Source organism: Ischnura elegans, chromosome 12, assembly GCF_921293095.1.
Source record: "Ischnura elegans chromosome 12, ioIscEleg1.1, whole genome shotgun sequence".
Taxonomy (NCBI): Eukaryota; Metazoa; Arthropoda; class Insecta; order Odonata; family Coenagrionidae; genus Ischnura; species Ischnura elegans.
The window spans coordinates 79051232-79274345 of NC_060257.1; the positions used below are offsets into that span (position 1 = coordinate 79051232).

The 223114-nt window shown below is 38.2% G+C and overlaps 4 protein-coding genes and 1 pseudogene across 10 annotated transcripts in view; 3 read left to right on the forward strand and 2 right to left on the reverse strand.

Annotated features, from left to right (window-relative positions):
• LOC124168647 (unconventional myosin-Ie-like) overlaps positions 1 to 34727 on the forward strand; it is a 66216-nt gene extending 31489 nt beyond the window's left edge. The window contains exons 11-24 of the mRNA XM_046546910.1: positions 1422 to 1592; positions 3648 to 3814; positions 3910 to 4047; positions 8717 to 8866; positions 10337 to 10481; positions 11010 to 11130; positions 11518 to 11681; positions 12682 to 12837; positions 16068 to 16207; positions 23139 to 23287; positions 25848 to 26111; positions 26610 to 26745; positions 28200 to 28381; positions 30167 to 34727. Of these exons, the coding sequence (XP_046402866.1) occupies positions 1422 to 1592; positions 3648 to 3814; positions 3910 to 4047; positions 8717 to 8866; positions 10337 to 10481; positions 11010 to 11130; positions 11518 to 11681; positions 12682 to 12837; positions 16068 to 16207; positions 23139 to 23287; positions 25848 to 26111; positions 26610 to 26745; positions 28200 to 28381; positions 30167 to 30243 (2160 nt within the window). The 3' untranslated portion in view covers positions 30244 to 34727. The remainder of the gene's footprint in view (positions 1 to 1421; positions 1593 to 3647; positions 3815 to 3909; positions 4048 to 8716; positions 8867 to 10336; positions 10482 to 11009; positions 11131 to 11517; positions 11682 to 12681; positions 12838 to 16067; positions 16208 to 23138; positions 23288 to 25847; positions 26112 to 26609; positions 26746 to 28199; positions 28382 to 30166) is intronic.
• A 3519-nt stretch (positions 34728 to 38246) lies between these two features.
• On the reverse strand, positions 38247 to 50116 carry LOC124168973 (putative glucose-6-phosphate 1-epimerase). The gene is made up of 8 exons (XM_046547395.1): positions 50033 to 50116; positions 49733 to 49784; positions 48257 to 48315; positions 47993 to 48149; positions 46668 to 46848; positions 44002 to 44158; positions 43341 to 43492; positions 38247 to 42278 (listed from the first exon to the last, which is right to left on the reverse strand). The coding sequence occupies exons 1-8, from the start codon at positions 50100 to 50102 to the stop codon at positions 42270 to 42272; spliced, it is 837 nt and encodes a 278-aa protein (XP_046403351.1). The 5' UTR covers positions 50103 to 50116; the 3' UTR covers positions 38247 to 42269.
• A 487-nt stretch (positions 50117 to 50603) lies between these two features.
• Positions 50604 to 158134, forward strand: LOC124169237 (FERM domain-containing protein 5). Of its 5 annotated transcripts, none has more exons than XM_046547785.1 (12): positions 50604 to 50966; positions 95114 to 95218; positions 114772 to 114814; positions 116040 to 116216; positions 117195 to 117406; positions 119011 to 119163; positions 119708 to 119722; positions 131236 to 131324; positions 137973 to 138211; positions 144291 to 144467; positions 150685 to 150873; positions 156987 to 158134. In XM_046547785.1, the coding sequence occupies exons 1-12, from the start codon at positions 50871 to 50873 to the stop codon at positions 157505 to 157507; spliced, it is 2016 nt and encodes a 671-aa protein (XP_046403741.1). In that variant the 5' UTR covers positions 50604 to 50870; the 3' UTR covers positions 157508 to 158134. The 5 variants fall into 5 exon arrangements, with proteins under 5 accessions (XP_046403741.1, XP_046403740.1, XP_046403743.1 ...); XM_046547784.1 differs by having other exon boundaries at positions 50605 to 50966; positions 150682 to 150873; XM_046547787.1 differs by lacking the exon at positions 150685 to 150873 and having other exon boundaries at positions 50605 to 50966.
• Positions 90562 to 90670, forward strand: LOC124169879 (annotated as a pseudogene).
• Positions 158135 to 170557: 12423 nt separating the features above from the next.
• LOC124169183 (eukaryotic translation initiation factor 2-alpha kinase 3-like) lies at positions 170558 to 191125 on the reverse strand. 3 transcript variants are annotated; one of them, XM_046547697.1, is made up of 11 exons: positions 190941 to 191125; positions 190765 to 190851; positions 190479 to 190634; positions 190219 to 190387; positions 189854 to 190021; positions 187906 to 188115; positions 180388 to 180667; positions 179590 to 179829; positions 176353 to 176706; positions 175340 to 175480; positions 170558 to 171158 (listed from the first exon to the last, which is right to left on the reverse strand). In XM_046547697.1, exons 1-11 carry the CDS (start codon positions 190942 to 190944, stop codon positions 170739 to 170741), a joined length of 2229 nt encoding a protein of 742 aa, XP_046403653.1. In that variant the 5' UTR covers positions 190945 to 191125; the 3' UTR covers positions 170558 to 170738. The 3 variants fall into 3 exon arrangements, with proteins under 3 accessions (XP_046403653.1, XP_046403652.1, XP_046403654.1); XM_046547696.1 differs by having other exon boundaries at positions 190935 to 191125; XM_046547698.1 differs by lacking the exon at positions 190765 to 190851 and having other exon boundaries at positions 190935 to 191125.
• Positions 191126 to 223114: the final 31989 nt, after the last annotated feature.

The following is a 223114-nucleotide window of genomic DNA, read 5'->3' on the forward strand; positions in this document are numbered from 1 at the left end:
CTCTGGTTTTGATTCCCGGGATTCCTCAGTAGCTGCCAATTGTTCGACTCATTACTCTACCACGATTACGTCGTCTTAAATATAAACATTAATTTTCCATGTTGGCGAATTTTACCAACATGCATGTTTTATGTTCATTAGATGTAAGGAGGTTGGTGGATGAAATGACTTGTATATTATTTTCATGAAAATTACAATAGATAATCTTATAATTGTGCTTAATTGACTGATGGCCATTAAAAATCGGCTTTCTGTGCAATATCTTATTGGAATTACAATTGAAGGTCCACAGTTTGATACTGTCTTTTATGGCAGTTCTAAGTACGACATAATTATTAATTTGGGGGATATATATACCATTCTGACTGAAAAACATGTAAAATGCTCATTGTATCATAAGAATTAGTATAAAAATATAATATAGGCACTACAGCATACTACATTTTCAGTTATTTGCAAATAAATGCTGCAGTTGAAGTCCAATCAAGTTAGTTGAATGAAACTTGGCACTTCAATACATTCGTCTTCAATATCTTGTGGAAATATTAATTGGAAATCTTAGAGATTGAATTATGCATGTTCAATGTACCCGTAATTTGCTTTTTAACATCAATGGATATTTTATATGAAGGCAAAACATAATTTTTAATAATATATGAAAAAATTATTAATTTTCAATGATGCAGTAGCAAACTAAATCCTTGAGTCCTCTTAGTGGTGCAATCAAATAACCTCATTTTTTTTCCTCTACAGCATTGACTGTGGATAAATATGCCTTCTGCAGGTCATTCAATTCCATTGAAATAGAGAAAACTTGTGTTACGGTTTGCCAACTACATGCAAAGGTACTTTTGGAGGGAACCATATTATGTCATCTAATGGGATCTATGATCTTAGGTTTTCTCGGCGTATCAGCTGCAGAAATGTTTCTTGGGTTTTCCACCGGTTGATGTCTTCCATATCTCCCGATGTTTCGAGCCGTGACTTGCTGTTCATCCTCAGGGGATCTTCCGAATGAGGATGAACAGCAAGTCGCTGCTCGAAACGTCGGGAGACATGGAAAACATCAACCTATGGAAAACCCGAGAAACTTTCTGCATCTAATGGGATTGGTTGCCATTTATTTTAATTGTCAGAAGTAAAGTACAGTTCTTAGACGATCTTCTCCTTTGATGTTAGAGCACTAGTTCCTTTATTTACCTTCAATATGGAGTGAGTGTCAGTCATGCATTTTGATCATACTTGAAATAGGTGTTTTCTACATGATGTTTGTAATTAAATGTCAGTTCGAACCTTGGTAAACTAATGTAAGGAGTAATGACTGTATTTTCACTCAGTGGTGTTAACGTTGCAACATGACTAGTAGCTCGTGCTGTCACTAATGCAAAGGCCCTACACTCTTGTCACTTTTGTTTCTGTAGGAGGAGTATGTGCAGGAGAACATTGCGTGGACACCAGTTGACTACTTCAACAACAAGGTGGTGTGTGATCTGATTGAGAGCAAGAGGCCCCCTGGTATCATCTCAGTGCTGGACGACGTGTGTGCCACGCTGCATGCTGTCTCTGATGGTGCTGACGAAGACCTGCAGAACGTGAGTACCTTTCAACTGAGCGAGTAGGAGCTTTGAATCAATGCCTATAAAGAGTTTAAAAAGGCTACTCTACTTTCCAACTGCATATATGATTATTTATATTACTGCCAATTTGTTAAGAATCGAGTCAGTTCCCATCTTCAGGGCAGATGACAGGTCCGTGCAATTGTGTGATATTTGTATCGATTGTTGGTCCTTTTGCCAAGGTCTCCTCTCATTGGCCAGTTTTTGTCCTTCATGGGCCAATCTCATACTCCTCAGGGTCAGCTTCCAGATTTTGCTGAGTGCACATCCCATGTCACGATTGAAGTTACATATTATCTTCAAGCCGAATCTCTTCGAAGTCTTAGGGAGCAGGATTTTTACCTAGTTCCAATTGATGGAATGATTGTGGCCTGCTGCTTCAGGTTTTTTTGGGTTGGCAGAGTTCTGAGGTTAGACCGGTGCTTATATTCCAAAAATGATTGAGAATTCGTGGTCTCGAAATATTTGAATTAGTGCAAAAAAATTATTAAAATTGCCCAAGGTTTATGCAATGTTGGATAGCCGTTAGTAAAGGGTCTAGAGGCAGTTATTTTGAATGTTGAGGTTTTCAGCCCAGACATAATGTTTCCTACGGTGAACATGATATTTTAGAGTCCGTTGGGCAAAAATTTCATCTGTTTTGTTGTAATTTGATTCCTTCATGCCAAAACACTGCCTCCATTCGCAACGTAATCCATCGTCACATGAACCTGAGGCTTTTTTTTATAATTGGTATCTTACTGATCCGCACATTTTGAGACCACGAATTCTTAAATTGAATCATTTTTTAAACACAAGCTTCGTCCAAATCTGAGTTGCCTTTGACATTCCTTCAACCTCATTACATATAACTCTACACTCCAACACTTACAGGGTGTCTGGTAGATGCTCGAAGTTGCGAGTCCTCATGGATCCTTGACTCTCAATAGATGGCTCCTAGGTTTAGACCAGGCCTGTAAGTAGGAATCAATTCCATGCCTTTTTAGCATTCTTGAAAATTTTCCTAATACCGTCATAATGTATTGGATGATGGCCGCAGTGATAGATTCCGGTCCTTGATCACTTCATTAAAATATGGTTGTTGCATAACTTTAAAATGAATATTTTCAAATTATGCAACACCCACCACAATTTAGAGAGCAATTAGTAATTTAAAAAATTTTTAATACCCAGGAAAACACTCACGAACAAATACATTTACCCATCTTTTTCCCCTGTGCTGGTGTCAGTTTCAAAGTCATCTCTTCTTCCGTTACATAATTTAGGTTACAATAATAAAATAAATAGCTAAGAATTTATGCCTAATTATGATAATTATTCATCAAAACCCGGGTCAGTATACTTGAAAAAGAAGTGGTATAAGGAATAGGTATTCTTCCAAGAAACCTTAGTCACTTTTTGTGTCTTTAGGATTCAAGGTATTTTTTAGAGTTGAAAGAATCTCCATATTGTTGCTGCCATTTTGTCAGAAAATCTTTAAATAAATATCTCCTTCTGTAGGCTTTCCTCGTTGAATATTGGTTTTTCCTGTTGCAAAAGGGTGGATAAAACTGCTCTTCTATGAGAGGGATGGGGATGGCTGAGTCGATTCTTGCAATTAATAACATGTCCAAGGCTGCCATCATCTCTCCAGTAAATTAGGATGTCCAATAAAAAAGGTATTCTGCCATCCGCTTCAATCTTGAAAGCATTCCTCGTCAGTTTTGCATTTTGGCTACAGTTTGTGTGCAGGAGCATTGTGTAAGCACGTTTTGGGCCAATTTTACCTCCTTTAACCCTTTGTGAGCATAAATAGTAATCATTTTTCAAAATCCCTACCTTCCCCCTGCATACTTTGTTGCATAATTTATTTGATCTTATTTATACTAATATGAGTTCTATGTTTAGCATTGCCTCATGAGTTCTATAAAAATTGAAGCACTTCAGCAGTATTATATTAGTATGTATACATATGTGTAATGCAAAAAGCCTTGTAATTGTGAGCATTGTAAATTGATGACTACTTTGTCTCTTTTTCTCCTTCTTTAATAGAAACTTAGTGCATCAGCTGGTACTAATCAGCACTTTCAAAGGAATAAAGAAGGCTTCATCATCCATCATTACGCTGGCATGGTGTCGTACAATGTTGAAGGTTTCTGTGACCGAAATAGAGATGTATTAGTTCCTGACTTGATAGAACTGATGCAATCAAGTTCCAAGTAAGTGTCTATGTGAGAGATGTATAACACTGTGAGCCCAATTATGGACATGTTCATAATACCTCCCTCTATTCAACTGCTTGTCTCTTCCTCAGTACATTCATCCGGAGGTTGTTCCCCGAGCAAATCAACAGTGGCTCCAAGTCCAGGCCTACTACTGCAGGTTCCAAGATACGCACACAAGCAAACAAATTGGTTGAAGAGCTTATGAAGTGTGCCCCTCACTATATCAGGTGAGAAAATCCGTGGCTTGACACATCACTCAACCTGTATGAAAAGAGGTTCTTGAGGATCATATTTTTAGTTTTATTGTTTGATGATTCATTAGTTATGTCATGGAAAAATATGTAATGGGGAAAAGTGTATTATTTTTTTATAATATTATGGGTCTTCATTAGGGATGGGTCGAATAGTAGATTTCTCGAATTCGAATATCGAATTCGAATATCAAATCATTGCTCGAATATTCGAATACCTCGAATTTCGAATACCTCGAATACTAAACGATGAATGTGAAAATGTTTGACCAGGTCGCTTATGCAGCAGGAAACCCAAGATTTTGGCGAGTAATTGTAATTGCCTTTAAAGGATTCAAACAGGAATTTGGCTGATTAATGGAATATTTTAATTTTATATAAACAATAGGGTAGTTTCCTTCATTAAAGAAAATGAAAGGCATTGATTGTGATTTGTTACCCACCATTGGTGTATTCATAATATACAAATTATTTGGTTCTAGAAATACCGGTTTAGACCAATGGCAATGGCCAATTTTATCCTCATTTGAAAAAGGCCAGATTGGCACCCATGTAATGCCACTCCAGTTGACATCACAGGGACCTATTTTCTACACGAGAGGATAGGAGTTTACATCGTCTAAGGTTACCAATGCATGCATGAGGCACAAAGATCAGGGAAACATGTCTTAATAATCACTTATTAAAACTGGCTGTGGTCGGAAAGTTTTCTTTGCTTGATAAGGTATTAATAATCCTTATTTTAGCCAAGCGCTACCAGCTAGCATGGTACTCGGCTACCTGCTAGCATCCTGCGTCGTGTTAGCGCTCAGAGCCTCACCCCAAGGTCACCTCACTCGCGGCAGCGGGAAGCAGAACGACGTCACGCGGAGTTTTTCCCGGCATTCATACTTACCCGTCGCATTTTCGCGCGCTTGAAAATTTTCACTTTTAATTTAATCGCGAAAAATAGATATCGTCTTATAAAAATCTAGAATCGTTAAATACGTACTCCAGGAGTATTAATATTTCAATTGAGGCTATAAAAAATAATAGGAGAGCACCGTATTTGAGCATTACGCCAAAATGCTAAGCCTCCGTCGTATTTCTTCGTCTTTCCGGCATTTATTTTCCTGCGTAAAATGCTTAAATAAAGTCAGAAATATGTCGTGTTTGGTCTTATTCTTTTTTAAATTACGCGCTTATTACTAATATTTCAATTTAATAAAAGCGTAATATCAATAGCCGAAAGTCATTGTTAGACAACTTTTGGGCTAGTAGATGACTCATGCAGCAGTTGACCTCCAGAAATGGGGAACTTCGAAGCAGGTAAACAGAAAAAGGCCCGTGGGTGAGTAGAGGGGGGGGGGGGGCGTGAGACACGTTTTTATTGTTCTCGTGAAACTTGATATTTTTTTCGAAGCTAAGGTCTTCGTAATACGATCCCTGCGTGAGCTGGGACCTTTTGTTTGATTTCGGAGAAGAGGAAATCGTCGGAGGGGGTGGGGCGAACGCTGAATGGAGGGGGATAGCAGATCGTGGGAAATGCGCCAATGTCACTATCCCACGGCACTGATGAGTTCCTCCCTATGGTAGTTTCATCTCCTGGGGAAGAAGGGTGAAACGCGATTCTTATTTTCCGGTAACTTGATATTTTTTTCGAAGCTGAGGTCTTCGTAATACGATCCCTGGGCCAGCCGGGACCTTTTGTTTGATTTCCGAGAAGAGGAAATCGTCGGAGGGGGTGGGGCGAACGCTGAATGGAGGGGGATAGCAGATCGTGGGAAATGCGCCAATGTCACTATCCCACGGCACTGATGAGTTCCTCCCTATGGTAGTTTCATCTCCTGGGGAAGAAGGGTGAAACGCGATTCTTATTTTCCGGTAACTTGATATTTTTTTCGAAGCTGAGGTCTTCGTAATACGATCCCTGGGCCAGCCGGGACCTTTTGTTTGATTTCCGAGAAGAGGAAATCGTCGGAGGGGGTGGGGCGAACGCTGAATTGAGGTGGATAGCGGATCGTGGGAAATGCGCCAATGTCACTATCCCACGGCACTGAGCTTCTCCTGATGGGGGACACCTAGGATTTTGGGATTTTTTTCACCTGATCAATTTCGGTTCCCCACGTTGAACTCTATTCACCGCTCTAACCCGCGAATTTGATGTAGTTCGTCAGCTTGCCTAAAACGGCGCTGCATGCACTAAACGACTAGAGTTCTCCTCATTTTTTCGAGTCAACTACCAACGACGTGCGAGCGACAGTGTATGACGCGAAATTAAAAGTATTCGAGGTATTCGAGACGGCACCTTTGGCATAAATATTCGAGATCTCGAATATCGAATACTTTCTAGTATTCGAGGTATTCGAGTATTCGCGGATACTATTCGCACATCTCTAGTCTTCATTCATCCTGTTGAGAAATTACTTCTTCAGTGTGGAAATTTAATTCAAGAGATATTCATATGCCTTGACAAGTCGAGGCAAATGATTGTTCCTGCTTGGAATTTTGGGATTTTACATGCTTTTACAGGTGGTTCCATAATGTTACTTACATGTCATAATTTTTACACTTGCTATTCTGCAATTATTTCCTCGGTTAAAAATCACTTCTCTGTGTGTGCAAAATTTTTTCCAGTTTCTACAGTTTTTACTATTGGTGCGAAGGTGAAGTTTTTACTATTTATTTCCTTTGAAAGTTCTGTGCCATGCAATATTTATTCATTTACATATTTATTTATTAGTCAGTATCTTTTATTTCATTCGCGTGGAATGCTGTAGAAGCATCTTTAGCATTGATATTTTATATATATCATTATATTGAAATGAATACTTGCAATCTTCCACAGTTATTATGACTTTGGTTTCAATGTCACCACATCATCTTCAAGGTGATGTGGTAATATTGAAACCTAGGTCGTAATAAATTATATTATTGTGGAAAATCGTAAGTATTTACATACTTCAATATGGAAAAATTCCACACCATCACGCTTGAATCTTTGGATTTTATTCAATATCTTATTGCTTGAACTACATATTTATATAGTCGTTACTCACTCACTCAGTGGTGTAATCCAAACATTGGCTTTGACTGGTGAGGAAAGAGCTCACTCCAGACTTAGGACTGTATTCTAAGTCAACACTGTAGGGTTAACCGACCCTAGATATGTCATCAGCCCCTATATAAACCGATCTCACCCGACATATGGCCGTTTTTGGAACTAAACGGGCTCTACTTGATGTTGAGTACCTGAACCAGCCCTACACCCTAGAAAACATGGTGGCCAAATTTTGTCTGCTGATCACTTCGATTAAATAATCTACGTTATAATGCATATTAAGGGAGACGAGTTCACATGAACCATTTTAAAATGTTGAGAATCACAGGAGAAAGGTAATAATACTTCCTCATTTTACCCATCAAGTGAAATAAATAATAAAATCGGCTAAAGAATAATAAGTACAACGTTGTGGTATATACATCACCTTGTTTCTGCGATTATGTATTTTTCACGTTTGGCTTTTGGTATGCATTTGAGAAACCAATATGTACTTCATTTATGTATAACCATAGGAAACATATTTTCTTGCCGCTAATTGCCGCATTGTAAACTTACCTACAGATGGTAAAAGCAAAAAACGAACCTTGATGATGAAACATAAGTTCCCAAGTCAATGATCATATTTGCCCCGTATTTGTCACTATCTTGAAAAGACTGCTTTTGAAGTGATTTAAAGACAGTATGTCTCTACTTTTGGCTTGATATGAGAGTATTTGCAGCAATAATTAACATACCGACATGACATGGTGGACGACTGATTGTTTATTTACCTTGAGCCGTCGCCCTAACCATACGCCTGAAAATTATCGGACGTCTTTTCTTAGTGTCATAGTAGGGTCTCATTATGCAACCAGAGTGGAAAATTGGTGCTGTGCCATCATCTACATCATTTGAGAGAACTTGATGACGGAATTACCCCCCACCACTTATGTAGGGTCGACTAAGAATATTTACCTCAGGCACTGGTAGGTGATACCACATGAGTAGGTAGAGTAGTTCCTTCCCTTGAGCCTCCCCTGCCTCAGATTTGTGTTTGGGTTTGTGCAAAGGCATCACCAGGGATGTATCTACATCTTCTTACTTCCCAGCAAGCTGCCTAAAAATGTGTGTGGCGTGTGTGTTAGGATACTGGTTGTTTACGTACAAAAAGGAAATGCTCAAACAAAATTACGACTTGCGTTTATTAAAGTCCATTATGGTTTGGCAGAAAATTGAATTCCCATACCTATCCGTTTGGAAAAATATCTCTCTTAACTTATCACTTCTGTCAGGCCTGGGAATATAGTGTGACTCAAGATATATCTGTGTCACTCCCAAAGATATCTATTCTGAATTGTTCAAGCAATCTAAACCTAGCTCGTAGCTTCCAGTCCTAGTTTGCTTAACGTCTGTGTAGTGCTTTCTCTACGTCAGTAGCAGTTTTTGACAGACCCTGCAGTTTTCCTTTGTTGATTAAGTATTTCTGCACCAGATCCCATATGCTTGCTGCATGTTTAAGGTGTGGTCAATCATGTATTGTTTTGTATAATGTATTCCACCAACATTTTGTTGAATCGAATCCTAATTGATGAATATTTCATCTTATTCTGTTTCCTTTTTAAGGTGTATCAAACCAAATGAAACAAAAAAGCCAAGAGATTGGGAAGAACTAAGAGTGAAACATCAGGTGGAGTACTTGGGCCTCAAAGAGAATATCAGGGTTCGTCGAGCTGGATTTGCTTATCGGCGTGTGTTCAAGAAGTTTCTGCATAGGTGAGAGACAGAATGAACCTGTGGTGAATGTTTTCCAAAGATTGAGCCTCTCGCAATGGAGGGTGCCTCCCCTAATTGGGGCTCATATAAACCATGTTTTTTTTACTAGCTAATGATGGGTTAAGTGTAGGGCTGTGCATGACTCTCGACCATCCGAGAGTCTCGACGGTCGAGACGAGGATTTCGTTTCTCAGTATTGTCGGGACGGCACGGCGAGAGTCTTGACGAGACTTGAAAGTCTCGCCCCTTCGAGATTTCTCGACACCCATCGAGACTCCCGGTTCCTCGAAAAAAATAAAAGATTATTATTATTTAGCAAAAAGATTATTTTAAGACATGTTATATATTTCCAAAAATATGTGTAATTAAGATCAACATTGGCAATTTAAGCATATTTCATTATTTAATTAACCAAAATTGACAGGTGCTATGAACCTTAGTTACCATAAATAAACATTGCAAAAAGAATTATATAAAATTCTATAGAATTAGACTATGATCTCTTCTTTTTTGTTAATTTACAAGTGAATGTTTCTTTTTTATTATATTATGATAATAAGAAACTTTTGATGTAACCCTTTCACATGCTTGTGTATCAAAATTATTTACTCAATTTCATTTTAAGCCCTGATAATGGTTTGTAAATAAACGGAAACGTCGGCAAAATTTACATTTCAATTTAAAGACCTACACTCCAAGATTCAAATTTTATTTTAAATATTGAGGTCAGGAAAAGGAAATAATTTTTTTTCCAAATCTCTCGTTAAGAACTCTATTAGCATCATGAACACTTTAAAAAATGGGATGCAGAGGGTAAATTATTAAATAGGATATTTTTATAATGTGAATAAATCCATAAAAGTCACAAGAGATACCTTAGTAAACCCTTTCATCGACTGATTGCGGTATTCATCGAAAATTCTCGCCTTGCCCAGGAGTCTCGACCAGTGTTGAGAAATCTCGAAGGGGCGAGACTTCTCGACTCTCGTCAAGACTCTCGACCCAGGTGAGAATCTCGCTGCACCGAGAGTCTCGTCCCGACAATGCTGAAAAATGAAATTCTCGTCTCAACCACCGAGACGAGGCTCTCGCACAGCACTAGTTAAGTGCCCCTGTAATCTTTAGTTTTGGCTGGGGTCTTGCAATAGGCAGTCCTGGTACTAAGGCGTATCCATGGCATGCCCTATGTATTTACAATCAAACTTCCTGTTTGTAACAATTGTGTCTCTCCTAATACCTTTAAATATGAGCCAAAAGAATATCAACTCAGTATTAATTTCTATCATCCAGATGATTTTATTGGAAAATCAGTTTGTACTAATTGATGCAGTACATATAGTTCGTTGTGTGTTCATGCATTCCAATGTGTTGACTGCATAAAGTATGTACGTAGTCTTTTTGATGGATTCCTCTCCCCAGTGCATTTGTGACCTCTTGGAACAAATAAGTTATAATGTTGTGTTGTTGTAGGTACGCCATATTGAGTGACAAGACGTGGCCCGAGTGGAAGGGGCCAGAGGTTGCTGGCATCCAAGTGATAATGCAGACCGTGAATATGACACCTGATCAGTACCAACTCGGCAAGAGCAAAGTTTTCATCAAAGCTCCAGAATCGGTAAGTGCAGGCAAATCTGCTTGGACTAATCAAAATGCATCTGTATGCCCACAGTTTGGGGGAAAAGGCAAAGTATTATGTGTGCTGTAGGAGTCATTCATCCTGTCTATTCTGGGTTTTATGTATTTGAATTATGATTATTCATTATGAATTAAGTTAGTTTAACTCAAGAACTGCAGGACCATTCATTTGACCAATTTTGAAAATCATTTCTCTCTAATTTCCATTACATTCAATAAAGCAAGCTGAAATTTTGTGACTTTTATTCTATTTTATGGGATTTCCCATTGCTCTTATTTTCACTCATTAATTTCATAATTAATCCACCGTCCTACTTTAAACCCCATTTTTAAATAATGCATCATAAAACACTCTAGCAAATGTAAACAACTAGGTTTGCTACCTTTGCTTTGGGTGTTGTCTCCATTGATGCAGTCTGCCATTGGTTACAATTGGAGTCACTGTTTTTTGTGCTTCCAGTGTAGGGGTTGGGAAGTTTTGTCTTCTTATTCATGTTTTTCTTTGCAGCTCTACCTGCTTGAGGAAATGAGAGAGAGGAAGTTTAATCATTATGCGCGAATAATACAGAAGGCATTCAAGAAATACTTTAATCGCAAGCAGAATGAGCGCCAAAAGGAACAAGCTGCAGGTATGGGGAATCAATGGGTTACATATATTAATTGGTTGCAGACCTTGTGTGCTCAGTTGGATGTCACGTTTTCCCACTTTTTTCTGTAGGCAAATTTTAATACCTGGAAGAACTTTTTTGCCACATTTTTCTCAAGACATATTTAAATATCTGGAAGACTTTGGCAAATTTTATCAGTATTACTGATTTTATTCTTAGTTTTGAAATCGATTAATGTCATATTGTTAATGTCATTGTCATGTTTTTGCCTCCTTCCTAATTTTGAAATATCGACAAAAATCAGCAAAATTGCCATTCATCCCTTACAATTTGAGCAATCATGTTTTATTTTTTAATTAGTGAAAATAAATTTCCCAGTTTTAATGTAGATGGTGTATTTTATTATAGATTTGTTCTACGGTAAGAAGGAGCGAAGGAAGTTTTCGTTGAACAGAAACTTTGTTGGAGATTACATAGGCGTGGAATACAAACCCACTCTACAGAGTATAGTTGGTCGAAGGGAGAAAGTTATGTTTGCTGAAGTTGTGAGCAAATATGACCGTCGTTTCAAGGTAAGTCTAACTGGCCAATTCCTCCTCTTTAAACGTAGCCTAGTATTTCCAATCAACTTTTGTGGTCAGTTCAGACAGGTTAATTCTCATCTGTTGAGGATTTAGTAAACGTTTTCTTGGGTTGTGGTTCCTCTGGTTACAAAGACAATATGTATGTGCCATAGTCTGTTGAGTACGTTTACTGTTGACAAAGAATTACAGCAAAAAATCAAAAACCAATGAGTTATGGGCCAACCCTTCTTCCAGTGGAAATGAAGAATGCTATTTCCTTGATTGAGAAGTTGACACAGAAACGTGTGCCCATAGCTGTTAACGTTGATATTCATAATAATATGAAAAGATAAATACCTCAGTGTATTGATTAAGAAAAGCAAGCATAATGAGGTAAGAATTTGCATCATATCTAGATCTGAAGGGTTCTTTGATACGAAGTTTTGCCTCTCAGAAATCCAGGTGGCTTGTATCCTCTCTTCAAGCCATCAAAAAAAAGTGAAGTGAGTTACGGACTATGTATTTGTTTATCAAACATTACCCAATTTTAAAAGAAGAATTTAATTTTTTTTTATCTGGCAGTTTTCTTAATATGAAAATGGTTGTCAGAGCATGTTAACCTTGTAAATGTATAATAAGTGTGTTGAGAGACATGCAAAAATGATCCCGGGAAGTTGCCTATGGTTATTTAGACTATATTAATTTCTTGATGAGTAGCATACCCTGATGAGCACATATTACGTATTTCTCCGAGTATAGTCCCCCTCTGAATATTGTCCCCCCCCCCCCTAATTTTGAGGCTTCAGTTCCAGGAAAAATTTAAAGCGTTTGAATTTAGTCCCATCCCTTTACTTTTACCACAAGCATTTTTGGAAAAAAAAGGGGGGACCACATTCAGACAAATACGGCAATTGAAAAGAGAGAATATTCTCATGTAACTAGTAGTCAAAATCATCAAGGATACATGCGTGTATCAAAGTGTGCTTATAATAGTGATTCTTTGTTTCAGGTGGCCAGACGAGACCTGATATTGACAGCCAATGCCCTCTTTCTAGTCGGGAGGGAGCTGATAAAGAAGGGGTTGGACAAGGGGAAGTATGTTGAGGTGCTGAAGAGGAAATTAGAATTTTCTCAGATAAGCTTGATATCAGTGAGCCCCATGAAGGTATGTCCCTGTAATTAATATGTAGTAATATATGGAAAATCCTACTCAGAATATGCATTTTGGAAAATCTTGCGTGAGATTATGGGGGGGGTTTGAACCAAATCTCACTAAAATATACCAAGGGGAATTCGAAAAATCAAAAAATTGCCTCATGCAGTAAATGGACTAAGGCTATAACCAGAGCATTGAACTTTCAATGCCAAGCATTTGGTGAAAGAACTTAGGTGTAAAACTCAGGTGCCAGAATTATTGCTGGATTTATGAACTTATTGGTAATTGTATTATATCAAATTAAAACTACCCACAAGGAGGTAATTTCTCTAAAATATTTGAAATTTTCATTAATATCCTGGAAGTACAGTAATACCTCTTTACATCGTAATGGAGGGGACCAAAATTTGGGCAATTTGATGTAAGGAGGTTCACTATGGAGAGGTTTCAGTAATAGGCAATATTTTTTCATATCCTTCGGAAATAAAAGGCACTACTGTCTTTAAAACCATTACATTTATGTGTTTAAACAAACATGCATGCATTAGTGAACACATATTTATTAATAACAGAAAACAAGTGCTATCGCATGATTTTTTTACCATGATTTAAGAGAAAACGATGTGATCTCTTTTAATTCAACAGTCATTTAAAATGATTGGGATAGTTGGATACTTTTTTTCTTATTTACTGTTAGGTGTGCTCTCATATGGAACAAAATGGCCACAACTAATGATTAACGTGAAAATTACAGCATATTAAAGGTGTATAAGAAAAGAAAATAAGAATGAAACAATTATTGCTGAAAATGTCATTCCATTATTATTATTTTCATGTATGTAATCGAGGCTGCATTAATGGTCTCTAGTTGCCTCGGTACAATTTGCGGAGGTAGTTAGGCTGTCTGGGGGGTATCTCCTAGTATGATAAGTGGAGGTTTTACGATATAAAGATGTTCTCTACAAAGAGGTTTGCCTATAAATTTACATGTAAATCTGACGGGACCGTAAGGGTTGTATGAAGTAAGGAGGTTTATGATGTAAAGAGGTTCACTGCATAGAGGTTTTACTGAGAAAGTTTAGCTAGTGAAAGGAGGAACTTATGTTTTTACTCAGGGCAGAGATATTTGTATATTTTCAGAAGGAACACTAACTGGAAAAAATAAGTTCCTCAGCTACTTAGTTGTCTTTTTGTTATTCTTTTTAATAGTTAAGGCAATTGGAAACAGTGATTACAGGCCATTAGCTGTAAAGAAACACTATTGTGACCATGTGGGAACTTGTGCTCATTGTTGTAGCAGAGGTGTAATGAAGGATATTTTTTGTTTGGAACAGGGTGGTTATACGTAATGGTCCTCCTTAGTAAAAGAGGTAGAACAGGTTCATCATTATCTCAGAGCCAGATAGCAATATTGTAGTATTACAAAAAGCTCATAGCGGGGATCTTAGTCTTATTGCCCATGCAAAACCAAACATTTCATTAGAACTTACTTCTAGTTCGTCGTTCACGTACCTATTATGCAAATTTAAGTATAATATTGTACTCATGTGTCTCCTCCAATGCGGATTTGTGCAACGTGGTAACTTTGTGGAGCAACCCTCACTTTCGAGGGAGTTTCACTGCATGAGCCAACAAAAACTTCTGAAATTTCTTTTTCATTTGTTGTCATCTTCATTAAATGCTGTTTTTGATATTCAGGTTTGAATTCAGGATTTTCCGAGCATGGATATTGGTTACTCTTTTGTCCTCTGATAATAATCAACAAATGGCTCCTAATGTACAATTATAAAACTGAGTTCAGTTATTCAAAAGATCAATTATGCTGCATAGAGTCTATTTTGATTGTACTGCTGATACTTCTTAAGGTGATGTTTGAAGGAGTACTCTCATTGGACCATTCTCCTGTCTTGTCAAAAAGCATATGGCAGATAAAATGATATATTCCATGGTGGATAAAATGATATATCAATGGCTAAACTCTAACAACACGAATCTCAAAATAACAACTTTTCAGGAGAGCAGAAAAATGATTATTTTTTTACTTGTGCACTGAAATAAAAAACCAAAACCAAAACATTTTCATAAAACTGAAAAAGAAGCATTCATTTGCAAACGAAGAGTTGTATTTTGCATTTATTTTATTTTTTAATGTTATTACTCTTTAGGATACGTATCTCAAAATGGCCGAATTTGAAATACGTGTTGTTAGAACTTAGCCATCGATATGCATAGCTATGTAAACATATTTAAATAAGTTCATTACAGACTAAAATAAATTCTTGGGACAATAATCTAGGCATTATTTCAAAAGCATTGGAAAAGAAGGAAAATTTATAAAAAATATGTACTTAGGTGTAGTATGATTGCTACCCAAAGCACTTTACTGAGAAAAGGGCAGTAGATCCCATAAAACTGGGATTTTTAATTACCTATTAGTTCAGTCAAGATACACATCTCCAAAAAGGGTCTTTGGATAAAAGTTTTGGGGTAGTTTTGATTTTTCTCTCCTAAATGTATTTTGGTTTGTTGAATCTGAATCTGAGATTTGTTAACAACATTTTGTGATGCAACGTTGCGAAAAACATGGCAAAAATGGCCAAAACTTCTTACTCTTTTAGTCTCTTTTTTATAAAGTGGAATCAATCCAATTTTAAGGAATAATTTTCCAGTTTAAAATGAAAATGCATAAAATTTCCTATAAATCATATCCCTGAGTTTTTTTTCCCTCCAATGAACTGTTTTGACTTCAGCGTCGTATAAAAATGTACATCTGACAAGTATGCTTATCATACGCATATGAGTGGGTAAAACTTTTATATAATTTATGATAAACATATTCATTCATAAAGTATTCCTTGAAATATACCTATATAGTTGAGGAAAGTTTCAGAAAAGTGGAATAAGCAGTTAAATTTGAGCCAAAATGTTGCATCTGGTCGTTGTAGGTAGTCGAATAATCCAGTCCTTATAATATTCAAGAAATTGGTTTGAGAGGTGTAATGTCACAAGTGAATGCTTAAAGTTATAAATCTGCAGAATTTATCACATTTGAGGATACATATAATTTTAAGGATATCACTGGCTCATGGTGTGCCTCCTTGACTGCTTGCGTTTTGGGAGAGGTATGACTACCTAAAGGTTACATATTTCAGCAGTTTTAATGATTTCTGAAGTAATGTGACATTTGTACTCTCATTAGTTATATGTTTTTAAAAATATTTTGCTTGCTTTCATTACAGGATGACTTCGTTGTGATCCACACAAAACAGGATTATGACAGTGTGCTGGAAATAGTATATAAAACTGAATTCTTGTCCACTCTGAGCAAGATGTACAAAGCCAAACTGGGCCGGGAATTGATTATCAAATTTTCAGAGCAGTGAGTATTTCAGCACATATTACTATGCAAAACAAGAAATGACTTTCTTTCTTTTTACTGCACTTGAGCCTTTGACGACTACAGTAGAGAGAATGTTGAAATAATAATAACTTTGTTTTTTCCATGCATATTATCACTAAAATTTACTGGGACCAACGAGTAGACATCGAAACTTAATTCTTTGTCTTTCGTTACGAATGTGCCTGATTTTTAAGCTCCTCTTTGAATTGCCTAGGTCCTAGTCCTAGGAAGTGAAGTTTTGTAATAATACGAGGCATGTTTTTATAGTAAGTACAGTTTTGACATAAAAAAACAACAAGTAAATTTTTTTCAAAAATAATTTATTCACTTGAAAGGCCATACTTTACTCTACTTTTCTGCATAATTCCCATTACTATTGAGGCATTTATCGTATCTTGGGACCAGCTTTTGTATGCCATCGTCAAAGAAGCTTATCGCCTGATTAGACAACCACTGCTTCACGGTCGTTTTCACTTCGTCATCATCGGAATGGCGCTGCCCCACCATTAAGGGTGTGTTGCTGGTCGATTTTTTGACTTGCGGCGACACAATCAATGCAACAGCGTACTGTGCGACTTTACAAAAACTGCGCTGCGCTATTCAAAACAAAAGGCGTGGCATGCTGAGTGCAGGTGTCATTTTGCTCCAGGATAATGCCCGTCCACACACAGCAAATCGAACACAAGACCTTATCACTTCTTTTGGCTGGCAACAATTAAACCACCCTCCATACAGTCCCGATCTAGCGCCGAGCGACTACCATTTGTTTATGCACTTGAAGAAGCATCTGGCGGGTCAGCGCCATTCCGATGATGATGAAGTGAAAACGACCGTGAAGCAGTGGTTGTCTAATCAGGCGGCAAGCTTCTTTGACGATGGCATACAAAAGCTGGTCCCAAGATACGATAAATGCCTCAATAGTAATGGGAATTATGTAGAAAAGTAGAGTAAAGTATGGCCTTTCAAGTGAATAAATTATTTTTGAAAAAAATTTACTTGTTGTTTTATGTCAAAATAGTACTTACTTTAAAAACATGCCTCGTATATGTATAAAACCAAGTTATTTTAATTTTTTAAATACTAGTAAATTCCTTGTAGTCACACCCATATCAACAGAAGTATAGAGAATAATAAGCCAATATTTCTGAAGATGAGCAGCATTTAGATAAGTCGGGGAGCATATTTTCATCAAAATTATTTAGGGTTAGCGTTTCTGCATACTTTGCTATCAGCTGCAAATTATCAATAGTCATTTCATGTTTATAAGGAATCAGAGAAAAATACAGCTAAGTATTTGATTTTTTTTTCTATCTAAATTAATAAATTGAAATCTTACTTTAATTTGAACTAGCACCAAAATTTAATGTTACTATGCAACTTCTTGTGTTAATTCCTACTTCAAAGCCAATTGGCACCAAGTTTATGGCGTGTTCCAGATATTCTAGAATTTATTGCTGTCAGTAAATGTAGAAAATCATTATTTCTTTGATATAAATAAAATTATAACAATTATTTTTTGCTCCTTAAACAATTTAAACATTTTAATATCAAAGAGATGAAACCAATTTTGGAGCTTTAGATGACCCCAGTTGCCATTGCTTGTAGGAGGGATCATCTTCAGAATCACATTTTTCTTGCTGTTCATATTGTTGCATAACAAAATGTCTTCCAGATGGACTTTTGATACATAAGTAATATACAATAAAGATACAATTTAGTAAAACAATGGAATTGAAATCCAATTATCAAAGTTAAATGGGAATATGGTTTAAAAATACTTCTACCCAACAAACTATCGAAATAATCAATGTTAAAAAACGATTCAAATAAAAAAGTGATTTGTGAGATTTTTCTGTTAAGAGACGGTGGTTTAAGGAAGGAGGTTTTATTTTGCAAAAACTGTCAAAAAACGAAAAAAGTCTTCTTTACGTCTTAAACTATTTTATTCGTCTTCTATATCCCAAGGCCGCACAACAATCACTTTTCATATTGGCAACGTAAATAAAAAACAAAACAAACATTCATCATCACCTTGAACGTAAAAATGCTAAACCCTACAAAATATTAATTTTCACATTACAACACCTCCCCTCGTTCGAGGATGATGGAAAGGAACACAAAAACATCATACATAACTTCGTAACTTTAGTTGTGAGTTTCTTACTCCAACTTAATTATGCCCATTTCTTTGGCAAACAATAATGTCTTAGGTCCAGACAAACTCTTTGTCAAACAGTCTGCAATGTTACTATCAGATTTCACATATTTCAATGAAATCTCTCCCTCCTTCACAGCCTCTCGGACATAGTTGTATTTTACCACGAAATGTTTACTCCTCTCATTTACTATGTCATTATTGGCAATGTATATGGCACCTTGGTTATCACATAAAATGGTGCAGGTCTTTGGAATGAGGCTGCTTTGCTTCAATTCACAAAAAAAACAGCCTCATCCACTGGATTTCACACACACATTCATAAATAGCAACATACTCAGCATGCGTGCTTGAGGTGGCTATGCTTCTCTGCTTCCTAATTTTCCAAATCATTGCTCCACCTCCCAGCGTGATAACATACCCAGTGACAGACTTTCGATCATCTCTATCCCCTGCCCAATCTGAATCACAATAGCATGCAAAACCTTCACCTTTCCTGAAAACAAGTTGATAATCACATGTACTCTTTAAATATCTCATTACATGTTGAACTCCATTCCAATTTGTTACAGTGGGGTTGCTACAGCATTGACTAAGTTTGCACACTGCGTTTGCAATATCTGGACGAGTATTGGTACTCAAGTATAACAAGCTGCCTATTGCACTCTGGTATTTCTCCTTGCAAAAAATTTCTCCTTCTCCTTTACTCTCAAAATTTGCACCTGCTTGTAGTGGACAAGAAACACCTTTACCTTCTAACATATAAAAATCTCTGAGAAAAGACATGACATACTTCTTCTGACTCAAAATGACAGTTCCCCTGTTTGGTCTGGTGAATTGGATGGACAAAAATGTGTTCACCATACCCAAGTCCTTCACCTGAATTAAGGATGCAATTTCATTTTTGAACACACCTACTTCTTCCTTCTCACCTATAATCAAGAAATCATCAACATATGTTCCAACAATTACATTGCTCCTTAAGTACACACAAGGGTCACTGATACATTTCACAAACCCTAACTCCACCACAATCTTACTGAGAAACTCATACCAATTTCTCCCTGACTGTTTTAAACCATAAAGGCTCTTCTTCAACCTACAAACAAAATAATCTCTGTTTACATCCACCCCTTCAGGAACAGACATATATATGGTCTCATCCAGCTTGCTGTTTAAATAAGCCCCCACCACGTCTAGGTGATCTATTTCCCAATTATTTTCCACAGCAATATAGGCTAACAGACGAACTGATTTCCTTTCAACAACTGGACTGGAAGTGTCATGATAATTCACACCGTATGTTTGAGTGAAACCCTGAGCCACAAGTCTTGCCTTAAATCTTACAATGTTACCTTCATTATTCTTTTTAAGAGCAAAAACCCATTTACAGCCCACTACTTTCATATCCGGTCGTCTTCTCACGATGTCCCAGGTCTCTTGGCCTTCGATGTTCCGTAATTCTTCTTCAATGGCTAACCTCCAGTTGTCGGCTTGAGATCCTTCTATGGCTTGGCGGTAACTGGTTGGGACATCATCTTTTCCAAGGACAGAACGGGTGACGTTGCAGCATTCACACGTTCCTTTGGGCACCCGCTGCCGATTTGACCTCCTCAGGACTTGAGGATTTTCCTGCTCTTGTTCCTCATTCTGGACCTGGGCCTCTATTTCTGCATTTTCCTCTCCTGGCCTCTGGGCTATGGCTTGTGGCATATGTGTCGGGAGGGCTGCATCAACTTCTTCTTCTTCACTCGATGTGTCTTCTGTCTGGTCGCCTTTCTCACTGTTTACCTTTCTATGGAATGGGAACACAGTCTCATTGAATATGACATCTCGACTAATAATGACTTTCCTTGTATTGAGGTCCCACAATCTGTAGCCTTTGGTGCCCTCTGGGTACCCCAGCATCACTGCTTCCTTTGCTCTGGCATCTAGCTTGTCACCATGGACTACTCGATACCAAGCCTGACAACCAAACACCCTTAGGTACTGAAAATCCTTCTCTTCAAGTTCTCTTCCAAGCCACCTCTTTAGTGGAATTTCAGAATCTATTGCTGTTGATGGACAATGATTTCTTAAATGACATGCGGTTTTTAGGGCCTCAGCCCAAAAATGTTTTGGCATACCAGATTGTTGCAGCATAGCACGGATGGTATTCAAAATTGTCTGGTTGTACCGCTCGGCCAGACCATTTTGCTGAGGAACATATGGTACAGAGAGACGATGTAGGACTCCACTCTTCTCAAGGTGTTTCTTGAATTCATTTGATGAGTATTCCCCACCGTTATGACTCTGGAACTCCTGTATTTTAGTTCCATGTGTGACTTCCACCATTTTCTGATATTTTATGAACTGCTCAGTGACTTCACTTTTGGCCTTCAAGGGAACTACAACAGTGAAATGAGAAAATTCATCAATAAAAGTGACAAAAAATCTGCAGCCACTCAAAGAGGCACAGGGCATAGGCCCCACGACATCAGAGTGGACCCTTTGGAGGACATGTGTAATCTTACTGTCTTTTTCTCCATTGTAGGAAAATTTCAGTCTCTTAAACTTTCCCTGTATACATGCTTCACATTCTTCTTCTGTCTTCTTACTCATTAAGTTCCGCAATGGTTCTATCTTCATCATCCCTTCATGGTGCAGGTGTCCCAAACGGTTGTGCCATGTTGTTGCTGCAATTTTACATGCTTTCATACCTTCATGTTCTTCAGCTTGTTTTCTTATTTGTGAAATAGAAGCACTCCCTTCAGTAGTGAGGTAATACAGGAAACCAACGCGATACCCCTGGAACAGAGTAGCTTCTTCGTCGCTAACAGTAGTCTTTCCGTCTCTCCTCACAATGGTCAAGCCCTTCTCTTCTAATTTCCCTTCTGAAATCAAATTGTCTTGGAGGCAAGGAATATATAACACATTAGTTAACTTTATTTTCCATCCACCACATTCATTCGACATCTGTATGGTCACTGATCCTTGACCTTCTATTTTTAGTGATGTACCATCACCCACAGTTACTTCTCCAGAGAGGGGTTTGAAATCAACAAACAAATCTTTCCTAGGGCTCATGTGATCTGATGCTGCTGAATCCAGTATCCATATGCCGTTGTTTGCATGGTTTGGATTTCTTTGCATGCAGAGTACTTTATAGCCTCTTGATACTACTGATGCTGATGACTTCTTCTCTTCTTCATCTTGCTTCTGTATGGCAGGACAAAATCTTGCAGTATGCCCCTCCTTTCCACATGTGAAACAAATGTATCTCCTCCCAATAGGTTTCTTTGGATCATTTTGTGATTTATTTTCACTGCTTACTTTAGGTCTGTTTGGCTTCTTCTTTACCTTGAGAACCTTGTGTTCTTCTGTCTTCGCGTAATCCTCATTTTTCATTCTCTTCTCTTCTAGCAGGAGTTTGGACTTAACATATTTGGATGTTATGTCTCCTTCATTTGTTCTGTAAATACTTCGTATAAACCCAGCATATTTTTCTCGAGGCAGACCCATGAGGTAGAACGCAGCCAGTGCTCTATCCGGGAGATTAATGCCACACTTAGTAATTTTACGGTTGTAATTCTGGATCTTGCTCATGTACTCCATAATGGAAAGGTCTTCCGTTTTTTCGGTATTTACCATTTCCTTTAGGAACATTATCTCCTGGAACACGTCGTAAGTGGTGCACATGTCTCTTAATGCCTCCCACATATCCTTCGCTAGGTCCAGTCCCACGATATCATCCAAAAATGAATCATCTACGTATTGTATGATAATGGCTCTGGCCTGTTGATTTTGTCGCTGATGGCGCCTAACCTCTTGTGGTGGGAGTTGGCTTTCGTCTTCCATTTCTATCTCGTTTCCATCACTGCCGAATGTTATGTATGGATGGAAACCTTTTACCGCTTCCCAACAATCTTTCTTCATTAAAAAAGCTTCAATTCTTACAGCCCATACATCGTAATTATCGCTGTCGAGTATTGGGATACACGTCTTCTTTTCTTCCGCCATTTTTGATGATTCCGAACTTACAAAGAACAATTATGGGGTTCACTTCTTCTAACCTCAAACGTATTCGCCGTTCACACCATCAAAAGAAAAACTTCGCTTCGCATCAACACTTAGTGTTTAAGTCTCATAATCTGTCAAAAAACGAAAAAAGTCTTCTTTACGTCTTAAACTATTTTATTTGTCTTCTATATCCCAAGGCCGCACAACAATCACTTTTCATATTGGCAACGTAAATAAAAAACAAAACAAACATTCATCATCACCTTGAACGTAAAAATGCTAAACCCTACAAAATATTAATTTTCACTTTACAACAAAAACCTCCTCTTGTGAACCATCGTTTATCAAAATAATTTAAGCCTTGAAGTCTTTCACTTCTATATTAAAATATTTTACTGTAGCTCTACATAAAAATTTTAGATTGGAGTAATTTTGACTCCCCACACGCACACCGATTTTGGACGGTCTGTATAAAATCGGCCGTCCACATTCCATTAGTGAATCATCGGAGTGCATGGGAGCTTGCACACTTACCAACCATGCACTGGTACCGATAAATAGTCGGTTGGCAGTCAGCCATTGCCACTCTGGATCACGACAATCTAGCAAGTGATTGTTTACCTGTTAAATTCTGGCGAATGTGCAAGCATTGCTCGACCGATAAAATATCAGCCAGTTTTTTGCCGGCCATACAAAATCGGTGTGTGTGGAAGGAGCTCTAGAGGTTATCGAATGATTTTCCTTTCTCTCCCACAGCCTGGAGTTCAAAGTGAAGAAGGAGGGGTGGGGAGGTGGGGGCATTCGTATAATCAAGTTTGTGAATGGCATAGGCGACAAGGCAACGCTCAAGGCAAGCGGCAAGGTGCTCACGGTCAGCATTGGATCCGGCCTGCCAAACACCTCGAGTAAGTTTAAAGCATGTAGTCATATAATGTTAATAGTACGAAGATTGTGCCAAAAGTAAGGTTCCCATATTTTTTTTAAATAGAAAACTTTGTTAATTGTTACTAATTTTCACATCATTGAAAAGTTTACACTTTTGCCTATTTTTCAACGTAGTCTCCATTTTTTTTGACACACTTTTGAAGACTGTCCTCCAGCTTTTGTATCCCTATGTTGAAGAAGTCTCCTGCTAACCCATTGAGGAAGCGTGTGACCTCTACTCGGGCATCATCCTCGCTCTTGAAGCGTTTGCAACCTAAGTGTTTTGTTTTGGGGGTGTAATGGAACACTCACGTTTCATCTAATGTGATGATAGAGTCCAACAACTTCTCCTTGTTACCTCCCCCTCACATTGTTGAAGAAATTTGCGAGCACAGTCAAAGCATTGCTCCTTGTGTCCGTCAGTCAGCATCCACGGAACCCAGCAAGCACACATCTTGCGATAACCCAATGTTTCTGTTAAAGTTCTTTTAATTGTGCCATGGGAAGCTTCAGGAATGCATTCAACAAGTTCACAGGCAGTGATCCTTCGATCTTTGAGTAGCTCACCATTGACCCTCTGGACTATTGCATCTGAAACTCCTAGTCTTCCACTCCGTCCTTCATTGTGAATATCTGTGCGACCCTCAGCAAAAGCCCTGCACCATTTGTGGACGTGCTGAATGGACATGCACTCTTCACCATAAACTTCAGTCAGTTGCCGATGAATCTCCAATGGCAGTAACTTTCTTGCATGGAGAAATCAGATCGCTGCTTGAACCTCACACTTGGTGGGAACAGGGATTGACCCTTCCATTGTTGATGGTTACGAAGCCAATACTGAGTGACATAGTGAATCAACGGATGGGCGGACTCAAGAGTAGGGGTAACACTGCACACGGCACTGTTGTGGGATTTAGCGTAGCACCTTCTCTCAACATTTTAGCTCAATGGGAATCTAACTTTTGGTACAACCCTCATACTAAAAATAATTATTAGCTATGGGAAACACCCCTAAGAGCAGCAAGATTTACAAACCATATTACAAATGTGTTCATTAAAGATTTCTCATTTCCAAGTATCAAATAAACATGAATGGTTGCCTTGAGGTGAGTATTAATAACCAGGATAACAAAAACAATGATAAACTTCAGATCAAAAATCATATGAAATACTGAAATTACTCTCAGCAACTGAGATAAAAAATAGTACAATTCACATTCATACCTGTAAGTATCCAAAGCTTAATATTCAATGGCCAATGCCATAATAGGCCATGAAAATAGTCAAAATGCAATTGGATGTGTGGGAGTGATGTGTCATAGTAAGCTTAAAACTCTGTCATGAAAATCTATGAAAATTATGCATATAGTGCAGTCATGCACTAAATGCAAAATTTTCATTGATATCAGTCATTCAGAAATATTCATTTTAATGATGTCATTGTTTGCACTACTCGGGAGGTTGGCTTTTAATTTCCCTACCTTCCCTATTTTAAAATTCCCTCTATCCTTGCTTGGGTGCTATGCGGTGGAGTTTTGGCTATTTTTGACATCCAAATGTCTCAAGATTTTTCGTCTACTCGGGACGCATCTGTCGAAGATGAAGGAGAGACAGTGCAATGTGAATGTACAGTACATCTTTGGCTGGGCAAGTCAGCCATTAGCCTCGGGCGAGTGCTTTCCGGCATCACAATAGAAGCAAGGAAAAGGAGCAAGTCCTCATCTACCCTTACCTCTTATGATTTTTGTTCTCCCCATCACCTTTCTTCCCGGTTTCTTTTATTTTGTATGGGCTTGCCTATCTATGGAAAATCATAGAAGTTTCCTTCTTCATAGGAAATTTTTTCCTTTCTTTTGAAACATTAAATTATGGTTTCGCTAATAGTGGGCCCTGGTCGCTTCTATATTGGGGACGGTATTCCCTTTCCCTCCCTTCCTTCCCTATCCCTACCCACAGAGGCATCGTCGGGCTCCCATCGTGGCGGTGCCTCTTTTTCCTTCCCTTCCAAACCCCTCTGCGGGAGCACGGGCATATCAGTTGTAGTACTGGGTCCCGGCCCTGGTGGTTGTAACCTTCAAAGAACCCACCTTGGGTTCTCATTGATGTATGGCCTTGCCTCTCATTTTGTTTTTCGGTGTGGCAGTGAGCATCCCGTGTGAGTACATTTATTGGTCCTGGCGTAGGTTTCCGTGGCGTTGCTCATGGTCAGTGCTGATTTTCGGGTTCGTCAGTTCAAAACAATAATTTCAACCAAGACCAAGGCTAGCCAATCAGCAACGTTTGGAAGAGGGTATTGACCAATTAGCATCCGGCAGATAGCGGGACAGAGCCATATAAGGCGGCCAAAAACGAGAACTTCTCACCTTCGACCTGAAGACGGGAGCAGGATGGCTCCCGAAACTGTTGTCATCCAAAAACAACCAGCGCGGCTGAGGAACCTGAAAATCAGCACCTCCATTTATTGGCGCTGAAACCAGGGAATTTTTTATGATACGAGGTGTTTCCAATTCCATTTATTGAGATGTCTTTGCTGAATTGCAGGGCCATCGAAAGGTGTGGTGCCCGCCAGGGGCCGGCATCCCACAGCTCGGCATCACACCCCTGGACTACCGTCACGGCCTCCCACGCGAATGGCTCCACCTCCTCCACCCACTGGCCCACCACCACCCCCCACGGGTGCTCCCCCTCGACCCATGGGCCCATCACCTCCACGCACGGCCCCCTCTCGCCCGCCGGCTCCCGTCCAGCAGGCCCCAGAGCTGCCAAACAATAGCAGACCAACACCCTTCAGACTACCAGCACTGTGTAAGTCATTTTCTTCATTCTCATGATCTTAAAAAAAAAATTAATTTTTTAATCTTGCTTTATTCACCTTAAAACCTTTCCTATAGCAATGATGAATAATTTTTATAATTTACCACCAAATACAGTGGCTATCATCACGTAATTTTCAATTTGCTTATTTCTTATTGAAGTTATGGTTTTTCTCGTACATTCTGCTGTACGCCTCATCACTTACTTACAGTGTGGCTTTAAAAAAATGCCAAAATTGGTGCATATGGATTATGTGTTTTGGCCTTAATCCTAGCAATGCAAGATAAGAAATTGATAAAAGCTGTTATTTCTACATTGTGGATGTTAAAATCTCATGCCCTCAATTACCACCAACTATGAAACTTTAACTATAATGTGAACGTGGGTGCTATGAATCTGTTTATTCTAGCTAATGGCTCAGTCATTGTTAATTTTCTGTCCATGAATTATGCTATAAAAATTTTTTTTTAATAAATAATTTCTTTACAGCTCCCGGTAATTCTTGGTCCTACAAAATTGGTAAGGAGACTAATTCTGAGAAAAATTCTCCAACCCTTGACCAAGTTAAGGCAGCCAACCGTGCTAACCGAGAGTTCATGGGCACACCTCCAGCCGGCATTGCTGGGTAAGAGGCACATGTCTTTGTGCATTTTTTAACCTTTGATGACCCCTATGTATTATAATTATGTAATTGATTATTGCGGGCCTTCAACCCAGTCCTCTCAGATACCTTTCATATTTAGTGATCCTTGTTAGTAACAATAATAATATGTTTTATTTGCCCAAAAGACCAAGGTACATTTGCACAGGTATAAGGCACGTCCATCAAAAACATAAGTTACTTCACAAGCATAAAATCAGTGTACATATATATCACATACAATAATCACTCATAACAAAGAAAGGAAAAAAAATCACATTGTATAACATTCCATCAAGCCCTTAACTCATGTAAATATTCCTCCAAAGAGTAATATGAACCTGAAAGAAGGAACCTTTTTAATTGTATTTTAAAAGCATTAAATTTTTTAATATTTTTTTACATCAGCAGGGAGTTTATTATAAAGTCGTACCCCCATTTCCCTCGGGCCCAGTTTGTTTAAGTTTGTCCTTGTAGTAGTGTAATGTATGTCATGCTTGCATCTTGTGTGATGGGAGTGATGGTCACTATTAAGGGGAAAGCTTATGATATTAGATTTGATGTACAACACAGTAATCATAATATAAATGCAAGGCAGTGGCAGAAGGCCTAGCTCCTTGAATAAGGGTCTGCATGAGTATCTGGATGGTTTCTGGGCTATTATTCTAACAGCCTTTTTCTGAAGTCTGAAAATGCGTAATGAGTTGATATGAGAGGAGCCCCAAAAAATTATACTGTGTAAGATATGGGAATAAAACTCCCCATAGTACAGAGTAAGGAGTGTATCCCTTCTTACTGAACTACTGAGTTGTCTCAGTAAGTAACATGTGGAACTTAGTTTATGACTCAAGAGATCGGTATGTTGGGTCCAAGAAACATTTGAACTCAAACATACACCCAGAAACTGAAGAGAAGACACTTGCTCAATTGATATGTGATTACTCTTAATAAGTAGGCTTGTTGAGAGATTGAATGGTAGTAATTATAATTATATTTTAAAAAACATGTCATATAATATATATTCAAGATAGTAGCAGAACTTTAAGATATCTCTCCATTGTTATTTTGTGTTTCTCGAGGTAAACAAATAATAATTTTTAAAATTAATCGATGAACACCTAAGAAGCTAATTTGTACTCTTATCAGAAATCAAACGGAATGCTCAATACTCAAATATTTTTGATTTATTTAGGATAATTCTTTATGAAAAATGAGCCAATAAGGACATATATGCAGGGAAGGAAAGATCACTACTTTAAGTTTCTTAAACTGAAGTCTATGAGGTGATCTCAATAATACAGCATCAATGGCTTTTCTAGCTCTTTTCTTCTTTGCAAAGACAATGCATATTTTTAATGTTTGCTTACATTGCAGATGTGTATATCATGTTATGCTGAAGTTTTTTATCATTTTTATTATTGCTGATGGTCATTTTGCAGGCAGAAGAGGGCCAGTTTGAAGGGCAACCAGCAGAAGCCGATTCCAGGAGGGGGGAAGCCGAGGCCACAGCTCAAACCCAAGCCAGTTGTGCCGAGAGGTCGTGCCGTGTTCTCGTACTGTGCTCAGGATCTGGATGAGCTCTCATTCATGGAAGGGGACATCATTGAGATAGTGAAAGAGCGTGAGTGCTCATTCATTCTCGTCTTTAGCCTAATAAATACAAAGTAAAGAAATAAAATAGTATGAAAAGCTGAGCAATCTGTCAAAAACTATTACGGGCGAACAGATAACATGTCAGAGCTTTTACGTGGAGTAGGCTGTGAACCGCTAAAGATTCAGAGACTACCCACTAGGCTTCAATTGCTCGTGCAGTTTAGGAACCGATACCTCTCTGAGTGGCACACGCAACATCGTCCTAGAACTCAATGTAAAGAAAACGTGCAGTGATTGCAGAAGCAAAAAGGTGCTCTAGCGCTCCCCCGCGGGTGCGTAGGGTGACCACACTCAGCTTGTCATCATCGCTACAAACCTACAAGTTTTGCCACCTGTTCCACTTTTGCTGCAGGTTTTTGCAGATACTTTGACCAATAACATCTGCTCCTTTCAGGTAATTTTGTGGCGAAGTTATTTCTTGCTCGACCTCTTACTCTGGAAGCATTATCAAGATAACTCTTCCAGGAGAGAAATGTTGGGGAAAAAATTGACCCCCATACAGCATTAGTCAAAAGAAACATTTGTTACTATACTCTTGCATGTCAACACTTAATTGATAGATTGAAACAGTTGCGTATCAATAAAATATTTTACCACTCATGGTAGATTTTAAAAGTTATCTATTAACCAAAAAAGTTAACACTCTTGGAAATCATTAGTTTTAATTAAAATACGTGTAATGTTGGGCATATGCTGTCAGATATGCCCAACTAAACCAATTGCATTTCGTATTTGTTCATGCTTGATTTTTCAATAGTCTTCCCGTGTTCTGAGTATACGAGGGTCATCCAGAAAATAAGTTCCGTTTTGGTGTGTAGATCGCTAGAGGCACTTTTTGACAAATGTGGCTACATTGTACAAAAGAGGGGAATCTTCTGAATAGAATGAGAGGGAGATAGGCTCAGTAACCTTGAAAACAGAGTCACAGCAACTCGTTGAAATGGAGTCCTCGACGTCGTGTCCCGCCACCTCGGTGCCTGTTCCGTCTCGATGTTGTGCGCGGAGTGATTCAATTTCTTCATGCCCGTGGTTTCAAATCGGTTGAAATTCATCAACAGCTTGTTTCTGTGTGTGGAGAGGGTGTAATGAGTGAATCAATGGTGAGGAGATGGGTTCGTGAATTTAAGGCGGGAAGACATTCACTTGAGGACGAAAGTGGAAGAGGCAGACCCTCAGTTGTCACGGACGAACTTGTGGCAAAAGTCGACAGTGCTGTACGCAAAGATCGCCGTTCCACTGTGGATGAACTCCATGAGTGTTTCCCTGAGATCTCACGATCCATCATTCATGAGATTGTCTCGGAAAAACTCGATTTAAAAAATAAAAACGGAACTTATTTTCTGGATGACCCTCATATTATGTACAATTATGTGTTAGGATGGAGTAATGACTTACATTATATATATATTTTTTATAAGACACAACTAGGCACAACTATGAAATGCAAATGCATCGCACAAAAGACACATATAGAACTAATATACATATGTATTTGATTTATTTGCTACAAAACATAATTTGATTTATTTTTGTGCACTCTTCACTTACATGGTTACTAGTGTTTTGCTGCTCCTACAGGAAAAAACTTCACTTTGTTTTATTAATGCAACAACTTTTGTTTCATTAAATATTTGAATTTGCATTGTGCACTGAATACATTCTAGTCACTACTCAATTCTAATCCAGTGTATGATGTCGTTTCTTCATTTGATTGGTATTCATGTTGATTTTTACTCTTTTTACATAATGACAGATGATGGTGGTTGGTGGCAGGGCAGGTTGAAGGGCTCCGAGGGGCTGATTCCGGCGAATTATGTCGAGAAGATTTAAAGCATCGTCATCACCCTTTAGTCTGACAATTGTGTGGTGGTGTCGTCTCTCTACTGACCAAATTTTCAGGTGTGATGTTAAATGGTGATGTGTTTCCATGTTCAGTGATCATATTGGTCACAACTAGTCGCTATGTACCAAATGTAAAGAAAAGCTATTTTTTCAAGGTAGAGAAATGGTGTGTCGATTACTGAGCGAAAGAATTTGTGTTCTAACACTGGTGTGCATGCAGCATTGCATTTAAACCCTGAGTGTTTTTTTTTTGGAGCGGAACATATCTGCTCCCCTCCTCAGGAGTAAAATATGGAAGAGGAATTAAATAGTTCCATTGTATTGGTGTCCACACCAGTATTGCAGCGTTAGTTAAGAATGATACCATTGTTTGAGGCAGAAAAGCTGATAGAAAATTAGATGCTCGTAGAGTCAGGTTTGGCATTGCATTTCTCTTTAAATATGTGAGATTTTCATCATAATACATTTATTTACCCAAAATATGCTTTATGTAAGATAAAGTCATTGGCAAGTGTACAATGAAGGTCAATAAGGCTCAAGAATTGGAATAGGATTACACTTCATGTAAATGTTCTTTACACAATATTAATCCTTTCGTTTGAGGTATGCTGAGACAGCCTTTTTGAAAACAGCCATCAATATTGCACACTTTGAGGGAAATATGCAAGATGTTAAAAAATTTAGTGCACATGAAATGAGGAGCTTTTTATGCGAGGGCTTAATAAGTTGATTTCTCATAAATGTCTGTGCAATCAGTAAGGAATTTGAATAATATGGATATCTTTTTTGTATACTGTAAGTCCTCAACTGATGAACATTCAACTTACAAACTTTCAGAGGTACGAATATTCATGCCCAATGCATAAATTCTAGCGTGCCGGAAATTTAAAATTTGTTGCCGTTGGAGCTGGCTGATGCGACTGTTGGTGTGGCATCGAGGATTTTGCTCTTAACATGCAAAAACTTGATGCCTCACATGCAACACTTTGCTCATTGGGCCTAAAAAATTCTTTGCCGTGAGGGAAATATTTCAAATTTAATGATATAATTTTAAGTATCAAGTCATTCGTTTTGATTTCGGGAAATTTTTCCCTTTATTCTTCCCATGGGCAGCGAAATTTTCTCGGTTTCAGCTGCACCGAACATGCAGGGAACAGTTCGTGACGATGTAGAGTTTACGCGAAATAGTTACGCTGTGCTGCATACAGCGGGATAACTACACTTTTCTATGCCTAGTGTAGACTTTTTAGCTTGCGAACAAATTCAACTTACATGCAAGGTCCTGGAACGCATCTAGTTCGTATGTCGAGGTCTTATTGTAAATGAATGTATTTTTCAGTCATATCCAAGCCAAAATATATCAAGAGATATTTCATGTGCGAGTTTGCTAAAAAGATGGCATTTTTATGGTATTGCTATTAAATTTGCGAAATGGCATATTGTTCTTCCAAATGATCCAAATTGGATTGAATGAGTCTGTTTTGCATCACTGGCAGGGAACTAAAGCCTTGTTTTATGCTGGACTTGTACATGTGGACTGTGGCTACAAGAGAATATGAATAGGGAATTTGGTCAATCTTGATTGACTTTGCTATGGATACTTGTCAAGCAGCAAACATTGATTTAGCCATGCCGGCCAAGAATATAGTTCCAGCCTAATTATTAATTAATTTATTACTTATGAGGGAGTATTGATAAATCGAAATTTTATTTTATGTTCTCACGAAGAAGAGGATAAGATGAAAATATTTCTCTTTCATCTTTAGCAGTTATTTTATTTCTTTCTACCTCTGCCATCATGGAGCATATTGGCACTTTTAGGACTCTACTATGTTAATAATAGTAGTGGGATATCATTTGTGAGCTACAACTACAGCTGCTTACTTTGTTGAGTAAAATAGGCTTATTATTAGACCCCATAAACTACCAAAGAGGATTCTTCTGTGTTTGAGAGGCTAAAAGGGTTGGTCTCTGCCTTGGGACTATTCCAATCCTGCATTACAACAAATTAATTTATGCATGCTTTTTTAGTTTTATAATTATTACAGCCATTGTAATTAATTTTGTATTTGTGAAATTCTCTTTTTACATTTTTATAGTGACACTGTAAAATGTTAAAAAATCAGAAAAGTGTAAAACGTGGGAATAGTAGAAAAAAGTCATCCCTTAAGCTGATATCCAGTAAAGAGCAAAAAAAAAAGTAAGATAATGTGGCATTTAGGAACACAAAAAGGTTCTAACTGAAGATATGGCCGTATGTGGTTCCTGGTATTATTTTTTGCATTGCCTTCAAATAATTTACTTGAACTCCTTCCACAAGGTATTATACAAAATCTCTAAATAATCGTCTTTGTGCCAACTAAATATTAATTGGTACTAAAAATTGCCTATGTGTGTGTGTGTGTGTGAGATTTTTATTACACCGTATGAAGAAAATGAATTTACAATTTAAGATATTAATGATTGTGTTTTCCATTATACTAAAAATGAATTTGGTGGTATTTATAATATTCTGGTACATTGCTTAAAGGTTAATGTAATTATAAAAACAAAATTAGGTATGATTAAAGCCATTACTTGAGCTGATACACTGGCTTGTAGCACTTTTCACTTGTAGAGAAAAAGCTGACATATCTGGCGGTGGAATTAAGGGGATTTATTCCAAGGGAGAGCAAAATACACAAGAGATCTTTCAGAGCAAAGATCAAATCATTTGAATGAAAAATTGTGCTTTTAATATGTGTAGTTTTATGGAGATGAATTGGGAATCAAATCCTATAGGTAGTATATTTTGACCATCATCTATGTTGATAACTCATAGGCTGCACCATTATTTAAAAAAGGGAACAGAATGGATCTCAATGCCTTAAATATTTATCAAGGTTGTTGCAGGGCAGAGAAATCAGGCATAAGCCTGGGAATATAAAAGTTTTGCCTCGACAAGCAAATCGAAATAACCACCAATATTGCAGCTTTGCCTTTGAGCGGCTGAGGGCTTGCATCTTTGACTTGGAAAGATGTCCTACATTTTCTTTGGAAAATTTGTAAGTGTTAATTCCATATAAAACTTTTTAAAATCATTATTGAATAGCATCAAGATTCGTATAGTTTTGCAGTTATTTGCAGAATTTATCCTTTATCACCAAAGATCAAATACATTTTCTAACCCCCGGCGAATTCTTGATGTAAATTCCTCTTATCTGCATTTAGCTTTGCCATGTTTCCTTCTTAGAAAATTTTACCCCTATGGGAGATTCATTAAATAATCATCCTAGGAAATTGCATTGTATATTTCCCTGGAAAACTTGAGTTGTTGATGAAGTTGGCCATGATTGGCTGAGCCAAGTGAAAATGTAATGCACAGAGTAAGAGAGGGCAATAGTCAAGGAAAATGAAGACTTGTGAGGGAGTATTAATTTGAGAATCTTGTTACAGCCCTGTGTTTAATGTCACGTAAAATTCTAGTGTGAATGCCTCAATATTTACTTTCATTAACTCTTATTTTGGAGAGCCATGTTCTTGAAATGAGTATGCTACTCTCATTATCATTTGTTACTGAGGAAACAGGGACGTGGGGTTAGCATTGTTGTGGCTGTCAATGAGTGATGCCCCTCCAGTCTTGATCTATCCCTGAAAAAATGTGTACCTATCTGCCTTATGTATGCGCCATGGTGCATATATACTGTCATGCATTTTAATATTTATGTGCTTCAGACTTCCACTAAAACACTGCCACTTTGAAGAATATTCAATGGTACAATTCTGGCGCTTCCTGTTATGATAGAAAGAGTGCAAAGTATTTCTTTACCATTTTAGTTGTAGTTATCTGTTAATGTACCGACTCGCTGTCTAATATTTTGACCAAAGAAATCAGTAGTTGGTGCCTTCAATGGCATTGACCATTGTAACTTTTAGAAATTTCATAGTTTAACTGAATTTGAAGAGCTATATTTTTGTAAAAATAAATGATGCACCTAGTGCCCTGTTACCTAGTGAAGAGTTTGTGAGTTTTACCATTTAATCATAATGCCAATTGTGTGGTGGCTGTGTTTTGGCCAGAATCAAGTGACAAATTTTCATGTGCCAGCTGCAAATAGGCGTAGCCTTTCATTTTCATATCATATATTTATGTCATGCTTTCTCAGGCATTGAGTAGGATATGTGCCTCTCTCTCAAAATGTATGTTTCCTTTCATCAATCAATCATTCTCATTTACATTTCCTGGCCAATTCACTGTAAATGCCTCCACATTAATGATTGTGTATTGATTTTTTCGTGTTATTTAATAGTGCTTGCACTGTTGTTTACGGCCAAATAATCTGAATTGTATGTAATTTGTGTGCATTCTCATGGACTAATAACTGCTAGTCTCAAGTCAAGCAAACCTTTAATTTTTGAGTTGTGAAGGAGTTCCTTATTAACAAAAAATGTTGTTTGTGAAAAAAAGATAATAAACATGACATTAACCCTGATTGATTTCTTTTTAAGCCTAAAAATCAATATGTACAAAGTATATCAGAGTGCTAAGAAGTAAACAATCACGAAAGTAAATAAATATGTATGTACATACAGTCACAGTTCGTAAATATGTACATCGAAAATATGCAAGTGGGCATCCCATGGGCATCATCAGCTATTCCTTATTGTGGGGTATTTCATATTATTTCTATGCATGTTGCCTTCAGGGTTAACCCGTTGCGTTGAAATGAAAAGTCTAGTTTGTCATGAAATTCTTACACCAAATCGAACAATGATTAGAGATGCGTGAAAATAGCACTTTCAATAACAGTTTATCGTCTGTAGCGTCTTATTTTGTAGTCTATTTTTTATTTTCATAATGAGGTAATTCATGACGATAAAATGTAGTGTAACACAGTTATATGAAAAAATACGGAATATTTTATATAATTATGTTGTAGAACAATAAGAAATTAAGGAATAAGATATATGTATAGTGGCGGAGGTGTAGGTTTCCCGCGCCCACGTAGAGTCCCAGCCAGCTAGCAGCTGGCCAGTCGCTCACACGCTTTAAGCGGTGAGTGTCGGCGGAGCATTAAACTGCGCTCAGCACAAAATGTAGGAGTTTTGCCTTCGAAAAAGCAAATTTGCGTAAAAATATCATGACCCACATTATTGATTGTGGTATTGACTATAGTCCAGTCATCGCATCTATGTCGCATTTATTTGTGCACATCACATCTATATCGCATTTACGATTTTCACGCATCTCTAGTAATGATTAATGTAGCTAGTCATCAAATTTTCATAATTTTAGCACTATTTTAGGGTACAAAATAAATATTTTAAGTTTAACAATGTTAAAACATCTTTAATAAACATAAAGAACTCATATTACATGAAATATAATACATTGAAAGAAATAAAATGACTTTATAGGAGTAGCGAAAGCAGTGTTCTTGATGTTTAATAATCACTTTTTATCTCAGTGTTCAACGTTGATCAAAAACGATAAAATATCATTTCATTAACTAACATTCCAATTAAAAAGAATCACAGAAACAATAGGGGATATGAGCTCAATATTCAGAAAATAAATTGAAGGGGTTAATTAAAAAATTACTTCTAAAAATACTTATTATCCATTTAGGAGATACAATTGGATCTAAATTATTCTTCATATAAGTAAATTTTCATTGAAGTTAATCATTGTATGTAATCAGCTTGATTCACAATTACTTTCGTAGAACCTTTGCAAACATTGGGGGACAGTGGGACGTATCCCCTTTGTGATGATGTGCTTGGGATATCATGTGTACCTGAAGAAGACTATAGATTGGTATTTCCAAAAAGTTTATTCTGACCAAAACCAAATGTGTAGTGCAACTTGTGATTGTAAGTGAGGCTGAGTGTAGTTACCTTCCGCTTTGAAATGACTGCAACTAACTTGGATCACCTAAGAATTCCAATGAATTGCTTTTACCGATGACTTTGACTGACTGGGACTGAGGCTGGACAGCTGTTACTCATCTCCGTCACGTCATGGAGCACCATTACCTACACCAATGTACAGTGAAACCTCGATTTTACATTCCCCCATTATACATTTTCCCTGATTTTGCAGTTTTTATCAGGTCCCAAACAATACCGCCTTTAGAAAATGATACTCTATTTTACAATATCCTCAATTTTGCACTTTTTGTAAGTGGTCCATTCAAAAGTGTAAAATAGAGGTTTCACTGTATGTACTAACTTTGGTCACAATCCGTGCAGCTGTATGGAAACACTTACAAGGAGACGTCGCCAAAGTGATATTGGGGATCTGGATGTTATTTTCTAAAACTATAAAGGTGAGATAGAAAAAGTGTAACAGCTTTCTTCCACATAGGCCCGGGTTCGAGAGATATTCGCATGTAAAGCTTTCGTGCAGCATCACGTCCCTTGAGTAAGAGTTCCAATTCAATTACGGCCGTGGCGGTGCGGTCTAGGGCGTTAATCTTCTAACCTATAGTTGGTATTATGGGTTCCAGTCCCAGTGTCGGCCATATTTTTTCTCTCCTAATTTTTGAAATCACTGTTACATTTTATCCCCATTCGTTTTATTTAGTTACTTAGCGAATTTTTAAATTTAATGTCAATTTTTGGATTCCAAGTTGCCGTAGTTGAAAGGGAGAGCTTACTCGAGGAACGTCATGCTGCGCGAAATCTTTACATGCGAATATCTCTCGAACCCGGGCCTGTGTGGAAGAAAGCCGTTACACTTTTTCTATCTTACCTATATAGTTTTAGAAAATAACATCCGCATCCAGATCCCGAACATCACTTTGGCGATGTCTCCTTGTCAGTGGACAGACAGTCATCCTCTTTTATATTCATAGGTAAAAAAAATGAAAAGATGGAGCTTAGGGGGAGGATAGTTCGCTCTTTCATTGGAAAGCAACCCATATTTCTCCAGAGAGGAGAGGAAAATGAATGACTATGGAAACAAATGAGGAAAGAAGAAAGGGTTTAAGGTATAGGGTAAAGATGGAGGAAGGAAATTCCAGTCTTTTTTCATCCTTATCTTCTTACAGCTGAGATTAAAAGAATAGAAGTAAGGAAACAATTCATTAGACAGGACAGATTCATTATGCAGGACATTCGTTAAGGAGGGTGTCAGGGATAATCACACACTCTCAGCATCAACCTTTTTCGACCCTTCGTAGCGGGCACTCCGCGTTATCTCTGACTCCAAGGGTAGTTGGGATGCCTCCTTTCGGAGTTTATAACCCCACCAGCGGCATTGGGTCCTGGTCTATCTTGCTTTGTTTATATGAATTAGCTACATGGATAATTGTTGCTTGAATGTTAATTGCAGAATTTTGAACGAAGCTTTACCGTTAACAATTTCCATGTTGATGTTTATACTGAAATCAAGATATAAGTTAATATTTATCTAAGAATTTTGTTTAAAAATTGTAAAAACTGCTAAAAAGACAAATAATTCAATTCTTAGTACATATTTTTTTGGGGAAGGAAAAAATTTATTTCGCAAAATTACTGGATGAACAATTGTATGACCCCGGTCCCTTGCCACTGAGAGGGGTAATATAAGACGAGGGGTCTGGGTACCTGCTCCCGGATTTTGAGGGTTAAGCTTAAGCCCCGCGGTGGTGGGTCCCGAAACAAAGACATCGCACACCTGCGACCGTCATAAAAGGGGGAGAGCTATAGGAAACATATGTATTCGGCATTTGTACGCCTGCGTAAGAAAACCTGACGAAAATTTGCTGCTTTCGTCTCCCGCGCAAAGAAACGGTCAGATGCATATTTTCATCTTTAGTAGGGAAATGTTAACTGTTATATAATGATCCTCTTGTCAGTTTTTTCCCATTCATGAATGCCTCTTTTTCTAACACAATTCTCTTCATTTATTTACTACTATATCCATTTACCTCCAACCAATGGTTAATGTATCTTTTAATTTGCTGGAGATCACTGCCAAAGGCCACATTCTCAAGATCCACATTCTCAATAAATGAAAACAACTGGCATACATTATCTAAACATACTTTATTATTGCTTCCTACATTATATGGATGATTGAAAAATCAAGCATTTTCAATTTGCCAGAGCCTCCTTAGTTTAAAAACTAATAAGAAAAAACATAATGCCAGTACATAGCTCAATTTGAATGAATTTTTATTTATAATTTATTGCACCATTCCCATAGAGCGAAATGATTTTGCATTGAACAGCCACTGCCTTCCTCACTGCAGATTAAGTTCCACTTGATAAGACTAACACATGCATCATCATGAATATCGATACATTCTTTCATTAAAATATTTAACAGGCAGTCACAATACTACCAAAATAATCTTAGTACACATTTCATTAACATTCAGTAGACAATAATTTACATACTTAAATTTTTGGACAGCCTGTGATTAAGCTTAAATACTAGTTAGTACCTAGCAATAATACATACATGTAAATGGGACTTTGGTGTTGAATACATATTCTGAAGAATTTGTTTAGGAACATTAAAACTAATCACAAACATCAAAGTGATGTACAATATTATTGGCTATATTCAAGTTAGAAAAATGGCAACATTCACAATCCAACAAAACTATACTCCAATATCAGTATAAAAATTACAACAAGTTTAAAATGTGAAATGTGATTTTTTCAACAGGCATAAACAGAGGGCGAATAAACAATCTGAAACTGGAATGGCAGGATAAATCCATTGTATTCATAGACCCACCTCAAACAGAAGAGGCTTGAGTGTGAACCAGGCAAACAATGGCAACCAAAATGATATCTACCCACAAGGAATAAACTGTGATCACAAAGAATGGCCAGTAAAAGACCACCATAGATATCCGTATACATTTCAAGGGAGGAGTTCAACCTTCATCAAATAAAAACATGCTAAAAAACCTCCAATTAGGAGTTTCTTTTAAAAAATCTCAAAGAACACTGTCGGAAAGCTTTCAATATTCATTTCCTTAACTCCTACGAAGAAAGACATGCAAGAGAAGAATTACCCAAATACCTACTGTAGTAAAATTTAATATTTAAGCTACAGCTACCACAGAGTTTTCAATAACTGTACATTATTGCTACATGATTATTGAAAATACAGGGAAAGTTAGACGACATATTCACTTGAAGTCACAAATCCAGCACAGCCTTAGGCACAAAACATATCAGTATTTCAATTGAAACAAAAATGAAAGCCAAACAAAGACGAAGGAGGTTTACAATGGATTGATAGGAGAGCAAGGGAGGAGCAAAGCAAGGGTGAACAACAAACAATGACTTCTGTGTGGCCAGCAGCATATGCCAAGAATGAATGGCACTGGCTTCATAAGAAGCCATCTAATTCCCTTAATGTGCATACTGGTGAGACTGAAGGATACAAAAATGGAATAACCTCAATGATGATTGCAATGAAGAGCAGGAGATGAAGAAAACAAGAAAGTCACCAGAACAAGAACTACTCGCACAGGAAATCCTTGTAGAGGGTTTCTTTCTAGCTTCATAGACACATTCAGCTCAAGAAATAAGAAACAGAGGCGTGAGCAATCATTTGGTTAATTAAAATGCCTTCAATATCATACCTAAAAATAATTTCACTCTTGAAACACTTTAAACATTTGCTTATACCACAGCAGGAATAAAACTATCAAATTTTAAATGCATAAAGAGGGCTGAGCTACAATTATGAATTCAATAGTTGACATGGTAGCAAAAGAAAAAAGTCATGGAATTATGAAAGAATGGAACGGTGATATAAGTGCAGCCTCTTAACATTCAGCAGCAACAGTTTAATGTTTGAACTGAGGCAGCCAATGGGTATGGAAATGAGAAGAGGAGATAGCTCTCCAAGAGATGCAAAAAAGCACCTGGGCAAGTCAGCGTATAGCACAAGCAAAAACCAACTGCAGGATACGCTATTTGCTTACACCTCTGAGACTGACAGCACTAAACTTCTATTCTCAAAAAGTCCATCCAATCACAGCAACTGGCAGCAAGTGAATCTTAACGGAAAGGTTTAGACCAACAACATAAAAAAATTTGACAAGTATGGTGGAGTATATGTCAAATTGAATACATAACAATATATTGACTTAGCTACTTTCAATTTTAATGCTCAACTGCCCAGGAATGAAAGAGTTTGTCACAGATCCTCATTGGAAAAAATGCCACAAAAACTATATCAAAAACACTTCAAGAAATCCAATTTCACTCGATTACAATGCATGAAAATCCTACATTTGTGGCAACAGTACCAATAAACATAGGTTGTGGAAGCCCAGTTATTTTCTAATTCTTCAAAATCCATTGGAGAAAAAATCTTATTAACTTTTATGAAGTACGTATTAATCCTCCAGGAGTAAATTATGAAGCAGATGCTAAAAGCTGAAGAAGAATATTGCCCTCACAAAAAGTAATCAAAAGTCATGACAAGAAAAAATACAACCAAAATGCCGTAATTTCATCTCATACCAGAAAAATAAACGCATCACTCACCAATATTTGTAACCAGTTCCACCACTAGCCATGGTAGTCCCTAACAATTAACGAGTTTTTTTTATTGTAAATGCAGAAACAGTAAGACCTTTATAACAACAGAAACCCTGCCACTTATAATAGCTAACACCATAACTTCTTTAAATGAGAACTACCAAAAGCTATTGTACAAGCTACAAGGCAAATTATGCAGGTCCTCTCCATTTCCCCTATGAGCAAATATCTTGAAAAGGCCAACAGAGCAAATGACTAACACCTATGACAAAAATAAATGCACAATCACTCTGTGCCTATCTAAGGACTTCAAATGATATTTAATGTTTAGAACAATGACGGCCTAATCAAATACAATGTTAGGGTGCTATCACTAAAGTATGAGCCTCACATTGCAAGGACAAATCCAGGGTTATCCAGAATAACCATGAGAGAGCCAAGTCTGCAGTATATTCTATATTTTCTCCAGCAAGAGCTTCAACGCCTGGAATCTCCCATAAACTAAGGGTTGATAGGGCTTTCAATAATCAGAAAGTTAATACCTGGAATGTGGCCGTATTTGATACCAAAGGGAATGAACTGAAAGGCTGATAGTATACTAGAACAAGTGAAAAACAGTTCACATGGTAGAGGAAATTTCTGCTGCAGGAATAATCACAGCATTGGTTTGATAAGGTTCGATAGTTTGACAAGGCCCAATGATGATTTTATGAAGTTAAACTCCAATTTGAAGCACAATTAGAATGGAAAACTAAATATCCCTGCATTAAGGAGACAAATAATAGAAATGGTTTTCTATTGCATTTGACAGAATCCAGCTGCAACATCTGAAAGTTCATTTTCGAAATAAATTTTTTTTGCACTTTTCCAAAGTTTTTATTATATGTATGATGCCTTTCATTGCTGGTGAGCTCGTGAATATACCTGCACCTTATCATGATGCGGCGTTGTTAGGGCATTGAAATGCATAGCAAACATGCATATAGTTAGAACAGTAGAAAAATACAAAAAACTTCTTGTCGTTCATTTGTAGACTCCTACCATCAAATATGAAGAAAATTCCATGATAAAAAAACAAAAGAAAGATCTTAAAAGCATTTTTCTTGAAACTAAAGTGGTTGCAGTTATAACCTTGACAAACCAATGCAGTGAATAGAGAGGGATGGCTACAGGTTGAGTGAGCAAATACTGCAGGAGGCGTGGGGACTGCAGGGCATAGGACACTGCGCCACTGAACCATCCTCCGCACCTCCCCCACACCCTCCCAATGTACCGCTCCCCTCTCCCTTCCCTCCCCTCTCCAGCAGCATCCGAGAAGCACCAATCATCTCCGAGTACATGGCGTTGTTGAGTGCCAGCCAGCCATAGCTGGTGCTGGCAGGGGGCAGGGGTGCAGGCCACCTGGGCACTTCTTCTGCCTGCTGCACCACCCTGCGCTCAGGTCCATCAGCACCCATGGCCCTCTCCTGCTGCTGCTGTGCCACACCCCTGGTGCTTGGCGCTGGGCCACCCCTTGGGCCCGGCCGCGTCCCCTCCGCTCACATGACCTGCACAAAGAACAGCCATTGGTCTCTAGGAAGAGGGGATCCATGGGAGTGATACTGGGTATCCATCCAATCAACGCAGAAAGATTCATGTATCATTCCAGGTTTTCAATGGGAATTTTGCAAAATTATAGGTTAATCTTATGATTACCGCAACAGATAAAGAGTTTTAAAACACCCAAAATGACTTCAATAATTATAAATAATACTGTATAAACGTATTATTTTACGTCCCTAATTTAAAGACTTACACTTAGTAACAGAAAGTTTACACTTAATTGTTAAGGTGAGTATTAGAGTAATATACAATTGTTCTTTGGATACCATGAAGTTTTTAACTTGTTTTCATTTTATTATGACACAAAATCTTCCATAACGTTAAGCCTAGGAATATTGATACAGTAAAGACCGCTATATATGAACTTTTTATCAGAAATACTACCGATCCCGATAATAAAATGTGTCCAAGAAAATAGATAAAGAAGATACTTTGTACTTTCTTCTTTTTCAATTTTTATACTGAAACGCTTTCACAAAGTTACGCCTGAAACCATCAAAATGTGTCCAACTAAGTTTTCTTATTTTATTTACTCTTTCTCTCACACCAAAGGTGAGTTACTAGTATAATTCATAGATTTTATGTTCCACGCAATATTCAAGTGGTATTTTATTACCAAACAAATTACAAAAATTCCTGATTTATATCTGAAATTCAAAGATAATTCACCAATAACTCAATCATGGCCAGATAACAAAGTATATGAACAGGTACAACTCAAAGTGTCAATGTATGAAAGCAAGAATAAAGGTAAAAATGAAATGATCAACCACACAGCTTGTACAAATGCAAGAAGAGAAAATATAACCAGCTTAAAATTTCCAACAATAGTATTCAAGCATTCATCCTGAACCTAGCTCCAGGCATTTATCATCAGATTACCTGGTTCTCGGGTCAGACACGCTGATAGTTCACCAAGGGGCAAACGAGAATCCAATATATTGTATCAGCCTCATGCAAGGAAGGCAGCGCAATTGAATTCCTCACCAAATCTTTCTTTAGCTCACCTGCAGAATCTGACTGGCCTCGAAGGCTGTGCCTGGGTGCAGCATCAATGGGGTCGACACGTGCCCTGACTCTACGCACACCATGTTTGGGTACTCGTCATCTCCAAAGTCAGGGAGTTCCTTGGCTTGCTCAATCCAAGGGTTCCACACCACTGCATGGGAAGAAGCACAAAATGTGATCAGAATTGGGTCAATTGAATCCAATCCGGAAATCATCTATTTTTTGGAACCCAAACACCACATCCCAGAGCAGCTATGATTTGATGGACTACATTTTTTTTTTTTCACAGAAGATACAGTGAAACTATTTTATACAAATATACCATTTCAAGCTCCATTAACCCATAAGATAATATAATGCTTCCACAAATAATTACAAAAAAAAATTATAAAAAACATAGAACTTGGCCATACACATGCTGAAGGAACAATTTTTTCTCCAAGTATAAATAAAACCTAAAATTACAATGCTTGACATTTCTAAGGGTAAATTTTTCAATCTTTGAGACTTTATATTATTGAGAGATTACAGTCACAGAAAATCATTCCAGGAAACAAAATCACATTAATTAGGAAAAAGGTAACATGAGGTGAATTCCGCCAGATGGATGTAAACTAACAGAAAATCAGTGGGTTACAAATGATTTAACTCAAAGCTCACCTGTGTCTGGGAAGTTGTACTTTTGTATTCTCATTTTTCGTCCAGACACTACGTTGGTTATGATGTGCTCCTGAGGGGTGTTGTGGTACACACGATCAGTGAATTCCGAAATACCAACAACGTCCCTCACTTCTCGGAAGACTGTGTTGTCTCGGGTCTGAGGAAGGAGAGAGGAATTTCTATGAATGTAAGGGAGAAATTCTCTGAGTCACCAATGCAGTGTACGCTTCCACAAGTCTTTAATGAAGAATTGGACATCTTTTGAGTTCAACATTACGGTGCGCCTTAAAAGTGCTACTTAGAATATTTTGATCACAACTTTTTAAATTTTCCCACACCAAGCAATTAAATATAATCAGTAAAATTTTAGATTACTCAACTGTTATTAACCTGCGTCACAAGCCCTTTGAGTAGCGGCACACAGTAAGGGAGAATAGTGAAATCATGAACCCAAGTTCAAATTGGCGTATTTGGTGAAGGAATACAATGGAATTTGTCATGATTTACACTTATCACGTAGGAGGAATTGTCTAACACAGCTAATTAGGACTTGCATCCATGATTTCTTTATTTACACTCATTGCATGCAAATATTCGATGGGTTTATGGCATTGGTAATTATTAATCGATCCACTTAAAATTTTAAAGATAAGGTCTCATCGCTAAAAGAGAAAATATGAAAAAGGCCGCAGTCAAAAACATTGCATTTTAAAGTTACAATAAAACCCACATGTTGATATGATCACAACAGTTTCTGTGTCCTCTAAGCATCTTCAGGTACAAGTGCCAGGATCACTAATGTTTTCTTCTTTTATACATGTTTGTTCCTTCCCAGAACCTCGATTAGTCAAAATTTTTCCACATCCTCCTACAGTCAGGTCAGACACTAGCCCTCTTCTTCGATAAATATTTTTATTGATTATTAACTTTTATCATTAATTATTGTTCTGACGATCTCTATAAATTCCTTAATTACTCTGGAAATCTTCTTGCTTGAACCACCAGCGAGAAGATTTCCAGGGTTCTACAAAAATAAAGCATGATAACAAGATTCAACTGCAACTACATATCTATGAACTCTTACTCAGTGGGGTGGCCAGGAATTTCGTTTAGGGGGTGGGGTGGTGGTCCAAAAACAGGGAGGAAATTTTTTGAAAAACAGGGCACTAAATATAGCATTTTTAACTAATTTGAACGCTATTCATAATCGAAAAAAACTTCAGGATATCGATAATAGGGTAGTTTCCTTCATCAAAGAAAACAAAAGGCATTGATTGCGATTCGTTACCCACCATTAGTGTATTCATAATATATAAATATTTTGGTTTTAGAAATACTGGTTTAGACGAATGGCAATGGTCAATTTTATCCTCATTTGAAAAAGGCCAGATTGGCGCCCATGCGATGCCACTCCACGTGATGTCACAGTACACACACGTGATGTCACAGTAGCACATTAGACAGAGTTTTACATCGTCTGAGATTAGCAATGCATGCATGAGGCACAGAGCTCAGGGGAACATGTCTTAATAATCACCTATTAAAACTGGCTAAAATCGGAAAGTTTTCTTCGTTTGATAAGGTATTAATAATCCTTATTTAAGCCAAGTGCTACCAGATAGCATGGTACTCTGCTACCTGCTAGCATCCTGTGTCATATCAGCGCTCAAAGCCTCGCCCCAAGGTCACCTCACTTGCAGCAGCGGGAACCAGAACGACGTCACGCAGAGTTTTCCCGGCATTCATACTTACCAGTCGCGTTTTCGTGCGCTTGAAAATTTTCACTTTTCATTTAATCGCGAAAAATAGATATCGTCATTTAAAAATCTAAAAGCGTGAAATATGTACTCCAGGAGTAATAATCTTTCGATTTAGGCAATAAAAAAATAATAGGAAACCACCCTATTGAAATCAAAATCATAATCGAAAAAAATCGAGAAATTTTTCATAAAGCCATGTATTTTTCATATTTTATGAGGAAAAATAATTGTTTTTTTTTTACATCTGGGGAAGGGTCCGGACCCCCCAGACCTCTCCCCTCACTACGCCACAGCTCTGAATTATAAGTCCAATAGACAAATTCTCTCAAGGCTCTGTGAGGGAGTGTATTAAGTGCCCTGTTCATGTTGGAAAGCATACAAAGGTGAGACATGCAGAGCCATGAATGCACACTTGAAGAAAATGCAAGTCAGAAACTGGGCACACGATCAAATCTGATCTAATTGAAAGAGAAAAAAGGCACTTCCCAAAGAAAATAGGGGAAATTTTTTGTGCACCTCTGAGTGGATTGCAATAGGGCCAAACAAATCATTTTCCTGCTGACTAATTTTCACCCAATTTACCAAGAGTTAGGTAAACCTAGCTTAAAAATGCTTTCTCCACAATGGAAAGCAAGCTTTAGTACATAACTGTTTCCTAAAAGAAAAACTTGATCCAGAATACTTTAACTATATGCAGAAAACAGTAAGACTTTGCCAGGCAGCATCTTTCCCTCACCCCACTATATAATGGGTAGGCTGTTGGCATATGAGAAACGTTGGTAGATAGGAAATTTCTCTATAAGGTAAAAAAGTTTTAAACATCCTTCAGCAGACAAGCATGCACAAAAGGAATGCAAGCAAACTGAAGACTCAGCTCAAAAAAACGTGATGAGAGTCCCAAATTACCTTGTCAACGTAGGTGCATCCATAGAGACCAGTGATTTGACAACGACGTACATCAGGAACTTTGAAATAGGTGTGCATTAACAAGTTGAAGGTTAATGGCTGACTCTCACTCGGGTTGTAAACTCCAATATTAAAGTGAAGCTCCTTTTCCCGCAGAATCAACCGATAGGTAATACGAAACCTGTGACAAAAATGGATACTCGATAAAATTAAATGAATAATAATCAGAACATCCAATTCCAAAGCTAGCTTAAGAGCACACAACAACGCTCCTGCATCACAATATTTTTATGACTAATTACTCCTCCTAATACTGTGAATATATCAGAGGACTCAAATCGCAGACAATTAAAAAATATTTAATAACCAACTGAAGCTTTTGTCAAAAGATTATTGAACTGGAAAATAACTAGTTGGTAGCTGTTTCAGAAAGTGACCTTCCTATCCTTAACAAGGTATCCATACTTATTTGCTTCAGTTTTAAAATTTAAACCTCCATTATTTTGTATCATAAGGTTTCTGTCATAAAAAAACCAAATTTATTAATAATCAATATTAGCTACTTGGCATCATAGAATATAAAACATTCACATTTATATATATCATGTAAATTTTAGTGGTTTGGATGAGAATCCACAGATTAGTGCATTCATTTAAATTCATATTACATTGCAAAAATACAAAATTATGACTTTTTCATCAACAAATCAACTTTTCTCAGATCAAAATCATATAACTAACCAATAAAACTATAAATATGCCATATATTCCAGTTTTATTAACATGGTCTTGAACGAGATTATGTGTAACAAAATTTAGGAATACACACAAGGGTTAAAGTTACGCCATCATCTAAAAATCTTAGGGTATTATAGACATATGTAACATTTGCCTAAATTTCAAATTTGAAAGTTTTATCACACATTCTCTAAAGGCCTGTTTACACGGTACATTAACACGTACAGGTTAATGTCTAAATGTATGAACGCGAGAATGAACGCCAAAATGCACCGTGTAACCACCCAACTTGTACGAATGCATGCCCAGAATATAGAACCTGTTCTAATTTGGTTCATGCATTCGTACATGTTCCGTTCCGGTCCACAAAAATCATTCACGCAAACGTACATTAACTCGTACGTGTTAATGTATCGTGTAAACAGGCCTTAAGATGTATAATTTTCAAATTTAAGATCCAGACAAACAATCTCTTAGATTGACAAAGTTTTGGTATAAACACCCTGAAATTTTAAAGATGACAACACAACTTCTAGACAAGTAATTTGTCACAAAAATAACAGAATACAGCGGATTAATTTTCTTACCGGTGATTCCACAAGGAGCATGTGTAGTCGTTGTCCATGAGAGAAAATACGGCTTCAACATCACCGCTGGCAAGTCGTTCCGGGGCTTTCTCCAGATTCCATCGAATGATCCTGGCAAATCCATGCTGAGGTCCATAATTCCAAGGACCAAACTGAGCTGAAAGTTTTATACAAACAAAATCACAATTAAATCAATGCTAACGGTATTCTCCTGGGTGTAAAAAAGAATGAGAAGCACATATAGTACTTTGGCACAATACTTACGAAAGATAAAGGGGATGCCACCACGGATGGGTCTCTTGCCATCAAAAACAGCTTGCTTACTGCAAGAGAAAATTAAGGAGTTAAGAGGACAATAACATCATCATAAAAATCCTTTATTTTATATGGAAGGTATGGAGGAAAACCCTATCGTAAATCAGTAGTTAGAAAGTCAAACAAAATGACATGCACAAAAAATCATGCCTAATGGCATAGTGAAATCAGACATAATATACAGAAATTAAAGAAGCACATTAATGAATGAATAAAATTTGACAACGCTTATTGAAATTATTCATCATTGAGTTGACGAAGTTTAACAAGGAAACACGCGGGCAATATTCATGCCTCCAATTACTGAGACATTTACACCATTCTGTAATGAAGTGAGGTATTTTTCAGAGTGGTCTTTGAGGGACGTGGAAATGCTAAGTCTGTATGATTCAATAAAATTACTGCTTCAATCATACAAGAATATCATGTCATTGCGAGAGCGGCGGATAGGAAGCCGCTGGGGACGCGATTCTATAGCTTACTCAAAGGAACGAAAGCTCTCATTGTCACAAGCAGCACAGAATTTGCGATCGCCCCCAAAATTCCGACGACGGCAGATGCGTCGCGATTCGGACGTGGGTCGCTTTCCCCGCGAAATGAGGAAGTGTAGGGCGAGTGAAATTAACGTGATTAAGTCGGCGGGATGCCAGACGGGTCCGATTACATTAGTCCGCTCAACGATACTACCAACCACACCACTGACTCTCTTTTGGCATGATACAAGCAATCAAAATAAAGCACACGGTCGAAAATGGGATAAGAGCTATTTCACGAAAATTTGACGTAAAATAACAAGACCTGACACCGGTAAAGCTCCTTTTGGTTTGACAATTCATTTGCGGCGACGGCTCCAAAAACAATAACGTGAATACACACACATTAACTCCCGACAATAGTTCTTACATGCATGTCCTTTTAGCGGGAATGCCCCTTCATATGGTGACCCATCCAAAGATGAATGAAACCATACAATCATCTTACACTGTTAATAACTTTTATCCTTGAAGTTTGCCGTTTTTCCTTAGTTAATTTTATGATACATTAATGAAGTTTAGAGTATAACCGATTATATTCTTTTGAAGAGTGATAACTAATTTCGAGGACGTATTGCGTAAACATATCCAGAAAAAGGGATATAGCCACCACTGAGTATCTAACTAATAATTTTCATTGTTCCCTATATTTAACCATACTACAGCGATGCAACATCCAAGTCGCGTATTCCAAACAAATGAATTCCTCCTTGCATATGGCCATCATTTTGTTCCACCTTCTCGAGAACTGCGGGACCTTACGCCAGACGCACAAAAAACAGGGCTGGGGCCGACTCAAAAGCTGCGGGCAGGATCCTTAGCTGACGCCATTTCAACAGACAATTCTACCGATAAATTTGAGTTAAATCTTGAAAACTACTGTTTCACTTACCTAACAAATAATTGCTCTTGATTATTAACACGCCATGAAACCACAGTTGCCCCTGTTGAAAACGAAATCACACAAATAAAGTTGAGGTAAATCCAAAAGAATGTCAAAACATAAAAAATCAGAGTAGCGTTTTCATCAAAAACTACAGCTGGGACACTCATGCTTAGGACATGACGATAGTAAATGGGTTTGATGTTTTCCAGTGTTACACCCTTAATTGGCAAAATATCTCAAAAATATTTATTAGACTGACTACTCGTACATTAATGACAAATATTTCTGCAGTATTAACACACTTACCATGTAAATTTATTGTGCACGTCGTATTATTGCCCCGGTCGAGGACCACTACACTTGTCGCCGCTGCCATGTTTGAATCTGAAACCGCCTGTTCAGTACCCTTTGTTAAGAGAAAACGTCACAGCGTATGAGACATTTACGGGCAAAATTCACCAAAGGCCTAAGTAAAATGCTGAAGTAAGGAGTTCTAGCGAAGAAATATATAGTTTTAAGTATAAATGAGTCATATTAATCTGTTTTTTACCCTTCAATTGCCTATTTTTAACAGATTAAACGGTGGAAGTAGTTTAATTTTCAAATAGATGCAATGAGGGAAATTTGAAATTCAACTTTTTAAATAAATTACATTATTATATTTCATTACCATAAAATATTTAAAGTAATTTAATGGAGAAGAACATTCTTATTTAATCATTGGGACAGTTTTGCATAAAAAATTTCAATACGAGGACCTAGAAAATTTTCATACATGCTTCGTTCCTTCGCTAGAAACGCATTCACATGATCAGCTACACTCAAAGTTTTGTACCGAGGATTGAAATTGCAAATATTTCACAATTTTGACGCAGAAATCGCCAATAGCTTACGTACTTTTGTACTTGAAACAACATAAGAGCTTCAGTCAACGTAATAGCAAAAGTTGTCATTCAACATAAAGGTAAATTACTCTTATTTTTTGGATACGTGCTCAGTTCACAGTCCGTTCCTTTGACGAATTTAACCCTTTAATCAAGCAGTAAGCCTCGATCAGTGGGAAAGGAGTGCAGCCAAGTCGTGCGATTTGTTCTTGTGGTGGTCAATTTTTTTACTTAAGTGAATCTCATGTACGATAATAACGATGTTAAAATTTGGGAGTAAAAGCGATATAAACGTCAGTTACAAGTGTACAGTGCGACTGCTTGAAGACACGGAAGTCATCGAGTGCGAATTTCAGGTGAGTACCCTTTTTTGATTATTTTATTTTTCCCATGCTATGTAGGTGTTTGTGCATAATGTTTTGCAGTATTGTTAGATTTTATGACTGGAAACGTGTTCTTTCAATATTTTGGCAGGTGGTCGAAAAAACATTTCTCCCGAGTATCAATAAATATTTTACTCTCACTTTCTTGTCCCTCGATGAAGGTTACTTTTATTATCGTGATTATTTTAAGGGTCCTACCGTCTCTTATGTAATCGCATCGAGTTTCCTGTATAATGCTGAAGATTATCATTTTAGCTTTGTATCCAAATGTAGAGATATTATGCTTGTGTATGCGAAAGATAGGTATAGGTATCACTTGAGTCAATATGGAGTGGATTGCAGTGCAATCTTTTCGGTGGTCGTCCCTTGCCCCCCATGCGCGCTGGTTGCGTCTGTTTGCAAATGCTGAGAGATCGTAGGATAAGTGCTGGTGTAATTTTGTCGCCTCCTTCTTTGATTGCAAGGTGGTCGCATTAGCCTGGAAGGTCCTCGTTTGAGATTCGCACGGGATTTCATTTTATATGATAATGTCTCGCGTTTGTAGTATTAGTTAGGCTTTCATTTATACCTATTAGGGTAATTCCTTGAATTATCCTATACTTTTCCCGACAAGAAGCTTTTTCTATTTACGTTCAGTGCTCAATTCGGTCGTAGTCATAGATGGTGAAATGGCCATGGGAGCTGTTATTTGGAGGTTGTTGCTGTATTATCTTCCTAATTCCTAAGTATTTTGATCGTCGGTTTTGTTATGACAGTAAAGACAACTTGATTAACTCAGTTTCTTTAGTGGAAAAACATTTTTTATCAGAATGCAGTTGTCGATGAATATCTGTTAAATCGTCTCTGAATGGTTCTGTTTATCATAATTAGACCCTACTGACCCCTGTCTATGCCTCACTGAGCAATTTCTATTTTCGGTGTTGAAATATTGGCATACTTGTGTGTGTGTTTAACTGACTGGGAAATGGAAAATTCTGGCGGCATGTAGAGAATATCCCAATCTTATAGAAATAATCGGTGTACAGTATGCGAATACTTGAGCTCCAGTAACATCTCTATTAATTGATGGAGATCATTTTATTTTATTTGTGTGGGTAATTTTCCTTCCTCATTTTCACATGTGCTATTGAATCACATGAGTGAAGATATGTTGATTTATTTTTACTTGAAAAGTATATATTCCGTGTCTAGCAGTCATAGTTTGTCTTTGTGTACCTATTCTCGTCTCGGGCGTTACATCTCCACGGACATCTGTTTTCGACTCAGTAAGTGATGGATTTCTGCTCCAATTTTTTTTTCACTTCCGTGTGTTGCAGCGATCGCTCAAGATCAGCCTGGACTCTGATTCCCCTGGCGTAGACGCTGCACCCAGCGTGGTGCCGAGCGAGATGGTGCCAATAGGGGGCTGGACCTTCGCTGGCTGTGGTGCAGTTGCGACACTATTATACGATGAAGCCTCCCTCCGTTCCCCTTTAACATTGCTGCCTCTCGCCTATCGGACATCTTCTTTTGAACTGGAATAATCGGTGGGATGAATATGTATTCGTGATATTTCGATCTATACGTCTTCGGCAATTGAATATGGATTAATATACGTACGCTAGTGTACTTGATCTGATCGTGCAGGGAATTTTAATGCGTTGCGAGAGTGCTCTCCTCAATGAGAATTCGATGCATTATGTCACGTGACGTCATTCGTACACTTCGCGCGTATTGGTGGAGTTGAATCGATTGCCCTGCCTCGCGGCGCGGCGTGGTCGAAACTGCAAAGAGGGGTGGCCGCATGTAAACACAGCGACATGTGTATGTCGTTCAATTTATGTGGATACATATGATCGCGCGTGGTGTCGAGCGCTGGTACTGATCGTAGGGTCCCAGGGTCATATTCCGGGTGAACTCTTGGGGCACTCCACCCTAGTGAAATGCCTCGAATTGCGAAGCGGCCCTGGGAAAGTAATAGGCACTTCTAAGCGGAATGTTTGGTGTAACTTGCCTGTGTTTTAAGTCTGGGGGGAGCTCTACCACCTCACACAGGGGCCAGCATCCTATGGCTAACGAGCCGCATGCGGCTCTTTCGCTGTCAAATGTTCCTGATCCATGCGCAAAGCATAATAAATATATTATTTTATTTTCAAAACTCAACAAAAACATTGCAATCAGGATAATAATGAAGGAGAAAGGATATAGCGTCCCTTTAAAAAATACATTGCCGTTATTCAAATAGAGCACTGTTGAAATTTAGCTGTGCAAATGATTGCATAAATTTTTGCTCTTCCGTCTCAAAATGTTGCCGACCCCTGACCTAACCGAACAGAGATTCAGTTGTAGGCACTGACTCAGTGGCAACTAGACGAGGGATGCATTTATAATGTATATATACGCATGTCAGCGCCATCAATCCATGAGTGAATTCTCCCAAAGCAAACACAGGGGCAGATAAGGTTTAGTGTTTCGTATCCCTACTCCCAGCGAGGATGCTTCGGTGTGCGCTGCAACATTCTTAGGTCGGGCGAGGGTGTTGACCTCTCACCCTGAAGGCCTCGGTTCGAAAATTGGAAATGGTCAATTACACGTTTCTCTCCTGCACTCTTCCTTACAAAAAATTTTGAGTGGATATTTATGTTGGCTCTCTTATGTTGGAAGTCCATTATTTATTCATTTTTGCTGTTATGTTTTGTTTAATATTCATTGATTTTTATATTATTATGCCCTAATATAATTTTACCAAAATTATAATCTAGGTGGAAACATTACGTCGAAACTATACCGTTTGATTGCCTCTCTTTTTTTGGCAAGTGCGTAACTGCTTTTGCTAAAATTAAGACGGTCAATTCTATTTAAAATTCGCAAATATACCTCGAAGAATAAATGCAAAATATAGGTACTTGAGCAGCATCAGAATGTATGTCCGCTGTCTTTGAGGACTTGAATCCTAAATTATTATAATTGTTTGAAGATTTCCGTCCGTGCGAATTGTGTCTGTGTTCTATTGCAACTTGCTAGTTCCACCGTTGTGTGTTTTTTTTACATGTATTGTGATTAGCGCCTGGAAAAGGCATCAGTTTGTTGGGAAAAGTCCCTAACATTTTAAGTAAAAATTAGTATTAATTCCGAGGCTTTTTTTTTTAGATATTCGCAAAATTTAGTCACTATGATAAAAAAAGCGTGATACTACCATTGTGATTTGTCATTGTTTGTACTTATTAATAAAGGAGATATCGGTAGTTTATCTAATTTATTTATTATTAAATTATTATTGACTTATCTTATTTACTTCATATCGAATAATATTCCAAATAGCGGCTAGCACTTCCTTAGAAATCGAGTTGATGCCACTTATTTTTATTCTTTACGTTATGTCTTATAATTATTCACTTTTTGGTTCGAGGAAAGTTATGTTATAATATGAGTGTTGATGGTTGATGAAGATATTTCTTTAGTCCCAGGCTGCATTCCTTAAGATCTCCCTTAAAGGGCACCAGAATGAGAAACATCAGCTCAAAAGTGCAGGGAAGATGGAGAGGATAGACCCAGGCCCCAAAATCGAACGAACCTGTTACGACGAGCCTTAAATATCATCATTACTATGTTCTATTTCTGGTACGGAATAACCGCGGGAAATTGCCAATTAAAATATTGGAATGCTGAAACCTTTCAAATTTACTTACCTATTCGTCCCTAGTGACCCAATTAAAAGGAATGTGGAAATATTTCCGAGAAAATACAACGAAACCTGTTTTCAGCCGCCACCCAAAGGGCTTACTGTGAGCATGGATTCTTTTGGAAAATTTCCACTGCTTTGTGGATAACTAGTCGATGACATTCGATCAGTCAGCATTCATTTCAGGAAAAGTGATGTCAGCAGCGGGGTGTTCACTTATGTCATGCGATTTTGACATGACGCAAGACTGTGGAACTTCAAGTATGCTCTCTAGACTCCATACCGGAGTTCCTCGCGAGTATTGGAATAAAACTGAATCATAGCAAATTGAAATTCTTTTTATCTATATCACGAAACTTTTGGCTTTGAAATTACTATTAAGAACAGAGATGGGAAATATTTCGATGAAATCCACATTAAGACCTGTTTGCAGTATATGGAATTAAATACCTTCATGACAAGAACAGCTTCAAGAGATGTAAGCTATTTTCTGCTATTTATTAAACGTTTTATTCAACAGAATAACCGCGGACTATCCAGTGGTGAGCCTTTACGAAGTCATCCGCGAGTGCCGGTAAATTATTTTTTTTCCTCCGAGGTATTAAACGGTCTTTAAAGCGATATTGCATGCAGCGCTGTGTCGCATATGAAACGGTATTATTTGGTAAACTCTTTAAGGGCCATCAATCTTGGTTACAAAACACTTCTGCAGATGCTTTTATTTAATGCGATTATCGCGTTCACTTTTGATCCCACACCTTTGCATTTTTTGTTGTGATTAGATGGAGGATAAATTTAGGCAAAGAAAACAAAAAAATCACTCTTCGACGCTTCATTTCTGTTATGCTCCAACTTTACCAAATTGGCAACGGCTCTTTTTCTGGGTTCTATTCGCTTGTATAAACTTGCCACGTTCATATAAAAAATTAGTTTGTGAAACATACCAAAATCTGATCATAATAAATTGAAATTTTCCGAACTTTGTTATTGCTTTGCTCGAACTATTAATTAAAAAAAACCTTTTTTAGTCATAAAAATTGATAAAAACTATTAGAATGCGCTTAAATTTCATGTTTACACAGAAGGAAGATTACTCCGTGATTAAACAGGAACTTAAACCTAACTATTCATTACGCACGGTTATCAAATATTCTTCGCTGCAAGTATATTAAAAGGCGCTAAGAAAGCCCTAGCAAAAATGCCATAAGTCATCCGCCAATTCAATTATTGTTTATATTTATCCCATGCAAGGTAAGGGCTCTTACACGACTCGAAAAGTTTTCTAAACATGTTTAATTATTAAATTGTCCAATTTCGACCCTCTTGTCTCAATAACCAAAAGGGCTTCTCATAAAGCCATAAATGTCAAGAAGTAAGCTATATCGCTTAATTTTCACCGGGTGTACAAATATTAGGATTTATCCAGGTCTGGGCGAAATGCAGGCCGAGCAGTATTTGAAATAAAAAATATCGCTCCAAATGTTTATGAAATGCAAATTGCAACATATCTTTGACTTGGGTATGTGAAAAAAACTACAAAAAAGTATTTTAAATACCTTTTAAAAATAAAATACATTTGTATGAAAACTGAGAGATCTTTAAAAAATATAATATGCCTTGGTACGTTATGCATTGTTGCAAACATGAATAAAACGATTCCAACGAAAACGAAGTAACCTATGAAGCAGTGGCGTAACTATCATGGGATAGCCCCCCAAAGCTTCAGAGGAATAAAAAAATTATTTAAAACTATCGTCTAGTTTTGACATTTAATGACTGCATTTACTTAAAGTTAAATTCTTAGTGTCAAAATGATATAAAATGTATTTCCAGGCATCTCATATTTTTTATTTAATTTTCCTGGACCCCGTTGCCTGGTGGTAGGGGATGGGATCGCCACCCCAGGCTATCCCATTCCCCCTAAGCATATTCCTAGTTACTCCACTGCTCTGAAGCATAATGTTACAGAAGTGTAATCGCAACTACTGCAAAAGTATTATGAAAATGTATTTTTTTATATTTTTAGAATGGGAAAATACTAATTATCTGTATTTGAAATACAAAATAAAAGATACATTCAGGTCGTTATTTTGAAATACCTAATGCAAATTAAAAATTTATTTCAAGTACGTATTTTAAAAGTAACAAGCGGGCGAAATTTAGTGGAATGACATCCTATAAGTATTAAAAGAAAATAGAGATGGCACTTTTCCACAGGCTTATTTAGAGTACGACGCGTTTCAACCGTTAGGTAAATATAATTCGCCTGCTTCTGTTACTTTTAAAATACGTACTTAAAATAACTTTTAATTTGCATTAGGCATTTCAAAAACACGACCTGAATGTATCTTTTATTTTGTACTTCAAATACAGATATTTGGTATTTTCCCATTCTAAAATTAAAAAATACATTTTTATAATACTTATGCAACAATTGTACTTGATAATGACCTAACTGTTGAAAAGCGTTGTACTTTAAATAAACCTGTGGAAAAGTGCCATCTCTGTATTCTTTTAATACGTATTTTAAAATGCTTGTATTTGAAATACTGCCCAGCCCTGGATATATCGCCGCAGCAGCAGTAGAATTTATTTGTATAAGCGCTATCCTTCGGTAGCTCGATGGGAAATGCCGTAACTGTAGATGACGTCAAAGTCCAGCGCTCCGGCCGGTGTTTAGGCGATGCTGGTAGGATGCCAATTTCAGTGCTTGGCCTCCCGTTTTCTCTTTTTCCCGATCAGGGAGTCGCCGCGCCTGTGGCCTCCCGCTAACTGAATATCCCTTTAAGTAAATTGGCACAAGGTACATGCCATCTGAGTGTCTCATGTGACTCGAGTAGGTTTTTAAATATGCTGTAATGAATTTTCCTAATTAAGTCCTCTCGTCTGAATAATCTGGTGATGTGAACCAAAAATCACTAGGGCGTCTTATAAAGTCATAAATATAAAGTAAACAATTTCTCTTCATTTTCATCGCGTGTAAAAATACAAAGAATTTGACCCCCTATGTAAAAATCCTCCTGTGCTCTTTTCGGCGGCAGTGGCGATAAATTTTGTGCAAATTTCAAAATACATTCTTATAATGAAACTTCATAAACTCACCACAACAAATCTCCGTATTTTTATGTAGGTATTATAGTGATACATGCCTAAATATATGAGGGAGGTTGATTAATAAAAATGGTTGTTTCGGGTAAGATATTGTAAGAAAGCACGTAATGCAGTCGCAATTTGGTGGCAAAGATATTGGTTTTAGATGTTTTTCATATTTGAAACCTTTTTATAGGCTGATTAATAAAATAATATACGGCCGAAGTTTGATTACTGAGTCATTATTGTTATGTTTAATGAAAATTCATGTTTTTTTTTGTTGAAGTCAATAAATGACTTTCAATTTATTCGTAGATATAGGTGTTTTTTGTGTAACAATCATGAGCATGAGACTGAAGAAAAATATATTTTTATTTCTGAGCAAATGCTATTCTTCATAAAGGTTTCAAGTTTTAATACATGTCAATGTTGGGTTTTTTATTGTAATGGATGGATTGACCATTTTCTAGTTTTATTCATTTTATTTTGAAATAAAAAAAACGAGTAGTTGCATGAAAATACAGGGAGAACAGCGATTAATTAGCACTATGTACCTATTAACTAAATCTGATCAAAGTCTTCAAAATGTTCCCTTTAATCCTCAGATACTACTTTTTATTAGGCATTTTTAGTCTCAATGGTAAATCCAGGCGTGTGATTTATTGTGCCCTTACTTTGACATAGAACACAAAATTCTTCTTTGCTAAAAGTTAATCTTTATATATGCATCCTTCTGCGTCAGCAACTTTGAAATGCATTGATGTATAAGAAGTCTGCTGTGGATATCTCTATCGCGTCGTCTTCTCCAAAAAATTCTCGACTTATTCAATGATAGTCACTTGAAGTGTCCTTCATATGTCTTTTCTGTGAATTGCACACTAGGTAGTATTGCATGCCGAATTACTGAACCGTGTTTTTTTCATGAAATTTCTGCCCCTATCAAATGTTGGTGTAATTGGATACAAACCATGAAATTCACTTCATTCTTTCTGCCGTCATTAGCAATTTTTTTACACTTTTTAATGTCAATTCCTTGACCACTATAAATTTCATGTAGGTACTTCGATTATACAGCTCAAATAAACTCCTGTATTATACGATGACTGGATCAGCAAAAAATCGCGTTGATAGATGCCCATTATTCGTGTTATCATATTCTTATTAAATTGTGAATATGCTCAGGCTAATTCACAAGTAAACAAGCATTCCATTTCAAATCACCCCATATATATAAAATTTGCGGCTCGACATTTTTAACTATCATGATTTTTTAATCTTGTGTTCTTTTCTTGATGCCTTTAACGCCATCTAACACATCTGTTGTTCTGTCTTTATATATCTTAGTCTTTCTTTTGTTTGTTAGATGTAAAATTGATTTTAAAAACCTTATACTTGAATGAAGAACAGTGATTCATGACTTCAATTTATCACAAAACTCTAGTTCAGTTGATGAAAAGAATTCTGAAGGCCGTACTCTTTAGCGGTCAAGGAAAGGAAATATGTATAGAAAGGTATTAGGTAGAAAAAAGCTGAGAAGTTATTAAACTACGAATAAAAAAGAGGCTATGAAAAACCTCCGGTTCAGTTTGCCTCATTTTTATTCAGTCTTTGGCTGAATTCCCACACTCATACTATTAAATACTTTTTATAGTTTTCCTAGTTTCAGCATTGCAAACTTTTCCGTCGACCATAGTTATTTAAAATACATAAGTGAATATTTGAACAGCATCGTTGTCATAGGGTGGAGATTCCTTTCCTTCCTTTTTAGGGGTTTTCAAACGGTTAGCAAATTATCAAATGGAAAATTCGATCCTATTTGATGAAAATCAGGCCGAATATACACTGTAATTTGTATTTATCAGGATCACTGGCGGCGGGGTAAAGTCTTCGTCTGTCAAACCGAAGGTCGCCATGGTAGGTTGTCCCTATCCAGAGCATTGTTGTTTATGATAGTCCTACGTTGTTGTTCATTGAGTTTTACCACTGTAAATGCCGTAAATTCGCTGCTTTCGGGGCGGTTAAGATAAATAATCTTGAGAAATTTTAATATTTTGCAGCACTTCGTTTGTCATGCTACCCTGCGTCCAAGTTAAAAGATGTTTCAGTCATTCTTAATGAGACGAGCTTCTTAGGCATTTTTACATCAATTGGAGTATTTTCTTTACATTCAATACCAACATTTCAGGTTTAAGTGGCCTTTTATGTCAAAAAAAGATTTTTATGCTAATTTTTCGCATGTTTTATTTTTGGATTTTCAGGTATAAAGAATAATTATGGCTCTTTTTTACTCGCTTAGTTAGATTCTATAAAATCTACATGTAAATAAATTTTGTCCATCTCATTGGTGGCTCGGCCTACTATTTCATCGTTTGTAATAACTTTAGTTTCAGGTGTAAAATATGGGAGTAGAGTACGATTTCCCACTTCAATTCCCACGGTGATAGTTTCTTTCTCTTATAATTTTCATAATTGTATAATAAATATTAGTGTGCTTAAATAGCTTTCAGTTGATCCCTAATCAGCTCGCTACGCACACTACGATGCCATTCCCAATGAATTTGGTTTTTGATGTATCAATCATCAGATGTAAGGTACCTAGTAAGCGTTAGGCGGATTGCTACCGAATTAGAAGGGGTATTTGAAATAGTCAATGGGAAAATCTGTCAAAAGAATGTGCTGTTTTATCATCAACTCCTCAACAAGATGAGTTGCAGATAGCACTTCTTTAATCGGCAGAATAACCAGTTTCCTTAGGTGTAGGTTTGAAAAATAGCTCTATTCGAACGATTCTCTCTGCTAGTTATTTCTACATTGTATTGAATCCTATTTATTTACTTAATATTCTGACTTTAAAATTACAAATAGAATGGTGTAATTTGTAAAATACGGCTGCGAATTTCAGTTCATGCAATTTAAGTTTCCATATAACCAATGAATGCACATTTATATACACATGATGCTTATATTGTAATTGGGTTTTATTAAGTCATTAAAATTATTCAGTAATTCAAAAAGTCTTCAAGATGGCAAAACATTAAAATTATTACCTATGCTATTTGTGTATTTTATTCATGAAAATGCGCTCTACAAGATTACTGAACAATCTTTCTCTCTTCAATGGTATGCAACTTTGCCACGTTTACTTAAAACCTAGTCCGTTCCGCATTTTATCACCGAAGTATTTATACAATGGTTACTAATTAATGTGTGATTAATATGATTGTACACATGAATGTCGCGATGCACAAACAATAGTAGATTGTTGACTGAAAGAGACATTTCAGCGATACTATTGGTAACATATTAAAGCCAATAATAATTGCTATAGACTTTGATTTTTGTGTAAACGAGCTTTGTTTGAAGCTCTTCGAAACCTAGATATAAAGCCATATTTCTTCAACGAGGGATTGCCCGTTAGTTTTATTGAGAAATTTTAATCGCCTTTAATAATTTTAATCGCCTTTCTAAACAGTCCGCAGCGCGGTGATCCAGTTTTTCCCGATATTTTGCAGTATAATGTTTGTAATTAAGAGGAATAGCATGGAAGAATTATGAATTTAAGAAATATCATCACCATGAATGTAAATTTCCGTTGATACCCCTAATTTCACCTTACATCCCCATGAAACTCGGATCACTTTGTCCGTCAACGACGCGAGTGGCGACTTCTGTAAACACATTTAAATGCGCGGTGGGCTACAACACATTGTGAGGCGACTTGAGGATCCTCTTTTGTAATATTCGTGGCACACACGTTAAACATTTAAAGTTCGGAAATAGGATTTGTATTTAATTGGACATAATGCATTTATGCGCACTATGTGTACAAATACTAATTAGCTGCGACAATAAACTATCCCTTGCCATGTTCCGTATCATTGAAAGCAAATATATTGGAAATAAGCCGAAAACTATAGCCTTAACTTGTCGACGTACGTTCCATCATGGTTTGAGATTTACGGTTAATTCGCCTTATTTTCTAATCACTTCCTCTGGCACTCAATTAATGATATTGTGTTTGGTAATCAAACGTTTCTATCAGTGTGGTAAGTCGCGTGTGCAACCACAATACCTAACAAATTAAATTTAAAACTAATAAATGCGTTGCTAAGGTAAACGTAGAAAAAAACTCATTTTATCGTTTTAAGTAGGCCTTTGTTTGGGTCACCCTAGCTACGCATCTCCTGTGTAAAACGTTGAGTTAGATAGGAGCATCGGAATAGCTATATTAGAGGTAGGCTGACAGGGATTACTTTCCTGTATCAATTTAAATATCTGGTACTGGAAAATTTCAATATCAAATACTGAGGGGCGATTACTTTTTATTCGATACCTATTCGTAGCTGTATCCATCGATAGCTAGAACGAAAAGCATCATGGTACTTGCGGTGCTTAGTTTTATCCATCTACAGACAAAATACTGGCCGTAATTCCGAGTATTTTTATAGTTAAGTTTGGCAGTGCCTGAGTGTATCGTAAAAAGAGAGTGCCGATTCATTTTTTTCGATCACAGATACTGGGACGCATTTCTAACTAGCAATGCGTGTCGCTCATTACTTATTATAATCTTGAATCAGAAAATTTAGTGTATAGACTGAGTGAATTAAGTACCATTACGTTAATTAATTATCCATTATTAATTAAGTACCCATTTATAGCAACCTACCCGCGGTAGTGCGCTTGTCACGCAAGGCAAACCACTCTGAAGACTATCGTGTGATGTAGGATTTAGTGTGGGATGAGCTCTACCCTCACACATCCAAGCCAACGTCCAGATTTCATCACTGAGTGAGTGATGGCATAGCTTACTGCAGGAAGGGGCCTTGGCCGCGAGACGCTTGTGTCGTCGCGCGCGTGTTGACCACGTCCTGTCTCCGCCGCCCTATATAGGCCGTCCTTCGTTTGATTGGAGTAAGGGACTGGTTCCCACGGCGGAGGGATCCTCCGCGCTGCAGCGCAGACTGATGAGTGGGAATTGAGCAGTCAATCCCATTATTCCCATCGCGGCGGCTGTGGTCAGGCTACTGTCAACTGTCTCTACGTTCACCAACCGATCTGAGTACGGTTTAGACCGATAAACATGAGTTTAAATTCTTCATGTATAGAAATTAGAATCTTCCGTTTCCGTCTGTCTCATGTGTTTTTGTTATTCTTCAGTTTGTCTGTTATTTAATTCAAATTTATTCATGGTTTATGTTTATCATACTCTATGGTTTGGATAGTACGAACTTCTGTCTGTTGCCTGTTTCACGGTTATATAAAATATCCCCATCTACTCTTGAATGGTAACTCAAAATACAATTACAGATATGAAAACACGGAAATTTGAATTCCGACACTGGGAAAGAAATATGCAAATAGACCCGCATTGAATGGGTTGACTTTGATACTGAAAAGCTTCTGAGCTGGATCTGCTCGTTTCATAGACCTCTCGGACCTGCCCCGACGGGCCTAGCTGGGATTTCAGACTAGTTTCGAAAGTTAGCCGACAGTGCAGTATTTTCAAGTGACAAACATGTTTCTGCTACACATGCAGCACTCGTGTTTTAATAACTAGAAAAAATCTAGTGTGGTTATGTGCCTAATTTTTATTTTTATCATAATTATTAGGGTAAAATGAACATTTTTATGTTTTTTTTATCTAAACGGCAGGTATCAGGCAGGTACCCGCAAACCAGTCATCATTCTAGCTTCAATCGTCAATTGTCTTATAGTTACACGAGTTTCTTAAAAATTGATGTAAAAATGTAGAATATAAGATGAAATTTTCTGGAAGCGTGTGTTTTGTGGACTAGCATATTTTGAAATCTTTATCATAGTGGCCTAAACATTTTTATAGGTGAAAATCTTCCAAATTTGCCATATTCTGAAAAATGTTAAAATAGCGTCGTCATATCCATGGCTTAGCGGCCACTACGCTCGTGGGATTGAGTATAGGGGTGGGGGAATGTAGTTCAGGTCCTAAGATCATTGGACGAGAACGACCAGTGACGTCAGAAACTTTCCAAGAATCCCTTCGGTAAAGGGTGAAAAAACTTGGGTTTTCGCCTTCGAAAGACCGTATAATAAACATTAGATCCCGAAATGAAATATGCGCGTCTTTTAATATTTAAAGTACCTCAAATTAATATGTCATATTAGGCAGTGGAAATGAGACCCTAGGCGAATGAGCCCCTTTATATCTTGGCCTCCTTATGGACCGTTCACATATTGGCCGTATTGCAGCCAAGCAATTCGATAATAAACGCGTGAATCCTATACCCATGTATACATTGATGTGTAAATGAGATGCTTATGATGCATTCTATCCAAGCCAGAGGACGTTCTCCGCTGCACCTATGAACGATAAATCTGTGAACCATATTCAACAATCATAAGGACCTAATCATACTACTAAAATATTGTTCATTCTTTAGCGTCACGCTACATTTAAATGTGCAATGAATTATGTTTTGCTCCGTCTACTATCTTACAGGTGAAGTGATCAAACATATTTATCCTTCACTTAAATTATTTAAAAAGTATATGAAGTTCATAATTTATTAATACAATTATAATTAATGGTATCTCAATCTCTGTATGAGTAATCTTTCCTTTTTGCGGATTATTCTACATCTAGCCATGCATTCTAGACTATGTACAGGTCATCCTTTTTTTCATGCATACCTAGACAAAAAAGTGCACAAGGGCAGTAAAATGTATACCGGGTTTTGCTAGTATGCATACATGTTTTCCCTTTACATCGACGACACAAGCAACCTGATTACCGCTTCTATTTATTTGTCTAAAAATGTAGCCTAATAACAGGAATATCATTATCACAAAAGCTATAGTGTCGGGACAACGCTCCATAATCTTTGAAAAGTCATTGCAAGATCCTTGAGCTAAACTGTGGGAAAATCCGCCTTAGCATATAAAGGAATTGAGGTAGCAATGCACGTTTAGAAACTCATATACATATGTCCAATTTTATCGGACCATTAATACATGTTTTGTTAAAAATTCATATAATTGTGTTACCTAAATTGTTGTAAATTGACGTATACGTTATAGTTTGCTCATAAAATTTTATTGCTGCAAATTAGAACCTTGGAAAAACTTTATATGCGACAAGTTAAACTTATATCGATCTTTGAACGGGGTCATTTTCGAAAAACGACTTGTTTTTCATCTCGAACACGTGCTCTCCATGCTCTGTACACAGTGACGGATTTAGAGGCGTCTCAATGATTTTTTGGGTCGTATTTTCCTAAAAAATTAAAAAATGGCACTGTTTAGGGTGACTCTCCTATTAAGTTTTTTTTAATTTTTTGCATAAAATTCTGCTTAAAAATGATCGTCGGCTTCATAAATCCATTTATTCATACCATACCTCAGACACAATATCGCATATAGGTGCTGATTACCACCAAGAAGACGCAGAAAGTGACGAGCACTTCCCCTTCCACCCGCCAAAGTAACGACCTTAGTCCTCCCTTGTCATCATTCACACTGATTCAAATTGAAGGAATAAAAAAACAAGCCGTTTTCTCAAAAAGTCACGTCGGTCTTACTATAGAAAGCATCACCAGTTGCGAAGCTGAGAAACCTTATTTTTACGTGCGAGTAAACTGTAAAATTTTCAATCATTTCTCAGGATCTATTCTTTTAACCTTAAAGGAACAAGTGTCGGATTTACGAATTCATAATGTATTTCCGTTCGCGAATATTACCATCGAGGATTCTCCATTCGGTCTCCACGTACCTTTTTCATTTTTGTCGCGCATTTCATGGGTTTATAAAATTCGCTCTCGCGTCGCGGACTGATAGAGCGATCCCAATTCGTCGGAATAATACGCTATTGTCACCAAAGTGAGAACAAATATTTCCGCAGTGTACGATGAAATTCTTAATTTTCAGTTACTACCGTTTCGTTTGCTGTGGTTGCGGAGGATCACAGTTTCGCTGGCAGAAGTACCAGCGCCGTCAGGTCAAAGGTGCCGGTGCACAATTGTCGCCCTCATTATACAGTGTGTTTCAGGAGGAATCCGGAATACTTCAGGAGGTGGTTCTGCATTCTGAATGCAACTATAACCATGGCACTGCTTTTACGTTGAGAGCATACATGTTGTGTATTTTGCTGGTTGCTAAATTTATGTCTTCGGGACCACCTAAAGTTCTCATTTTGGTGTTGTAGAAATTTGTAACAATTATGTTTTTGTAAAAATTATCTCTGTAATTACGTTTTATTATTACTGTCTTTTTGGCGTCTTAAAATACTGAAAATCTTAAGCTGGTAGTAAGGAGAGAATTTAAGCATTTTATGTCCATAAACATGGGGTCGCAACTTCTAAGTTATTAGAAACTCCTGGCGACCCAATGGCAGCGCGTAAAATTTTTAATGAAATTTGCAACTACTATGTAAACGGTTTTTTTTTAATCCAGCCTTTTAGATATTTTATTATTCTGGATTTTTAAGGACATTAGGGCATAAATAATCAAGATTGGACGAAAATATGCGATTATAATAGTCTGATACAGTTATTCTCAATATTATTGAGTTATCGCAGTCGTATTGTTAATACTCGATCAAAGTTCTCGTTTAATTAAGCTCTTATATTAAGTAAGTTTGGGGTAATATCTGCTCTCATTCTCGATAATAATTGTTGCTTCGTTAAATTTCACTTCGTAGCGAGGAATATAGGCGTGATTTGAGATGGAAGACAGTTAAAACTGTCTGTTATAATTTAATAACGCCGATTTTGGTATCCCCAGAAAAAGTTATGAAATTTATTATAACCAGAATTTATTTATATTTACGATGATGTGATCTATCAAATTCATAACTTTTCGATGCTATTCCTCTCGATTGTAAGTGATTTATTGGGAGTAAATGAATAGTTTTCGCCTCATTGCCGCGTTGCTGGCATTCTTGTGAGGCGATTAAAATGTGCCCTCAGTGGCAACAAAAATCAAGCTTCAACGGGGCGGAATAGTGCCTCCTCTAATGTAGAACCAAGTGCACTCTGTATCCAGGAGGCGACCCAATTTCATCCCATAGAAGGTTGATTCCTGTTGTAACTTCGGTCGCATTTTAATCGGTTTTCAATAAAGTCCGCGGTGCGGTGATGAATGCAGTGCGATCCACTTTTTTCCAATATTTTTCATTATAATGTTTTTAATTGCGAGTAGCTTTATTGTAGACAACCCTAATTATACCATACCGTGAAACTCAGATCGATTTTACCGTTAGCGACGTGAGTGGCGAATTTTGTAAGCCTAACTAACTTTTTTGCAACTATCTTTAACTTTTTTTGCTATCGACCAAATGTTTTTTTTGTGGACGAGAATAAAAGAAACAGTGGTGCACAGTGACACATGCCTCGATGCTTTTTCAATAAAAATGGGCCATCATTTACCTAGAGACAAATTCCGTATGGCTTTTAAACTTAATGCCACTCTGACCAGACTGATTATAAAATGTAAGGATCAGGTAGACCAATTGGATAGATGTGGAGTGTATTCATTGAAATGCAGCGATTGCAATGGTGTCTACGTGGGGCAGACAGGAAGAAGCTTCGAAGTCAGGAAGAAAGAACATTTAAGTGATTACAAACATGATAAAAGTCATTTTGCTGAACACTTAATATGCAACTGCCATTGGAGCGATTTTAAAATGAATATTTTAAAATTATGCAACGACCGACGTGAATTGGACTCTAGAGAGCAGTTGGAAATTTTAAAAATTATTGAAAGTTAAGACAGCGCTCTGATAAACGAATATCTTTTCCCCTATTCTGGCGTCCGTTTTAAAATTCATCTCTTCCTCCGTTTGGTAACTAGGTAACAATAATAAGATAAATAGATCACAATTTAAGCCTGAAGATGATGATAACTCATCGAAACCCGGGTCGCGTTATATAAAAAAGCGGCGGTATAAGTAATTGTATTATATCCGAGAAATCTTATAATGGAATACCACAAAGTTAATGAGTTTGTGAATTTTGTAAACCTATTTAAATGCGCGGAGGTTGACAGCACAGAGTCTCACTTGAGGATCCTCATTTGTATTATTCGTGTGTAGTTCCCTTTGTGTTTGTGGATGGAGGCGTTCGCCTCGAACCAGTCTTCTGTCATTATCCGCAATGCGTCCTCCGTCCTTGACTATCACTGATGATGCGCTGTCCCTTGGAGGACATCAACCCAAATATGAGCTCTCGTAGCTGAGCACCCACATCAACTTTCTATCCGGCCCGTTGTCCAGTCAAAGTGGAGTTTTGCATGAAATTTTTTGTGTTGTCTTCTTTTCTCTAGATGTTTTTTGGGGCTGTGATTCCGAAGTTCGCTAACTAAAGTTCGTGATGGAGCAGTGCCAAGAAAAATATGAACCGTCAAACTTATTTAAGCTTCGTAATTACAAGGAAGTCTTTGCATGAAAGTCTTGATAATGGTAACGTAAAGTTCCGAAACTTTGGTCTTCGTGCTTTTTTTAATCAATAATAGGATTGGAGACCTATACTCCAAGAGATAGTCGGTTAATTTAATAAGATGCTAAGAATAGAACTCCTTCTATTGCCAAGATAATGACAGATGCGGAGAAAACAATGGAAGAGGCCTTCGAAATGTGGTGCTGCAGAAGAATGATGAGGATGATACGATTTGGCGATGATATAACTGTCATAACAGTGACGGAGGAGGATTTGAAAAAGATTCTGATTTATATGGGTAGGGTAATGAGTAGATTTCAGCTGAAAATAAGCACGAAGAAAACCAAGATATAAGTATGCAGTTGTAGAGAAGAAGTCAAGAGTAGCATTAAAATAGGGGAACAAAAACTTGTTGATGTGGATGAATTCTGTTATTTGGGAAGCAAGATAACCAGCGACGGGATGAGCAAGAAAGAAATTATCAGCGGAATATTCCAGGCGAAGAGAGAATTCCACCAAAAGAAAAATCTGCTTTGGGCGGGAAATTTATGCATGTGGAATTTAGGAAACAGTTTATTGGAGCTTACTTTTGGAGTGTTAAATTATTTATTTCTCTACGGAAGTGAGGCATGGACAATGGCAGCAACGGAGAAAGCAAAGGTAGGGGCCTTCGAAATATGGTGCTACAGAAAATGATGAGAATCAAATGGATCGACCGAGTTAGTAATGAGAGAGTCTTAAGAAGAGTAGGAGAGAAGACAAGCCACATGATAAGGTTAATAAGATGACGAAGCAACATCATAGACCATATCTTGAGACATGATGACCTGATGAAGACTATCGTCGAGGGAGAAGTTGATGGCAAGAACAGAATAGGAAGAGCTCAAGCAAAATGTATGGAACAGGCAAAGAAGGATCTAAAGCAGAAGAATTATATAGGTTTTAAAAGATTTGCTGAAAGGAGAATTTAGTGGAGAGCTTCGTCAAACCAGTCATAGGATTATTGACCAGTGTTGTTGATGGTTGCTAAGATAACCAAACGTAGGTATTTAAAAAAATTATTTTATAGATTTGAAGCTATCAACTTTAATTTCGAATTAATTAATGTAATTAATAATTTAAATGCATATAATGACGTACCAATTTTCTCCCTGAGGTTATTTTTTACGAAGAACAGTTTCGACTTCAGCATCATTTGATTATTGGCCTTATGTCTGTCTCGGAAAAAATATACATACTTCCTACGTGAGAGATTAAACAAGTCTGGCATGGCTGTGTTTTCAGTCTTCGTTGATGAGCTCTTCACCAGTTTAATTTAATTTTTGATTTATATTGAGCTTTTAAAATAAATTGACCCGTATTTTCCGTTCTTTCCTTACTAATTCACCTAGCCATAAGCGACACAAAATTGACAGCCTTTACCTTTAACAGATCAGTTGGTGACGTCACGAACTCTTTCCGTAATGGTTACAGTTCCTCAGCTATTCCTGGGTATCGTGCTTGTACATAACATGGTTCTTTGTGATATACACTCTCGTGTTAGTCACGATGCATTCTCTAAATGGTCGGTACTCTATGAACGAGAAAATAGACCAGAACTAAAATGACCTATCAAACTCATGGAAAGTGGGTGATACCTTTCGCCTTTTTTTCAATCAGTGATAAAGAAGGCTTAATGACGAAGATTCCTTTTTTTTCATCGAAACTCTACTTTTATCCTTCTACGGAAATTCTTTCGATGAATCGTGTTTTCGATTATTAGTGAACTACTTCATTGATTGTGAGAACGCAGATTTCAGCGGTGTGCGTTGAACTTCTTCATTTCTGGTTACTACGGCGTAAGTTGCTGTGGCGATGACAACAGTTCGCTGACACTATTGCCTGCGACACTGTTTTCATCGCCATAGCAGCTTACGCGGTAGTATCCAGAAATGAAGAAGTTCGACCGCATTTTTTCCTTTCATATTTTTTCAGCTTTTAATCCGAGAATGACCTTCATTCTCATCCACAACATCAAATATTGTGTATATTAAAAAAAAGACTCAACTTTCAAAATTCATAATTCACGCGACGTAAGAAATTACTCAGAACGTATTTTATTTTAATTATTTGTGAGGATTTTACCTTATGTATGCCTTCTTAGCACTGAATATTTTACAAGTCTGAAGAGAATGTAGATTGACTCATGGGACGCTTTATTTCGAACATCTTGAGAAAAGTGTCGGAACTTTTAATTTTTGTGTGCGTTAAATTTATGATTTTTTGATTATGTAAATATTGTTACGACTGGCATAATGCCCTAGGTAACCACTCACACTTGTCACACACCCTGTGTCACGAATTACGTAAAATAATTACACTTGTAGTATCTTTTGCAGTTGGTTCGAACCGCTTACGCTCTGATTCAAGCCGTTCTTTATATGCTCCACTGGCTCTTCAATTCGGTGCAACATCCAGCATCTTCACTGGTGGATTCCAGTGTTTAATGTATATTCAGTGATGATTCCTCGAACTCGGATTTTATGATATGCAGCAAATTCAATTTATAGGAAACAGTAGATACGTCAATAGCACCAAAGGTGAAATTAGCCGAGGAAAAGTAATTTCGCTTGGCCGGGAATCGATCCCGGATATCCCCGTGGCTGGTTAAGAATGATAGCAATTACACCACCAATAATGGTGTTTAGTTTGGTTATTTGAAAACCACTATTTGGACAAACCTCTGTGGATCTTAGAAGAATCCCTCATAGAAGAAGAAGGTGTCCTGGGGATGAAGAGAAAGTTGCTCTTCGAAACGTCGGGAGACATAGAGCCCAACAACCGGCGGAAAACCCGAGAAACCTTTCTACACATTGTGGATGTTTTAACGTTGTTAAACTTTCAATATATTTATATTGTTCCCGTAAATAGTGCTAAAATTATGAAAATACGGTGACGAGCTACATTCGTCATTGTGCGATTTGGCAGTGGAAAGTTCATGACGAAATAGACCCGTCATTTCGGCCCGAGGAGTTAATAAGTCATTCATTCATTAAAAGGGAAATATATACACCTTAGAGGTGTCTCGCGGGGTATCATGTAGATGTGGGACAGCCGTCCTACGTATCTTCGCCGTCCTGCGGTCATCCCACTACCATTCACTGGCCTCTAGTGATGTGGACAGTGGTGGATCTGCCTGAGGGGGAAAGAGGAGACCCCCATAGGCACAATTGCTCCGCAGTCCGAGTGTGCGGTCACTCCTAGTGGGAAGGGGGGGGGGGGGTCCACTTGTCAGAGGTCATTGCGTCATTCACTCTAGAAAAGGAGGGGGAGAGAACAAAGGGATTATATCTCGACACCTCCCCCCTCCCCCACCCTAATTCATTGTGCCGCAGAGTCCTCTAGATTGCTCTCTCAACACTACTCTCTCATCATGTCGAGTCGTCGCATAGGCTTCCACTATGGGAATGACGACGTCCGCCATTGTTAGTCCTAGCAGCCCATTTACCCATAAGGAGATGTGGGCAGATTTCTTCGTTTGTTTGGTATGCAAAGAATGTTGGTAATTTTCGGATAGTTGATACTAATTCCCGAAACCTTCGGTAACATAAATACAAATTTTCTAGGCATGACAACAATGGAAACGGTGAAAATAAAGATAAAACCACGGCAAAGACTAAACGTATTACGACCTGATAGAACCCTTCTTTTAATGGGTTGACAGTCACTTGCGCCTAATAATCACTGAAAATACTATTGTATATTGACAATCATGGGCCATCAAAACAGCTTAACACAAGAGCAACTAGTGACTCTGTTTAATTACTCTAGAAGTATTTTGAAAACCATTTTTCAATGTAAAGTGGCAAGGCTGATGCTATAGAAGTAATGAAAAATGGCATAACTGAAAAATTGCCAGAATATAAACAAAGGCAATGTGAAAGAAAAGAACTTGTAATGTATAGTTCAATCTTACATTCAAACAAACACGTCAATTTGAGAAGCTACCTCATTTGATAGATGATAAGCATTAACAAAGACTGCGTGCCTATTTTTCAACAACTGTGCTGATTTCTCAAAAAAATTATAGATGAATGATAATGCTAACAATTACTTAATTTAAAAATATACATATGTAGTCATATCTCAGCAAAATACCAAGCGCAGGTGACACGTATGGAAGATGAGAAATGACTTACACTACCTAAAGACACTATCATGAGGTATAATAGAAAAAGAAAAACTACAAGAGATTTTAGGAGTCCATAACTCAGGGCAATAGGTGCTTATGACATGAATAAAAGCAAAAATAAAGACATGCTCAGTATCTCCAGCTCCTAAGACTGCATGTAGCCATCAAAAACACTCAACCCCTCCAAGAAACGAAACCTTGGAATCATCCAGCCATCGACTATGCCAAACATGAATTACACACAGGGGATTTTTTCCAAGGAACACTATCGAGATTCCACACGTCAATGATTTTGGTTTCGTGCAAAAAATTTGTATGAAACGATATACGATAAATAGAATATGAGAGGTCTCCTCTTTGGTGTAATAGGCTTAGGATAATTCGCGACGTCGAAAATCGTCGGAACATCAGTATGCTTTTAATTTATTCCAGCCTTCTTTCCGAGCGGATTCAAATTTTGATTCGTATAAGTGCACCTGTGGCAAGGAAAACGAAGATAACTCGCACGAAAATGTTTTAATAATGATTAAATGGCTAAATAATTACGTGAATGTACTGTATGTTGCCTTTCCCTTGGGCTACAACCTTGTCGCGGTGGAAAGGCTTGCGCGTTCCTAATACCCCTAGAGCTGCACTGGCGGTATTAATTCTAAATTATTCCTGGTAGGGCCACCCATGCCAGATAGGTCGAAGGGTAGGAGCCAGACGAAAGGTAGTCCGCGTGATGATGTCACGTGAAAAACACTGTTGGAATGGAAGTGGGATACCCTACCAACTATCTCTTCCCTGAAAACATGGAGTACAACCAAATGAGCCTCGGCATCTCATCGACCGGGACCCGTCCGCAAAGGGCGGGTGTCGGGCACGGCAGCGAGGTCGGCAAGGTCCTCGGGGTCGTCAACATGCGAAATCCTTGCAAAGACTTATCATCATCACCAGCAGCAGCAGAAATGAAGAGAGAAGAAGGCCAAGAAGATGGAGAAGAAGAAGTCGGCTATAAATGTAGGGACGTGGAATGTGAGGACGATCATGAGGGCATGGAAGTTAGAAAATATGAAAAGGGAAATGGATGAAGGGAGGATAGATATCTTAGGATTATGCGAGGTGAGGTGGAGGGATGGGGGGACTATTGGAGTGATGGGTATAGGGTTATATATAGTGGTGGGGGGGTAAGCCAGCGAGGGGTAGCTTTATTAGTATTAAACAGGAAGATGGCTAAGCGTATGGTAGGTATAGATCAGGTAAGCGATAGGATTCTGGTGATAGAAATTGAGGCGCGGCCCACCGACCTTGTGGTGGTCCAAGTTTACATGCCCACTAGCAATCATAGGGAGGAAGAAGTAGATGAGGTGTATGAAAAGCTCGAGGAAATAATTAAAGTAACCCCGGGTAAGAAAAATTTGGTAGTGATGGGGGACTGGAACGCTTTTGTCGGGGAAGGTAGGGATGGAAGCGAAGTAGGAGAATTTGGATTGGGAATACGGTACGACAGGGGAGAGAAAGCAGCAGAATTTTGCAGGAGAAACAAGTTATTCATCACAAACACGTGGTTCAATCATCATAAAGGGCGAAGGTACACATGGAAAAGTCCAAGGGATGTTGGGAGATATCAAATACACTAAATTATGGTAAGACAGAGGTTTATGAATAGTGTGAAAAACTCTCGTAGCTTCCCAGCAGCAAATGCAGATTAAGACCACAACCTAGTACTTATAAAATGTAACGTAAGATTCAAAAGACTTATATACTAAAGTTAGAAAGGCGAAGAAATGGAACGTAGAACACCTGAAGGGGAGGATATCAGGAACAAGTGTAGTATACGGGAGACTGGAAGTACACAGACTGAAGAGGAAGGGTGGGATAATATTAAAACGGGAATAGTCAATGCGGCGGAGAAGTCAATTGGCTACGTTGACAGCAGAAGGATAAAGAAGCCTTGGATTACGGAGGGAATGGCTAAAGAAATGGAGGAAAGAAGAAGTGGAAGAACGTGGACACAGATCAGGGCAAAAGAATGTATAGGGAACTAAATAATCGATTACTACGTGAAACTAAGAGGGCAAGGGAGGATTGGTGGAAAAGACAGTTTGAGGAAATGGAAAAGTTCCAGAGGGATGGAGAAGTAGGCGCGTTGTACGCCAAAGTTAAGTCACTATCGGACGGCAAAACAGGAGAAGCCATGTCTAAAAGTAAGGCTAAAGATGGAAGGATGCTAACCGAGCGAGAAGATGTACAGAGTAGATGGAAAGAATACGTGGAGGATCTCTATGAAGGAAGGAACAGACCGGAGAGATTGACTTTAGAGGATGAAAGAGAAGTGGGGGAGGATAATTTTGGGCCGGGGATATTAGATTCGGAAATAGAGAAAGCACTTCGTGATATGAAGGCTAGTAAAGCAGTGGGCGTGGACAATATCCCGTGTGAGCTTCTGGAGAATCTAGGGAAGGAAGGTAAGAAAATGTTTTTCAAACTAGTACGCAGGATATACGAGGAGGGATGTTGGCCGTAGGATTTCGTGAAGACGGTTTTAATTCCGCTACCGAAAAAGAAGAAAGCTGTGGAATGCGGAGATTACAGGACTACCACCCTAATATCGCATGCGACGAAAGTGGTGCTGAGGATATTGAACAGACGAATGGAGGCGAGGGCAAACGACTATTTGGGCGAAGATCTGTTTGGTTTTAGGAAAGGGAAGTCAACTCGTGATGCAATAGCGATAATGAGGTTCCTGGTGGAGAGGAACCTAGAATAGGACCAGGACGTATATGCCTGTTTCGTGGATTTTGAAGAAGCGTTAGATAGCTTGAACTGGTTAGAGTTAATGGAAATCCTCAAGAGAATAAGTGTATATTGGAGGGATAGACGACTAATTTGTAATCTCTATATGGCCCAGACTGCGCAAGTGTGGGTAGCGGACGGAGAACCTGGGTGGGTAAGCATTGGCCGAGGTGTGAGGCAAGGCTGTCCTCTATCGCCACGTATGCCTACTTTTTATCGTATGCGCTGAGGAGATGGTAAGAGAAGCGAGGGATGAGTTAGAAGCTGGAGTAAAAGTGGGAGGAATGATGTTCAAATAAGTGAGATTCGCGGATGATCAGGCGTTGATTAGCCAGTCAGCGAGGAGGCTTCAGGCTCTAGTGAATGCGTTATACGAGCGTTGCGAGGAGTATGGGATGAGGATTAATCACAAGAAAACTAAGTTTTTGCGGTTTTGTAAAGCATCACGAGCGAGGAATGTGAGACTTAAGATAAAGGTGGGTGGTGAATAATTTGAGCAGGTTGAGCAGTTCAACTATTTAGGCAGTACGTTAGAGGTAAGCGGATACGGTAGTAAGGACATTAGGAAGAGAATTGCATTAGCAAAGGAGGCGTTCGTGAACTGGAAGGAAATTCTGAGAGGATTGTTATATAAGAGTTTAAAGAAAAGGTTAGTGATGAGTTTGATCTGGAGTGTTGCGCTTTACGGTGCGGAAACGTGGACATTGAGGAAAGAAGACGAGAGATGATTCGAGGCATTCGAGGTGTGGGTATGGAGAAGAATGGAGGAGGTGAAATGGACGGAGAGGAAAAGGAACGACGAAGAGCTGGATATGGTTGGCAAGGAGAGGCAGCTTTTAGATGAGATACGGGGGAGACAGAATTTATGGATGGAGCGAATAATTAGCGGAGAGGGGATGTTGAAAATGGTGTTAGAGGGTAGAATGTTGGGGAAACGAGGTAGGGGAAGGAAAAGAATAGGGTTTTTAGAAAAATTGAAAGGAAGTAGGCCTTACAGTGAATTGGAGAAGGCAGCGCTGGAAGGATAGGGAGTCTCCCAAATCACTTCATTAGTACTCCATGGAAACCTACCTTAATCTTAATAATTCTAAATTGTATGTTGACTATTATATTAATTAAGGAAGGTTTCGCTGTTTATAAATCGCATGTAATTACAAGGTGTAAAATCCAGCATGAATTCGAATACAATTATCTGCAAACATTCGTTACCAATAACGTAGTTCCAAAAGGGACATACTTAAATATTACATTATTTCAGTAAGTCTTTCATAAAAACTGGTATCATTGATTCCATTGCACGTAAAAGTTCCTCGTGGTATTTCAAACGTGAAAGCACTTATATGGTTACAAGTATAACTTTCAAGGACACTTACAAGTATAACTTTCACGCGACGAAATAATAACAACTAACCACATTCCATAATGTGAATAGGTTGCGTATTCTGATGTTTATTGTTTGAATTAATCACTTGAATGTATCTCGGGTTACTTGTATTAGTTTTACGACACTATGAACGTTTTAAAACAAACTATTGCCACAAATAACCTTATAAACATGAAAAACTCTCAACAATAGCAGGAATTATTATGCACTCTTTTCTGTTTACATTACGTACAACGTAAAACTGAGTACCAAAGGTATTAAACTTTGAAATAAATCACAGCCTTTCATCAACTTAAGCCGAAACTAAGTAAAAACTTGATCTTCATATGAATACTTATCCAATACACTGAATTAAATCAACTTCTAACTCACCTCACAAATTGTGGAAGACGGCTATGGTTGCCACTTATCCATCCCGCAAATTTGTAACCATTTCGCCCTTACCTCAGGATTACAAGGAAAATCAAAAACACGGAACCCATCCCTACAACTAATGGAACAGCTTGGTGCAGAAGAACCACCCATCTCTCTTATTAATAAATTACAAAAATGGAAAAAACTGCACCTACTTGACGTTACGCCTATGCTACAACATAGCCCGCCATTGATGTTTTGACCAACAATGGCGGATTGCGACGACTCAACTTCGTAGTTATTATATGGCAATATAGAGGACTCTGATTGTGCCGCGGACGCTTACTCCATCTGTCCACTCATCAGTGAACTAACGTGCAATCTCTGAAAACCGAAAATCGTTCTCATATGTGTGTGTGTGTGTGCGTCAGGATTTCGTCCATTGTGCAGATCAGGGAAAACTTACTTGAAAATAAGACTCTCCAGAAAATATTTACTCCATCTGTCCCCAAATCAGTGGATTAACATGCAATCTCTCAAAACCATAAATCGCTCTAGTGGGTGTTGTATCAGGATTTCCGTGCAGGTAAAACTTACTTTAAAATAAGGACCCTCCGGATAAACTCAGGAAAAATCAGTTTCTGTTGCTTTAAACGTGGATTAGTAACTGACGTCTCACTAACCTGTTATTAGTCAGTTACTTCTGTTTACTATAATCTGAGGTTTCGGGCGAGATGGAGTGGAAACGGAACATAATGAAGAAGCAGGAGCAATTTCCACAATTTTAAATTTATTGGTACTACCGGTTTCGCTTGCAGCATCATCAGGTATCTGATACAAGGTACCAATAAATTTAAAATTGTGGAAATTGCTCCTGCTTCTTCTTTACTGTTTACTAACTATAACAAGTTAAAAAAATAACACTGTGCGGAAAGTCTGAGGGAATTTCAATAATTGACTTGGACATGCCATTCCTATGTCAGCTGTACAGTGGATGAACAATGCAACGGCAAGTTCTGTCCTCTCCAAATCAAATGCACGTTATTAATGAGAATTTGAAAATTCTCCAATTATGCTCGTATAAACTTGAGTGCGACTCACAGGAGGTGCATTTTACTTACATTCCGGTAATTACGGTCATACCACAAGTAGTGATTGAAAAATCGATGTCGATTGAAATCGAAAACCGAGTTTTTAATGCCTAAGAGGGAGGAAACCGAGATCGATATTTTTTCTTCATCTGAGTTTCGATCCAAACTCGACTTTAAAACTTCGATCTTAACCATTTCGCTTGATTGCAGCTGCGTCATCAGCGGTCCATGGTAGTCATCCGACCCGTGTGAAAGGCTTCTCTTTAAGACCTGTAAAATTGCGACCATTAAGAATGCATCACAATCAATTGATCTTTCTCAAAACTTTAAGTGAAGCCGAATGGTTCCAAAACGGTGATTCCAAAAATTTGATGTGCCTATATTTGTAAATTTTTACTACTAATAAATTACGCACGTATTTTAGTAGATTTTTTGGTGTTTTATCTTCACCTTAAATTTGTATTTTAAGTGTTTTTCGAATGTATGACGAAAATTTTTTTATGTTATAAAAAATACACATCGATATCTTCGATTATTCTATCTTTCGGTACAAATTTAGATTTTTTTTGAAGCTCGAGCTATTTATTTGAATTAAAAATCAAATAATCAAATTAACTGACATTTTTCCATTTCTTTTTCACAGATCATCCTCCGAAGTATTTGTGTAAATGTCAATGGTACCCCCTAAGACCCTGTAGCTTTGTTTGAAACCCTTAGGAGAACAGTTTGGCGTTGAAACGGGTTGATTTTCATTTTTTTATGATTTTAAGTGGAAATTGACTGTGATCACTCATTCTCTACACAGGCCATGTATTTTTTTATCCGTCTAGGCGTGTGGCGACGGGTTTCATGACTCTAGCCATTTCTAAATCGTCATAATTCCAGTATCTTGAATCGTGAAGATGTTTAGCAGTGGGTGCTTAATCACCTGCATGCACAACTCAATAAATATCCCATATGCGCCCTAAATATTTAAAAAAATATAGCAATACGGACAACAAATGAAAATAACATGTTTACATTTGCGTAGGTGGTGTATGCTTCTACCGAACATGCGTTGATCAATGCAACGCAAGACTATAACATTAATACACCTGCATAAAAATATAAAATTCCCCGACTGGAAGTAATAAATACAAGTGCTAAGTATATCCGTTACCCGCCGAGAGCTAGGCGATGAGTCATCACGTTCTAGGAAGCATTATAACGTCTTAACACGAAAAGAGAAATTCGCCATGGAACAGTCTATGGGTAAAGTCGGGATTCAAACCAGAATTTTCCAGTTGCTGCCGGATAGGTATGCTTTCGGTAATACCACCCTATTCTTCTTCCTTAAGTGTGAATTTCAGACTAAGCACCCCCACTTTTGTGGAGATGTTTTTTTCGCATAATTCGCTGTATCGGGCGTGACTTCATGGAGCCATCATAACATAATGAATGGGGATGGTCGTATCGGATACCTCGGATCCAAATATCTGCGGATATTGCCCTTCATCGGATACATCGCATCCAAAGTCGCGGAAGACATCGGATCTGGATCCGAAATTTTGAATAATAGCTTCAGTGAATGCAACCATAAGGGTGGAAAGAGCTCAGATTCTATCTTCGAATGCGCCGTCGCATGCGATTCTTGTCCTACTCATGAACCGTTTTATTTGAAAGCTCTCGCAGAGGTTACGTAGGAGAATTTCAGCCGTGGAAAATAAAAATAGCAAAATACGACTGGCACACAGTGTGACTCTTCCCAAGAGATTGAACAGTCATCGGGGGAATCTCAGAGTCATGAATTTGAAAATGCATTTGGATCCGAAAATATCCGATCCGAAAGATCCGGCTCCGAAAATCATGGATCCGATCCGAATCCGGATCCGAAAAAAATCCTGGATCCGTCCATCCCTAATAATGAGACGTAAAAAAACTTTTTCATTCCACTTTAATGCATTACCGTTCAATCTAGGTTTCGGCATGGCACATCAGTTGGTCGTACAGCAATAAATTTATGTGGAATTACAAAGTTTTTTACATTTCATTAAGATTTTGCAGCAGGTTAGAAGATTTGATGCAGATTCAGTGATAGTTGTATCACTGAATCTGCATCACCGTGCGCCGTCTGATCATCGATGTATGCATGCATTGCATACGCTCGCGTGAGGCCCAAGGCGACAACAGGCGCCCGGCCACACAACAAGGGCGAGTGATGCTTGCCGACGAGGAACCGGTTTCCACGGCAATGGCGTGAAGACATGTGAGCGGGGGGGAGAGAAGGGGGGGGGGGATTCTGCCTGCAGTCGTGAGTTGCCGCTGTTGCACACAAGGACGAAATGCAGAGCAGTGATGGGTTGGTCAGTGATCTAAGCAAGGAAACTGTAAAGAGGCCCCAGTTCGTCCCGTAGAAGTTGATTTCATTGCAACTTGCATAATCTTAATCTCTAGGCCGTTTTACACAGGGTACAAAATTGCGCAGGCCTGAACTGCACTGAATTGATTGAGGCAGATACTTTGTGGACATCCATTGTGAGATATGAAGTGAAACACTTTTGCACGTTCCACATAAAATTTATTAAACTACACTCCTATTTAACTACAGCTATATTAAAGACTGTAGCTTAATAGAATTGCATTGGTTATTAATTTCTCTTAATGGCTTGGAATTTTGGGAATGCACGCACGAAATTAGAACATGGGCTATTTTACCATCTCATGCGTACGCATTCGATCGGATGTGTTCTAGGAATTCACCGCTTTACATGGAGCAATTTTGACTGTGCCTTCTTGAGGCCGTTTTACACTGGGCACGTCATTGCGCAATCTGACGTGTGTACGAAGGCGCAATGAAAATTGCGTCGTGGAAAGCGGTGAATTGCTGGAACACATGCGAGAATGCGTGGATGCGAGACGGCGAAATAGCCCCTGTTCTAATTTCGTTCATGCATTCGCGCAATTCCACGCCATTTTAGAAATAAATGCAGCTCTAACCTGCGCAATTCCGTGCCCCGTGTAAAACGGCCTTTAGGAAGGAAGAAGGGCGCAATTTTATCGGTTTTCAAAAATATCCACAGCGCGGTGATGACCGCAGGGCGATAATTTATTCACAATATTTGCAATAAGCATGAGCACTCGCAGTCGCGAGGATTAGCTTTGAAAAGGTACTCGTTTGATAGGTTATATCATCAAAAATGTAAATGTCGCACTTAACAGTCCTAAAAGCCGTTTTACACGGTACACGGAATTGCGCAGTCTGACGTACGTGTGAAGGCGCAATCAAAATTGCGTCGTGTAAAGCGGTGAATTGCTAGAACACATGCGAGAATGCGTGGATGCGAGACGGCAAAATAGCCCCTGTTCTAATTTCGTTCATGCATTCGCGCAATTCTACGCCATTTTAGAAATTAATGCAGCTCTAACCTGCGCAATTCCGTGTACCGTGTAAAACGGCCTTAACTATTGCTTATATCCTCGTGACATTCGTGTCGCTCTGGCCTTCCTTGAGGCGAGCGGAAGTCGCAACAGAATCCAATAGGCTCCATTACTATTATGAATGAACGGAGTTAGAACAGGAGATATTTTGCCATCTCACGTACACGCATTCTCTCATGCGTTCTAGCAATTCACCTCTTTACACGACGCAATTATGACTGCGCCTTCGTACACTCGTCAGATTGTGCAAGTAGGTGCTCCGTGTAAAACGGCCCTTAGGATTTTGGACCAGTGTTGATGAACTACACCTTTTTTAGCGCTTTAAATTACTTAGTTGCATCGTATTCGAATTTTTTCTCTCTCACGGAATTATCTTGAGAGGACCAAACAAAACCCCCAGACCAGGCCCGTGCTGGGCCGCCGGGACACCGGGACGTATCCCTGTGCGCCCTCCTACCTGGAAATCTTTGGTGCCCTCCTATTCCGAAATTGACAAATTATAGTCAGAATACCAACATTGAGGAGTTGATTTGATTTCAACGATGTCTCATTTAACAGCATAATTAACGCCGTTTTGGGTAAAGAAAATGATAAATTAATATGATAGGGTAGTTTCCTTCATCAAAGAAAACGAAAGTCATTGATTGCGATTCGTTACCCACCATTACTGTATTCATAATAAACAAATTATTTGATTTTTGAAATCCCAGTTTAGACGAATGACAATGGTCAATTTTAACCGCATTTGAAAAAGGCCAGATTGGCGCCCATGCGATGCCACTCCACGTGACGTCACAGGGACCTAGTTTCTATACGAGTAGATAGGAGTTTTACATCGTCTGAGATTACAAATGTATGCATGAGGCACAGAGCTCAGGGAAACGTCTTACTAATCACCTATTAAAACTGCCTAAGGTCGGAAAGTTTCCTTCGTTTGATAAGGTATTAATAATCCTTATTTAAACCAAGCGCTACCTGCTAGCAGGGTACTCTGCTACCTGCTAGCATCCTGCGTCATATCAGCGCTCAAAGCCTCGCCCCAAGGTCACCTCACATGGCGACAGCGGGAACCAGAATGACGTCACACGGAGTTTCCCCAGTATTCATACTTAGCCGTCGCGTTTTCGCGCGCTTGAAAATTTTCACTTTTCATTTGATCGCGAAAAATAGATATCGTCATTAAAAAATTTAAAAGCGTGAAATACGTACTCCAGGAGTAATAATCTTTCGATTTAGGTAATGAGAAATAATAGGAAACCACCCTATTGGCGATGGAAATTGGATGTACCACTTGCAATAAAATGGAGAGGATGGCCGGAAAGATTTGTTGGAAGTCGTGGCTGTGCCTAGTAGAATAACCTCTGAAAGATAATGAGAGAGTTTCGCCGACTTATCCCAACTATCAAAGTAAGTTGAATTTATTGAAACAAATACTTGCAATTTTTAACGATTATTAATGGTTTGTAACCATCATTTTTACCTTGAAGATGATGCAGTAACATGGAAACCTCGGTCGTAATTAATTTTATTATTTTGGAAAATTGCAAGTATTTATTTCAATACGGAAAAATCCCACTCCATCGCGCTAGAATCTTCTAATTTATAAGCTAATTTTACTTTTACCTTTCGATTTTGAGCACGTACTGCATACGCGAGCATCACTGTGAAAGTCGCTGTCGTAATTTGTCGTGCGTGCCCGCGTATTCATGCTGTCGGTCGAGAGGCGCGATACCTCTCTTGGGCGCTTACCATACGCAGTGCGTTTGGTCGCTTTCACCTCCATATCGAATTTCCCGCTCAAATGAGTCGCTCCCATCACGCATGTCGATGCGGTCATTCTCGACCGGTTGAAGTCAGACCGTATTGGTCATCTAGGAAAACCAAACTTGGTTAGTGTTCTTCATATGTTGTCAGCAGTGTTGGTAAAAATACTGAGGAAAAGTAACTGGATTCAATTTCAGTTACTTCATACAAATAATAATAAATTACGAGTACAAATTACTTATTTAAAAAGTAATCATTAAAATTTTAGATACAATTACAATTACCTCTTGTAATTAAAGACAGAAATACGGGTGTATGTAGCCCTGACGTTTCGTGACCGACTGCTGGCCACTTCTTTAAGGGAATGGTGCTGGTGTTTGGTTCTGCTGCCTGTTAATTTCAGGTGGGCGTAGGGAGTGTGGAGAGAGGGCTGGACGAGGAAGATGAAGACATTTGGATGACTGGGTTCCATGTATTACTAATTCTCTCTCCGGTATCTCTGTTATACTTATTTTTTTAAATCGCCATAAAGGTAGAGAGCAGGATAACCTCTTGGTTGAAACAAAGAGGCAGTGACATAAACAAACACATGAAGATGACACTGCGTTGACGTGGAGATGGAATGTAGGTCGGAAATGCATGGAAAAATGTCACCTTTTGAACTGACTTGAAGGAGTTCCATCATTTTCGCTTTACACCAATGAATTAATCTAATGTCGTGAACAAGTTATGAAAAATGGCCTGCAACTTTGTTATTTAGTTGTATTTAACTTACGAGAGAATACTTGAATTGGGAAGAGTTTTACTTCGTAGTATCCTATCTTTTTGTAAACCGTCCCGCTCCAAGGTGACGAGTCGTATTTTAGCCCTTGCCGTCGGGAAGCGAATAATTACTCACAAATATTTAAAGTTTATACCCAAAATTTATTAGTTGAATTGAGAAGAGTTTTTCTTCGTTGTAGCCTATCTTTCTGTAAAACTTCCGTCTCCAAGGTAACGAGTCGTATTTGTGTTGCAGCCCTTTGTGTCGGGAAGCGAATAATTGCTCTCAAATATTTAAAGTTTTTACCCACAGTTTATTTCAGTTTAAAATGCCCAAAAAACAGTTCAATGAACACTCATTAAGTAATCAATTTCTGCGTCTAGATTAGCCAAAATTTAAGGTGTTACGAATGTCTCATGAAGGAGAGGAGGTGATGGCCCGGGTGGATAGGAAGGCGCTTCGGTAGCACGCGCTTCGATTCCCGCAGACAGCTATATTGTGACTCACTCCTGACGAGTGTCGAGTGATGACTGACGACCGGTGATACAACGTCTCCACCATGCCATTATATTGGAAAGCTGAAACTTCTATCGGCGAAAAAAGCTAAATTTTGAAATTTAAGTATTTGTAAGAAATTCTGCCAAGGGCTCCATAGGGTCATGTCATGTATCCTTGTACTCATTGTTTATTCGACTACAACAGTAGATCATTCAAAATTGTTGAAACGTAAAAGTTTAGCTTCTACGGTCGAAAGAGGGAAGAAGAACACGCGAAAAAACTATGAGAATGGCGAAACGGTCGTATTCTTCGTCTCGTCACGGGAAAAATATTTGATCGATGCATTTCATTTTACTTTTTATAGAGAGAACGACACCTTCGCATTACAAAGAGCTTTTTTGAACTTAAATTTTACTCTTTCCTTGATTTTTAAAATGGCCGAAACAGTGGCGTAACTATGGGGGGATTGAGGGGGATAGATCCCCCCCCCCCAAAGCCTCGGGGAAATAAAAAACATATTTTAAACTATTATCCGGTTTTGACATATAATTACTCAAAGTGAAATTTTTAGTGCCAAAATGATGTAAAATGCATTTTCATGCATTTAATTTTTCAAAAAATTTCCCGGACCCCCTGTTGCTTGGAGAGTGGGACCCTCCCATCCCTCTCAAAAGCATTTTCCCAGTTACGCCACTGGACCGAAAGGTAGATTTCAATGTACGAAGTGAAGAAAAATATCATCTAACGATTTGATCGTTTGATTATTCTTCCTCTTAGGATAATCCTCCAAAATTGTTAGCAATAGCAATGTCTGTTGCCAGGTTTCGCTGTTGGTGGGACCCGCCCGCCTTTGTGACGGTGCGGGATTCCTCGTCCCATCCCTTCCTTCCCTATCCACTCCCAGGAGGCGTCGTCGGGCTCCTATCGTGGCGGCGCCTCCTTCCTTTTTCCTTCCTGTCCTCCCCCTTCTGAGGTGCAGAGGTGATAAGCTAACTCTTGTAGACCCTACCCCACAAGAGTATCCGGCGAGGCTGCCCTAGGGTTTCGTATCCATTGTAGAAAAATACCTACATGAATATCGAAGTTGCGCATGCTAAATGAAAAAAAAAATACTTCTTAACTTCTCATGAAAGGAGATTTTTACATCGTTCCTCTTACTTAAAATAAGCCGCGAAGACTAAAATCGCCCCGTGGCAATGCACATTACCAAAATGGCGATCATCGTGTTTTTAACCATCATAACCTACGTTTCGTATTTTTTAGCCGACCTAACTTCAATATTCATGTGCTTTCCTACACTTCATAAATTGAAATCTACCTTTTGGCTATTTAAAAAAACAAAGAATGGGTAAAATTTCATTTTAAAAATGTTCTTCGTAATGCGAAGACGTCGTTCTCTCTATAAAAAATAAAATGTAATGCACTAATCAGGTATTTTGCCCGTGCCGAAATGAATAAGATGACCGTTTTGCCCTATTTTTCATAGTCGTGTTCATAGTTTTTCGCGTGTTTTTCTCCACTCTTTCGACCGTAGAAGCTAAACGTTTTCATTTAATCAATTTTTAATGATTTATTGTTGTAGCCGAATAAACAATCAGTAGAACGATGTAATGCATGACCATATGGAGCTTCGGCATAATTTCTCTCAAATACTTCAAGTTCAACCAGGGCTCTACCTTTTTTGCGGCGATAGTTGGATGTTTTTTGGCAAAGAGGAAAGGGGAAGAGGAAGGTTAAGCCGTTCTCGAAAGTGAAAGTAATAGTTCCCTAGTCATAGTTTGGCATAGTTAGCTATTCTAAGGCGTCACACAACAACATATTTATGAATGTTTTGGAAAATTGAAATCTTCCATTTCCGGGTCATTACATTTATTTCTCTTCCGTATATCGAATACTTTTACTGAATTTCGATTACTGTTCTCTGTGAAGGGACCGTATTTGTCTCCCTTCCGTGATTTCCATGCATCAGCGCCTCTTTGGTGAGAAGAAAAGGAGTGGTTGCGACCATGAAAGTTCGTGCCGAGTGCAATCAGTGAGCTCATCTGCAAGGGCTTTGAATTGTGTCCATGGAGGGTGGAGCAACGCCCATGTATTTGCTCCTCTGTCTACATTGGCATTTGGGGGAGCAGGAAACGAGAAAAAGGAAGGAAATTTTGTTGACGTGGTTTGGGTGTTGTTCCCGATAGGAAGAGAATTCAAGGCAATCACGGTTTGCAGTCACATACTGTCGCAAACACAATACACAAAATAATTCTTTCGGAGAAAGTCGTTCCATCAAGTCGATCTTTATTTCACATGAAGGCACTCACTATTGTGTTCTTATTCGTTCAATGCAGCGTTTCCTCTACAGGAATATCGTCGGTAATCGCACGTTACATTTTCTTCTTTTTATTAGTATTTTACTTTTATTTTTTATATGTTTATAGTCCTAAACGTCTGATATTAAGGAAACTCTTGAGACACCTTTGGATAATTATTCAATTACTATCCTTATTTCATTGAATTTCACGAAGAACATTTCTTAACGTTCAACCTTTATGTATTTTTATCGGAACTGCTGATAGCAATGAAATCTGTTCTTCAGGGCCGTTGTTGGGTCATGTGTTGAGGAATTCAGAAAAAATCGTTTTTGAATTTCTGTTGGCGATACGAGCAAATTGTTCTGCATTTTCTTCTGTTTTTCAATGGGAACTACAATCATATAAACAGTATAAACGTTGCCTGGTATAAATATTGGTTCCAGGTGCTCCAAGCATCAAAATTTTTCTCGAAGAGTCATGAGTAGCTTCCTCTGAATCACAAGCGTCCCACGAAAATTTGCTACTCAACCCGAAACAATTTGATGAATACCTCATCTGTATTTGGTCCCTAAAGTGTAGTTTATTTATTAAAAACTTCTTTACATACTAGAGGAGCACTAGAAAACTGTAGAAGATTTAATAAAAACTCGGGAAAAATACGCTAACAATATAGAAATCAACAACGAAGAATCCAGAGGTGAATTTTAGAAGGGATGCATTGTATAACGGTGAACGCTTCCTCAGAGATATTCGGAGGATAGGCCGATGAAGTAGGAAATGCGGGTGGGTGGATCGAGTTGATATCCTAAATTTGAACGAGGAAAGCAGTTCGGGGAAGGCATTACAAAAACAAAGGGCTGAAAATACGTCTAAATTAACACCGGTGAGCAACTGAAAACAAACAGTTCAAAGCATCAGCCATCGTGCAGATCGCCTTGAGAAAACCTGGACGCACGGTTATATTTGACGACGCTAAAATAATAACGAAAGAAAAGAAATATTTCTCCAAATTATAAAAGGCCATTTATATCGTCAAAAGACCGAATAATTTCATTAGAGAAGATGGTTATCCTTTCCACTGCGCGTGGAAAAAAAATATTCCCGCGTAAAGGACATAGCTGGATAAGAGGGTGAAAAGTCCCCCCTCCGGGATTTTTCCCGTACTTGGGGTATGCGGTTTGGGATCAAGTAGGACAAACCTCCCCACATTTCCATCCCACTAGAGGTCCACCAGGGCCGGCTAGATCGAAAATACGATTTTCACTCTTTTTTAAATATCTCGGTCAAGAAGGCATATTTTTAATGCGGTTTGCGGCATTTGAAACCTTATTTAATGGGGCAAATTTCCAATTGTTTTCAAGAACTTTGAGCGGGACAAGAAGAGATGGCGTCGATTTGAAAATTTCTAACGCATGTTTTCATAAAATATGTTTGAGAGGGCCAAAAAGAAAAAACGTTTTCTGGAGGTTATTTTTAATACCTTTCGGCTGGCGTTTTGAAAAAAACAATTTTTAGGTGGTGGAACATCGCGAAAAAATAGGATCAAAAATGTGCGATTTTGTCCATTTGGCTCCATGCTCTGGCCCTCCATAACACCCCTTTTTATTTATTATATTATTCTACCGATTAAGGTGCCCACCACAGGGACAGAATTGTGTGGATACTGGTGCCGAAAATGGAAAATGGCTCACCCTCTTATCCAGCCATTCCCTGTGAAGACGTTCACTGATTGGCCGAAGAGAATTCCTGGTTTTGTCGCCTAAAATTCTCTATGCAAGAGATTACCACGAAGCTTCTTGCCGTTCTTCATTGAGGACGCCAGTGTGATAGCTGGCGATACTGTTTTGAATATTTGTCAATAAATTCGGACGGAGCCCGGAAATGTTTACTCTAAATAATGTCATGTTTTCGGTTATTTGCGGGTAGTTTTTGTCATCAATTGAAGCTTTGACTTGGGAAAGGTATGGTTAGTCACTAAATGTGAATTTTACTGGAGACGAAAGAAAAAGGTTCGCCGATATTGTTAAATTTATATTAGTGTTCATACTTTGTCAATCGTAGCAACTGATACATTGTACTAATTGAAATTGGCATGCGCATGTTTAAAAAACGAAATTTCGATTTTTTCCTGACTTAAAACTTTCCCATGCCAACGATTAAATTCATACGTACTCGACAGACTAAGTCTTGTACCAAAAACTTTATTTGCCCTATTCGTAATCGGAGGAATCCAGAATCAAGAGGTGAATTTAGAAGGGAGACAATAATGTATCATAAATAGTTCGTGAATCGAAGACTGTATTGGTTTGGTTACTTACTAAATTTAAAATGGAACTAATGGAGAGGTCGTCCAACTTATATTCCGCTGTATTTTGTTGTTCATTGTACTGAAATTTGACGGTGTGGAAATTTTCTTTGTTCTGATCTACTTATTTAGTTCTTGCCTTAGTTACTGACATTGAAATAAGAGGCGAAGAACATTTTTGCTGTATCCTAGACACCTTCTTATAAGATAATGGGTATTTTCGAAAACGACAACAATCAAGTTAACTTGATTTAGAGTAGAGGTTGATGACGTAAAACAACGATCACATATAATAATTAACGAACTATCTCCTACGGTGAAGACTTTTAGCAGTCATCGCTGAGTTCATGACTTCGGTGGTTGGTCACTATTGATTATTCATTGCTATTTATTTTTAACTCGAATATGACCGCTGAATACCTCCTTTATGAAGGTAGTTCGTAAATTCTCATAAAAGATCGTTGTCCTTTGTCAAGTTGAGTTAATTTCTTTCGCTTTCGAAAAAAACCATATATACCCTTAAACTTTTTCTTAGTAACAAAACCACGTGGTTAATGTTTCAAACGAAATAATGCTTTCACAAGCAATCTATTTTTTGAACAGGAGCATTGTAAATAACTCCAAAGGGCTTTTACGTAAATTATAAGCCCGTACAATTCATATTTATTCAATAATAAAGAAGAATGTGCTAAAGATGAATGCTTAGGATCAAATGGATTGACCGTGTTAGTAATAAGGAAATCCTAAGATGAGTAGAAAAGTAGAGAAGCCTCATGAAAACCTTATAATAAGGTCGAACAACTAAGTCGGCCATATCTTGAGGCATGATGGCCGGATGATGACAATCGTAGAGGGACAATTTAATGGCAAGAACAGAAAAGGAAGACTTCGAATGAAATATATGGAGCAGACAAAGGAGAATATGAAAAAGAGGAAAAACTTAGGTGTGAAAAGATTATCTGATAGTAAATTTAGTGGAGAACTGCGTCGAACCAATGTTAGGATTTTTAACGAGTGATGATGATGAGAAGTAAGTTATCATATTGGATCGTTGTCCTTCGCCATCAAGCTCACTTGATAAGCCCTTTAGAAAACAGCCTATCATACTCTTTAATCTTTTTCTCAGTAATAAAACTGCAAGATTAATTTGTCAAACGAAATGATGATTTCAACAGCCAATCTATTTCATGAACAGGTTCATTTTAAATAACTCATAGTGGTTTTACTTAGATTATTTGCCTGTACAATTAAAAGTTATGCAATAATAAAGAAGAAATGCTACTTCCGTAGTATATCTTTTGTGAATAAACCGCCATGTTGTTTGTTTAAATAAAGAAATTAAAATTAACAATCGTAGTGAGGAGGTAATAATGGTAGTGAGGGACGCGAAAAGAAAAACTAGGATAGCCGTGTATGGAGAGAACTAAGTGATAGACGTGTTATAAAAATATGGGGAGAAAAGCTAACATAGTGGTGTATTGAGAGAACTAAAAGAGATAAAGATTCTAAAAAGATCGTCAAAAAGAAGAAAAGGACGCAAAGAAAAAGGAGGCGCCTACGAGAGAGAAAGATCGCGGAGGAAGGGATACGGCTGAACTCAAGCCACTTCGTATAAATCTTTCGCCTTTAAAATGATTTCCGTGGCGGGAGTTCAGTTGTATGTATAGACAATTTTGATTGTGCCCAATGGAACAGAAAGAGAAATTAGGCAATGTATTTGTATAGTATCAGATTGTAAATTGGGCCCAATTACTCTTCTTTACGACATTTCGAATATAATTAGTAAAAAATGATTTTGGTGCATGTTATTTCTTGATAAAGTGTATTTCTGTACCCCAGGGTAACACGAAATAAGAAGTGGAAGGTGAGTTTCGTTGCACTTTCTATACTTTCCTCATTGCAAATGCCTGATGCTTTCGCGAGTGTAGGCTATCCCACGTGTATCGTATCACTTTTTGTGACACAGTTCGTGCATTAGCCATAAGCGCCCCGCAGGGCCTCGGAGCAATTCATTTGTTTTATTTTTTTTCCTTCGTGTCGCTGCTGGGGCGGTCGGCCTCATTAAGGATGGCGGCTCGGCGAGTGTTTCGCAATCGCGAATTATATTCTGCCGCAGAGACCTCCTCATTCTTTTTTGATTCTCTCTTTTTCCCCTCGGCTTTTCTCCTAATTTTAACTCTTGGGGGGATCCCGGAATAGAATCCCCTGCCCCCCAGAAACCCCAAGGCCAACTTTCTCGCCGCGAAGACACCCACGCATCGCAGTAGAAGATTTAAACGGCGAATGTATGAATGAACGGGACAGAACTCGCACGTTCGCGCGTTGCTTTCGAGTGTCATTCATGGAGACTCGTCGTCGGCGTGGCTGCCAGCCCTAAGTTTAACGCCTTAGTAACCGCATGTATTCATCAATGTTTGTAAAACCTACCCTTTTGTGTATTGATCGTTCGGCTCATGAAAATTACGTTAGAGGAATCTTCATTCTTCGGAAATCAGTTGTAACAACGAGCGTATATTCTAAGGAATACATCAAATGTGATGACCAAGTATCCTATGAAATATAAAGAAACTTTGCCGATTAAATCAATCGAAAAAATATTTTAAATGATTTTTGCAATCAAGTTAGTTCGATCCTGTGTTAAAGAGGGAAATTAAAATAGAAAGGAAGATAACCTTTTTAATAATAATTTTTGGGGTTATCGTATTTCAAAACTAAAACAATATTTAAAAAATAACAATAGATTATGCACCTATATTCTTGAAATATGTAAAATCTTCCTATTAAAATTTCCGTACATAGTGTAAACAATTTTTTAAGTTCTTTAGTTATTTTTAACTGAAATGTACTCTAATTTTTTTATCAAGCAGGAACAGTAAAGGGATAAGGGTTTTCAATTTCGCATTCTTTGTTGAATATTTAGAGCGAAACTTTAAGGTGCTTACAAAAATTTCTGGCATTAATATACTTTACAATTTTTAATGTTATTTTATTCGTGTTGTTTCTTTTTACTTAGCCCTGAAGATGCTCATATAAGGAGCGAAAGTTGGTGGTCAACATTATCGAATTATTATAAAATCAAATCCAAAACCTCGATTATTCATCCCCATTATTTTTAAATAGCACGACCCGAATTTCAGTATCTAATGCTATCATCGGATGCTGAAACCCGGGTCGTGCTATTTAAAAATGAAGTGTAGAATAAAACAAAGTAATTTTATTTTATTCTATGATTAAGAAATTCCACAAAGTAACGCCTGAAACCGTGTCTTATATAGAGTAAGTTGAACTTTAATTATAGAGTAGCGAAGTGGGCTGAGAATAGTGATAGGTTTAGTATTTGTGATCATTTTGTTGTCGAACATGTAAATATTTATTACCTTCAGAATTAGCATACTGAATATAGGAATCGGCTGGGCAATCCTACGTCATTTCGAGGGATTGACAAGTCGTACTTAGGTTGGCCGATGGAGTGCGCTATTTGGTTAAAAAAATCAATTGTCGATCTCCTCTTTTCTCCCAATCTCCTTAGCACTTCCTCATTGCTCACTCGGTGGATCCATTTTATTTTAATCATTCTTCGGTTGCACCACATTACGAATTCATCCACTCTTGACTTCTCTTCTGCTGTCAACGTCCGTGTCTCGCTGCTATAAAGAAAATCCTCTGTATGTCCCCTTTAATTCACTTATTTGTGTAATTTGCCGCGACGCTTACAGTGACATCTTCAGGTACTGGAGTTTACATTCTTTTTTTTGCGGACACAAGTAGGTATTTTAAATATAGAGCTGTGTGAAAATGCGTATATTCAAGTGTAATTTAATTACTGTCGTTGAAAAAAGTTGAGATACCGAATTCGAAGTGCTGTTTCTCGGTAACGGCTCGGTTGGTTGTAAAGATATGAACTTGAAATGAAACAAAATTTATTTCTTCGTGTACTCAATAGCATTAGTCATACTTAAGTTGAGAAAATTATATCCAGATTGTTTTTAAAAAGTTACATTTTTTGACGCTCAGAAAGCGTCAGCTTCGCTTAAATTGGAAAAAAACAAAACTTAGCTAGGTTCACTATTATTTCAATATGGGCACGACCCGGGTTTCGTAACGTGGTTACATCTTCAGGTAAAGAAGATGTAACCTGAAGATGTAACCACGTTAGGAAAAAAAACAAATTTTTATTTCTTTATTTCCAATATGGAGAGGTTTCACAAAGTAAAGCCTGAAGTTATCAGTTACATTTTCGCTTAAATTGCTATTTAAAAATAGAATTTCTCCACGTTTTTGGATTTGGCGACAATGAAGGAACGAAATGCGTATCCTGGGGAGGAAAATTACCTCCAAAACGCTTTGTTAAAGAAAACTTTTGTGGGCCAGTAGAATCTTTTTTTAGTATTAGGTAGTAGGTTACGTGACGGTGACCGTCTGAACGTGTCCCCGTGGCCAATTTAGGAGTCATTCCAGAAGCGGCGACCCCTGCTTGACCCCTCGCAAGTATAATCCCCTCTAAATCCACTCACACATTTTAAACCGCCTCCAGGGACGTCGCTGGCGCAATCGTCTCTTTTCATTCTCCGTGGCCACTCTTCTGTGTCAGTTATTTCGGGCGGACGCTTCCAATGTGGTACATTATGACGCTCGGAAACTCCCCGTAGAGAAATATCATCCGTCAGGACTAGAACCGGTGTTCCCGGAATTCCGTGATTACTTAAGTTGATGATTATTCTACGTTTCCGGAATGCATGTTTGAAAATGTACAAGTTTTCGTGAATTTGCGCACACATTTTATTCATTAAATTCAATTTTCGCGAATAAAAATGTTCGTGGCTTACTTTTCTGTGCATAAATTCATTTATTTTTAATATTCCTGGCGTAATTTACGATTTGCTCCTCTATTGTGGATGTTGTTCGGACCTTACCACCACATTTAAAAAACTGTGAGAAGTGATTAGATCGCAAAATTCGCATTCGGGAATCTCAAGGAGACCTAGCAAAAATGTAAGGTGAAAGTAAATACGCAAACCATTGACTCAATTTTGCCAAATTAATGCAAATTTAACAGGTTGCATAATACAGAGTAACTTAATTTCTTTTTATTTATGTTACAAATGTACGTATTTTCTTCTCTGTACGATATAGGACCTGACATACAGAAGTCGTTAAGCTTCCTAAAAGAAATTAATTCAGATTAACGTGAAAAAATTACTTGCAAAAAACCTCTTTAACTCAGATTTTTTCCTACGTCGCGTTCTAGAAGTAGGTCAAATCTGAGGTCAAATCGTGTTTCAGGGGAGGCACAATTTAAAATACAACTCAGTTGAGTATTCCTTTGTTGCTAAGAATATTCCCTTTCCCCCTTCCTTCCGTCCATAGAGAAAAATGGTATTCGTATATTAACGCAATCGCAGAAAGAAATATATTTCGCTTGAGATTAATACGATTAACACGAGAGAGATGAAAACATTGAAATTGCCTTCCATTTCACAGTCCGATTGTGTCACTAAAATATTTTTGGAATGTCCAGTTTTTATTATTTATTAAATGAGTATTTTTACTCATTCTGAAATGATCATGATAGCATTACGTTTGGAAAGCATAATGCATGTTGCTGCCGTTCGATGAAGTATAATTAGAAGATTGTATGACGAAATTTTCATAAAAATGACAAATGATTCTTTCGTGCCAGAATCCTTAATAATTTATCTCATCTTCCACTCTGTTGGAACGAGGATATTTCTATGTTGTGGTTTCGCCATAAATGCGTGATATCATTACTTTACCTGGATTAGTGACATTTTTAACCTTTTTTACCTAGGGAATGAATTGTCTCTCATATCTTTTCTTATCATCCATTGAAAATTATTTTTCGATGTCAACCAAACGTTTTTAAATACACTGGAAAGGCTATACTGGTCCATAAAACTTGTTGTGTCAATTTTCCCCTTGGTGCGCATTAAACGCACAATCAAAGCCGCCGAAGTGGTGGTAAATATACTCTCCGACAGCTGGACCATAACCCAGTATATATCGGGGTCATATTTGTGGGCGAACGAACGCACGTGTTAATTAAGCGATTTTTAAATCTTTTTATTTATTTTTTATTCTCTGTAGTTTTCACGTCTTTTTTCTTTGTCTGATTCGCAGGCTCACCACAAGGGCAAATTCCTGGTGGAATACGTGTGCAGGGAGCTGAACCTCGTGGAGAGGGACTACTTCGGTCTCAGATATGTCGACTCGAGCAAGCAAAGGGTGAGTTGTACTTAATTCCCCCATCATATTACAAACGTAATTACGACAGTGTCAACTTCAAGAGTTCAGCATCGGCTTCTTTGCGGAGTGCCAAGTTCGAAATCGCAGTAGCATAGTAATAAGTAAGAAGTTTCTGGCAATTTTCCGAAATTCTATAATTTTATTTCACCACTAGTTTCAATGGATTATGTTTTATATTATCGTGCAAAAATTGACGCGTGAAGATAATGCAAAATGTATTGAAACCGATCCTGGAATAAAATTTAGAAAATAGAAATTTTTCCAGAAAATTTTAACGTGATAGTAATCTGTAATTTCACCGGATAAAAACTGAAATAACTATACAGGCAATAATGTAGATCAGGCAACAGTAACGTTCGAAAGCCCTAAGCAAACTCTTGGTTTACCTAGCGTAACAAATAATTATGACAAAATTATGATTACAAGATAATTCTATGCGGTTGTTCTAGATTATTCAAACTATTCGATGCAAATATCGAAACTATAATTGTACCACGTTGTTCTCAAAGCTGTCTGCAAATCCAAGCAATTAAAAGTGTGTAAAAATAACAACTTTGCTGTCTACAACTTATCCTTTAATCGTCGACTAATTTCAATACTCTGTATCATTTTCAATACTAGGATCTACTAGTCTTTTTACTAACTGACGACTAAAGTTTAAATTTTAGCAAAAAAAGCAAAGTTATTATTTTTCCGAACTCAACATAGAATTCTGCAAGGTTAAGGCCTCAACAATTCAGTGCATGCTAATGATTGACTGAAAAACTTTGCGTGTGACTTAAAATTATGACCACCAAGTATTTAATTAATAAATCAAGGGTGAAGTTGTTTCCGCTAAAGCGAAGATGTCCGAGAACTCAAGCACCCTAGTCATTCTAAAATCCTTCGAGAATGTTCGCTGCAACGTCATAACATTACGTCACGCTAAAGCATGCTTGATCAATCGGGCTCTGCTATCGTCTTTGAGCCAACATCAATGCGTATAACTCATTCAAAAATCCCTCAAGAATGCTTGCTGTTACGTCATCGCTACGTAATAAGAATGCGTGGTTGCCCAGTCGGACGCGGCTATCGTCTTTGAGTCGACATCAATGCGGATGTCTTCGACGAGGCTCAAGTCGCTTTCCGCACTCGTCCGATCTCTCGGATACATCTGATGAGACATTGAGTGGATAAGCTCCCCCACTCGGTGGCGTGGGACATTATCGGAGGGGGAAGGGGGGGTCGGCGGTGGCGCCGCTCCGCGGGTGGCTGCGAAAATAGGGGGGATACAGAGATGTGTTTCCCGCGGTTGGTGGGTGCCTTGTATCGATTGGCGCGACTCCAACATCTTCTACTCTCTCTCTCCCTCTCTCTTTTTCCGTTTGCTGCAGGTGAGGAAGTCGAAGGAGAGTAAGTCAAGAGGAGGAAGTTGTCGTCTCACCCCTCCACTCACAGACACGTGGGGTGGACCGCGTGGTTCCGCATCCAGGTCGCATTCTCCTTTGCATTCCCCGAACGCCCTCAATGAGATTCCGACACTGAAAAGCCTGCTTTACTTGTCGGGAGCTCAAAAACGAATTCTCTTTATAATTATTAGCTTAGTAGTCCCGTTCTTAGAGTACAAGTCTGTAGTAAACTGCCAATGGTCAAACATGAAGCGTTAATCAAGCCAGAATTACACGATCACTTTTTCCTTCCCTCAAAGCTCCAGCGATAGGTTTTCAGGGACCATTTGATTGATCGCTCGACCTATCATTTTCTGATTCACGCGGTCATTCCCACCGTCAAAATTCACTAACTCTTGGTTAACTATGTGGTATTCCATTATTTCCTGGATATAGACAGTTACTTATACCACTTATAATATAAGTGGTATAAGTAACTGTCTATATCCAGGACATTCCCACCGTCCCTTTTTTCATCGCTAATTCCGTCTTTTTCAGTATTTACTACTGTCACCTGTCAGGGGTAGGGTTGTAATAGCTATTAGAGGCCTTGCGTTCTGATTGGCTGAGTGACGGTGCCAGCTATGGTTTCAGATACGGAAAAAGCGACTTGCCGAGTGATGGAAAAGGGATGAAGACCCCATCCCTTGAGCCATTGCAGAAAATGATCGTGAGAAACGCTCATTTTTTCCGCCATCGCTGGAGCTGTTCTTCCAAAAGGATGGAAAAATGATCGTGTCATTCAGGATTTAGATGTTGAACTAATTAGGATGGGAACTGCTGGAGATTCGGAGACTTTGACCTAAGCTTAGATTGCTGCAGAAATTGAGAATAGATATTTTGCAAATAAACATATTTAGGGTAATATTGTCTAAAAATTATTATGAGCACTCATTTTCGTTGCTTGTGGCCCTAAATTTGTTGCCCCAAAGGAATTTGTATTTATTCAAAGTGCTTAAATTGTTTTTTGCCAGAAGTGGAAATATGCCGAGTGGATGTGATTAATATAAATATAATTTAAGGAGTGAGTCACTTATGGTAGCAAACAGACCTAAGTTAACATTATATAAACGCTGTTTCTTTTACATGGGGCCAAAGTCATTTCATTTACTGCCCGCTAGAATTAAAAAAAATCTTCAAACTTAAAGTTAAGACTGGCTAAAGACTGGCTTTTCTCGCAATAAATAATTGAAAATGTATTTTGATGTTAGTTATTTAAAACACTCATGTATCATTTACTGCATTATTATTTTTTGTATTGGCATACATTTTGTTATTTGATGGTGGGTCAATTCTGATCCTATGACCTTGCAGACCACCTAAAGCTCCTTCTCTTGTTATTTTTTGTATTCAGATGTAAAAACAAAATGTAGGAGCAAATAAATTATCATTTATTTATTTGTATATCTTTCAAAGTGACATGGAGAGCGTCATTATAGAAACCGAATTTCCAGGTCCGACAGAAGTGATAAATTAAGATAGATATTATGCCGAAGGGATAGATATGGGAATTAGTTTTTCCCCCGAACAATAAAGAACAATATCGTTATGGTTTATAGGGAGGCATCTCTTGTTGGGTTGCATATCGTGATATTTGATCGTGAGGCGATTTTTTAATCGGGAGATATTTTTTTCTTAATTCTTTTCTTAATATTTTCCGGAAAAGGCGATGGATATCCTCCATATATTATTTATCATAGACGTCAATTTTCTATATTATAAAATGTACTTAAATTTATTTTTAAACATTTCTTATACTTATTATAAAAATATTCTGGTATTGAATATGGATCAATATCGATTATGCCTGCGAATCGCCCATTCGTCGTCAAGGGCTTTCCCAACCCAAGTGTCCTCTCCACTCGAAGATGAGGAGTCAACCCGAGTAGTCTGAAATGTTTTCTCTCTTTCGTATTCGACCGTAGCTGCTCCCCCAAGTGCATCCTCTCTATCCGCATGATATTCAGCGAGGCTTCCCCGCACCACAGACCACTTCTTATTTATTCAAAGACTCCTCTCCTTTTTTTATTTATTTATTTCGACCCCATTCAATGTCCACCAACTTCGAAAATACCAGAGCCCGTCTTGTGAAAGAACATCCAAACATTCCGTGCCTTTTTATCTGCTGTTTTTTTTAAGTTGAGCTTCTTTTTTTATTGCTTGGCCGTGTTTTCAAATGCGATTTGAATCGGAGTTACCGGTTTTCCCAGAATACATGTAATTTTCCTCTATTAAACTCTAGGTGGACGGGAGGTTCTTTCACCTAGATCAGTTTATTTTATTTTATTGTATAACCATTTTATGTGGCCATTATGCATTGGTCCAATAACAAAAAATGTGTAAGGAGCAATCATGGAAAAAATAGTCAAGAATTAGCAGGTAATGTGAAGGAACAAGGTAAAGAATTAGTGCTGATTATTCGGACAGAGGTTGGATATGAGCAGGATTGCAAATGCGTTAAGCGATAATAATAATAATTTATAACTTTATTTGCTCTGGGACATGTATGTTCCTTAGAGCAAGAGAAGCTTTTACAACTTAAGAGTACATTAAAGTATTGAATCACAGTGTCCAAATTGATGCATCTATATTACGTTATTGTTAATAAAAAAAAGGTAAGAAAGATGAAACATTGCATTTGCTAATCGGTTCCGTTAAATAACGCATTCAACCGTACGAGCGTCGTATAAATTCAAATGGCAGTGCAGAGTATGGTAAGAACAACAAAATAATAGAATGAAATTTACAAAGTTCAATTACAATGGCAATGAATTAATATTTAAAATACATAAACAACAATAGAATATCGATTTACATAAGTTTCTGATGGTTATGCATTGAATATCATAGCGTTAGGTTGTGATATTATACTCCCCAGTATTGAGTTTCATAATTTGCTGGAAGAAATCAGGAAAGATTTTTCATGACGTGTGGTTCGATATGTTTGTAAAGGATAGGATTTCTGTTTTACGTCTAATGCGCTCTCTTGTATTAATGGTGAATATTATTTGTTTATACAGGTGATATGTACTTGTTTTATACATGATTGTTTTATTCTGTAATCGTTGCTTAATAATTTTATACAATAAGTAGCTTTCATTAGGTATCGCCCTTGTTTCAGTTTAGGCCATTTCAGCGGCATAATATGGTGTGACAGAATCAACATTAAAAATAATGCGGATAGAGATACATTGAAGTAGCCGTTATTTCTGGTTTAAGTCATCTGTTTTATCAGATTACCCTAATGAGCAATAATCGGAATGAGTGCGGAAACAACATCATTTGTACAAGTTTTTTCCGTAATTGGACAGGAATTAAATGCCTGGAGTGCTTTTAAGGTACAGGATTTATATACTATTTTGTTTGATACGTAACTTACGTGATCTTGCTCCGTCACTGTCATATTTATAATAATTCTAAGATCGGTTCAGGAATCGGAATAGAGAGAAGGGTTCAGATTTCATAGGGAGGGAATTTAATAAGTTTTTCTTCCACAGTTTTCTTGCTTCGAGTAGATAATTATTTCTTCCTTTGCCTACATTTTTTTGCTGCCTTTATAGCTTTAATAAAACACATTTATGCATTCTCAACATTGATACTTATTTCAAATTATTTTATTGTTTGTAGTTGAAGTAATTATTGAAGTTCAATTCTTCCGAAGAATTGTACAGAGGAATGTTTGTTAAAAATGATTTTGAATACGACGTTTTGAAAGAATCAAATGGCACATTCTGTCTTTCAGTGCCAATATTTTAAAAGTAGGTATCTACGTCAGAGCTGAAACGGATGCAATTGTACACTAACATTTACTTTCTTATTCCTAAAACATCCTTTTTTTAACAGTCTAATCGTTGTTATCATGAAAAGGTGATCAGTTGAGTGACGTGAATGTCTCATGCCAAGTGACTGTAGCCAGTCCAATATTGGATTGAGCTTCATCTTAGTTTTTGTATTTCTCACGAGCCGATATGTGAGAGCGGGGTGATGGGGTGGTTGCTCATTTGTCCGCCGCGTGGCGCTGGTGGAGTCGTGATGCCGATCACGAGGGCGCAACAGGTGGCTTATGCACGAGTCACTCTTCATCGCTGCTCCAGACGTTGACACAGACGCCTCACATGTGACTGAATCATGTGGCCATTTTTCACGCTTAAGGATCATCGGAGCTGTACGTTTATCGATGTTCGAGAAATATAATGGATGTAAACATCGTCTATCACATCGTACGATCATTTGTGTCAGGATTGGATTCACCATTTCCGGGTCCTCCTTTCCCAGGGACATCGATTATATCGGAGGTTGATACGAAAATAAATGAGTTAAGTAAATGAAACAGGGCTCCTATTCAACCTTGAAAACATTATATCCGTGAATGAGCCGTGAATTTCGTCTACCATGAAAAAACATAGAGGAACGGGTTGTCCTCCAAATAATTTGTGTCCATGGTAGTACCATTGTTGCACACTGTCTGCGACCTAGCGTATGAAGTCCATGGAGATCAGTGAAGTATAATTAAAATCCATTGTTGCTTGTAATGTGAATGTGATCTTCGAATAATAATATGCTGTTATCATTGCAAAAGAAAAAATGCAAATATTGTGCGAAAAAATAGTTTTAACCTTTAGGTGTACTAAAGAATAAAATGGTTTCGTTTGAAAAATATTTTTTTCCAATTTATTCATTTTGGCTCCGCTGTGTAGAGCCTCATTAAAGATGCTGGAGCGTGTTTTTTTATATTTTGAATGAGCCAGATTTATTCGGGTGACAGGCTGCCCTGCTACGGCTACTTTGAACGCGTGAAATTTACACGCTGCCGCTTATTTCGGTGTCCTAACGTTCGTATATTGCAGCCCTCTATTTCTCCTTATTTCTATGCAGTTCCTTTAGTTGTGTGATTTTCATCTTCCTCGTGTTTTCCTTCATCCTTCGCCAGTGCTTTGTTCCATGGTATTCAACCCTATTGAATCCCTCACGTGGTTGCTCTTTCTGATCCACCGGAGCCTTCTTTAGCTTTTGGTTATCCGAAAAAGCCGTGAATTTCGTCATAAAACGTTAAAAATCTCTCAAACTTGATTGTAGAACTACGAGTGACTGGCAGATCAAAAGTAAAATCGGTGTGTCGATCATGTTTCGAGGTCAGTAAAGAGCAGATACTGTCCACGCATTTATCTGCTCACGTGTATTCGTAGCGCAATTATTGGTCCGTATGCCATGACGGCACATTGACCTTACGCCTGTGATTGGAAGACCAGTAATCAGAGTGTTCATTAACCCTGGCGGAAAACCAGACACTTCTTCACTTCCATGCTACCCTGCTCCCTCGATTTTACCATTCACGACCTTTAGCCGTGCCTGAATTTTGTTAACGATAGGTGACGTCATGATCTGCTATCCATCTCGATCATATCTTATGCATGTGAGGATGCGTCTTCATGAAATGGACGGGTTTAGGAATCAGTAGCTATCACTTACGGTGCGCGACAAACGGGGAAGCCAAGGCAGTGGTTTTCCTCTAGTTGATCCACGTACTTCTTTTCATTCCCAAAAGGTTTCGTCATGAGAGATGGCACTCATTCATTGCTGCGTTATCATTCACGGCGTCTGTCGCGTTTGTTAAATTTTTAGTTAAAGAGCGGCCGATGATTGTTGCGTGATCATAATTTCGGCCTAAAATTGCTTATCATCAGACCGTGAATTTGAAGACATTTAGACCGTGAAAAGCTGGAAAAAACAGCGAATTTTAAAATTTAGCTTGAGTGGGAACCCTGTGAAAGTTTCAAAATAAAATGTAATTGGTAGCTATACCCGGGTATTGAGCTAGAAGAAAGGTATTTACCTCGTGTGCTGATTTCATAGACGCCACACCTAGCCATGGGGATAACGATACATGGAACAGTTTTGTTGATATAACGCGGAAGGCCGTGAATAAGATAATTCTTAGTAAATGTTAATGTTTGAATCGTAAGCCTAAATGGCACAATACAAATGTACATACACCTTTAAAGCGTCAAAGAGCATGCTCTACAATAGTGAAAAAACATATGGGAGTCTTACGATTGGTAAGAAACAAAACATGTGCCAAAACGAAACATGTGTAAAAACATATCGAAGAAAAAGACTAAAGAAGGAAGGTCTTAGGAAGTTTTCAAAACAAAGATATATAGCGTATATTCAAATGATCCTCCTTAAGCATTATGTCTATTTGTGAGGAAGATACAGGGAAATAGTGCCGGAAATAGTAGAAAGTAGCTAGAATTGGATTTCATTCAGTGCGCTTAGATTCAGATTCCAATTTTTATTACTAAAATGTAACGATGAATCAAATATAACGATAACTCGCACGGGTTTTGGAGTAAATTACCACTAGCGAAACGTCTTTTTTCAAATTATCAATTGGAAGTAAAAATTACCGAAAATGTTATCTTTAACGGTAATTCGATTACTTTTTATTCGTCACAGCACATCCCTCGTTGTAACGTATATCCGTCTCCGGAGAATCTGGTGTCTGCATTTGCATTTCCTCATAAATCTGACCGATCATATCTGACGTCCCTACTACAGCTCTGTTCGGCTAATCTTTTGACCGGGATTTTGTCCAGCAGATCAAACACATGAGCTTATCTACTGCTCGAACGAGCGAACTGACCGAATCATCGACGCGCTCAATCGTGGATTCGGTCGCCATTGGCCAGACGTGTTCTTCGCATTTTGTTTTGCCTCCGTATAGGTCAACGCCCCCGACATTCACGCTAGCCGGCAGTACACGCGCGACGCGCTGGTCGTATACCACGCAGGATGTTACGCTATGCCAGTTCGTTGTGTTGCTACGATTTGTAATTGGTTTTATATGACCTGATTTTTTGCGAACAATTATCACCCATTTTTATCTGCTACTTTAATTTAAGGTACTAATTTTAAAAAGGCAAGACTCATTGAAAGTTCCTTTCCTTTATTTTATAGCATAGGCTTGCTTCCCTTGAGACATATTTTTATTTACAAGGTTTTACGTCGATTTTTCATGAGAAGTGGAAATACGGGGTTATTATTATACAACCGTCCTTCCTTCACCCTACGAAGATCACGTATTACTTTACCAAGGACTAACCTCACGCTGTATAAACGTTGTTTCTTGTTTATAGGCCCAAAAGGGTACAATTTATTACCTGATTCATGTCTGAAAGCAAAAAATAATAACGTAATTATGAAAAATATTCAGTATTGGTTGTTTATAATGCAAAGTATGGAGGATGTTTTTCTTTGATATAATACCATCTAATACATGTACGTACTTACTTCATTTCAAATGTTGTGCTTAAAATGTCTATATGTCAGCATGACCCTATGTAAATGATGGTAGCCATAAAACAGGTTGTCCTTAATGGCTACCTAAAGTTACTCCGTTTTATGTAATTAATTCTATTCTGTACTTTTTATTTTTTGGAGTAATAAAACAAAAATTATAAATAGAGTCAATTCGTGTTGGTATTTTATTGGAAAGCACTGGTAGTTGTAAATGAATTAAATGCAATAACTCTTCATATTTTAAAAGTTTTAGTAGTACCGTATTTTAACTTCACACACATAAGGATTGTTAACAAATACAGATCAATAAACAATCTTGGTAACCAACCAACAGAGACAAAACTAGAGCTGTGCGAGAGTCTCGTCTCGACGGTCGAGACGAGAAATTCATTTCTCGGCATTGTCGGGACGAGACTCTCGGCGCGGCGAGAGTCTCGCCTGGGTCGAGAGTCTTGACAAGAGTCGAGAAGTCTCGCCCCTTCGAGATTTCTCGACATCCGTCGAGACTCCCGAGCAAGGCGAGAAATTCCGATGAATACCGCAATCAGTCGTTAATAGAGATTACTGTGGTATCCCTTACTACTTTTATGGATTTATTCACACTGTAAAATATTTTATTTAATTGACAATTTAATCATATTTTATTACTTAATCAACCAAAATTGACTGGTAACCATGAACCTTAGTTACCATAAATAAACATTTCAAAAAGATATATAAAATTCTATTGAATTCAATAGAAAAAATAAAATATGCTTAAATTGTCAATGTCGATCTTATTTTATAACTAATTTTAGTTTTGGAAATATTAAATATAAAATTCGAATCATGGAGTGTAGGTCTTTCAATTGAAATGCAAATTGTGCCAACGTTTCCGTTTATTTACAATCCATTATCAGGGCTTGTAATGAAATTGAGCAAATAATTTTGATACACAGGCGTGTTAAAGAGTTACATCAATGTTAAATATTATAGTAATATAATAGAAAAGAAACATTCACTTGATCATTAAAAAAAAGAATAGGTCATCGTTTATTTCTATAGAATTTTATATATTTTTTTAAATGTTTATTTATGGTAACTAAGGTTCATGGTTACCAGTCAATTTTGCCTGAATAAATAATAAAATATGCTTAAATTGTCAATGTCGATCTTATATTACAACAATTTTTAGTTTTGGAGATATATATGATGTCTTAAAATAATCTTTTTGCTAAATTATTTTCAATGTCTAAAATAGAAATAGTGTTATTTTTTCGAGGAAGCGGGAGTCTCGACGGGTGTCGAGAAATCTCGAAGGGGCGAGAATTCTCGACTCTCGTCAAGACTCTCGACCCAGGCGAGACTCTCGGCGCGGCGAGAGTCTCGTCCCGACAATGCCGAGAAATGAAATTCTCGTCTCGACCGTCGAGACTCTCGGGTGGTCGAGAGTCTCGCACAGCCCTAGACAAAACACAACTGAAAATTACAAATGTCAACACCCCCCCGTAATTGAAGATGTGCTGAAACAGCTCTTTAGCATTTCCATCAAATGAATTACAAATTTTTTTTTTAAATTATTTTTAAACCATGCCTAAACCTCTCATACATTTTTCATGTTTTATACGATTTAAGCCCTTGGTAAGTATGTCAGCTGTCATTTCCTCAGTGGAGAGAAAATCTACGTTTATATTACCGTTTTCTACTTGTTCTCTAACAAAATGGTATTTCACATCTACATGCTTCATTCTATCATGGAAAACAGGATTTTCTGCTAACTTGAGAGCGCTCTGATTGTCCTCAAAAATAGTAATAATTTCTTGTTCCTGAAATAATTCGGAAATAAGATGTTTTAGATGAATAGCCTCTCTAGTAGCCTCGGAAAGAGCAATATATTCTGCCTCACAAGACGATTGGGCAACACATTTTTGTTTTCTACTACTCCAGGAGACTGGTCCACCTGCACAAGTGAAAACATATCCAGAGTATGAATGCCTATCATTTAGATCATTTGCAAAATCTGCATCAGAAAAACCAAAAATAGGCTTCCCAGTGCATTTGTATGTGAGTCCCATTTCCATAGTACCTTTTAGATAACGAAGTACCCGCTTGGCCATCTTCCAGTGTATATCTGTATGCTTCTTATTAAACTGGGAGAGATAGCTAGTAATGAAGGAAATATCTGGCCGCGTGTTGACGGAGAGATACATGAGAGTTCCAATTAATGACTGGTACGGGACATCTATGATATCCTTACCCTTCTCTTTCATTTGACTAACGTCAACTGGGGTCGAAACAATCTTACAATCTTCCATGCCAAAACTCTTTAAAGCATCTTTAATGTATTGTTTCTGGTCTATCTTGAATACTCCCCTCTTCTCATCTCTTGTAAAATTCATTCCCAGGGCATGTTTGATCTTGCCAAGATCCTTAATGACAAATCTCTTCTTCAATTCTTCCTTCAATTTCTTCTTTTCTTTCTCATCATTGGAGAATATAAAGAAATCATCAACATATAATGTAATAATAACTATTTTAGTTCCAATATGTTTAAAGTAGACACAGGGTTCATGTTTTGATTTAATATACCCTATCTCATACAATAACTTGTGAACTGTTTTGTTCCAAGCACGACTAGCCTGCTTGAGTCCATAAATAGACTTCTGTAATAGACAAACCTTCTTCTCTTCACCTACAGCTATGAAACCTTCTGGTTGTGTCATATAGATGGTTTCATCTAAAGTGGCATTTAAAAAAGCAGTTTCGACATCCAGATGTTCAACATCAAGATTCAGTTCTGCTGCCATAGCCAACAGCAAACGGATAGTTGAACCTCTGACTACCGGAGAAAAAGTTTCTTCAAAGTCTATACCATGGGTTTGAGCAAAACCTTTAGCAACTAAACGAGCTTTGTACTTGATGATCTTACCACCATTGTCTCTTTTCAATTTGTAAACCCATTTACATGGTATTACACTTTTATTTGCAACTCGCACTAGCTTCCAAGTTTCATTTTTTCTAAGACACTCTAATTCCTCCATCATTGCTTTCATCCAATGCTCTTTGTCTTCACTTTGCATAGCCTCTTCAAATGTGGTAGGTTCTTTGTCAAAGAAATTTTTTGCTTGTAAAACAACATGATCAGGAAATTGTTTCTTGTTACGTACCCTTTGAGGATATCTAGGACTCTTAGCAGTTTCTTGAACATTAGTCCCAGCTTTATCTTCTGTTGAGTCTGCATTTTCACAAGGAGAATCCAAAAGAATTTTAACAGCAGCCGCAGCTTCATCTTTTGTTGAATCTGCATTTTCATTGTAAGAATCCAAAGGAATTTGAGCATCAGTACTGCTCTCACCGGAAAAATTATTTTCTAAAAACACAACATCTCTAGCATGGACTACCTTCATATAATTAGAAAGATCCCTAAATTTGTAAGCTTTCTTATTCTCACTATATCCTACAAATATATGTTCCTTGCTTTTGCTATCCCACTTCTTGCGTTCCTCCTTTGGAATATGTACAAAAACTCGGCAGCCAAATACTCTTAAGTGTGTCAAGTTGGGACGCTCACCTGTCCATTTTTCTTCTGGAGTCATTCCTGTAACGGATCTATGAGGTGATTTATTCTTGAGATACGTAGCAGTTCTCACAGCTTCTTCCCAAAATGACTTAGGTAGTCTGGCACTATGCAACATGGAACGAGCCTTCTCCACAATGCTTCTGTTTCCCCTTTCAGCAACACCATTTTGCTGAGGAGTACGGGGTATGGAAGTCTGGTGAATAATTCCTTCTGACTTAAGATAATCTGAGAATTCCCTATTAACATACTCAGAACCATTATCTGATCGTAAAATTTTAATTTTCTGGCCAGTTTGCTTTTCCATGAGGTTTTTAAACTCTTGAAACTTTACTCTAACTTGATCTTTTGTTTTAATGAAATAGGTAAATATCATTCTAGAGTAATCGTCTATAAATACAAGTAAATACTTATTTCCTTCTAATGATTTTACACTGAATGGTCCACAGAGGTCAGAATGAATCAACTCTAGGCATTTAGTCGCCCTTTTACTTTTGATTTTAAGAAAAGGTTCTCGACTCTGTTTCCCTTCTAGACATGCAGTACATACAGTTCTATTTTCCTCAGGGGCGTAATCAACTCCATCAGCTAATCCATTTCTCAGTAGATTCATACCATAGCGGCAGAGATGTCCCAACCTCCAATGCCAAAGAGTTTGCTGAGAAGGGTTAGTTGTAGCAGCCAGGGACTTTTCTGATACCTGTGACTCTATCTTATATAACCCGTTACTGGGAAGAGCAGTCATTAAAACATTCCCTGAAATACTACAATCATTATCATGAAAAAATTTAGCACCTTCTTTCGTAAATACTACAATAAAACCTTTTGAAACACATTTTGACACAGATATAAGATTTGTAGCAAGATTAGGCACATGAACAACTTCAGAAATACTACTAATACTGTTGTTGTTATTACTTTTGTGAATCATGACATCACCTATACTGTCACTCTGCAACTTACGTTTATCAGCACACACAATCTCCAAACCAGAGTTACTTTTAACATTGAACAGAATATCTTTATGAGGAGTCATATGGGCAGTTGCCCCGGAATCCACAAACCAATCATTTTTATTGCTTTGAGCACAACCACCAACACCTAAATCCGAGAATAAAGTGTATTGTTTCTTGTGTAGCTGCTTGTGGGTTGAACTCGATGTCTGTGCCGTTTTCTTGGTCTTGTTTGGACAGTCTGGTTTTTTATGGCCGGGTTGGTTGCATCCATAGCAGACGATACCATCTTGAGAGTTGTTGCGTTTCGGGAACTTCTTTTTCTTCGGAATAGTTCGAGACGCATTGGATGCAAATGCAGTCTCAGTTGCACCATCATTTTTGGACATTTCATTTAAGAGTTTAGTTTTCACCATGTTCACCGTTACTTCAACTCCTGAATTCTCGAGTGCCATTACTAGGGGGTCGTAATGTGAAGGAAGACCTCCAAGCAAAATAGCAACTAAATCCTCATCAGGAATCTCCTTCCCAATATCAGCAAGCTTCTGAGCGGTATCCATTACGGCAGTTAGGTACTCTTCAATGGACGTATAATCTCCGAGGGATAACCGGTACAAAGTCTTTTAAAGGTTAAGTCTCCGGGCAAAACCCTTATCTTCATATGCATCGGCAAGAACTTTCCATGCTTCAGCAGCTGTTTTGCATCTTCTTACATGTATGATAGCGGAATCGTCCACGCACAAACAAATCTTAGCTAGGGCACGCTCATCCTTCCTGGACTTTGAAGCAGCATCAGTATGATCATCATTTGGGTATCCATCAACAGCATGCCACAAGTTTTGATCTATTAAATACGCCTTCAGCTTAAATTTCCAAGTTGGATATCCTTCACGCCCACACAACGGCTTAATGTGGACGATATACCGGATGCGTCAGACGACATTATGAAGACTTCACTTACTTCTTATAATTTACCAGTGCTGGGCCCATAACCTCTGTTGGTATTTTATTGGAAAGCACTGGTAGTTGTAAATGAATTAAATGCAATAACTCTTCATATTTTAAAAGTTTTAGTAGTACCGTATTTTAACTTCACACACATAAGGATTGTTAACAAATACAGATCAATAAACAATCTTGGTAACCAACCAACAGAGACAAAACACAACTGAAAATTACAAATGTCAACAATTCGCGCGTGATTTACAAACAGTGTAACAAGTGTATGACCACAAAATATCGTAGTACTATCTTATGATGTTGGAACTGCTAAAGGAATGCTTGAACATGCTGAGAAGCGAATGGTCAATAAATGGAAGCAGCTACGGTATTTTGCAACTTATATCATTAACTTCACGCGACACCTACTTACCTCATGCTATTCCATTAACTTCAAGCTTAGCTCATTCAACTATTTTCGAAGCCTTTTTTATGTTAAATAATTGAATTCGCACGATTTTATTGCATTGTAGGGTTCCGCCAAAATCTTCAAATTCTCCCTCTCCTCATCCTGGCGTTTACAGCTGTTAACACAGACCGTCGAATGCTCTTTATATCAGTTTTAATGAATGCACGTCCTTAACTACGAAGTTCTTCAGGACAAACGAGGGATGAACGGTCCCCCGAGTAATGGTGTCCATGGCACCACCATTGTTGCAACGCGCCAGCGCAAAGAATCTACGATAGCAGAAGGATGGTACTTAAACTCAAGTGTTGCTTCTGATTTGATTATAATCGTAGGATAAGTGTACTGTTGTAAATATCAATAAAATGAAATAAGAAAACCATCAAAGGAAAAAAAATTAACAACTTTGCTTGCTCTGAGCGTAATATTACGCCACGTGATATCTTTCGAATTTTGCTACGGGCGTGATATTAAACCATCCATCTTTTGAAAAAATCGTATTTTGCCAGTTTTTAACAAAATTCTACCAACCTCTTAATGAACAAACGAAAAGAAGAAAAGCAAAATTTATTTTTTTAAATGATACCAAACACGTATTCCTCGCATCATAGGTTGGTTGTTAAGAAATAACGCAAGTGTGTTGAATATGCCCGGAACTCGGGTACATATATGCAGTACAGTGGTCAGCACGGTAAATGCTAACTTTCTAGTTCAATTGTTTATAAAATTTAATGTTTTATTGTATTTTTAATAATTACTTACATAATCTATACATTGTTCTGAGCCTCCACAAAGCGGAATGAGCGTGTTGATCAGAGGTAAACCAAGCATAGTATCATAATTATTATTGGTAGTGATGTTCTGTTTACGTAAATGTTCGAGGGGAGAAGACTTTTTTCACCATTTGCATCCAGATAGCCTCCTTTCATTATTCTGCTTGTGATGTCCAACGAGATCGCCTCCCCTCCTCCCTCAAAGCTTCAAATCCTCCGTCTCCTCCTCATGGCGATTGCAAAAGTTAACGCTGCTCATGAGACACTCCTAATAACAATCGCTATGAAAACACTGCCGAAATCAAGCAGCTAAGGCAAATGAAGAACGGATGGTCCTCCAAATAATTTGTCTCCATGGTAGTACCATTGTTGCACACTGTGTGCGACCTAGCGTATGAAGTCTATGGTGATCGGTGAAGGATACTTCAAATTGCCTGTAATGTGAATTTGATCTTCGAATAATCCTACGCTGTTATCAGTCCAAAAGAAAATAATACAAAACACCGTGGGAAAAAATAGTATTAACCTAAATTAGGTCTACTAAAGAATAAAATGTCACGAAGCTGCTGATATCCCAGGTCTTCAAGGGTCTTTAAGTCTCTCCGGTCAGCTTTTCCAATGATCCACGTTTCTGATCCTTAGAGTGCCTCGTATTCTTGCCCCTACCATTTCCATAGTCTACATTCCAATTCTCTTGGATCAGAGTTGTCATGAATGTTTTGAGTTTTTGTCATGAACGCCGTTTTAGCTTGGGATATCAGTCGCTTTTTACATCCCAGAAGGTCCCTAGGTTGTCGAATTTACTTTAAATTTTTGGCGTTCAACAAGCTATCATTCACGTCATATTTTTGTCATTGAATAACCCCTGTGGGTTAAACTGCAATTTTTTTTAAACTCGAGACTGGAAAATCAGTGTCAGATCCGTGGGACGAGGACTTAAGGGACCAGGGAGAAATTCCCTCCCCTTAAATCCACGTGTATTATTTCCTGAGCCCTATAATAACATCAATGAAGCGAGTGTCAGTCATTCTAATCTAATCGAGTGGTCGCTTCAGTGTGTAATGGGATTAGATGCTCCGAATACCTCGTTATGGGGGAAGCCGCTGTGGTCCCCGAATCCGTGTGCCCGATGCGTGGGCGAATTAGTAGATATAATGCCCGTGCGGATGCCTGAAGGAATGCGTGTGAGAATGCCAGAAAGAATTCCGGAACGAATTCGCTATAGAATGCATGAAGGAATGCATCGGAAAAGGGGCTTCGGAGAGAGAACGCTATATGTGTGCAGGCCATTGAGGAGAGAGTCATATCGACCCCTACAATAGGTCAACCCTTTGCCCTACCCCTACTTTCAAAACCCCTCCAAAATGTGGGTCCGCTGCAATGCGACACCTATCCCTGTTTAATCCCATCTCTGACTTAACAGCTGAATGACACGAATTATTTTCACTGTTGGATATGAGGTAGATTTCTGTCCCGTCACGTGCCAATTTTGATATCCTACCGGCCGTCGACGTCTCAGAGTAAATATGTAAACGAGAGAGATCTTCGGCTTCTGCGCATTCGACTTAAATTGAAATTGCAAGATCCCATATCACGTGATGGATCTGATTGTCGTGACTGTTGTGTTACAGCCCTCAACATTCCTGTCCCCCCCACCGTCACCCTCTTCCTCCATTCCCTTAACCCCGTCCCCATTGATAAATCAGGGTGTTCGCTGGCCTGGAAAACCTTGAATGCGAGGGAATGTCGATATTGTGGAAAAATTCGGGGAACAGTCCGGGAAACCGGGCTTGCATCCTGGAAAAATCGGCTGTTGACGCGTGCAGCGCCTGCGAAAACTAGCCCAATGCGTTGAGTTCTCTCGACGCTACCAAAGGGAATGTATATTCCCAGAAATCTGTATCCCTTTAAATGGAAACTTCTCTTCCAATAGCTTTTCATCATTACTTCCATTGTGAAATTTTCCCGGCATCGCCACCGGGTCAGGAACTGCATAACTGTCGACGTTTCGATTTCCGACTCGATGTGAGTCACTGAAGAAGATGGCCGAGTCGGACATCGAAACGTCGGCAGTTATGCAGTTCCTGATCCGGTGGCGATCCCGAGAATATTTCACGAAGTCTATTCGCCGGGAAAGCACTAAATCTTTCTTCATTACTTCCATTATTTCCAACCGCCATCAGAAAACTTCCTCTTTAAATCCCTCTTCCTTTTCCCCACCCTCCTTTAAGTACAAAAACAGGGAATGAGGCGGTCAGATAAGTGAAATAATCTGAGAGTAATGTTTGTTTTTTGTTGTTGTTGATATTTATTGTTGCGTTGCGTTACGTTTTGTTCACAAATCCATTGTAAAAGGTCATCTAGACTGTTTTTCGATTTAATGAAAATAAATAAATAATAAATTGCAAGACTTTCATCTTCATCTACATAATACCCCGCAAACCGCCCTAAAAGCTGTGTGGCAGGGGGTGTTACGACACCTGTTTACACATAAAAAGGAAGTTCTCTAAGGAAATTACGACAAGCATTAATTATTGAAGTCCTTAATGGTTCGGGGGAAAAACGAATTCTCGTATCTATCCGTTCGGCAAAACATCTCTCTCGATTTATCGCTTCTGTCGGACCTGAAAATATAGTGGGATTCTAATATTATGTTCTCCGTGCCGCTCTTAAAGATATCCATTCTCAATTGTTCAAGCAATGTAAGCCTAGCGCGCAGCCTCCGAGTCTCCAGAGGCTCCCAGCCTTATTTGCTTGACATCTGGGTAACTCTGCCTGTACGCCCGTAGCAGTTTTTGACAAACCGCGCAGCCTGCGAGGATGCTTGCGTTCGCATACTTAGAGCTCGTATTTTACTTCGAGTTCATTTCAATATCTATCTGGTGTATTTAGTGGTGTTAAAAATCTCTATTTTGAAGAGAAAATTTAAAGTAAACGTCTGATGGAGGAGGTGGGAAATGCTGCACGCCATAGCAGTATTATTATTAAATAATTATTAAAGATCAGAATAATATGTTAATGCCTGTGCTAGTTTTCCTTAAGTGTAGTAGAATATATAGACTGTATAGTAGGGTGGGCCGAAAAATGAATTTTTTTGGAAGGAAATATGCCCCCTGCAGGAAAGTTTCGAACTTGTGTCAGGGCCTCAGATCCGAAATATTTTCAAAATCGGATAACATTACCACTGCCGCCCTAGCCCAAAAGTTTAAAATTTTGCAAAAATTCAGGCTGATTGTGGAAACAAAACCGTTTGAGAATAAATTACTGCAAATAAGCCCGTTTTGGTAAAAAAAATGATGAATATAGCATTCAACATTACATTTAGGTAATTTAAAGTTCATCTAAAGGAAATATTATGGTTTTGTAATAGGTAAGAATGGTCAACAAAGTTCGTGTTTAGGCAACCCGCATACCATCAAAATTGTCTGGCTGCGTGTGGCATCACATTTTAACTTTAAGAAGCCGTAGTAGAGGAAAAATTACCTAATTTACCAAATATTTAATAGCATAAGAAATGTGGTGAGATTTCCTAGAAATCAGCATGAGGAAATAGTTACTTGGTTGTTATTGTTGGTCCACCCGAACAACTCTTCCCTATCCTCAAATCTGTCCTTCATCAAGATTAAATGATGGATGACAACCTAGAATAAATAATTTTACTTACATATTCATTTCATTACCTCAGTTGAATCATATTCTGTAATTTTTGGTGGTGATTCAAACCATTAATTTATATGAATGCTTGTCCTTTCCTGCATCCGAAACCTTGCATTGCTTTTTGCAGAACCATAATAATTTGTGCCATAGGTAATGCTTGGAAGGCGAATTTCAAAAATTCAAGCAGAGCCTCTTTCTCAACATGATATCCCAAAATATATACTTTGTTACTTTGTAAGTTGGTGTAGGATGAAATTATATCTAAGATCTTGAAGGAAACTCCTAAATCACACCAAGTACATTATCCAGGTGAATATTTACATTCACAAAAATTATCATAGCGATAGAATGGCTTGGTTTCTATGGAATAGCTTGTCCAATCTGATGTAGTCATAGCCGTTGGGGTATTGTGTGATCGTTTCTCTGCATCTCTTCTCATGATGTCTCTCCTCTCTCTTTCAGCACTGGCTCGATCCCGCTAAGACTGTCCTGAAGCAAGTTAAAGGTGAGTTGTGGCAGTGGGCCACAACATGCCTGGGCAATATACTAATATATCGTGAAATATCACAATGTTTAAATTTGTTGGCAACCCAAATATTGAGTTTTGAAAATTGGGGATGCCCTAAATTCTCAAGTATAATGGTCAACGCACTGCAGGAACAAGTGACTTAGTACGCAGTTACGCGCATGGGTGCAAAGTTAAATACACCAATGGATGAAGTTCACCATGAAAAAATATTTGACTTGGCCAGGATTCGAACCGGGATCTCCCGATTCTCGGTGAGCTGTGTTCGCCAGTTACACTACAAAGCCATTTTCTCAGAGCGAACTTCGGGATGGGTTTTACTGAACAAGATGTTGATGTCACAAGTCCACACTGTGGCACATGTGGCGGGGGTCGAAAACCCATCCCGGAGTTCACTCTGAGAAAATGGCTTGGTGGTGTAACTGGCTGATACACCTGCCCGGCAATCGGGAGATCCGGGTTCGAATCCCGGCTAAGTGAAAATATTTTTTCATTGCAAACTCCATCCGTTGGTGTATTTAACCCCTTGCGCTGTAATGACGAGTCTAGCTCGTCATGAACTTTTGACGCCAAACCGCTCAATGACGAGTGTATCTCGTCATCGGATTTTCATAGTTTTAGCACTATTTAGAGTAACAATATAATTATTTTGAAAGCTTAAAAATGTTAAAACATACATAATATGCATAAATAATTCATATTTAAAGAAAAATGATGCATTTAAAGGATTAAAATGATTTTATTCGAGTAGCGATAGCTGTGTTCTCCATGTTTAATAATCACATTTTATTTCACGGTTCTACGTTTATTACAAATTACAAAATATAATTTTATAACCACCATTTAAAAGAGAACCACAGAAAATTAAATAGAGAAAAGGAGCATGATATTTGGAAAATCAATCAAATTGGAAGGGGTTAATAATGGCTAACGTTTGGCTGTAATATTAATGTATCCAAAACACTGTCGCAATTATTCCATTTTATTTTACTCACCCTCTCATCAAGTATACAGATTATTTTTTGGGGCTTATTTTAAGAATACCCAACTACAATCCTATAGCTCTGCCACTAATATCTAGTATTTGATTCTTGACATAGTCATCCACGAACTTTTGAGTGGAGATATATTATAATTTATAATATTATTAATGCATTGCTGGCTGTTGTGATAATGTTCATGTCTCCATTTTGTGTGCCTCCAGAAATGGATCCCATCCTGTTCAGCTTCCGAGTCAAGTTCTATCCTCCGGATCCATTTCGGCTCAAGGAGGAGATCACACGCTACCAGGTGTACCTGCAACTCAAGAGGGACTTGCTGCACGGCCGGCTGTACTGCACGCACAACGAAGCATCGCAGCTCGGGGCTTACATCATCCAGTGTTAGTACACCCGTCAACCTTCTCTTAACCTTTGATCAGTCACATGTGCCAAATACGTGCACCCCTTGATACGTTATTCTCAGTAGCTTTTATTATCCTTGCTCAGAACTATCAAGTGCTCCTCAAGTCTTCCTTCAGTTGTGTCTACATATTAATCAAATTCATAGTGCTATGTTCAACTATGGCAATAAGGAATACTTTTCAAAGCCTCTGTCACGAAGGGGGAAATGTAAATATTTTCCCACACTTTTAAGCTATATAATAATCATGATCACTCATGGGTTAAGCAGGGCAAAGGGGTATCCACCCCCTCTTAATTTCTGGAAATATTTAAATATTTAAAAAATATTTTAGCTTACTCTCCCTCCCACTCTAGCTTCCATTTCACAACCTAAAGAGACAATGTTTAAAAATAATTGACGAATATCTCAAAGCTGTTTGTGTAAGCATCTCAGACCTAAGTAACATTTTTCTGAGAGCTGTTGTGTGACACCAAGGTGTCATAAAAATTGATGAGCCTCCCCAAAACAATGACTTGAATCCTCCCCTGATCATAGTACATAATTTTTTCTAAGTATGAGTCGTATACCTTCTGTCTGGAATCTGTATCACAGCAACAAAGATGACTTTTTAAAACCTCTGTCTTAACATAATTCACTGTCTCGGGCATGACTTTATGGAATTAACTTTGCATATTGAAATTTAAAAACTTCACTTAATCAATTTCACTTAAATTTAACAGTTTACAATCTAGTTTTCAGAATTTCATCATCTGGTATCATTAGAAATTTTGGTTCTTACTGGCATCAGCTATTCTGGGTTAAAATTTCATGGTACAATTTTTCTCAAACCGGTTTACTGTTGCTAGAGAAATGGAAGGTATCTTATGAGATGGATAATCCTGACATTTTTCTCTAAAGAGTGAGTGTATCCATATGAATCTGTGTGAGTACAGCATATATTGCTTGTTTCTTTTAGCGGAGTTGGGTGACTTTGACCCCGAGGAACACATGGAAGGCTACATCAGTGAGCACAAGCTGCTGCTGAAGCAGACGCCAAAGATCGAGGAGAAGATTGCGGAGCTGCATCAGACACAGCTCAAAGGCCAGCCCCCTTCTGCCATGGAGACGGCCTTCCTCAAGAAGGCATACACGCTCGACACGTACGGCGTTGACCCTCACCCAGTCAAGGTCTGTTGCACTTCCTTCCTCTTTCTCTTCATTGCCGCCCCCAACTCCCCCTTCCTCTTTTGATGTGACCTGTTCATGTGGGGGAGTCTTTTTATCTCTAAGGAATAAAGTTGAGCACTTACAATCCAACCAAGAGCACTAAGGTACATTTTAACGTGAATTCTAATTGTAATGAAAGAATACGTTGAATAAGGAGAAGGTTTTTTAGTGATTCCACGTAGTTCAAGTTATGCTGGGCGACGGGCAATATATCGTGAAGTGGCTTGAAGGTGATGAAGAGATGGATGTGAAGCTCCGGGCTAGCTAGCTTGTTCAACCTTCTTTCAGCGAACGCAGGCGACTCACGGCGACCGGCCGGCATGCCCCGGCCACTATGCATCAACCAACTCCTGACGGTCGGAACGGCAACTTTGGGAAACAACCGCATAGCCAAATCCAGCTGCCACAACATAATATAGATTCTAGTGCACGTGTTTTCACATCACAAATCAATGGCCAAAAAACATTACTGCAAAAAGCACAAGTAGGCTTGGTTTTATGATGATTTTTAAACTGCAACAGTGTATGTAATCATTATTAGGCCAGTGAAAGTATAGTTTTGCTCTCAAAGTTTTGAGTTATTTTGGATATTTTTAAGTAATCAATCAGTCAATCTTAATCACATAAAGAGTAAAACAAGTGACCTTATCTATAACAAAAGCGATTTGATTGTATTTTTACTCCTTATCAATTAGTCTTACTTATAAAATCAATGAATTATCATCATACATTTTTCTTGTGTATTAATATTACTGGTCTTTCAATGTAGGACCGTTTCGGTAGAATTATTTCGGTAACCTTTAACTAATAAAGCAACCTACAATATGTACAATGTTTTCTCATTCAGTATTTGTATCAAAGAGTTTTCAAGAAACTGAATTTTTTGAGCCCTAAATATCCTAAATGTTCGGAACTCCCCAGCAGTTGGAGTTAGCCAGGTTTGCTCCCCCTTTAGCCAAAATGTAGGTCCTCCACTGCTCTAGGAGTCACTGGTGTACTATGTATGTACTGCCTCTCTAGCTGCCTTCAACAAAAACAGAAGTAGAAAAGGAGATGCTTATCGCAGATGTGTGACTCTTGAGTCTCCCCTAGCATTTACTCCTTCTTAGCCTTGAGCTGCTTCTGGGAGCAATTAAATTTCAAGACTTCTTGTTTTAAAAATATGAAAATTTTCTACTAAATCATAATTGTTGTGGCAGCTACATATTTGCCCATTAAACTTTACAGCACAAAAGAGCACGTAGTTCAAATATTTCCTGAATATAAGTGAAAATTTATACATTTTTGATGATACTTAGAAGCAAAATTGAGTTAGAATGAGTTAATAAAGGTCTTTATTGTTTGGGGGGAAAAATTCCTGTATCTAATATCTATCAGTTTGGAAAAATATCTCTCTTGCTTTATAATTTTTGTTCGACCAAGAAACATAGTGAAGTTCCAAGATGATGCTCTCTGTGTTGCTCTGAAATATACATATTTTTTCTTCAAGCTATATAAGCCTATGAGTAGTTCCTGTTTGGTGAGTGCAAAGCCCCTAATTGTGTACACACTTCTGTTATTGACAGGACCACAAGGGGAACCAGCTCTACTTGGGCATCAACCACTGTGGCATTTTGACATTCCAAGGCAGCCGTAAGACGCACCACTTTAGGTGGAATGAGGTCCAGAAAATCAACTATGAGGGGAAGATGTTCATTATCCACCTAACTTTTAATGAGGTAGGTTTCCTTCAAGTGATTGATTTTGATTTTATTATTTGATATTGATTATCATGTGCTTTGTATTTAACCACTTAAACTGGTACTCATCATTGTTAACCTAATGTGTATTGATTGTGCAAACAATTTTATAGCTATCATCATACAGTGCTAATTTATTGAGTTTGCTGTAGATTTGTTTATTAGGGCTGTGCGAGTCTCAAAGTTTCGAGAGTCAAGGGAGAAAAAATTACTGTTTAACTGTAACTTGATACATTAATATGCTCGAATAACCAAGCATATTAATTTTGACTCTTTTTAAAGATTTTTTTCCAAATTCTGGATCAATTTTGCTCAGTGACTAAAAAAATCCATTCTCACACAGCTCTATTTTTTATGGTTTTGTTGGTAGCTGTAGCAAGTATCAATAATGTGTGTGTTGCAGCTTTTAGTGTGATCTGTCATTAGTACCCATGAAATTACTGTTGCTATAATAATAGTTTATCAGAAATGACATTAATATAATTTTCCCATGTGCTTTTTATTCGTCATGTATATCCTTCAGGACCCAAGAACCAAGGTAAGAAGTTTTCTCTCATTAAATGGAAAATGATGCTATTGATGTATGAGTAAACTTTCCTGTTGCCTCTTAGAGATCACCAATGGATGTGCTCCCCTAAATCACCAAAGTCCAATCCTATTATGCACACATACTCTCCTCCCTCAACACTGTAGAACTTGCTGCAAAAGTATAGTCTGCATCGCTGGGCATTAGGTTGGAATTAAAGAAATTAATTTTTTTGGAGGAAACTTCTCCCTTTGAAAAACATTTATGGAGCTGACTAAAAATTATTATCATTAGTTAAGTATTGTACCTATTAAGGTAGGTAAAAATGGAGCAGCTTGCATATTACCCCAGCGTGTTTCCCCTCCCAACTTCAACCTTCGTTTTCTATTCAACATAAGGCTTATTCCCTTTCATTTCATCTATCTATCCTCTCTAACTGTTGATATTTGTTGCTGAGTTAAATACCCTTCTCACACATTGCAGATAGATCACGAGTATACTCGTGTTTCACGAGCCATCTGTTACGGAGAGATAACGAGGTAACTCAAGTTTTCTACACGCTGCCTTTCTATGCCACTTGCAATGATACATTGTCACAACATTATTAAAAATTATCATTTTAGGTATGCATTAAAACATTTTGTTGATATAATGACATTAGGTTTTATCTTAAAACACTAAAAATTTGAAAGAGATATTGTAAAAAGTTATTCAGATGTAAACCAAATTAAAGTCGCATGCAAAAAAAGCCTGCCTTGAAAAATACCCGGCCACTGGGGTAAGTTGAAAAAAAATATTTGGTCCTAAATGTGTTAAGAGACCTTCACTGATTGTTATCTACTTGGGATAAATAAGTATGAACTGATAGACTCCATTGGCGAGAGCAACTACTTCGCTACTCCTTTATTCTGCTTTATTGTGGCACAAAACAAAAAAAATGACATGGGATGCTTGCAGAAAATAAAAAATGTTTATGAAGGGCACTATGACGGTTAAACTTCCTTTCCTTTCAATAGAAGTCTAGACCAAAATCGCAAATTTAAAAAAAATCTTTAGAAAGTTACAGAAAAGAAACCTTAGCACCTGTCCATTACATGGCAACTTATGGCCATCAATTCGGTTCTCCTAATGACCAATTAAGAATATTTGATCGTCATTTCTGCTTTCCATTACCAAATTCTACCATGCCGGCACTACATATACAAGCTGGTTTTAAAAATGTCTTCGAAGCAAAGTTCGGGAAGTCTTCGGACAATAATGTTCCTCTAGAAATGAAAATGTACAACCTTGGTATCTTTTCACAGGAAAATTTATTCGTACGACGCGTTTCGACGCTGAGGCGTCATTATCAAGTACACTCTTGTAATATCTACAATCCAATATATAGCCAATTCTGGCAGGGGTGGAGGGAGAGGGTTATACAGGGGGGGAAAATTGGGAAGGAGTGGGAGGGTTGGTGAGGGACTGGTTGGGAAGCGTGATTAAGCCCACGCTAGAAGAGGCAGGTAGGGTTCCTGGGCCGGGGGAAAGGGTTGGTTTGGAAAGGGGTAAATTTTTGAGGTTAAGTGCAGTTGTAATGAGAGGTGAATTTCTTTGGAAAACGATGTCATTAAGGACATGTCCCAAACCCAAATTTCTTTTTATCTCCAACTCCTCCAGGACGTCCATCTTCCTCCCCTTCTTGACTCTGTGTAAAACGTCCGGTTCGAAGTCACTATGATGTCCCTCTTCCCACAGGTGTTTTGCAAAGTGGGATTGCTGTAGATTCCCCGTGCGTAAACACCTTTTGTGTTCTTCAGTTCTGGTCCGGAACGCCCTACCCGTCTGCCCCACGTACACTGCGTCACAATCATTACACTTTAGTTTGTATATACCGTTGCATTCCCAGTTTTTCACTTTATCTTTTGTCCTGTTGAGGAGATTTCTTAAGTTAGCGTGGTTGTAAAACGCTGGTCTAAATTCCTTGGGGAAGACACTGGATAGTTTTTCAGTCAGCCACCCGTAATACGGTAGTTTACACCATTTAAACTCACTGTTTTCTTCTTTGTTATGGTATAACATGTTGTTGGTTCTTATATATTGTTTTTTCTTGAGCATTTTTTCCACCAAATCGTCTGAATAGCCATTCCTTTTTGCTAAGAATTTAATAGTATTCAGTTCTTTTTCGAAATTGTTTATAGAAAGGGGGATGTCCAGTAGCCGGTTAATTAGGTAGTGGAAAGTGGATAGTTTTTGTGAGAAGTGGTGACGGGAGGTGGCTGGTATGACATGATCTGTAGCGGAATTTTTCCGGAAAATGGCGAAATCAAATTTCTCACTCGTCTTTGATATAGTTAAGTCAAGAAAATTTAGTTTCCCTTCGTTTTCAATCTCATACGTGAATTTAATATTGTTGGATTGGGAGTTTAGTGAGTTTAAAAAGATGTCCAGCTGTCGAATTGAGCCCGTCCATACTGCAAAAATGTCATCCACGTACCTGTACCAGCAGTGAATATTTTTTGTATTTATTGCGTCACTGGTAAATAGTTCTTCTTCGAAGTTATCCATGAAAAGGTCCGCGAGGAGGGGTGATAAGGGAGAGCCCATAGCTAAACCTTCTTTTTGATGGTAATACTCGTCGTTGAAAATAAAATAGTTTTGTTCCACACAGATGGTGACTAATTTAACAAATTCACTCAGAAAGGGTTCCGTTGCACCACTATTTTCTAACACTCTCTTAGCCACTTCCACCGCTTCTAACGCGGGTACATTAGTAAAAAGATTGGATACATCAAATGACACTAAAATACACTTGCCTTTGGGGAGCCCTTTTTTGGAAAGTTTGTCACAAAAGTCTCTTGAGTTTCTTACTCCATATTTCGGTCGAAAGTCGGATAGATCCCGGAACTGTTTGTTGAGACTGGCCGCTAACTTCCTTGTTGGGGCTGCCACACTGGAGACCACCGGTCTGATTGGAATGTCACATTTGTGGATTTTTGGGAGTCCAAAAAATCTGGGTGCACACGGGTTTATCATTACCATTTTATAAGTTTCATTAGCCTTCACTACGTTGGATGCAGCTCTGAGTACTGCCCTCACCGATCTTTGAAATTTAGGGGTTGGGTCGTTGGGAAGTCTAACTAAATGATTGTCTCTTATGAAATTATGGCATTTCTCTAAATAATCGGATTTCTTCATTATCACTACCGCGTTTCCTTTGTCTGCTTTCTCTACTATAAGATTGTTGTCATTAATCACTTTTATCACTGATTTAAGGGAGGAAAGAATTTGTGCTTCGTCTCTTTCTTTCTTATAATGTTTAATCACTGAGTTAAATTTCTGGTTCAACTGAGTTAAATTTCAAACCGGTTAAAAAACGCAGTGTACGTGGGGCAGACGGGTAGGGCGTTCCGGACCAGAACTGAAGAACACAAAAGGTGTTTACGCACGGGGAATCTACAGCAATCCCACTTTGCAAAACACCTGTGGGAAGAGGGACATCATAGTGACTTCGAACCGGACGTTTTACACAGAGTCAAGAAGGGGAGGAAGATGGACGTCCTGGAGGAGTTGGAGATAAAAAGAAATTTGGGTTTGGGACATGTCCTTAATGACATCGTTTTCCAAAGAAATTCACCTCTCATTACAACTGCACTTAACCTCAAAAATTTACCCCTTTCCAAACCAACCCTTTCCCCCGGCCCAGGAACCCTACCTGCCTCTTCTAGCGTGGGCTTAATCACGCTTCCCAACCAGTCCCTCACCAACCCTCCCACTCCTTCCCAATTTTCCCCCCCTGTATAACCCTCTCCCTCCACCCCTGCCAGAATTGGCTATATATTGGATTGTAGATATTACAAGAGTGTACTTGATAATGACGCCTCAGCGTCGAAACGCGTCGTACGAATAAATTTTCCTGTGAAAAGATACCAAGGTTGTACATTTTCATTTCAACATGGATTTTCACAAAGTTAAAGCCGAATCAATTGAATTCATCAGAAACGCTAGTATAGCGGTAAAGGCTAAATTATACCGGACTGTCTGCATCAAATATCGGATTGCCTCGCTGAACATCTTCTTTAACAGCAGATGCCTTGAACTTGGAATCATACCATCCTACGTCAACATTACAACCAGGAGCACGTCGGCAGCTGGCAAACTTGCCATTCAGTCGGCGAGAAGACTGTGGGTGAAGAAAGAACTACAAGTATGGTATTCCAGGAGGGATAGCATCGCACAATACAAATTCCAGCTTCAATCAGAACTAAGTCATGAGTTACATTGGATTGAATGGACTTGGTTCGACGACTATGTACGGCAGCGAAGTGGTGACATCGCCCGGAAAAAAAGGTTAGTCATTTTACGGAAAGTTGAGAAGCTCCGCAAAACACAACTAAAGCCCCCAGTGGTTCTTCCAGACGAGCCGTCAAATAGTGTTTTCCAAGAGAGAATAGTGAATCTCTCCGGGATTGAATTGGAGCCCAAGTGTCTAGCATTACTGGAGAAAGGTCTCAATTATATACCTAAGCTCCCTATCGGCTCGAGTGAAATGGAAAATTTGATCATTGATTGTGATGTTGCTCTATCCAACAACACCTGTGAAAAAGCAATAGCAGCTAAGAAATTTAACTCAGTGATTAAACATTATAAGAAAGAAAGAGACGAAGCACAAATTCTTTCCTCCCTTAAATCAGTGATAAAAGTGATTAATGACAACAATCTTATAGTAGAGAAAGCAGACAAAGGAAACGCGGTAGTGATAATGAAGAAATCCGATTATTTAGAGAAATGCCATAATTTCATAAGAGACAATCATTTAGTTAGACTTCCCAACGACCCAACCCCTAAATTTCAAAGATCGGTGAGGGCAGTACTCAGAGCTGCATCCAACGTAGTGAAGGCTAATGAAACTTATAAAATGGTAATGATAAACCCGTGTGCACCCAGATTTTTTGGACTCCCAAAAATCCACAAATGTGACATTCCAATCAGACCGGTGGTCTCCAGTGTGGCAGCCCCAACAAGGAAGTTAGCGGCCAGTCTCAACAAACAGTTCCGGGATCTATCCGACTTTCGACCGAAATATGGAGTAAGAAACTCAAGAGACTTTTGTGACAAACTTTCCAAAAAAGGGCTCCCCAAAGGCAAGTGTATTTTAGTGTCATTTGATGTATCCAATCTTTTTACTAATGTACCCGCGTTAGAAGCGGTGGAAGTGGCTAAGAGAGTGTTAGAAAATAGTGGTGCAACGGAACCCTTTCTGAGTGAATTTGTTAAATTAGTCACCATCTGTGTGGAACAAAACTATTTTATTTTCAACGACGAGTATTACCATCAAAAAGAAGGTTTAGCTATGGGCTCTCCCTTATCACCCCTCCTCGCGGACCTTTTCATGGATAACTTCGAAGAAGAACTATTTACCAGTGACGCAATAAATACAAAAAATATTCACTGCTGGTACAGGTACGTGGATGACATTTTTGCAGTATGGACGGGCTCAATTCGACAGCTGGACATCTTTTTAAACTCACTAAACTCCCAATCCAACAATATTAAATTCACGTATGAGATTGAAAACGAAGGGAAACTAAATTTTCTTGACTTAACTATATCAAAGACGAGTGAGAAATTTGATTTCGCCATTTTCCGGAAAAATTCCGCTACAGATCATGTCATACCAGCCACCTCCCGTCACCACTTCTCACAAAAACTATCCACTTTCCACTACCTAATTAACCGGCTACTGGACATCCCCCTTTCTATAAACAATTTCGAAAAAGAACTGAATACTATTAAATTCTTAGCAAAAAGGAATGGCTATTCAGACGATTTGGTGGAAAAAATGCTCAAGAAAAAACAATATATAAGAACCAACAACATGTTATACCATAACAAAGAAGAAAACAGTGAGTTTAAATGGTGTAAACTACCGTATTACGGGTGGCTGACTGAAAAACTATCCAGTGTCTTCCCCAAGGAATTTAGACCAGCGTTTTACAACCACGCTAACTTAAGAAATCTCCTCAACAGGACAAAAGATAAAGTGAAAAACTGGGAATGCAACGGTATATACAAACTAAAGTGTAATGATTGTGACGCAGTGTACGTGGGGCAGACGGGTAGGGCGTTCCGGACCAGAACTGAAGAACACAAAAGGTGTTTACGCACGGGGAATCTACAGCAATCCCACTTTGCAAAACACCTGTGGGAAGAGGGACATCATAGTGACTTCGAACCGGACGTTTTACACAGAGTCAAGAAGGGGAGGAAGATGGACGTCCTGGAGGAGTTGGAGATAAAAAGAAATTTGGGTTTGGGACATGTCCTTAATGACATCGTTTTCCAAAGAAATTCACCTCTCATTACAACTGCACTTAACCTCAAAAATTTACCCCTTTCCAAACCAACCCTTTCCCCCGGCCCAGGAACCCTACCTGCCTCTTCTAGCGTGGGCTTAATCACGCTTCCCAACCAGTCCCTCACCAACCCTCCCACTCCTTCCCAATTTTCCCCCCCTGTATAACCCTCTCCCTCCACCCCTGCCAGAATTGGCTATATATTGGATTGTAGATATTACAAGAGTGTACTTGATAATGACGCCTCAGCGTCGAAACGCGTCGTACGAATAAATTTTCCTGTGAAAAGATACCAAGGTTGTACATTTTCATTTCAACATGGATTTTCACAAAGTTAAAGCCGAATCAATTGAATTCAATGTTCCTCTATTTTAAATATTTCAAAACCTATGTAGAATGAAGCACTAAGCCCAAATACTTGCCTGTTTTTGCAATAAACAGTGATAAATATAGCATCCAAGGTTGTATTGATGAAGTTAAAAGATTATCCAAATAATTTTATGGTTTTACGATGAGTGAGAATGATCAACAAATATTGAGTGTATGCAACCCGCGTGCCACCCTAAATGTGTGCCTGGGGTGGCACGCGCTCGCTCTTGGGGCCTTACCACTGGTCACAATTGGAAATTATTTTAGATGCGGCATGTAAAATGTCATGTACCATTTGTTACTATAGAAAATCAGTTGAAAATACCAGTGCCTTCTTATCGCCATTCACATCCAAAAAACAGGGAAAATCGCCAAAATTTCTCAACTTTGAGTGCGATGCAGATCCAGTTATCCAGTTGCAATAAGCCAAATAATTTCAAGCAGTGATGCCAAAACTTACATGTGCCTGCATTTGTAAATTTTATTTTATGCAAGTATTTTAAGTAGATTTTTTTTCTGCTACTCAAATGTGTAATTTGTGGGTTTTTCGAATGAATGATAAAGATGTGTTTATACAAACTGTTTTTATTTTTTTAAGAACCATGCATTTTTTTCAATTAATCGATCTATTGGTTCAAATTTTTATTTTGTTGTAAAGTCGATCTTTTCATTTTGATCAAATTTTTTATTTTCAAATCGATTGCTTGAAAAATCAACTTTGAACAAAAATTTTCCATCACTAATCCTACATTGGTGGTTTCTTCTGCCACCCATGACATGGGTGTGTTTGTTTGTAGGAAAGATCCTAAAGGTCTTAAATGCTCTTGAAATAATAAATCTAGATGACACCATGTCCAGTGCTTTGTCCTTCCTCTCCCTTGCCATCTACGTCACCTTCTCTATTCTTCTCCATATCCTCATTTCGAACCATTCTAGTCACTTTTCATTCTCCCTCTTTGAGGTCCAGACCACATGGTCGACCCTTTACTCTGGTACACCTTTGATGAAGAGAAGGTTTTTACAATTGAAAAATGGCTCTGGAATCGTGCATTTTTCAATGTTTGACACCCTCCTCTTAAAAAGACATTGGGCAAGGGTCTGGGGTCTAGCTTAATGTCCCAAAATTTTTGGGCCTTACTGCGAGTCAGTTCCACCATTTTTCTGTGGGACAAGTATCCTGGAAAAAAGTTGATTTGGTGTTGGGCATACCACCGTATTGGGCATACACTTTATAGCAGCTGTACATACACAAATTAGTGGTTAATTCTCTCTGCTGCATGCTCGGTGCATTTCACTGCGGCTTCTGCATTGTCTGCACTGTTTGGCCTCAGGTTACATAGTTGACTTGCTTTCCAATGAGATATGGTTTATGGTGGATTCACCACAATGACTTGTGAATTGGTTGGTTTGCAATTATTTATTTCTTATCTCCATCAAGAGTTTATAAAGCCTAGAATATGCTTTTGATGCCACTTGATAAAAAATTTAGGTTAACCATATTTTCATTGTCATTAAGAATTGAAAATCTGAACTGTGTGAAAAACTTGATGCTCCTTATAGCATGCTGGGTAATTCTTGGTATTGAAAGGTCCACTTCTCCTGCCACTGGATGGGGTAGTGTGTGCCTTACAGAGCCCTGCAAAATGGCTTCCTCACTTGGTCAAAATCGGTCGGCTGCTAGTATGTCATTCAAAATCGGTCGGCTGCTAATATGTCATTCTCCATGCTACGATTTGATGGTGGAATGGGCAAAAAACCCACATTCTGGCAGAGTAATCACGAAGCTGTGGATGAGAATTGGTGTGTTTGATAATGAATTGTCTAATACAGTTATCCTCGCCTAGCCACCTGAGAAATTTTGCCTCACTTTTCGCAGCTCCTCAGAGCGCTCTTAAGGGCCTGTTTATGCGATACATTCACACGTATGAGTTAATGTGTAATTGCATGAACGATTTTTGTTGAACGGAACATCAACAAATGCATGAATTAAATAAGAACTGGTTCTATTTTCTGTTCATACATTTGCACAAGTTGGGTGGTTACCAGTGGTTACACAGTGCATTTTCATTCACGCATTCATAGATTTAGACATTAACTTGTTTGGGTTGATATACCCTGTGATCAGGCCATAATATGTTGTGATCAATTTGTGCAAAGCAAATTTGTAAGCAAATTCCCAAGCATCTGGCAAATCGTCGGAATCTATTCATGCTTGTCTGTTGAATTGTCAAGGCAAGGGAGAAGTCGAGTACAGACACACTTGGTCAACTGGTGGCTTGAGACATTCAATACCACTATCAGCCGAGTGAAAGTTGGCAAGTTTGGGAGATGCTTTGTAGGGCTCTAGTGCCGGGTGACAGTGGCTCATGGACTCGAGTGAAAGCAAAAATGTTTTTTGGTTAAAAGCCATTATGATTGTGCTTAATTTATGCTACAGTTATCATTCTTTAATGCAAGAATCCTAATCTGCATCATGAAGTGTCTTATTTTCAGTATCATAATATAAAAGTAGCTATACCTTTCCAGCTTGAAAATGATAGTTCCCCATCAAAACTTGGGTTGGTGCATGTTTCATTGAAGTTGAAAAATTACTTAAGAAGAGTTTTTCTGCCATTATCATAATTGATTTTTCTTCACATTTTCCATTCATTCAATTTAAAAGGTGGATTGATGAATTCATTCTGCGAGTGACTCAAACCAGTTCCAATATATTAAAGTAGGAAGTTTTGCTTTCAGTGAGTATTAACTGTTGTGGACATTTTTTGTTTCTGTCTCTAATTCCTCGTCCAAATGTGGTCCCTGTAACCGACCCCCCAACGCTTACGTTTTCATTTCCATATCCACGTTTTTGGTTTTCTTGCACTTAATCTTTATGTCCTCTGAATATTATTAATTACATCTTCTAGAGAAGACCAATATTAGTCTTGGAGCTTAATCATTTTTAAAGTTTGGGCTAAGGCTGAGAAGGGTTTAGGCTTGTTGTAAACTTCAGTCTAAGTCACTCATTCCCAAGGCATCTTTTCATGCACTTTCCAGTGTAGATAATTGGTGGGTTTTCGGGAAATTACTGCCTCCACCAAAAATCTGTGTACTCTGGTGGATCCATGGATATGATTGTCCTGGGTTATTAAATATAAGTTTTGTAAAGTTGATACTGAATAAGAGCAAAGATGATTCACCATTTGGGTGCCATTGAAGTCACAAATAATATGGGTATACCTCACATTTTCATTCTGTCAGTATTGTGATTTTGTAGTCTATCCTCGTGATCTTAAGCAGTGTAGCAAGCAGAACCATTCATTTCATTCAGCAAAGGCTTTTGATGTTGTCGTGAGAAGGGTATCATTTTAATTGTTACATATGTCTCGCTGCCTGATTCTGCTGGATTTTTCCACAAGTATTTATATACATGTGGCCCTCAAATTTAGTGCAACTCAATGGCATGAATAGAGTACATTACAGGGAGTCTGAGTAGACACTACCTTATTTTGGTCTCTGATATAATAAAATATAAATAATGAATGAACCACCTCCTCTTAACATTAGTATTGCCTAAACACAGAGCATAGCTTTGGTGTCAAGAAGCGATGGTGACTGCGGAGGAATTTTCGTCTTTTGCAGTTAGTTTTGGCCCTTCCTGTTGTCTCCCTTTATCTCTCACAGATTCTCAGATAATAAATAGTACATACTTTGGTAGAATTTGAGGTGATTGATTGATAATAGCATGGGGTACCAAGATAGATTTGTGGTTTTGTTGACTCATTTTAAATAAAGTCACCTCATGATTAATTATATTGAAATATATTTGGTGTAATATCCCATCGTTCCACGGCCATGCCCTTGTGCGTGATTGATTAATCCGATGTAGAATAGGATGTGTAGGAGCCCTCAGGCATCTCAAAGAAATCCTCAAAGTGTGAGGTGTATCATGGAAAGAAACTGGCTCATCTATCTTGAATGTGTGATATTGCCATACCCTTGGCTGTGTCCAGGATGAGCTCTACCTTCATCTACCCAAACCAATTTTTGGGTCAAAGAACAGAGTGAAGGTTCACTTACGCATATCAATAGGCATAGGCCATGTCTCACGACATACTTAGTTACATTGTCAGGTGACCTGACAGAAAATAGTTTCAACCACAACAAACAACCCAGGTTTCACTACATACTGTTAAGTGACCGGACTGTAAGTTGGTGGTAGTGACTCTGGCTGATGTATTTGGCTGATAATAAGAAAGGAAAAAAGAAAACTAGGGGGAAAAGAGGGAAAGGGTACATCTTATAACTCATCCAAGGCTACGTGCGAATGAGTTTATCTGCAAACTGTGTTGAAATTTAGGTTTTTTTTATCTCTATGAAAGCCCTTCCCACTCCTTATTCTATGAAACAGTACAACTGGGACGGGTTCCAATATGTGCGTGTAGTTACAAGGCAGTGAATTTTATGAATGTTTGGATTCTCATGATTTATAGTGTTTTGCATGTTTGATGAATGCCTCATCTAACACAAAACACTTGACACTGCTGGAGAAAACTGACATCTCAAAAGTCTATAAATGTACTCCTTAGCCAGTTGTGAGAATAGCCTAGTACGTAATAATCTTCGTATTCAAGTGAAATGTAAGAGCACCAAATCCATGTGAATTCATGTTTAAGCTTGTCTTGTGCATGTTTCCTAATCATTATTTGGCCGTGTGGCATTACAATTCGAGTGCAGTTGTTTTAGTATAGTGTGTAGAATTGATGTGAATGTTTACCATTGTGATAGTGACATTGTCGTCTCAGATATATTCAGTTAGTTAACATTTAGATTTTGTTTCAGAAAAAGCATACAGTTGGTTTTAAGTGCCCGACTGGTGCCGCCTGTAGACATGTTTGGAGGTGTGCTGTAGAGCAGATGTTATTTTTTACGTAAGTTATTGTGGAAGGTGTTGTTTTTATTATTCATTACAAATCCTTCATTTGAAGATTTGACAATTGAGCTCAATAGCATGGAAACATTTTTCTCTGCCCCTTTCTCTGTTGTGATATCTCCCTCTCCTTTGATTGTTATGTTATCTTCAATCTCTGAATAGTTTAAGCAGCTACTAAAAATTGAGACAACCTTATATTATTTAACAATCTAATCTTATGTTTATAATTTTGCTGTTTTAATGACCAGTGATTTATTTGTTGGTATGTATCTCTATTTCTCCAATACAAATAAAGATTAACACAATATGTTTAAGATATTGCTTGGATTTATTATTTTGTGCACACACATCTATTATTTAATTCATAAAAATCTGTGGCCATGGTAGATAAATGGCTCAAAAATGAGGAATCAGCTTATCCTTTAATTTTATTTGATATTGTGTGTTGATTGAGAGAACAAAATCATAAATTGCTCTTTTGTACGTGAAATGCTAGTACATAATAGGAGTCCTAAATTAAAAATTTACATTTAATTGCATATCTTTTAAAATCCTTCCACAATTTTCTTTGAACTATTATCAAAACTGCCTGAAATAGCTCATCAAGTTACCTTGCAAGTGATGGGATCCATAGCATAACCAAATCTTTGTCAGTGCATAATCTTTGTTAGCTTATCATGATAAAACCTAAATCATTAAGCAAAGTTATCTCACCTCTAATCGAATCTTTATTAGCCCTAAATTTGCAGAACTTTATTTGATAAAAATTGCTATCATTCTGAAAATTTTGGAGAATTCAGGCTCCTAAATCTATTCAAAAGAATAAGCTAGGAAAAGGTATGCATTAATAGATTCTGGAATATAATTTCCCAAGATGCAGTTTTGCATATTTGCCGAATGTGTGTATCTACTAGTGAGATGTATTTATCAGCTAAAATGACTCAGGATAATTTAGGTGCTAGAGTTAAATTAAAGTGTAGCTCTAGTAATCCTTCATTTGACATGTAGCTGTTACTAATGTTTAAAATTAAAAGTAAGTAGCTTATTTTATTGCAGGCTTTAATTCAAAGCCTTCATTTTCGGTCTGAGAAAAGATTTTAATTGGCCTTAGCTCTAATTTAATTTTGGCACAAATTCTTTTTACTTTGACTCCAGTGCTGGTTCCAAGCTCAGGAACCATTGGAACTGAGAACTAACGAACCAAACATGCTCATCTTTTGGGTATACATATCATAGTTGTTCACAGGGGAGATTTGTCTCATTACTTTGCCTGGGTTTGTGGTATCTTGGCAAACAATTCAGAAGCTGCTTCAAGAGAACAGCAATTTTATGCTGTCATATGTGCTTCTTCTGTTGAGGAAACATTTAAAAGTGTTGGATTTTCACTTCCCTCAGTTATTCTACCCATATTCGATTGGTAAACTTCATGTCAGCCATTGGAAATGCACCCTAAATGTCCTTACTCTAGGCTAGAAATGATTTGTAGTCCTTTTCTCCTTGAACGCATTAATCATATCACATTACTCGTGAGGTTTCAATGGACCTAAGCACCTTTATTGTCTATTTTCTCCTTGATTTTTGGCACCTTGTAGTTAAATTTAGTTTGGTAATAGGTTATTTTTTGCTAGATTTTGTAGTAATTTTAGGTTTTGTTTAAATGAAAATATTGCCCTATAACCTGTAATGTAAATATTTACCCTCTGATGGAAAGCTCTTTTGGCATGACCTGAAAAAGGACTCATATTTGATTTCGTAATTTTTTTCTAACTCGGAACTAAATAAGGAATAAAATGAAAATTTGGACAAATTTGAGCTGCTGAAAACATTTTCTACATAATTTATTCTGCTTTCATACCCTGCATTCATGAGGAGGCATACCTTTTACTTGATTAGTCTGTATTGGTTCAATTTACTTGCTTGAAACTTGTGCTATCATCTTGAAATTTTCGGGTCTATAAAGGAGACCATCATCAACACTTGCCAAAATCATGTATCAAAATTAGTCATTTTAAATTTTAGACATTTTTTTAATGTAATTTTTTATTAATTTGACACACAGTCAAATGTTGAACTGGATCTACTCTGCTTACCCTGAAAATTTCAAGATAAGGTTTTATGCAAGTAATTCGTCACCAAAGAAGACCAGTTGAAGAGGAGATGTGTGTCCTCTTTAGCGCATTGCAAATTCTCTGTGACATCCCTTCTTTCTTTTCATTCATGGGCAGGAAATTATATCCTATAATCTTTTCACCTTGTGTTTGGTTTTACCCTGAAAGCATGCGAAAAATGGCAGACATCTAAAATCTCTCTATCTTTAGTCCTTGGGTATCTTGACCAATTGAAGTTTGGTGTAGACCAAGAATCCACATGTTGTGTACTATGATTGTTGATATGTATACCTCAGGAGTAGGTTCACATGAATGATACTGGGTACATAATCTATTCCTGTTGAATAGCCAACCAAAATGTTTAAATGTATTACGTTTATAATAGCCAGATTATTACATTTTTACAAGAAAAGCATATTGGCTATTAGCGAATGATTGGCTATTACAAAGCATCTCCCAATGCAAAGTCTGAGAAACATTTTTCCAGCATTTAGCTTTCAAATATGTCATCATTCTCATTGAGAAATGTTATGTACCTGCTGTTCCTATTTTTTTCTCATCTCTCTGATATGTTGGGTGGGTTACAGCACCACAAATCCATCATGTATTTGGTTGATGTGTTGATAGTTGCAGTTATTAAAGTTGCATTGGCAAAGAATGTGTTTGCCGGAAAAATTCCAAAATCTTAGGAAAAATAAAGCATACTCAAGTAGGTTCATTAATATGCCTCTTAATTCTCCAGATTTCAGTGAATAGGAACACACTCCTTATTATTTTCAAGAATTGCACCTGGCTAATAGTCACTGGCTGCCTATTATTATATGCATTTTTGGTTCAGGAATATGAGTTACGTATTAATATTGCTGCAGAAATCACATTTTAATTATAGTGCATAGCATTTTTGATTTTGATTTTGTGATGTAAATTATTTACAGCATATAAATAAAATTCTCCTGGACCAGGAGTCGAAAACCAATGTTATGTTAGTGAAACATACCTCAAATAAAGTCAAGTGTGACTTTAAGAGCTGGTATGAGGTTCACCCCTGGTCATGAAAACCCATATATCCTTGCGTTGCCATCCTTGACGGACTGTAAAAGTTTTATATCTAGTGCCTAAACTATATCAATGTCTAAACTTTGGTAAAATTGTCATGGGAATTAAAGAACCTGAATAGCATAAAGTACCCAAATACATAGTGTGCCGGTCCCGACTCCCGGGTAAGATTTTGCCCAACCCCCCCTCCCTTTTCTCCAAAGATGTTAGGACGAGTGAGGTTAGCAAGCGAGACGACACTCACTTAATTATTTTTCCGAGTCGGAGGAGTCACTGCCTTCGTCCACCACTCCCCTCCTCCGATCCAGGGGTAGGGAACTCGGATTTCTAGCGACCAGCGCCATTTGATTTGCACAAAAACAGTAAATTTGATGGGTGGCAGAGGAATCGCCGAATAAGGTGACAAAACTCCCCCCTTAAATAATAAGATGCCAGTCCTAGTTCCTTTTAACATAAATCACTTTTAATGAATCTCAAACAAGATAACAAAAAATAACCCTTTAGACACCGAAATACCCCCCAAAACACAAAAATACCTTTAAACACAAAATACCCGTAAACACAAAATACCCTTAAACACAATATTTATCAACAATTAAATTCAGCACTACTAAGCGATGCCTTCGAAAAAAGGAAGTATCTTAATCTTCAAGGCAGTTTAGATAGCTAAAAAATACAGTTGAGAGATTAACACTCTTTAGCAATGTCATTTTTATTAGAAAGACGAATTATCATCAAGGCAATTCTGATAAATAGTGAACAGTGAGAGATTGACTGAAAAACAAGGTCCTTCTTCTTCTTCGTACGAGCGTGAGAGCACGAAACACACACTTTTGGGCGCACTATTACAGCTTTAACCAGCTTCATGAGGGGAAATGGGGGAATTGGGGCGTAGTTCGCTTACGCTTCCTTTCCGGCGAGGATCAGTTGTAGCAGATACTCCGGCCAACAGACGGCGGATTGCGTCTGCAGAAACGTGGCAGGTACTTCCTCCAGAATCTCGATCCCCTTCAATGCCCAGGAACATGCGTAGCAGAGTCCACAAGGGCCCTCCTCAGACTTTCCTCCTCTCCAGGTGCGGTCCCGTCGTGGTGCGTTTTCTTTCTCTCCTGCGCTGCTCGCTCGTGCGTCACCCTCTTTCTTTCTTTTCTGTCCGTTCAGTCTGTTCTCTTTGTTCTGCCTGACCTCTCTCTCGCTCGGCTATTTATTTGGTTCCTCTACCCATCGTTCCCCGCACTAACGTCGTCTGCACCTGGCATGTACGGTGACGACGTTAGCGGTGAACTAGGCGAACTACAATCTCACATGTTTTCACCATTCATCTGTTCACTAATACAATCATTCGAATTCAAGAAATACAAGCAATACAACACAAAAAAAATATCACACACTACTAAAATAAACCATCTGGCAACATATTTAAGGGGTTCCGTCACAATAGTTGGCTGTGCAGTGGTGCAGAAAGCTAAAGGACCATGATTTGATGCCTGTTCCGGGAATTTTTCTCCTTAGCTATTTATGTTAATATCACTGCAGCTCATGTCGCAGGATTGTAAAATAGCAGACACTCAATTATCCAGGTGCGGCGTACCCTTGTGGCAAATTATCCATGCACAATTTTCACTCTCTTTTAATGTTTTCCATGATCTTTATAAAAAATAAAATCTGACGCAAAATCACCAGAATTACTGTATTTTAATGCTAGGCTATGCCAGGCTTATTATTTTCATTACAATCCCCTTCGTAAAATGGAATTATTTTATTTACTTGCTCACAAAGACTGCTTCAAGTTTATTTGGACGTTTGCTCAAGTATTGAAAATGACATTAAGTGGCGGGGAAAACACTCTTGATTAATTTAAATGATTCTTCTACTGTTAACCGATTGCAAGTCAAGAAAAATTTTATCCATGATCTTTAAATGTGTGCTTCTATCGCAAATGTGCCATTATTGCCGTGATCTCGCATGCTGTTGAATACAGCCCAAGAGAACCAGAAATTTCATCGCACTCAGGCACGTTTATGCTGTGACTATTTAAGGTTTAACAGGAGAGGAAGTGATTTGTAGAAGTGAAGGCAGCAGTGGAAATGGTAGTGGAGACGAAGGAAGCAGAGATTGCTTGAGTCATAACCAGGCAATGGCAGGCGTGGGTACTCTAGAACCGCTGCTGCACGATGGCGTGATCGTACGCTAGCAGCACTCACGGGAGCTCGATGTTCCTGTTTTCCAAGCCTCCCAGTGCATGACCACGTTCAGTGATCATGGATCTGCGTCCTGGTGTTGCTACCCGAACAACTTGTGTGAGATGCGACTACATGGCGTGGTGCCTGACTGTTAGTTTCCAAAGTGGCGCAGTGGTCTTGAAGCATTCGTGCAAACCACTTTTCTGTATACGTGATCACACGGCCAAGGATGTGTGGTTTTCAAAACCAAGTCTTATATGTAGATATAGGAATATGGGTACAATCACATTATCGCCGCTAAAAAGATTGCGGTATGGCAAAGAAAGCTCTCAATGAATTCAGGCACTCTAAACAGAATTAGTCCGTAAATAATAATAAATTTTTTGATTTACGTAAATTATGAGAATTACATGAAATTAATGTGAGTGTTTGGACTATTCCATTTGCCAAATATTTGCAAATATATGGCAAAGGAAGCTCTCAATGAATCCAGGCACTCTAAACAGAATAAGTCCGTAAATAATAATAAATTTTTTTATTTACGAAAATTATGAGCATTACATGAAATTAATGTGAGTGTTTGGAATATTCCGTTTTCCAAATATTCGTGCCACCTTTCCCCATCATTAGCCCGGATAATCGGGAGTATGCTGTATATGACAACTAATTTAATTAGTTGAAATTGTTTCCCCTGGAAAGCAATATCAATAATGCTTTATTTGTCCAGGGATCAAGTGGTTACAAGGTTACTCTGATATAGGACATATCAGGTTAAAGAAATTAAATAAATACAGTGAATGCAGGACACATGTCAAACATTATTAAAGAATTCACCAATGGAGTAAAACATTTTTGATGTCAGATACTGTAGCAGATTATTTTTTAATGCAGCAACACTTATTTGAGCCTTAAGATCAGCTGGCAGTTTACTGTGGAGTTGAAGGCCAATACAATTTGGACCAGCACCTGCATTCCGAGTGCATACATGTAAGACATGATGGTGACCACTTTGTCTTGTAGCCTCCCAATCAATGGTACAACACAATCTGTATGTAGCCTACAATTGAAAATGAAAAGGAGACTTCGTTGATTTCCTCTGTATTAACTTCCACATAGTTGAGCCTAATACAATTGAACAAACTAGTCTACAATCATTGGTTGATGAGTGTGTTTGTACATCATGATAGTTATTTTCAGTTGATAATTGTGTCTCATCATAGGCGCCCTCTGAAAATTGTTCCCCTTCCCTTCTTTCCCCGAGTGCATTGAATAATTGTCCTATTTCTCGCACGTGCTCAGGTTGCCTTCATCGTCGGAGGCGCCCTCGGTGGTCACGGGTGGTGGTTTCTTCCAATGGGGGACCAAGTTTCGATACTCAGGTCGAGTGGAGAAGGAAATCCTTGAAGACGTTGGTCCTTTGAGAAGAGAAGAGCCGACAATAAACCGATCGTCATACCGACCCTCCAGCTTACGGAGGAAGGCCTCCAGTGTTCCCGCTACTCCATCAACGCCAGTCGGCTCTGAAATTGGGGAAATCAGTAAGAGATATTGCCTTAGGGACATACGTTTTTATGGTCCGTAGTATTTTTAATCTGCTTTCATAATCACGGTATGAATTCTTAAGCACATGGCTTAAAATAAAGCACATAATAATTGTCTGTAAGTCACAATTCATTAGTCTTTATTTCTATTATCATTTCATCTATTGTATTAGATTAGGGCTTTGTAGTGGGTTATATACATTACCATAGTTATTCTGTAGTCATTTTGGCCATGGTATATGTATTAAAATTAGCATCAAACTGTCACTTTACATTTGTGTCTCCATAAGCCTACCTTCTCTGTATGATTAGTAATTTTATCTTTGTTTTGTAAACTGTGGTCTTTTTTCTGACCTACCAGCCAGTTAACATGGGCAAATGGATATTTATGAATGACTTAAGCTGGGGAAGATTTATTTTGGGTAAATCATATTTTCTTGACATCTCTTGCTGATAATGTTTAAAGATAATCAATTCTTAATGGGCTTCCTTGAATGATTTTAATGTTTAAGTCCATGTTAAGAACTGGCTCTCTAATGAGAGAAACCTTCTTGGCATGAGTTTAATTTCTTGAATGAGCAATGTATTTTCAGAGGCTTCTCACCACTTAAAAATAATAGCTGAATTATGTATTTAATGTTATTTAAATGACTATTTACTTAGAATCGCATGGTACACTCTTGAATTTCTCTCTTGAATTGGTCTAGAATTTTATGACCAAGATCAACTTGCCATGCATATTAGTGCTGCAGATAATATAAAGGCTATGTGAATCATTGATAGGTGATGATGATTCTTCATCGTAAAGGCAAAAGATGATAAAATTAGATACTCTTTCTGTATGGCAAGTTACTAGCTGTCATGCTGTACTTTGGGTTTTTGTTCTGCATGTTTCTCCTGCCCACTCTCCACCTCTGCGTTTGCATCTCGTAGTCTTTTACGGGGGTGAGGCTCCGGCATATGGCTCCTGGGAGATACTCCGTATGTGATCAGGGGTTAGAGCAGAGTACTTAGCAACAAAGCCGAGTGCAATGATCATCTCCTCAAAACTCCAATTTGAAAATAAAATCATCTGCAATTTTCCATTTTCCACCCTTATTATTAACGTTCATCTGCATCAGTTATCTATCTATAATCATTCGGTTATCTATCTGTTATAATATTAATGGATACATGACAAAGCACGAATTATTGGCTAATGTCGAAAAGTAAATTCGGTCGTTAAATCCAGGGGCGCAGCTAGGAATTAAGGCTGGGGGGGGGTTTAGGTGCAACTAATACCAGGGTGTGTGGGGATATGGAATACCCACCAGGATAAGCGGTAGGTGCGAGATTACGGAATTTTAAGATAAATTGTTAAAAATGGTGAGTTTTACGGCTTTCTGAGGGATATTTTATTCATCGTTAAACTATTCCATTAGTAATATCAATCCAATTAAGTAAAATGGATTAAACTTAAAAATTTCTCTGAGCTCTGGGGGGGGTTTTAACCCCCAAAACCCCCCTCGCTGCACCTCTGGTTAAATCAACATTTTATTTTCTAGGGTGGAAATATTTGGCAAAGCAGCAGGTAATGCATTAACCAAAGGACAGATGTTGAAAAAATGAAGTATAAAAAATTAAATAACAACACTCGATCAATATCTTTAATAGCAGCTGTCTTGAGTGACATAAATGAATGTCTATTGGCAAACAAATGCGAAGGTGGGCAAAGGATTACTGAGTTTTGCATTCCCCAGTTAGGGATGAAATGAAGGAACTCACTGATCTACAGGCATTTTTAATTTTTAATTCTGATGAAAGTTGGTTTGTTGTTTTCATAAGTGTAAAATGAATGTTATTGCATAAATAACATATTTGTTAATTTTGACTTGGTAGACTGGCTTATGGAAAAGAGCAGATAAAGCTGACAAACAATTACAAATTATATACATGGGTTGTTCGAAACAAGTAAGACTGTGGATTAATATGCATGTGACTATCTTAATACATAGGTTTAACGTGCTGTGCAAGTAAATACGTAATGGAGATCACAAATGCAATAGTGAATGTTAAAAATGTATTAAGGGGCTGGGTTTTTATTGGTTTCTCTTCGAAGCAGCCAAATACTTTCTTCATATCATGGTTAAATCATGTAGTAAACGTAAGCAGTGACATATTTGTATGGATTGATAGGATATTTAACATAATAAATGATCAAAATCGGAAAGCAATTCAGTTGCATTATTTAGTACCTAACAATGTTCTTGTAAAGATTTTCATTATACTGTAGTGGATTGTTAATGTGGAATTCTAAATGATGGAATATCTCTTCAATGCAAAGTTTTCTAGAATTTTGCTGACTTTAAGTTTTCTGTCCCCCCAACTAAACCATTAAAATCCTTCTGTATGCACATTTCGGCTTCCAAAGTCATCCACGTACATTGTCTTATTCCATGGGCTTACCCCACCTCTGTAGGACAAATAGAGCCCTTACTTACAGCAGCGTGCTGATCAAAACTGACTTGCCTTGTGTCTCGATGGGTTTAAGTGAAACATAGTTGGACCGTGAATAACTCAAAAAAGTGAAAATATTTATCTTCAGCAGAACAGGAGTTAATGTGAAAATTTGTCAGTACCTCAAGCATTATGCTGTTGGAGTCAGCCACCATGAAATTCCCGTTGGATTTTCATTTTTTTTCCACTCTCATCTATTTTACTGTGAATATGCGTGATTTTTTTCTGTTATGAGTGATTTATTTAGAGTAGTTGGCAGTGATTCGTCAGTCCTCAAAACTTCAAGCCTTGCCAATCTCTTTTAAGTTGAAATAGAAGAGTTAAATTTTGTTATAATGACTGTTGCGTGATTAGTTAAATTGCTCATGAAATAGAAAGTGGTCTAAACCCTGGAAAAATATTTATTCCTAAATACTCTAGTCTCATGTGTTCTGGATTATCCATCTGCTGTTGTAGTTACCTTTGGAATATTCTTCGAAATTCTTTGTGTAGGAAGAACAAAATTGCCCACGTTATCCTTCCTCGGACTGGATGATGGGTAGCTGGATAAAGAAGAGTTGACTGAAGTATCTGACCAGCCAGCACGATTGTCATGTGGCAGTTGGCATTAGGATGGCCAACCTCAACTAATATATATATATATTTTTCGAGAATACTTATAAATTTTCGTGTTTTTGTGATAGATTTGTCTGCCTGAATTCAACGTGGTTTATTGAAGCCCTTAATTGTTCAGGGAAAAACGAATACTAATGGCCATCCATTCATCCAATTATCTCTCGTATTTTATTGATTCTGGTGACCTAGAAATATGGTATGGTTATGATATAGTGATCTCCTTTTTCACCCTTAAAAGCATTTGTTCTTAATTGCTCAAGCAACCTAAGCCTTTCAAGTAGCCTCTGAGTCTTATTGGCTCCCAACTTGAGTCTTGTAATAGCTGAGTATTGAATTCAGTACTCTGGTAGCAGTTTTCCTATTTTTGTATTTTATTTATGGAATAAAGCTGTCTGTGCTAGATGCCAAATGCTATGGGCTGACAAAGACCCCAGTGAAAAAACAATTTTTGAGTTGATGCCTGAAATATGTCAATATTGGTCATCCATGAGTTTGCGGCATTCCTTAAAAGTTGAAGTTGTAACTGACTGAAGTTTGAAGACAGACATTCTGACTCGATTAATTTTTCAATTTTGAGTGGTTGCAGATCTTCTGACAACTTTCCTTGTCAAATCATTTGTGTTCAATTTAATGAGCCTAGAGTCGTATTAGAAACCCTGGGAAATGTCCCATCTTGACTCCTCTACACCAGGGGTCTCCAAAATAGGGCTTTCATCCAGCCCGCGCACTCGTTTCAAGTAGTGTGCGATTCTCGCTCGTTTAACTCTGTGAGACGCCGCTAGGAGCATTGCAGCGCTGTACTGCACGTCAAAGTCACCTTCAATTGTTCGTAAATAATAAATATGCCTCCGGATACTTAAGTAGACGTTGGTATCGAATACTTAAGTCATCGGCAAATTTGCTATCCAGCCCACAGGGCGATTCGGAACTTGGAATGTGGCCCTTGTGGCCTAGTAAATTGGAGATCCCTGCTCTACACTATGGCTCTAGCTACACATATGCTCAGTAAGACTCTCTTGTTCCATTGCTCACTCTATCTAAATGAGTAAGAAGTTGAAGACCATCTTCAAGGAGGTCACATTCCCTCAAAATAATGTGACTTGCAGCATAGAAAAATCAGGAGATGACTGAATCATTGTGTGGAGCACACCCAAAAGCAATTTATTCACATTTATTGCCATAGGAAAATATTCCACCTTACCTCTCAATCATACCTCAGACCGTTGACTTTTGAGGCAACTGTGCAGGGAACAATACTATGGGGGTTCCATATTTCCTATGGTAATTCACTGTGGTTTGTGGTGCTAGGTGTTAGGCCGTTGCAATCCATCAATGATGGAAATGCCAGGGAGTATTAGCTTAAACAAAGCTACTACCAGTGATGAGCTCCATAAGAACCCTAAAGCCTCACATATTTCTAATTGAGAAATATTGAAATATTTCAATCCTGCCACATGAATGGTGGCAAAATTCAGTCAGATTATTTGTGTCATGCCATCCGTTTATTTTCCAAACAAAGACTTGCGTCCTGCATAAGTAAAATTTTAGTCGTTTTTCATATCTCGCATGTGAAATTTTATTCATATAGTCAACTGAAATAGCTGATATTATGCATTTTTGGAATAAATTATTCCTATTTTATTTTGCTTTGTCGGGGATTATTTAAGGTAAAATTTAGTTATCAAATTATGAAACATCTGCAGGGCATCCATATTTTCCGAGAGGCATTGTCTAAAAATTTATTTTCCAACATTTTGATGCTAATGTCAGAGATATAATCTATGATCCAATCATTCAGATTATAGTTGATAACTTGAGTGTATTTGAGTCTAATTTTAATTTACTACTGAAGATAAATTAGGTGCTGGCCACACCATGTATGAAATATTGACAAATTGCTGGGCCACGGAAATACTTGCCTGCAATGACTCTATTTGAACAGCTGACGACAGTGGCTCAATATTTACATTGCACTGTAGAAATTTTTAAAAATACATCTGAGCATCGTAAGTATGTAGGTATTATCTTTCTCTTGAGGTCTTGAGTAGGTAATGAGAACACTGTGGAATACTATAAAGGGACTAGTCTTCTCCTGGGAAGTGAGTAATGCTAGTAGGGAGAAGTTTGTTGTGTCTTGTTGATCTACATCTACACGTTACTGTACAAGCTGCCTCAATTAGTGGCAGCAGTTGTTAGGACACAAGTTATTAAGCTGTCCAAGAAAACTAAAAAATTTTGATACACTTTGTGAGACATTTGACTATGTGAGTTCAACTTTGCATTTATTGAAATCCTACATTGTTCAATAGAGAAACAAATTCCTATACCCATCTGTTTGGCAAAATATCTTTCGTATTTTATTTTATTTTTTTGAACCTGGAAATGCATTGCGATTCTAAGTTGAAGTTCTCCATGTCACTCAGAAATATCCTGCTCATTTTTGCTCAAGCAATCTAAGCTTATCACATAGCCTCTGCATCTCCAGCAGGCCCCAACCTATATCATGCTGAAGCTGTATTACTCCTCACCCATAGCAGTTTTTGATGAATCAGCAGCTTTCCTTTTTGTTTTATTTAGTTCACATCACTGTATCAAGGAATTCCCAATGGATAGATATCATTATGTCATTGAATGAGTATTCTTTGGACAGACTTGGATGAATAGCTTACCATTAGCTTGAAAAAAGTCTACGAACTACATTATGAATGAATTCCATTACATATCACTAAGGAAAGTTTTCTTGCGTATTTTATCATTGCTGAAAGGCACCTGTTCTGAATTGCTCCAGCAGTTGAAGTCTTATTTGTAGCCCATGAGTCTCTATTGGCTCCCAACCTAATTCGTGTAAACACTGTGCTGTTTTTTTTTGTTGTCGTCATTGGGAGGGTGAGTGTGGAGACACAAACAAGCGTTTATGCGAGTGAGGGCATCTGTTGTCAACTCTCTTGATCTCCTCTCTGCTCAGGGTACGGTAGTCTCCCGCGCTCCAACCACTCGGCATCCGTCCCTGACCCACACCTGGACGGCGGTGGCCGCGCCTTGGACCCTCTCCTCTCCCCCCTCTACTGTCCTGACGGCAACCTCCCATTGTTGGAAACGGTGGCCGAGGATCAGGAGGTATCAGGGAGGCCCAGGGTGCCAGGTGAGAGAGGGCCCAACTGACACAGGCACAAGAGGGAGACTTGTATATTTATAGAAATTATTATATTAAGTTAATGGTTTTCAGTTCAAAGATCACTGCCCCTGATGCACGCTGTAATTGTCAGTATAGGTGAAATATGGCAAAAAAAGATAAGGACGTACTTATTTGGATATCTTTTTGCTCGTCAGCTTCATCAGGAAGGCAGGAAGGAAGTTACCATTGTGATATGGATAAAGGAAGACTGGGAATCGTAGGAAGACGAATTAGCGGGAAAGGGGTAGGTTGAATATATAAATAAAAAGACAGGGTGGAGACATGGCGGTATGACTTACTCCTTCCTGCACCAATAAACCTCCTTACGATTCCCAATCTTCCTTCGTCCATCTCACATCTGTACCTTCCCTCCTGCCTTGTTGATGAAGTTGCTGAATAACCAAATATCCAAATAAGTATGTGCTATTCTCTTTTTTTACCATGTTTTAACTATATTGACATTCATACTGTATTTGTTTTCATGTGTGTATTATAGTAGTATGTTGCATTTTTGTATATACACGCCCATACACATCAACACATTTGTACGTGAAATCTTGCTGCGAATAGATCCTGTAAGGAGTGAATGAGTGGAGATAGGAAGTATTAGGAAGAGAATTTCGAAAATTCCAGTGTGGGAAAATCATTTATCTTGACCAGGAGTCTCTGCCAAATTCATGTCAGGTGTTCTACAACTTGAACTACCAAGCTATCTCTTTCCACTGGATGGGGTTGATCAGTGGCGTAACCAGGAATTCCATTCGAGGGGGGGTCCGAAAACCAGGGGGGAAAATTTTTGAAATACAGGGTACTAAGGAGAAGGTTTTAAACTAATTTTAACACTCTTAATAATTGAAAAAACTTCATTTGTTAAAGAAATATTTTATAAATTCATGATTTATCAATATTTTGTTTTCTTTTATGGAGGAAAATAAATGTGTTTTTAGATTTTGGGGGGGTGTCCGGACCCCTCAAACCCCCCTCATGGCTATGCCACTGGGGTTGATGTGGTGGCTAGAGTGTTGCTTTTCCACTCTATCAGCCTGGGTTGAAATCATAGCAGTGGTAGAGATTTTTTTGAGAGTGCACAATCCCTGCTTAAATGCTTCATGGAGGGCAATTTAATTAAAGCGCTTAGTCCATTGAATGGGGCATTAAGTCATAGTCCCTTAGACTCCTTTTGTTAAGAGCAGGCTAACGCCCATGCAGGGTTTCTCTCCACCCTTCCTTCCATATCCATAACAATGACCCTAGCTGTCAGTTCCAAATACCATACGATCCTTCTTTTGTGGAGCTTAGTTGAGTTTAGAGGACAAGATGGTTTTATGCAGCCACGATAAGTTCAACTGATTAAGGCGTCACATAATGGAAGTTTGAGGTGTTGAAATAAAAGGTATTTGCACTATTCCACAAGTATTGAATGCATACGACGCGTTTTGGCTCACAGAGCCAGTCTTGTATCAGATGATGGCTCCGTGAGCCAAAGTGCATTATTGCATTTAATACTTGTGGAATAGCGCAAATGCCCTTTATTTTAATTATCCTGCCTGAACTACTTTAGCCGCAAGGCAGAATATTTTTGTACATTGCACTACGTTCATGTGGTGGTATTTCCCCGCTTTACCTGCACTTGCAGACGACTTCATGAAGGAGGAGGATTTAGTGCTTTCCCAGCGAATAGACTTCGTTAAATGTTCATGGGATCGTCACCGGTCACTGCATAACTGCAGTTCCTGACCAGTGCAGTTATGCAGTCAGTGGTTATGCATTTCCTGACACGGTGGCGATCCTGAGAACATTTTACGAAGACCTCATAAAGGTATGGTTCCTGACTGGTCTGCTCTAATTTCCTTGAATAAAGTCTACTCAACTTACTCACTCATTCAGTGTTTCTACCCAAAGGTTGGTTTGAATAGGTGAGGGTAGAGCTCACCCCAGACTAAGCCACTGCTTCGTGAATATCACACATTCAGGGTAGGTTGGCCAGTCACTTCCCCTGGGCCACCTCACACTTAGTGGATTTCCTTTAAGGGTGTCCAAATGCTTCATCCAGGATCTGAACCTGGGGCCCTTTCATCAGCAGCCAAGCTATCCACCCACTAGATTACCTCCTACCACCCCCATAATGTTAAATGCCCCAAAGTTCTGGCTTTAGCCCCAGGACTATGTGGCTATGCCCACAAATATGTATACTGCCTTGTGCTGCTGTATGTCTAGCAGCATGTACAACTTTGTCTCCTGAAGCCCCAAAAGATTTTTCCTCTGTTGAATTTTGCACTTGCATAATATAATGTTATGCTGCCAGCTAACCCTAATACCATCCTCTCAATTTCCCTTACTCCAAGGAGTCTCCACAAGAAACTCCAGTCTACCCATCTCTATCTTCAAGTTCTGCAATTTCACACAAACCTCCAAAGATCTCATGTCTCATTATAATCTACTTGGAATACATGTGAGAATTATTAGTAGTAAAAGATTACAAATGAAAGCACAATATATATAGTTTTGGGATCACCGCTTGGAATCATTCGGCTCCACCAAAATTTTTAAGAAAGATTAACTGATTGACGTAGGTATGCTTTCTTCATGATCGAGGGAGGGCCTTTCAAATTTTACCGGCCTTAGAAAAAAGTCTTTCACATGGCATGGATGATATTACCTTAGGCCGGTAACGGCGCTGCTGAGGTAAAATGAAATGGTCAAGATTGATGTTGAAAAATCAAGTTTGGGTCGAAACTCCAAAGTCAACGCTTAATCTCGATTTCCTTATTTTGTGGCATTTAAAACTCGATCTTAGATTTTAATCTAAATCAATTTTTCCATTACTAAACTGGGGTTAACCCACTAAGGGCTAGGCGAAGAGTGAAAGGTTCTTCATCTGCAGTCACGAAGTCTGGAAACAAAGGCTAGGATCCAAACCGTAATCAGAACAAACATAAAAGTGGAATTGACCTATCCTTAGTTTTTTTCATCGCATATTTTTGTTCATTTTGAAAAAATGCCTCTCTCTTTCTCTATGCAGTCTTATCTTTTTCTGCATATTTTTTTCCATAGTATTAAAGAAAATTTCCATCTTAGTATTTTTGCCTGTTAGACGTGTCTATGATAATTTTAGTTAGCATTAATTCGCTCCTCTCATTAGATATGCCTCAATACTCTGTGTCAGTCCACTAACCTTAGTGGGTCTGGATGAATGGTAGACTTAGTTTGAGCACAGCAATTATTGTGTGATATGTCCATTGCTTCTAAAAGGAGGGAGGAATTGCATGCTGATTTCTATTCTCCTGTGAGTGCAGTACATGTAATATGCAATATTTCTTATGTGTGCCCGTAGTTGGATTATGGGTAAATTTAAATTGTGTTTACTGTTAATTAAAGCAGTGATCATACATTGAGCACGCAAGTGAACCATTTAATGAAAAGAATTTCTTGTTTCTGTGAGTGTTTCAGTGTATTGCTGTTTTTTAATTGTTATTTGGGTGTGTGAAATTTGAATGGGAACAAAAAGGCTAGCCTTCGTGTGTTCATACTAGAGTTAAGCAACAATTACAAATAATTGGGCTATCAAAGGTAATAATTGTCTCTTCGAAGCATGGTATGAATGAATACATTTTTTTGGAGTGCTCCTATGTGTGTACCTTGGTAAGTGGTGCCATTAAAATGCTACATTTGGAGTGTTAGTCATACATATAATTGTGGTTACCTCCAAACTGTTTAAGGTTAACTTGGTGACATACCTTTAAAGAATTCGTTTCATGAAAAAGGAAAATTACTGGGTCTCCATTAATCAAGGTCATGGTTGTAAAACAGAATATTAAGCTGAAAATAGGTACTACTTATTCAGAGGTTCACTGACCTAGATTGAATCAGCAGAACATCAATTAACAACAGAATGGGTGCATATGCAGCTCTGCATATGCACCCATTATGTTGTAAATATATCTATTACTGACCTCTAGGTCAGTAATAGATATATTTCTGAAAGTTTCACCCAATGGTAAGGAATCTGAATTGCATGAAGTAGTTTATGCAAACAGTTTTTATTAAAGGTAAGAGTGAAATCATAATGGATGTGCATGTATGGTGGCCCTGAAATGTAACTGTTAAGAGGTGCTTTGTGTATAAAGTTTTGGATCCTGAATTTTAAATTTAATTTTGTTTAAAATGCAATTTTTAAGTTTCTTGGTTTTTCTGATGAAATTGAGTGTGTTTCAAAAGATTGCAACTCTACTAAGCGAAAGCAATTGTCATTGTTGTTACATAAGTTGGTGTCAGAATAATAGGTCAGCAAGCTGGCAGCAGATATCAAGGGGACGTAATTATGTTTTTTCTACAGTTTGTGCTCTATGGAATGCATTTAATTGTTGATTTTTTTCATCACCTTTTCTTGTGTGTAATGGGTCAAAAAAGTATCTAAAAAAATTGATTGATGCTGCATGTGATTTGGAAATTTTTTTTATTTCTTTTATTGCTGTACGTCGTTTGTAGGCAATACCCATGAAAATCAGAATGGTGCACCTTGATGTTTTATACTCATAGCCAAGATCTTTGATGTCCACCATGTAAGGCAAAGTGCAGGAAAAAAATTTTTCCTTGCAGTATCTTTTGTACAGTGCAATTAAGTATGTGGTCCTTGGAAAAAGGCGCTCTTCCTGCTCTATTCTATATTCTCTGAATGAAAAGTAAACAAACAAACCTATTAATAAGTTACCCTCCCGGGTAAACAATCTTATTGAAAACTCATCAGAGTGATCATGAGAATCTGGGAGAGAGTATTTTGGTGGCAAACAAATTTCTCCATCTTGTATGAGTTTTGGCATTAACCTACATCAACGCTGTTTGTATACCTAATGCCCAAACTACTGTGTTAGTCGATGTGTAAAATTTCCTAAGTCATAAATGAAGAGTAGGACCTAAGAAAAATAAAAAGAAACAGAATAAGCTAAATTTTTAAATAAACCAATTGTGATGCCACTTCAATAGTTGCGAAACTTTTTGACTCACCAAGCGTTCAACCTGAATTTGTGTGCAAACAGCAAAAAGAGATCAGTTTGTTATTTCTCTCTGCCACTCACTAGGAGCCCCTATGAAAAAATTGTATAAACCTGTATAAAAATAATAACATTGTCATGACAATTGTATAAGAATGTATACAAATTTTATACAGCTTTATTCAATTTTTTCATAGCCTTTGCAAACTGCTACTCATTGATTTTACTTGTACTTTGTACGTGTATAGTATACATGTAATAGGAAACTGAACCATATGAAATCTCCCGTGTTCTCTTAGAAGAGCCTAGTTGTTACTATGTGAAAAGAAAATGTTAGGTTACCTGCATAGGATATTTTTACACTCACACACACAGTAACAGAGAGCTGCTAGGCGTAGCCAATTAAAATCCAAAAGCATTCCACTTGGATTAAAATGAATCATACAGGCTGCTTACCATCAATGTTCAAATTGCAATAACTCTGCTCTAAGGCCTTGAGGCCACGGTAGGTAAAAACAGTATAGTACAGTATAGGCCACAGTAGTAAAAATACAGTTCACAATTTAGAAAAACACAGCGGCAGATTTAGGAGGACATGGGGGCACGTGCCCCCCCAGATGCTTAGAAAATAGTCAAGATTTTAATATGGTTATCCTTACATTTGTTTTATTTGTGTATTATGGAGCCTCTACCATTTAATTTAACATTAATAGCTTTCATATCAAAATTAAGAGAATATTCTCTACAGTAATTATTGTATTTTGTTTTTAAACTCAAATATGAGAAGACCTGTCAGACCCTAGTGCCCCCCCCCCCCCCCTGCCCCAGAAAATTCTGGATCCGCCCCTGACTATACACATGCAGAGTATGAATGAAATTGTTAATAACACTTTGCTAAGGTTCCTTGTCAGTCCACAAATGTCTGCAGTAAGATTTATCTTTTCAGGATGTTGCATCGATACGCTGTTAATTTGCTCATTGCATATCACTTGCGCGAGGCACCGGAATGAATGCTTCCCTTGTTCACGATTGTTTGCTTTTTTTGATGTGCACTATTGAAAGCAGGCAAATGGCATTGCCGTAGTGATTTTCAAGTGCTTGCTTATGCATGAACTGCATCTCCTTTCAGCCTCTGTGTGACAAAAGAAATTAAACTTTTAACTAGCAGAAGCCTTGGTTCTTTTCCATAGCAGAGGAAATGGACTCGGTTGATACGAATCAGTCCAGAACTTTGTCTGAGCATGTGACCGCTGCTTTAGTAGAGACTCAAGTCACTCCTGTCGAGTGCAATGAGGGCACGGCTGAGCTCCAAGTCATAGCCAATGGCCAAGTACATGATCCAGTGGACTCTCCCAAAGTCAGCGCTTCAACTGTAGAAGGAGGTAAGATCTTTGTAGCGCTAATTCATTTATGTCTGTTCTCCAATTAGGTGAGTGATGTTGTCGATTTAGTTTGTGTCAAATTACCCGGAAGCCACGAAAAAGGAAAGTATTGGCAGTGACAATGTGAGTATTGCATGACCCAAATGTGAAGTAATTTCTGTGAATCACAGTAGGGCTTCATTAGGCTTGTGCACCAATTTTTAATTTTTATTATAGATTTTACTGTATGTATGTGGTTAATTGAATGTTTCAGTATAGAGTTTGAAAAATAAAAGGACCCATATTTTTCCATTTTTCAACTCATCTCCTACTTCATGAGCTATTTGCAGGAAAAAAATATTGACAGTCTTCTCCCATTAACTGATTATGTATTTGATGGGATCACAAACTCACTTTAATCGGATGACTGCTTATCCACTTCAGTTTAACTTTGTAATTGGTCCTCATGATGATCATCATCACTGTTTACCCTTTTGAAAGCTTTTTCTTCCTTAAAGATAATGTTGTCCCTAAACAAGTAAATGAACCATAATTTTCTTAAACCCTTCTACATATATTTTAATCAGTTGTAATTTTGGATGTAGGTGAAAAACCACATTAGAAGTGATTTTCTTAGGTTGAAAGAATTTAAGAATGGAAATACAAAGTTTTTCTCTGCATCTTTTCGGGTATTTGTCCTCATATGTTGGCTCGATGGAATAAAGTTTTGTTGACTCCCCTACCAGTACAGTATGGTATTTTGAAGAGGTGACTGGCAGATGAGGTAATTTGCGCCATGAAGGAAAGTGAGGTAATCCAGGTAGCACAAAGTAAGAGAGTTAACCGTTTATTATGGTTTTCTTAAGGAAAAAATTGATAAGCAGCTTATCGTAAGCTAAGGGGCTTATATAAGGCAAGGGTAAGATATTCGGGAAGAATAGGTAAGGAATGCCATCAAATATCCTCAGGCAACGTAAGTCGCTTCTGTTGGAGCGCCAAAGGTGGCTGAACAGCGTACTACACATGCTATGCGACTCATCCCGACATGAATTTAAAGGCTTCCGGTGAAATTAGAGAGTCTTTATAAGGGCTTAACAACTGATTACAGATTTTCCCGTAAATAGAACAAAAATTAATAACTGCAAGCGACCGGCTAGTGATGATATAAAGCATAACACAATTACTTTATCCTTGCGGTGGAAAGAAAAAAAAATAACGTCAGGGAGAACCGAACGCACAACCTCCGTATCCGATGTTCTTCACTCTAACCACTACACCACGGCAGCTGATGAAAAAGGAGGGTGTAGTTACCAATTTAAAGTTTAATTATGTAGAAAAACTTGTCCGGTATATGCATGAAAAACTGAAGTTAGTCAAGGTCTACACAATTTAACATTTATGAATTTTAATTTATAGCTTGATCACCCGATGACTACAATATGTATATTAGATATTCCTTCCGGCATTTTTATATTATTCTACATTGCTATTATTGTGAAATTGTGTGTTTTTCTTACGACCGTCGTTTCGCCATCAGTTCATATAAATGTGACTGATTTTCAAATTATGGAGGTATGATGTTATTTCTCCTCATAATATAGAAGCACCAAGAATAAAAACATTATTCTTATACATAAAAGCCTTAATAAACACTCTGAAACGATGGAATAATAACAGCATCTACAGAAGTGCTGAAAGTTTGGCATCCATTTTGCCATTACTCTGGATGTTTGTCAGCCTGGCCGTAAAAAACCCATAACAAGCTTACTTGAGAAGCGCCGTCCGTATTTCTTCCTTTCACCTTATCTCAATGACTTATAATGTGCTAGCTGGGAAGGAAGGAATGGTGGAGAGAAAGCTGGCCTTGCCATTAGCCTACTCTTAATGAAAGGCATCCTTGGGGACTTGTCTTAACATCCCTATCCAACAGAAGGAGCACTATACTCAAATTGCCCTCCAAATAGCACTCAAGCAGAGATTGGATGTTCTAAGAAACCTCCGTTGCCACAGGTGTATGATAATAAAAATATTATTCTTTATTTTGTAGAGGTTTTGTGGACACTAAAATGTGTCAGTACAAAAACAAAATACGTATATATTACAAAAAAATACTAATTAAAAGAAGTACATACAGCAAAAATAAAATACATATTGTATTCACTGTATCCAAAGTAATCTGCTGCACTATAAAATGCCTATTCAAGTAGGAAAGCTTTGTCTAGTCTCTTAACCCTTTGTGGTTCAACGTCAAGGCTGGCTCATAGCAGAAGGTCTAACTTCGAGTTGACAGCAAATCAGGTAATCTCTTGAAACATTGTCCTTGTATAAATCGCTTTGCCTTGTGATGTCAAGCTCAACTGGAAGTTAGACCTGATGCTACAACAAGCCTAGTGCTCGTAGCACTATTATTTGTCAAGCCAGCATTGATATTGGACCGCAAAGGGTTAAACGTACTAATTGTAGTGACATATTTTGTGCGAAAAATCCGCAGGGAAATAATCATTTGCCTTGACCGGGATTTGAACCCGGATCCCTCGGATTTCCGGCTTAAGACAGTTCAGCTATCGTGGTGTCATTCCTCCCAATGGATATTTGTGGACACAACCAGACAAGGTGGTTTGGATTGCTGAGCATATTATGCGACTAGCCGTCCAAGTCGTGCACACGGCACCACAGCCGGAGAGCAAAGTCCGAACTTTGAACACATAGAGGGGTGTTTGCTCTAGACAAATTTTTAAGTATACCTGGACTAGCCACAGTGATAACTTTCACCCACCCACCCACCCACAATGCACAAATTGTGCAAAAAATCCACAGGGAAAAAATTTGTCATTTGCGGGTGTCTCCTGTAAAGTTATTACCTTGGCTAGCCCCAGTATACTTAAAGAGAAAAAGTAACATCTTTTAATTTGTGGGGTCGCATAGCATGGGAATGGAGGGCACTACTCAGAAGTTCATCTGACCCTGGACCCACAAAGTGGGATTCTAGCCATTCTAGACACCTGAAAAACCCAATCTCCTTGTGTCAGTATCTTTAGGTCCAATGTGCAGGTGTTTCTATTTGTCTGGCTCCTTTTCCCTTTACTAGGCAAACACCTGGGCCTTTGACCTAAAAATGCTGAACAAAAAGTAAAAAGGCAAAACTGTCTGCCAAGCCAACATACGTGGATGAATACTGGCAAACATGCAGAGAAATTTTCAGCAAGGACATGGATACCTTTAGTCTAAAACAATGCATTTTTTTGCCTGAAATATGTTTGTTTCTGATTGGTTTTAAGTGCACAAGTGATATCTCTTTGGTTAAACACACTTTCTTGATTTCAATACATGTGTTCATTCAATATATATAAGTACATATGTTGTTAGAAAACTAATAAATTGGTTGGTGCCTTGAATGTGCAGTGTGTTGTCATGACAGAAGGTGAGGTTATGTTTTGTGCCTCCCATTTCTTTTTCTAAATGTGATGCAAAGAAAGCACAGATGTCGCTCAGCTCGGCTTGTGGTTGGTGATCATCATGTCTGCAAGTAGTGAATGCATTTCTTCTTTTAGTGCCTTTATTATTTGCACTGAGCCATTATTATTTGGATATGGCAAGACACTTAAAGCATGCCACTTTCTGGATTGAGATTTTTTTCGTGCCTTTAGGCTCTTTATTTTATGCATTCCCATACATGTCCATATGATTATCAAGTTATGGACAATCTTACTTATTGTGTTCCATACTTTCAAGCAGCTCCTTGTTGACTGCCATGTTGTTTTATTTCATATTCAATGAGAGCAGTGGCGGATACAGAAAAAATTCAAGGGGGGGGCGCAAAAGATATCTTGAGCTACCTTTACTTTTATCGTAATAAAAAATTAATCAATCCACGTGCGAAGTTGAATAAAGTTTTATTTAAACTCATTATACACGTACATAAGTCAATATCTTACGATACAAAAAAGTTACAACTGTGATTCTACAATTTTCGGCAATGTGAGCGGTCCCGCAAAGGGGGGGCGCGCGCCCCCTGCGCCCCCCATCTGTATCCGCCTCTGAATGAGAGTTCAGTCTCTAAAAAAAAAAACTAATTTAACTTGTGGCATAATCCTCCTTATTTTAGTTTTGAAAACATGAATTATAATGAGAATGTTTTTTGAACGCGACATTTGGTCCCAGTTTGATGTGTAATTACTATCGGTCATGGCCAGTGGCAGATCTATGGGGGGGGGGGAGGGTAAGTGGGGGTAGCCCCCCTTGAATATCCAACTTAATTATATAGAACGGTAATTTTGTTTGGATCCGCAATACTGCTGAGAGGTTACCCCCTACTTACCCCCCCCCTCCCTTTGTCCCTATCCTGGATCCGCCACTGGTCATAGCAGAATTTGACTGCAAGTGTTGGTAAGCCCAGGAATTGTAAGTTATTCATTTGTTTTATTTCGATGCACGAGAACAGCTTTGGATGAGGTGGAGAAGGAAATATTTGAATGTTTAAAGAGTATAGTGTTGGTGGTAATTATTGCAAATAACAGATTATAATTATAATAGTTTTTAAAAATCTTAAAATCGTTTAACTTGTTATAAAGTTAGTATGTGAGAATTAAAGGCTAGTTATGACAAGTTAGTGTCAAGAGTTGAGTATAGCACAATGACATCTAACTTGTTGATTTGCAATGCGAATGACCCAGTCATCCCCTGTGCAGCAGCCAACATTAGTGTGGCATGCGGAGGAGCTTGCTTGAGAATACTTGCAAGAGCAACCACTTAACTCAATCACTCGATGACTCAATCCAACATGTTGGACTCTTACTGGTTTCCCAGTCCTCTTTTAAGACTGAAGCAAGTTGTACAAAAATATCTGTATGTGCCACCATCAACTGTGTTTAGCAAAAGACTATTCTCAGCAGAAGGAATTAAATATTTTGGATCAAAAAAGAAATCATTTTGACTCGGAGAGGATTAAAATGCTGGCCTTTCTAAACAAAAATCTGAAATACGCTTAAAATGTAAGTTTCATAGATGAACTTGTATTGATCATGATTTCCATGTTCATCTCGCACAACAGTAAGCAATTTTTTATGTTTTTGTTAGAATTATGACATTAAGTTAATACTGCTATCCATTTTATTCCTATTTTTGTCTGTCTCTGCTAGCTATTTCAAATATAAATAGCAAAGTGTCATTCAGAAACAACTGTTTAAGTTTTATTTCAAAGTGTAAGAGAAATATAATAGTGAAATAATATATGCCCTCTGACATTTTTTGCCCTATGCAATACACCACATTTTTTGTTCATCAACATTATGTAGTTATATTTTTATAATACTGAGTATAATTATAACATTGGATAAATTTTCTCATCTGCAACAATTACTTGTTCAGTAAAGACTAATGGTCTATAAATCCTGGTATGACCTTTTATTTTAAGTAGTTGTAGTCTTTTGTTCTAACAGTTTAGGTTCGTCTGATATTTTTCTTTAGCTTAACTGATTCATTACATTATTTTTGAGTTACAAAATAATAATTAACAAGTTTATTCATCTGTTATCTCCATGTATTCTTTTGCTTTATGTATAATATCCATTGTTTGGTATTTTTATGCTGATGATTATTGGATATTTATTACTGCCTTTCAATTTTACAAGTCTTTGTTTTGTTATTTATTTGTGGCAGTGAATAATTTTTTATTACCAAAATAAATTTTTATTTTTGTGAACATCTTAGGACGAAATTTTTATGCAAATAAATGTTTCAAAAGCAATGAGTAAAATTAAGGGTGTTTAGCATAAACTTAACCACTAAAGTAAAACATTGATGGTATCGGTAACAGGAATTGAGATCATTTTATGATTGTTGGAATCAGTATTGAGAATTTAAGATCTCAATGCTGATTTTCTATTCGATAAATTTAAGTATAGACACATACCTAAAAAGACAATTTCTATTCAGTTCTAATTAACCTTCTCATGGGGCTTTCAAGAGTGTTTAGCCTAAAGCTTTTAAGTACCGCGGGAAGGATTAGTTTGGGCATTACTCTGATCTCTTTTCAGGATGAGCATGACTCACCACAATTCCTGTTCTTTGACTGGATTGAGTGCTCACTACTACTAAGTTCTCATTCAATTTTTCTCTCATTCCACCAAATGCAGGCAAGGACGACAGCATCCCTGGGTTTGAGTCGAGCAGTGGAAGCCCTGGCACTTACAATGACTACTACTTCCGTGACTCCTTCGACCGCTCATCCTCCGAGTCTCAGCTGGACCTCGGTCCGCACCAACAAAGCTCCACTGGGCACGGGCGCCACCTTGACAACGCACCTGTGCCCTTTGGCGCACTCAGGGCGAGCGGGATGAACTCGGCTGGGCCCGGTGTGGGCGGTGGTGGCATGCATGGCCTGGTGGACGGTGGCGCCGCCAGTGGCGGTGGGGGGCGGGCGGGTCTCCGTGCGCTCATGTCGTCTCGCCACGGCATGCGGCCCTTTGTGCGCGTGCTTGTCTCGTCGTGCGTGGTGGTGGCCGTGTCTCTGCTGGCCGTGGCCGTCGTGGTGTTTGAGTCGAACTCGGTTGCGCTGGGCACGCTCAGGAAGATGCCCGAGATGGTGGTGTTGCGCAGGGACTTCTACGAGCCGGCCAAGGAGTTCCTCAGACAGAGCCTGCAAAGGTTCTTGTGAGCAACGCCACGCAAGCGTCTCGGGGACGTTTTCTCTCTCTCTCCCCATTTTTTGGTGACTTTTAAACCTCAAGATTCTCACCCCTTCAAGTGCCTGAAGTGAAAAAATAGGAAGATTATCCAATGTTTACAGTGTGCGGATGTTGCGGATGGAGGCTGGGGGCAAAACATGTGGTAGCAGCTTGGAAAGTTGGTTTCCTTTTGTGTGAAGAAATCATTTATTCCATCATGGAGTACTTAAGTCTTTCCTTTTGAAACGTTTTTTCGAGCGCGGTGTAAAATAAAATTTTGGTCCATCTTGGGAGCCTGCGGTTTTAGAGAATGATGATTGTTAGAGAGAATTTTTTTTATTGCCGGCTGAATAAAATGATCGTGCTGTGGGCTAAGGCTAACTTATGAAAGCAATACAAATCCCAATGACATTCTGTTTTTTCTAGGATTGAAACATTATTTATTGTAATTCTGCTGGTTTCAATGTCTATCCTCAGTCTGTAGGCGATGCACTGACTGTTGTTTTCAAAACTATGGGCTCGTTCACCAAACTTATTTCATAGGCAATTGTGATAGAGATTGAGAATGAATGTGACACATGTTTTTCTGTTTTTTGATCTGTCTCCCACTTTTTGAGGTGAAAAATGGACGGCCTTAACCCTTTCGCAGATTAATGGATGACATTATGAATGCCTGCTGTGTGGGTTACTGCCTGTTTGCTTTACTCCTTGGGGTTGAGCATGGGCCGCATGTGATTCGTTGTTGTTTACAATCTTGCGAGCGATTCCTTCCCTCAGTGAAAGGCTCTCCTGTAACCCTTTCGTTGCTGTGAACGTACCTTGTACGATCGCACGGTTGGCTGCTGTGAACGTAACTTTTCATTCTCCCAGTAACACGCCGTGGGTGAAATGTCCCTTTCCCACACTATCACCCTTTCCTAGGGAAGATTGTCTTGTCTCCTGACCATTGGTGAATCATACTTTTTTAGATAAGTATTTCTTTTTCCAGGAAGTGATAGAGTTTATTGTCCCACAAACCAAGCCCTTCACTTTTCCGCTGCATGTTGTAAGAAGCTTTCGGGAGAATGAGCCGCAGCGTAAGGGTCAATGACAAAATAAACCAGAACAAAGGGCATACCCAGGATCAAAACTAGGGGGGGGGCAAGCCATGGTTGTTCAAGTTATAGGTAAGATTTAAGCATGGAAAAAGTGAATGAAACCAACATTTTAAGGAAACTGTAATAGCTCTTTATAAGTTTTTAAAATTATTTGTTTGAAAAAATATTATTTTCCTTGAAGACATTTGTGATTTTAGCTTTTAGGGGGGGCAGCTGCCACCTCCTGCCCCTCGCTTCATTGGCCCATGACCAGATCTCTAATGATGTCACCAGCTCATGAAAAGTGAGCGGCTATTTAGTTATTCTCTAATTTTACGCTTAAGAGCAAATCGCTGTGTGGGGAAGATCTTATAATTTTCCCTTATCTTTCCGTTCCATCTGCCAAAGTCTTGAAAGAATTGTGATTTTGTGTGAATGAGCCCATAATTTATGTGGTCTTACCAACCGCTGTTTTTTCATGCCGTATTTTGTTGATCTTCTTGCTTTGTGTCCCCTTGCAAGAGGAAGTAATGGTTGTAGTTTGAGTGTAGGCTTCTAGTACAAAATTGAAATCTATCCATTGTGCTATCTTCCTAATCGAAATCTTACTAGCATAAAAGATTTGAAATGACTGAAGTGAAAAAGTAATTTTTTTTACTTGAAGTTTCCTACTTTACCAAATATGCTGATATTTGGTACTTAAACATCCAGAATTAAAATGTCATATCTGCATATATATTATATATTTCTGGGTAGGGGAGTGTCATCTTTTTATACTTAAGTTTTATACAAGGTACTCAAAGGAATATATCTGATGGTCACATGAACCCTCAGTTAGGAGCACCAATAACCTTGTATTGTGCTCCAGTCTGTAAAAAAACCATTTTCTCGATCCATGAAAAGAGTCTAAAGTACCTCGTATAATATTCAAGAGTGGAATTATTATTTGTTGATGTGCGTGGCGGAGTCCATGAAGTACCTATTCATGTCATTTGAAATGTTTTATACTGTTCATTTTGCTTTACAATCATGACTTTTGCAAGGCTCAAATATTTACTATTTCAGAAAATAATTGCGTGAAAGTTGTTTGAGCAATTTCTGAAAATACCTACCTATAGTTTTTTGGACAAATGAAAATATTTTGACTACATGCATGTTTGCTCCTGAAATGCACATCTCATCAGGTTGAAACTAGGTGAAACAGAGGATACAGTTTTGGCTTAATGTACGTGTGACCAATATTAGCAGAATTTGAAATCATTTGAGAAATACCTCAGAAATCAACAATAACAACATTCCTTAACTTCCAAGGAATATTACCATTGTGGTAGCTTTATTGTCTTTGAAGGGCTTTATTATGAAGCCAATGTTGGAAGTATTGGAAGAGTTTTGATAGCACAAGATTTAAGAACTAAACAATCTAGTTATGTTTTGCTGCATGATCTTATTTTATTTGTTTTGTGTAAATATTTATTTCTAGCCAGCTATGGCCAGGATATATTAATGTTGTTATTCATTCTAAATTTTCTTTATTGACATGTTTCCATAGATGAGGTTGCCTTTATGATTTGTTTAATTAATATATTACATTCCCATTGGTAACAAATAGCACCTGAACATTTGAAATGAGTTTTGGATAGAGAGATGAAGCTTTTCCCATTTAGTTTTGAAAGCCTTTATAATCTTGTCTTTCCAATTTCCAAAGTCAATTAATAGCTTATTCAACTTGTAATTATAGGCATTAGATATATTTGTGATGCTGGCCAAAAAAGGAACAAAATTTGCTCATACTTGTGTATATGGTGGAATGTTTTCCCGTGATGACAGGTGTTTGCTTATCGTTTATAAAAGTCTCATAATTTGCACAATTTCATTCGTAAAGGAATGAGTTTAATTTATTTCATGTTGTATGACTGAGGCGTGAAATAATAAAAGCAATATTTTCTCTGACATTGTTAAATGTGAAAATGGTGTTGGAATTATCCTGGAGTTTCTCTTGCCTTCACCAATGTGGTACAAAGTGGAAATCAGTTGTATACTCTGCGGTTTGCTGCGTGTGTGTGTTTGTGCACATACATATTTACTATTTACATGTATATTCACAAATATATACAGACTTGTACATATCTGGGTTTGATTCTCAGTCCAGTTGAAATGGTTTTGTTAACTTCAATTCCACGCCAACCTCGTCTGATTGTTTCTGGTGGTGCACGATTCCATAGCCCTTTCCTGTTTGAAAGATTACCCAGTCAGCACAAGGTGTAAGCTATCCAAAAATCCCAGGATGTGGTATCCTTTGATACTGGAATACACACCCTTTATGTATCCCAGAAGGAAGAAAGATGTAAACTAACCAAAAATTCCATGACATTGTGATTTGGCACAGCAATACACAACTACAATATTGAGTCTTTATCCCATTAGGAAGTATCCATTGGGGTCCAACTCAAGTATACTGATGATAGCATCATGATGAGTGTCCAGTTAATCAAGATTAACTATACGATTATAATTAATTAATCACCATAGGAATTTGTGAGTTCTTGTAATGGAAATTAGGATCCAGCAGATATCCATTGTCGATACATCACCATAATTTATCGAGTTTAATGGAATTGCCCTTTCTTTAGTACATTCTGGTTGGCTCTTGCAAGCCTACACAGCCGATGAGAATGCTTCTTTCTAAATTATTAACAGCATAAGAATTAATATGTATGAAATCACCAGGCGATTAAATGAAATAGAACCTGACATTTTCAACCATAATCTGTTTAAAATAAGATTTAATTTTGATATAAATATCTATTTAGTGCATGATGTTTCTTACTCAAAGGAATTCCATCCATGCATAATGGGCTGCATAAGCAGGACCTATGAAGTACCAAAAAAAGTAATCAAATCATGATGTGGAATGGTGACGTACTTATAATGTAAAAGCAATATAATGTCATTGAATTTTGAGTGCTGTGAATGTCAGCCATCCCCATAATTTTTTCCCTTTGTAGAAACTACCTGCAATGCATCTGCAAAGGAGACCAATATTAGGGATATCTATCCTCTGACATCCAATTTTCAACATATGTAGTTATATTTCATATTGTCTGCCAAATAAGCAACCATATGAAGTTATTTGTAAGCACTATGCACACAGAGTATTTAGCTGACATAACGAAATTTTCCAGTGCCTGTGAATTGGCAACATAATATCAGTATATGCAACCACCTTATAACCCAAGCTCAAATCAAATTTCCAGCTATATGCGTGGCCAACTCCACTATCCTTTTGGATCGTCTCAGTTCTAATACTCCCACATCCCCTGTGCTGGCTGGGTATCATTTTGGACTCTTGAGCGACTGAATGAGTGATATTTCACTTGCATTTTTGCGCAAGCACACATTGCACAGACACGCAATGCATGCCGTGTGAGTATCTTCTGAATTTGGGATGGGGTTTGGGGGAAAACTTTTTTAGAAAATGATGATGCTTCACTGATAAAGGTCTATTAGGATAAGATCCAATGTCTTAATTGACTGCAAATTTGAGATAAGCATTTTGAAACGGTTCTTTATTGCAGTCCGCATGTGTTCAACCTGAATTTTGTTCTGTTGATTTTGTATGGTTTTTATAGGGAGAGTAGTGAGTAAAACATTTACTGCTGATATTAGACAGAGAAGTCATTCAATGACTATTAATAGTCCCTATGTATATGTTATTTTTTTTAAACCATTTTAGCCGTTTTGTTTTCAGAAAAATTTTGTCTTTTTATCAGTGTTGCCTGAAAATGTGTGCATGAGTCATTGGTGATTTTTCATAATAAAATTTGCTCAAAAACATTCTTGTGTTGAATTTTATTTGGCAAAATGGCATTGAGGCAAAAGCCAGTGGGTGAAGGATTGGTTTAGTTGCGATCCATACCTTCCCTGACATGAGTACAGCCTTGTGGGAAGAAGCATCTTCAAAAAAACTCAACCTAATTAGGGTGGCAACAATGGGTGGAGGCAGGAGGTTAATAATAATAATTTATTTTGTCTAGAGACCTTACAGCAAAAGATATAAGACACGTCATAAAAGGAAAAAAATGCATATATATATATATATATATATAATAGATTATAAATAATTGTATGTTCACAGGATATTAATGCTTAATAGGAGGAATGAAATAGGTATTCGTTAACAGAATAATAATTCTTCTCATGAAGAAAAGATTTTAACTTCCTTTTGAATGACTCCATCGACTGAATTGATTTCAAATGCGCAGGAAGTTTATTATAAATTCTGAGGCCCAGCCCGCGTGGGCCCAGCTTTGATCTGTTAGTCCTAATGGAATGATAATGAAGGTTATTACAATTCCTAGTTTCATATTTGTGAACATCACAATTGAGCATAAACAAATCAAGATTATAACGTACAAAAATTAAAATTGATAATAAATATACACACGGGAGTGGAAGAATGTTAAGTGCTTTAAAAATAGGCTTGGAGGGAGCATCAAAAGGTTTTTTTGCAATGATTCTAATTGCTCGTTTTTGCAATGTGAACACCTTGGAGGCATGAGGGGATGAGCCCCAAAAAATATATTGTATGACATTCGAGAATAAAAGATACCGTAATACAATGTAAGAAGAATATTTAAATCAACAGAGTTCCTAAGGTGTCTTAATAGATAGCAGATTGAACTTAGTTTGTTGGCTAAGAAGTCAATATTCATCTCATAGGACATATTACTACTACATAAGTATGCACCAAGGAATTTTGTGTGGGACACATTCTCAATAGACTTTTTATCCAATCTAATTAGGATGCTCTCGAGAACATTGCTATTACCACAGAATTGAACAGTGTGTGTCTTTTGTGTCGTTGACTCTGTCAGCATTATTTTGAGAAGCTATAAGCACGCCTACACCCCAGAAATCAAGAGATCGAGGTTCACTCTTTCATTGCACTGTATTACATATTTGCATCCTTGTCCATTGCTACTTCGCTCTGATTTTTAATGCTAACCAAAATTTTATGAACTGAAGACGAAGCTCTTACCGCCCCCTTATTTAGAACAGAGTTCAGGTAAAATTTTTAGTATGATTTTATAGTTTCCCGTGCGATAATATTGATGACATTTTCTCAGGCCACTGTCTTGAGGACAAAATCCGACATTGTTAATGTGTAAAATTGTTACAGGCACAATATTGGGGAAGTTCGATATATTCATGATACGAGGGTTGTACCAAAAGTAAGGTTCCCATATTTTTTACAAACACAAAACTTTTTTTATTGATATTAATTTTCACATCGTTGAAAAGCTTACACTTTTGCCTATTTTTCAACGTAGTCTCCATTTTTTTACACACTTTTAAAAACAGTGTTCCAGCTTTTTTATCCCTAAGTTGAAGAAGTCTCCCGCCAACCCGGTGAGGAAGTGTGTGACCTCTGCTCGTACTTCATCGTCGCTCTTGAAGCGTTTGCCATCTAAGAGTTTTGTTTCGGGGATAAAATGAAATACCCACGCTTCATCTCCAGTGACGATAGAGACCAACAACTTCTCCTTGTTGCCCCCCACCTTAAAATTGTTGAAGAAATTTGCGATCAGTGTCAAGGCATTGCTCCATGAGTCCGTCAGTCAGCATCAGGGGAACCCAGCAAGCACACATCTTGCGATAACCCAACGTTTGTGTTAAATTTCTTTCAATTGTGCCGTGAGAAGCTTCAGAAATGCGTTCAACAAATTCACGGACAGTGACCCTCAGATCTTTGAGCAGCTCACTGTTGATCTTCTGGACAATCCAAAACCGGCAGTCTTCCACTTCGTTCTTCATCGTGAACTTCCGTGAGGCCCTCAGCAAAAGCCCTGCAACATTTGCGGACGTGCTGAACGGGCATGCACTCTTCACCATAAAGTTCAGTCAGTTGCTGATGAATCTCCAATGGCGTTAACTTCCTTGCAAGGAGAAATCGGATTACTGCTCGATCCTCACAGTTGGCGGGGACGAGGATCATCACTTTCATTGTTGAGGGTTGCTAAGCCAATAATGACCGACAAAGAGAATCGCGGACTGGCGGACTCGAGAGGAGGGGAACCACTGCGCACGGCACAGTTGTGGGATTTAGCCTAGCACCTTCGCTCAACATTGTAGCTCATTGGGAACCTTACTTTTGGTACAACCCTCGTAAAAGAATAGAAGTGGTAATGTCCACACTCTTAATTCAAAACTCAATGACCGACCGTTGTTTCAACACATTGTACATATCATTTTCAAGGTGTGTGTTGAAACCATAATCGGTTGTTGAGTTTTGAATTAAAAGTGTGGATATTACCATTTGTGTTCTTTAATCATTGACATTTTAAAAATAATTGAGTTTCCAGTGTGACTAAATGAAGACTGAAACCTGAGAAAATTCGTATTGAAATTCTATTTACCCATTTATATGATGATGGGGCTCAAAAATGAAGGGGGGTAGGGAGACGTAACCCCCCTCTAAAGAGTTTGCCCCCCACTATTTTGGGGGCTTTTGTGCCCTTGGGCCTTAACCACAATTAAAAACAGTTTCTGGCCTTGGCATTTCAGGGTATTTTTCCTTTTGAGTCTTTAGATCTACACCTAATATGTACATTTGAAGTGGAATAATAATATTAAGATACAACTAAAAAGTGAGTGGCATTGCTGCCTTACACAAAGTATGTATGTTCTGATCAGTCTTCATTAATTGGTGAGATTTGTTGCTTGAAGCAATTTTTAATATGTTTACTTAAATTTGAGGATGACCGAATGGTATGCATTGATATGTAGCAATTCCCTTTTTTAATGAAAAAGTTGATGGTAGTATGGCCAAAGTAACTTACTTTGAAACTTGCATATGTTTTTCATGAGTTAGACCCTGGATAGTTAAGCCCTCAAGTCATTATTAAAGCTTGAGGAAGTTAAATTAAGTATTTTGCATATCATCCCACTGCTAGCCCTAATTCTCAATTTGAACTTTGATCTTCAATTCATATTAAGGCCTACTACCTATCATTGTATGTATGAATCCTATTAATTTCCTCCCCCTTCCTCAAGTACCTAAAATTCCTCCCTACTTTTCGGCATTTTTATTCAGCATCGCACTCCCCTACCCCAATGCCTATTTCAGCCTTGCTTCATCGATCCTTTTCCTTTCAATGCACTTCTCCACTCCCCTCCAAGTCTTGAATGCCTCCAGCCTTTTCTCATCCTCCCTCCTCTGCACCCATGTTTCTGTACCTCAAGGTGCTACACCCAAGATCAGACTCTTCACTAACCTTAACGTTTCCTCTGCTATCTTGTTTATCTGCTAGACTGACAATGAGAGTGGATAGCCAACTGCCTCACATCTCAGACGATACTTGTTCACCCTGATTCTCTGTCACCAACCAACCATTGTTCAGTCTGAGCCCAATGCATATTACATATCTTTACCTTTTCACTTACAAATCACACTACTTATCCTCTCCCTATCCTATCCCCACACTTATCATTTTCTTGAGAATGCCCCAGAGCGATCCAGGATTTTTTTCTGAGGGATCCCATGGGCCTGACATTTAAATAGTCTTCTCATATTTGAGATTAAAAACAATAAATTACTGTATGAAATATTCTATTTATTCATGAAAGTTATTTATACGAAATTAAATGATTGATGTAATACACAAAACAAAACAAACTTTATGATAACCATTTAAAAAATCTTGTCTATTTTTTTAGCCTCTGGGGGGAGGGGACGTGCCCCTCCCTAAATCCACCCATGAGAACGCCTTTTAACTTAGAGCTCTCCATCATATGAAATGCTCTTTCAAAATCTGCAAAGTTGAGCATACACATTTTGGTTATAGTCTTGGTTACTACTCACTTCGGTCTTCATTTTGCCTATTGCATCATGGGTTATAGCTTCCCCTTGCTGACACCAAACTGATGATAGCCTAAATAATGAACTCAATTTGTTTATTTATAATCCTCAGTACTATTTTCATCACTGGCCTTAGCCAATATGGCCAATAGTATTACTCTCTCTGCATTCTACAACTTGCTACTTACTCACAGAACTAGGAGTTTCTTCACGAAATCTTTAGGCCAAGACCTTTCCTCATAGATCTCATATGCTCACTTGTTAAATCCTATCATTCAAGAATTCTTCAGAAGTCCATTTCAGGACTGCGTCAACTATCAGTAACAGTGGTTCTCTTAGGTACGAGACCATCCACAGTCAAGAAGCAGAATTATCCAGTTGGTATTCAAGCATGGGCTCAGGCACTTTTCTCCTTGAGGCCAATAACTTGACCTCAAATCATTTCCTGCCACTGCTATATTAGTATAAGTAACTCAAACCTTTAATAAATCTCCATTTTTCAACCTAACCAGTGCTCGAATGTTATTTATCCTGTGCGGAATACCTGAAGGGCTCTCTTAATTCCCTCATCTAAGATCCCTAACAACAGTGCATACTATGTGCTTTTCTCTTCGTAATTATGAGTGTATATGCAATGAGTGGGGGATTTTTGTCAGCAAATTGGCAGCGGCTATTTTTAAGTGAAGAAACTGATGTGCTTGGTGTGGACGGGGGCAATGAAAATCCACTGTTAGCAGTGTTGGATCCAGGGTTCCTCCCTTGGTTCATATGCAGACCCAGGGGGCACCCTGGGATGATTCTGGGCCCTCAGCCGAGGCCCTCCTTACCTTGAGGGATTCGGGGGTCCTCCCACGGAAAATTTAGGAAATTGAATGCCCGGAAATGGATTTTGGCATTATTCTGACTCTTAAAAACAAGATTAAAGTTATAAAAAAATAGAAATGTCACAAGAAGAAATACCATGAAAAGTGAGAATTTCACAGCTTATTGCATAATATCATGATTCTATTATTTATAATTTAGTGAATTTGTTCCTTGAAACTGCGCTTTAATCTAAAAAAAACTCTAAAATGACCCAATAGCTGATACAGAAAAAACTCAAGGGGAGGGCGCAAAGATATCTTGAGCTACCTTTACTTTTGTCATAATAAAAAAATAATCAAGTCATTTGCAAAGTTTAAGAAAGTTGGATTTAAAATGATTGCACACAGATACAAGACAACACTGGTGCAGCGAGGGGGGGTTTGGGGGATAACCCCCCCCCCCCCCCCCCCAGAGCTCAGAGAACTTTTTGAGTTTCATCCCTTTTACTTAATTGGATTCATATTACTAAAAGAATAGTGTAAGGATTAATAAAATATCCCCCAGAAAGTCGTAAAACATACCATTTTGAAACATTCATCTTATAATTCCGCAACTTATTAATCTCGCACATACCGCGCTTATCCTGGTGGGTATTCCATACCCCCACTGCACACCCCGGCATTTAGTAACACATAAACCCCCCCCAGCCGCAATCTCATCAGGAATGGTTGCGCAAGAAATTTCTCATTTGAGATTTCGGTAATTATGCATTTTCTGGGCACCCGTCTTTTTGCGATTTTTTTTTCGTCCAATACATTCATAACAGTGTCCTGATTACGAAAATGATAATCGCAATAAGAAAGATAATGAAAAAAATCGCAAAAAGACGGGTGCCCAGAAAATGCATAAATACCGAGTTTTTCATCGTGTTTTCCTCGCTGTGTCCCCAATACGGCATGTACCACCTTTACCATTTGCGCCATTTCACTATAATATAGTATTTATTGTATTCTCTCTTGTTGACGTCGAAAAGTTCGCTCTTCCTTCCCTTGTGTATTTCATGTCGTTCAATTGTTTATTTACATATACGTGATTGCCTGTCGGCCGCCAGTTGGATCTCGTGCGAAGTTAAGCGTGGATCAAAGCATGTTCGTGTTTATGGCGTGATATTCGGCAGCTGAGACGACGATAATCGCAAAGGATTTGGGAGAATGATAGATATGTGCTCGTCCAAGCAGGTGCCCTATACGTAAGTAATTTATCCCAACAGGGACTGTGTTTACACGGTTTACACTGTCTATTAAGCCGCATACAGGACCTACAGCCACTTCCTACCGTCCACTTAGGCTGTGTTGCCGCCTATCCTGGCTCCGTCGTCATTTTTGACAATTTACTCAAGTTGCGTCACAGGGTAAACAAAGAGGGCAAAAGCTATTTTCTCTCTTTAAATTTCTGTGTTTGCGTACCCATCTGCGTATCCTGGTTCTCTGACTGTGTTGTCATTTGGCACATCCTGTGCACAGTCCTTTCTAAAGCTAAGTCTTCCAAATTTGCAAAATAGGAGAGGGAAAATGATTAGTAGAAGTAATTGAGAGGATCGGAGGTTAAAAATATGTCATGGAAATCAGTGCAGCCAACTTATAGTGAAGAGAATCCGAGTCTTTTGAGACGATTTGACTCGTAGTGTAGAATGGAGCCGGTGCTTACACAATTCCTCCCCATCTCTCTCTTGGAATGGACAACGCCCCCTCCTTAATCCATAGCAGCAAATTGCCGAGGCCATCCAAATTGATTGACATTACATCACAAGTTTCATAGTTAGCCATGAAAATGGTAATAATTGATTCTTCAGTGCCACTCATCCACCTGCGACAACCTGTTTATGGGGAAAATCCTCCTCAAACTCCAAAATCATCATTATGCAGTGCCATGAGCTTTTACGGGGACTGTAGACATATACACAGGCTTATTGGTGTAGTAATTTTTACGGAACCTGTACTGTCACTTCTACTTTCGATGTTATAATGGGTGCTTTCCATTCATCGACACAAGTCAACTTGCATAGCAGTTTTCGTGTTCCATTTTGTGTGTGTCGCCGACTGTTGTGACACAAGTCAACAAACAAAAACGCGTAGGAATTGGAGAGCTATAAACAGTTACCGCGAGTCGACACATGAATGGAAAGCACCCAATGTAGATCATCATCTCTCCTTTATGCATCTCATTTACAGCCAAGCAGAGCTTTAGAACTGTTAGTGGGTTCACCACTGATAGTGGCTTCTTAGAAGTCCATATTCCATTGCGTTGTCATCCTTGGTAGACTGCAAGGGCTGAACACCTTGTGCCATGAACAGGGGTGCCGACTTATAAAAAATATTGAGGGGGCCCATATTGGAGGTCTTGCCCCGGGAAGAGGTTAAATTTAAAGTGTGTCGCAGCACCGAAACACTACCATGATTCACACCACTTGATTCAGTTAACCTGCTCAACCTTATAATTATTTGTTTCAGCACACATTGTTGACTTTATTTTAAAAGGTGACTTTCGTCAAACATGGGAAATAAAAATTAACAATATATTTTGGGATTTCACATAGCATAATATAACTTAATTATTTTCTTGAATTATAGAGGGGACTCCGCCCCCCCAAACGAATCTTTGAGGGGGCTCGGGCCCCCTCAGGCCCCATGGAGTCGGCGCCACTGGCCATGAACCTTAGAAAAATTGCCATGAGAATCAAGGAATCTGAATTGTATAGTGCTCTGCACAGTGGTCCTAAAACCTAAAGGTTCATGATCTGATTCCCAGACCACGAGAATTTTTCCACCTTGGCATTTAATGTGAATAGAGCGAAGTGTATGTCAGAATTCATTTGGCTATATTAATCCTTATAAAATTTAATTTGAGCTTGCTATCATGAGAAATGCACCAGCTATGGGAAAGTGTAAAAAAATACTTTCTTGAGAAGTGATCTGCATAAGTTAAAAACTAAGTTTTGAATTCAATATTTTTGTCATGAGGAAATTTGAAGTTTTCCTCATGGTATGATGGAAGATCTTAACTGCTGAAATATGCTGCTTATATTTTCCACTAAATTTGTCGAATTTAGTGGAAAGAATTTCATTGAATTATGCAACAATATTTGCTTGAGCACTCAAGGACATTGTACAGTAAAACAAAACATGTTTACTAAATAAATTCAACGGAATAAATCTACTTTGACTCTTTTAAACTAATCGTAAAAATAAATAAAATCAGTGTTGTGTGTAATTTAGAAATAACATACTAAATGAAATAACTACTTAAGAAAAAAAAAACATTTATTTACATAATTTACATGGAATACTGATCCAGGTATCACAATTGATTTCATAAAATAAATAGCTCACTCTCTCACACACACACAAGGTCATACATTTTGGTACAACACAAAAATGACGGAGAAATAGGAATTGAACTATGATACTATCACTGCATTTTTGGTCAAGACAGTGGGTTGGAAGGAAGGCACTCCAGTTTGCGGATTTTCTCACGCAGCTCCTCGATGATTCCATCCTTGCGCTTGTTCTCTTCCCTCAGCCGACATATGGTCTCGTCCTGAATCTCCTTGAGGGCTGTGCATGCATCACTGCCGCAGCATGTGGCTTCTGCTTCCCCACAGTGCACTTCCTCCCACATCTGCCACGTGCAAGACTCCCTCACCTCACACTCTTGCGTCCAGCTCTCCAACACACCACCACTCTCCCTAACGCACACGCCTTCATCCAAACAAACGCTCTCGCTTCGTTTCCTCCACACTCCAAAGTCGTAGCTTCGTAACACAGACTGGACCACGTCAATAATTTTCCTGATTGGTGGCCTTAGTGATGGATCTACCGACAGCATTTCTTTGATCAAGGAAGCCTGGAAAATTTAATGAAGATAAAGATACATAAGGAAAATGATCAAAACTTATTATTTATAGATTTGGGTTTTCCAGGTAATATGTATTTGGAATAAAAAAAGGTTTTAGCCGATTGAAATAATGTCCATTCAAAAGAGGTTTCCTCCTACAATTTTAAATATGCATAAAGACTTCAGGAGAACACTCAAAACTTTTCTAGTTATTTTTCTGAACTCTTCCTCCTCTTGGTAATGAATGGTGTGAATTAGGGTGTAACTTATCATTTAATTTTTCTCAGATTCTAGATTTAATCATCTTAAAATGAGCTTAAGGGATAAGACAAGATATTACTAATAAATCAGGTCAACTAATAAACATTTACTGGTTGCTCAACAGCCACAAATGCAATGGCAATTATTCTCAACTTGACTAATAAACACCATTACTGAGGATTAAATATTAAGTTATAGCTCTTAATCTACAATTAACTCCAATTTTATGCCTACAGCAAATGTTTTTCAGACAAAATATTTTAGAACAGAAAACAGCTGCACTCAACTTTCATGTATTGTCAGGTGATTGTGGATTTAAGCCATGATCAGCTGACTGGTAATGTGTCTTTCCTCAGTCTTCCTCACAACAAGCAAGAGCCAAGGCAACAATCTTTTATAGGAAACACTGGAGATTTTTTTATTACTTTCACTGCATCTTATAGTCCAAACAGATCTAATGTAGATACAAGGGCATACCCAGGATGAAATTAGGGGGGGGGGGAAGGCAAGCCATGGTTGTTCAAGTTGTAACATTTAAGGATGTAAAAGATGAATGAAACCAACATTTTAAGGCAACTATAGCAGCACTTTATTAGTTTTTAAAATTATTTGTTTGAAAAAAATTATTTTAGTTACGTGTCTTACACTAATATCATTATACGTAGGTTTAAAGAAAATTTGTTGAATTACTTTAGTTTCAATCCAGTCCTGATTTTCCACAGAGACTTTGGCGATTTTTGCTTTTAGGCTTTGGTAGACCCCTCCGACTCAAGGAAGTAAAAATTGTTCCCAAAGTGAAAGGTTTCAAACAGAGTCTAGTCAGAGAGGCCATAGAAATAACTGAAGAGGAGAAGAATAATTTTAACAGGGACACCGGCCTTAAAATAAGTCGCGCTTGGAAATCCATAACCCATAAAAACTATCAACAACCTACTCCTACAACCTCCCGCTCCCCTACCTCCGATCCCTGACACGGATACCTATGTATGTATATGGATATAAATTCCCACCTCATCAGAATCCCTTGAGAAAGCGACCAGCAACTGTCGGAAACGTTGGGGCCACTCAAAAATTGACGCGGCGACATAGCCCAAAAGTTTTTATTTAACATGACAAGTACCCACAAAAGTTTTAATGAATTACAAATTATGTTGTTTTAACAGGAAAATTAAAAATATGAGAAGAACTAATAAGCCATATTAGTGAACTTTCGTTATTACGAAGTTTACGGGACCGAAAAACTGGAGGTCCGCAGTAAAGAACTTTGTAAGAGCGTTTCTTTCAGGAATCATAGATAAAAAAATATGGTGCCAAAATTTCTTGTCTCTTCAATCTCCTGTGCTGATACTCGCGCTGCGGAATAGCTTCAGAGTCATGTGCATGATGTGCTCGATTAAATTATGAACATATGCAGTAAGTCCTCGACATACAAACAAGATGCATTCTGAGACCTTATTAGTAAGTTAATAAACCTATGCAATGCATCAAAAAGTGTGGTTGTCGTGCAACTCTGCATTACATTTTTGCGTAAACTCACGACGGTGACGAACTGAGCTAGCTGTGCGTGCAATGCTGATGGATCTGAAAATATGCGCTGTCCGCAGGATGGAAGAATGGCGGAAACGCTGTACAGTTACTGCCTTCACAATGGATTTAATCGACACTTTGTTAAAACTGTGCCCAAAGTGCCAGTTCCTTTACACCACACCGCGTCGCATTGGGCAACTCCAAAGGTGCCAAATTTGAAATTTCGAGTACAATTCACTTGTTCGAATGTTTGTATCTCTGAAAGTTTTTTGAATCAAATCATCATAAGAAGAGGAGATACTGCTCGTAATTTAAGAGCAGTAATGAGTGGGCCACTATGATTTCACAGGAATGAAGCTTATTATATTATGTTGCGCGCATACTGAGTGTGTCCTACTGAAGAAAGAAACATAATTGATGCTCTTGGGCACAGTGCACAAGGAGAACTTAAACCTAGCGCAATGGTTATGATGTAGCGTAGTGTGTATACACCTAAACGCCATTGTTTATCGGTAGAACTTTGTAATAAAGTTCATTTTATCACCGCCAGAACTGTAACTGAGGTTCATGATTTTGCAATAACGTTTCTTTTACACTAGATTGGATTAGTGTTTTCGTCGGTACCAACAATTTCCTTTATAAAAACAAGAACTTCATAATAATGTTATTCGTATTGACCAGGGTCTACTGCAACATCTGATTTTCCTAACTTCATTTAACACACTTAATCATCTTGTTCAGCAAAGCTAAATCTTGCCAGGAAGCTTAGGGAATGCCAATTGTGTAAACTAGGTTTTACGAAGTTACTACAATTAACTCAAGTTTTCAGTATCTATAGCTTAATTCCAAAGAGCCAAATCTGGACTTTCACAGACAGTTTCTATGGCAAATGCACACTGTGACGTTTGAGTTTGAATGGTTGAAACTAACAGATTATCTAGGTATGGCATATACCCTAGTGTGTGTTAGATTCATATTCCATAAGTCTGAGTTCAAATTGTGGCAGTGACAGAATTTTGTGAGGTTTGAGGGCTGTGTTAAAGGCACTTCATGCAAAAATTTACTCTGAAAAAGAAATTGTTTCCCATGAGAAGAAAAGTGGGTAACCTCATGAATTATGAAATTGTGTCCTTGACAGCTGATACTTATTTTGCCAGCATACATACTTGTAGGAAGATTTTTTCTCTGGTCTCCAACTGGTCGAAAGAATTTAGTTCTGCATATTTTTGTCCACTAACTTGGTGTTGAAACACCATCTATGAAAGTGGAAACTCTCAGCTAGAGGAAACGCTACAGCAAATCAATGGATGAAAATTCGGGCAGGCTTATGGTTTATTTTTACTTATATTTTATTGTGAGACATACATGAAAATATAAGTACTTCACAACTGCCTTCAGGAGTTATTAAGGTTAAGAAATCTTCCATTTTTTTCTGCAAATTATAAGTACTTATCTCTAAACTAAGGTATCTCTTAATCTTTGGCTGCATTAATACGTTTTTATTTTATATCCCTCACTTCAGTGCCGTTGGTCGTGTCACAACTGAAGAAATTCATAGAACCAATGCAGAAATTAAAGTAGTATTTCGATGATTGCAGTGATTTGGATTTTGTATAGGGAAGTAAAGATGGAAGAGAAATAAAACTAATTTTGCTGATTTTATTTCGCATAGCATACCTGTCATATTATACTAAAGCTTCACTGCTGCTACTATGGGCACAAATTAACGCAGACAAATATACAGTGGAACCTCGTTAAAGCGAGTACGGGCTATAGCGACACCCCCGCTATTACGAGGGATAGCCGATGCACCGTCAATTGACCCTATAATAAGCGTGTTAAAAAATTCGTTTTTACGAGACCCTATGGTGTTGGCTCTCGCCATAGCGAGGGTTTCACCGCCGAAAGACTTTCATCAAGACTCCTTAACCTCTGTAATTGCCAGCGATCTGTTAGAAATAAAGTTAATGGAGTGCTCAGTCTCAAATTTATGTGGTAAACTGTCGTTCGATAAATATAATGATTGACGAAACAATGCTTTGCATGATTTTTATTCAGTGTGGCGCTTATAAATTGTTTGAATAGTTAGTCGTTATTTGAGTAAGGAAATTTAGTGATGCAAAAAAACATCGCCTTTCACCTGGATTTATGCTTACGTTTATCGGATAGATGTTTATCTGTCGCCGCACCACTCCTGTTCCTGTATATCTGTTCGCAACAGGTATATTGGCTATTATTTGCTCCACCTCCGGTAAAGCGACAATTCGCTATAGCGAGTGTTTATTAGTACACCGTGGGGTGTCGTTATATCGAGGTTGCACTGTAGTGTATCAGGGACTAATGGCAATGTCTATAAAATGTGCAAGTAACTGCTCGTAATCAAATTCACAGCGAGGACTCACCAAGACGGGATGGCTGCGGCCAAATTCCTCGGGGACGGTGCCACTGGCCCTCAGAGCTGCGATGACCTTGCCCCTCTCCATGCCCGTGAAGAATGGATTGAGCAGTTCAAAGAGGATTATAGCCAGGCTGTACATGTCGCTCTGCAAAAGAAAAAGGACAACTCTTGATTAATATGGATGGGGTCATTCACTCAAACCAAAAATTGCAATTCTTCAAAAGAGCTTACTGAAAGGAAGGGAAAGATAGATTACGATGAAAAATAAACCTAACCCATTCAGGAATTCCCTTGTAAGTTTAAAATTGGAAACTGCATTTGTTACCCAAAATACGAAAGGAACTGCAACAATTATTCCCCCCTTTCTATTGGTATTCATTTAAAGAATTCAGTAGTTGGAAGGGGAGATGAGTTATGATGAAAATAAATCTCACACATTCAGATACTCTCTTGTAAGTTTAAAATTAAAAACCACAACAAAAATTTCTGAATGATTGTCAACACTCGAACTTAGTTTTAGTGATTCATCCTACTACCTGTGTCAACCTTTATAAGGTAAGCAATAATGGCATGAAATTGACTGAGGCAGGTGAGATGCAGTGGAAATAATTCATATTGGTTGAAGAAGACAAGATAGCACTTTTTCCATGAGTATTACCTTGGTACTATTCATTCCAATCACTAAGTATATGCCTGATGATGACCTTGCAGTTGAAATGCATAGTATTAAGGTAAAACTTATGGAAAAGTGATAGGTACATTTTTTTTCTTCAACCAATTATAGCTTGTAAACATAAACGATTCAACATTGTAATATATGACCAAGTCATTTGATGATGATACAAAATTTAATAAAACCAGCTGACATAAAACAATTTGTGGAACAAATTAGTATAATCAAATTAGCTGTAAGTGAGTTTTAGTATTAGGTTAGACTTCCACCAGAAAAAGCCAAAAAAGACTACAATATACTAAAATACTGGAATGGTTGCATTATTTTTACAAGTAGGTACATACCTTCAAGTTACAATGGCCGTCTAGTTGCTCCGGAGCAGCATACAGTTTAGTGCCAACAATTTCCTTTGCCTTCTTGTCCTCCCTTAGAGTGGCTATAGCTACCAAGCAGCTCCCGGCTGTGGGGGTGTCCGAGGGAATGACTGCCATTGCGCCTTCTTCACCCTCGGTGGGCACCTGAAGGGGGCCGTTGTTGATTATGACGGAAGGGGGGTGCGCAAGGTGGCACGCAAGACCAAAGTCGCCCACCCTCACCTGCTGGTTGCTCGGGCGCCTCCCCCTGCGCGTTGCTGAGGTGGCTTCGTCAGGCACTGAGGATGGTGCGTACTCAAATCCCTCAACAAATATGTTGCTGGGCTGGGGGAAAAAAACAAAGGTAAAAATTAGCCATAGCAGTAACAAATTAGTAATATCAAAGTAACTGTCATAGTAGGTTTCATATAGTGGAAAAACTTCAAATAGGGTGGTTTCCTTCATCAAAGAAAACAAAAGGCATTGTTTGCGATTCGTTACCCACCATTAGTGTATTCATAATATAAAAATTATTTGGTTTTAGAAATCCCAGTTCAGATGAATGCCAAGCGCTAGCTGCTACCAGGGTACTCTGCTACCTGCTAGCAGCCTGCATCGCAGCAGCGCACATACCCTCGCCCCAAGGTCACCTCACATGGCGACAGCAGGAACCAGAATATGTCACACGGGGTTTTCCCAGCATTCATACTTAGCTGTCGTGTTTTTGCGCGCTTGAAAATTTTCACTTTTCATTTAATCACGAAAAATAGATATCATCATTTACAAATCTAAAAGAGTGAAAGGCGTACTCCAGGGGTAATAATCTTTCGATTTAGGCAATAAAAAAATAATAGGAAACCACCCTACTGTACATCAAACTGATGGCTATTTCCACAAATTTTAATTTTCCACAATTTTCACACATTTTGATTGGTAATTGGCCTCTATCAAGAAAACTGCATTATATATAGAAGCATCAAATATATTTTTACACGGAGTTCATGGGGACAAGTGCTGAAATATTTAGGCAGTCTAGGAGGTGTGATTTGGAAATGGGATGGCAATACGAGTCGAGTGACCCAAAGAAGTTTTTTCATCCATTAACACATTGACTGTCACACTGGTCATAGTAACTGGCAATGAGACTTGTCATAACAGGCATAGTGACTGGCCATTGAGTGACAGGTAGATTTTTTACTCTAATGTCTACCAGGATAGATGGTTTTGGCATGGACAGTGGCTAAAGTGGTGGATATGGCTGGATTACTTCAATATAGAGTGAAATTCTTTTGGAGCATGCTTCTCTACAGAAGTGAGGCATGAACAATGACCGCAGTGGGAAATGAAGGGCAGAGGTCTTTGAAATGTGGTGCAACAGAAAAATGTTGAAAATCAAATGGAAGTATGTAATGAGTAAGTCCTAAGTAGAGTAGTACAGAAGAGAAGCCTCATGAAAACCTAACATGAAGATAGGACAACCTTATATCTAGAATATCTTGAGACATGATGGCCTGATGAAGATAATTGTCGAGGGACAAGAGGAAGGCACAAGCAGAAAAGGAAGACCTCGAATGAAATATATGGAACAGGTAAAGAAGGAAATGAAAGAGAACAAATATGTAGGTGTGAAAAGATTAGCAGATAGGAGAATTGAGTGGAGAGCTATAAAAAACCAATCTTAGGATTGTTGACCAGTGATGATGAGAGCAAAATTCATTTTTGATTAATTACAATGATATTTCTATGGGACATGACCGGATAATACCTAACCGATGAAAAAACACCAATAGCATCACAGGAAATATGTACTTAAACTTCTGTCAGGCACAATGGATCTGACAGGCACACCACGAGTGTTTTTTTCATTTCTCCATGAGGCGGCATAGACCCTTGGTGCTTATAATACATAGCTGTTTGCTTTGACAAGCTCTATGCACCCTTTTTTGCTTCTTGCATTTCTGCCACCCGATCAATGGCAGATCATTCAGAATAGTTGAAATAATGACACAATAAAGCAAAATAAAAGCATTGTTAGATGAATAAGATAGAAAAATAAAAAAAAACACTGATCTTATAGAATTCACATGCTAAAATGCATTAAATATCATAATTAGAGATACGTGAAAATCCCACTTTCATTTTTATTTTGTCGTACTTTCAATAACAGTGTATCGCATTTTGTAGCGTCTATTTTTTTATTTTCATAATCAGGTAGATGACGATAAAATGTAGTGAAACAAAGTTATATGACAAAATACAGAATATTTTAGATAATTATGTTGTAGAACAATAATAAATTAAGGAATAAGACTTATAGTGGCGGAGGTGTAGCTTGCCCGCGCCCACTTGTAGTTCGCGGCCTCGTAGAGTCCCAGCCAACTAGCAGCTGGCCAGTCGCTCACACACTTTAAAGCGGTGAGTGTCGGCGGAGCATTCAAACTGCGCTCGGCACAAAATGTACGAATTTTGCTGTCGAAAAGGCAAATTTGCGTAAAAATATCATAAAAGTCCAGTCTCGCATCTATGTCGCATTTATTAGCGCACATCGCATCTATATCGCATTTGCGATTTTCACGCATCCCTAATCATAATACTTAATTGCCTTAAGAGCACGTCAAATCGCACCTTGCTGGATTGGTCCAGGGCCTAACGACGGGGTGTAAAAGGGTATGTACATAGCAAATAAGGTATCATTTAAGTGCTCGTTTACTCTAATAATGGTGCTTTAAACTTTAAAGGTGTAACCCTGAGCCATTCTAAGAGTTAAAAATATTTTTTAACATCTGTGCCTATCAGGCTCATTGCGCCTGTCCTCAGCAATTCAAATATTGCGCCTGACAGAAGGTCAACACATTCAGCACGGAGCACATCAATTAACGTGGTTCAGTCCAAGCCGAGATATGGAGCACATCAATTGATGTGCTTTGCCAGTTGGACCGGGGCCTTTCTCCGCCTCCGTACGTGACTAATATCCACTTCCAAGTTTTCTAAACGCGTGCAAGGCCTTCAGCAAGATTCCCTCTTTCGACCTGTGCGGGCCATTTGTAAATAGCGGTATTTGAACGGAATTTATGGCGTGAAAACCACTCTCTCTTTTCCTTTCTTATTTTATCGGCCGATTCTGAAAACGTTCATGAAAATCAGGCCCACTTTGAATGTGTTAAACACTATGGCAGCCAGCATATTGAAGAAACACTTGTAAGAAAGTTGTATTCGTGTGACACACACCTTGAGATCATGGTGAACAACATCCATGCCGTGCATGTACTCAACGCCATTGAGGACACCCTGGAAGATGCGCAGCGCCACAACGACTCCGTCCGTTGGCAGCAGGGCCCCTCCTTTAACTTGCAGCACACACTCATTGCGTGAGTCTAGCCAAGTACGCAAGCTTTCCTTGCACAGCTGCATCTGGATGTGTAGAACAGCCCAGCCGAGGGTGCAACCTGTTCCTGGTACCCTCCTGCCCTGCACGCACAACAAAAGAGAGGTCAAAAACAATGTTTTACATTCTGAGAGAGAAGAAAACAAAGAGCACTTGGGTTGAACTTGAATCTCAGTTGAAATTGGCTGTGATTGTCTGATCCAAGCAAAAATACTACACAACGATCAAAAGGAAAATTTGAAAAAGTCAGGAGAAATTAAATTTTTTTTGTCATGGAATTTGAATTTGGGAAACTTGAAACAACCAGGCTAGAATTGTAACTACATAGTTGTTGTTTTGGTAGTTTCTGGTGATAATTTGTGGAATTTGCATAGAATTTTGTTTCTCCACAGAATTTTTTATGTTGCACAATGTTGTGACAATGGGTTGCCAGAACACACCCGTGACATGCTTTGGTGCCTTTTGGGACAAGATTCATCGTCACAACATTGTACATCATAAACTACCAGAAGATTACATTAACGGTTGAAACCATGGTCGTGTATTAATAAAAAACTTCTGTGGAAAAACAAATTTTAAGTCACTCACTCAAAAAATAAATAGTCATAGTGTTTTTGTCGAGAGATGTACGCTTCACCTACCCGGCAACCTTTGTTGCTAGAGCCGGAACTGTGGTCGCAGAGGCTGCCGTGGCTCTCTGCAAGGTCATCAACGCTTTCCACTTTGCTCCCAGAACACTCCCGTGACATGTTTCCATGCCTCGTGGGACGAGATGCATCGTCACTTGAAAGCTGGGTGCCATCTCCTTCCCCCGACGGGCGTGAATTCGAGTGGGAGCCCAAAGGCCCACAGGCACCATCTTGCCCATTTACAAAAACAATATGTCCAGAATCCTCTTCTACAGCATCTCTACTGTCCCTACTGCAAATAGGATACCATACATATGAAGCAAGAGATTCAATTGCTTTTGAAGCGATGGATTACAGTTAAGGAGGCAGATTTGTGACTTCACGAAACAAAACAAATACAGTAGAACTTGTTTAGTATGTTTCTGAAGGGACCACAAAAAATGAACGCACTATCCAGGAAAGGCTGTTTTACACGGTACACAGAATTGCACAATCTGAACTACGTGTGAAGGCACAATCAAAATTGCATCGTGTAAAGCGGTGAATTGCTAGAACACATGCAAGAATGCGTGGATGCCAGACAGCAAAATAGCCCGTTCTAATTTCGTTCATGCATTCATGCAATTCCACGCCATTTTAGAAATTAATGCAGCTCTAACCTGTGCAATTCCGTGCTCCATGTAAAACGGCCTGAAGACATGCCAACCAGGCAAGTAGATAAAGTAATTGGGGTAATTGCACTCTGTGGAAAAGTCGTCTTAGTTACAATTACTTCCTATAGTTCTCGTAGGGTTGCCTTCCTGAACTCTTTCCACATTGAAAGTCAAGAAAGTGACCACGGCATTGCAAAAACAGTACCATGTGAATGAAAATCAATGTTTCATGGATTTCCATGAGACTATTGATAAAAACGGCACCATTCTCCCATGATTTGTCATGAATATTTTTTAAGGGGATGGGTCATGCTAAGTAATTTCTTCTTTCTCACAGCTCTCTCGGAGAATATGATGATAACACTGAGTATAACATTTGGTTGTTTTAAAACATCAAAAATATTGGCAAAACTTTATTTACCATGAATCACGGCAACTGCCTTACCGGAACGAATTCCTCCTTGCTCCAAATCACTATTCCTCCTTGGAACGAATCACTATCGATTGTTATATCGATATTGATATGACGATTAATAATTCACTTAAAAGATTATTACAAGCACATTTTTATATTTTACAGTTTAAATTCACTTAAAAAATTTGTCCAATGTAGTCTACTTTCAAAGTCTTGCGCCGAGATCAAGGACTTTTGCATTAAGCTTCGCGTGGAGATCATTGAGAAATGCCTTTAGATGCATCATGGTTGTAGAAATAAAAGTGTGGGATGAAAGTAAGAAGGTAGTTAACTGATAATAATAAAATAACTTATTCATTCGAAAATTCAAACACCCTCAGAAGATACGAGGAAATGACTAGTAGGTTGCGTCATGGCAAGTAATTGAGCGTACTACCCAGCAAAGCGCCACTGAGCAGACTCCCGAATATCAGGGCTAATGATGGGGAGAGACGGCACGAATAATATGTTAACACGGATAACCCAAACTGTCCCTTAAATATCTTGCAATGTTCATAATTTACGTAAAGCAAACAAGATGTTATTATTTATACAGTTATTCTGTTATTTTAGAGTGCTTCCCGGACTCACTGAGAGCTTTCTTCACCAGTTCGCGATCTTATTAGCGGCGATAACATGGTTGCACTCGTGTTATTACTGTTCCATATAAGACCTGGTTTCGAAACACATCATGTAGTCGCGTCTCGCACAAGTTGCCCGGGTGGCAACTGCTGCAGGATGCATATTCGTGATCACAGAGCGCGGTCGCGCACTGCAAGCCTTGGAAAACAGGAACACGGTGCTCCCGTGAATGCAGCGAGCGCGTGATCGCTTCCGATTTACGAAGGGGATTCTAATGGAAATACTAATGTGTATCTTGCATTAATGCAGCAATTCCGATGATTTTGCAATCGATTTTATTTTTTGATAAAGATCGCGGACAATATTGAACGAGAGTGAAAATCATGCACGGATAATCCGCAACATGGGTATACCGCAGCCGGATAATTGGGAGTCTGCTGTATTTAAAACGTAATTACCAAACAGTTTTACCTGTATTTTGTTCTGATGGTAGTGGGACCGAGAGAAATCGCCGTGTTTAGGAGGAAAACGCGCTTAAGAGGAACGCACTAACCAAGTTCCACTGTACAGGCGGTCCTCGACTTTCGTACACTCGACTTTCGTACAATTCGCACTTTCGTACGTTCAAAATTGACACCTTTTACTCGACTTCCGTACGCAAAATTCGGACTTTCGGACGTTGGTCTGTATTTTTTAAAAATTCCCGCGATGTTTATTGCGCATCCCAACATTCAATTGTTTGAAATGGCAGTATATGCGAACAATACGAACGTTTACAATGAAGGGAATTGTTTTTAGTTGACTCAAATCTAGGTGATTTATTTGGGAGAACGACTGCCTGCTTTAGGCTCCTTCATCAAGAGAAGAAGAAAGCCTTCATTGGAGAGATTTTTCAAAAAAGTTGACTAGACATCATCAAATAGCTTTCAATAAAACTAGTAAGATCTTCTTTCGAATTGTGTTTTTTCATTTGAGGGCTGTTTAATTCAAGTACACCTTCAGCAACGATATTGCGTATTGCACGAAATATCACCGGAATTCCGTTTGTCTTTTGTCTTTTTTGAATGGCATGCGAGATATACGCAATCACGAATGTCACCTGCCGAATGTCGAATGTTGGTGTGAAAATTAAAAGGCATCCCGAGTGCGGGTTCAAAAATTACATTTGGTTATGCTTCTTGATATGTCTTTTCATTTATAATGGACGTAACAAGTGGAATGTCAGTTTAAACGGCAAGAGGAAGTTTCACTCGATAGCCAACGGAGTTCTTGTTTTTTTTTTTAACTTTTATTTACAGTTTCCGCGTATTTTCGAAATAAATCAGATGATTTGAGGAATATTATTAACATATTATTAAACATTAGTGAATTGAAATGAAATCCGTGGAAAAAAAGGTTTTAGTGCGTATATATTCCGCTCTTATGGAACTTAACCCCTAATTAGTATTGAAGTCAATGGTTCGACTTTCGTACAAGTTCTCGGGAACGCATTGTGTACGAAAGTCGGGGACTGCCTGTACTTTAAAAGTACATATGACTGATTTCAGGCTTAACCCATTCAGTGCGGATGACAGCCCAGGGCTGTCATCCGCTCCCAGCCACTGGCGCGAATGACAGCCGAGGGCTGTCACGGCCTTGGGTCTCAGATGAATGGGCGTAACGGGACTACGCGCCTCTCTTCTGACTTGCTTCTTTTTCTCCGCTCGTCAGTTGGTTTCTAGCCGTCGTGTAGTGCGCTCCGTTTCCGTTTCCATCGAAAACTGATTTTTTTGCGAGTTTTGGAAAATCGGTGTTTTTTTCAAGATTTTCCAAGTGATAATCACCTTGGGTCGTTGTTAGACAGTTGTTTTTGTGCTATTTGGACCCCCGAATATCGGATCATATTTAAAAATATTATTATATAGTGTTTGTGCTCGCCAAAATTTTTCTGTGAAATTTACGGATATTTTTATAGTGCTTATATTGCTGTCACCTGAACTTCCGAAGACAACTTTTTTCTCAACGGATTCACCTTTGTATCTCAAGAGGTAAGCGAAAGTATCTTTTATTAGCACGTTTTTCCATCGTTAGAAAAAAATATTCATACATTTTATTTTTGTGTTGCAATGATTTTATGGGGTATCAAATTTAGTTTTCTTATTGGTTATAAAATGATTGACCTCGAAAGGTCATTTTCTTCTGAAATTAAAAATTCAAATATCCATAACACTTAGTTATACACTGCCTAATATTATTAGTTTTTTGCTTTCATTTCTTCCCGTTCCATCTTACTTGTATTGGGAACTAACTGAGGCTTTTATTAAATTTTTCTTCAGTGTATTTACCTCCTCACTGAAGATGAAGAGAAGAGTCTCGCAGGGTACGGGCCGAAGAGAAAATAACCCTACGATGAACCCAGTTGACGATGAAACACCCGGTCCCTCTGGTCTTTCTGGTAAGTGGCTGCATTTATATACACTTGCAAATTAATATAGAGTGAGTTATTCGCAGGATAAAAAAATGATTAAAATGTTTTTCTTTTTATTTGATAGCCTCGAAGAAAAAACAACCGAGGAAAACGCTAAGGGAGGATGAAATTCGTGCTCTCGCCATGGACTCTTCAGATGACAATTTTTCTAGCGGGTCTTCATTTGTTATCGACTCTGATGGTTCTGACTCAGGAGAAAGTGACTCAGAAAGTGGCGGTGAATCTTGTACGACCGAGGCGGCAAGGGGTACCGAAACGGCTAGGGGTACCGTTACATCTGAGGCTGTTTGGGCCGCTAATCCCCCAGTGAATAGGAATACCCTTTCCTTTGTTGGATCCCCTGGTCTAAAGAAACTTCCAAGTGGCTCGACCGCCAAAGACTACTTTTCCCTCGTGTTTACCGACGAGTTTTTTGACCTAGTCATAAGGGAAACAGAAAGGAATGCAGAGTGCATATTTCTGGGAAATCCATCGCCCCGTGCAAGGATAACAGACTGGCGGCCACTGACCAGAGAGGAGTTCGAGGTTTGGTTGGGCCTGCTCTTTCACATGGGGACGGTCCGCACAAATAGAATATCGGACTATTGGAAAAAGTCGATATTTTTCAGCTTTCGGTTATTTCGCCAATCCATGGCAAGGGATCGCTTTCTTGGGATATTGCAAGCCCTTTATTTTGCAAAAAACGCAGATGAAAATGAACCTGTTCCATCTGATCGGCTATATAAAGTTAGGCCACTAATGAATTGCTTTCACAGAACAATGGCTTCCTGTATTTCCCCTGGAAGAGAACTATGCGTAGACGAATCAATGCTGCTTTGGCGAGGGCGATTGAATTTCCGGCAGTATATGCAGGGGAAAAGGCACAAACATGGCATAAAAATGTACATGCTCTGTGAGCCAGCGGGGTTAGTGCATCGTATGATCATTTATGCGGGCTCTGGGGATAGCGATGTGGGTGGACGTGGACATGGGGACAAAGTGGTGCACAAACTTTTGGAAGACTTTAAAAATAAGGGGCATAGTGTATTTTTAAATAATTATTATAATAACGTTCCACTAGCTAGGGATCTAATTAAATGCAAAACTTACTGCACAGGGACCCTCCGTGCGGCAAGAAAAGAGAACCCGAGAGAGGTTTTTGGGCACAAACTGGCAAAAAACCAGATTGTTGCTCGTTGGAGTGAGGAGGGGATTTGCGTCTTCCGCTGGAGGGATAAGAGGGATGTGTCTCTGATATCCTCTGAGTTCGGGTGTAACCTCGTACCCACTGAAAGGTCGGGGAGAGGTAAACCCGAAGCAGTGGTGGAGTATAATAAGTTTATGGGTGGTGTCGATCACTGCGACCAGTTGCTGTCGTACTACACCTGCCAGCACAAGTCCCTCAAGTGGTACAAAAAACTTGCCATTCATTTATTCCAAATAATGTTGGTAAATAGCTACATACTCTACAATAAATTCAGTGGCAACAAAAAGAGCTTGTATGAGTATAGAATGGAGGTAATGGAGTCCCTATTGTCCTCAAAAATAAGTGCCTTGCCCCCATCCCCTCAACCAAAAAAGGGTCTCTCCCACTTTCCGGCGATAGCTGGTGACGGGACGAAGGGTAAAAAACCTCAAAAAAGATGTAGTGTGTGCTATGCAAAGGGAGTGCGAAAAGCAGTAATTTACATCTGTCCTGACTGTGAAGGTGAGCCTGGACTTTGCTTGCACCCTTGCTTCCAAGAATTTCATGATAGGGTATAAAAGTTTTTAATGATTACTAATTAGAAATATATATTTCGAGATTTTTATTGTTTTTCATTTTCACTGTGCATATAATTATGATTTTTTTCAATTGATTTCAAAATTTCAAATGCCAAATTTTTGCTAATGATATTTTTGTAAAAATAAAATACTTTTTACCACAGAATTTCTTAGATTTCAAAATTTTTGAACCAAACCATTGTTTATACCCAAAGCGCCAAAAGATTACAGTAAGGGAGCAAATGTTTCCGTTACGATGACTAATACTACGTTTTCAATTCCTTTTGTATTATTGCGTATTAAATACGAAAAAAATATTCATAAACGTATGTAGTACGTAGAGAAATCCTTATAAAAGCACTCTAATTGATTTGTGGATAAAAACCAACAAAATTACTTGGCTTTAAAGCTCTTAAAATAAATGGACTTAATATCTTTTGATTCCGAATAAATACTGCAGATGAATGTGTCGAACGACTAGATTTTACACAAAAAATTCCATCAAGAGATAGAAAAGCGGGTTTGGCAATGCGGGTTGCATACCACAGAAGTCATCCTACGACGCGGGTGACATCCATAAATGTCAAAATAAAAAATATTTATTTTTCAGCAAAAAAGTGTACAATAAGAATAAAAGCAACATATTAAGCCTAAAAAATGCAGAAATAATCGTATTGTACAAAAAAAAACTTTCCGCTACCGGCAAAATTATCATCTCACGTTGCCGCATTGAAAGGGTTAACAGGCGAAACCTTTCCACTATGGAAAATCAAAGAATAACCTTTGTTAGGTTCACTAATACATGTATTTGAAAAAGCATGACCCGGGTTTCAAAACTTATTTACCATAATTTCATACTTACAAAATCATAACATAGTCAAATCGTCAGATAAATGATGATGTAACTGTGTTAAGGAACCCAGGTCATGCTTTCTTAAATATATCTGTGAACCTAACAAAGTTTATTCTTTTAGACTAAACCCAACCATCTTCATTTCTTTTAAATTTGGAAACATATCTTGTGAGTTCTGAAAAATGCCAATGAAAAGAGTTTTACAACAATAAATTACGTATCTTTCCTAAAATTTTCCATGCTTCCTTAAGAATGCAGAAAATAGTTTGTATCAGTGAAATTTTATTACAACTATGCTCATTACCTCCCAGTCCTACTTTAATTTGATTTTTAAAGTCATTTTTTGCCCTTTTGTTACATTAGCCTTATGGGAGATAGTGATATCAATCCTAGCAATGAGGTCAGCTCAAAGATTAATATTGAATTATACATTATGAGTATACGTTAAAACAAGAGTAGTAGTCATTAGAGCTTTGGTCTCATTTGCTCATTCGGGAATTAACCTTAAATTGAGGTTAGGAATCTCTCATTAGTGTCCAAGATCACCGCCCCAAGTAAAATGCTGAGGAGCAGTGACTTTCTTCGTGAAGTTTTCAGCTTGTATGTGAAAGAGTGAAGGCCGTTGATTCTTTGCACCAAATAACTTGAAAAGCAGGCCACGGATTGAAAAACAGGAAAATATAAGGCTCTTCATTTTTCAAACTCCAACACAATCGGCAATAAAAAGACTTTGTGAAAGGGTTTACGAACGTTTGACATAATAAACAAAGCAACTCACGGTGATGATGACGATTCAGGAGCTTCATAACTTGGGTCGGCATCAGGACTGATCTTAGAGCTTGAAGAACTGGACCAGTTTTCTCCACTCACCATGCCAGTGAAAGGCTCAAACCATGCCGCCTTGTACGCAACTATGTTGCAATGGTCCAACTTGGCAAGGGTGCGCACTTCACGCAAGGATCGCAGGAACTGTTCATCACCGTGGTACCTTTGATAGTAACAGAAATAAAGTTCCATTAATTTCCTGGCACCAGATCTCTTCTCCAACTTCAAACTCCTTGAGAGGTGGGATGATCCATGTGAACTTTAAGGGACCTTTAGATAAGCCAATTCTTTACCAATAAGAAAATTTTACCTATTGTAGCTCATGACCTAAAAACGAATTTTGCAATGTAGTCATATAGGCTTCATAACATACAAAGAAAACATATATGCATATTTATATATAAGCCTTGGGACTGTATGAAAAACCCCAAGTGCTGCACGCCCTAATATAGGAGAGCAATTCATAGGACTAACACTGAAGAAGAGGTTTAACTTAAAAAGAGCCATGTGATTTAATAAGATTGTGCAATGCGTATTGTGAGATCAGGAGGGGTGAGCATTGAACTCAATGAAATGCAGTCAGATGTGTTAGCAAAGGGTAAAGCTGAGTATAGCTGAGTTAATCATCGTTAGGCAGTATGGGAGAGGAGTAAAAGTGTGTCACTACTGTCGGCGTCAAAATGATGTGCCGCTGTACTTTGCAAATTTATATCTGGACAAGTGCATGCCATAATAATGAACAATATATCATTTCAAAGGAAATTTTATTCTCAATTCTAATTTATTTTTTGTTGTATAAAAATTCAAGAATGTAGACACGCGAGTGCAATATATGACTCCGTGCACTGTAAAATTAGCCGTTTTGTGAAAATCATGAACTTTTGACGACTAGTTCTCGGGTTCTCAGCCAGGTTAATGCTTTTATATTAGCCGATATTTAGGGAGACGACTTGTCTCCAATCCTCAAGGCTGTGGAGGACAACAATCCGGCTCAGGTGTCGTCCGATTGGCTGAAGATATTTTGAAATTCTTCAGGTTCAACCCTTATGTTTTTTATACAGCTGATTACAGTTATCCATGTATTGCTAAGATGAAAGCCGGTGTCCCGTAACATAGTCATTATAGCTATGTTCAGTAGATTTCCAAGGCCAGGGAACCCTGGTAGGCTCAATGTAAACAATAATGACTTTGAAGTTGTATTATTTCCAATTCAGAGTAAGCTATATTGAATTGCAATCCTGGATTTTAGTTACAGGAAGAAAAATTGGTAACATTTAACGTCAAATCTCGAGATTTGGACACCAGTGGATGTTTAGCCTTCATAAACACAACTAATATTCTGAGTACCCCTATGAAAAAATTGTATAAAACTGTTTCAAATTTTTATACATTCTTATACATTACCATGGCAATGTATAAAACATTGAAACAGTTTTATACAATTTTTTCATAGGGGTATAGAATAGAATCGTTTGCCAGGAAAAGCAAAAATCCTCAAAGAAGTGAAATCAGTCACTGAGCCTCTCCTAGCTACTTAAGCCAACAAGACAGATTAACGTCAGAAAACAAAAAAATAATTTAATTTTCATCATTCTCAAATATTTTTCCCGAGATTGAAATAGGAGGTACCTCACATATCCTTTCTTCTCAGTATCCAAAGTTTCCTCTTCAATGTCTTTCGTGCATAGTTATGCTGTGCGAAACAAAATTACTCAGTCATTATTTTCTTCTTGATGGTCCCAGGAAGTTCGCCTTTACAGATATGATTAACTAAATGCAACATTCTTTAAGGTCATCGACAGGAAATAAACTAAATAAGTGACATATTGAAACACAGTGAGGGCTAAAAAAGAGCTTGTCCTGAGGAGACAATTATTATATCGAGGGTATTATACACTTACCTCAGGCATATCTTCTTGATAGCGTACTCGCAGCCGTCAATTTTGTTCCTCACTCGGAATACACGTCCGAATCCTCCACGAGCGATAAACTCAATCTCTTCAAACTCATCCAGGTACCGTGAGCGATCGAAGATTCCAGAACCGACAGCAGGAGGCAGAGATAGGTGGCTGTAAACATGCAAAAACAGAATCTTTACAGTCCATTCTATAGACAACAATAACCAGTGAATACTCAACATGGATTAATTACATTACTCGCTATTCTTAGAGGACTGAAAGTAAAGTGTGACGCTCATAGTTCTCATTGCAAACACAATATAAACGAAGTCCAACAGCACACTCGAGTAATAATATATGGTACCTACCTCGGAGACTGGTTTAGGAAAGACTCTAATTTGCAGTCAATCGCTGGAGAATTAGAGACGGTCAGTAGATGGAATAGAGCCTGCTGATAGTAACTCCTCATGAATTGGTATTCCTCTATTTTGTAGGTCTTATCTATCAACTTCATTTCGTACAGCTTCTTACATATCACTAGAAAAAAGAAACGCAGGAAATTCATACGAGTTCACGAGGCACTTCACAGAAATTGCAATTCATAATGAAGAAGAAAATGCATGCTCACATCCATAAAGTTTCTTCTGAGACAAAGGGTCTTTCTCAAATAGCTTGCAAAGTTGTTCCACTAGAGACTCCACTAAGACACTCGAGGGAGTAAAAGCTGAAACTCGTTTAGGCAAGACATGACCTTCTTTCCTCCACTTCGGATTGAGAGTTTTTCCTTAAAAACAAGCAACCAAGAGGGTTATTTCCTTGTCTTCAAAACTTGCCATTCTAAAATACGCTTTTGTCATGCAGTAAATGATGTATTTCAAGACGGTACATCAAAACAAGGTTGCAAGGTACAGCACCTCGATCAAAGGTAGTGATTGTAGCTAAACTGGACCACCCGGATTTATCAGGCAGTGGTTGAGAATCGCTTTCATGCATTTTTGCCGCTAAAAGGAAATGAAAAACCAATAATGCTCGACTGATGAGAGAAAACCAAGGACATCACCCGATAAAGATGTAAACAACTCACTTTTACCCATATTTTCATCCCCTATGTTGCTTAAATAAATCAAAACAGTACTCCTGAATAACTAGCTCTTCTTATCTAGGAATTTTATTCCATTAAAATCCAATGCTTGGGAAATAACTCGGATTACATCGCCACATAACTTCCGAGCAGATGTTATTGCTCGGGCTCCTCGTCCATTCAGTTTCGGCTAGTGATGGGTCGATCATGAACGATTCGATCAAAAAGATTGAATCACTAGGTGAATCAAATGACTCATGATTCATTTCGTTAAAGCCGTGTCCCAACTCGTTAGCCATTAGGCATCATGTACATTTAGCCAGCCAGATTCTGGGCAGCCAACCACAAGGGAGCATGAATTGGGACATCCTTACGGAGGTGCTGCCATCTACTGGGCACTAGGCCAATGCAAAACAAGAGATAATCGGAATGATTTGAACAAATGATGAACAAAACCCACCCTAAATTGTTAAAATGTGATTTTGAGTATTAGATGTCGGAGAAGAGTATTTAATCATAAATTTAGTATCTTTGACAACCTTTTTGTAATAGTAAAGTAGGGGTATACTTTCAAATTCGTATTTTTAGTTCCGTATGGTTTTGTTAAAGAGGTTTTAGCTAAGTTTGTGGCGAAATGTTAACGTATATCCCTTTTAATTGGTAATATTTAAATCGTCTCTCAACGAAGTACTTTTTTGAATTCCTTATATTTTAGCAATTTAATTTTTAGTTTTGTATTATTAGAACAGGTCTATTTAGTCTATTCAAACGGTTACCGTCTGATTTGGGATTTATTTTCAAAATTTATTTAAAGTATGGTTTACATACATAAATCAGGTTTCGGTATCATCTTTTAATCACCATACATTTTAATTTTTGTTACTTATTCCGATTCCAATTTCGGGACTTTGTCCAATAACATATAATAATAATTGTTTATTCTTACGGGTGTTAACCTAATGTACAAAAAGTGTTAAATAAGAATTTAGACATAGTGTTACATAATTAAGAATATATTAGAAGCATATAAACATCAATAAGCATTATTTAACACGTTAGAAAAGTAAACGGTAGCAAAAGATAACATGTGATCGGTATAAAAAGTTATAAAATAACATATACATACACAAGAACCATATAAACATTAATTAGTGTTAAAATTAACGCCGCCTTCTCTATAACTAATTTTTCCGTAATTCTTACACTTCCATTAACGCAATTTCATTATTATAAACAAAATAAAAATTAATAATTATTCGAACAAATCTCAAAATATCAACACTACTTGCAAACAAGTACTATCCCTTGTTGACAGCCATGATGCCCTTTCTCCTGAAGACGCTTTGCACGCTTTGAATCATGGGAAAAGTGAGGCGAAGGATGCACTCCTCGATGCCTAAATCTGGCGGCCGCGTTAGCTGCCTAAATTCCCTCCCTTATGCTGGCTAACGAGTTGGGACATCCTTCCAAGATGGCGTCATGGCTAAATCCTGGAATTGGCATAGCCAAATGGCCAATTGGGACACGGCTTAAACAAGTCGATCATCAATCACTCCGACTTCCGGTTTCATATCAATCATCTCGGTTTCCGGTTTGATTCAAAATTTGGAACGACCGATGCATGAACATACGTATGTTCATGGACTGATGCTTAATCTCTTTTCGTCAGGGCAGAAATAGTTGTGATAAAATTAAATACTATGTTATGAAGAACTGAATACTTGTGTAATCTTTTTCTTAAATGTTTTCCAGCAGTTATCAGTATTAATAACACCAATACACGTAAAAGGAAAATATTAAGATGACTCCTGTAGGAGAACGTTAAGAAGTTAAAGCTGGTTATATTTTATTGTGCCGTTCATAAAATTATCCTGCAGATCAGATTCATGCATTGTGTGGTGTATTTTGTGTTATATTTTGATCAACTATAGTTAGAAATTATTTTATTAGTGTAAAGAAACTGTGGCAGTTTCGCCTTCCCAAATATTTTCATGACACTGCTTCCTTCATTTTTTCAATCTAATTTACTCATCTAGGAATTCACAATTAAAATAGTATATGAAATGATAATATGGATAGCAATCAGCGTTACCAATGCTCTTCGCAGATGAGGCAGTATTTATTCGATTATTCAAAGTGATTTATTACATCCATTGATTGAGTCTTTTCGATCTTGATTCCTTTTGAGTCTTTTCGATCATGATTCCTTTTGAGTCTTTTCAATCATGACTCCTTTGAGTCTTTTCGATCTTGGGGCCGATTGTGTAACTTTACGTTCGAACGATCGTTAGAGATCCGTTCACTCTCGATTGAGTTCCCGGTATTCGAACGTAAGCCGTATGTGCGATTGTGTATGGACGATCGTCAACAAGCAATCGAAAGTTACGACGTTGTCATATTTACTTGGAATTGGGAATACGTTACGCGATTGTTTTCTTTCTGCTCATGCGCAGTAAGGCTGAGAGTGCTTGTGGTTGTTTTGAATAGCGAAACTAACTTAACAATATTGGTTTCAGAGACAATTGGCCAATTAAGTTTATATTAATGAAAGAATTTAACTTTGCGTATAAATCAATCTCTTTCAATTCAGTATTTCCTTTCCTCCTTTTCGTTGGAGCGTAGCTGATATTTGGGATAAGTAGTTTTTACTTAGATATCGCTGACTATTTAGAAATGCCGCGGTAAGTCTCCGTTTCGTTACTTTTGCAATTCGCTAAATAATAACTTGTATCATTTGTAATTGACTAAAGTCATTTAGATCAAATATATGAACGGATATTCGATATTGATAGGCTCTCGTCTTCGCCTTTGTGTGTCTGCAAGGAGCAATGCCGCAGAATATTGAATATTTGCAAGAAATAAAAACTGACGAGTGTGAATTAGTACAACGTCTTAATAATAAGTCGTAAGGTAAACAGTTAAAAAAGCATGTAACTCACGAAATAAATAAGTACGTTAATATTCTCAATCAAAAACATTCTCATCATCACAAACCTTTCACCTATTACTTGAAAGAAAAAGCAAATATGCATAGTCATCTTTGATATCTCCTCTCGTCTCAAACACCCGAACATCAGTTCGAAAATTTACCCTTTTTGAGGAAACCATATCGCATCAGAGACATTAATTGAAGTACATAAACCTTATAAATTCAACTTAATTTACGACGTCATTGAGAAGTTAAAATAAACTATTTGAATACATAAATTAAATCATTTACTTGTCAATAACCGCCCGATGATCCGAATTAAATTAAACCTCGTAGAGAATATAAATTTGGCAATGTATTATAGCACAACTATAATTTACCTAATATACTATAGTGGAACCACGTTTAAATCAAGCATACAAAAAGGATAACTTCATTTGAATTGCACACACATTACATAGCGAAGCAATTGTAAACGTCCTCATCTTTGTATCGTATAGTAAACTAACACGTACAAATTGTAGTTATCGATGTAATTTCACTACTTATTCACGTTATTAAAAACATAACACAATGATGTATAAATTAAATAGAATGTTTAATTCACTTAATTCCACATGAGATAATTTCATTTCAATTGCACACACATTACATAGCGAAGCAAATGTAAACATGCTCATCTTTATACCATAGTGAACTAATACGCATAAATTGCAATTATTAATGTCAATTCACTACAATTCACGTAATCAACAACATAACACTGCGATTTATGAATATAATTGATTGCATAATTCACTTAATCCCAAAAAAAAGGACATAAAACGTGGCCATGAAAGGTAATAAACATTTAAATTCCATCCCAAACCTCACCTGTGAACGATTCGATAGCCTTATCGCCAAGTGATGTGTTGACGAAGAGATGCTTTCGATCGAGAGCCGGAATACTTTCGAACGTAAAGTTACACAATCGCTCCTTCAATTGTTTTCGAGTTGTTGATCTAAATTCCACGGGAACCGGATCGTTACGTTCGAACGTAAAGTTACACAATCGGCCCCCTTGATTCCTTTGAGTCTTTTCGATCATAATGATTGAATCAATTGATTGAATCATTTATGTGACTCGAGTCAAAATGATTGAATCACTAAAATGATCGACTTTGCCCATCACTAGTTTCGGCAAGTTGGTACTTGTCTAGAAATGTGGAACAAGACAGAGATGGGTTGGGAACGGGACTGCTAACTAGCTTCCGCCATGTTTTTTATCCCATCATTACTTCAAGAAGCCTTCCGCCTTCCCTTGTGTTACCTACCTTAGACCTTCCCGTAAGACGATATTTTGACTATTAAAGTTTGAAATTTAAGTTTATTTGGAATACGTTTATGCTAAAAGTGTTCAACGATGATATCCTCTCCCCTAGCTTCCACGAAGACCCAAAGATTTGAGAGGCAATTCAAACTTAGATTGAACTCACTGGTGACTGCGGAAGAAGACGTTATTTTTCCAAAGCTCCTTATTCAGTAACTTTGGATGCTTTTGAATTAATCCTTACAGCCACTAATTTTAAGTAGAAGAGGAATAGCCATACAGTGAGCGTTGGGCCCAAGGATGACCAAGGTTTATTTTTGGCCTACGGTAGACATCGGATGTTAAGCAAGGGCAACTCTATACGTTTGGTCTTAAATTAGCGCATGCGCAGTAGAAGCATAGTATATCGTAGCTCATTTGTCCATCATCAAATAATTTTTTCTAAGAATAAAGGTACATAAACGATTCAATGAATAAATTATATGCATTAAATTGCATAAATGCATTATTCTGCACTCATATATGCACCTTAATTAGAATAAACTAGCTATACGGGACGCTATGTGCAGCCAGCATGTTTGGGCGCGCATGACGTCACGATTGAGTAAATTTCAAAGAGGAACGAAGGCTGCACGTTAAAAGTCAATTAAAAAGGTTAACAGCGTCTATGATATACCATTATTTAAATGATAAATTATGGAAGAATACATTTAGTTGGTTATAAATTATATATATATGTCCTTTAAATAAGGCCGTTATTAATAATTGACTCATAGTACCGTGGTTCTGTGTCATTTATACTTAATCTAACTACTATTTTGCTGTTTGAACGATTTTCAAGTTTTATCACGATGAGCTATAACCACAGACCTGTCTTATTACACCTTTATGAACGTGGATAAAGTTTTTAGGTGACTTCTTCGGATTCTCTTGAGGTGACATGAGCCAATGGGTTATGGTCATCAAACCCTCATTGGTAAAAATCGAAAAAATTAATTTGTATAGACAAGTATGTAGAATTTCTCATGTTAACCAATGTTACTAGGATAATTAGTCATTGTGATACGAGAAGGAAATATCATTAGCGTGTGTACCGGCCTGCAAAAGGGTTTTCCCTGGGGTGAATGTTGTTCTACTTATGGACTACTGGGTGTTCTTGAAGCTGGGCGCCTTTGTTTGCTGGCATCCAGTCTCTGAGGTAGACTTTTGGAAATATTCATGAAATACTGTGGGGAAGATTCAGGGCATGGTCTCTTTCTCTATGTCTAGCAATTTCTCACAGAGGCGGCAACAGAGACATCGTTTTCGCAACTCTTTGAAAGTCTCTGGTAAATATATTATAATCCTAAGTTGTGAAATATCCGAACAATGAATTGAATTCCTACTCAGGGGCGCAGCCAGGAATTAAGGCTAGGGGGTGGGGGGGTTTCAGGCGCTACTAATACTGTGGGGCTTGAGGGCATTGCATACCCGCCAGGGTAAGCGGGAGGTGCGGAGGCCTTCCGCCGGAAAAAAAAGATAAATGGTTCAAAATGGTGATTTTTACGGCCTTCTGAGGGATATTTTATTAATCCTCACGCTTTTCTATAAGCAATATTAATCCAATTAAGTAAAACAGATTTAACTTTAAAACTTCTGTGAGCTCTAGGGGGGAGGGGGTTCATCCCCCATAATCCCCCCTCGCTGCGCCACTGTTCCTACTGAATATCTCATGCACTCGGGGGTCTGAAAAAAACAAAAGCCTTTGCTTTCTCTGCAGTATGCCAATACTTTCAGTTCATCTTCTCTGTTTATTCCTCCTTAAAGACTACTTCTGCATTCTGTAGCCATTTCTCCAGCGGTTCACTTCTCTTCCTGACCCCTTACTGTTAAAAATTGTTTTCTTTGTATTATTCTATAATAGTAATTCGTATGCAGAAATTCTTCTCCGGTTGTCATCCAGGAGGAAATCTCCATATCCAACATTTTGGCAGCACACCCTGCTACTGTCTTTATAGGTTTAAAAGACCTGACAACACCAGAAGAATTTCTGCATGATATTCTTTGGGGATATCTCTAATATTTCATTGATTATAATTCTTTCTACATGACCCAACCATGCCAGCCATGCACCTTGGAGAATCTAACTGAACAATCCAAAGTTTTTCTTCCATTTGATGTTGATAAAGTTTTTTCAGGTTTTAACGAGGTGTCAGGCTCCCCATTATTGCCGATGTTTCGATGGACAACTATGCCATTAAAACACAACCTGTCTGCAACAGGAGCGCAGCTAAGAATTAAGGCTGGGGGTGAGGGGGGGGGGTTTAGGCGCAACTTAGGTGTGTGGGGGTATAGCATACCCGCCAGGGGGATTTGCGGGGACCCTCCAGAAAATTTTTAAGATTAATGATTGAAAGTGGTGAGTTTCACGGCTTTCTGAGGGATATTTGATTAATTCTAACACTATCTATTCTATAAGCAATCCTAATCCAATTAAGTAAAATGGATTAAACTTAAATATTTCTCAGAGCTCTGGGGGGGTACATCCCCCAAAACCTCTACTCGCTGCGCCACTGGTCTGCAAACCTAACCACAGTGTATTAATGTAAATATGCCCCTCTTATCCAGAGCGTCATATATCTCCATATTAATACTAACCCTCCGTTTTTATGCTTCTTTAATTGGCCCATAGTGTTTGGATATATTTTAGGTTGGCAATATCTCAGTGGGATCATTTTGTATTAGTAAGGTCAAGGGGGCGACAGAACTGCGATATATCGTATAGAAAACCTCTTTCGAATCGATTTTTCCGGAGCCCCAGTGGTCCAACGGCCTACCCAACATAGAGGCGCTGGTGTAGCCTGTTTTTCTGAGCAGTAATGAACTGGGGGCTGCCATATTGAATCTCGATGTAAACAAACGTGATATTGAGGCTTATTGATAGTCATTAGTGTTAACTGCAGACTTTTTTTATTGCTTACAGTGTCCCTTACGATTTTGGAATGTGCTCGATGAAGGATACGAGTCTCAATGATCTTGGTTATTGCTAAATTGCGTGGGTATGAAATGTATTTGGTGATGAAAATGTGAGTAAATTCTGTTTCCTTCATTATTCCATTTTGATTTCAACCTGTGATTAGCTAACCTTTTCTCATGTTTTCAAAATTTTATGGTGTCTTGTATTCCTTATATTTCAATATGTTTTTCATTGTACTTGCAGTTTTTCTAGTGTTCAAACTACTCATTTATCGCTAGTGCTATGCTTTCGTTTGTTTAATGCTAATCATTTTGTTGGTTATGTATGTAATTTGCTATTTCAACTCTGTCCTCTCAACTGTTTAATTGTCATTAATTGAGCATTATTCATTAAGTGTTCTACGATGTTTACATTTCTTAAAACTTTAATCTCTTTCATTTTGAAGTAAGAACTTAATTTCTACTACATTGGTATAAAATATTCTTCAATTTTCTCGTTTTCTACTTTTGGAATACTTTCTTTCGTATAAGTGATGGATATTAACTTATAAGAACCTTTCATTTTAAGACTCCTCTGCCAAGATATGTTGTATATCTTAATGGGTACTCATCATGAACAACTTCCTACGAAATAATGTCCTCCTTTCATAATTAAATAATTATCTTCCATGAAATGATATCCAAACTTGCATGCTTATTTCTAGTGAAGTATTGTTATGGTCTATGGTTTCAGGATTAGCATTATTTTACCTGTACCAGAGCTATTGCAAGATACATCTACCTCAAGGAAAATTGGGTCACCCTCTTTGTCTGTGGAGTGTGGAGTGTTTACTTAAGTAATGGAATCTTTCTCCTATTACGCAAAGGCTGCTCATCTCATGTTATCATTGATATTTGCTGCTTGTGCATCTCATGTGCTTGTAGAATGGTTAACTTCCTCAGATTTCATCTCTAGTATGTCATATTGAAATTGTTATTGTTGTATTTCTTTTGCCAGTTATTGTATCAATAAATACTAATGTCCACTGAAGTAAGTTTCCGAGATCATTATTCTTACCAACCACCAGATCGCCAGATGACTTTGTACATTAATCTTGTATTATGGTTACCTACTGCTTTAGTAACCTGGGGAAGTTCTTCAGGAAGATTTTCCTACATTCACTGCTTTTAAGTTTCTCGCAATTGCAGTATCATTATTAGGCCTGAATAGCATGCTCTATCGTGACGCGTAAAAAAAATTGAAACACGCGCCGAGATGTGCATTCAAACTTCGCGGCAGCATTGGACCACTGGCATAGATGGCACTGATGTATCAAAACCTATACGCATTATCCTTATGGGTATGTCGCCCCCTTGGTAAGGTTGGTAGCACTATTCTTGTGAGTGTTTTGTTAATATCCATAGATTGTGTTGTTCTATTAAAGGACACAAGTGAGTGTTGTTCTCTATACATTAGTGTGTTGTGACATTGCCCTACCTTTTAATACAATAACTGTGACATAAATACTATAACAATTAACAATAGTGAGGCACATATATCCTCCTTTTTCCATTTTTCATTCAAATATGCTAAAAATCTCATCATGTTTTCAAGAAGTTCAATTTTCAGCCCTATTATTTGCAACTGGTGTCACCAGCATTTTATGAATCTTCAGTTTCGTGCTCTTTGGCAGGAACATAGATTTGGTCAAATTCTATAAAATTCAATAGTGCCCATTCTATTCTACAGTGCCTATAAAGGCACCGGGGTTCATACATGTTTCTGCCAAATAAGCTCAATTACTTTCCCCTTTTCTATTCTGTGGTTGATCGCATCAGATGATTTATTTTCATCATTTAGTCATACCTTAGGTAATTGCTAATTAATTGGATCCATTATATAAACACTTAAAAGTGAAGGCCTGATTCAGTTTACTCGGGATACTATTCCTAGCTTTGGCGTACCCAGAATCAAAACTAGCTGTAGTCGTTCAAGTTGTCACATTTTTCCCTTAGCGAAAAAATTGTTGAAATTTCAACAGTTAATTGGGACAACTGTTAATTCCAACAGTAACTGTTGAATCCAACAGTAACTGCTGAATTCATCAATAATTTTTGGATTTATTAGTTACTGTCAGAGTTTACAGTTATGGTTAGTTTTAACAGTTTATACTGTTAGTTTTAAAAGTTACTTTTAGTTTTAACAGTTAATATTAGTATTAACAGTGGTCCCAAGTTACTGTTGAATTCAATAGTTACTGTTGGATTCAACAGTCGCTGTTGGATTCAACAATGGTCCCAATTACTGTTGAAATTTCAACAGTTTTTTCGCTAAGGGTTGCACTGAAAAGGTTAATATTAACCAAAATTTTAAGTAAATTATGACAGCAATTTATTAGTTTTTATAATAACTTGTTTGAAAAAATAATTATTTTTATTTTAGTTCCATGTCTTATACTGATATAATTTTTCTTCAAAAGGAAAATTTGTTTTAACTTTTGTTTTGAACTAAATTTATTTTCGCTTCTGGGGGGGGGGACCCTGATCCCCGTTACGCCCATGATTCCTAGCATTACTCAAGCAATTGCATCAAACCTATGAAAAATAAGCCAAAAAGTAATCCTCCATGAAAAATAAAACCTCTTTCCATAGGTTAATAATAGGACTCCCAATTGGGCACTGCCACACCCCCTTTGGGCAGTGCTGACTTACGGTAACTCTTTGATGTTTTTCAGGGAAAAAATGCAAGGTTTATTTAACCTTTCCGTGACTGTGCGGGGTGACTCAGGTACCATAAATTATGTTAATTTGGTCAACAAAAAAAAAAAAAATTATTTTGCCCCTTCGTTATTTATTTGTATTTGAGCTGAACCAATTTTTTATTTCGGCGACGAATAATTTTTTCACATTTTAATTGTTTTTTAAAGCTTCGATTTTTTTGGTGGGGTCATTTCGAGTTACTCCACTAACCAAAATCATAGCTTGTCAGTCAATGTTCAGTTACAATAACAAAATATGAAAGATTCCTGCCATTTCGCATAAAATCAATGGAAAAACCTAAATGTAGTGTACAATAAGTATTTACAAATTATACAAAACAAGATATTATATCATTAAAAAAGAGCCATGGTGTTATGAATTGCAGGAAAGTTTAAAATACAACATATAATTTATGAATTATAAAAGGGGTTCCTGAGATACCCTACACAGTCGCTCGCGTAAGTTTTCTAGGCGCAGTTACTGAAGGATTAATTGAATTTGGTTTTGCTTGGTTGAGATCGGTATCACAAAATGACAATTGTTCGAAGCAATTTCAGCTGATAAAGATTTGAATCTCATTAAATCAACATTCTGTGATGCGACTCAGTGGATATTAGTGTTCATGATGTAATTTATGCTAGTTAAAAACTCATCAAAATCCTTTAAAAAATTTATTGGCATGACTGCTTTCAATTGTTTGGGATTAACATATCTACTAAACGATTAAGCTTAAATCATGACATAAATTTAAGTAAAATCAACCTTGTTCTTATATCAGCCTTGCTATCTACCTTGCAACCAATCAATCAATATCAATAATGCAACCTATCAATCTAAAATCAACCTTGCCCGTATTCAAACTTCATGGAGAAGAGAAACACGAAATATGTACTGAATAGTAGAAAATGATGTAATTTTGCTCTCAATACTATGCATCCATTTATCATGAAGAGTTGCTGTCTTATTGGAATATCCATGCCTGTCGTATTGGAATATCCATGAGGATAATTAGTAGTTATAGACAAGGCTAGGGGCGGATCTAGGATTTCTTTCTGCGGGGGGGAGGGGGAGGAACGAGCAAGGCCGTATCCAGGATTTTGTTCTGGGGAGGCTCAAGGTTACCACATAATACAAAACGAACGCAATGATAATATGACCGTATTAAAAATATTGCATATTTTTAAGGGTCTGGTGGGGGACACGCACCCCCGTACCTCCCCCTATATCCGCCTATGGACTAGGCTAATTTTAAGCAAAATTTATTACCATTATTAAAATTGAAATTGATTTTTGAAAAATCCCTATCATAAAGTCAGGATTCAAGAATGACTTCTTTTGTGTACATTGGACCTGCCTTCTCACAATGTAGGTATTGTAAGCGAACTTACGTTACAGTAAAGTATGTCTGATAATTTGTATTGTTGAATGCAAGTACTTTCTAATCGCCAAATATCATACAGCAAACTTATCATGTACGTATAGCATATATTACGTAGAGCAAATGATGAAGTACAAGTTATTCATTTCATGCCACAAGGAAATGATTTTCATCAATGGAAGAGTTCAAGCGTTCATATCACCGTCCAGGAGCAGATTCAGCTTCAAATTTGGGGGGGTCATGAGGTCCTGGGAGTATACCGCACCCCCACAGGAGAGAGGGGTGTTCTCCCATGTAAGAGATTTTAAAATACCCATTTTTGACGAATTTTTAAGCCTATAATTTTTCGCTTTTATTCTTAGCAACAGATTAAATTGAACAATTTCGACGTTTGAGAATATGAAAACTAATGAAAATAAAAACTTTTGTTAAAATTTGGGGGGAGGTCATGACCCCTGTCACTACCCCACCCCCCCAAGCTTTTCCAGTATTCCGAAAGAGGTAGGTATCTTAAATGTTTAGCATAGAAGGTCGGCTCATAGTAATCAAAGGAGATATTCCTAAAATAGTAATTTTAAAAATATAATTTCTCCCCAAAAGTTCACTATGGCTAAAAATTGATATTATTCTGTGCTTCGATTATTCGAGCTTCTACTCCTTAAGTAAAATAAAATCAAGAAATATTATTTAATATTTATGCAGTCAGCATATGAGCAATTAAAACTGCGTGCACCAAGTTTTTAATTTTACGCGAAAATGTCGCTATTTTTGAAACTATCCGGCACTTGGGGGTTATCATACCCTCCAGCACACCAGAATATGCTTTAATATTATTTTTTTAATGTGGGAAATAGATTATCATCAGTACAGTTAATTTATGATTATTCTCGTCGAAAAAAAATCGTCAAATAGAACCTTTTCCTGATAATTTCGCTATAATTTGGGCAAATGCTGGAAAATTCAGGGCCGGATTGACCGGCAAAATTGGCACGTGCCTAGGGACGTCGCACAGTGGTCCGGATCCGGAAAAAGGTGGACAAAAATTATTTTTTCGACTTTTTTGAAAACCACTTTGACTATGTAAGTTATGTAGTAATATGTCTGGGGAACCAAAATTAATGATTACTTTTTTATAACATAAAATAGCCAGCTTAGACATATTGCGTAAATATTGCGCTATTTCTAACAGAAACCTGCTTTTCCGTTTTTTTTTCGAAAATTATGTATTTTAGACTTATTTTTGGCTTTACTTCGATAACTATTTTGGAAAAATAGCTTCATACTGTATTGATGTAGACATTATGCTATCATAAAATCTACATTCCAGCCTTTTAGCTATGTTGATGAGGAGAGTTGAGGATTCATTTTTTTTCCTAAAAATTCGCATAAATGTTTAGTTATTAAAAAGTGACGTCGATTCGCGCGAAAACCTGAATTGTTGAAAAGAAAGTACAGTATTATAAAGACGTTAGTAAAAAAATCAGCTCCAAGTTTTTGCGAGTAACCGAATAACAGCGATTTTTGTGCCTATCCGCCGTACACGTGCGCGTCAACACTTGAGTGTCTGCGCAGTGTAGGCACGTGGTTAAATGTCTTTTCCAATGCCTCATTGATAAGGATTACAAAAAAAGAAGTTGAACATTTTATATATTATTTTATAATTTATTAGTCCAATATTACGATATGGAACGATAAACTAATTCCGGTGTTCGATGTTAAGCACATAGTTGTGATGCTGGGAGAGGATCAGTGGCGTAGCCAGGAATTCCGTTCCGGGGGTGGGGGGTCCAAAACCAGGGGGGGAAATTTTTGAAAAATAGGGTACTAAATTATGGGTTTTAAACTAATGTTAACACTTTTCACAATCGAAAAAACTTTATTTGTTAAAAAAATACTTTGTAAATTCATGATTTTTCAATAATTTGTTTTCTTTTATGAAGGAAAATAATTGTGCTTTTATATTTCGGGGGGGTCCGGATCCCCCCCTGGCTACGCCACTGGAGAGGATGAGGAAAATATTTTCTTCAATCGCTTCTCAGCACGACTTATTTAAATAGTACATTTTAGTCCAAATAGCAGTAGCTGGAGAAGCCTGAAGATCGCATCTCTTCAGCGTTAGTCAGTGCACCCAACAACCTTACTTTTAGCCATGTATAGTTAATTAGGAATTTTAAACATCATTTATTCATAATTTGTAAAGAATTTCATTTTATTTTCATATTTAATCAGAACTAAGGCTGGTTTAAACAGTCAGCAGTATCATTAGCTAGTCAATAAATTATAATTCCACAATATTTTCTTAAATAATAGTTTTATCGTAAAACTATCTGTAGAAAGGAAAATAAATAACCAAAAACCTATCGGGTGCAATTTTCAAAGTAATCCGACAAAAATCTGAGTTTTGTCCAACTTTTACGCGATTTGGACCACTGTGCGTTGCAGCCCTTGGGGCGCCTTCTGTTAGGCAACCGGCAATGGTCTGTACTGGAGGCACCGCCGCCCGTCAGCAGGCTTATTGTGTGGGTTCCGTCTGCCTGCAGGCGCCCTCTTTGCTAATAGGGCTTTAAATGTGCTAAGTTAGGGTGGTGGCAGACTACATGCCAAAATGAGTATTGAGAAATGAGCTTTGTGACATTTAGAAATAATATCGTGTAGGGATGTGCGAGTACTCGAAAGTTCGAGTTAAGTCGAGTAGCTCGCACTCGACTCGAGTGATTCGAGTAGCATTACGAATGTCGAGACGAGTCGTTTCGGTTACAGTGTTGTCGTGGCCAGTAAGTTTACAAATCTGCCCACAGCAGTGGCGTAACTAGGAATATGCTTTGGAGGGAGGGGGGATGAGAGGGGATGGGGAAAGGCTACCTCCCACCCACCACCCTTCCTTTTAGGAACATTTTGGAAAAATGACATTCGTGCAAATAAATTTTACATTATTTTAGCTCTTAAAATTTGCGTTTCATTAAAAGGTTACGTTAAAATTTACTATAAGTCAAAACTAGACAATAGTTTTGAATATTATTTTTATTTCTCTGAGGCTTTGGGGGGGATCTATCCTCTCATCCCCCTCATACTTACGCCAATGGCCGACAGGAAGCGCTATCTTGAAGCATTATCACAAATGCTTTTACTCGGGGCTGTTTCTGGCAGTTTGGGTATACGTATATACATTAATTAAATTGACCACATATTGCTATTCGTTAATTCTTTCCAATAGTGCAGATGGAACTTTTCAAGATACTTTAATTTTCATTCATCTCCTAATACTGGCGCAATTACTATCAACATCCCTCATAATCTTTGCCTTTTTACATGAAGTTAATCATTCAGAAAAGAAAATTCACAAAGGGATTTGAAAATTAAAATATGTTGACGCGTGTATATTATCATATTGTCAGATCCAGAAATGACCAAACTCGACTCGACTCGATATTCGCGAGTAGTTTTCAACTCGACTCGAGGTCAAAAAGCATTACTAGTACATCCCTAAGGCCCTTATTAGACGAGGTAGCCAGGCGACGTCGCGTCGCCAGCGACGAAACTGGCTACTCAACTTGTCATGGGTCATTGATTCTTATGGACCTTATTACACGAGGGTAGCCAGCGACGTAGCCACACTTTGGCGACTGACTGGCTACCGAGCCCCGTCGCAACTCCGGTCGCCACCGGCTACCCATACTGGCGGCGCTGCGTTGTAGCATACGGAGCTTATTACACTAGGTCGCCAGGCGACTCGGTCAGTACACCTCGCTTGGTACTGCTCACTGTTGTGTTGTGTTCTGTTGTGAGTGGGTGAGTTGTTCAATGGTAACGAAACCCTTGGGTCGGGTTCGCTGGATACACTCCTGAGGCGAGGACTATAAGCGATTAGCTTTTCTCCTCGCCGCCAGAAGGGGAAGGACAGAAAGGAACAAGGAAAGTAGGCGCCACCGCGATAGGAGCCCGATGACGCCTCCAAGGAAAGGACGGGGAAGGAAGGAAGGGACGAGGAATCTTGCACCGTCACAAGGCGGGCAGGTCCTACCATCAGCGAAACCATGCGTACGCAATTAATATTCTAACGACCTTAGAGGATTATTCTATGAAGAAGAATAATCCAACGATCAAATCGTTAGATGGGTGAGTTGTTCAGTAAGCCCACGGCAATTGAGAAAATGTTTTCATCTTCCGATTCAATCGAAGAGATACGCGGAGAGAAGAAGAAAAAAGAAGAGCCGCCGAAAGACGATCAAAAGAAAATGCATGAAGAGCTCGTGAAAAAGCGCCCGAAGTTGGCCAACACAAAATTAAACACTGAAGACTTTATAAGTGAAATCGAAAAACACCCTTGTATTAGGAACTGTGCTGTAGAGGAGTAACAAACACGTTTAATTGAAGGGGTGTAATGAAATATCTACCGCTCTTACAACGCACTCCATTATAGTTCACAGCAAACTGAGAGAAAACGGAAAAATTCTGGCTACTGAACTGCCTACATTACTGCCTATTGGGTTTGGTAGCCAGTGCGTCGCCAGCTACTGCTGCTGGCGACGTCGCCTGGCTACCTCGTCTATTAGGGGCTAATATCGCGTTTTTGTCGCATGCCCGCCTATGCCCTTCCACTCCGCTCTTCATTATGCCGCTCGAGGCCCTTTCGTCTCGACAAGTGTGAGAGGGTAGGGAACGTGGGCGAGAGGAGCTGTGCAGATCTGTGCTGCGAGCGCTATTGTTGCGTTAGCCGCGTTGCATGCATTGTTGTAATATCGAAGTGCCCCGCACCCCACCCCCTTGCCTGTGCTGCGTGCGAGTTCGAGCTTGCACTGTGTTGTTTTGTTGTGTTATGATGTGATCTGCAAGTAAATGTTTTAAACTATGGGCAGCAAGAAGTTGTCTGGTCACCAAAACCGTGTCCGCAAAGCTGAATAGGATTAGGAAGCCGAGGTTACACTATCAAAATGTGGGAAAATAAATGAGATGTTTAGTGCGCGTATGAAATCTACACCTCCAACGACAAATTCGGATAACAATACTTGCTCTGCGGTTCGCGACATTGACTGCGATGGTGTTCAGCAACTTGAGGTAAGCTATCGTACACGAATTACTTCAAGCAAAGAAGGCCTTTCCCAATAGGCCTTGGTACACTGTTGCACTAAGTGACATACATACGTAAAAACTCAGACTGGCCATGTATTCAAACTTCTCCCGCCGCCGTCTGCTGAGGCAGATTGTGGAGTAGAACAAAGATATTGATGCTATAGACTTCAGGCCGCGTCCTTTCCAATGACACTTGGTGACAACCGAGAGCACCCAACAGAGCAATTGGTGCAAAGGGGAAGTGCGTCATTAAGATAACGGCAATGGCCAACAAACACTCGCACCCGGCGATAAGTAACTGTTCATGAAGAAGAACATAATTAGGAGAATTTTCGTTGCTCGCGTAAGTTACACAATCAAATTTCCAATGTTTAATGACATGAATGAGAAGGTTGCGTAATCATATAGTTGATACTTTAAGTACTGTGATTAACGCCTTTATTTTGAATGAAACCCGAACACTGCGGTGAATTCGTTCATATACAGTTCCTCACCTCTTTGTTAAGCTTTGTCGTAGCTAATCGCCTCGCTAACTGGGGAAAACTGTAACTCTCTCCCCATCCGATGAATGCTGTATAACGGTCATGACATCGCTTATCTTCCCATAATATCCGTGCAAATAATGATATAAAATTCTGCTTACTGTATTATAAAAATAAATTTTCCTAAAAATTAGCTATGAAAAATGTTATGCTATCTCTGAAAATAAAGCTTTCTATCGTAAAAAACTCTGAAAATAAAGGTTTCAATCGTAAAAATAAAAACTGCACCTTTGAAAGTTGAAATTTATACGATTATTCGGAGTCCAAATGCACCAAAACCATTGTTGATATTCTGCTGAACTCTGTGAGTTGCTACATGATCATGGACCTCTTCACTGATCGTCCACGTCGCACGGTCGTTGGAGTGCAAGTGCACAACGAGGCCGTCAGCTGATGTTTTGTTGGGCGACACTGGTCATACCTCAGATATTGGACACTGCAGCAAAATTATGTTTCGAATACATCAATAGTTTCTTTAGCCCAGGAGTCTACCGTAATAAATTTACATTCTTTAAAAAATCATAATAAATGAATGTTTTAATTTCTTTAGTAGCTCGGGTGATCGGGTGTTGTTGAGAAGGCTACGAGGCCATGAGGCCATGATTTCAGTGGCCTGCATGTTTGGTCATTTGTAACTGTGACTATTTGTATTTCGTATGGTACAATTATTTTTTCTATTCATGTCATTACGATAGGTTTTCTAGAGCTTTTTTCTGCGTTAGAAAGGATTGGAAGAATAATAGTGACTATCAAATTTAGTTTCTTTAATAATTAATCAAAGAAACAAAAAGTGCTCACCAATATTTAAATCAACTATTGCGAGAAACATTTTGGTCCGGAATCTCCGCGCCCTCATCACAAAGAAGCGATATAGAATCATAGTTACTATTTTGTATTGTATATATTGATCAAAAGTTGGCAACATCCACGCGCCACAGCAGTGCAAGATGGTGTACAGGCTTAGGCGTTGCGCTGTTGCTCTCCCATTGTTGACTGTTGAAAATATAAACTCACCTCTACATCATTGGGTGCTTTCCATTCATGCGACTCACGCATCGACTAGTGTCGACTCTCCGTAACTGTTTATAACTCTCCAATTCCTGCGCGTTATCGTTTGTTGACTTGTGTCACAACAGTCGACGACACTCATAGAATGGAACACGAAAACAGCGACGCAAGTCGACTTGTGTCGACGTGTGTTGATGAATGGAAAGCACCTATTGCTATCACCGTCAGAGGTTCCTTCAACCATGTCATCACTATGTGGGGGTGCTTGCTGAGTGTTGTTTGCCCGCTGAGGCAAATTTAAATTTTCGTTGCAAAAACGTTTCTCGGGTTTTCCACCTGTTGATGTCGTCCACGTCTCCCGACGTTTCGATCCGCGACTCGCTGATCATCTTCCTGTTCGTCTCGAATTGCGACTGATGTGGGAAGAGGCGAGCGTTGATGTCTCGCTTCTCTCAAAGGGCTGGAGACTTCAACGTGCGTCATCGCACGGTTTCACATCCACGCTCTGCTTCGCAAAATGTATGTATCTGGTGAAAAAATTTGTTAATTAGGTTCTCCGAAGCACAGAAGATATTAATTTAACAGCTCCCCGGAGCGCTTTGAGGAGCTACGACAAATGAGATAAATGACGAATGCGAAAAAGAAAATGTAGACGGTTCACAATTAAGAACTAAGAATGACGGGGCATAGATCTATTACGGATGAGTTAAGGGTCTGAAATTGACAATATTTCTCCTTAGCTCATAGAAATGCAATTGTTAATAAACTTAAATTCTTCGATTTCTTTAATCGTTACAGTTCCTTGATTTCCCTTGAGAATCGTTGTAATGTAATCATCAGGGGCGTAGCTAGGAATTAAGGCTAGGGGAAGGGGGGGGGGGGGGGTTTAGGTGCAACTAATACATGGGTGTGTGGAGGTATGGAATACCCACCAGGATAAGCGGTAGGTGCGAGATTAATAAATTGTGGAATTTTAAGAAAATGGTTCAAAATGGTGAGTTTTACGACTTTCTGAGGGATATTTTATTCATCTATACACTATTCTTTTAGTAATATCAATCCAATTAAGTAAAATGGATTAAACTTAAAAATTTATCTGACCTCAAAGGGGGGGTTTATCCGCCAAATACCCCCCTCGCTGCGCCACTGGTAATCATATTCAACTTCCTCACAACAAACCACACATAAATGGTTTTAGTATTCCCTAATAGGCTGACGGTCATTGGTACATTTTTTTTAAATTTTTGCTGACTTTACGAACAATTAGTAAGATAAATTATGCTTTAAAGAAGCCTAAACTGTAAGATTTTTATTACAATCACTTTGAAGAGATCGAGGAATCCCAAATTTTACTTGTCTGTGCTTAAATGTGGTAAAACCGTACCGTTTTACGAATATTGAAATAATTCTCGCTAATAAGTCGGAAACTCTCTCATTTATACAGCAATATGTGCCTTTTAACTGTTTTCTCTGCTGAATTTTTTTTTCCGTTCTGTATCTGTTTCCTGACCGTAAATTAATCGCCGATTCATCACGGATACTTTTTTTTGATCTTATCCATGAAGGATGAATATTTTTACCTTTTGAAATTGATTGTTTTCAGCGTTTCTTTTCGTGAATGGAACATTTGGAATAAAAAATCTTTTTTGACATCGTATCCAATTCCTGTGTTAAATGTAGATTTTTATCAACAAATTCAAGATTTCTTAAGTTCGTATTCATCATAAAAAAACCCCTAATCAACGATCGAAACCTCCGCGCATACAACCATGAACGTTCATTTTTGAACGATTTGGAATCGAATGCGTATTGATTATAAAAAATGTGAATCAATTCATTCAGTTTATGCAGTTGAAGCGTTCATTTCGAGCGATTCACTCATGTGTTCACGAGTGAGTGAAACGCCCAAAATCGTTGGCTCATCCAAACTCGTTCGTAAAATCGTTCAAACACTCGTGGAAGAGTGAGTGAATCGCTCATAATGAACGCTCTACTGAGGATTCAACCTTTCTCCTTCCTTCCCCTCATGTTTCCTCTTTCCGCCACCAGTTAGCGCCCTGATCCGCCGTCAGTTCGACGACACTCTTTTTCTCGTATACACCCGAACGTGTCATGAATCGCTCTCGAAATTTCACTTTCCCGCCAAACTCTCTCTGTTTCTTACGGCGACGCCTCCCGTTGTCACGGCAACGCGCCAATGGCCACGCCCCCTCCCACTCTCCGTAAAAAATGCCGAGAGTCAATGACAGTCTCCTCATCACCAACAGAAACTTTCTTCCCCTCCTCTCTACATGATTGTTTTCCTCAGACAGTCCGGCTCTCCAAATGAGTCTGAACATATATCACACTATACTTGACCTTGCGCAAGTCTGAGAAGATGCTTGCGAGTATAAGAATTCTCGGACCAAGTCTAGAATGCTGGAAACCGTCTTTGCCTGAATCACACTACATTCGAACTTGGAATAGGTTTATTTGGATTTATTGCTATGATGCTATGGAAAGCGTAGTTTTTTTCAGAACATAATGGTTATTTTACGCTGTCAAGATTACACAGGAATAGAATTGAAAGCTAACGCGGTCGGTTCAGAAAATCTTTCTACAAAACAAAGGGGGCTTTTTACAAAAAGAAGAATCTTCTTACAGCTGAGAATACAAGCAAAGAAGTAAGGAAACAATTAATCATATGCTACATATGGAGTATGTTCTCTATGGAAGCGAGGCTTGGACGTTGAGAGCAGCAGAAAAGTCAAGAGTGGAAGCATTCGAAATATATCGCTACCGAAGAATGATGAAGGTAAAATGGATTGATCGTGTAAGTAACGAGGAAGTGCTAAGGAGAGTGGGAGAAAAGAGAAGTCTTCTAAAAACCTTAAGTAGAAGAGGTGACAACTTAGTTACCGACATTATGAAGCATGATGGTATCAATCGTAGGACAGTTGGAAGGAAAGAGGAGCAAGGGACGGCCCCGAATGATTTTCATAGGAGAGGTTATAAGGGATGTATAAGAGAAGAAATACGTGGCTATGAAAAGACTAGCGTATAGGAGAGAGGAATTGTCTAGATGATATCTCCATGCTTCTGGTTTTCACCGCGTGGATTTTCTTTGCGACGACAGTTTTTCCGGTATTCCAACCGGTGTCTTCAGGTCGATGTTGGGATTCAATTTTTGGTGACTTATTTAGCGCATTCTTGGCGACAATTTTTTCATGCTGGATGCTGATTGGTCCACCTCCTTTTTTCTCGTGTGACCCTCTTCCACGAGTTGTGGAGAGGGTAGCCGTCTTCTCTATTCATGTTTTCAGGTGTCTTGAATATTTCGATAGCCTCTTTTATTAGCCTGGGGAAATATCTATTTTCTTAGGATTGGTGACCGATGATGATGGTGATGATCAACTCGCGATCACAATTCAATCAGTTGGACTTGAACAAGATTTGTTTGGGTACGCTGTTATGTTACGATTGAAAGTTGTGCTAATTTGTCGGAATGTAATAGAAAATAAATGAAATGAAAATACGCTGTAAGCTCGATAATGTTTTTGATAGAAATTAATATAAAATATTGTTGATTGTAATGCAAACGCTACAAAGGGCAAGTTTGATTGTTCGACAGGTGCTAGGCCCTTCTCAGAGGTGCAGTGAAACTAGGGTCATACCCGTGGACGTTGCTCTGAGAATTCCAGAGGGAGGAACAGGGGTCGGCCCCCAGAAAAAACATGGCCAATCGAATCACACAGCGTTACCAACCAATTATTTAAAAAATCCATTAATAATAAGCTTAATTTCATTTCTGAGAAAGCTAAAAAAAAAACTTCTAGGGGTACCCTGCCGACCTTTGAAGGGTAGGTGATTTTGGGGTCGTCCCATGCTCCTCTCAGAAATATTCCCTGGCTGTCCGATGACCATACCAATAACGAGAATAAGCTAAACCTAGCAAAATTTGTAAATTGCAAGATGTTAGGATTACATAATCAAAATCGACCGCAGAAAATTATGACAATACCGAAATTAATTTCTCCTTTTACAAATCCTTATTCCCAAACATTAGAATAGAAGATGTACTCGTTTAAACTCTCTTAAAAATACGCTTTTACCAGAAACAGTGAAAATATTACCACGAAGTTAAAAATAAACTTTTCCTGACTCGGAGAATTAAGCGAGGGTGCTGATAAGATTTAGATATTAATGCTGCGTATCAATCCTTACTCATTTATCAGGGTCTTCTACGATCATCTATCTCTACTTATATGAAAGAGGATGTCTGTTTGTCTGTCCCCTATGCGTATCCATACGGCTTCATGGATTGCAACAAAAGTTGGTAGGTAGATGGATCTCTTATATCCAAATCCTATATTGCTTGCTACTTCTGGTTGCGTCCAATGCGTCCTATGCGTCGTTTTTGCATTTTTGTTCATTGCGTCACTCCATACAACTTCTGGGCGTAAGCGAAAGCTTCGCAAACCTGATTGTGTGTGTGAATGAGACCTACGCGGAAATTTGTTCCTCGGAGCAAATCCGCGAGGTGCGTGAGTGTGAGCGTGATTTTCCTAGTTATATATTTTTTGTCTTTTTCTTTGGTGTGAGTGGGTCACTGGCGGAAGCGAAAGCTTCGCAAAACAAGACATGCGCGGAAATTTGTTCCTTGCAGTAAATCCGCGAGGTGCGTGAGTGCGAGCGTTATTTTCCTAGTTTTATATTTTTGTCGTTTTCTTTGGTCATCCTTTCAGATTTCCACCTTTTAGCCCACAAAGAGTACGGCCTTGGGGAATTGATTTAATTTAAAATATTGAGGTTTGACATCCTGTCCGTTAAGCACACATCTTGACACGCTTAAAGAGAATACATAACTCAAAGGATTTTACAATAAACTATCATTCCTCTTGGTGTAAAACTTTTTGCTGGGGTATGCGTTCACACGACGCTTGTAGTCCACGCACGTATGTACAGTACACACAACGATCAATGTTGTAGAGCGGGGTGTAAGCTGATCCCGTGCGCGGTATACGGAAATCGTTTTTCTATTGTTTGATGCTACATATGTATGCTATCATCGTACCCAATTTGTTCCCTTACCTGAAAATCCTGCCGTGTGACCATGAATTCTAAGTTCCAAGTTTCTCACATCCTGGGTACCTTCCTTCCCGAGCAAAGCTGGGTGGCCTGCTAGTTTCAAATGAACGTAATCAGCGAATCCGAGTGATGAATAGCTTAGGTTTTACTTTTTAGTGCATTTTATACTGTTTTCTGGAAAGAGCGTGCTTTTTAAAATCATTTTCTATTTAGCAGTTTAGTTAGATTTTCACTAACCTTAAACTGATAACTTACGGTCAGAAATGACTCGAGTGTGTGGTGCGGAGGATTTGCAGTGCCCGCCTTTCGCTTGTATGGTGTTTTCGCTAATCCAATTAAAGGCAAGATGATTACTGTAATTGTTTTCATGCCAACTAATGTGTATACAGCTGGGATGAAATTCACCATTAACAAATAATTTCGCTCCTATGAGATTCGAATCCGGATATCCTAAATGCCGGTGGAGTAGAGTAATAGTTGCATCACTAAGCCATCTTCTTCCAATGCGAATCTTACACTGGATTTAAGGGAATAAGGTGTTGACGAAGTTTAAAGTTTACTCTGTGGCGCAGGAGTCGGAGGTCAAGCTTACCAAGCCATTTTTAAAAAATAAGCCCCATTTAGTAACTATTCCGCTATGGACTTTTTCCCGGGTTCGAATCCCGGCTGTATCAAACCATTTTGTCATGGCGAATTTCATCCTTGTGTATGTAACTTTTCACCTTTGCGCGTGAATGCGTAAAAGGCAGGGATGGTAATGAAAACTTAACGGTAGTCAAAACCAGTAACATTTCATTAGTTTCGTTCCCCGGGAGCGAAATGTAGAAACGAAACGAAATAGATTTACACCCGTGGTTCTAAACTCAGAGTCGAAACGAAATCGGAGTCAAAACTACTTCGCGTCGAAACTAAACTAAAACTCTGGGACTAAACGAAACGCAGATAATGTTTCGCACCGGAGGGACCTCGTGCTTCACCTTCGGACATTTTAGTTTCGATCCACACATCGAGTACGAAGAATGGTTTAATGAAGTAGAGGTTCGGCTTCCGCCATTAGATGCATGGAGCACTCATATTTTTCCACTAACGGTAGAACGGTGATCACTAACTGACCATTCGATTTTAAGCTCGATGTTTTAATCTCTCCACACGCATGTAAAACGCAATGGATCGAAACTATTCCCTCTTATCCCCCTCCACTCAACTTCTGGGATCGAAACATAACTATGAGCAGCGGAGTTTCGATTAATTTAGTTTCGTTCCTGGGAGTAAAGTTTCGTCCCGGTTCAAACTAAACTCCTTGGTGATTTTAATTTCGTGCGGGAACGAAACTAAACCTAAGCCTCGTATTCTTGTTTCCCCCGGGTCGAAACGAAATATGTATTTTAATTTCGTTTCACTTGCCATCCCTGGTAAGAAGTCACTTGTTCTATGCGGTGCTTTGCCTAATGATGTTGCCCATTATGTCTTCCTGTCTTCTTCTTATGAGTTACTATAAGATTTCTCTCTTCCTCCTCTCTTCTTAGCAGTGCCTCATTACCTACTCGGTCGATCCATTCCTTCGGTAGTATCATATTTCGAATGCTTCCACTCTTTGCTGTATCTGAAGCTGCCTCACGACCGGAAGAAACTTGCTCCACAAGTAGCATCAGATAAATTTTATCTTTATATCTTTGCTTGTACACGTAGTCGAGAAAAAAAATTGCACTGAAATAAAATTGCAAATGAGTCGAAACTATTCCCTCTTATCCCCCTCCACTCAACTTCTGGGATCGAAACTTAACTATGAGCAGCGGTGTGACATGTACAGCGGAGTTTACACTGAAATAAAAGAGAACACAGGAATAAAATTTTCAAATTTCAGATTCGCGTAAAGTGTGAAGACACTCCACTCTTTGTACTGTGAAAAGTTGAAGAAGATAGCGCTAGTATTACCTATGCTATCAATTCGACACGATAGCAGAATGACCATGAAGGAGTGATGCGTACTCTTAAGATCTTTGACCAAATCAAATGCCCTTGGTAAGTCTGTCCAATACGTGATATCTGTGGTGGTCAATGATTGTGGATTCTTTTGTCTTCCCTATGCCATGTTGACAATGAGTAGCGACGGGCTGTCTTATCTCTTTGATGCCTCCCCTTCCAGATATCTCACTAGATTTATCTTATCTTCCGAAGAAAGGAATTCTCATGCTTACAATAAGTGATTACACGTGCAGCGATTTCTTATCGATCGAGTAGTAAGCTCTGGAGACCTCTCCATTCGGCACTTACAGGGAGGTCCCTCAAGTGTCACGACCAGATCTCGTTCAAATTTTGCTAGATGATAGAAAATGGTTACCCATGAGGTGTAGTTTTTGTTTCAGACGCCAACGCTCAATACATTCCGAGATATTGGAGACGGAAAGTACCAGGACAACGCCTACATTTATGCAATCTGAAACCTAAAAATACTTTTTCAGTGCTCTTCATCTTAAGGCCGTTTTACACGGGGCACGTACTTGCACAATATGACGTGTGTACGAAGGCGCAGTCAAAATTGCGTCGTGTAAAGCGGTGAATTGCTAGAACGCATGCGAGAATGCGTGGTAGTGAGATCGCAAAATAGCCCCTGTACTAATTTCGTTCATGCAATCGTGAAATTCCTCCCCATTTTAGAAATTAATGCAGTGCTAATCTGCGCAATTCCGTGCCCCGTGTAAAACGGCCTTTAGCAACGGAGTATAAGGGGCAATTGTTGCGCTGCGGTCTGCATAATTTCAGGCGTTGACCTAGTACTTTCCGTCACTAATAACTCGAAAAATATTGCGCGTTGGCAGCTGAAAAAAACACTGCACCTCTTGGGTATCCATTTCCTATCACCCAACAAAATTTCAACGAGATCTGGTGGTGACAGTTAAGGGAATTCCTTGTCAGCAAAACTTCGTTAACACGACAAATTTGGCTACCATAGCAGACCAATTTTGGGCTCGACTCGAACGTGTGGACAATGAATGCGAACCGCTGTGAGCAAAGTATATATTTTATTTACTTAATGCAGTCCAAAAGCAGCACAGGGCCAAAGGAGTCGTAATGGCAAAGATAAGAATTCACAAGTAGCGTACAATGCGTAAACGGCGATGAAGAAAGCAATGTTCGACAGTACTATCAAATAATAAACAACGATTGGTGGTATTCATAAAGTGTAGAGAGGAGCAAAAAGAAAATCACGATGGGGATGTTGCAACATAGAAGAGGATGAAGATAGAAAAAAAGGATCAAAATTGGGAACACATTTTGAATAGGAGCTAATGGAAGAAGGGTATCTGAGTAGAATCGATTGAGGACATGACAGATCTTCATTCGATGAGTTAGCTCAGTTGCAGCTGTAAGCTTTGAACGCATTAAAAGGCTATAGATGTGTAGCACGCTGAAAACGTTGATTTAACAACGCAGGCAAAGATTACCTATAGTTACGTTCAACTGATTGGAAAAGATTGAAAAAACATAAGCGCTCTAAATTAAAACTACAAAATCAAATTTTTAATTAATTCCGATCACAATTTATTTTTTATAGAAGTGATCAGCATGATTACAAGTACGATTAAAATTACATTTAATTTTGCTCCTGTACAGTGTGCAATAGGGTGGTTTCCTATTATTTTTTTATTGCCTAGATCGAAAGATTATTACTCCTAGAGTACGTGTTTCATACTTTTAGATTTTTTAATGACGATATCTATTTTTCACGATTAAATGAAAAGTGAAAATTTTCAAGCGCGCGAAAACGCGACGGCTAAGTATGAATTCCGGGAAAACTCCGTGTGACGTCGTTCTGGTTCCCGCTGCCGCAAGTGAGATGACCTTGGGGCGAGGCTTTGAGCGCTGATGCAAGCAGCTAGCAGGTAGTAGAGTACCCTGCCAGCAGGTAGCGCTTGACTTAAATAAGGATAATTACTACCTTATCAAACGAAGAAAACTTTCCGACCTTAGGCAGTTTTGATAGGTGATTATTAAGACATGTTTCCCTAAGCTCTGTGCCTCATGCATGTATTGCTAATCTCAGACGATGTAAAACTCCTATATACTCGTATAGAAAATAGGTCCCTATGACGTCACGTGGAGTGGCATCGCATGGGCGCCAATCTCTCCTTTTTCAAATGAGGATAAAATTGACCATTGCCATTCGTCTAAACCGTTGTTTCTAAAACAAAATAATTTGTATATTATGAATACACTAATGGTGGGTAACGAATCGCAATCAATGCCTTTCGTTTTCTTTGATGAAGGTAACTGCCCTATTGCTGTCAGTATTTTTCTCACACATCAGTATCAGCATTCAAAAGAACATTTTAATCCGAATTAAATTGCATAAAATTATAATTTCAATATTGATTTAGCCATACTAAGCATATATATATGTTATACAAAAATGTATACCTGTGGATGAAGTAAAGGAAGCGGGAACCGCCTTTCAACCAGCGCGCGTGTAACTCAAAATTTCTCTTTTATTACTAAAATGTAACGGTTATTAAAAAGTAACGATTACACTGGTCTACATAGATTTTGTCCTAGGGACGTTGTTGGGTGATCATAGTTGTATTTTTCTCATTGATTCCGAATCTGTGCTTAGATTCTTTCTATCACGTCTAGTTTTCTTAGGACAGCTTAATGTATAATTTTGCTTTGAGAAAGTTATAATTTAAGTCATTTAAAAATATTGTCAACATGAGCAGGTGAAAATAAAACTTTCCTGCCAAAACATGTTTTCCTTCGATGCCATGCCTTCCTATCCGGTCAAAATATGTTTAAACTTTTGCTGTGGTATATTTTTTTTCAAAGCAATGCTGAATCAGCTGCCACTTCACAACAGTATGCGACCAACTTTCGGTGCGTGAAGACGTATGTTTTTCCTCTAAAGATGGTTTAAGATCTTTGTTGCTCGCAGGAAGTTACAGCTTATTACATAGTAATCTCTGAGAAGTGGCTTAGCTTTCATCAGGCCTAGATAGTGCGTGAACCATCCCGGTGACTTTTGGTACGTATGCGGTGAAATTTCTTTTAAGGCTCAAAGCTAAAGAACAATACTCCTCTCTTTAGACAGTGTTATAAGCTTTATTATGACTGTTTGTCGGTTCACCAAGATGAAGGATGGGCTCCTTATGTGGTGTGTGGCACCTGTGTAAGGCTTTTTACCGGTTGGACTGAGGAAAAACGTCATAAGAATTTTGCCGTCCCCATGATTTGGCGGGATCCTGAGGATCAATTTTCAGGCTGTTATTTTTGTTAGAAATATTAAAGAAATTATTCCGCAGTAAGTCAAAACACACAGTAACATATCCAAACAACTTGGAATTAGCGATACTACCGATCCCTCACGGTGAAAATTTAGAAGTTCCGGAGCCAATGGATGATGTTAATCTTAGTGAAGATTCAGAAAGTAATCAAGAACGTGAGAATAAAGGATTTGGAAACAGGTAGGACCCAAATGAAACAGGAAGGACCCGAGTACATCTGATGGACCTTATTTTATAATACAAGATGATTTAAATGATCTAGTGCGCGATTTAAATTTGTCCAAAAAGCAGAGTGAAATCTTAGGATCACGATTAAAGGGTTGGAAATTGCTGGATCTAAATACAAAAATTTTTATGTATCATTCTCGCCATGACGAATTTAAATTAGTTTTTTCTCAAGAAAACAACTTTACTTTTTGCAATGATATTCTCTCTGTTATGGATACTATTAACTCAAATGATTGGCGTTTGTTCATTGGTTCCTTCACGGTAAATTTAATGGCTATTCTCTCGCATAATGGCAATGAGCTTCCCTCAATACTGATAGCTAATGGAAATGACGTGAAAGAATCTTACAAGAATATGCATTATGCAGTTACTACTGGAAAAAATTCACTACGAAAAATATAAGTGGATAATTTGTGGCGACTTGCAAGTAATTGCAATTTTACTAGGCTTACAGCTTGGCTACACGAAATATTGTTGCTTCATCTGCAAGTGGGATAGCAGAGACAGAAAAAAAACACTAGGCACTTGATAAAACATTTGTCGGAATGTAAATCACTCTTTCCTGGATCGAAAAATATTCCTTTTCAGCCTTTGGTCCATCCAAAAAGTTTTCTTTTGCCACCTTTACGTATTAAATGAGGAATTTTTAAAAATTTGTGAAATCCATCGATAAAAATGGTGCTGGTTTTACTTATTTGAAACAAAAATTCCCTAAAGTCAGTGGAGCAAAGATCAAAGAAGGAAAATGTATTGGATCACAGATTAGGGATTTCTGAAGTATTTGGACTTTCAACAGCAATTGAGTCCGATGGAAAAAAGCGTGTGAAACGCATTAAAAAATGTATTTGAACATTTTCTAGGAAATATCATGGCTGAGAAATTTCGCGGCTAATCTAAATCGGGTGGCTTATCTAATTAAATCGTACCAAAAAATGGGCTGCGACATGAATTTTAAAATTCACTTTCTCGATTCACACCTTGATTTTTTCCCACCAAACCTTGGCGCTGTTAGTGATGAACTTAGTGAGCCACCAGAAAAACATGGTAAAAAGCACCGCGGAAAATTCAGCAACAAGTTATCTCATTACTGCTGGACAATGCATAGGGACTTGCCAGATGTTAAATATGCGAGAATTAAGTAAGAAAGTACCCATTTTTTCACATTTTTGAAGACCACGATTTATTAGCTGAGACGTCCATCGACCTCATTTAATCCGCTTGTCCTAAGGAAACTAGACGCGATGGAAAAAATCTGAGCCCAGATTCCGAATCAGCACGAAAAATACCTTTAGGATCACCCAACAACATGTCTAGGACAGAAAAAAAGTTTTTTTATTTTGGACCAATGCTAATTGGTAATTATTCAAATGTAACGATTACTAGTACGAACTTTGGAGTAGATTACAAGTAAATTTATTTGTGAATGTAGTTGTTACAAGTAAAAATTACCATAGTTAACAGTAATTTCATTAATTTCACTGCGTTACATCACATCACCGTATTAAATAAAACGACATTCAGCAGCCCTAAGGAAGAGCCCCGAGTCGGAGCTCGAAACGTCAGCTGAAATGGAGTTTTTAACCCGGTGGGAATCCCGAGAGAAGTTTACCGACATGATTCGCCGGGATAGCATCAACTTATATCAAATCACTGGTTACATATTCTTTTTTTCAGATCATTAATTATAAGGGATACATTGTAAGAAAATTACCAAAATTTAGCTTCAATTTCCTGTCAAATTATAAGTAAAAATTACCAGAGATGTAATCGTTAGCAGTAATTCGATTACTTTAATTGCGTTACATCACATCACTGGTTACATTTTCTTTTTTTCAATTCATAAAATATAAGGGATAAATTGTAAGTCAATGGATTAAATTAAGTTTTAATTTCCTCTCAAAGAAGAGGAGATGGAAATAATTCTCTTCCGCCGCATTCACTTCTTTTGTTTTTCTACCTCTGCCATCAAAAAGCTCTTTTGAACACGTGGTACACTACTGTATGGATAATAGTTGCGAGATATTGTTTTTGAACCATTCCCATTACGGAATCCGGACAGGTGAGACGTTATCTATCCGCCAATTCGGAAGTAGAGCTCCGAGGTACCTAGTAAATGCCTTAAGAAACCACGTTGACTAATCATTGCCATTGTCGTTTTTTTCTGATTTCTCTTGTTATTTTGTCGGCGTTAAGCTATCATAACGTCATAAGTAATATATTTTAAGCATTCTTATTATGTATAGTGCATTTCAGTTGCCATTCATTGCTATAATTCATAAATTACTGTGAAATTGATTTTTAGGTTTTAGGTAATCAACGTATTACATATTTTCTTTTCTACCCGGCTAAGAATAGTGTTACTTATCAGAGCCACGCTTTTACGGTCATTAGGAACCCATAGAGTAGTCGTCGTGAGTCAGTAGCGGATGTTTTAGACATAGTTTATTACTTCTTGAATCTTTTTGCTATTTTTCGTTGTCCCTAGGTCGTGAAATACCTCCTCAAAAACAAGAAAAGTCTTCTTTGATATTTTATACTTTATTTTCCACAGTGACTTGACGTCATACTATGACGCTAATGTTGTCATCACAACGCTATCCTAGATACCATATTGGTAAATTACATCAGCACTGCCATCGGTGATTCGAGTATCGACCAGTCAACTTCGAAAAGTCGGCTAGCCTGAAGATTTAGAAAATTATAACCGCCCTCTAATATTCCACATTGCTAGTCCATACCTCTGCTGCACAAACGCTGAACAATTTCCCACCGAATCAAATCCGCTCATCTAGTAACTCTACTTTAAAAAAATGCAGAGGTTTTCGTTGTTTACAACAACTCCGTTAATTTTAGTGGTATAAACAATTCATTTTCGGCAACCTGCTAATAATATTTGTGGCTTTTTTATATCAAAATTGCAAGTTACAGGAACGAAAACTACGAGAATTCCAAGCGCTCAAAGTTGGGCAACTTGATTTTACGTGTATAATAACTGCAAATAATTATTGAGCCGAAGACTTTTTTAAAAGAGCATGATACAACGTAGAAATAAATTGTCTTTCGTATGCTTTTTGTCGCATTGAAATTGATTGCTTCGTTTAGACGCTAGAGCTCCTCAAACTCGGGTATCTTGCCTTTTTTACAGACGAATATTACCAGATGAGCGGATTCGATTCGGTGGGCGATTGTTGAGAGTTTGTGCATTGGAGGTATCGTAGTCCACCACAATTTCTCTCAATTGCTCTCGATTTACGATTCCGGTCGGTTGGCTCGCGCCCAGGAAGCACATTAAGCACCGGATCTCCCGCCTTCTTGGAAAGTCCATTTTGGTCCAGTTGCCATTCCATCTCAGATCGCCAACGCAACTCTCTTCTCCAATCTTGCTTTCAATTACGCGAGCGCCATGGAGACCTCGGAGTAAATACTAACAAGAGCGGTCGGAGTGTCTGCGTAGTAATCAGAAGCCCAGGCAGGCAATGATACCAGAACGTCTGTGTATTATTGCTGAAAATAGTGAAAGTTAACTACTTTAATACTGAGAGATAGTATTCATCAGAATAGTTACCGAGAAATGAAATGAAAAGAAATAATATTACCATTTAAAAATAAATTTTTATAAAAAAAACTTTTTTCTCTCGTGCCAAATATAATAAAATAAATTTCATGATAAAATAAATCTCTC

Bases quoted from the DNA above. Each gene is read 5' to 3' on its own strand.
- LOC124169183 (XM_046547696.1), bottom strand. The intron at 190,388-190,478 runs GTGAGCATGCAT...TCTTTTTTCTAG, and splicing joins TCAGAAGAAACTTTATGGAT to TGATATGTAAGAAGCTGTAC. The intron at 180,668-187,905 runs GTGAGTTGCTTT...TCCTATTTGCAG, and splicing joins CCTGAATCGTCATCATCACC to TAGGGACAGTAGAGATGCTG.
- LOC124169237 (XM_046547784.1), top strand. From the start codon at position 50,871: ATGTTAAAATTTGGGAGTAAAAGCGATATAAACGTCAGTTACAAGTGT. The intron at 114,815-116,039 runs GTGAGTTGTGGC...GTGTGCCTCCAG, and splicing joins TGTCCTGAAGCAAGTTAAAG to AAATGGATCCCATCCTGTTC. The intron at 144,468-150,681 runs GTGAGAGAGGGC...TCTTTTCCATAG, and splicing joins AGGGAGGCCCAGGGTGCCAG to CAGAGGAAATGGACTCGGTT.
- LOC124168973 (XM_046547395.1), bottom strand. From the start codon at position 50,102: ATGGCAGCGGCGACAAGTGTAGTGGTCCTCGACCGGGGCAATAATACG. The intron at 49,785-50,032 runs GTAAGTGTGTTA...CGTTTTCAACAG, and splicing joins GTGCACAATAAATTTACATG to GGGCAACTGTGGTTTCATGG. The intron at 43,493-44,001 runs GTGAGCTTTGAG...CTTCCCATGCAG, and splicing joins GTACAACTTCCCAGACACAG to TGGTGTGGAACCCTTGGATT.